This window comes from Aphidius gifuensis, linkage group LG4 (assembly GCF_014905175.1).
Source record: "Aphidius gifuensis isolate YNYX2018 linkage group LG4, ASM1490517v1, whole genome shotgun sequence".
NCBI classification, from domain to species: domain Eukaryota; kingdom Metazoa; phylum Arthropoda; class Insecta; order Hymenoptera; family Braconidae; genus Aphidius; species Aphidius gifuensis.
This window is the reverse complement of record NC_057791.1, coordinates 15313392-15601749: the sequence shown is the minus strand read 5'-3', so window position 1 is coordinate 15601749 and position 288358 is coordinate 15313392. Positions and strand designations below refer to the sequence as shown.

The 288358-nt window shown below is 24.9% G+C and overlaps 32 protein-coding genes and 1 long non-coding RNA gene across 45 annotated transcripts; 20 read left to right on the top strand and 13 right to left on the bottom strand.

The window, feature by feature from the left end:
• Window positions 1-1109: 1109 nt before the first annotated feature.
• Window positions 1110-4093, top strand: LOC122855208 (RUS family member 1-like). Its single transcript, XM_044156401.1, has 8 exons — window positions 1110-1409; window positions 1479-1639; window positions 1701-1861; window positions 1931-2126; window positions 2206-2318; window positions 2401-2597; window positions 2679-3128; window positions 3204-4093. The coding sequence occupies exons 1-8, from the start codon at window positions 1322-1324 to the stop codon at window positions 3263-3265; spliced, it is 1428 nt and encodes a 475-aa protein (XP_044012336.1). The 5' UTR covers window positions 1110-1321; the 3' UTR covers window positions 3266-4093.
• Window positions 4094-18880: 14787 nt separating this feature from the next.
• On the top strand, window positions 18881-21403 carry LOC122855207. The gene is made up of 2 exons (XM_044156400.1): window positions 18881-18994; window positions 19159-21403. The coding sequence occupies exon 2, from the start codon at window positions 19251-19253 to the stop codon at window positions 21066-21068; it is 1818 nt and encodes a 605-aa protein (XP_044012335.1). The 5' UTR covers window positions 18881-18994; window positions 19159-19250; the 3' UTR covers window positions 21069-21403.
• Window positions 21404-21752: 349 nt separating this feature from the next.
• LOC122855205 (cell division cycle 5-like protein) lies at window positions 21753-24538 on the top strand. Its single transcript, XM_044156398.1, has 2 exons — window positions 21753-21958; window positions 22054-24538. Exons 1-2 carry the CDS (start codon window positions 21914-21916, stop codon window positions 24361-24363), a joined length of 2355 nt encoding a protein of 784 aa, XP_044012333.1. The 5' UTR covers window positions 21753-21913; the 3' UTR covers window positions 24364-24538.
• Window positions 24539-24584: 46 nt separating this feature from the next.
• LOC122855206 (protein-lysine methyltransferase METTL21D-like) lies at window positions 24585-25391 on the bottom strand. Its single transcript, XM_044156399.1, has 3 exons — window positions 25132-25391; window positions 24875-25061; window positions 24585-24809 (listed from the first exon to the last, which is right to left on the bottom strand). Exons 1-3 carry the CDS (start codon window positions 25371-25373, stop codon window positions 24585-24587), a joined length of 654 nt encoding a protein of 217 aa, XP_044012334.1. The 5' UTR covers window positions 25374-25391.
• A 40-nt stretch (window positions 25392-25431) lies between these two features.
• LOC122855204 (nucleoporin NDC1) lies at window positions 25432-27545 on the top strand. Its single transcript, XM_044156397.1, has 2 exons — window positions 25432-25525; window positions 25694-27545. Exon 2 carries the CDS (start codon window positions 25803-25805, stop codon window positions 27537-27539), a length of 1737 nt encoding a protein of 578 aa, XP_044012332.1. The 5' UTR covers window positions 25432-25525; window positions 25694-25802; the 3' UTR covers window positions 27540-27545.
• Window positions 27546-27691: 146 nt separating this feature from the next.
• Window positions 27692-30834, bottom strand: LOC122855202 (WD repeat-containing protein 36). Its single transcript, XM_044156395.1, has 2 exons — window positions 28704-30834; window positions 27692-28620 (listed from the first exon to the last, which is right to left on the bottom strand). The coding sequence occupies exons 1-2, from the start codon at window positions 30507-30509 to the stop codon at window positions 27751-27753; spliced, it is 2676 nt and encodes an 891-aa protein (XP_044012330.1). The 5' UTR covers window positions 30510-30834; the 3' UTR covers window positions 27692-27750.
• Window positions 30835-30926: 92 nt separating this feature from the next.
• On the top strand, window positions 30927-33656 carry LOC122855203 (AP-2 complex subunit mu). The gene is made up of 5 exons (XM_044156396.1): window positions 30927-31055; window positions 31600-31973; window positions 32058-32308; window positions 32390-32649; window positions 32728-33656. Exons 2-5 carry the CDS (start codon window positions 31634-31636, stop codon window positions 33206-33208), a joined length of 1332 nt encoding a protein of 443 aa, XP_044012331.1. The 5' UTR covers window positions 30927-31055; window positions 31600-31633; the 3' UTR covers window positions 33209-33656.
• A 3392-nt stretch (window positions 33657-37048) lies between these two features.
• LOC122855201 lies at window positions 37049-89143 on the bottom strand. 2 transcript variants are annotated; one of them, XM_044156392.1, is made up of 15 exons: window positions 88699-89143; window positions 85166-85360; window positions 59255-59419; window positions 47969-48105; window positions 46791-47079; window positions 45905-46167; window positions 45368-45520; window positions 45109-45303; window positions 44656-45044; window positions 41937-42173; window positions 41287-41466; window positions 40921-41068; window positions 39283-39552; window positions 38850-39184; window positions 37049-38251 (listed from the first exon to the last, which is right to left on the bottom strand). In XM_044156392.1, exons 2-15 carry the CDS (start codon window positions 85188-85190, stop codon window positions 37909-37911), a joined length of 3129 nt encoding a protein of 1042 aa, XP_044012327.1. In that variant the 5' UTR covers window positions 85191-85360; window positions 88699-89143; the 3' UTR covers window positions 37049-37908. The 2 variants fall into 2 exon arrangements, with proteins under 2 accessions (XP_044012327.1, XP_044012328.1); XM_044156393.1 differs by lacking the exons at window positions 85166-85360; window positions 88699-89143 and adding an exon at window positions 60282-60327.
• A 7985-nt stretch (window positions 89144-97128) lies between these two features.
• LOC122855200 (fringe glycosyltransferase) lies at window positions 97129-137731 on the bottom strand. Its single transcript, XM_044156391.1, has 9 exons — window positions 136972-137731; window positions 136653-136892; window positions 132469-132517; window positions 130119-130221; window positions 118554-118713; window positions 107469-107551; window positions 98768-98933; window positions 98011-98096; window positions 97129-97356 (listed from the first exon to the last, which is right to left on the bottom strand). Exons 1-9 carry the CDS (start codon window positions 137287-137289, stop codon window positions 97299-97301), a joined length of 1263 nt encoding a protein of 420 aa, XP_044012326.1. The 5' UTR covers window positions 137290-137731; the 3' UTR covers window positions 97129-97298.
• Window positions 137732-138520: 789 nt separating this feature from the next.
• On the top strand, window positions 138521-146136 carry LOC122853947 (mitochondrial import inner membrane translocase subunit TIM44-like). The gene is made up of 4 exons (XM_044154356.1): window positions 138521-138613; window positions 138685-139639; window positions 145769-146002; window positions 146057-146136. The coding sequence occupies exons 1-4, from the start codon at window positions 138521-138523 to the stop codon at window positions 146119-146121; spliced, it is 1347 nt and encodes a 448-aa protein (XP_044010291.1). The 3' UTR covers window positions 146122-146136.
• A 1976-nt stretch (window positions 146137-148112) lies between these two features.
• LOC122853945 (gustatory receptor for sugar taste 64f-like) lies at window positions 148113-153207 on the top strand. The gene is made up of 7 exons (XM_044154355.1): window positions 148113-148236; window positions 149121-149212; window positions 149291-149514; window positions 149585-149750; window positions 149823-149912; window positions 150247-150391; window positions 153083-153207. Exons 1-7 carry the CDS (start codon window positions 148113-148115, stop codon window positions 153205-153207), a joined length of 966 nt encoding a protein of 321 aa, XP_044010290.1.
• Window positions 153208-154436: 1229 nt separating this feature from the next.
• Window positions 154437-162022, bottom strand: LOC122855199. 3 transcript variants are annotated; one of them, XM_044156388.1, is made up of 8 exons: window positions 161892-162022; window positions 159058-159521; window positions 158650-158988; window positions 157899-158563; window positions 155611-157811; window positions 155454-155537; window positions 155067-155376; window positions 154437-154953 (listed from the first exon to the last, which is right to left on the bottom strand). In XM_044156388.1, the coding sequence occupies exons 1-8, from the start codon at window positions 161915-161917 to the stop codon at window positions 154828-154830; spliced, it is 4215 nt and encodes a 1404-aa protein (XP_044012323.1). In that variant the 5' UTR covers window positions 161918-162022; the 3' UTR covers window positions 154437-154827. The 3 variants fall into 3 exon arrangements, with proteins under 3 accessions (XP_044012323.1, XP_044012325.1, XP_044012324.1); XM_044156390.1 differs by lacking the exon at window positions 161892-162022 and adding an exon at window positions 160493-160510 and having other exon boundaries at window positions 154438-154953; XM_044156389.1 differs by lacking the exon at window positions 161892-162022 and adding an exon at window positions 160011-160231 and having other exon boundaries at window positions 154438-154953.
• A 383-nt stretch (window positions 162023-162405) lies between these two features.
• Window positions 162406-165297, top strand: LOC122855197 (protein-L-isoaspartate O-methyltransferase domain-containing protein 1-like). Its single transcript, XM_044156386.1, has 6 exons — window positions 162406-162798; window positions 162966-163082; window positions 163144-163335; window positions 163399-163533; window positions 163595-163849; window positions 163916-165297. The coding sequence occupies exons 2-6, from the start codon at window positions 162968-162970 to the stop codon at window positions 165169-165171; spliced, it is 1953 nt and encodes a 650-aa protein (XP_044012321.1). The 5' UTR covers window positions 162406-162798; window positions 162966-162967; the 3' UTR covers window positions 165172-165297.
• Window positions 165298-165575: 278 nt separating this feature from the next.
• Window positions 165576-177311, top strand: LOC122855196. 2 transcript variants are annotated; one of them, XM_044156384.1, is made up of 13 exons: window positions 165576-166273; window positions 166391-166950; window positions 167030-167140; window positions 167227-167318; window positions 167404-167496; window positions 167566-167660; window positions 173108-173172; window positions 173265-173424; window positions 173482-173766; window positions 173854-174051; window positions 174254-174535; window positions 174598-175019; window positions 175079-177311. In XM_044156384.1, the coding sequence occupies exons 2-13, from the start codon at window positions 166394-166396 to the stop codon at window positions 177057-177059; spliced, it is 4341 nt and encodes a 1446-aa protein (XP_044012319.1). In that variant the 5' UTR covers window positions 165576-166273; window positions 166391-166393; the 3' UTR covers window positions 177060-177311. The 2 variants fall into 2 exon arrangements, with proteins under 2 accessions (XP_044012319.1, XP_044012318.1); XM_044156383.1 differs by having other exon boundaries at window positions 173482-173784.
• On the top strand, window positions 171559-172803 carry LOC122855198. Its single transcript, XM_044156387.1, has 2 exons — window positions 171559-172099; window positions 172313-172803. Exons 1-2 carry the CDS (start codon window positions 172005-172007, stop codon window positions 172641-172643), a joined length of 426 nt encoding a protein of 141 aa, XP_044012322.1. The 5' UTR covers window positions 171559-172004; the 3' UTR covers window positions 172644-172803.
• Window positions 177312-177884: 573 nt separating the features above from the next.
• LOC122855195 (nuclear receptor-binding protein homolog) lies at window positions 177885-183422 on the bottom strand. Its single transcript, XM_044156382.1, has 11 exons — window positions 182725-183422; window positions 181808-181900; window positions 181095-181319; window positions 180883-181013; window positions 180723-180817; window positions 180430-180513; window positions 179988-180275; window positions 179754-179913; window positions 179498-179684; window positions 179320-179439; window positions 177885-179167 (listed from the first exon to the last, which is right to left on the bottom strand). The coding sequence occupies exons 1-11, from the start codon at window positions 182851-182853 to the stop codon at window positions 178859-178861; spliced, it is 1821 nt and encodes a 606-aa protein (XP_044012317.1). The 5' UTR covers window positions 182854-183422; the 3' UTR covers window positions 177885-178858.
• Window positions 183423-184053: 631 nt separating this feature from the next.
• LOC122855194 (ubiquitin-40S ribosomal protein S27a-like) lies at window positions 184054-185665 on the top strand. Its single transcript, XM_044156381.1, has 3 exons — window positions 184054-184137; window positions 185037-185375; window positions 185462-185665. The coding sequence occupies exons 2-3, from the start codon at window positions 185055-185057 to the stop codon at window positions 185609-185611; spliced, it is 471 nt and encodes a 156-aa protein (XP_044012316.1). The 5' UTR covers window positions 184054-184137; window positions 185037-185054; the 3' UTR covers window positions 185612-185665.
• A 6599-nt stretch (window positions 185666-192264) lies between these two features.
• LOC122853944 (dynein axonemal intermediate chain 3-like) lies at window positions 192265-195258 on the top strand. Its single transcript, XM_044154354.1, has 3 exons — window positions 192265-193206; window positions 193279-195028; window positions 195233-195258. The coding sequence occupies exons 1-3, from the start codon at window positions 192385-192387 to the stop codon at window positions 195256-195258; spliced, it is 2598 nt and encodes an 865-aa protein (XP_044010289.1). The 5' UTR covers window positions 192265-192384.
• Window positions 195259-198094: 2836 nt separating this feature from the next.
• Window positions 198095-201300, top strand: LOC122855193. 2 transcript variants are annotated; one of them, XM_044156379.1, is made up of 5 exons: window positions 198095-198207; window positions 199160-199309; window positions 200469-200645; window positions 200741-200848; window positions 200936-201300. In XM_044156379.1, exons 2-5 carry the CDS (start codon window positions 199196-199198, stop codon window positions 201008-201010), a joined length of 474 nt encoding a protein of 157 aa, XP_044012314.1. In that variant the 5' UTR covers window positions 198095-198207; window positions 199160-199195; the 3' UTR covers window positions 201011-201300. The 2 variants fall into 2 exon arrangements, with proteins under 2 accessions (XP_044012314.1, XP_044012315.1); XM_044156380.1 differs by having other exon boundaries at window positions 198107-198203.
• A 2069-nt stretch (window positions 201301-203369) lies between these two features.
• LOC122855192 (protein singles bar) lies at window positions 203370-204905 on the top strand. Its single transcript, XM_044156378.1, has 4 exons — window positions 203370-203769; window positions 204154-204336; window positions 204431-204571; window positions 204648-204905. The coding sequence occupies exons 1-4, from the start codon at window positions 203617-203619 to the stop codon at window positions 204720-204722; spliced, it is 552 nt and encodes a 183-aa protein (XP_044012313.1). The 5' UTR covers window positions 203370-203616; the 3' UTR covers window positions 204723-204905.
• A 274-nt stretch (window positions 204906-205179) lies between these two features.
• LOC122855191 lies at window positions 205180-208278 on the top strand. The gene is made up of 3 exons (XM_044156376.1): window positions 205180-205620; window positions 206710-206863; window positions 207152-208278. Exons 1-3 carry the CDS (start codon window positions 205572-205574, stop codon window positions 207303-207305), a joined length of 357 nt encoding a protein of 118 aa, XP_044012311.1. The 5' UTR covers window positions 205180-205571; the 3' UTR covers window positions 207306-208278.
• Window positions 208279-208320: 42 nt separating this feature from the next.
• LOC122855189 (CAD protein-like) lies at window positions 208321-220661 on the bottom strand. Its single transcript, XM_044156374.1, is given in 6 exon segments — window positions 208321-209789; window positions 210174-210289; window positions 210380-211373; window positions 214962-215066; window positions 215150-219039; window positions 220431-220661. Coding segments are annotated over 6 exon segments (6549 nt in total). The 5' UTR covers window positions 220534-220661; the 3' UTR covers window positions 208321-208448.
• Window positions 211707-215108, top strand: LOC122855190. Its single transcript, XM_044156375.1, has 4 exons — window positions 211707-212111; window positions 212197-212492; window positions 212602-214253; window positions 214322-215108. The coding sequence occupies exons 1-4, from the start codon at window positions 211852-211854 to the stop codon at window positions 214904-214906; spliced, it is 2793 nt and encodes a 930-aa protein (XP_044012310.1). The 5' UTR covers window positions 211707-211851; the 3' UTR covers window positions 214907-215108.
• A 564-nt stretch (window positions 220662-221225) lies between the features above and the next one.
• LOC122853943 (motile sperm domain-containing protein 2-like) lies at window positions 221226-223422 on the top strand. Its single transcript, XM_044154353.1, has 5 exons — window positions 221226-221298; window positions 222337-222480; window positions 222541-222718; window positions 222777-223189; window positions 223313-223422. The coding sequence occupies exons 1-5, from the start codon at window positions 221226-221228 to the stop codon at window positions 223420-223422; spliced, it is 918 nt and encodes a 305-aa protein (XP_044010288.1).
• Window positions 223423-225332: 1910 nt separating this feature from the next.
• LOC122853942 (cell division cycle 5-like protein) lies at window positions 225333-226574 on the bottom strand. Its single transcript, XM_044154352.1, has 3 exons — window positions 226561-226574; window positions 225553-226373; window positions 225333-225499 (listed from the first exon to the last, which is right to left on the bottom strand). The coding sequence occupies exons 1-3, from the start codon at window positions 226572-226574 to the stop codon at window positions 225333-225335; spliced, it is 1002 nt and encodes a 333-aa protein (XP_044010287.1).
• Window positions 226575-227869: 1295 nt separating this feature from the next.
• LOC122855188 (histidine--tRNA ligase, cytoplasmic) lies at window positions 227870-231023 on the top strand. Of its 2 annotated transcripts, none has more exons than XM_044156372.1 (4): window positions 227870-228047; window positions 229018-229233; window positions 229352-230075; window positions 230176-231023. In XM_044156372.1, exons 1-4 carry the CDS (start codon window positions 227958-227960, stop codon window positions 230643-230645), a joined length of 1500 nt encoding a protein of 499 aa, XP_044012307.1. In that variant the 5' UTR covers window positions 227870-227957; the 3' UTR covers window positions 230646-231023. The 2 variants fall into 2 exon arrangements, with proteins under 2 accessions (XP_044012307.1, XP_044012308.1); XM_044156373.1 differs by having other exon boundaries at window positions 227893-228443; window positions 230176-231022.
• A 620-nt stretch (window positions 231024-231643) lies between these two features.
• On the bottom strand, window positions 231644-242116 carry LOC122853941 (pyridoxine/pyridoxamine 5'-phosphate oxidase-like). The gene is made up of 5 exons (XM_044154351.1): window positions 242031-242116; window positions 232325-232424; window positions 232155-232229; window positions 231825-232027; window positions 231644-231749 (listed from the first exon to the last, which is right to left on the bottom strand). The coding sequence occupies exons 1-5, from the start codon at window positions 242114-242116 to the stop codon at window positions 231644-231646; spliced, it is 570 nt and encodes a 189-aa protein (XP_044010286.1).
• A 1978-nt stretch (window positions 242117-244094) lies between these two features.
• Window positions 244095-247267, top strand: LOC122855185 (protein toll-like). Its single transcript, XM_044156364.1, has 3 exons — window positions 244095-245008; window positions 245189-245498; window positions 245616-247267. The coding sequence occupies exons 1-3, from the start codon at window positions 244215-244217 to the stop codon at window positions 247134-247136; spliced, it is 2625 nt and encodes an 874-aa protein (XP_044012299.1). The 5' UTR covers window positions 244095-244214; the 3' UTR covers window positions 247137-247267.
• A 13-nt stretch (window positions 247268-247280) lies between these two features.
• On the bottom strand, window positions 247281-248752 carry LOC122855187 (pyridoxine/pyridoxamine 5'-phosphate oxidase-like). Its single transcript, XM_044156371.1, has 5 exons — window positions 248445-248752; window positions 248209-248308; window positions 248045-248119; window positions 247773-247975; window positions 247281-247687 (listed from the first exon to the last, which is right to left on the bottom strand). Exons 1-5 carry the CDS (start codon window positions 248570-248572, stop codon window positions 247558-247560), a joined length of 636 nt encoding a protein of 211 aa, XP_044012306.1. The 5' UTR covers window positions 248573-248752; the 3' UTR covers window positions 247281-247557.
• A 596-nt stretch (window positions 248753-249348) lies between these two features.
• LOC122855186 (atrial natriuretic peptide-converting enzyme-like) lies at window positions 249349-263549 on the bottom strand. 5 transcript variants are annotated; one of them, XM_044156366.1, is made up of 13 exons: window positions 263237-263549; window positions 262532-262858; window positions 262362-262457; window positions 261901-262199; window positions 257148-257331; window positions 252533-252746; window positions 251768-252142; window positions 251456-251688; window positions 251180-251386; window positions 250883-251096; window positions 249841-250409; window positions 249646-249764; window positions 249349-249556 (listed from the first exon to the last, which is right to left on the bottom strand). In XM_044156366.1, the coding sequence occupies exons 4-13, from the start codon at window positions 261946-261948 to the stop codon at window positions 249383-249385; spliced, it is 2337 nt and encodes a 778-aa protein (XP_044012301.1). In that variant the 5' UTR covers window positions 261949-262199; window positions 262362-262457; window positions 262532-262858; window positions 263237-263549; the 3' UTR covers window positions 249349-249382. The 5 variants fall into 5 exon arrangements, with proteins under 5 accessions (XP_044012301.1, XP_044012302.1, XP_044012304.1 ...); XM_044156367.1 differs by having other exon boundaries at window positions 262552-262858; XM_044156369.1 differs by having other exon boundaries at window positions 262657-262858.
• LOC122853940 (armadillo segment polarity protein-like) lies at window positions 262122-265516 on the bottom strand. Its single transcript, XM_044154350.1, has 4 exons — window positions 265498-265516; window positions 264585-264707; window positions 264212-264480; window positions 262122-262199 (listed from the first exon to the last, which is right to left on the bottom strand). Exons 1-4 carry the CDS (start codon window positions 265514-265516, stop codon window positions 262122-262124), a joined length of 489 nt encoding a protein of 162 aa, XP_044010285.1.
• On the bottom strand, window positions 264893-272325 carry LOC122855183 (armadillo segment polarity protein). Of its 3 annotated transcripts, XR_006374053.1 has the most exons (10): window positions 272133-272317; window positions 271052-271112; window positions 269952-270977; window positions 269579-269847; window positions 269058-269399; window positions 268807-268971; window positions 268394-268696; window positions 267668-267764; window positions 267482-267547; window positions 266531-266635 (listed from the first exon to the last, which is right to left on the bottom strand). XR_006374053.1 is itself a non-coding variant. In XM_044156362.1 (9 exons), exons 2-9 carry the CDS (start codon window positions 271086-271088, stop codon window positions 266448-266450), a joined length of 2427 nt encoding a protein of 808 aa, XP_044012297.1. In that variant the 5' UTR covers window positions 271089-271112; window positions 272133-272317; the 3' UTR covers window positions 264893-266447. The 3 variants fall into 3 exon arrangements, 2 of the variants coding, with proteins under 2 accessions (XP_044012297.1, XP_044012298.1); XM_044156362.1 differs by lacking the exon at window positions 267482-267547 and having other exon boundaries at window positions 264893-266635; XM_044156363.1 differs by lacking the exons at window positions 267482-267547; window positions 267668-267764 and having other exon boundaries at window positions 264893-266635; window positions 272133-272325.
• Window positions 271416-271907, top strand: LOC122855184. The gene is made up of 2 exons (XR_006374054.1): window positions 271416-271640; window positions 271697-271907. It is a non-coding gene; the product is annotated as an uncharacterized LOC122855184 (long non-coding RNA).
• Window positions 272326-288358: the final 16033 nt, after the last annotated feature.

Here is a 288358-nt window from a genome sequence, read left to right as displayed (position 1 = left end):
AGTAAAGAATGGCCCTGGAAATATTTGCTATCAGATTTGGATTATTGTGATAATGAATTATATAGGTTAATTAAAATCATTGTAGAAAGAATTGTTGATGATTATGATCGTTATAAAAAAATTGTTTATACTGATCTGTGGATGATACCTGAAATTTGGAAAAAATGTTCAGATAATTTTGGAAAAAGTATTGTTGAAATTTGTTGGTCAATAGATAAATCAATAATGTTTAAACTACAAGCCGTTATTCTTGTTACATCTGTTATTGATGATACTGATGGAGTGAATAAACTACGTCCAGAAATTAGTAAAGGCTTTGAACTATATTACAACGATTTATTTGACAAACAAAAATATGAAGTTGTTGATCTTTATCTGAAAAATATACTACAAAATGATGAAGAAAGAAAACCATATGAAGAATAATTACAATCAAAATAATCTCATAAAAAAGTTTTATTCAAAATTGCATCTTGGATATATATTTAAAAAGATCTAAAACATTATATACTTATATACTGAACTTTATTTTTTCTAATTTTCATCTGAATAAATTGTCGAAATTTTAGTTTGTTGTTTTCTTTTTATACCTATACTTTTGGTACAAATATGAAATTGTAATAAAATTACTAAACAAATTGTACTATATATATACTTTTATAAAGTCATGATTTTTTAAAAAACATTCGAAATTTTTTTAAAATACTATTCAATTATGAGATTCAATTTATTCGGGATTATCATCGTTTAAAATTATAAAAAATTGGTGTCACTTGCTAAGTTTAAAAAAAAACACATAAGTAGCTTTATGATATCAAAAACAAAATTCAAATTATTGCTTTATTTTGTGGTGTAATCAGAACTCAATTGTTATGCTTTATCAACTCTACTCGGTACTGCGCAGTGTCATGCGTAGAAAAAGATAATTTTGACAGGTAAAATTTCGTCAATTAAAGATATTAAATCAAAGACATTAGTATAATATATTTAATGTTCTATTTTAACACCACTTTTTTCAAATTATCATCTGCAATTGAACTTGCTCTATTTATTTATTGTTATTTGACGCGTTTAGGTATAAAGTATCGTTTCCATCATACGATTTGTAAATGCGCCTTGAAGCAATGTTGTAAACCAGACACTAGACAGGCTTCCCGTACCCACGTGTCATATTGTGTCAAACCATATGATCCATATGATGTTATTGTTTTGAATTAACAAAAACAATAACAATAAAATATTCCGGATCTACATATTGAAGCTCACCAGCTCCAAACTCTTCTTTAACAAATGTTTCGTTGTTAATTAAATTAATAACAAAATGAGCACTGCAAAAAAGTTTGATCAACAATCATTTTTTCAAGAAATATATTCTGACAGTAAACAAGAAAATGTTATATTTAAATCAGGTAACATATTTTTTATTAATAATGATATTGTTGTTTAACTAATTCTACTGTGTTTTAAATTTTTTAAAGACAAAAAAATAATATCTGAATCATCACACACATCAATATGGAATACTCTGGCTTCCATCCACAATATCAAATCAACACTCAAAGAAATATTTTTACCTGAAGGATTTCCACACAGTGTTCATCCTGACTATGTTGCCTATCAAATATGGGACACAGTTCAGGTAAATTTATAACACTCAATTGTCCTTCAAATGAATCATAGTAAAATTAATTTAAATACAGGCATTTGCAAGTACAATACTTGGAAATTTAACGACTTATTCAATACTGGAAAGTGTTGGTGTTGGTAACACAAATAAAACTCCACTAGCAGCAACAATAGCATGGATATTAAAAGATGGTACTGGAATGATTGGACGTATTGTATTTTCTTGGCAAACTGGGTAAACCAAGTAAATTATTTTAAAACAACATCATTTATAATTTACAATTTTAAATTTATATTTTTGCAGTACTCAACTTGATTCACAATGCAAAAAATGGAGACTATTTGCTGATGTATTAAATGATCTTGCAATGGGACTTGAATTAATGTTACTTTATTATGCTACATCTTATACAACAATTATACTTTGTCTATCAACAAGTATGAAAGCAGTTGTGTCTGTAGCTGGTGGAGCTACACGAGCTGCTCTTACTCAACATCAGGTACTTGTTACTCAACTATCAGACTATTTGTTAAATAAAAAAATTATTTATTCATAAAATTATATATCTTGGTTTATAGGCTCTTAATAATAATATTTGCGATGTCTCAGCAAAAGATGGAAGCCAAGAAACACTTGTCAACTTGGTTGCTTCAACTTTTGGTATTTTCCTACTTTCTGTGGTTCCTTCAACGTAAGCATAAAATTACTATTTGATAACATCTAGAGGTACAATATATTATTATAATTATAATATTTGTTGTCTTTTCTTTTAGGTACTTTATGTTTTTGTACATTTTGTTTGTTACTTTACATATCTATGCAAATTATTCAGCTATTAGAGCGTTGAGATTGAGCTCATTGAATGAAGATCGTCTTGCATTGATACTTGATCGTTATATTGATGAATCACACTTAGCTAGTGTTGACGAAGTTAATCAAAAAGAATCTCTATTTTTTGGTGGACAATTAAGTAAATTTATAAATTATTTTTTCCAGTATAAAATAAATTTCTATGCATATAAATTTTCATTTTTTATTTGAATTTTTTTAGCAAAACAAATGTGTGGATTCGAAATTTCAATTGGAGCATCTTTAGCAAGTATTTTTAAAAATAAAAAAAGCAATCATTTGGAAAGTGAATATTTTGAAGAGATTGTTTATCGTTTTCGTGATGAAAAATATTTAATTTATCCAGTTATTGAAGATAAAAAAATTTATATTGCTCTGAGGAAGGATGCTCAATATTTGGATATTTTAAAGGCATTTTTTACTTCGTATTATTATGGATTGATAATAAGTGCACAATTGGGAAATGAGAAAATGATTTATAAGTTAATTGTCAATAAACTTGGCCCTCGTACGATTACATATAATCAGATGTATGATAAAAAATACTGGGCAGCTGGTAACAAAAATAATTTGGCATTGCAGACAATGAAGCATTTTGATAGTATAATAAATAAAGACTTTGAGTCGTGGTATGAATTGTTACAAAAAAGTGGTAAGTGGTTGTAATTAGTAAATGTTTTTAGATTCAAGAATTAGCAAATAATGTAAAATTACATATTTTTTTTAGATTGGAAACATGAAGTTAATCATTTACCTGTTGCTGGCTGGAAAGCCAACTGGCAAACTTGAAATTGCTTGAAATATTCGAAATCCAAATGTTGGCTTGAACCTGAGTGTATTCATATCCACAAAAAAAAAAATATAAACATAAACAAAGGACCATGTTTTTAATTTTTTAAATGAGTAAATCAACAATCAATGAGCAAATGATTGAATGAATGATTAATATCAGTTGAAAAAATATATTAAAGAATTTAACATACGAAAATTAATTAATTTTTTTGCGTATGTTTCAATTAATTTTTGGGGAATTACTTTTTTAGATTTTTTAGTTTTGTTGAAATTTTATGAAGGCGTATTTCCAATTTTCATATATAGGTCACTTGACCATCAACATGATTCTATAAATAAATGTTTAACATCACTTTATGGCTGATGTGGGGGATGCTTATCTCTATTTGATTTTATGTCATTCTCTAATCTCTTTCTCTCTTTATAAATATTTCTTTCTTTATAAATATATCATTGTAAAATATTTAAGTGATAAACGTTTGGATAACCCAGTGATTGTTTATGAGGTTATAAGAATAATTTCTTTTTATAAATTGTTTTAAGTTAATAAACAAAAAAAAATCATCATGGATATAAAATTAAAACTGGAATTAAATTTACAACAAATGGCATTAATTCGAGTAGCTGCAAATATATGGCTAAGTCGACCAATGATTGCTAAATCAAGTGATTTTGTTGGGTTTGATTACATGAAATTAGGGTCTACCTTTGATGATAAAATCAAGCCAAAATTTAGAGAATCGCTTATTGATATATTTGAACAAGTTGATTCAATGAAACTACCTGTTGCAATAAAGAAAAATTTACTGCAAATTATGAAACCAGTTGGAGAAAATTTATTGGATTATTTTAGACGTGCATCTGAAAAATGGGATAATCCATTTATAGGTGAACACTTTCCTACAATTGAAAAGTTTTGTAAATACATTGAATTTGATTGTTTTGGTAAAGTAGATGAAGTAAAAACATTTTTAAATATTTACAATGCTAATGATGAAAATTTTAGTTTGCCATTCTTTTTTTATGAAGCATGTACATATTGCCTTGAGGATATTATCTACAGTGTATGGAACAAGTGTTCAGAAGCAATAAAATTTGCAATTAAATTGACATTTAGTACTGCTGAAAAAATGCTTTTCCATGTGGAATATTGGATGCAATTTGTTGATAAAAATCAATCGTGGTTTACAACTAAAGCTACTGAAATAGATGCACTTGAATACTGTGTTGAAAGAGCTAACACTGTAGGTGTTAAATATTTCATTAACAAACTCAGTCAAGATGATAAAAATATGGTAATTGTACCACTTGCTCAAAGACTATTGAAACGAGGAATTGGCGGATATATGTTTGATCTATTTCCAAGTCGAAATCTAAAACAGCACACTTGTAATTTATTTTCTCTTTTGGCACACATGACAGAAAACGACAAAGTAAAATTTTTCTTTTTTAATAAACAAAGAATAATATTTGCTTTGACTAAAGAATGGCCCTGGCAATATTTGCTATTGGATTTGAATTATTTTAATGAAGCCATTTGTAGTTGGTCAATTCAAACCATTGTTGATGATTATGATTTTTATAAAAAAACTGTTTATACTGATCTGTGGGTGATGTCGGAAATTTGGAAAAAAAATCCATATCGTTTTAAAGAAAGTATTGCCGAAATTTGTTGGTCAATATATAAATCAATAATGTTTAAACTACAAGCCGTTATTCTTGTTACATCTGTTATTGATGATACTGATGGAATAAATAAACTACGTCCAGAAATTTGTCAATGCTTTGAAATGCATTGCAACACATTTATTGGCGGACAAAAATATGAAGTTGTTGATCTGTATCTGAAAAATATACTTCAAAGTGATGAAGAAAGTAAAATATTTGTAGTATTATCACTTTCAAAAAATATTTGTGGTGGATTATTACTCTCCAAGTACTTTGATGACTTTGATAGATTTTTAAATTGGCGTTTTAATAATGATCATGTTAAAATAACACAATTTAAAAAAAATTTTACAGCTGATATTGTTTTCATTACACTTTTATGTCATGTGCTAAAGTTACATGAAACTGAGTTTGAAACGCTCATTGAAAAATTATTTTTAATTCTTGAATTTGATCCTAGTTATCAAGAAATACTTAAACAAAGGCTTATGAAAAATTATTATTTCAAAGCACATATTCACAGATTTATTAAAGATGATCCAAAACATTTCAATCGTATATTGTCTTATTTCCAATTTTCATCTGAAGAAATTGTTGAAATTAAAAAATCATTTGAATAATTTCACAAAAATTTACCTTAATAATTTTTGTATTTTTTTTTTACTATTACTATCTCTCCAATTGTTTTTTGTAATTGTTAGATATAACAATGTTATTTTTCATTGAGAAATAGTTTGTATGTCATAAATATTTTTTTATCATAATAAAATAAATGTGATAATAAATATGTAACTCACTGATAAAATAAAAATTTTTGTCAAATTTTTATCAATAAAATATTTGTGTTTATAAACATTTATTGATCTCTCAATGGGATTTGATTTTACTAACAAACTAAAATTTAAGTTTGTTTTTTTCGTTACCTTTGTACAAATTGTACTGTATAACAACAACAATAATTTGGCAATGCAAACAATGAAGCATTTTAATAGTACAATAAATAGAAACTTTGAATTGTGGTAAGTAGTTGTAATAAGTACATGTTTTTAGATTTAAAAATTGATAAATAATGTATAAAATAAATTTTTTAAATACTTTTTTAAATAATTCAATTAACAATTAATGAGCAAACCCTGGTGGAAATATTTCTCCGGAATTGCTCCGGATTACTCCGGATTATTCCGAATTGCTCCGAATTATTCCGGAATTGGCCCACTTAAAAAAAATTCGAAAAATCACGAAAAATCGGTTGCAATTCCAAAATACCCGAATTCCTGTGTAAAATGAAGGAAAAAAAATGATAGAAAAATTTTAATGGGCCAATTCCGGAGTGATACGGAGTTTTCCGGAATTTTACGGTGTGTTTCCGGACTTTTACGGAGTATTTCCGGAATTTTACGGAGTATTTCCGGAACTTTACGGAGTTTTTCCGGAGTTTTACGGAGAAATTATTTCCACCAGGGAATAATTGAATAAATATAATTAATATCAATGTTGAAAAAATAAATTAAAGAATTTAACATACGAAAATCAGTTAATTATTTCGGATGTTTCTATTAATTTTTAGTGAATTTTGTTTTTTGGGTAAATATAAATATAAATATTTTGTATTGTTGAAATTTATTTATCAAGGTGTATTTCTAATTTTCATCTGGGTATGTCATCATGATTGTATTTATAAATGTCCAACGCAACCTCATGGCTTATACCCATACCTGTTTGCACCTGTTTGATTTTATGTCATTCTCTTTCTCTTTCTTTTTTTATAAATATATCATACTTGTAAAATAATAGATACACACGTGTGGAATCTAGTGATTGTTTGAGGTTATAATAATACTTTCTTTTTATAAATTGTTTTAAATTAACAAACAAAATAAATCATCATGGGTACAAAATTTAAATTGGATACAAATTTACAACAAATGGCATCAATTCAAATAGCTGCAAATATATGGCTAAGTCGTCCACGAATTGCTAAAATGAGTGATTTATTTTTATCAAAAAATTTCCATCAATCGGAGTTTCTCTTTGATAAGGAAATCAAAATGGAAATGAGCAAACAGCTTATCGATATATTTGAACAAGTTGACTCAATGAAATTACCTTATGCAATAAAAAATAATTTACTGCATGTTATGAAACCAGTTGGAGAAAATTTGTTGGATTATCTGGAACGTACACGTGAAAAATGTGATGATCTATGCATAGGTGAACACTTTCCTACAATTGAAAATTTTTTTAAATACATTGAATTTGATTGTATTGGAAGAGTAGATGAAGTAAAAACATTTTTAAATATTTACAATGCTAATAATAAAAATTTTAGTTTGCATTTTTTTTTTTATGAAGCATGTACATATTGCCTTGAGGATATTATCTACAGTATATGGAACAAATTTTCAGAACAAGTGAAATCCAATATTAAATCTACACTTAATTATGCTAAAAAAACTCCTTTCCATGTGGAATATTGGATGCAATTCGTTGATAAACATCAGTCGTGGTCTTTAGCTGATGCCATTGAAATAGATGCACTTAGATATTGTGTTGAAAGGGCCAACAATGTTGGTGTTACATATTTCTTCAACAAACTCAGTCAAGATGATAAAAATATGGTAATTTCACTAGCTCAAAAACTATTGGAACATGGATTTATCGAATATCTGGCTTCTCGAGTTCCAGAACGAAAACTGAAACAGCACATTTGTACTTTATTTTCTTTTTTGGCATACATGATAGAAGACAACGAAAATCAATTATTCATATTAAATAAACGAAGAATAATTTTTTTTTTGATTAAAGAATGGCCCTGGAAATATTTGCTATTGGATTTGGATTACACTGATAAAAAAACATATAATTCGTTGATTGAAATCATTGTAGAAAGAATTGTTGATGATTATAATCGTTATAAAAAAACTGTTTATACTGATCTGTGGATGATACCTGAAATTTGGAAAAAAAATCCAAATCATTCTGAAGAAAGTATTGTTGAATTTTGCTGGTCAATGGAAAAATCAATAATGTTTAAACTTGAAGCTGTTACTCTTGTTACATCTGTTATTGATGATACTGATGGAGTAAATAAACTACGTTCCGAAATTTGTAGTTTCTTTGAAATTTATTGCAACGAATTTATTGACCAACAAAAATATGAAGTTGTTGATCTTTATCTGAAAAATTTACTACAACATGATAAAGAAAGAAAATCCTATATTAAGAATTATTACAATAAAAAAATATAATTGTGGTCGATTATTACTCATCAAGTACTTTGAAGAATTTGATATATTTTTAAATTGGCGTTTTGATAATGATTATGAGCTAATATTGTTTTTATTACACATTCATATCGGATGTTAAAAGTACATGAAACTGATTTCGAAATACCTATTGGAATATTATTTTAATTCTTGACTCTGATTCTAGTTATCAAAAACAATTTAAAAAAAGACTCATAAAAAATCATCATTTCAAAGCACATTTTCAAAAATATATTAAAGATGATCCAAAACATTTCAATCATATATTGTCTTATTTTCAATTTTCATTTGAAGAAATTGTTGAAATTAAAAAAAACATTTAAATATTTTTACAACAATTTCCCTTAATAATTTTTGTATTTTGTAATTTACTATTATTATCTTTCGAGTATTTTTGTAATTGATAGATATAATATGTAATGTTATTTTTCATTGAGAAATACTTTGCATGTCAAAAATATGTATTCATGTGATATTAAATATGTAACTCACTGATAAAAAAAATATAAACATAAAAAAAAAAAAGACTACGTTTTTACTTTTTCGAATGATAAAATCAACAATCCCCTAGCGGAACACTCAACAACAGTTTGATAGCGACTTGTTAATGACATGGGCGCTTATTCAATAGCAAATTAATAGCAAGTCAATAGCAAAAAGAATTATGGATTACAAAGGCTCTACATTACACTAAACATATTAAATTGATCTACATAAATTAAGGAAAAAATTAACAATGTTCCTATCACATTATTATAGCGTGATTCGATGTCATTTCTCAATAATGATAGCGAAGAATGATGTTAAATTTTTTTAGGTTATGTCCGAGCTGTCATTCGTTGTTGTCTGAGTCTTGGTAATTTATGGAAACTTACCGCGAGAATGGAATGACATGAAACATCCACTCAATAGCTAGTCAATAGCTAGTTAATAGCAAAAAAAAAAAAGTACAAAATACGATATTTATCATTGCTATTGTTTAATTGTTTATTATATTGTTTTTTTAAAAGTTTTTAACAACAATACATAAAATTAAAAAAAAAAAAAATTTTTTTTTTCGTTTAAATTCGTCCAACATCTAGTCATAGTAAAGTCAATAGCAGAACAATAGCAAATTTGGAGAAACTAAATAGCTAGTAAATAGCTAGTTAATAGAAAAAAAAAAAAAGTACAAAATACGATATTTATCATTGTTATTGTTTAATTGTTTATTATATTGTTTTTTTAAAAGTTTTCAACAACAATACATAAAATTAAAAAAAAAAAAAATTTTTTTTTTCGTTTAAATTCGTCCAACATCTAGTCAATAGCAAGTCAACAGCAGATCAATAGCAAATTCGTAGCAACTCAATAGCTAGTCAATAGCTAGTCAATAGCAAAAAAAAAAAAGTACAAAATACGATATTTATCATTGTTATTGTTTATTGTTGTTGTTTAATTGTTTATTATATTGTTTTTTTGAAAGTTTTCAACAACAATACATAAAATTAAAAAAAAAAAAAATTTTTTTTTTGTTTAAATTCGTCTAACATCTAGTCAATAGCAAGTCAACAGCAGATCAATAGCAAATTCGTAGCAACTCAATAGCTAGTCAATAGCTAGTTAATAGCAAAAAAAAAAAAGTACAAAATACGATATTTATCATTGTTATTGTTTAATTGTTTATTATATTGTTTTTTTAAAAGTTTTCAACAACAATACATAAAATTAAAAAAAAAAAAATTTTTTTTTTTCGTTTAAATTCGTCCAACATCTAGTCAATAGCAAGTCAACAGCAGATCAATAGCAAATTCGTAGCAACTCAATAGCTAGTCAATAGCTAGTCAATAGCAAAAAAAAAAAAGTACAAAATACGATATTTATCATTGTTATTGTTTATTGTTGTTGTTTAATTGTTTATTATATTGTTTTTTTAAAAGTTTTCAACAACAATACATAAAATTAAAAAAAAAAAAAATTTTTTTTTTGTTTAAATTCGTCTAACATCTAGTCAATAGCAAGTCAACAGCAGATCAATAGCTAGTAATTGTTGGTCAATATATATTAGCAGTATAAAATACGATATTTATCATTAACTGTTGTTTAATTGTTATTATATTATTTTTGTAGTTATCAACAATAAAATTGTAAGTTTTGTTAAATTCTGTCTGTCAGCAATATAGTTACATAGACATATAATTGTTACAATAAGTTAAGTCATTAGTAAAAGTATTAAAATACGATATTTATCATTATATTGTTTATTGTTTATTATATTGTTTTTGAATTTCATGTATTGTTGTTGAAACTTTAAAAACAATATAATAAACAATTAAAACAACAATAATAAACATAACAATGATAAATGGCGTATTTTGTACTTTTTTTTGCTATTGACTAGCTATTGACTAGCTATTGAGTTGTTACGAATTTGCTATTGATTTGTTGTTGACTTGCTATTGACTAGATGTTGAACGAATTAAAACGAAAAAAAAAAATTTTTTTTTTTTTAATTTTATGTATTGTTGTTAAAAACTTTAAAAAAAACAATATAATAAACAATTAAACAATAGCAATGATAAATATCGTATTTTGTAATTTTTTGCTATTAACTAGCTATTGACTAGCTATTGAGTGGATGTTTCATGTCATTCCATTCTCGCCGTAAGTTTCCATAAATTACCAAAACTCAGACAACAACGAATGACAGCTCGGACATAACCTAAAAAAATTTAACATCATTCTTCGCTATCATTATTGAGAAATGACATCGAATCACGCTATAATAATGTGATAGGAACATTGTTAATTTTTTCCTTAATTTATGTAGATCAATTTAATATGTTTAGTGTAATGTAGAGCCTTTGTAATCCATAATTCTCTTTGCTATTGACTTGCTATTAATTTGCTATTGAATAAGCGCCCATGTCATTAATGACTCTTCCGCTAGGGTCATTGATCACCAAGTGATTAAATAAATAATTAATAATCTCAACATTGAAAAAATAAATTTAAGTATGAACAAAAATCAATTAATTATTTTGCTTATGTTTTAATCAGTTTTAATTAATTTCTCGTGAATTAGTTTTTTAGTATTTAGTATTGCTTGAATTTATCAAGGTGTGTTTCCAATTTTCATATTTTTTATCAAATTGCCTAAAACGACATTTGACTTGACACTTGATCATTGTTGAATGCAGTTGAATGTTGATGGCCGATGCCTAGTGATTAATTGGGGTTATAATAATAATTTATTTTTATAAATCGTTTTAAATTAACAAACAAAAAAATCATCATGGGTATAAAATTTAAACTGGAATTCAATTTACAACAAATAACATTAATTCGAGTAGCTGCGATTATATGGAAAAGTCATCCAATAATTACTAAAATAAGTTCTTGTGTCACAATTAGTCATAGCTTCATTGAATGGAAGTCGTTTGATTATGATTTTTTCCGGACTAAAATAGGAGAGTGGCTCACCGATATATCTGAACAAGTTGATTCAATGAAATTACCTTCTGCTATAAAAAATGATTTATTGTATGTTATGAGACCAGTTGGAGAAAATTTATTGGATTATCTTGTACGTACATCAGTAAAATGGGATGGTATACTCGAAGCTAAATCATTTCCTGGACTTGACGTTTATTGTAAGCACATTGAATTTAATTATTTTGGTGAAGTTGATGAAGTGAAAACATTTTTAAATATTTACAATGCTAATGAAAATGTTAGTATACCTTTTTTATTTTATGAAGCATGTACATATTGCCTTGAGGATGTTATTCACAGTATATGGAACAAATGTTCAGAACAAGTGAAACACAATCTTAAAGTTGGACTCTCTGTCGGTCATGAAAAAGATTGGCAATTTATTCAGTACTACTGGATTCACCGCATTAGTAGAAATCAGTCAATAATACCATGTGAAAGCATTGATATGAATACACTCAGTTACTGTGTTCAAAAAGCCAACAATGTTGGTGTTAAATATTTCATCAACAAACCCAGTCAAGATGATGAAAATGAAAGGATTATAAAACTTGCTGAACGGATTCTATTCAAAGATCCAGACATAAGAAATAGGTATAATATACACCATGATAGTGAGTTTGAAAATCCAAAGAAACACACTTATAAATTAATTAATTCACTTTTAGCACGTATAACAGAAGACAAAAGAAATGAATTTTTCATTTCAAATAAAAAAAAAATAATTTCACTATTGCTTACTGAATGGCCCTGGAAAATTTTATTATTAGATTTTGATTATTTTGATAAAGAAACACATGATTGGTTGATTAAAAACATTATAGAAACAATTGTTAAAGATTTTTGTAATTATGGGAAAACTACAGTTTATACTGATCTGTGGCTGATATCTGAAATTTGGAAAAAAAATCCAAATTATCTTGAAGAAAGTATTGTTGAATTTTGTTGGTCAATGAAAGTACAAACGCTGTATAAACTATACACCGTTATTCTTGTTACATCTGTTATTGAAGATACTGATGGAGTGAATAAACGACGTCCAGAAATTTGTAAAGGCTTTGAAAAATATTGTACCAAACTTATTGATCAAAAAAAGTATGAACTTGTTGATCTTTATCTGAAAAATGTACTTCAAAATGATGAAGAAAGAAAAGCGTATAAAAAATTATTTTAAATTGGCGTTTTGATAATGATTATGTGCAAATAACACAATTTAAAAAAAATTTTACAGCTGATGTTGTTTTTATAAAACTTTTGTGTCGTTTGTTAAAAATATATAGAACTGATTTTGAAAAGCCTATTGAATCATTATTTTTAGTTCTTGAATTTGATCGTAGTTATCAAGAACAATTGAAACAGAAGCTCATAAAAAATTTTTATTTCAGAGCACATCTTGGAATATATATTAAGAAAGATCCAAAACAATTCAATAATACTTTGACTTTCTTTCAATTTTCATCTAAAGAAATTATTGAAATTAAAAACATTTAAAATTTAAATAATTACAATAAACAATAATTTTACCTCAATATTTTTGTATTTTTTTTCTTAATATTACTATCTTCAAGTATTTTGGAATTAATTACTATAATAATATTTTTACCATTAGAAATAGTATGTATGCTAGTCATAAATATTTGTATTCATGTGATATTAAATATGTAACTCTACGGATATAATAAAAAAAAATTTATTAAATTTATCAATAAAAAGTCTGGTGTTTATAAACATTTATTGATCTTGCAATGGGAATTGGGACTATTATTGCTTAATTTTATAAGATTAACTTTTTATTATACAATTATATTTTGTTTATATCAACAATTAGTACTAAAGCAGTTGTGTATCTGTATATAGATCTTTTGATAAATATTTTACAATACAATAAAAATAATTTGGCATATTGCAGATAATGAGCATTTTGATAATATAATAAATATGAGTGGTTGTAATTAGTATATGTTTTAAATTTAAAAAATTGATATAAATTATGTAATTTAATTAAATTTTGTAGATTGGAAACATGAAGTTAATCATTTACCTGTTGGCTGTTGCTGGCTGGAGAGCCAACTGGCAAACTTGAAATTGCTTAAAATATTCAAAATCCATATGTTGGTTTGAATCTGAATGCATTCATATCCACACAAAAAAAAAAAAAATAAAGATAAATAAAGGACTATGTTTTTACTTTTTTAAATGATAAAATCAACAATCAATGTCTATGAGATAATGAAATGAAATAATTGAATAAATAATTAATTAAAGAATTTAACATGCGAAAATCAATTGATTATTTTGCGTATGTTTTAATTAATTTTGGTAAATTTTGTTTTTGAGTATTTTGTATTGTTGAAATTTTATTAAGATGTGTTTCCAATTTTCATACATTTTCAAATTGCCTTTTTTGGTATAGTCTAACGTTTCGCTTCCCTATAAATACTATACCATGTTGATTTAACTATGGATTACAAAACCGGCCCTAAAACGACATTTGACTTGACACTTGATTGCATGATCAGTGTTGAATGTTGATAGCCGATGCCTATAGTGATTGTTTGGGGTTATAATAATTATTTTTATAAATCTTTTAAATTAACAAACAAAAAATCATCATGGGTATAAAATATAAACTGGAATTGAATTTACAACAAATAACATTGATTCGAGTAGCTGTAATTATATGGAAAAGTCATCAATGATTACTAAAATAAGTTATTTTGTCACAAGGAAAATTACATAAATCCAAGTCGATCACTTATAATTTATTCCGGGTTAAAATAAAAGATTGGCTCTCCGATATATCTAAACGAGTTAATAGAATGAAATTACCTTCTGCTATAAAAATGATTTATTGTACGTTATGAAACCAGTTGGAGAAAATTTATTGGATTATCTTGTACGTACTCAGTAAAATGGGATGGTTTACTCGAAGATGAGTCATTTCCTGAACTTGACGTTTATTGTAAGCATATTGAATTTGATTATTTTGGTGAAGTAGAGAAGAAAACATTTTTAAATATTTACAATGCTAATGAAGGTGTTAGTATACCTTTTTATTTTATGAAGCATGTACATATTGCCTTGAGGATGTTATTACAGTATATGGAACAAATGTTCAGAACAAGTGAAACACAATCTTAAAGTTGGACTCTCTGTCAGTCGTAAAAAAGATTGGGAATTTATTCCGGAGTACTGGATTCACCGCATTAGTAGAAATCAGTCAATAATACCATGTGAAAGCATTGATATATATATGCACTCAGTTACTGTGCTCAAAAAGCCAACAATGTTGGTCTTAAATATTTCATCAACAAACCCAGTCAAGGTGATGAAAATAAGATAATTTACGACTTGCTGAACGGATTCTATTCAAAGATCGAGAAGAAATAGGAATAATATATACCATGATAGTGAGTTTGAAAATCCAAAGAAACTGCACACTTATAAATTAATTAATTCACTTTTGCCACATATGACAGAAGAGAAAAATAACTTTTCATTTCAAATAAAAAAATTAATTTACTATTGTTAAAGAATGGCCCTGGAAATATTTACTATTAGATTTTGATTATTTTGATAAAGAAACATATGATTGGTTGATTGAAATCATTATAAAACAATTGTCAATGATTATAATTTTTATGAAAAATTGTTTATACTGATCTGTGGTTGATATCTGAAATTTGGAAAAAATCCAAATCCTCTTTAAAGAAAGTATTGTTGAATTTGTTGGTCAATGAAAGTACAACGCTGTATAAACTACACGCTGTTATTCTTGTTACATCTGTTATTGATGATACTGATGGAATAAATAAACTACGTCCAAAAATTTGTAAAGGCTTTGAAAAGTATTGCAACAAACTTATTAAGGAACAAAAATATGAACTTGTTGATCTTTATCTGAAAAATGTACTTCAAAATGATAAAGAAAGAAAAGCATATAAAGAATTATTACGAACAAAATATATTTGTCGTAGATTATTACTCTTCACGCAACTTGAAGACTTTTATATATTTTTAAATTGGCGTTTTGATAATGATTATGTTCAAATAACACAATTTAAAAAATATTTTACAGTTGACACTGTTATTATTAAAATTTTGTGTCGTATGTTAGATGTATATACAATTCGTTTTGAAAAGCCTATTGGATCATTATTTTGTTTTCTTGGTCTTGATCGTAGTTATCAAGAGCAATTAAAACAAAAGCTCATAAAAAATATTGATTTCAAAGCACATCTTAGAAAATGGATTGAAGAAGATCCAAAACGTTTCAATTATGTATTAACTTTTTTTCAATTTTCATCTAAAGAAATCGATGAAATTGAAAAAACATTTAACGTACCTTACCTCAATAATTTTTTAATTTTTTTTTATACTATCATTGGCTCAAATATTTCTGTAATTAATTAATATGATAATGTTTTTTTTTACTAAGAAATGGTATGTAAGAAATATTTGAATTCATGTGATATTAAATATGTAATTCACTGATAAAATAAAAAACTTTGTTAAATTTTAATCAATAAAAAGTCTGTGTTTATAAACATTTATTGATCTTGCAATGGGACTTGATTTATTTGAGTTTAACTTTATTAATAATAATAATTAATAATCAATTAATAATAATAATAAGCATAATAATAAATTATTATGCTACAATACAAGCTGCTCTGACTCAACATCAGAAATTTTAACATTGAACTGTCAATTAATATCTAATATGTATTTAAATATGACCAAATAATTAAATAAATAATTAATATCAGTGTTGAAAAAAAAAATTGAAGAATTTAATAAACGAAAATTAATTATTTTGAGTATGTTTCAATTAATTTTTGGTGAATGAGTTTTTTAGTATTTTGTATTGTTTGAATTTATCAAGGTGTGTTTCCAATTTTCATATAGGTCACCATGATTGTTAACGTCACTTTATGGCTGATGCCCATGGCCATCTCTGTTTGTCATTCTCTTTCTCTCTCGTTTTTTATAAATTGCAAAATAATTCAATAAATAATAATATTCAAGTGATACACGTGTGAAAGCCAGTGATTGTTTAAGGTTATAATAATAATTTCTTTTTATAAATTGTTTTGAATTAACAAACAAAAGAATCATCATGGATATAAAATTTAAATTGGATACAAATTTACAACAAATGGCATCAATTCGAGTAGCTGCAAATATGTGGTTAAGTCGTCCAATGATTGCTAAAATAAGTAATTTTGTAACAAGGAATGACATTGAATTGAAGTCTCCCCTTGATAATAAAATCAAGATAAAAATAAAAGGATGGCTTGTCGATATATTTGAACAAGTTGATATAATGAATTTACCCGATGCAATAAAAAATGATTTACTGTATGTTATGAGACCAGTTGGAGAAAATTTATTGGATTATCTTGGACGTACATCTACAAAATGGAATGGTTTATTTAAAGATCAGTCATTTCCTGGACTTAATGTTTATTGTAAATTCATAAAATTTGATTGTATTGGAAAAGTAGATGAGGTAAAAACATTTTTAAATATTTATAATAATAAAAAAAATGTTAGTTTGCCATTCTTGTTTTATGAAGCATGTACATATTGCCTTGAGGATGTTATCCACAGTGTATGGAACAAATGTTCAGAACATGAGAAATTCACCATTCAATTGTCACTTTCTTTCACTCTTAGTTCTGGTGGAAATAATATGCATAAAATTCAACAATACTGGATCCAAGTCATTGATAAAAATCAGTCAATGTTTCCAACTAAAGTCACTAAAATAGATGCACTTAGATATTGTGTTGAAAAAGCCAACAATGTTGGTGTTAAATATTTTATTAATAAACTCAATCAAGATGATAAAAATAAGATAATTTTACCACTTGCTCAAGAACTAATGAGACAACGAATCGAAGGAGGCTTGCTTCGTGTTGCTCCAAGCCAAAGTCTAAAACAGCACATTTGTAATTTATTTACTCTGTTGGCACATATGACAGAAGACAACAAAAAACAATTTTTAATATCAAAACAACAAGCAATAATTTTACTTTTGATTAAAGAATGGCCCTGGAAGTATTTGCTATTGAATTTGGATTATTTTGATAAAGAAACATATGATTGGTTGATTAAAATCATTGTAGAAAGAATTGTTGATGATTATAACTTTTATAAACAAATTGCTTATACTGATCTGTGGATGATATCTGAACTTTGGAAAAATAATCCAAATCGTTTTAAAGAAAGTATTGCTGAAATTTGTTGGTCATTGGAAAAACCACTGATGTTTAAACTAGAAGCTGTTACTATTGTTACATCTGTTATTGATGATACTGATGGAGTAAATAAACTACGTCCAGTAATTTGTCAAGGCTTTGAAAAACATTGCAACAAATTTATTGACAGACGTAAATATGAAGTTGTTGATCTTTATCTGAAAAATATACTTCAAAGTGATGACGAAAGAAAATTATATAAAGCGTTATTACAATCAAAAAATATTTGTGGTCGATTATTACTCTTCAAGTACTTTGATGAATTTGATAGATTTTTAAATTGGCGTTTTGATAATGATTATGTGCAAATTGCAAAATTTAAAATTGAATTTACAGCTGATATTGTTTTTATTACACTTTTATGTCGTATGTTAAAAGTACATGAAAATGATTTCGAAATGCCTATTGGAATATTATTTTTAATTCTTGACTTTGATCCTAGTTATCAAAAACAATTTAAACAAAGGCTCATCAAAAATCATCATTTCAAAGCACATCTTCGAAATTATATTGAAGATGATCCAAAAAAATTCGACCATATATTGTCTTATTTTCAATTTTCATCTAAAGAAATTGTTGAAATTAAAAAAACATTTAAATAATTTCACAACAATAATTCACCTCGATATTTTTTGTATTTTTTTTTACTATTATCTCTCAAGTATTTTTGTAATTAATAAATATAATAATATTATTTTTTTTACTACCTCCTATTGCATAACTATTTTTTTATAAATTAAAATAAAAAAATATATACATATTTATGTGATATTAAACATGTAACTCTTTAAAAAAAATAAAAAATAATATTGTTAAATTTTTGCTAATAAAATGTCTGTGTGTTTATAAATATTTTTTTTTATTATAATTTCTTGGATCGAATCTTGGCGCTTTTTTTTTCCTAGCATAATAGTTTAATGGCGACGTTTTTTCTCTAGTTGTTTTTTTTCAGCATGGTTCGTTTATAATTTATAACGATTAACGACGCCGGGATTTAATTTCTCCTTGCAAACAATTGTTTATAATCAACAATAAAAACAAAAACAACAACACAAGTAAGTATATATTGTCAAATTAAACAGCTTCTTTTAGCTTTAACATTACAAAATTTCTAAATACATTAACAAAATGTCATTAAAAAAAAGCCAAACAACAGATCTCACCCAACCTAAAAATATTATATCAAATACTAAACAATAAAATAATCAATAATTTACAGATATCCACAAAAAAAAAGGCCAACAATCAAGCAGTTTTTCTGATTGAATAAAAAACAAAACACCATTTTATTTATACATAAATAAAAAGACAATGGCTGCAAATATAAATTTCGAATTAACTCTCCAGCAAATATCAACAATAAAATTGGCAATTGATCTTTGGTCACATGCATCAATAAAAAAGAAAATAATTGAATTTTTAAAAACAAAAGGATTAAATTCAATTAATACAACTAAAAACAAAAATATTGAACTATGTCGTGAATTAATTGAACAAGTTAAAAAAAAGAATTTACCAATTACAATAAAACCAATGTTAATGAGTGTCATTAAACCAGTTGGTGATAGATTATTTAATTATTTACAATGTGTTGTAAACAGATTACATGGTCCAGAAAATACATATCCATCAATATGTAATTATTATGAAAAAATTCAATGGACATCAGTTGGTACAATTGACGAAGCAAATACATTTAAAGAATTATATTTTAAAATGCCAAATGATGAAATTATAAATATGCAACATATGTTTCTTGAAGCATGTTTTTATTGTTGCAAAAAATTGATTAAAAATATATGGAATACATGTTCAAATGATGATAAAAAAAAAATAAGTTCAACAATTGATTTAAAAATGATAAAAGATTATTATAATTACTGGAAACGTCATGTTTATAGTAGAAAATCAAATGCATATAAACAATCACCAGCAGTAAGTGTACCTGATGCATTTACATCATGTCTTCTTGATGGTAATGTTGAAGGTTTTAAATTTTTTTTTAATGAACTCAGTACAAATGATAAACGAGCAATTGTTGTACCAACTGCTGAAGTAATATTGGTTAAATATGTTGAAGCAATTAATCATAAACAAAGTTCAATAATGTATATTGCTACTGATGTTAAACAACGAATTGATATGTTAATATTTTTATATATAAATATGCCAGTTAGTGAAAAATCAAATTTCATTTGTAGAAATAAAATGGTATTACTTGATATATTTATCAAGGAATGGCCATGGAGTAATTCTTATGCTGAAATATTGGATTTAAATCCATTGACAACATTGGAATATGGTCGATTGATTGTTAGTATTATGAATGTTGTTATTGATGAATTTAATCAACTTGGAAAGAGTTCATTAACCAGTTTATGGATGCTTGTTTATACTTATGATAAACTACCTGTTGATGAAAAAGCTAGCCTTGTTGAAATATTTTGGGAATCATCACAATTATTGACATATAAATTGCAAGCAATTGCTTTGATTATATCGGTTATAGATGATGATGGTGTGGCAACACATTATGATGAAATTATCAAAGGTTTTGAAAGAGCATCAATTAAAATATTGCTAAAAGATCACTATGAAATTATTGATATTTTCATGAAAAGTATATTGAAAACAGATGAGGAGAGAAAACAATTTATGGAAAAAATAAAAACTCATAATATTTGTCGTCATTTTATTGTTTCTGGAAAATATAAAGAAGCTGATAAATTTTTAAATTGGCGTTTTAATAATGACAATGATAAAAGTAAATTCAAACAAAATTTAAGAAATAATCAATATTGTATAACAATTATTTGTCGTATTTGGGATTCATGCAAGAATTTAAAAGTTGAAACAATTAAGCCAATATTTGAAAAATTCTTTAAATGGATAAATTTCACAGAAAAAGAAATGAATGAATTAAAAAAGAAAATTAAAAATGATCCACAAGTTAAAATTCATCTTAAAAAGTATTATTTAAAATGTCCATATCTTTATATTACTTTGTTGGATAGTTGTTCATTTACTCCTGAGGAAATTGATGAAATGCAGGTCAAAATTGCAAGTGAATCTGAAACTCCAAAAACTAAAAAAACTCCAAAAACTTATATTAAAATTATACGCAAGTAATTTCGACAAAACCACCAGTTATTATTTTTATATCTTAATTTTTTTTCGTTATTATTTTTTGTCATTTTCATTATTCAATTTACATAATTATCAGTTTTTTTTTTTTTATTTTATCTACCTCATTTTTCAAGACAAAAAAAAATTTTTTTTTTTTTTTCCAAGTTAGTTTTTAGTCCTTTTTTTTTGATAATAATATTACATAATAATCATTATTAATTTTATTAATAAAATTAAAATAATCTGTTGTGTAATAAAAATAATTCAATTATTTTTATATTTTCGTAAAATATTTGTACTCTTGTAATGACTTTATCAAATAAATGATTCTTAAAATTGATTATGTTTATTCTGATTTATCAATTATAAAATTATCAATTAAAAATAATTTTGTATTTTATTATTGATCTTTTCTATGTGTATTTTTTATTTTATTGTTCCTCACAGGGGTTTTCAATTAAAAAAAAATTTTTTATAGTAAAAAAATTAATAGAAAATTGCAATAATTAATTGTAAGGTAATTTTTTTCGAATCTCACTTGTTCAATTTACTAGCAATACATGATAATAATAATTTAATTTCTATAGACTATTTTTGTTTTATTGATGTACATTGATGCATTTGATAGCATTTGATATTTTTGTTGTTGGTGTGTATGTGTGTTGTGTGTGTGTGCAGCAACAGCACTGACACACTCAACTCTCAAGTCCGCAGGGAACAATTGTCAACGTCAGTCAACGTATGTCGTACAACAAACATTGCAAAATAAAAAAGTCAAGTGTAAAAAAAACAATTTTAATCATAAAAATTAATTTAGATTAATAAAAAATTAACAACAAACAATAAAAATGCCGCGAATAATGATAAAGGGTGGTGTCTGGCGAAATACAGAGGTATGCATAGTAAAAAAAAAATATCAATTAAAAAACTTAACCTTTAAAAGACTAGAAAATTGAATATTATTTATTGATAATTTATTTATTTACAGGATGAAATACTAAAAGCAGCAGTGATGAAATACGGTAAAAACCAATGGAGCCGTATTGCATCATTACTCCATAGAAAATCAGCAAAACAATGTAAGTCTCGTTGGTTTGAGTGGCTTGATCCAAGCATCAAAAAAACTGAATGGAGTCGAGAAGAGGATGAAAAACTTTTGCATACTGCAAAATATATGCCAACGCAATGGAGAACAATAGCACCAATGATTGGTCGTACAGCTATTCAGTGTCTTGAACGTTATGAGTATTTATTGGATCAAGCACAAAAAAAAGAAGAAGGTGAAGATGGTATTGATGATCCAAGAAAGCTAAAACCTGGTGAAATTGATCCAAATCCAGAAACAAAACCAGCTCGTCCTGATCCAAAAGATATGGATGAAGATGAACTTGAAATGTTGTCTGAAGCTCGTGCAAGATTAGCAAATACTCAGGGTAAAAAAGCTAAACGTAAGGCTCGTGAAAAGCAACTTGAAGAAGCAAGACGTCTTGCTGCATTACAAAAAAGACGTGAATTACGTGCTGCTGGAATAACAGTTAATCCAAAAAATAAACGTAAACGTGGTGTTAATTATAATGCTGAAATACCATTTGAAAAAAAACCATCAGCTGGTTTTTATGATACATCAAATGAGCATGTTGATCCATTAGCTGCTGATTTTTCAAAAATGCGTCAACAACATTTAGATGGTGAGCTTAGACTTGATAAAGAAGAACAAGAACGTCGTAAAGATAAACAAAAATTAAAAAATAAAAAAGAAAATGATATACCAACGGGAATGTTAAATAATGATGAACCAGTTAGAAAAAGAAGTAAATTAGTTGTACCAGAACCACAAATATCTGATGCTGAATTACAACAAGTTGTTAAATTTGGACGTGCATCTGAATTTGCACGTGAATATGCTGCTGAAAGTGGTATAACATTATCTGATAGTTTATTAGCTGATTATTCATTAACACCAAATGCAACAGCAACACCAAGAACACCACTTGTTACTGATCGTGTTTTTCAAGAAGCCCAAAATGTCATGGCATTAACACATGTTGATACACCATTAAAAGGTGGTTTAAATACACCGTTATATAATCCAAATTTTGGTAGTGTTGTACCACTATCAAATGCAACACCAACACCAAATACAATATTAGCAACACCATTTAGAGTACAAAAACAAAATGATGGTACTCCATTATCATCTTCATTCAATACACCTGGATCAGTTAAAAATACACCAGGTATTTTAGCACCAACACCAGTCAGAGATAAATTAAATATTAATCCAGAAACAAGTATTGATGGAGCTGAAACACCAGCTGAACAAAAACAATTAAAACAACAATTATCACTTGATCTTGGTGCATTACCAGCACCAAAAAATGACTATCAAATTGTCATACCAGATAATGAAGTAGCTGATGAAACAGCTGATAATCAAGATGATAATATTATTGAAGATCAAGCTGATATTGATGCTAGAAAACATGAAGAATATTTACTTCAACAAAAGAAAGAATTAGAAAAAAGATCCAAAGTTATACAAAGAAATTTACCAAGACCATCTGAGGTAAATACAGATATTTTTCGTGATAGTGGCTCATTAACTGATCTTCAAAAAGCTGAAGAATTAATTAAAAAAGAAATGATTGGTATTATGCAATATGATGCTGTTTTAAATCCAGTTCAACAAAGTAATACAAAACGTGGACAAACAATAATTTCACAAGCACAAAAGTATATTGAAGATCATCCATATGAAGATTATGATAAAGAAGATTTAGATAATGCTAGTAAAATGATTGCTGATGAAATGCAAATTGTTAAAGAAGGTATGGCACATGGAGAATTAAGTATTGATGCTTATACAACTGTATGGGAAGAATGTCTTGGTCAAATATTATATTTAGAACCACAAAAACGTTATACAAGAGCAACACTTGCTATTAAAAAAGACAGAATTGAAGCATATAAAAGAAAATTAGAAGAAAATCGTAATCATATGGTTCGTGAAGCTAAACGTGCTGCTAAAATGGAAAATAAATTGAAAATTCTAACTGGTGGTTATCAAACACGTTCACAAGTATTAACAAAACAACTTAATGATTTATGGGAACAAGTTGAACAATCACAACTTGAACTATCAACATTTAAATTTCTTCAAAGTCAAGAAGATGCTGCTTTAACAAGAAGAGTTAGTTGCTTAACTGAAGATGTTAATAGACAAGTTGAACGTGAAAAATCATTACAATCAAGATATGCAAAACTTCAAGAAGAACTTGAAGTATTACAAGTCAAGTAATTAAAAAAGATAATATTTAAATTTTTAAAATATAATTTTAAGTTTACATTATCATTATTTAATAAATAAACAATTTATTCAAAAATATTTTGTTTTTTTATTTTTTTCACTCAATCATCACAATATGTCTCGCTATTTTATTTTCTGAATTAAAAAAAATTATGTCATATAAAAAGGCTTTGTTTATTTTGATGAACCATTAAATCTAGCTTTAATTTTCATTAGAGATATGTTAATTCTACCAGATGTATATCATCACTGGAATAAGTTGGATGTTGTTGACTCGTTGGAATATACTTAAGCTGAAATTTTTTCTTCAACTCTGATAAAAATTCTTTCCAAACTGGTACTTGACCTGGTGTGTCTCTTTCCTCTTGGCTAAGAATAGCATATGTTTTTTTATTTTTACAAAAATACTCCAAAGTATTTATCAGTGGTTGTATTGACTGAAAAAAAATTAATTTTACATTATTATTATTCAACATTTATGATAATTTAATTTTCCACAAACCTCTGAATAATAAATACAATCAGCAAGCAATACAATATCAGGTTGAAAATCAAGTTCTATTTTATTTCCCCAATCAAGAGTTTGTGCTTCAATGGATCCTGAATTTTTCCACTGCTTTTCATTGTTGATTATATTTTTTTTTAACATTGGCAATGTACTCTCAAGATCTGTCATTACTACCTGAGCCCTGGATAATTATATTTTTCGATTATTGATATTTTTAGTAATACTTATAATGCTTAATACAAATTACAAACCCAAGACATGCTGCTGTCATTCCAACACATCCTACACCAGCTCCAAGTTCTAATATTTTTTTTCCAACTAGCCAATTACCACCAAGTCGTTCATCACTTGATAAAACATCTAAATATTTTGCCAAAACAAGAGCAGCATCCCAAACAACACAGGAAACATCACCAACATTTTGTTGGTACAATGTTAATTCTTTTTTTTCAGATTCAATCTCAAAAATTCGAGTAAATACATCAGCATTCATTGTTGTTGTTGTTGTTTTTTTTTTGTTTTTCTTTTTTCAAAGTCATTAAAGTGTGTGTTGTAAACAAGGCATTATATTAACTGTCACATACACCATTAAAAAAAATTAATTCTTTTTTTTTTTCTACATATCAAATTATCAAACTGTATCAGGTAAAAATTAAATATTATTATTTTATTTTTTAATAATTTTTAAACTTGATTTTACTATTAATTCTTCAATTTAATTTAAAGTAAAATTTCGATAAATAAATTCGTTACTCCGCACTTGCGCATTGCATTTTTTCGAAATAATAAATTACTATTATTATTATCCACCAGGTGGGTTACACGAGGTCTGCAATCTGCATTAAACAATATTTCTCTCAGAGAAAAAATAAAAGCCGGCTAAATGTTGTTGTAATAAAAAGTTAAAATAAAAAGTTAAATAATGGCTGAAATAACAAACAGAGGATGCAAAGACATATTATTTCCACGAATGATATGGGCAATTGCATCAAGTATTGTTGTACAATTTATATTCATGAGTTGTGTAATATTAATAACAAATTTAAGTTTAACAAGTCCATTGTCATGGTTAAAAGACACCTGGTACATGATAACATGTTTTCAAATGTGGTCATACTTCATGGTGCTTGCTGGAGTTATAATATTTCAAGGAATAGTATGCAGTAAAAATTATTTAAAATCACCACCATTTACTGATACAAGATTTTCAATATTTTGTTCATTATTTACACCACATAATTTTATGATTGGTTGTATTTATATTTTAATTGGTGGTGTTCTTGTTTGGTTACATTTATCACTTGAAGATGGTAATTACAGTTATTTAAAAAAACCATGTAAAAATATTGATGGTAGCTGTCTTGTTGAAGAATATTTATATCTTCAAATTGGTGGTATATGGACTGGTTTTTATTATTTTACAAAAACAAATATATTTGGTTTTAAAAATTTACAATTTTCAATAATACCAGAATTAAAATATTGTCAAGTTAAAAGAGGAATAAATAATATATTACCAACAGCAATGACAAGTGCATTATTACCATCAATATATTATATAATATTTTATTATTTTTGTGGACAATATATACGTAAAGTAACAACAACAATATTGTTCATTAACTTTGAAGATGAATCATTGGATCAATTATCAAAATTGATAAATATATCACTTATATTTCATACCTGGTTGTATGCAACATTATTTGCATTAACAATGAACAGTATGCATTTATTATTTCAAGCACATTTAACTGAATGGATGCCATTTGAAATTGGACAAAATATATATAATAATAATTGTCCAAGTGTAACACTACCAGAAGCATTGTCAATGAATAATATACCAATTATTCAACATCTTGGATATCTTGATTTATTTAATATTGCACAAAAGGATAAACAAAGAAGAGCTCATTTATTTACACTAAGTCAACCTGGAGGACATCCTTATAATTGGAATGGAATTATTGAAAAATGTATTGAATTATTAAAAAAATATTCTGATGATATTAATGATATTTGTTCTGGTAAACAAGATGTTAATAATGCAATTGTAACAAATATTGTGGCTCCAGTGAGTATTGTTGATAAACAATTTTCATATAATATGAGAAGTTTAACAACACAAGCATCATCAATTGCATCAACAATTAGTGAATCAGATATTGTTAATTCAACACCAACAATTGGTAAATTTATTGTTGATCTTTTAACAACAACAAAACAAAATATCATAAATTATTTATTATCAAAACCAATTATATTTTACTTTTTTGGTACACAAAATAATAGTAAAATACAAAATTTATTGGCAAATGGACAACCAATAATATGGGCAACTGAAGCAATATCATCACTTGTTGTTTGTTCAATTGAAGAAGATCCATATGGTATTGCACAAAAAGATTTACCACGTATTGTTGAATTATTATTATCATTGAAACAATCATTAGATAATTTACATAAAATGAATTTATTAATGAGAAAAACAAGTTATGATGATAAGAAAAAAAGACAAATGTTATTGTCATTAAGAAGTGCTAATAAAAGAAGCATTTATAAAATTACAATGGCATTTAAAAGCTACATCAATGATTTAGCATTTGAACAAAATATCAAAGATCAACTACAAAATTTCATCAATTGTCGAGAATAATTTCAACTGCTTAAATGTAATTTTTTTTTTTTTTTTTATATTTATTTAATTACATAAAAATATCATAAAAATTACTATTAAAAATTTCTTTTTTGTATTAATTATTATTATCATTGTCATTATAAATAAATAAAATATTTTTCTCAATAATGTTTTTTTTTTTTTGTTAATGTAAAATATTTTTATTTAAACAATTCAAAAATTAATCAAATTACAATTTTTTTAAATGCTGTACAACACTTAAATTGAAAAATAATTTTTCCTGAAGTATAGACCATGTTTTAGTCTGTACTTGTTGTAATTCTTCAAGATATTTCCATAAAATTTCGTCATTTTGTATAATTGTACCATGTGATTTAAGGAAAACAGCTAAATATGCTTGTGAAAGTTCAAAATTTTGATATGTTTCCATCATGTATTTAATCATTTTCATAAATTGCAACATAAGTGTTGTTGATAATGTCATGTCTAATGATAAAGATTGTATTTCAATGTCAATTGAACTTGGACCAAGTGATTTAAGTCTATCAATTGGTACTGTATAATCATTACTATTTATTGTTGCTTGTAATTGTCTTCCAAATACAGTAAGATTACTAAAACCTTGTGGAATAATAATTTTACTATCATCTTCAATTTTATCACTTGTTGAAAGATCAAATTTAAATTCAAGTGATGGTATTGTTGGTAAGAAAAATGGTGCTGCTTCTGGTGCTTTTGGTGGATCTTTTGGTTTATTTCTTTTTTTAACAATATCAATATTTAACAAATTTTGCCATCTTGAATTTGCTAATAATGACATTGTTATAAGATCTTCACTTAATTGTTCTGGTGATACATAAATATCATCTTCTTGTTCTTGATTATCAGTTGTTATTTCTTCATTATTATCAGTTTGTTCTGATAATGTACCAGGTAATGTGACACTTGGAACAGGAGCATTTGGTTGAATTGCTTTTAATGATACATGAGAAAATAGTGTTTTATTTGACCAAAGATAAACACCATAATTTTCAACATGAGCTGTTGCAAGATATTGTCCAGTTGGTGAAAATGTCAATGAAATACATGCTTCAGGTACCTTGAAAAATAATAAAAACAATTATTAAATTATAGAATAGATTATTCATGCATTTTTTTTTAAATTTTAAATGATAAATTTACCTGGAAAATATCAATCATTTTACCAGATGGTATATCCCAAGTTCTTATTGTACAATCCATTGATGAACTAACAAGCCATCTAGCATCTGGACTAAATGTTGCATCTTTTAATTGAGCTTCATGTCCAATAAAATGTCTTACAACTCTTCTACTATCTAAATCCATAAGTATTATACTAAAATCTTCAAGTGCAAGAGCAATTAATGAACTTTCTCTATGTGTTTTTAACCATTCAATTGGTTTAATTAATTTAACAACTTGTTTTGGAATATTTAATTTAGATTTAAATGACCAAAATTTAACATAACAATCATGACCAGCAGATACAACAGTTTGATTTAATGAATCAACCATAATACCCTTAACAGCACCCTCATGTGCACCATATTTTTTATCACCATATGTTGCTCGTAATATACCAGATTGTATATTATATCTATCAATATGTCCAGTATTAAAACCAATAATAACAAAATTACCACATTGTGTCATTGTTAAAGCTGTTGAATTTGCATTATAATTTTTTTTAAATCTATCATGTAATAATTTATGTTCACCCATTTTTAATTTATCATATGACCATGTTGTAACAACACCAAGACCTAAATGTTGTGCAGCAATATTATCCCAATCTTTTTCTCTTGTTGTTTCAAATGAAAATTCTGTAATACGTGGCATTATTAAATTATCTTTAACATGTGAATTTTTTTTTTTCGATGCTTTTCTATCAAATGATGCTTTGCCTAAACTTTTATTAAATGTTTCAGCAATTGTTGAACATATACGTAATGATGAATCTTCACCAGATGTTAATATATTATGTCCATCATTACCATAAAATTTTAAACATGTTAATGGCTCAGAATGTCCTTCTCTTATTCTCAATAATGTTGGATCTTTATTTTCTCTACAATCCCAAAGTTTTAATGAATTATCTTCTGAATTTGTTACAATTAATGGTTCATTTGATAAAAATTTTAATCCAGCAATTGATTTAAAATGTGCATTAATAAGTTCATTAACAACTTTTTTTTTTTCTAAATCCCAAAATATAATATGTCCCTGTGTTGTACCAGTTACCATTATTGGATTATCATCTGTTCTAAAACTAATTGATGTAACAATACCCCATGATTGTACAAGTTCAAATAATACCTCATCAATTTGAAAATTAAATAATTTAATTTTACCATTAGCAAGACCAACTGCAACAACATATAATGCTGGTGCTTGTTCAATAGCTGTTACAGCTGATTGCCATCCATTAAAATCATATATTTTTTTAGATGTATTAATATTCCATAATTGTAATGTACCTTGTTCACTTGCTAATAATATTTTATTTATACATGCTAATGGATGAATCATACATGTTATTTTAAATATATTATTATTAAATGTTAATTCAAGTAATTCTTCTTCTGTACGTATATCCCATACTTTGACAATACTATCTTCATCAACTGATAATATATTAGGACCAAATGGTAAAATAATATGAACTGGTGCATTATGACCAGTATATGTATGTTTAAGTTCATTACCACGACGCCATGCATAAATATTTTTATCAGCTGCTGTATATACATGATATGCATCACCAGATAAACATGTTATATCATCAGTATGTGATGGTGATACTGTTAACAAAGTAAAATGTGAACAACCATATGTATGAAATGATTTACCAACACTTGTTACTATTAAATTTTCTTTTCTTCTTTGAATATAACGCACATTCAATGGTATATGATTAGATACATAACCTAATGCACGATTTTTAGAAAATACTCTACTTTCTGCCATTTTTTAAATTATTTTTATATTTTTTTTTTGATATTTTATTGTTGCATTTAAACATCAACACTTGTTGTCTTGATTTCTTTCAATAGTAATTATTTACTCTTTTTTTTTTTATATTTATAATAACCATCAAATGTAAGCACATGGTCTAGACAAAAATCACTTTGAAATTTTTATTGAAAATTATTTTGTGAACTAGCCTTTATTTGTGTTCTTTTTGATTGGATGTTAATTATAATTGATTTTATAGAAATCGAAATAGAAATCTATAGAAATATCGAAAAATTTTTGTGTTATTTTTTATTGTTTTATTTGTCTTGTAAATAATATTTATATTTAATTAATAATAAAAATAATATAGTAATTTGATTATTGACATCTTTGATAATTGACATCAATAAAAATTTTGAATCACGTAGTGTAAAAGTGGGTGTATCATTGAGGGGGAATCTTGATGTGGAATTGTTCGACGTTTTAGCCACCGGTTATTATTTTAGTGTCATTTTGTTAAATTTTTTATTAAAATTATTTTTTGGATTATTGAAATGAGTAAGTATAATATTTACAAATTAAATATAAATCAATAAAACCTATATAATAATTATTATTAATAATACAAATATATATTAAATTTACATTTTATATTTATAAATTTTTGACGGATCGATAAGAGACAAAAGTGTTTTATAAAAGTACTCCGAAATGTCATTTATCAATTGGGGCGTTATCAAAAACTATTAATATTTTATAAATAATAATCTATTAATAAGCAAATTAATTTAATTAATTGCCAATTAAATTTATTTATTCAAGGACATTATTATATAAAGCTATAGAAATTTTTTTTTTTCTCAATATTTATTGATTAACTATTGTTTGATTCCAAAGTCATTTATCTTATTTTTTTATATGTATTTTTTTTTTTTACATTGTTAAGATGCATTATTAAAAATCGAGAAATCTTTTTTATCAACAATTGTAATTGTTTAATTATATAGTAATTATTTATAATAAATTAATTTTTAATGATGCTGTATTATTTTAAAATAAAATATTAAATATAAAGTATAATAATTAATAATTTTGTTTTCAGATTAGTCAGATAATTATTGACTATCTCGACCAAAATGATCGGGGGTCTATTTGTTTATAACCATAAAGGTGAAGTTTTAATATCTCGTGTTTATCGTGATGATATTGGACGTAATGCAGTTGATGCATTTCGTGTTAATGTCATACATGCAAGACAACAAGTTAGATCACCAGTTACAAATATTGCACGTACATCATTTTTTCATATTAAAAGAGCTAATATTTGGTTAGCAGCTGTAACCAAACAAAATGTTAATGCTGCTATGGTTTTTGAATTTTTACTTAAAATAAATGATGTTATGCAATCATATTTTGGTAAAATATCTGAAGAAAATATTAAGAATAATTTTGTCTTAATATATGAACTACTTGATGGTAAATATTCTCTTTTTATCAATAAAAAATATTCAATTTAAATAGATTAATTATAACAAATATTTGTATAATTGTTTTTTATAGAAATTCTTGATTTTGGTTATCCACAAAATTGTGATACTGGTGTATTGAAGACTTTTATCACTCAACAAGGTGTTAAATCAGCAACAAAAGAAGAACAATCACAAATAACATCTCAAGTTACTGGACAAATTGGCTGGAGAAGAGAGGGAATTAAATATCGTCGAAATGAATTATTTCTCGATGTTTTGGAGTATGTTAATTTACTCATGAGTCCACAGGGACAAGTACTAAGTGCACATGTTGCTGGAAAAGTAAATTAATAATTAATATTTATAAAAAAAAAAATTTAAATATCAAGAATATTATTAATGATGTATTAATTAATTTACTAGGTTGTTATGAAATCATATCTATCTGGAATGCCTGAATGTAAATTTGGAATAAATGATAAAATAGTTATGGAGTCACGTAGTACAAAAGGTGGTGGTGGTGTTGGTACATTAGGTGGTGATGATCCAACAGGTGCTAGATCTGGTAAACCAGTTGTTGTTATTGATGATTGTCAATTTCATCAGTGTGTTAAACTTTCGAAATTTGAAACTGAACATTCCATTAGTTTCATACCACCTGATGGAGAATTTGAACTTATGAGGTAATTTAATAATTTATAATTGTCTTGTTGATTTTTAATTATTAATTATTATTGTTTGGTTTTTTTTGATGCTTTTAGGTATCGTACAACAAAAGATATATCATTGCCATTCCGTTTGATTCCATTGGTACGTGAAGTTGGCCGTACTAAAATGGAAGTTAAAGCTGTATTAAAATCAAATTTTAAACCTTCATTACTTGGACAAAAAATTGAAGTACGTGTACCAACACCATTAAATACAGCTGGTGTACAATTAATTTGTTTAAAAGGTAAAGCTAAATATAAAGCATCTGAAAATGCAATTGTATGGAAAATAAAACGTATGGCTGGAATGAAAGAAACTCAATTATCTGCTGAAATTGATCTTCTTGAAACTGATACTAAAAAAAAATGGACAAGACCACCAATATCAATGAATTTTGAAGTACCATTTGCACCATCTGGCTTTAAAGTACGTTATTTAAAAGTTTTTGAATCAAAACTTAATTATTCTGATCATGATGTTATTAAATGGGTTAGATATATTGGTAGAAGTGGTCTTTATGAAACAAGATGTTAATAATACTCATGAATAAATGAAAAAAAAAATAAAATAAAATAAACATTTAAAACAGTAAAATAAAAACAAAATTTAATGTTTGAAGTTTAAATAATAAATAAAATTAAATTTACACTATTAAAAAGAACAAGAATAAAAAACAATGAAGTATAAAAAAAATTAGTTAATGAAAATATATACAATAACTTGATTCCAAAGAGCCAAATATTATGTCTTGGATGATAATGCGCAGAATCCTACGAAATCTATATTTTTCGTATTGATTATCAAACAGTAGTTGTGTCTTAAAAATTAATTTTTTTTGATTGACATATTATGAAAATTAATTAAAAGATAAAAAAGGTTACAAGGACGTCTTTGGTATCAGTGTTAGACATTTAAAAAAAGGGAAATAAATATAAAATATTATTACAAAATTATTAAAATTATGATAAAAAAAAAAAAAAAAGATTCTATTGACAAAAATGTATGAAATTATTCGTAGATATTATCATTGATGTTAAATATTCATTGTATCAACTGAAACAATTAGTGAATTAATAATTTTATCTGTACTACTTTTAAAAAAAAAAAACATTGAATCTCGAAATACATGTATGAATGAATTATGAATTCTACATTAAATTTTTTTTTTTTTTTTTTCATAATAATTATATGGTAAATAAATATCAACTACCAGTAATAAGCATGTTTTAATAGTTTTTTTTTTTATTTTTTTTTTTTCACTCAAAACAATAACATGTTTTTTTATTTTCAAATGATTTTATTTTTTTTTTAAATTATCTTTATATATGTGCGTTTAAATAATATTTTTCGATTGACAAATTATTCATTTATTGTCCAAGTTTTTTCTTTGATTCTCAAGTGAAAATAATTTAATATTTTTTATTATTTTGGATCTAATAAAATTATGTATTTTTAAAATATTAATTATTCAAGTTTAATATATTATTTTCAAACCTATTTCTTGATACAAAAACATAAATAAATGAATCAAAGATCAAACTTGTCAATTCCAATTTAAAATCGTTTAAAAGATTTTTTATATTTTTTATCATTTGGTTTTATTTATTTTCTTTTTTATCGAACACAATGAAGCATATTTATTTATTCTTTTTAATACTATTTATTACAGTTTTTTTTTTTGTTTTATATATATATTCAATTATTAAATTGATTCAACTATAAAAAAGTTGTGGCAGTCTTGAAAAAATTGTTTGGAAATCTGTTTGCCACTCAGTCAGTCATCGAGTTAAACAATTTTAAACTCTCACACATCTCAGTGGTTTATTTATTATCCATTGATAATTGATAATAAATAAACAAAAATGTTTTTATCAATTATCAATAGTGATTGATGAATTTCTTTTTGATATTTCAATTTCGGTAATATAAGTAGAAAATAAAACTCGTGTTTTCAATTCATGTTGTTATATTTTTTCATGTGTCTCGATTGATGAAAATCGTACAGAATTTATTTAAAAATAATATTGAATAATTGAAATGAATATTTGATTGAATATCAATCAACTACTTGTTTGTGTATTTTAATTAATTTTTTAAAGTTATATCAATTAAAAATCAACATTTCGAAGCTATTTTTTCTCGTAGTATTTTTTAAAAAATTCACATTTTTCTATACTATTGTTTCGAATAATTAAAAACTATCAGAAATTGTTTTTTTTTTTCAAATATAAATTGCAATTAATAATTACTATTTATATTAGAAAAAAATAAATAAGAAATCCATGGAAATTTAAGTGTTTGATTAAAATTTTTTTGACAAAAAATAATTAAATTATCTCAATTATTTATTAACTAAAATAAAACGTAAATTACTTGTTGATAAATTTAATTAGAAATATTTTCTGTACGATTTTAATATACAAGACGTAAAATATATTTATATTTGTAATTTTTTTCTTTAACAACTATCAATTTTTCTTAATTATATAGATTTTTATTTTTTTTGTTTTTAAATTTTTTTTTTAAAACTTCTAAAAAGCTTTTTTTAATTATTATAATTTTTTTTTTTTAATCGGAAAAACCGTAACGTATCATAGATATGGTGAACATCATTAAATAATGACATTTTAATAAGTACTATTAAATTCTAATCGTCTATAATTTCATTTTTAATTTAACTAATTATTTATATCATTTTTTAAAATTTTTTTCTACAAGTAAAAATTTAATATTATACGCAAAAACTTTATTTACAGCCATACGTAAATAAGATGTAATTATTCATTGATAAATAATCGATATTATTAATTTTTTTATTTTTACAATTTAACAATTTTAAACAGACATTCATTGCTTCAATCAAATTTCGTTATTTTTGATGAAAAAGAGTAAATAAATTATAATTCAATCAATTTAAAATTATTGTTATATTCCTTTTCAATTTGTTATTTATTTATAATAATTAAAAAATTAACCATGAATAAATAATAGCTTATTTCTATTTTTTAAACAAATATTTATATCCGTTGATTTTGTTTTTTTTAATGGAATTTTTTAAACGTTTTTCATCGAAATTTTTCTGTATTTAATTAGCATATTATTTAATGATTTTTTTACTAATGAAATTAATTCTTTTTTCTATTTATTAATTTACGGAAATTGTTAAAAAAATCATTTGAAAATATTTAAATGGTGTATGGCAATCCACAGAGTGAATGGTTTCGCTAAAAAATAAAAAATAAATAATAAATTAAATAATCCAATAAATAAATAAATAAAATTATATAAATAAACAATTAAACAAATAAATCTGTAAATCATTCGTATTTTAATTTAAATATTCACAAAGAAAAGTATCAAAAAAATTCACAATAAAATTAAATCAACAAACTAAAAGTTAAAGTAAAAAAAAAAACAATGAAAGTTAAAATTTACAATCAGTATTTTTTAAAATAATAAATTAATAATTTTAAATTAAACTTTATTATATTTTTCAATTGAAAAATCATTTAAATAGATAAAGAAAAAAGAGAGACAATAGTTGGCAATGACAATTTAATTGGTCCCATAAATAAAAAACACATCAAATATTTTTGGCCAATATCAGTTCAGTTTTAAATTAAAACAATGATTAATATTAATTATAATAATTACAAAACACATAATAGATTATAAATCACAAAAAAAATTTGTTAATTAATAAAAATCTCGATAATTTTTACATTTTTTTTTGCTAATTTATTGTAAATGTCTGTTCAATCTAAATAAACTAAAAAAAAAAAATTCCAAACATCTAAACAACTATTTTTAAAATTATTAAAAGCTTCGCATTAATTTTATCGCTGGAAGTTTGGATAACGTTTATTTTATTAATTTTTTTATTATTTTACCATACCTTTGCATCCAAGTTTAACAATTTTAATATTTTTAATTGTTTCTATTTAGTTTAAACTAAAAATTTTCATAATATTATGTGTTTGCAAAGGCAGGTGATTTAAACATTAACGTTACAAATAATTTTTTTTTATATATTTACAATTTATAAATGGTTTATATATGATCTGGGATTAAGCATATGTTTTTGTATGTTTTATCATAAATATATCAATATTATTTTATTGATATATATATGCATACTGATAGCTTGTCATCGTTATCTTTCGTTGCAGTAAAATCAATATTATTGAATGCTTGTTGAATGTTCATCCCAGCATAACAATTTACGAAGCACAGCTTCGAGAAAAAAAACATTATTATATCACATTATTCCATGAATTAAGTTAACAAACTTTACATTTATCCCCTGCTATTTATTATTAGTTATTAATTTTTTTTTTCAATATTTATTTTCCTAGTTTATACATTGAACCAGCATTTTTTTTTTTTTTTTCCCTTGGTCAGTATCTACATGCAATAAATTTATATCAATACTTAAAATCTATCGTAATTCTTTCACTCTTTAATTTAAAAAACAAAAAAATTATTTAAGTTTAAAAAAAAACCATGATTTACAATGTTTGAATTTATATATTTTTAACCATTTAATTGCTCGATCAATGATCTATATTTATTTTTGTCGTTAAAAGTTTATTGTCTTTTTCAAAAGTAATTTTTTTTTCAATATATATAACAAATGATATATTATTTTTTTTGGTAATTTAATTTCAATACTTTTGCATTGAATTATCGAGCAGATTAATAAAAATACAGGTATAATTTTTGTATATAAAAACAGAGAAAAATGATAAATAATTATTGAGCATAAATTTACAGACACTCAAGAATATATTATATATAATAAATGATTAAAAAAATTTCATAAAATTATAATAAATATCACTCGTGTATGTATTTATTATTGTTTTAAATAAAAATTCATACATTTGATGATTGCAAAGAGGAGCATGAGAGTTGCTCGCCGATCAATCAAAATAGTTCTGCGCGTTACGTGTTGAAGATGTTGTTAAAGTCTTGTCAAGATCGTAGGAAGAATAAATTCTGTACTCAGTGAATAATAAAAATAAAAAAAGATGATATTATTTTGATGAATGAAAAATAAAAATAATAATTTTTTGGCAGTGATTAATTGATAATATATAATATTCACTGAGTTACAAGATTATGACAAATAATTTTTTATAATTGATATCTAGTTTAATCAATAAATTATTAAATGATCGTCACACTGTTGTAACACGATCAACTTCAACATAACGTACAGAACTATCGTTTTGTCAGCAAATGACTTCTTTACCATCGAGTATTGCTGTTTCAGATGAAATACTTTTTAATCTATGTTGTGATATTGAACGATTTGTTTTTTGTTTAAACATACGCCATGATACACAAAATATTGTACCAATTATTGATAATATTAGTAGTGAACCAACAGCAAGTTGTAGTGGTGGTAATTTTAATAACATTGAACAATGAGTTAATGCTTCATCATAACCAGATGGACAGTGTGATATACCATCACACCATAATGATGCATTTATACAAGCATTTAATTCTGGACAACGTTGATCACAATCACGTGGCATTAATAAACCTTCTGGTGCTTTTTTTACTGGTATTCTAAATAAACAAAAAAAATATTATTATTAATTTAAAAATTATTATTTATCAAACAAACAAATAAATAAATTATTTAATTTAATATTTACAAGAATTATTTTTAATTTTTTTAATTTAAAAAAAAATATGAAAATTATTATTATTTAAATATTAATTAATTTTTTGTTAATAAATTTTATTTAAAATTATAATAATAAATTTTAAAAATTTATATAATTGAATTATATTTTTTTCTATTATTATTTAAAAAAATATTTATACTTAATTTTTTATTAAATAAATAATGAATATTTAATTTATTTTTGTCTATTATTTAATGTAAAAAATAATTAAATATAATTATTTATTTGCTTTAAATATTTAATTTATTTTATAATAATTAATATTTATTTTTTTTATAAAAATTATTTATTTATTTTAAATATTTATTATATACAAATGCTAAATTTATTTCATTCAAATGAAATGAATTTTTTTTTACTAGATATAATAATGATAAAACAGACAAATTATTTTTATTTTTACACAGTATAAAAAAATTAAGTATGTAATTAATAATGCTATAAAAATTATTTATTTAAATGTGTAAATTATTTACCTTTTTGTCATTTCAAGCCATGTAACTGTATAAACATCAGGTTCATTAATAATAAATTCAACAGCAATTGTTCTTTCTGGATCATATCCTGGTGCAACGATCATTGATCTATGACTTGCAGACCATCCTTCGCTAAATACTTCAACAATTTGATGTCGTGAATCTACAACTGGTTTTGGACAAACTGACACATTAATTATACCACCAGTATGTAAAACAATTCTATTGCTTGTTAAACATTTTGTATTGTTGTTCATAATTGTACCATGCGTTTTGACATATAAATATTGTCCTGTTCCTGGATCAATTAACCATGGATGACTTTTACAATTTTTCTGTATCAATAAGAGAAAAAAATAACAAAAAATTTTTAAAAATAATCTTAACATCATAATGAGAAGAAAAATAAAATTATAAATGATTTTTTTTATACCTCTTCTTCATCGACAATTGGTGATTCAAATTTAATTTCACCAGATGGTCCACGTACTCTTCTTCTTTGTAAACAAGGTACAGCTTTTACAAAATCCCAAGTACCCTCAAAAAATATATTATTATAATCATCAAGTGAATTCATTGATTTAACAGTAAAATGTACTTCAACAATATTTGATTGCGATTTTACTGTCATTGGTAAACTTTTATTTGAACAAAAACAATCTCGTTGAATTGGTGATGCATTGGACCATGGAAGTTCCAGTACCTTTATTTAATTAAAAAAAAATATTAAAAATTTATTTTTCATTATTGTAACTAGTTCAATTTGATATTGTAAATTTTCAGATTGACAAATATTATATTTTTTTTCACGATAAATGCTTATGGTATTTTTGCACAAACAAAGCCCGTTTTATCTTATCAAAATAAAATATTTCTAAATAAAATTTTCATGAAATTATACTTTTATTATTTAAACAACACTTTAATATTACTATCATAAAAATTTTATAGTTTAATTCCAATTATTTTTATGTTCTTTGCAATTTTATATTTCTCGTGAATTGCAGATAAAATTCAGAACTTTTCGCTGTTTGTCGAAAAATTATTTCCAAGTAAAATATTCATGAAATTATACCGCTAATATATAAACAACATATTTTTCAATATAATTAATAATAATTATAAAAGTTTTAAAATTTAATTCCAACTGTTTTGATTTTTTTTTAAATAGGTCAAAAAAAAAAAAAATAGAAAAAAAAATTTTTTTGTAAGATTATTTTACTGTAGCTAATTTAACATCGAAAAATAAAAACTTTTAGTCTAAAATTAGCAACAATAAAATAATCTTTTAATATAAAAATATAATAAAATAATAGAAAAATTATTTTTAAACTTTTTTACTTGCAAAATGAGTTAAATATTCCCAGGGATATTTTTTTAGCCAAAAAAAAAGTCAATATGTATTTTTTTTTAACTCTACACAAACAAAGTGTTAATCAAAGTATGTATATAATTAAACTGGACAATTTAAATCACCATTTTTACCTAACAAAATTTTTTCTATTTTTACTATGTCAATAAGACAATTTATTAAATGTGCCAAGTTGTATTTTTAAATAATTCAAAAGAAGAAAGAAAAAGAAAATTTTTATTACTACGTGTCGTTAAAATGTCATCATAGAAAAAGAGAAAATTTATTTCGATGATTATGAAGTGGATAAGTACATTGTGCATACAACGCATACGTACAACATGCGATATTGCATAGTTTGCAGTTCGCACGATACAAAAGGTTATATTAGATATAAAAAAAAAAAAAAAAAAAGGGTAGCTATTACCAAGGTCTCACTGCACATCTGGGTTACGTATTCACCCATACATTCAACTCAAAGTATCGATCATTTTTTTTTTTTTTTTAAACATGCGCTTCATTGGTATTTTTTTTTCACTTTTCTTATTTTTTTTTTTTTTTTAACCCTTATATTCTTTGGCATTTTTTTTTTATCGTTCTATTTACTTTATAAAAGACAATTGACGTTATTATTTATTACACAATGATGTTAAGCTAAATGATTATAATGTTTATTTTTTTTTAAATAAAAATTAATATTATGTAAATTTAAATTTATACCTTCAAGGAAAAATCGGTTGATCCATTGCACATGAGACGGTTGTAGTTGTTATTTGAAATACTACGACAAGAGCGATTGCCATTCAAAAGTCGGTTGAATCGTAACTTTACTACCTCGTCTTGTTCACCCTCAAACCGATAAATACAACTGAAAAAATAATAATAATAATGATTATAGAAATAACAATAAAATAAGATGAATAAACAAAAAAAAAAATGATGATTAAATAGATTGTTTAACTGAACTTTGCTAAAGTAAAAAAATTATAAAAAAATTGAATGAAATAGTTGTTGATTTTATTTAATTATTAAAGTTTGATTAAAATATTAATAATATTATTTAAAAAAAGTAAAAAAATGTTGTACCTCAAGTTTTTTGCTCCACCACGTCCATAGAGAAAAATATTTCTCGTCGCTTGAAATTTACGATCAGGATATTGATCGCGATTTCGACTATAGAAAACTCGTGAACATGGACCATTACCATAAGCATCACCGTCTTGATAAAGATCCACAAATTCATAAAGTGCCCGAAAGTTAATTTGCCTATGAAATAAATTAAAAAATTAATTATTTATTTTTATTGTTTATAACTTTTATTTGTGAGAATTTTATGCTCAATTAAATTCAACTCAATTTAGTTTATCAATTTATAGGATAATATTTTGTTTTTTATAAACGTAAATTTATGTTGGAAAGAATCGAGTATATTTTCTACAGGCAATCATTAAATTTTATTTGTAAAAAGTTTTGTTTCAATACGAAACTATATACTGAGTTTATATATATGAAAATAATGACCGAGAAAAGTTGAAAAAAATAAATAAAAAATAAAAATTATAGGATAGAAAGAAAGACATAAAAATAAAAGTTTTTTTATTTTACGATTTAGGATTGAGGGACAATATATATGACTTTTTAAAGTTATCAATTTTCATGACTGACATTATTAATCAAGATATATATTTCGGCAAAAATATTTATAAATAAATGTAATGGAGTATATAAAAATTCACCTGAGGGCTGTTGACTCGACCATTCGTATTTCAATTGTCATACTATTTCCGGACGATAAAAAACCCTCACCAAGAAAACAGGGTCTACTTGTATTTTGTAAAATTGCATGATCACAAGTTTTTGGTACTTTATCTTTGCAGTATCGAGCAAGTAATGTTGTATTGCTTGCTGGTCTTGCACCAATTGTTGTTATTGAGTCTCCAGTTCTTTCCATGTATTTTTGTCTTTCTTTACCGCTGGAATAAATAAATATATAGTTTTACAAATAAATATCCTGAACACACAAATTTTGTCGAGCAAATAATCCCGAAATAAAATATACTGGTAAACAAGTTTCTAAAAGAAAAAAAAACAACGTAGTCTGTAAAGTGTATTGGTATTAAAAACAAGAGGTATTTTGAATTACAAATTAATCATTAGAAAAATTATAACAAGCGTATAGTGATGTACAATGAGACAATGACTATTTCGAATTTTTTCAAAATTATATAACAACAGTGGATATACAATAAATAAATAAATATTGCATTTAACAATTTATTTATTTTTTTTAAATTTACTATTATTATATATCTTGGATAAATTTAAAATCAATTTATTTAAAAATTAATTAATTAGTCATCGTATTTTAATGACTGATTATTATTATTTTTTTGAATTTAATTTTGTTAATATTTATCTTTAAAATATTGTATAAAATGTTTATTTTTATTTTTATTTATTTTTTTCAATTTATTATTATGTATTATTGATAAAATCATTATTAAATATACTTGGATAAATATGTAATTTATTTATTTTTCAACTTGCTAGTGGATATTATTGTTGTACGAATATTTTCTACTAGATTTTTTTCTTTGACATGTTATTAGCACCGATACTGGAAAATTTATGAGAAATACGGGGATAATTAGACGTTTTCAACACAACTCAATCAATCCTATATAATCATCGCATGTTCACCGTAAATTTCACGTAACTTGTTTAAATGTCCCCGTGCTTTCCGTAAATTCCCAGGTACATACGGTGGAAATAGCACCTCCGTTTTTTCTTTTTGGAAATTTTTATTCAGGACATTGTAACAAGAATACTTGATCATGTAATACTTATATAAGTATCTTAAATAATACTTTTTATTGTTGTTTGTCCAATTTGTCAAATACATTTTCAGAAAATATTTGTGTTAATGTTATTAAATGATTCAGTCATGAACATCGTGTTCATATAGGTATATAATATTTAATAATATTATTAACACAATTTTTTATTTCTATTTTTATGTTTAAGACAAATTTTAAAATGCTTGTCTCCAAAATTTCGTTATTAATGTGAGAGTGGTCATTGCAAATCAATTAATTATTGATAAATCGATGAAAGGATGGAAAGAAGTTGAATATAAAGTTGTTAGAGATGCATATGATAATTATACAACATTTTGTAATACAGGAAATGTTGATCCATTGAGAATTCATACTGGTGTATCAACTGTTGTTGAACCAAGTCAACCATTGTCAAATTGAGAACAGCAGCAGCAGTTTGTAGCTAAACTAAAACTTCTTTCCACTTTTTTAATGATTTATCAGTAATTAATTGATTTGAATGTGTTAATATGCATTCTAGCTAGAGAAGAAAGTCTCTTTGAGAATAAAAAAAAAAAAAAAACTACAGTCAAAACAATCAATGTTTATTCTAAAAAAAAATGTGTAAATTTTCCCGTATTCTCCGTAAATTTTCCGGTATATACGGTGGAAATAGCACCTCCGTTTTTAATTTTTAGAAATTTGTATTCAGAACATTGTAACAAGGATACTTGATCATGTAATATTTATAAAACTATCTTAAAATACTTTTTAATGTTCTTTGTCCAATTTGTCAAATATATTTTCAGAAAATACTTGTGTTAATGATATTGAATGATTCCATTATGAAATTCTTGTTAATATTATTAACACAAATTTTTTTCTTTTCATAAATTTTTATTCATGACTTTATAACATGTGCTTTGAGCTCGGGCTTTACTCCTTATACAATGATTTCTTTTTGTTTTACCTGTTAGCACATTTTAATATATAATTTGAAAGGTTATATGTGTTATTCATAAATCGTTTTTTATTTTTAATTATATTTTTTTTAAAGTATATCAATAAGTATACTTTAAAAAAAATATAATTAACAAGATAAAAAAAAATTGTAATTTTCAAAAATTATAATATTTCAGTTTTTTGAGAATATTACCGCTGTGGTGAAATCGATACTTTTTTTTAACATCCACATATCATTTTTATAATAATAAACATCTTTGAGTAATGAAATATTATCAACAGGTGTTTTAAAATATAAAATAAATATAAAAAAATGTAATTTCTGATTAAACATACTCTGTAATATATAAAATACTCGTAAAACTTTAAAATCAATTTTTTCATAAAGCTATCCAGATTTATTAAAAAATAAAAAAAAAAAAATTAATAAAAAATACTTTCACTACTACTTTTATATGAACATAGAAAATTTAATATTTAATGCATTTTCACTATAATACCCATGAATAACTTGACCAACACTCGTTAGCGTAAAAAATTGGATTAACAAAATATAAAAACTTTCAAACTACTTTTTTTTTTTTCATTATTAATAATTTCATTTAAAAAAACCATAAAAAAATAAAACTAAAATTCATTAATTATATATTTTATATACTTAAAATAAATATACTACCATGATATATCATTGCACTCAGCAAGTGGTGCCATTTCACCGTCCCAAACAAGTAACGTCGTGCTGCAATCATCATCATTAGTTGTTGGATTATTTCCAATATGAAATTTAAGTATCGACAGCCAAACACGAAACTGTGGAATTGATGGTTTTGGTGCTGGTTTACGCCATACAGTACCCGGACGTGTTTCAGGAAATTTTGGTAATGGACGAGGTGGTGTTGGAGTTGGCATTGTTGGTCCAGCACCACGTAAATGATAAAGACAAGTTGTATTTCTTGGTAGCGTATGTTTTGGTGATGACAATACACCACCACTATCACCTTTCAACCAAAATTCACAACGTTTATTTTTAGCATATGTTGGTGATTCAGCATCAACAAATTTAACCTGCCAAAAAAATAACATAAATAAAATACAAATCAATACAATTTAAACAAAAAAAAAATATTACTTGAACTTCAAGTTGAAAACCATGAAGTGAATGAAGTGGTGTTGGATGTAAAAAAGTTCCATAAGGAGATGTTGTAAATTCAACAAGAATTTCAGCTCCACTGCTTGTTGCTTCTGGTACTGGTTCACCACCACCACAAAATTTAAGTATAACTGGATCTCTTGTTGTGTATCCATCATAAACAGTTACATAATCCTGTCAAATTGAAATACGTATAAATTATATTGAATACTATTAAAAAATATAAATTGATTGATACCTGAATGACATCACAGTCTTGCCATAAACGTAGCTCACGTGGTGGAGGCTCAGCTTGTGTTGCTGGTCTTGCTCTAACAGCAATAAGTTGTCCTCTCAATTGTCTCACTGTTATTAAAGCATGTTTACCAGCTGGTACTTCATGTTGTCTTACCTTTAAATAATTAATTAAAATATTAATATTATAAAACAATAAAAAAATTAAATTAGAAAAGTTTTTGGGCTATTTTAAAAGCAAGTATAATACAAGTTTCTATATCATTATTGAACTTAATTTATTTCAAACTATTGTCCAAAGTTATTGTAGTTTAGTTTAGTTGATTTCAATGTCTTGATAAAAAGTAAATTTTCAAAAACTTTTGAATTATTATAATGCATAACAAATGACAAATATAAAAAACTAATTATAAATTTTTTATCATTGTTGAATTATTGAATTAATCAATTGATTATAAATTGAATGAAAATATTAATTAAAATTATAATTTATTATTGTGATATTATTGAAAAGTAAAAAGGTTTTTTTTTTTTTACTTACAGCATAATAGCAAGTTAGATTACGTGGATAAAGACCAGGAAAATTTGGTGATTGTAAACGACATTTTTTTTTATCACAATCACTGAATATTCTTGAACAATAAGTTCCTGAAATTAGATCTCCAAGGTATTGTTGTTCGGGTGTGGCTTTTGTAACTTTTGGTATATCTACTATTTCAGATGGTATTGTCGTATTTGAATATTCAACTGATATTGCTTCAATAGTTGTTGGTGATTCTGTGACTTTAGTCATTCCTGAATATTCTAAAAATATTTAAATAAAGTTTATATTGAAAAATTTATTATTATTATTTTCATAGATAGCATTTGATTGAAATTTTAATCAAATTTTATTTAGAAAGGTTTAATTTTTGATGAAAATAGGGGGTGATGAAAGCATTGTAATTTCCGTTTTTAAAATAATAAAATTTAATTTTTTTATTTTTATTTTAAAATGTCGATTAAGAATTTATGCTTAGTTGACAAATCTAGGAATTGTTTTCGAGTGAAAATTCAATTGATTTATATAATAGAAATTTAAATGAAATTTTTACAAAAATTTAAAGTAAAATTTTGTTATAAAATTAATATTAAAATAGAAATTTAAGTTCATAAATGTTTTCGAAAATTAACACTGTAAAATTTGTCGAAACTTTTAAAATTTTAAATCGAAATTATTAAACTTTTAAATCGAAATATTTAAATTTTTAAATCGAAATTTTTAAATTTTTAAATCGAAATTTGTCTTAAACGTTAAATTTCAAAAATAAAAAAAAAATATAAATGAAATTTTAGTGAAATTTAAGACTCTTAAAGTAGTTTTATTCAATAAAATAATTTTTTTTAATTTATTTTTTAATATTTATTATATAATCTAAGTAACTTACCAACAAATGGATTTCCATATCTCACAACAGCATCTGATTTTCTTATCATTTTGTATCCCATACGAAAATCAAAGTTAAATCCAGTCTGATCTTGACTGAGATGTAGTAACTTGAGTGATATTGTAACAAGGGGCGTTTCACTGTAGTAAATTGCTGGTCCCCATGATGTACCACACCAAAGGCCACCAACGTCAGGACGTTGCGCCTCAGATATCTGTAACGATCCGTCTGGGCATCCCTTAGCAGTAAAAGAGACGAATTTCCCTAAGGTAAAACTATCAAAGGTTAGCTGCAACACACAAAAGAAAAAATAAATAATAAATAATAATTCAATTAAATATATAAATAACATTAAAATATATTGAATTGAATTTTTTTTTTCTAATTTTACAAATATATATTTTGATAACGAAATACGACCTTTTTTTTTTTATCATAAAATAATGTATTCAGGATTAAATTAAATATGTTAAACAAGCTTTTGTAAAGATGATTTTATTCTGAGAAAATTATTATTTTATATTGCTCTTTGAACAAAAAAGTAATCGTCTTTTTCTTCAAGACGTTTCAAAAAATATATAGCAACAAATTTTACTTTTTTAAATTACATATAAATCGATGTCTCACCCCTTACTACGTGTACTAGAGGGTTGAAATTTTAACTGAATATAGGCGTTTATCCCCAGAGAATATATATTTTAAAAAAATGATGATGGCACAGCAGCAAATTTGGTTTTATAATATTTTTTTCTCTTCAGAAAAAAATTTGTAAAATTGGTATTGTAAATTTTTTTTTTTATAAATCAATATTTCATTCCTAAAATATGCATTAGAGGGTTGAAATTTTAACCAAAGACGGCTTCAATTACCCCAAGTATATCTCTGAAATAATTGTGATGATTTCACATCAATTTTCTTCTCAAAAAAATTATTTTTTTAACAATTAAATTGATAATAATCTCATCTATGAAAAACTACAAAATTCAAAACAATAGTAATATAATTTTTCTGTTAACTTTAAAATAGATTTAAATTTTTTTATGTACTGGTAAAACGTTTATAAAAATATTCAAATATAGTAAATCATTGTAACGCTATTTATTTTCAAGCAAAAAAAACATTTTTTTTAGCTGCCAAAGTTAATGCTTCTTAATTTAAATTTAAAATGAAATTCTTACTTGAACAATATCTCCAAAATCACCTCCAGGAGCATTGAATGTGAGCTTACAAAAATATGGTACTTTATCAATTTTTGGTCGATGTAATTCAAAGTAATAAGTTTTTCCAACTTCTCCATAATATGTCTTGTTGCAAGCTGAAAAACAAAAAAACAAATAAATTCATAAATATCATCATTAAAAAAATTTAAAAAGAAGAAAAAAATTATCAAATTTCCAATGGTCTTCTATAAGCATTGAATTCTCATTTTTTCATTCTTTCTCAAGTTTCATAATAACAATAAAAATGTAAAGCTTTAGAAATTTCATTATGCTTTGAATCAACATATATATCTTTTGGAAAAAGTTTTAATCTCGATGTCAATTGAAAGAAAGCTGAAAAAAAAATATAGGGGCTGTTTGAAATTCAATTTGTTGTTGGCTTCGTTCACCGCACATATCATTGTGCAATTACGTTAACAATACACGCTAAAAGGGTGCATATAGAGAGAGTAAAATATAAAAAATAAAAATAAAAAAATATATAGCAAAAGGGAGAGAGAGAGGTAGATAGATAAATAAGAGGGATGTTGAGGGTTGGTTGGGATTGGTTACACAGGATCTATTGTGGGGCTTCAAGGGCTCATCACGAATGTAGGATATTGAGAGACAGAATATATATTCTAGATGAGGAAAAGGGAAGATAAGCAAATAGAAAAATGGAAAAAAAAAGTTTAAAAAAAAAAAGCTGATGGTAAGGTGAAAGTGGAGTGTGGTAAAATAGAAGGGGTGTTTGACTGTGGTTTCAATTCAAGGAGGATTGTTGGTATGATGTAGAAATGTTGTGTGTGTATATAGATATAAATGCATCATGGAAGAGAGAGGAAAGGGGAGGAGTGATGAATGGTCTAAATGCTTCACACAATACTCAACATTTCTAGTGTCAGACCAGTTGACCATTTCTCGTTAACTATACACAATCTAATCGCTTAATCAGCAAATCATGTCACGTTGCTATATATATCGATTGATATTATCACAAATGACAATCAAATTTTCATTGTATATCAATCAGTTTTAGTTTTTTTTTTTCATTGAATATGCAAATTTACTATTATTTGGAATTTTGGGAGGTATCATGCTTGAAATATCCTGAACATACAAACTTCCTTTATCAAATCATCATCACGCATATTCATATATCTATTGGAATAAAAAACAAGAGGTGTTTTGAATTACAAATTAATCATTAGAAAAATTATAATAAGCATATAGTAATGTACAATGAGACAATGACTATTTCGAATTTTTTCAAAATTATAACAGTGCATATATACAATAAATAAATAAATATTGCATTTAACAATTTATTTTTTTTTTTAAATTTACTATTATCATATATCTTGGATAAATTTAAAATTGATTTATTTAAAAATTAATCAATTAGTCGTCGTATTTTAATGACTGGTTATTATTATTTTTTCGAAATGAATAATCATCGCATGTTCACCGTGGGTTTCCCCGTAACCTGTGTAAGTTTTCCCGTATTTTCCGTAAATTCTCCGGTATATACGGTGGAAATATCACCTCCGTTTTTTCTTTTTAGAAATTTTTATTTAGAGCATTGTAACGAGGATACTTGATCATGTAATACTTATGAAAGTATCTTAAATAATACTTTTTATTGTTCTTTGTCCAATTTGTGAAATATATTGACAGAAAATACTTGTGTTAATAATATTAAATGACTCAATTATAAAATTCTCGTTAATATTATTAACACAAATTTTTTTATTTTTATAAATTTTTATTCATGACTTTATAACATTTTCTGTGCGGCTGAACGTTTCTTTTTTATATAAAATAGAATTATTGGCTGTGAGTACAATATATTTTCATGATATATTTCAGGATATTTTATACATGTGTGTTATCAATAATTTGTTTTTTTATTGTTAATCATATTTTTTTTAAAGTATATTAATAAGCATACTTTTAAAAAAATATAATTAACAAGAAAGAAAAATTTAATTACTATTATCAAATATTTTGAATAAATTCAAGATCAATTTATTTAAAAATTAATTAATTAGTCATCGTATTTTAATGATTCTAATTATTTTTTTAGAATTAATTTTGTTATATTTATCTTTAAAATATCGTATAAAATGTCAATTTTTATTTTTATTCATTTTTTGAATTTATTATCATGTATTATTAATAAAATCATTATTAAATATACTTGGATGAATATGTAATTAATTTATTTTGCAACTTGTGAGTGGATATTATTGTTGTACGAATATTTTCTACTAGGTTTTTTTTGTTGACACGTTATATTAGCACTGATACTGGGAAATTTATGAGAAATGCGGGGACAATAATAACAAGTTTTACACACAACTCAATTAATCCAATTTAATCATTGCACTATTCCCCGTTAGTTTCCCTGTAACCTGTGTAAATTTTCCCGTATTTTCCGGAAACTCTCCGGTATATACGGTGGAAATGTCACCTCCGTTTTTTCTTTTTAGAAACTTGTATTCAGGACATTGTAACAAGGATACTTGATCATGTAATATTTATAAAAGTATCTTAAATAATACTTTTTATTGTTCTTTGTCCAATTTGTCAAATATATTTTCAGAAAATATTTGTGTTAATGATATTAAATGACTCAATTATAAAATTCTCGTTAATATTATTAACACAAATTTTTTTCTTTTTATAAATTTTTATTCATGGCTTCATAACATAATGTAATTCTGCGGCTTTTTTTATTCGTAAAACAACCTTCAATGCGGGTCTGTTAGAAATATTTGTTGATAAATTTAGGTTACATTTTTGATCATATTTATCATTTATTTACTCGAATTTTTATCACATTTTTTTTCTTGTTAATTATATTTTTTTTTAAATAAATTAATAAGTTTACTTTTAAAAAAATATAAGTAACAAGAAAAAAAAATGTAATTACTATTATCATACATCATCTGTATATCTCAGATAAATTTAAAATCAATTTATTTCGAAATGAATTAATTAGTCATCGTATTTTTCTGACTAGTTATTATAATTTTTTTGAATTTCATTTTGTTGATATTTAAAATATTTATAAAATATTAAATAAAATATTATATGTATAAAATAAATTTTATATATTCGTTTTTTTCAATTGATTATTATATATTATCAATAAAATCATTATTAAATATACTTGGATGAATATGTAATTAACAAGACATGACGTTGTAACAAGAATCATGTAATATTTTTTGAAAGTATTCTAAATAATACTTTTTACTAAAATTTCAAATTATATATTTTTAAACAATATATGTATACTACTAATTCACATGAGTACCATTAAATATTACATTCTTTACAAATTACAAATACCCTTTTCATAATTTTTTGAGGTGTAATTTTACATTCTAATAAGAGAATAAAAATAAAACGAAAAATTACCCAGTTTTGGTAGAATTAAACACTTGGGAAATTATTTTTTATTTGAAAAGTTTTATTACCATACAGTGACATATCAAACAAGAAATCTAATTATTCCATTTAACAACCCTCAATGAATTATTGGATTAACCGTTCATCGATCTGATGGCTAGAGATAAAAAAAATCAAGGTATGCAAGGGTGAAAAATTGCTTTTTTCGTGGTTAATTGTGCAATTTATCTTTTATTCAAATTTTATCCATTTTATTTTTCAATTTTTAAATTTTTTTAACCACTAAATTGAGTTGAAATTCAGTGAAAATCATACTGTAATGTCATTAAATAAATAAAAGGGTTAGAGGGATGTTTTCATTAATTATTATTGGAGGGATAAAGTAAATGAAGAGAAATTTTATATAGTAGGTTAAGTACGGTGACAATTCATTTGTTATATTATTGTTTAAACACAATCAACTTGAACAAACCGAAACAAACTAGTGTCTGACTAATGGCTGACTTTACTACTTGAACACTCATTCTATTAAATATATTGCCTGTACCAGTAAACTTGTTTTACATATTTCTATTTGCAACTTTTAAAAACACAAAAAAACATTTATTTATGAAAAAAATATATATATATTAAAAGGATATTCTAAAATATAAACACAATACAATTGGGATATATATGTATATTTTTTTTTGGCAACTTTTTTACATGTATTCTTTGAAAATAACATGAATATAATAGTATAAATTTTTCCTTTGTTAATATTTATATTTCATTTTTATTTAAACGTCTATGTATGAGGCATTCCGTGTCAAATAACACAGTTGAAATTCTCTCTTACATTCTCATCCTGTCTTGCCATATTATGCGTTTATCATTTTGCATCGCACTCGTCTTAAATTAAAAATACTTGTCTATTTTCTTTATGTCATTTGGAACCATTTTAGAAAGAAGGATTTATTTGGACAGTCGGAGAAAATACCGAGACGGAAAAATTCTCTCCACCATGAATTGTTTGTGCAAAAAGTTCACAAAAAAATCGGAGGAAATTCGGAGAAATATTTTTATCAGGGTAACAATAAATAGTTAATTAGTTAATTAATAATTATTCAAGTTTTATTATTATTATTTATTGTTGTACATGGCATATAGAGAAAGATTTTAATATTAAAAAATTTGATTGACAAACTAAAATATTATCTTGTTGTTGAAAAATCTCATGATAGGCCCAAAAAAGTTTGATACTTTGATCAGGTCGTTTAAGATTAGTCCGGCTGAGTCAATGGGAGGTGAGTAATTCAAGTGTTTGTTTTTTCAGTATGGTGATGATTATACGAATATGACTGATATGACATTCATTGTCAGAATACGATTGTATTTATTGTATATTTGATGTATTTATGTACAGCATAATAGTAAAATGGTTAGTTCGAATGAATTAATTATTGATAAATCATTAAAAGGATGGAAAAAAATTGAATATGAAGTTCTCAGAGATACATATGATAATTCTAAAACATTTTATAATACATAAAATGTTAGTCTATCAGGACTTCATATTGGTGTATAAACTGTTTTTGCACCAAGTCAAACATTATCAAATTTTGAATAAACGTCAAGAACAGCAGCAGCAGTTTGTAGCTAAAATACAACTTCTTTCCACTCTTTTAATGATTTATCAGTAATTAATTGATTTGAATGTGTTAACATGCATTCTAGCAAGAGAAGAAAATCTCTTTGAGAATAAAAAAAAAAAAACTACAGTCAAAACAATCAATGTTTATTCTAAAAAATTTTTGTGTAAATTTTCCCGTATTTGCCGTAAATTCTCCGGTATATACGGTGGAAATAGCACCTCCGTTTTTTATTTTTAGAAATTTGTATTCAGAACATTGTAACAACGATACTTGATCATGTAATATTTATAAAAGTATTTTAAATAATACTTTTTATTGTTCTTTGTCCAATTTGTCAAATATATTTTCAGAAAGTATTTGTGTTAATAATATTAAATGATTCAGTCATGAAAATCGTGTTCATATTATTAACGCAAATTTTTTTCTTTTTATAAATTTTTATTCATGACTTTATACTTTTCTTTTCTCTCGGGAACATAATTTTGTAGTGCGAAAATTATGTATGTTGTGTTTTTTTTATACTCAAAACAATGTTATGGTCGCAACGTATAGGTTAACATTTCTCTTATTTTCTTGTTAATTATATTTTTTTTGAAGTATAATAATAAGTATACTTTAAAAAAAATATAATTAACAAGAAAAAAAAAATGTAATTTCAAAAATTACAATATTTCAGTTTTCTGAGAATATTATTACCGATGTGGTGAATTCGATACTTTTTTCAAATCCACATATCATTTTTATAATAATAAACATGTCTGAGTACAAAAAATACGATACAAAAAAAACCACAGTCAAAATAATTGATGTTTATTCTAAAAAAAAATATTCTATGCTTTATGACACTTTCGGATTTTTGCTTTTAATATTTAAAAACAGACAGTTATTATCCAAAAAATTATCCATGTAGCGGTAAATTAAATAATTTATTTATTTTTGTTTAATAAATATTATTTTTTACAAATAAATATTATTTATAAATTTTTCTCTACAATTATGTTATTATTTTTTAGCATTATTTGTTCTGAGAATTCATATTACTTAAGAGTACAATCGTTATTGCTTGTATTTGTTATTCTACAATTTAAAAATTTTTATTTTTTCTTGGAATATATGTATTTTGAAAAATTCACCACATAATAATTTACCACATGAAAGCTGAAATATATATTTATACTGCAAGCAATATGAATGTTTTTCACCCTCTACTATATTTTGTATAATACATATATATATTTCAACTCGGTTACAAGTCGTTGCATTAAACAAATTGTTCTCTCTGATACTTTATCATTGTCATAAAGAAATTTTTTCGTTTACTGTTGAAAAAAAAAAACAAAAACTTTCAAATGTTTTTCAACATTTTAAAGTCAAATAATTATTTTTAAAATTTTAAGTGTTTGGATCATAAAGATACAGACTAAAAAAAAAACAGAATACAAGAAAAATAAATCAAGTTGATAATATATATTTTTGCAAAAGTAAAAAACTTTGTCTTGAAGAAAAATTATATTTTTTTTCAACTAAAAGACAAACTAGTTTTAATTAGTTTATAAATTATTTATCCTCTATTGATTTTATCATTAATAATTTTCAAATAAAGCTGAAGCTTTTTTACCAAATATTTTCTACCTGCTAATTGTCTTAATTACGAGCTCATTAAAAATACAATTAAAATTTATAATTGTCAAAAATTAAAATTGATTATAGTTATTATAAAGTTGAATGAAAAAAAAAAATTAATTATTCATTATTATACTAATGAATTTTTAAAAAACACAATATCTTGATTAATTTTTTTGTGCTTTTTTCTAGCTTTTATTTTTCAATTTACACATTGAACAAGTATTACAATGTATAACAGACTTGAACATAAAAAATTCACGACATCCAGAATCATTGATAGACTTAATTAAAGCTCTGTTATAATATATGATTTCATTGGTCATTAGCAAGTCTGACATCGCATGTTCACTGTAAGTTTTTCCGTAACTTTTGTAAATGTCCCCGTGCTTTTTGTAAATATATACGGTGAAAATAGCACCTCCGTTTTTTCTTTTTTAAAACTTGTATTCAAGGTATTGTAACAAGGATACTTGATCATGTAATATTTATAAAAGTTTCTTAACTAATACTTTTTATTGTTCTTTGTCAAATTTATGAAATATATTATCAGTCAATATTTGTGTTAATAATATTAAATGATTCAATCATCAAAATCGTGTTCATATATATACGAATTTATATTTAATATAATATTATTAACACAATTTTCATATATTTATTTATTTTTTTTTTATCGATATAGCAATCCAAGTAGTATTAAACAAAAGCAGGGCTACAGGTTTATTTGATAATTCCTTTGATAACAATTTTTTCACAAATTTTTTATAAATGAATGATCATTTTAAATCAATTAATTATTGATAAATCATTAAAAGGATAGAAAGAAGTTGAATATGAAGTTGTTAGAGGTACATATATAACTGTACTACATTTTGTAATACAGAAAATGTTGATCCATCGAAAAATCATACTGGTGTATCAACTGTTGTTAAACCAAGTTAACCATTATCAAATTGTGAATACGTGAAGAACAGCAGCAGCAGTTTGTAGCTAAACTAAAACTTCTTTCCACTTTTTTAATGATTTATCAGTAATTAATTGATTTGAATGTGTTTATATGCATTCTAGCAAGAGAAGAAAATCTCTTTGAGAATAAAAAAAAAAAAAAATACAGTCAAAACAGTCAATGTTTATTCGAAAAAAAAATGTGTGAATTTTCCCGTATTCTCCGTAAATTTCCCGGTATATACGGTGGAAATAGCACCTCCGTTTTTTATTTTTAGAAATTTATATTCAGAACATTGTAAAGAGGTTCCTTGATCATGTAATATTTATAAAAGTATTTTAAATAATACTTTTTATTGTTTTTTGTCCAATTTATCAGATATATTTTCAGAAAATACTTGTGTTAATGATATTAAATGATTCCATTATAAAATTCTTGTTAATATTATTAACACAAATTTTTTTTTATTTTATAAATTTTTATTTACGACATAGTAATATATTTGTTTTCAAAAACTTCTTCAATCGCAAGGCTAAAACATCATCGAACAACTATGTTGGTGAGACATTTAAATAACATCATCGATAATTTTTTTTTTTTTGTTAATTATATTTTTTTAAAAGTATATTAATAAGTATATTTAAAAAAAAAATAATTAACAAGAGAAAAAAAATGTAATTACTATTATCTTATTAGATATATGTATATCTTAGATAAATTTAAAATCAATTCATTTACAAATGAATTGATTAGTCATCGTATTTAAATGACTGTTTATTATTATTTTTTTTAAATTTAATGTTCTTGTGCTTTTATCAGGTCATTAGCAAATCTGACTCGTTCCCCAAGTATGTTAATACCAAATAATAATTGAAAAAAAATTTATTTATTGATATAAAAAAATCATCACAGCTCTGATATAAAAAAAATATATATTTAAATATTTTTCATATTTATTTTAAATTTATATTTACTGTAATTTATATTATTTTTTCCATTTTTTAGTGTAAAAAATAAAACGTGCGCTGTTAAACCAAGTTAACTATTATCAAATGGCGAATACGTCCCGATACTGGGAAATTTATGAAAAATATAGGGACAATATTACAAGTTTTTCCACACAACTCAATCAATCCTATATAATCATCCCATATTCACTGTAAGTTTCTCCGTAACTTGTGTAAATGTCCCAGTGCTTTCCGTAAATATATATACGGTGGAAATAGCACCTCCGTTTTTTATTTTTAGAAATTTGTATTTAAGGTATTTTAACAAGGATACTTGATCATGTAATATTTATAAAAGTATTTTAAATAATACTTTTTATTGTTCTTTGTCCAATTTGTCAAATATATTTTCAGAAAATATTTGTGTTGATGATATTAAATGATTCAATTATGAAATTCGTGTTAATATTAATAACACAATTTTTTTTTTTTTTTATAAATTTTTATTCACGACTTAATAACTTTTGTTCTTTCTTGATAATATACTTGCATAGTGTAAATATCATATCCTGTGTTCCTTTGACAATCTGTATCACATGTCAAACAAAAATTCATTTTTTTTTGTTGTTAATTATATTTTTCTAAAAGTATATTAATAAGTATACTTTAAAAAAAATATAATTAACAAGAAAAAAAAATGTAATTACTATTATCATATCTTAGATAAATTTAAAATTAATTTACTTATAAAAATTAATTAATCTGTCATTGTATTTAAATGATTGTTTATTATTATTTTTTTTTTTTTCAAACTAAATGTTTTTGTGCTTTTATCAGGTCATTAGGAAGTCTGACTTGTTCTCCAAGTATATGTTAATACCAAATAATAATCAAAAAAAAAATATATATATTTATTGATATAAAAAAATCATTAAAGCTTTGATATAAAAAAATATATATATTGTATTTAAATATGAATTATATATTTAAATATTTTTCATATTTATTTTAAATTTTATATTTACTGTAATTTATATTATTTTTGCCATAGTGTAAAAAATAGAACGTGCGTAGGTTTTATAACAAACCAATTGTTAACTTGAATAAGCAAAAAAATAAAATAGCTAAAAAAATAAAAATATAGCAAGCAGGATGGACATCAGGGGGTTTGTTGAATTTAACCCAAATGCTAGCCGTTGGTTGGCGTCCAGCCAGTTGGCTTTGTCCTGTTCATATAGCCCCTAACTCTGCTGTATATGCAAGCTCATATTTTTTTTTTATTTTTGTGTCTCGTTTTCCAACCTTTTTCTCTCTCACCAAAAAAAAAAAAATAAAAAGGTTTCTTTACTTATATTTTCATGAACCACGCAGTTACATTTCGCTGATATGAATTTTTTTAAAAACTTTTTTTTTAATATCATCTCTTGTTTTTAAAATTTTTTCATTTAATCTGAAACTTTACTTTGGATAGTTGATTTTAAAAAATAGCTAAAGAGATTGGTTTGATTTATGCTTGGATAGATGGAAGAATTTTGATGAAATAAATATAATTAAATGATATCTGAGAATTGCTTTTTTAAAAATATATCACGTACAATTGCTGGTGCTGACCAATGGATTATTTTCATTTATATTTTTCGTGTATAAAATAATAAAATATTGTATTGATAATAACAAAAAACATCAATTGTTTTTTTTTCAATTTTTTAAATCTATATTTATACCAGTTCAATATTTGCAAACAGTAAAACCGGAAATTGAAAAATAACGATCAAAATATCAAACAGGATATTTTGAGCTTAATTAAAAATTATAATCCACTGAAGAAAATTCATTAGAATGATTAATAAAAATTAAAATGAAAATGAATATAAAAAGTTTAAAATTTTTTATGATAATAATTCAACTAATAAGTTGATAAAATTGACACAAATTAATTTTACCTAGTGGCAAGTAGTTTTCTTCGTTAAGTTTCACAAGAAAATAAAAGTTTTTAAGAGTCATTTGGGAATTTAAAAACTTTATCAAAACTTTTGAGGCTAATTGTTCACGTCTGACCCAGGTCCAACAAAAGCTCCCTGCAGATTTATGATCTAACCTTTTTTATGCTCACTTTTGCAGTTGAAAGATTTTTTATTTTTAAATTCAATTTTGTTTTTTTTTATGATAATTTATAGCGGTCAAATAAAGTGCAAATATATTAATAATTCAAAGTGATTATATTTTTTTAACAGCTGAACAAAAAAAGCTCTATTTCTGTGTTGAAAAAAAATTATAAACAATTGAAATAAATCAATGAAATTTACATGATAATTTTATTTTGATATAATTCGATTGTCGATACAATAATTCACCTAGGATTTAAACTTCCAAAGTGATTTAAAAAATTAAAACCAGCTCAGAAGAAATTTGTATTTAAAAAAATCTTTAAAAATTGGGATCAATAAATCAATAATTGTCTACAGATCAGACAGTAACACTTTCATTCAATTTTTAAACTAAATTTCAAATATTTTTTTACATTTTAATATCTTTTTAAATTGTTTAATGAATTATTAATTAATTATTACATGTCATTATATATTGTTATGATATTATAAGACAGTTTTAATTAATTATATTTTTACCAGGTATCTCAAAATGATGTTAGGTATTTATACAGTAATTTTATTATATTTTGTTTGGTTAAACTTACGGGTGCAAGCTCGTTGTTCGTCACTGCCGTCACCACAATCATCTATAGCATTGCATACTTTGTTCAGTGTTATGCAACGTGAATTACTACATTCGAATTCACTTTGACGACAGCTCAGTACACTTGTGGCAGTTATTATGTAGATACAGGTGAGCCAAAACATTTCTGAAATCATAAATAATATTTTTTGTTTTATATACAACAATGATCAATTAATTAAAAAATAAATTTTCATGTTTTCAATCGAAATTTTGAACAAACGTTTCAGAAATAATAAGACAAAGATTGCGACAAACGTTTTGAAACAAAAAAAACATTTAAATTATTGTGAAATTGTTTTAGATAACTAACATTTATATTTATTATTAATTTTGCATTTAAATTTTTATTAATTATATTTCTATATAATTTAAATTGTACCAAAACAAATGAGGTAAAAAATAATCACACCGTAGTTCAAAGAAACTGATGAACTGGTGTTGATTTTAACAAAGAAATAGGACACAGTAATTGAAGATGACAACTTCCTTTGTATTAAAATAAAAAATAATAAAAATAAAAGACATGAGATCAGAAAAATATTAAATTTAAAAGAACCCTTTGATTTTATAACAAAAGAAAGTATATGTTTTATATCCAATCGTACTAGTGATAAAGAATAACTTGATGATAAAATACTTGAATTTTTTCTTGATCAAAAAACAATGTTTTTATCATTAATTCAATTTTTCATATAACAATCTGGATAATTTTTTATGCTCAGTATTATAATGATCAAAAGTTTTACGATTCAAAGATCAACTTAGTATTTTTTATTGAAAAATATTTTAAATATAATTAGATGTATAATAAACGTGAAAAAATATTAGGAAATTTATATTAATTATCAATTTTTTTATTTAATTATTTGTTGTATTTTTTTGGGTGTACTTTGAGGTATGCCTCGAGATATTTGTCACATGAAAACTGTGAACATTGACTTATTGACTGTTGGCTTTATATATATTTGATATATATTTTTACACACTTGTATATTTTCTTTTAAATTCACCACGTTGTATAACGTCACGTACAAAAACCGACAAGTGAAAGATGTCGTCATTACTGCAACGAACCGATATCCACTTGGAATTGTGGATAAAAATTTTTCAATGCAATTTACTTGGGTGCAACACTCGAGTACATATAACACTCATATTTCTTTTCATGTCAGACTCACATATATATTTTTTTTTTTTTTTTATATTCTATTTTATAAAAATAATATACAACAGTATATATACAACTCACAAGTGTTTTTTTTTTTTTTATTTTTTCAATTACTTCCGGTGAATGATATTAAATTATTTATTATACATTTTACAAAACCAATAACAACTTTGTATTCATGCATACAAAGAAGTACATGGCACTCGTCTTAAATTAAAAATACTTGTCAATTTTTTTTATGTTGGTTAAAACCTTTTTAGAAAGAAGGACTTATTTTGGACAGTCGGAGAAAATACCGGGACGGAAAAATTCTCTCCACCGTGGATCATTTGTACAAAGAGTTCACAAAAAAATCGGAGGAAATTCGGAGAAATCTTTTTACCAGGGTAACAATAAATTGTTAATTATTTATTTAATAATTATTCAAGTTTTATTATTATTATTTATTGTTGTACATGACATACAGAGAAAGATTTTAATATTAAAAAAATTTGATAAATAAATTAAAAAATTATCCTGTTGTTGAAAAATCTCATGATAGGCCCAAAAAAGTTTGATACTTTGATCGTGTGGTTTAAGTTTAGTCAGGCCGAGTCAATAATTTTCTTTTGAGTTTTTTTAAAATTCTTTTTTAATCTTAGGAATACTTATGATTCTCCAAATATGAATTTCCCATTGAAGTTGTTTACTTAAAACAATTAAACATTGATAAATCATTGAAAGAATGGAAAGAAGTTGGATATATGAACTTGTTGGAGACACATATGATAATTCTAAAATATTTTATAATACAGAAAATGTTGATCCATTGGGACTTTATACTGGTGTATGAACTGTTGTTGCACCAGGTAAAACATTATCAAATAGTAATACGTCAAGAACAGCAGCAGCAGTTTGTAGCTAAAATACTTCTTTCCACTCTTTTAATGATTTATCAGTAATTAATTGATTTGAATGTGTTAATATGCATTCTAGCAAGAGGATATTTTTATATATTTAATTTTATAAAAATAATATACAACATTATATATAACTCACAAGTATTTTTTTTTATTTTTTCAATTACTTCCGGTGAATGCTATTAAACTATATGTATTACATACATTTTACAAAACCAATAACAATTTAGTATTCATGCATATAAAGAAGTACATTGCACTCGGAGAAAATACCGAGACGGAAAAATTCTCTCTACCATGGATTATTTGTGCAAAATGTTTACAAAAAAATTGGAGAAAATTCGGAGAAATATTTTTACCAGGGTAACAATAAATAGTGAATTAATAATTAATAATTATACAAGTTTTATTATTATTATTTATTGTTGTGCATGGCATATAGAGAAAGATTTTAATATTAAAAAGATTTGATAAATAAATTAAAATATTATATTGTTGGTGAAAAATCTCATAATAGGCCTAAAAAAGTTTTAATACTTGGATCAGGTGGTTCAAGTTTAGTCAGGCTGAATTAAATAGAGAAGTTATTTTTGCTTGACATTTATTTAAACTCATAGTGTATGATAATGGTTAAATTATCATTAACGATCAAGTTTAACTTTTTTAAAAAATTTACTGTGTATTCAAATCAATTAAACATTGATAAATCATTAAAAAAATGGAAAGAAGTTCTTAGAGATACATATGAGATTTCTGTAACATTTTATAATACATAAAATGTTGATCCATTAAGACTTCATACTGATGTATGAACTGTTGTTGCACCGGGTCAAACATTATCAAATCGTGATACGTCAAGCACAGCAGTAGAAGTCTGTATAGTTAAAATACAACTTCTTTCTATTCTTTTAATGATTTATCAGTAATTAATTGATTTGCATATGTTAATATGCATTCTAGCAAAAGATTATTTTTTTATATTCTATTTTATAAAAATAATATACAACAGTATATATAACTCACAAGTATTTTTTTTTTATTTTTTCAATTACTTCCGGTGAATGCTTTTAAACTATGTATTACATACATTTTACAAAACCAATAACAACTTTGTATTCATGGATACGAAGAATAACATCGCACTCGTCTTAAATTAAAAATACTTGTATATTTTCCTTATGTAATTTGGAACCCTTTTAGAAAGAAGGACTTATTTTGGACAGTCGGAGAAAATACCGTGACGGAAAAATTTTCTCCACCATGGATCATTTAGGCAAAAAGTTTACAAAAAAATCGGAGGAAATTCGGAGAAATATTTTTACCAGGGTAACAATAAATAGTTAATTAATTAATTAATAATTATTCAAGTTTTATTATTATTGTTTATTGTTGTGCATGGCATATAGAGAAAGATTTTAATATTAAAAAAATTTGATAAACAAACTAAAATATAATCTTGTTGTTGAAAAATCTCATGATAGGCCTAAAAAAGTTTGATACTTTGATCAGGTCGTTTAAGTTTAGTCAGGCCGGGTCAAGAAGTTTGTTTTTAGCATTTTGTTGGCCCTTTAAGCTTAGCCATACTTATGATTATCCAAATATATACTTCTTTCGCCTTGCTTATTTCAATCAATTAAACATTGATAAATCATTAAAAGGATGAAAAGAAGTTGAGTATAAAGTTCTTAGAGACACATATGATAATTCTAAAAACATTTTATAATACAAATCGTGATACGTCAAGAACAGCAGCAGCGGCAGTTTGTAGCTAAAATACAACTTCTTTTCGCTCTTTTAATGATTCATCAGTAATTAATTGATTTGAAAGTGTTAATATGCATTCTAGCATTATATTCTATTTTATAAAAAATAATATACAACAGTATCTATAACTCACAAGTATTTTTTTTTAATTTTTTTAATTACTTCCGGTGAATGCTATTAAACTATGTATTACATACATTTTACAAAACCAATAACAACTTTGTATTCATGCATACAAAGAAGTACATGGCACTCGTCTTAAATTAAAAATACTTGTTTATTTTCTTTATGTTGTTTGAAACCTTTTCAGAAAGAAGGACTTATTTGGACAGTCGGAGAAAATACTGAGACGGAAAAATTCTCTCCACCATGAATCATTTGTGTAAAAAGTTCACAAAAAAAATCGGAGGAAATTCGGAGAAATATTTTTACCAGGGGGTAACAATAAATAGTTAATTAATTAATTAATAATTATTCAAGTTTTATTATTATTATTTATTGTTGTACATGGCATATAGAGAAAGATTTTAATATTAAAAAAATTTGATAAATAAATTAAAATATTATCTTGTTGTTGAAAAATCTCATGATAGGCCTCAAAAAGTTTTAACACTATGATCAGGTGGTTTAAGTTTATCCAGGCCAAGTTATTAAGTCTAGATTTCTCAAAAAAATTTTATTTCATTAAATTCTCGATGTAGTCTAGTCATTATTCAGTTCATTTTCTTATTAATGACTAAGTTGAAAAATATTTTCAAAAATTGACTGTCCTAGACAGAAAATAATGTCAATTTGACGTGAATTTGACTTCAGAGACGTTAATTTGACATTATTTTCTACCTGGGGTGTGTTTAAACATTATTCAATCATTGAAAGGATGAAAAGAAGTTGAATATGAAGTTCTTAAAGACACATCATAATTCTATAACATTTTATAATACAGAAAATGTTGATCCATCGGGACTTCATATACTGGTGTATGAACTGTTGTTGCACCAGGTCAAACATTATATCAAATCGTGATACGTCAAGAACAGTAGCAGCAGTTTGTAGCTGAAATACAACTTCTTTCCACTCTTCCAATAATTTATCAGTAATTGATTTGGATGTGTTAATATGCATTCTAGCAAAAAATTAGTTTTTTATATTCTATTTTATGAAATATAATATACAACAGTATATATAACTCACAAGTATTTTTTTTTTATTTTTTCAATTACTTCCGGTGAATGCTATTAAACTATGTATTACATACATTTTACAAAACCAATAACAACTTTGTATTCATGCATACAAAGAAGTATACAAGCTTTTATTATTATTTTGTTTATTTACATTTTTTTTTTTTCATTTTTTCTGCTCGACTTGTTCATGTTTTTCTCTTTCGAGTGATTATCAGGGATTTTTTTTTTTTTTTTTTCAATTATTATAATCATCAATGTGCCAATATTGTTACTTGTTTTCGATATTGGAATTTCCATATGTTGAATTTGCATGTGTATATAAAATTGTTGAATGTTGTTATAATAATTTATCAAAGGATTTTTTTTTTTCATTGTATAGTCGATCAGAAATTAATTATAACATGAAAAAATAAATTTAATTAATAATATATAATAATTAGAAATGCTACAAAGGATAGAAAAAAAAGGGGAAGTTTTATTTGTCAATAAATTTGTATATGACTTTTGAAAAATAATGTTGAAAAGAAATAAAATAAAAACAATGAGTAGATGTAGAAAGAATAAAAAAAATGGAGAGGTAAGTATAATGAAGTGTTGAGTAAATACCGTAAATTTGTGGCTTAATTCTTCAACCGAAAAAATAAAAAAAGAGATGAGGTTAATTTACATTTATACTTATATACATACATGAATGAATTGTGTTGGAAAAGTACATGAGACGGTGTAGTGACAACGGTGTACAGGTTTTAAGAGATTAGTCCTTGGGTTTTTAAATATTTTTATTAATTATTAAAAATAAAAAAAAGCTCAATACTCAAGCTTTATAATTTTTAACACTTTAAATAATAATAAATACATAAAAAGTGCGTTTATAAGTTGAATAAAAAATAACAAAGATTCAAAGAATATATTTATTTAATAAAGTTTAAATTATAAAAGTGAAAAAGCTTAAATCTGGGGAGCTAGTCCGCTCTGTTATTATCAATTGAAAAATTTTTAAAATAAAAAAAAAAGCTTGTATCTGTGAAGTTGGGAATTTATTACATCAACTCTAGGAACTGAGCCATTTTTATATTAATTTTTTTTCATGTCGAAAACACTCAAAGTAACGCAATGGAGCATGAAGTTGAAGATAGGTCTTTTTTATTTTTATTTCAATGTTTTTGATAGTTAGGCCTTTCTGTTATTGAGCCAACAATATACAACAATAAATATTTTGTAACAGACAATCATCCAAATTATTTTCCATCTCAATAGTTTTACAAGTAGCAAATTTATTCACATTTTATATAGCGATTAAATAGCATTTTTCATGTCTATTATATTGCAAGAGAGAAATCCTGTGAGATCTTGAATCTAGACATTTACAAAGAGTTATTACATATTTCATTTTAACGAATGAACGTGCTGTGTTACAAGCCCAGATGGTTTATATATTTCACATGCATTCAATCTGAGACAGTTAAATATATGAAGATTTAATTTAAATAAACAAAAAGAAGTGCTCCATTTGTGTCGATCAAATTGATATCATTTCGAAAATTTCTATAGCAAAATTATAAATACTTAAAATTATTAATTTCTATTTTTAAAAATTTCAAATAAATAGAAAATTTTCTTCAGCAAGCTTTCGTGATAGAATTCGGTCATTAGTATATATAAATAATTGGTTTCATTTAAAAAAGTCAAACTTTATTTGGAGCTTTAATAAAGCAACTTCTACAAAAAGACAATAGCAGAGAATCGAAGCTTGAGACTCTAAAAATAAAAAAAAAAAACCTCTATTCACTCCGTTGAATACCATTATTGATTATTTATTTTAATTTTTATTATTCATTTTTTTTTCTGAACTTTATTCTTGCTGTCATTGACATTTATAAAAATGGTATAGTATTTTTTTTTCACCGTCGAATATAAAACAGAATAATTTATAGAGAAAATAATTAATCATTTTTTTGTGGGTAGAATCGTGTTGAGCATCAATTCAAAATAAACCCACCCAGCTGGTATCAATTCAGTAAATGGAAACTATATCTATCTTGTGTGTGAATTTAGTTTTTTAGCAACAATAAATAATCTAATGTATATATATCAAGTATTATAGGTGAGAACTTTAACACATGTAACAAAAGATATTTTATTTTATCACCATTTCGTGCTTCAACCACCAAAGTTAAATGGTACCTATATACATCCATTAAATTTCTTCCTATAATTTTTTTACAAATAACAAAAAAAGTCTTTTAAGCTCAATAAAAACCTTTTAATTTAACTCAATGAATTATTATTACAGTGTTGAGAGTTAATTAAGAATTAAAACTTTATTATAACAACAAAAGATTATAATTGAATTTAAGTTATTCTAAAGATATGTACATGTGGATGTTGTATGTTATCGAATCAGCAGTATTATTACATATTTGAATAATATCCTTTACAGAGGTAGAAAGCTCAACATGTTTAGAAAAGTAAATAGAGATTAGCTGGCCTACATAAATAGTGATTGAGCTGCAACATACGATCCAAGATATCAGAGCACTATACTCAGTTTATCTCTCCCTTCGTCTTTATTACAATGATGAAGAGAAACAATGAATAATGAAGAAAGAAAATTACTTTAAACTGATTCTATTAGATATACTTTAAGACTGTAATAACCTTCCGGGAATAATATTTTAAATATTATATAAATTTATAAATTATTAGCTTCATTAACACAACGTTTTTACACAGGTATCTTAATGTGAAAAATATATATTTAAATTATAAAAATTACATTTATATTTTGGCTATAAATTATATTTTTTATTTATGAAAATATAAAATATTTTAGAATTAATGTTAAATTGTTTTTATGCTGTCAATTGGATATTTAAATTGAATAAATCTTGAACTATGAGTCAATAAATTTTCAATGGTAAAACCATCTGTACATACTCAAGCTTTCTTGACATTTCATCCGGTAACTCCAAGACTAAACTCAACATAACAAACTTGACTTGGAATGCTTTTCACTGAATTTTACCCTTATTTTGACATGTCTTTGACATATTAGTCTGACCTCTTCTTGAGCTATCTCTATTCAAGCCAGTAAATTCTCAAAATTCTTTCGAAAATAAATAGAAAAAAAAACAAGACAACAAAAGTTTCTACCGGCTTTTTTTTTTTTTAAACAAAAGTTTAATATTTTTTTTAAATTTATTTTTGTATTTTAAAAAGTTCAAACAATATCAAGACAAATTTTTATAGAACCAAAGTTTGTTTATAAATAAAATGACAATACTTTAAATGAAAAGAAAATGAAAATAATATTACAAACAGTAACAAGTTTCTGTAAATTTTTTAAATTATTTTTTTTAATTTTTTAAATAATTGTTTACCATAAAAATATAAAAGCCAACAATTTATTCATCATGTTTTAAAAGTATAATGTAATTAAAAATATCACAAAATTATTTTCCTCAACACGTCAAAATTTAATTATTAATAAAATCTTAAAATTTTCAGTAATTAACTTAAGAAGCTTTTTCATTATGAAATTAATTTTTGAATAAATAAAGCAAAGCTTGGATGAATTAATTTATAATAAATGAATAACGTTAAAAATTTATAAATTAAATGTAATTGCATTGGCTCGAGTTAACAGCACCTTTAGTGCAATTAGTCATAGTTGTAATCAAGCTCAATTGAGAAGATTAAAGATGAAAGCATCATACAAAGAAACCACTTGACATTTCAGTGTAACTGATGTATTATTAATTAAATCGTTACCCTATAAACTTCAATTAATACAATATGAATGGTGCATTATAAAATCAAGGCTGATCAATTGGATTTATTTCAAAAAATCATTCAACAAAATCTCCACACGTGAGGCTTGTTTAAAAATTAATTCACAATCAAAAAATATATTCTTTAATTAAAAAAATTAACGGAAAAAATGCGGTAGAAATTGTCTCAACTAGAAAACTATTTTTAAAATCTCGAAAACAAAAATCATATATAACGAAAATTAAAATTTTCAATACTCCGGTGGGTTATGTGCAATAATTAGTGTAATTTTTTTTTTTTCAAATAAAATGTCATATTGTTTAGTCACAACACTACGAAATTTTATCATAAACATATGTTTATCTGTGTGAGTGAGATGAACTGAGCAGGGCTGCCAACACTGCGCGTCGAATCTCCACAAAACATGATTTTGTTGGGTTCCAATGTAAATCGGGAAAAAACAGTCACATCAAATTTTTCTATTAGATATTTTAATAACTCCATGAGTTTTAAAGATATCGTTTTCAAAATAGCGGCGATTTAAAGATCAAAATAAAAGAAAACTTTTAATTAGTCGGTGCAAATCGATCACGCTTACAGATAAAACGTTATTTAATATTTAAAAAAAAAAAGAAAAAAAGGTTTTTAACATTTTTGGCACTGGCAACTTTAATAATTATTTGAGAAAAAATCGAAAATATACAAATTAAAGAGATTGAAAATACGCTTCTTTTGGTTCTAACACGAAGTATCTCTGACAATTACTTTAGAAATGAGAGCGTTTTTTAATTTTCGGTAGACAAATCCAATACGTAGGTGACGCGAAGCGTCCCACCTACGTAAAAACGAGAAGAAAAAAAATAAATAGAACACAACAATTTGATAATGTTTGGTACTTTAAAATTTATATAAATTTTTTTACTCGGATTTAGATTAAATGTTTAATTAATGTATAATTGTGATGTTCATTGTTTAACATTCTGTTGAGCTAGTGATGTTTATTAATAAATAGATATAGTACAATATGGAGGTAATATTACATAGACACAAACATTAGAAGCACGTTTGAATAGACTTCATGAGTGAACATGACATGCCAGTCAAAATACACCCACATCACATGTACATAGCCATTATATAGTAAAATGGGTCATTTTATTTATGAAACATGAAAATGCTCATTGATAACAACATTCATGACTAATTCGACAATCATTGTACTGTTGAATTTACATATTATAAATCAAGCACTAATTTTAACCCAAAATTTGACAAAAAAATATAGACAATTTAGCTTTTGATTTATATGTTTGGTATAATTTAATTATATTATTATTTACTTATGATGATTTATCATTTACATAACGAAATAATGAGCTTAAATATATTCAAAGCTTATGGCTAAATCTTATTGAATATATATTAAAAAGAACATTTATAAATTTGATTTTTATTCAACTTTTATAGAATTTTTTTCCTTTGAAAATAAATTTATATATGAATATTCAGATTACTTATTTGTTTGTAGAAAATAAAAAAAATCATTTGACATTCAAGCTGTATTATTCCCAATGGAAAGATGAAAAAGTCGGAGAATAAAATCTTGACACTGCTGTTCATATTGAATTTATTTATATTTATATTTTTATTCGGATTGAACGAAAAATTTTTTAATAAAAACGAGCAAAGTTTAATACATAATATCATAAAATAAGAATGAAAAAAAAAATATTATAATAAAATAGCAAAAAGGTAAAAGAGAATTATAAAAAAAATTCAAATAGTAAATGCAAAATGACGAGTTTCTATGCGGCAATGATAAAATAACTGCATAATTTTTTTTACTGTCATAAAATTAAGTGTCTGATAAATTTATTTTTCCTGTCATAAAAATAAAAAAAATAAAAAATGACAATAGAATTTTTTTAAAAAACCGCATTTGAGTAACTCCAGTGTGATTTAGTTTCCACACAAAAAGGGTAGATTATAAATTTGTAATGATGCAACAAAAAAGTAAAACGACACCGTAAAACCAACATTGAATTTTTTTTTTTTTTTGAAATATCTTTATTTCAATTTTTTCCTTTAAAAAATATATTATAAAAAAAAAAAATTTATTGCTCATTTTGTGTATATAGATAAAAAAGATAAAGAATAGATTTTTATATATAAATTTTTGAAATATTTCTTTGAACTACTTGTTAGTGTACAGGAGCTTTTTTTAAATGGAAAAAACAGTATTTATATTTTTTAGTCAAGACAGTTTTCTACGAAAATGCGGTAAATCATGCCTAATGTAATCTCCATTGACCTGTAAAAATTTCATAGCTAAACAAAAATAAGTGGAAAATTGAAGAAAATAGACAATAACAATTTTATATACTATTTTTGCTTTTTTATTTCATATAATTTTAGCTCAGTAAAAAATCATGAGCTGGAAATCATGTTGATAATCTTCAACAGTTTCGCGCTTTAATTTTTTAAAGCAATAAAAATTTATTTTGAGGAAAGAATGTCATGTTTTTTTTGAAAATGTTATCCAAGTAGAAAAAATGCAATTAACTTTGAACAAAAGCAAATAGTAATTGTTGAATTAAACATACATAAATGACATTTCAATTGAATAAAAAATAAATATAAATTACATTTCAATTTTGGCATTCAAATTTTGTACATATTTTATATTTATTTTGCGTTTATGTCTAGAAGAAAATATAAAAAATATAAAATACATTTTAAACACAATTTGAATTTAATTTTAATGCAATTTGTATTATTTTTTTTCGACTTGAAATGATCGAGATACGAATGAGTAGATCAAATTTCTATTTTCCAAGTCAATTTAAATTTTTTCTATTAAAATTAAATTACGTGAGTAATATTTTTATAAAAATCAATTGACATTATCATCAATTTAAATTATTTTTATCTTGCAAAAATGATTTGTTTATTTTTATAAATTTTTTTTAAACGAATAAAGTTGTGACTCACAATTTTCAGTGTGTCACAATATTGAAGTGACAGAGTTCTAAAAGTGATGCAAAAAAAAAAATAATAATATAAATATTTTGTTCAGTTGAAATGGTAGTATAATATCGCTGCTGCTTCAATGATAAAATTTTTTTTCTTTTTATTTTTTAACAAACAAAGAATAGCAAAAAGGAAAAGAAAGAAAAAAAAAGGTTTCATTTGATCCTATTGAAAATAAAAAAATACGTAGTATATCTTGTGAATAAATTTTATTAAAGTATATTTTATTCAAATTAATTCAGTAAAGTAATTGACGCACGGATGTGCCGTGAGGTTGTTATGGCATAAGTGGTTGCGGTCCGCGTTTGGTCAGACATGCTTGCATAGCAAAGTGCCAACTTATCGTATAAAAGTGCTCGAGTTTGGTCCGATTTGAATCATTGCAAATCTAATCTCCATTCTCATAACTATTCATTGAAAATCAGCATACATTTATTTTTTTTTATTTTCAAGTTTCTCAGTTACAATTTACAAGCAAAAAAAAATAAACTTTGATAAAACAATTTACAAATTCCATTGAAAATATTTATTTTTAGTAAATAAGACTATATTTTTTTTATATTTTTTTAAAAGTTTTTCTTGTTAATAATTTATGATTTTTACGTAGCTGTCAGCAATAGAGTGAACAAATTAAATGGTCGTACGTAGGGTGAATCCCGATTAAACATACCCACATTACAGACCAACGTGATTCACGTGGCCAAGGTATTTTTATTTTTTTTTTCTTTTAAGCCTAGAACGATCAATAAAACCTCTACCCTATTCAAACCTCCCAAGTATCTGTCTTGAAAAAAAACCCTCATTTTGATATCCCCTTCGTCATTTATTCTTCTTTCATCAGCTATATATATATTAAAGTTGTTTTTCATGCGGTCAAAAAGCTCATTCGTTTTCGCATCAAGATTCATTAGTCGAAAAACAACGAGACACCCTTTTATCTTATCATAAAAAAATAATGATAATAATAATTATAATAATACCAAAGAAAGATACTGTAAATAAAAAAGTTAACTTTAAAAAAAAAAAAGAATATTTATTTCAAATGATTCACTTTGAAAGGAAACTCTTGTTGTAGTTGTATTATTTATTTATTTTATGTTAAAATAAAATGAAACTCTAAGAGAATTTTTTGTTACTTTAAACTACTTGTAACTTTTAGAAAAACAAATTTAATCAATAAAACAAGTTTACGAAAAAATTCATGTATATATACGGGTTTTTCGTCGCATTGAACGAAAAAAAAAGAGGTAAGTGCTTGAAAAGCCTGTTTCTCAAGTAAAAAAAAAAAGAGTATATATCTCTAAATGTTTTTTTTTTTTGCCACAATGTTTATCTCGTTTTTTTTGACGTTGTTTAAACAACAACGAAAAAAAAAATTAAAAAGAGCTTTGATAAGATATTTTCATTGACTCATTTTTCTTATTTACCTTTTATATTTTTATATTTAAAGATGATAAAGTTGTATGTCCAATGGACACACGTCTCTTTACTTTTAATCATACTAAAAATACAATCATTTATTTTTAACACATGGGACATACGTCTTTTTACTATTAATAAATTTTAAATCTCTGATAAATTTGCAGAGGGGTAGACAAGTCATTTGCCAAAAAATTATTGAAGTTACATTTTTTTTTTACCTTTAAAAAAAAAAAACAATCACGATAATGGCACTTACGCTTCTTTAACTTTAACGCAACGATATTTATAATTATTATAAAATTTTTTAAAGATAAATATTTAATTTGCTAATATTAAATTTAATTTTTAAATTCTTAGTACTTAAAGTCAATAAAATTTCTTCAATACTATTTATCGATTATAAAAAAGAAAAAAAAAATCCTAAAAATTCCTGTTAATTATATTTCTTTATCGAAATGATATTTATTGGTCATAAATTTTTATTGAATAACTGCGTAATTAAAAAATTAATAATTAATTTAAAAGTATACTTTTACAGATGAGAATAAAATATTTATAGAATATAACCACGCATGCATATCATCTTGCAGAGCTTTTCAGTTCTCTTTGGTTTGTCTTGTATTTTTTTCCTCTTTGCTATTCTACCTTGTTCGTGTCTTTTTTTTTAAATAGCTTAGGGGTGAATACTTCTGATGGATACATGAAATAGGGGATGAAAAGAATTTCGCAGTGTCAGCGTCCACGTTGTGATATCAGTGCCCATACATATATGCACTCGAAAAAATACCAGGAGAAAAAACACAAAGTGGTATTGAACATGAAGAGAATACTTTCGTGCCCTTCAGCATTAAAATTTAATGAGAATACGTGAGACTTTATAAAAATTGCAATACTAATTATATTTTATTATTTTTCATTATGTTTTTTTGTAATTTTATCACACTCTATACATTTATCATGTTGAATAAAATTTATGAACAATTATTTGTCTGGTACTTTAAGAACCATTAAATTGTCTCAGCAAGTTAATAAAATTTCAACACTATTTATACATATGTAAAAAATTTCCAACAATTATCCTGTTAGCCTCCAAAAAAATGATGAAAGTGAGCAATATTTTCATTACAAATTTTTAATTTTTAAAAATAATTTAACTACTATAAATGAATCATTAAAAAAAAAAGGATAATTAATTAATTAGCAGATTAAAAATGTGTCATTCATTAAATTCAATTAACCGATAAATTTTCTCAATAACCATTAATTGATTAATTGAATACAATAAAAATATATTGATTTAAATTATTTAATTAACATAATTATTAAACTATCCATTGTATTTCGAAAAAAAAAAGAAGAAGAAATTGATTAATTTTCTATTATTATTTTTATTTAAATTATCTATGAAAAAAATTATTGTAAATTGTGAGGATTCACAGCGAACAATGTGATATACGTGAATTGAATATATGACAATATTATTTGCATGATCTTTTTACAGTATTAAATGTGCAAGCACGTATATAAATTTACATAGAAGCCTTCAAGCCTTCAGCACTTTTCACATAGACCACTTATCGTTTAATATTGCAATGTATGCATACACACATACACAAATGTTTTATCAAAGTTTGACATTTAATTTTTATATATGTCTAAATAATAGAATTATTTGAACACCAAATTTCAACAGTTGATTCTCATATGTATCCCTCAGGCATCGGATTTCAATGATGATATTGTTTACACATTTACTGTTTAGTTGATTGTTTTTTTAAATTTTTGATATCCATTGGTTTGATAGAAAACAATTTTATCTAAATAATTGTAAGCAATTTATACTATAATTATTTATTTATTATGTACACTATTAACTCGATGAAACCTGTCGCTTTGGTTAATTGAATTTTTTGCTTTTTATTTAGTCATTCAGTTGAGAAAAAAAAATATAGAAAATGCAATTTGGATTTTAAAACAATTTTACAAGATTTTTTTGAGGCTTTATTTAATATTTGAATGAATTTTTAAATTAAATTTCAAGAAATGTAGTTTTTAATATTTATTTTACGGAAATTTCAGTTTTTATTTTTATAAATATAAATTTTTTATTTTGATGTAAAATATTATTTATCGTTGAAATTAAAGCTGTTTAATTTCAAGTAATTTTATTTAATTTTTATTATTAAATTAATATTCTTGGCTATATTTTAAAACTCAAAATTATTTTCCATTTTTTAAATATCTTTCATGGAATATACATTTAAAAAAAAAACATTAAAAATCGAATAAAAGAAAAGAGCTTTTCCAGTCGAAAATTTTATACATTCATTAAAAAAAATAATTAAAAAATAAAATAATAAACTTGCATGTATTTAATTTTTTTTCTAGTAATTAATTTTCCATTTGCTAAAAATCACACAGTATAAATAAATTAAAAAGCATACACCTGCATTTTCCTCTATTATCCAAATATAAATATTAATTGTTCAAAAGTAAATACCTTCTATTTGTCTATTAAAATTTAACTCTATAAATTACTGCAAGCTCAATGTATACACAGTCAAATAATCAATTTAATTTTCATCAACAAAAATTTGTAAATAAAAATATTAATATAACAAAAAAATAAAAAACAATAAATGTTTTATTAAAAAACAACATAAATAGTGTATCAGAAAATTTTATTTGAAGTTGTTATTGATTCGATTGGATCAAAAATAAAAAAAGGAAAAAAAAAAAAAAAAATTGAATAAAAGTATTTTATATTGAAAAATTGAAGAAAATTTTTTTCTAAAAAATATAGCAGGTGTTTTTTATCGTTCTAGAGATGAATAAAGAATACTTCATGACATTTGTTTCGAAATAAAAAATAAAAAAAATATCTCAAAATACTTTTTGTATTTTTTTTTTTATGACAACGAAATGTCGAAATCGATTGATTTTTATGATGGATTTTTATATTCAATAGAAAATTAGCCATTTAAATTTTTCGAGTACTATTTGCCTCAAGTTTATACCAGCTATGGAGCTATCATTTTATACATCAAGATTAGTTGAGCATTTGACAGCTAAAAGGAAAAAAATAATGAATAAATGATTGAAGATTAATATAAATATTAAAAATATGTCAATATCAGGTGGAGCCAGGTCTTGGATAAAATACTTTTATTGATATGAATAATATTTATAAACATTTTTCCTAAAAGCTCCACTTCTTTTTTTTTTTTTTATTATAAAAACTTATTTCAATCTTGGCTTACTTCTATTTACTGATTATTATAGTTTTATTTACTTTTTAAAAAATAAAAAGTAATGAAATGAAAAACTAATATAGAATTTTTCTATTTTTTGTTCTATTCAATATTTATTTACCCAGACAAAATCTGATATCAATATATTGGTAAAAGTTTAAATTACCTGCTGATTTTTAAAGGTAAATAGTCTATTTTTTTTTTTTTTATACTATTTTATTATTGATAAACAAGTTTCGTATAAATAATTTAAATTACGTGTTTATATTCTTGAAATGTACAATTTTTCTGTCATAAATTTCGATTTTTCATAAGAGCTTTACATAAAGATGAAAAGCACACAAAACAATTCATTTTGTTTTTATTATTTTGACGTGAATGTTTGTCAAAAATATAAACTAATTTTATTTATTTTGAAATCTATTGTATATCAGTGAAATTAAAACATTCCAAGACATAATTTTTAATTTTTTTATTTTATTTTAAATTAATAATTTAACAAGTTTAACACTTGCTATGTTTCCCTCGTTGGTGTTTGCCATAATTTCCCAGAGGACACGTGAGATTAGTAAAGCTTTCATTATATAAACATCAAGTTCATCAAGCTCTATGGTAATATTACTCTATTACTAATATATAAATTCAAATAAAACCATATAGAAAATTGTAAAGTTAATTTAAACAAAATTCTAGATGTATATTTAAATTAAACAAAAACCCTCAAATAGTTAACCCAGGTAAGTATAATTAAATAAATAAAACTATGTTAAATAATGTACATACAAACGAATATATATAAAAGAACATACAAAATGATAATTGCACAATGTGAACACTTTGATAGAGTTTTATTTGCAAATTGCCTTGAGCAAATTACACTTTGGTTCATGTTCAAATACTTTGTTAGCACATGGAATTTTTTATTATTTTTTTAAATTTTTAAACTAAGAAGTAGTTTTCTTTTTTGAATGACTTTGAAGATACTATAATAAAACATTCACGTTATTCATAAATTATTACTGCAAAAGTTTCGAAATAGAAATATGTTAAAATTAAAATTTGCAATTCGAAATATTCAATTATTTCGACAATACAAATTGTTTGTTTCGTTGATTAACAAAACTTTGTTCTATATGAAATTTACAAATTTATAGTTGAATAATTTTGTGGCTATGTGTGCATTGATTTTATATGATTATGTAAATTTTTTTTTGGCTTCAATTTGATTACATAAAACAAGTGACACCACGACTTCAAGCTTAGTAACCCTTCGTCTATAAAAAAGGCTTATTTTCTTTTTTTTCTACCATAATAAATTAACTTACGAAACAATAAAAAAATTGTGGTTTTTTTTTTATGAATATAACATTTGATTAGTGGTTTTATTTATTTATTTAATCCATTGGGGAAGATTTAATAAATCATTGCTATTTGATCAATAAATTACAAAAAAAAAAAAAGCTATTTCGATTTATAAAAAATTTAAATAGAAAAATAAATTTTGGATTATCAAGTCAATTTTAATTTTTTTTTAAAGTTAAATTGAATATTTTTAACGGAAATAATATTTTTATTTATATATCAATTGACATTATCATCAATTTCAATTATTTTTTCTTGTCAAAATAAGCTGTAACTTTTTTTAAAATTGTTTTCCCAAATGAATAAAGACAATTCCAAGTGTCAAAATATTAAAGTGACAGAGTGACTTGAAAAAACGATGTAAAAGAAAATAATACAAATAATTCATGTCTATTTGTTTCAATTTATTATTCAATTTATAAATAAATAATTTACCTATGTTTAATAAATTTTAAAATTTTTTTTTTTTATATTTACTTGACTTTGAATCATTGTTTATCGATTTATATTTGCAAAATAAAACACTGTATAATAAAAATAAATATCTAAATTTATGTCCATCATAATAAATGGATATACTTTTATTATTTAAAAAAATATGAAAAGTGATAAATCAAGATGTTGAATTGACGTTGACAACAGAGACAAGTATAAATGTCATCATGACAGTACAATTTTAAGAGAAACAAATCTTCTAAATAAATATTTGAACAAGTTCAATGTAATCTTAATTATTTCGATTCTCTAGTTCCCTCCAAAATATTATTTTTAAATTGTTTTATAAATACTTATTCTACTCAAAATTGTTTCTATTATAATACATGAAAAATTAAATTCAAAAATAGTATTTCCACTCAAGAAAATTGCGGTTATTTGACGTCAGAGAATTTCATAAATCTCGTTAATTATAATTCAAGATAATGTCTTATAAATTCACTGAATTTTTCTACGCTAATGTCACATTTGTCCAAAATTTATATGCAAAAATCAAGTAGTAATAATTTAACAGTTTTTCCAAAAATAAATTCACTCCAATTAAAATAAAAATCAATTGAATATAATAAATTTTTTTATTCAATATTATTCTCATTTGCCAGAAAATTATATTATTGGAATAACCTAAATATATTTTTAATTTTTTTTTGTGCCAAATAACAACAAAAAAAATAAAATTAAAAAAAGTCTTTTGCAAAAAATTACATATACTTGAAAAACTACTTTCTCAATCTTTTGAATTTTTTTTTCCTCTTTCTTTTTTGGCTCAGCATTTCAATTTTTTTATTTATTTTTTCATTTTTATTTATTACCATCAGGGCAAGATTTCCATTTATGGCGTAGAATTGCTTATCGTCTAAAAGTATTGACGACTAAAAAAGATGAAATAAGAGAAACTTTTTTGGTCGTAGAACCATGTAATAATCCATCAAAAATAGTTAATAACCTTAGCGAGTATTTTTACCTTAACATTTTTCTTTAATACTTTTTTCTATTAACTTTACTTTGAATTTATTGGTAAGCCACGAAAAAAAAAAAAAAAACATATTTACTTTCCTCAAAAGAAAAATATATATATGAAAATGTAAATAAAATTTCTAGCAGTAATAATTTATGTTTTTTTGAACGAACATTTCGAGTATGAATATTGTAAATTAATCTATGAGCTCTATTTTCATGAGAAAAAAAAATAGCACAAGTATTTGTGAACAAATAATTGAATGAATATTTTAAAATATATTCTTCCACAGCAATTTTAAACAGCATGAAAATACAATTTGCCATAGTGGCTTACACAATAATCACCGATAAATTATTCACATACTCTATGTATACAAATCTACCACAATGAGCAGCAAAAAATTCAATAAAAATTATCATGCTTGTACAGTGGTAAGCGTAAATTACAATCCATCGAAATGTTTATTAGAAATTGGTAATTTGAATTTTTTTTTTTATGTAAATTATATACGTATTATGGTAATAAAAATAAATGATTGCAACTGTTGAAAAGAGCTTTTTTTAAGAGTTAAAATTCTTTTACGTAGGCGAAGCCTATAGTATTGAATTCACTCGCGTTTTTTAAAAAATGATCATATCTTGCAAAGTAATAAAGTTAGAAGAATCGTATTAGGACCAAATAATTCGTCTATAATGGTAATTTATATAAATTTTAAGAAAGCAGTTTTTAAATTTTTTAATTTATTGTATTTGATAATTTATACTGTCTTTAAATATATTAAAATTAAAAATCAAATTATTGACTTTTATCAAAGATAATTTACTTGACTATAAAATAGTGATATTTTCAAAATACATCTCTCAAAATATTATGTTCATCCCTCAAATTATATTTTAACGATACTTTAAGTATTTTATTATTTTTTTAATCATTTTTCGAAATTTATTTTAATGTTGTTTTATATACGTTTTAAATACGTTTTATAAACGTATGAAAAATATTTGATGACTCAAGTATAACTACAAAAGAAAATAAAAAAAAAAAAAAGCTCATCAGTCAAAATTTTAATTAGAAAATTATTCTTATTAATTTTATATTTTTTTTCTTATAAAAATTTTTAAAATTCAGTAAAATATAATTAAAATTTCTTTGACACGTGTTTTTTTTTTTTTTTTTTTCGTTCGACCACGTGGCATCCACGTAACATTTTCTTTCTCACCCGGACGTGAGTCATGCGGTGGGAAACATTTTTCGAAAATTTTTCCTGGCGTTAGCCAATGGCTGATCTGCAGAGGGCGAACTAGACAGTAATTCCCAGAATTACTCGGTAATTCCTAGAATAAGCGACCTCTAGGACTTCTAGTTTTTGTCTAGGATTGTCTAGGATTGTCTAGGATATATAAAGGGCCTCCCAAACGATTTTTAGTCAGTTCTTCTTTGGTTTCGTCGGGTTAATATCATTCTAAAATTTTCCGTCCGGTAAATTCGTGGTTAGAAATATTTTAAATTACCTCGTGGTTGCTCGGTGTTAAAAAAAAAGTACAAGTTTAAAATAGTAAAATAGTTTCTTAGATTTTTGTTGGTTCGTTTTAGTTTTCGCGGAGTGAACATCGTATCGAATTTTTTCGTCTGTTAAATTTGGTTAGAAATTTTTAAAACGACCACGTGTAGATTGACTCGTGATTATAAAAAAAAAAAAAGTGAAAGTGCAAGTGCTAGTGATTCATTACAAAAAAAGAAATCTGTAATTGAAATTAATTAAAGTGATATAATAAAAATGATAAGTGATAAAGTGAATATAAGTGTAAAAAGTGCCAGTTGCTGATTTGGGATTAATTGGATTATTGGAGACTATGCGTGCCGTTGTTATTTTTGGATTATTGGAGACTACCTTGACAATTTCTTCATGGCTTCGCTGAGAGGATGTGATAAAATTTATGTGGATTATTGGAGACTACCTAGACGACTTTTTCATGGCTGTTTGCTGAGAGGATGTGATGGAATTTATTTGGATTATTGGAGACTACCTGGACGACTTCTTCTTGGCTGTTTACTGGCATAAGGTAAGTTCCTCTAGATCATGATTGACTAGTTGTAATTTTTAACCCATCCCGGAAAAATGCTTCAATATCCTTGAAGTTTCAAAAAATTGTTGCTATATTTTTTGAAGCTTCTTGTCGTTCCATTATTTTATGTATAGATTTATTTTGACTGATTATTACAATAATTATATATTCAATTTTAATGCTAAATTAAATATAGTCGTAGTGTAAAAGTCAAAATGAATCGACCTTGTCTATCTCAAACAGAGTAGACAAGGGTGATTAGGAATTATTATCTATCGTGAAAATTTATAATAGATAAATTATCACCCTATTTTCCATTCGCGATGTATTTTTTTTATTTGATATTGAATGCACGTTTCCAAAAACAATAATAAAATTTTCAAGTATGTTTCAGGTTTTTTTTCTGTTTCAGGTTTTTTTATGATTTCAGATTCAGTTTATTTTCAGATTTTATTGATTTGTCAATTTTTATGATCAGTTTTCAATGAATATTATGATTTTTTCAGGATTTTACACAATTTTTTCAAGTATGTTTCAATTATTTATTTTTTTCAGGTTTTTTTATGATTTCAGGTTTTTCAAGATGTTAATATTATGATTTTTTTTTGTTTCAGAATTTTTATGATTTCAGGTTTTTCAAGATGTTAATATTATGATTTTTTTGTTTCATTTGATTTCAGGTTTTCATTTTATTATGATTTTGTTTCAGGTTTTTATGATTTCAGGTTTTCAAGATGTTAATATTATGATTTTTAGTTTTTATGATTTCAGTTTCAAGATTTAATATTATGATTTTATGGGTTTTCAATAATATTATGATTGTAATATGATTTTAAAGATTTTAATATTTTCAATAATATTATATATTGTATAGTGAAATAGTGAAGTGTGAAATAATGATAGTAAGTGATAGTGGCATAGTGATTAAGGCCTAGAAATGTCCTATCACAATTAGTGATAGTGGCATAGTGGTTTGAGCCTGTAGAAATGTCCTATCATAGTGAATAATAAAAAGTATACCTGCTGCTATGAGCGCGGGTATAATTATATATATATATATGTTCATTTTTTTTACATGCGCGCGCGTTAATAATTGCTGCTATGAGCGCAAATATTAATAAATATATATTTAAAATATATACCTGCAGCTATGAGCGCGGGTATAATTACGTATATATATTTTTTTTTCATGCGCGTGCGTTAATAATTGCTGCTTTGAGCGCAATCCGAAAAATTTGAAAATCCGATCGAAATAATTCTAGCTGCAGCTAGAAATCCTGCGAAAAGTGGATTAGGTCTACTGGAGAAACCACTTGACAAAAAAAAAACGAGTCAAAATGTCTTACCTCCTGGGTGGCTTGGAAAAGACACCCTTAAAATTTACCTGTTATTATTAATTTATTATTTTTCAGCTTCTAAAATTTAATCAACATCTATGTATTGCTAATTTAATTGAAATTAACGAATTATTATCACATAATGTAATTTTCACTTGAAAAAAATTATCAAAATTTACTGTACACTTTATTTTATTAAAAATCTAAAACAACAGTTATTATTTTTTTTCGATTTATTTTTATATTCTTTTTGAAAATAATAAATGATTGATTATTGAGTTTATTCTTGAAATGTTGCCAGCGTTTTTTTTTTTTTTTTCTTGTATTTTTTTATTGAAAGATTATTGATAAATATTATTAGCCAATCAAGTGAATAATATCAATTACATTTGTGATAAATTTAGATATATTTTGAATATATTTTTTCAACTTGAAAATGTATATATAAATCATAAATTATATCCAAAAACTAATGAAAATATAAATCGTCAAATTTCGTTTGAAAAAAAAATTTTTAATTAAATATTTTTCTGTTACTATTGGCTGTTATTATATGGAGTTTAAATAATCATTATATCTAACGATCTATGTTACCCTTGTACACACCCAAGGGGCAAATATTTGACAAGAAACTTAAAGTTTTTGAGGGTGTATATGTAAGGGATGATTTCAAGCAGACAGATCGTTCAACTGAAAAAGATAACTGCCGATAAACCTCAATTCCTTTTACAAGATTTATGGTAAGTTGGATAATTTTAAACGCATGACTGACATGTACAATCATAACCGAAAGTTTATTTTCTTCAATGTCCATGAAGCATAAGTAAAAGGGTAGTTTCCAATTGGCAAAACAGCATTTTTTTTTTTGCTCTAATTTCTTTAAACGTTTAACTCTATTTGGAACAAGCGTTATAATAAATTCATTTGGATAAATTAATTAATAAAATTGTTGATTGTTTCAGTTGAAATTTTATAATGAATTGTATTTTTTTATTTTTTTTATGGACTTGAATATTTATTGAAGATAAACAACAAAGGTTAAAATGACAGTGACCTTTTATAATTCACCTGGCAAACTTTTCAATCTCTTTTGTTTGATTTATTTTATTTTTTTCTTTTTTAATTATTTCTTTTTAATTTATTTTTTTTCATTTCTCTAAGAAAGCTCAGTCATTTTATTATGAACAAAGATCATAGTCCCAATTCGCTTCATGGAAAGTAGAACGAGTTGAAAATCTGTACTAAAAAAAAAAAAGTATTCTAGCATTATGTGTAAAAATTGCAAGCTTGCATGGTATATGAACTTTGAATATATAAATATATGCAATTTTTTTTTTTTACTGTTTGTAATTATCGGGAAAGTTTTAACTGTGTGGCAGAACAGCTGGTGATTTAAACAATCAAAATGAGCAGTTTTTTTTTTCAAATAAAATTATTGTTGAACAATTTTTATGTTAAAATGTTCTGGAAATTCTCAATCAATTTACATGAAAGACTTTCAATTGATATATATATAATTTAAAAACAAAAAAAAACCATCGTAAATTAATTTAAAATTTCAGTTTGTTTATTGTCAGAAAAACAAAATATTTATACATTCAAAAAAAATACATTGTGTTGAATGAAAAATAAACAAAAGTTTAGTCAAATGAGAGGCAGGTTAGGCTTTAATTATAGATCATGTATATTTTAATATATTCGTATGATAATTGATCGTATGAATAATCAATAATTCGTATATCAACTCTGTAAAATAGAAGTTAAATTGAGGGTTCGATAATTAAATCACTAGAATCCTTGATTAACTTGAAAACACGATTGATTTCGATTATCGGTTTATTGGAAAATTTTCAACGATACGCCAAATTGACGATTGAATATTTTAACAGTAGGTCTCACCAGTGAAAATAGAAAGAAAAAATGAATAAACAATATACGAGTAAAATACAAAATGATAGAGTTGAAGTTGTATTTTATATTATATAATTATTTATAATTAATTTAAGAATAAATAAAGGTTTAAATTAGAAATATAATTGCAGCTTATTTTAGCAAAAAGAATACTATGCATTGCGCACTGCGTGGTATTCTAATGGTGTCTTTTGGCGGAGTGGGACGGGCAGCCGATATTTGAACTCGGGTCGTCTCCGCCACTACGTGACACCGAAAACGATGGTAAAGTTTATCTTTATCAATATTATTTTTATTTATAGATTTAATTTTTAATTGTCAACTGGTGATTTAGTTGATTATAATAAATTATTGATTGAATTTAGTGGGTTAATTCAAAAACAAAAATAATTATAATTTAAAGAATTACATAATGATTTCAAAGAAATACAAAATAAAAAAAAAACCACTAGTTCAACTTGATTGGTTGTGCAACTTCAATATTACACTTGCATAACTGTTCTTTTGAAATTGTAATTATGCAACATGCAAGCACTTGAAATGATTTTTTAAAGGATCAAAAAAAGTTACTCAACCGTCAAAAACTAAACTATAGCTAAAAAGTTTATAGCAATTTTAAGGAAATTGTTTGCTATGTAAACGATGCATGCATTTATGAGTTTTTCATATTAAACGCAAGACAACAATAAGTGGGTATTTTATTTCCAAATTGTCGACAGCAATTGAGTGCAATATATATGCTGAATAATAAATTCACTATAAAATAATTAGCAAAGCAATTTAAATTTAACTACTCAAATTATAGCGATAATAATAGTAAATCTTTTTGTTACGTTATTTTTATGACGATATAGTGTAATACCAATTTTTCAGAATAATCCATAATGAATCGTCAAATATTTAATGGATGGATATTATTACTTTTTCTTTTTTCAACAAAAGTATAAAAATTTCAATGTTGTAAAATCGAAATCGTGTTACACAGCTTGGATAATAATTTATGATGCGTCTAATTAATTAGTTAATTCAGGATGCAGTTGTCATGTGTGCATAAATGCCATGGTACTGACAGCTTTTTAAATGTGCAATTGATTTTGTAAATAAAATAAAATTGATGATCCCTACTTGAATTTAAAAATAAATAAATCAAGTCATGTATATGTAAGCATCAATGAACTTGACAACCTTTACCTTATACTAAATTTTAAATTTATATACGTATATAGTAAAATTAAATATTTAAACTTACCCTTCATTTTGCGTGGTGTGTGCATATGTGTGATGTACCCTATGAAGATTGTACTCCTGCTGCGTTATGTGTGTTAACACACACCAATGTTGAAATTATTAATAATTCCAAATAAAGGTAAATAGTAATCCGATAATGTCAGATAATGGTCACCTGGCTGACGACACCACTTGCCTCCTGATATTTTATTATTTGCTTAAACAAAAAATAAATACATATTCTTCATAAACACACATGAATAAATAACACTGAGATTTACTGATTTAAAAAGTTTAAAAAATAAAAATAAATACAACAAAAAATAAACACACTTTTGTCACGTAAGTTTGTTAAAAGTGTGTTAAAGTAAAACCCTCAATAAAAAAATGATTAAGCAAGTACACTCACACATATACACTATATGATAATTAAAAAATCTCTACTAATTTACAAGAATGTTTATGACGTCTATGAAAATACCTAGGTCATTTTTATTTTACTTATGTTAAACAATTTTATTGTAATTAACTTTGATCACGATTTTTTTTATTTTCTTTTTTACGTTGACTTTTGAAGTCTCAAAAAATACCCATGAGTTGAATTTTATTTCAAGAAAAGCATAGCGTTAAGCCTGAGCTACTATTTCCTTTGTGGTTTCAAGTGACGTCCTACTTTAAAGAAGTCAACGAGTTTAGAAAAATTTGGCTAATTCCAATTATCCCAAATTGAAGATTTAAATTTCACAAGAAAAAAAAATAAATTACAATTAAATATTAATTTTATATAATGCATAATAAAAATAATCGGTAAGATAGAAAATATAAAAAAAAAAATAAAAGCTTCTTATTATATGGACTATAGCAAAACTGATATCTCTTGCGAACTCACGTTCGATATTTACGACTTTTTTTCGCGGTCATTTCAACAAATCCCCTAATGCAATGTAAGCTTCGTCGTAAATATAAGTCTCTCAGGAGTTTATAGACAGGCAGCACATGTATATCCAATGCCCAAAGATTCCATACTGCATTTTTTTTTATTCTGTGTTTATGGCTTGATATAGACACAGCATTAACAAGCAGTGTAATTTTATATATCGTTAGGAATTATAAATAATAAATTAATTTTATTGTAAATTATGTGTGTTTCATTATTATGTATCATTATATCTATGTTCGGGAGCTTTTTAGTAATAGTACATTTTATTTTTATTAATTCTCTAAACACATATGCTTGTAATCACAATAAAAATAAAAACTTATGCCATTAATATCATTGCTCCCTTGAGAAACGTTGATGTACACATTAAAGTAGGAAAATCCTATAGAGTTTATTTGATAAAAGCGATAAATCTACTAAGGATTATCCTTATCATATTGACTGTCCACTCTATGCAAAATGGGAAATACTTTATTCAATAGAGGGATGAAAAAATTGTCACAATTCTTCAGCGAGAAAAATGACTTGATATATTTTTAGATGATCACTTTTACTGATAAAAATAAATAATCACATATCAGATAATATTATATTATTGATAAAAGGATAAGATTGTGTAAACGCACTAGAAAAAAATGAAGAAAAAAATATAATACCAAGCTAAAAATTTTATTTGAAATGTCAAAAGTTCAAACGTTTTATTGCTTGAAAATTATTCGCGATAAACTTTATGCTTTTTTTTTTTTTATTTATTCTATGAAGATTTAAAATATACGTCGTCAATTGTTCCGTTGAAAACTTACTATCTTCGTGAAAAATAAATAGATAATCTTCGTTTGAAAAGTTGGTGATGTTTTAAAGACAGTCATACTCGTTATATCATTCTCATTATACTCATTGTCTTTTATAACCAAAAACAAATAAAAAGATAAGAGTAGGTATATAAAAAAACGACTCTTGTAAAAATTCTTTGTATATACGTATATTTTTACCTGACAAACAGAACGACTTGAGCTTTTTTTTTTTTTGTTTTTTTAAATTCCCGGCATTTAACAAAAATTATACAAGCATTTACGAGAAAAAAAAAATAAATGAGATAAGTGTCTGTGTTTAAGATATTGAAATAAAACGTGCTTCTTGTTATTGCTGTGTTTTTATAATAAAATTGTGGAGAGGCCCATCTTCACAGAGGGCATTGTATTTTTTAGAATATTTTTATTAATTATCATAAAAAAAAAAAAGCCCAGTACTCAAGCTTTATAATTTTTAACACTTTAAATAATAATAAATACATAAAAAGTGCGTTTATAAGTTGAATAAAAAATAACAAAGATTCAAAGAATATATTTATTTAATAAAGTTTAAATTATAAAAGGGAAAAAGCTTCAACCTGGGGAGCTAGTCCGCTCTGTTATTATCAATTGAAAAATTTTTAAAATAAAAAAAAAAGCTTGTATCTGTGAAGTTGGGAATTTATTACATCAACTCTAGGAACTGAGCCATTTTTATATTAATTTTTTTTCATGTCGAAAACACTCAAAGTAACGCAATGGAGCATGAAGTTGAAGATAGGTCTTTTTTATTTTTATTTCAATGTTTTTGATAGTTAGGCCTTTCTGTTATTGAGCCAACAATATACAACAATAAATATTTTGTAACAGACAATCATCCAAATTATTTTCCATCTCAATAGTTATACAAGTAGCAAATTTATTCACATTTTATATAGCGATAAAATAGCATTTTTCATGTCTATTATATTGCAAGAGAGAAATCCTGTGAGATCTTGAATCTAGACATTTACAAAGAGTTATTACATATTTCATTTTAACGAATGAACGTGCTGTGTTACAAGCCCAGATGGTTTATATATTTCACATGCATTCAATCTGAGACAGTTAAATATATGAAGATATAATTTCAATACACAAAAAGACGTGCTTTATTTGTATTTGCGTTTAATGAAAAAAATACACTGCACATGAGCCCCGATTGACTAATAAAAAAAATTATTTAAAAAAAAAAAAACCATGTTGGTTTGTTAACTCACAAACCAGCTTTACATTTGCTAATAAATTTTCTTTCTAAAATCCACCCCTAAAGTCCATGAAAAAATTGCTAAACAATTCTCAAGTTTCTGAACTTTTAGGCTGCGTGCCAACGACAAATAAAATACAACCAACATTGAACTATTGATTCCATAAAATACATCTAAATTATTTATTGCGTCAATTTAGAAAATTTAAATTGACATAATAAAATCAAAGTCAAAATAACACATTATTGACTCATTAAAATAAAAGCGGGAATGAAATAATAATGATCAAATATACCCTTTGGCGGATTTTAAAAATATATATTTTTTATTATTTAAATTTAAACTTTTTCTTTAACACAAATTGTAACTGTATACGATAAAGTAAGTTCCTAAAACTTTGATGAGAATATTAATAACTTTATATGAACCCCACGGCGATTTTAGTATACAAAACTAAAACGAACCATCAAAATGAATATTTAAATAAGTTTTAAACAAGATTGGAAAATGACCTCATCACCAAATCATTCACAAAAAAAAAAATAAACAAATTAAAAATTTAAAAATAAACAAATACCTTTTTTTTCCATAAATATCAATTGACAATATCCAAAAAGTATATCCAAGTGTCTCAGTAATCAGACACACTCTTTCAATCACAATAAAAAAATAAATAAAAATGATAAAAAAAAATTTAACTGTATAAATGCGTTAAAAATCAAAGACAAATAAAAACGAAAAGAGAAAAATAAAAAAAAAAAAATTGAAAAATAAAAGAAAATATTTAAAAAAAAAAAAGTAAAATTCACTTGAAAATGAAGCAAGGTAAAGCACTATTGCACGACCGGCTGTTTTGTATAGAAGAGTTAAAAGCAAGTTGTGCAAAAAATTGTGAATATGACCTAGTTTTGAAGTAAAATAAAAAAAAAAATGAAAAATTTAGGGAAAGGGATTTAGAACTGTTGTACTTGAGGTAAAATGTGCGGGTAATGTTGACGCGATTGCAACGCGAGTCTCACTGAAAAGCTCAAGCTCAACGTATAAAATGCTTGGTGCCTCCGGGTCTGTAATATACAAAATATTCATCTGCACATTGCTGCCTGCGCAACCCCTTCTTATTGCTAAAATAATTTGATATATATATATATGCTGAATCAGGGATTAATAAAGGACAAAAATATATATATAAAATATTTTTGTCTCATTTTGTATTGAAGCTCCCAGCAGTATCCAACAGCAGTACCAGACACCAGTGCCAGAAGCCTGGAGCCAACGATGAAACCCTCGCCATTTCGCTTGTTCTCTTCTCTCGAGGTTCCCTTTTACTATTTTCATCCCTCTAACAATTCTCTCTCGTCTCTCATCCCTCTACTCTTTTATGGATCGATCACAACACACCAAAGTCCAACCTATATATTCAACTCACATATACAAACTAAATGTTTACACCAACCTGGCTACATTCCTTTGACATTCCAATACACATTTTTTTTTTTTTTCAGGTTCGTTTTTTGAGGTTTTATTTTTCGCTTGACATTATCAGTTGGCCAATGTTTTTCTGTCTGTACATACTTTTGTTTGACCACTTTGGCTTCGATATTTTTCATCAGATATATATTTTTTTTTTTCATATATTACATTGTTTTGACATTTTTAAATTTATTATTTTTATGAATTGAACACAAAATTTAATTTTAGTTTTGTTCTTAGTTATTTTAATTATATAAAAAAATGTTTTGGTTTTTTTTCAAATTAATTATCCAATTTGTTTAGAGATTTTTGTATTTAAATTTTAATATTTTTAGGTGAAAAGTATATTTGTAAAAATTATTTAGAAATTATTCAATAATAAATTTGATATTGGAATTTGAAAAATTTTTTAAATGAAACATTGGCTTGTTTGACATTTCAAGCATAAATAAATTGAACAAAAATTTAATATTAATTTGGGAGTAATATCATTGAAAAGATAATGTCATATTGAATTAAAATTAATTTATTGTGATTGGTTAAATTAAAATAAAAAAAAAAGTGTTTCTTCGTAAAAGGCCCTGTTGAGTTATCGGTTTGGGACCGACCCAATTATGCACATTACTTTACTTTGACCAATACACACTGCCCAACTCAAGGATCAGTCTCGCGACATCCTACTCCATTGTTGAGAAGATGGCAGTGGCTAATAGCAACAATGCTACGACTCTTTCGGTCAGAGATCCAGGGACCTTCCTCAGAGCTATTTTTTAGTTACGAGAACTCTGATTGTAGCTCCGCGGTGCGGCTCGGAGAAACTCCGATGACTGACAAAATCGAACTTGTATATATAGTCATGTTGTTCGACATGACCACAAGTGAGAAAGATTTTTAATATTTCAACTTATTTTTAGCAATAATAGCGGTAAAATAATTATAATTATTTCGATAAGAAATTTTATTTTCATCTAAACATTCAATTTATTAAATTTATTATTAAATTTTTTTTTTTATTAATTTCCTAGAAGTGGAAAAAGAACATAATCATGGAGCGATATCTTCGGAGTTAGTCTACCAAGTATCTATCGATTTACCCATGGTTAATAATTGTAATATAAGATGAGAAAAAAAAAAAACGCACGAATACGTAAATTGCTGATTCACGCTGTAGTGATCGCTTTGTACGTAACGTTAATTATTGAGCGAAGCGTGTGGTAGATAAACCTAATCATGTGACTATGTGTATATGTGACATATGACATGTATCAGATAAACCTGAATAAAAATATACTATCGATCAAAGCAACCATAACAATATGCATTTGAAAGACTACATTCTGATAGATTAGTCTGTGAAATAATTCAACAGAATAACTTGACGGAAAAATAAATAGAAATATTAATATCACAGTACTTTTGAAAGACGTTGTAAGTAATGAATCGAAAAGAATAAAAAATAAAACAATATGCTTGTCTTCTGTCAAGTTTTTTAATTAATGTAACAATCGATGAAAACTTTGATAAATTGTATGTTACATACGAATATATTGCAGAATGTTCGTTAATTTGTTTTACATTTGATAGAAGAAGAAAAAAATCAACAGGAAAAAGCTCTTATAGGTCAAATGCTTGAGAAAAAAACATCAAATCAATAAATGGAAACAAACAAAGTCAAATGAAAAAAATAAAAACAGTTGTGATCAAAGTTAATTACAATAAAATTGTTTTATATAATATAAGTAAAATAAAAATGACCTAGTAGGTATTTTAGAAAGACGTCATAAACATTCTTGTAAATTAGTAGAGATTTTTTAATTATCATATAGTGTATATGTGTGAGTGTACTTGCTTAATCATTTTTTTATTGAGGGTTTTACTTTAACACACTTTTAACAAACTTACGTGACAAAAGTATGTTTATTTTTTGTTGTATTTATTTTTATTTTTTAAACTTTTTAAATCAGTAAATCTCAGTGTTATTTATTCATGTGTGTTTATGAAGAATATGTATTTATTTTTTGTTTAAGCAAATAATAAAATATCAGGAGGCAAGTGGTGTCGTCAGCCAGGTGACCATTATCTGACATTTTCGGATTACTATTTACCTTTATTTGGAATTATTAATAATTTCAACATTGGTGTGTGTTAACACACATAACGCAGCAGGAGTACAATCTTCACAGGGTACATCACACATATGCACACACCACGCAAAATGAAGGGTAAATTTAAATATTTAATTTTACTATATACGTATATAAATTTAAAATTTAGTATAAGGTAAAGGTTGTCAAGTTCATTGATGCTTATATATACATGACTTGATTTATTTATTTTTAAATTCAAGTAGGGATCATCAATTTTATTTTATTTTCAAAATCAATTGCACATTTAAAAGGCTGTCAGTACCATGGCATTTATGCACACATGACAACTGCATCCTGAATTAACTAATTAATTAGACGCATCATAAATTATTATCCAAGCTGTGTAACACGATTTCGATTTTGCAACATTGAAATTTTAATACTTTTGTTGAAAAAAGAAAAAGTAATAATATCCATCCATAAAAAATTTGACGATTCATTATGGATTATTTTGAAAAATTGGTATTACACTATATCGTCATAAAAATAACGTAACAAAAAGATTTACTATTATTATCGCTATAATTTGAGTAGTTAAATTTAAATTGCTTTGCTAATTATTTTATAGTAAATTTATTATTCAGCATATATATTGCACTCAATTGCTGTCGACAATTTGAAAATAAAATACCCACTTATTGTTGTCTTGCGTTTAATATGAAAAACTCATAAATGCATGCATCGTTTACATAGCAAACAATTTCCTTAAAATTGCTATAAACTTTTTAGCTATATAGTTCAGTTTTTGACGGTTGAGTAACTTTTTTTGATCCTTTAAAAAATCATTTCAAGTGGTTGCATGTTGCATAATTACAATTTCAAAAGAACCGTTATGCAAGTGTAATATTGAAGTTGCACAACCAATCAAGTTTTCTATTATTTTGTATTCATTTCTAATTATTATACATATGTAGTGCCAATATACTATAATAATAATGTTTAATATGTCTAATTTATGATTATTTTTGTTCGATGAATTAACCTGCTGATATCAATTGTCTATTTCAAATTACCAGTTAAACATTAAAAAATTCAAGTTTTATATAAAAATAATATTGATAAGGATAAAATTGTCCTTCGTTTTCGGTGTCACCCGTTGGTTTAGTCGGCTAACGCGTCGCCCGTGGTTTGGGCTAAAGACCCCCCAGTTCAAATCTCGGTAGATCGGTGGTCGCACTCTATCATTGGATTGACACCATTTTTGCTAAAATAAGCTGCAATTTTTTTTTTAATTCAAACCTTAATTTATTCTTAATTTAATAATAAATAATTATATAATATAAAATACAACTAAAGTAGGAATCATCAATTTAATTTTATTTACAAAATCAATTGCACATCTAAAAGGCTATCAGTATTATGGAATTTATACACACATGACAACTGCATCCTGAATTAATTGCAATTAATAAGACGCATCATAAATTATTATCCAAGCTGCGTGATATCATTTTGAATTTACAAGATTGAAATTTTATTAAAAAAAAATGTTTTGTATTATGTCTCTCACTGTATATGTCAACACAAGTCCATGAATACATATGGAATATTTTTTTGTCTGATGGAACTTTTGTTTTTTGTGTATATATCTTCAAACACGAAATTGGTTTTCTACCTATTCACCTGAATACATATATACAATAAGTTGATTGATCGTCGATCGAACGTTAGACACTTGCTAATAATGACACAAATCCAATCCCATCAACTCGAACTAAAAAACAAAAAAAGAGAAATAAATAAATGTTCAAGAGCTGGACCTTTAGTATAAACAACTTTATTTTCTTTTTTTTTCATATAATTATTTCATTTATTTCTACATTTTTACTTAATACTTGTCATCCATGAAATCCATGATTTTCCACATTGAAATATATCCAAGGACTCTCTTATTGAGTGTCATTTATACTCTAAAAGATCCACTTAATTGTTACGCTAGTCTTTTTTATAACATCCACTCTCTTTTACTCAGTTACTCACCTCTCTGAGCTTTTATAAACATACCACTTTGAATAGTATGCATACGTTCTCGTTTGTGAATCCTATTATTTTTTTTGTTCTTCAATTTTTTACAATTTTCATACAGGTCTTTTCATTCACACAATAAACTTTGTGGCACAAATCCATCCTATTGTATCACTTTTCCAGTGGAAAAACGCATGTTTTGAAATTTTTCATTAAATTAAGGATACTTTGTTCAATACAAAATACAAAAAAGCTCGATTGTTTGAGCTTGATTTTACAAGCAGTACTACCAATTACATCTACATTGACATTTTTTATTTTGCAGGGTTCCCATTCAAGCTTTCATCGCATCAAAAGGTTTTACATACACTGAGAGAAATTTTAACTAAAAATTAAAATCCATGTTGAATAGAAATTACTATACTGCTTTGTAATTTTTGTTTTATTTCTGGGATTGGCCGCGAGAGATGATATTCTACAATAAAATTATGTAAAATGTCACACAATGTCAAAAAACTGTTATGTTACTTCAAGTCTCTGTACATCGTTATCTATTGCAGATAGACATGGGGTTGAGTGGAGTTAATTATTGAGAATTTAATTCTAAACAATTTATAAAGAATTACTTTTTTTGATTAATGTCTTAGATAATGAGTTATGAGTTAATAAAAATAAAGCATACATGTTTTGAAACGATAAAAAATATTATAAGTTCGAATAAAAAATACTGAACAATTTAATAAATATTCTAATATATATAATAAAATTTATCATGTACACATATAAAAGTTAGCATAGACTTAAATATTTTTTACTATATCGCTTTGTAAAAATTCTGGTTGTGGGGCGAAATAATACAAAGATGGCCGACTGATTGAACAAATGATTGAATTGTCATGTAATTTCAAGCATTTCTACAGCCTTATCTGTTAAAGCTAGGTATGGGGTTAAGCGAAAGTTTATTGTTGGTAATTTATTTCTAAACAATTTATCAAGAATGAATTTTTCTATTTATCAATTAGTTTTCGAGTTTTGAGCGTGTAAACAGAAAAGAAAAATGTTGCCGGGAATTGATTGCCGTTCTCCGTGAATCTAGCACAAACTGCCGAACTTAGCACAAAAAGTCCAACTTTTAAATAAAATTTATAATAAAATATAGTAAATTCTAAACCGGTAGTGCGTAAATTCTCAATCTGCTAGAATTTACTTGTGAGTTTCAAATAATTTAGTCATTTTTTAAAGAAAAATTACAATAAAATTATGTAATTTTTTTATGGCTTAGTAGTATATAATGGCCAAATTTTAATTTCTTACAATTACAAAGCACATAGGAGGTTTTAACAGCATTTTTTATTTTATTTGTAATTTTTAATTAAAATTTCTCTCAGTGTATAGAAAATACAACTTCACTATAAATAAAATGATAAATATTATATTTTAATAATTACACTTTTAGTTCTGGTATTTCATAATTTCCGAGGCTAAAAAATATATTTACATTATATAGAAATTGTGATTTTAAAATAATTAAAAAATATTACAAATGTCAGGTAAAAAGGGTTTTGCATATTAAATTTGTCAACCATATTTAAGTTACACAACAAAATTTTTGTATAATAATTATATATTTAATAAATAATATAAAAATCTTTATTTATCTAATAAATTTTAATTGTATATTTAATAAATTGTTTTAATTTATTTTTACAAATATTTTTTATAAATTTAATGAACAATATTTGTCAATTTAATTTCATCTATCATTAAGAAAAAAAAAAGAATTATTATTAATTAAAAAATATAAATATCCATGTGCATTAAAAATAAACTCAAATTAAAAAAAATACGTGTTTTTAAACAAACAAAAAAAAAAAGATAATGAAGGAAAAATGAAATAGAAATAAAACTGGTTTACAGGGCATTAGTTTGCAAATATTTAAAAATAAAAAAAAATAGTTAATTGTCGGTGGCGACCCCAGTTTACCTCAAAATTTAAAATTACACATGGAAAATGGTATGATTCAAAGCATACCACCAGTGTTTTGTGTTCAGACTGGTTCACAAATTCATAAATGAATCAACAAAAAATATACCACTAATTTCATTTTTTTTTAAATTCAATATTTTATTTTTAGAATTTCGTTAATAATAATTTTTTTCTTTTGTTATTTTATTCAATAAATTTTTATCTATTGTCCGATAAAATTTAATATTTAACGATTTATCTGGTCTTTATTATTTTTTTTATTTTTATTTTAAATCAATTGGAGGAAAAAAAAATGTTTAATTCAAAAAGAAAATAGAAGAAATAATTAGTTGACGTAGTTGTTTAGATGAAAAAAAAATATATGAAGGACTGGGTGTTTTACTTTCTCTGTGAAAAAGTATAAAAACATATAAAAGGTTTCATAGAAGATGGGATTTCAATGAAAATATTTAACAAATCTTTTGATAAATTAGTTTTTTTTCTTAGTATTTAAAGGGGTTAAATAGTTTATTAATCGATATGTATAATCAGTTTCCAAAAAAAAAAAATAATGATAATGCGCAATTCAATTCTACGCGAGTTTTTGGCTCCATCTTACGACAACCGAACAAATAAATTTACCTACTGGTTAGAGAGAAACGGTACTAAAATTTTATTTTTTATTTATCTTTTCCACTTTTCTTCTTAAAAGCTCGATGTATCAATTTCGAAAGAATTTAAAAAACACTTTTTTTAATTTTTTAAATTTATACAGAATTATTTTGCCGATTGAGTATTAAACAGCTAGGTATTGGAAGGAATTTACATTATCATACAGCGGTAAAAAAAATTTTGAACAGTGCGTAAAAGATAGATGGAAGTTTTTAACTATAAAATTTCACCTGACAATTTATCTAGGAATGCAATTCATCAATCCTCGTGACACAATAATATTTTTAAATTTAAATTATTTTTATTTTATTTTTGGAAGATATAAAAGTGCTTTTATGCATCTATACAATCAACTATATATAATTCTCTTGAATATAAAATAATATTTCATCGACATTTCTGTACATATTTTTTTAATACTTAATAATATTTATTAAATTTTTACTTTTCAAAATGCTACTTTTTTATTATATAATTTATAAAATTATTTACACTAAATAAAACATTTATACAAAAGTTTTGGAAAAAAAAATAATAATAATAAATAATGAAAGTTAGAAAAAAAATTTACAGGAAAAATAATTATTGATCATTCATTCATTTGAAGTTTAGGATATCACATTGTAGAGCTGCTTTAAGACTAGTTTGCAGAGCACGATGTTAATATTTCACGTCATCGCGACCGGCACGCATTAATTTAAAAATAATAATTTAAAAATAGCAATAATAATTGTAAAATAAGTATAAATTTATGATAAATATTCTTAATTATATTCGGTGAAATTAAGGCTAATAAATATTTACAAATATCACGATTTAAATGAAAATATCCCATTGATAAAAATTAAAAATGAATCAAGTATATATGACTTTGATACAAGACTTATTTTTATATAAAAAAAAAAAAAAAAGATTGTCTTCTTTGGGCTGTGTCATAAATTTAAAAATTCAGTTTGATCATCTCTTTTGGCAATCAGTCTCGTGTGGAAACAATCGGCAATGTATTGATCTGAATCTGCAACAAAAAATAAAATTCATAAAAATTCAATAACAAAATATAAATTAAAAAAAAACCTTATAATTATTTATACTGATAATAAATTAAAAATTTGTAATAAAACGAAACGAAATAACTAAATTGACTAAAAATAAATTTTCATTTTAAATAATACATGTGAGATTTAAAAATAAATATAATAATACAATTGAAAAGTAATAATTAATTTAATTAAAATATCATTCAAATAATTTTTCTGTACATCACGTTTTACAATCGAACCGACAATTTAATATCCAACTTCAAAGAGAGCCAGCAACTTTGCAATTATATATGTAATTGAGGCCACTACCGAGGATAAAACGTGAACAAGTCAAAGAATAAAAATTCGCCTGTTGAACATATAAAAATAAAAACGATACATCTCCATTTTAATTTTTTATTTCCCTACATACATATAGTATACCTTATTTTTTTGCTTTAAAATTACTAAAGTTACATTAACTCTCATTGAAGCCAAAGAAAAAAAAAATTGTAAATAAAATTAATATTATATATTATTAGAAAAAAAAAATCATAAATTTTTTATGTGATAATTAAGAAAACACAAGTCTAGAATATTGTTGAATAAAAGTTCGAAAAGGTTGGAAATATTGGAAGATATATTATTACCTGTTTGGATCGTCCTTGGGATCAAAACCGTCAATTTTAACAATGTTCCATTCGTCTCTTGGACCCTTTGAGTAGCTAAACGATACCTGAAACATGAAAAACTCTTGTTTTATTTATCACTCTTTGTATATAAATTTAAATAATTATCTTACTATAAATAGAAAATAAATTTTGTAAGCAAAAAAAAATTTAAATAAAAATAGCTATCACTAAAAGATGAGTTAATTAAAATCCAAGATGACCAAAATAGTTAATAAATTCATCTTCAAACTTGAAAATTAATCATCGAAATTAAAAAATAATTTGATTCGAAATACGAAAAAAATTTCGAAATACAAACTTTAAATAAATTGCAAAAAAAAAATTATAATAATGATGGTAATATGTGTTTGTAAATAAACAAAATAATAATTTAAAAAAAAAAAAAGACAACAAGTAGTTGAGTAGACATCTAGAGAATTGGATAAAGTGAAGAAAAAGGTTGATTATATGCGTGGAATGTAAAGTTAAAGTGCGGTGAGACACCTGGCGCGAGAGACACGCCACTTGGGTAACTATATGTATATATGAAAAGACCCCTTTGGGACTTCAAACAACTTATCTACCATACATTTTGTCTTGGTCTTGCATCATGAACTTTGTACGTTTATATTTAATATTATTTATTCAAAAAATATTCGTATAATTAATCATATGTTAATGAAAAAAATAATAGATATATTAGTAGTAAATTAAAATATTAAAAATATAATATTACCTGTTCATGAAAGGTGTCCTCATTCAAAAATTTCATTGCTTCTAAATGTGAATGGAATTGCTCAACAACAGTGAGTTGTTTTTTTAATTGATGCTCAATGATATATCCCATTGTGACATCATCTGGCAATCTTATACGATCTCCAACAGTTATAAATTTACCACCACTGAAATAAATAAATAAACAAATTTATTTATAAATAATTTAATTGTTTAATAAATTAATAAATAAATAGATAAATTATATTCGTAAAAATCCAGAAGAATTAAAAGAGTGTTTTGACTTTTGATGATCTATAGAAAATTTATAAATAAATGGATTGATTTATTAACTAATTAATAAATTTAAAAATTAATAAATATTAAAGTAAATAAACAAGTAAGTTAATAAATAAATATTTCAATTGTTTAATGAATAAACAAATGAATAAATTAATTAATTTAATAAAAAACCAGAAGAATATTGAAAGGATATTTTGGACTTTTGATCAAAAAAAAATTCATAAATAAATAGATTGACTAATTAATAAATATAAAAATGAATAAATGAATAAATATTTGAACAAATAAAAAAACAAATTAGTTTATAAATAAATAATTAAATTGTTTAATAAATAAATAGATAAATTATATTGATAAAAATCCAGAAGAATCGAAAGAGTGTTTTGAACTTTTGATCAAAAAAAAATTCATAAATAAAAAAATTCATTTATAAATTAATTAATAAATATGAAAATTAATAAATTAATAAATATTTAAACGAATAAATAAATGAATAATTTAATTGTTTAATGAATAAATAAATAGATCAATCAATTTAATAACAAAACCAGAAAAATAGAAAGGATATTTTAAACTTTTGGTGATCAGAAAAAAGTTCATAAATTAATTAATTAATGTATTTATTAATTGAAAAATATAAAATTAAATAAATCAATAAATATTTAAACAGATAAATGAATAATTTTACGAATAAATAAATAATTTTGCAATATAACAACAAAAGAATTCCAAAAGTGTTTTGATGATGAAAAAAAATTCACATAAATGTAAAATTTAAATTTAAAAAAATTATAGTTTCATGTAAGTATGTATGTATGTAAATAACATCAATAAATTTGTCTGAAAGGTATATCCTTGATGAAAATTAATTGATACATTGTAAGATCAATAAGCATTAGAGTCGTTGTTTAAAAACACCTTGAATTAAATCGACTTGAGTTACTATTCATTTGCAACTAATTTATGTGTATCAAACTTGTTATAAATTCCATAATAAACAATTAATTTACATTAATATTTTTCATTTAAACAATGATAAATAATTATTAAATATAATCCAAAGAAATAAACGAAAAATAAATTGCATAAAAGGCAACAATATTACCATGATTTGATGAAAAATATAAATTTATTTTGAAAGATTTTATTATCATTGTATTTGATGGTTAAATGACTTTTCATCAAGTCACTGTTTTTATCATTATAATTAACAATTCATAAATTATTGTAATTTAAAAAATTACATATTTATAATAAATTTAAAAAATTATTTTTAACTGAAATAAATAAAAACATGTTAAAAAAAAAAAATGAATAAAAATTTAACAAACTTGAACGAGCGTTGCATTGCAATCAGTATGAGTACATAAGACATAAATTTTGTTTATACGTATATAGTAAGTTGGCATAAAGAAAAATAAAAAAAATAAAAATGATTAAATAAAAATATCCGACGGCAGGTGCAATCGCATTCAAACGACAGACTCTAATCTCTATATGCGATGGAATGTTGCCAAATTAACAACATTAAATCCTGGATGGAATACCATATGCTAACCGCACTTTAATGATATGCATATATATATAAACAAACTCATCCACATAAACAATTTAAAGATACATTAAAATTTTTTTTTTAAAAAACTTTAATGATCATTAAAAAATACATAAGTGAAAAAAAAAAAAAAATAATTATATTTTTTTTTATTTCAAAAGACATATAATATAAAGTATTAAACAAAAAAAAAATTATAAAAAAATTGTTTATAATTATTATACGTTTGTTTAACAACAAATGGGTTTTTTTTTTTTTTAATTTTTTTATACAGATTTAAGTGTGTATGATGGGAGAGTGCGCGCAAATCGCGCAATTCATGAGCTCTTACTTAGGAGTGAACGTTGCTGGATTAAAAATAAAAAAAAATTGCAATAAAGAAAGTAAAGAGGATGATGATGATGATGGTGATGATGAAGATGATGATTGTGGTATAGTGGTCAGAGAATAAAGGATGTAGAGAGAAGGGTCAAGGTGGCCGCGTTCAAGTACAAAAGAGAAACGTATGTGTAGTTGTGTATCAAAATCAATTCGGAGACATAAATCGACCCAATTAGAGAGGCAACAGGTAGTTACAGCTTTGAAAGCATCAGTTATATATATCCTCTTATATATATTTATATAACATATATTGTAAGTGTATAAATATGTATATATAAATATGTCTTTGATAAAATAACGTTTTGGACATACATGTCTAAACAAATATTTTTAAGTCACTAACAAGTTTACTGTTTATTTTTTTTTTTTTATTTTAAACTTTTTTAATTCTGATCAAGAGGATCTATTGATTTTTATTTGATTTTTTATTTTTTATTTATTTTATATTTACAGTTTGTATTTTAAACGGAAAAAGATCTGAATTTGAAAGAAAAAAAATTAACGTTTTGAAAGCTTTGAAGATTCACTTTCTATGGATGTGAAAAAAGTTAAATTTATTTTAAAACTGCAAAAGCTTGAATTTTTAACGAAAGCTTTGAGGGTGATAGTAAAAAAATTAAATTTTTTATTTTTAAAACTTTAAAAGCTTGTTAAAATCGGAATTTCGACATCGAATTTTGAGTCATTTGTTTCTTCGAAACTGCTGATTGGAATTTTATAGAAATTTGACAATGCATTCTAAAATATTTGGAGTAGACGTAAATGGATTTTTATTATCTAATCATCGTTTGTTGAAATGTTATTAATTTTATAACATTTATTAGAATTAATTGGTGTACGCAGTTAATCATAAATAATTTTGTTTCTTAGAAATTTTGCTGTTGTTTTCCAGACTGAACTACATTTATCAAACTATTTATGAAATAATGCTTGATATTAATATAGCCCTGAACATCAATTGCAAAAAATAAACAGAGTATGTCATCAGTCTGTATAAAATTCAACATAATAATTACTCCAATGACTTTTATATATTTCCAATAAATTGTTTTAATTTTTCACTGAAATTTCCTTTAAAATATTACGAAACTTTTTGCCAATCCAACAAAACAATCACTATACTTTTACGTAGGTGGGACGCTTCGCGTCACCTACGTATTGGATTTGTCTACCGAAAATTAAAAAACGCTCTCATTTCTAAAGTAATTGTCAGTGATACTTCGTGTTAGAACCAAAAGAAGCGTATTTTCAATCTCTTTAATTTGTATATTTTCGATTTTTTCTCAAATAATTATTAAAGTTGCCAGTGCCAAAAATGTTAAAAACCTTTTTTTCTTTTTTTTTTTAAATATTAAATAACGTTTTATCTGTAAGCGTGATCGATTTGCACCGACTAATTAAAAGTTTTCTTTTATTTTAATCTTTAAATCGCCGCTATTTTGAAAACGATATCTTTAAAACTCATGGAGTTATTAAAATTCTAATAGAAAAATTTGATGTGACTGTTTTTTTCCCGATTTACATTGGAACCCAACAAAATCATGTTTTGTGGAAATTCGACGCGCAGTGTTGGCAGCCCTGCTTAGTTCATCTCACTCACACAGATAAACATATGTTTATGATAAAATTTCGTAGTGTTGTGACTAAAAAATATAACATTTTATTTGAAAAAAAAAAAATTACACTAACTAATAATTGCACATAACCCACCGGAGTATTGAAAATTTTAATTTTCGTTATATATGATTTTTATAAATTGAAACTGAAAAATTTCTGGCGGAGTAGAATTCATAGAATTCAGCCATTCAGCCATTTTGTGTTTCAAAAATAAAATTGCAATTTCATAAAATCAAATTAATGGAAGTATGTATACTAGATTAAACAATATTTATTTTATATAAATAAATCTTGGAATGCACATGCACATGCACACAAAAACCCAGAGATTTCCATTAAAATTTATTCTTATCTCTGCAGCAAAGAATGATAATGGATGATCGTTGCTTACTAAATGATTCGCAATTTGATTAACAAATAATGCAAATTGTGGAACAAGAAGATGCAAAAGAAACGATAAGTATATACAGCTGCAAATATTTTATATCGGTATTATTATTATCAGTTTGCAAAATCAAGTTCAATATGTAAAGCCTAATAGCCTCTCCATTAATATATAATTTTGGTTATAAATTTAATATTTATTAGCAAGCAATAATTAATAACAACTTTATAAGAAAAAACTGGATTCTCATAATGACTTGTCAAATTATTTTACATGTGACATTGAATCAAACTGAGAAAGAAAAATCAATATAATTTTTTGAATTAAAAAGGGAATATACATGTTTAATTGAGCCTAAAATAAAAAAATAATAATAAAATTTATATATTTTTTATAAAAAAAAAAAGATAATAAATGTTTTTTAAAAAACAAAAATGGGCGTTGTTTTATCCAATGGATTGGAACGGACTCATTAGTGAATACCGAAGTTGGATTCTCTTGTTTGGTGTCCTCCTGGTTGTCTTTTCAACCCTTCTTTTATCGTTTGAATTTTGACCGAAACGTCGCACGGTATCGTTGCTTTTTTAATTGGGCCAGATTAGTCGCCAAAAATCGTTGTACATACGCCTTTCCCCACTCTCTTCTCGTGTCTTTTGGATTCATGCTACCTTTTTCCCTCATCATTTCAAAAAAATATATATAAAATAAATAAAACAAAACGCCTTTCGGCTTTTCTAACACACGAACACCGCGTCTCAATGAAAATAAATAAATAAAAAAATTATATATGTATATAAAAAAAGAAAAAAAAAACACATTGGGCAGTATAAATCCAGTGAGAATATCGGCCTCGTTAAAATACCAGCCGTCGAAATCGAAATTTCGGGGTTAAGTGGGTGATGAAGATTTTTTTTTTATTTCCGTGACTTTGGGTAGAAGATACTCCTTCGTTATTTTTAGGTTTTTTTTTTTAGATTTTTCAATTTTTTTTTTTTTTTGGTTCATGGTTTTCGCAAGGATTGAGATTGTATTTGTGTGACTGTGATTGCATCGAAAGAGAAGTGCCGGAGAATTAAGTAATGGCTTTGACGGTAAAATTCAAGTATCACCCAATCGGCAATGTGAATTCCAAGAATTTTCGGCATTAATAAGACAAAATGTCCTTGATTCGATTTTTCTCTTGCCAATTATAATTGACAAAGATTCAAAGCCAATGTTATTTCTCAGTAATGAAATAGTTGAAATATTCATTTTGTCGATATGGGATATAATTAACTTGATGATGAATTTTGTGTGTGAGTTGAGAAATTTATACCTCAAAAATCAAAATCAACATGATATATAAAAGCTAATTAGCCAATATGTAATATCCAAAAATTTTGGTTAGCCATTGAAGAGGCTAAATATATTTAATAGCAGTTTTAGCTTTTGAGCATATCAATCACATCATATCAAAATAACATCAAGCAATCATTATATTATCCTCTTCAATGAATGATCTTTCTTTTTTTTCTTCTTTCAATCATATTATTTTCCGGAGAAATTTTTTATTTATAATTTTATTTAGTAACGGAAATAAAAAGGTAGTCTTGTTTTTTAAATGGAAAAAATTAGGGGTAACAACGCAATGGAATCTGTGATCTTGGTTATCTATTGAAAATTAACATTTTCAATACAGCAACGAGTTGCCGGGTTTGATCTCTATCAGGTTATATTTATTTTTATTATAATGCTGCTATATTGAGATTGTTTTTTTTTTATTTTTTTTTCTCTCTACAGTATACATTGCTCTACATTAGAAATTGTCAGCATAAAAATAGCTGCTCACAGATTGACGTTCATAAAAGTAACATGATTTATTGTTAATTAGTCAATGAATATAAAAAATTTTAATTTTCTTATTCTTCCAGGTTGTAGTTAATTAAAAAACACAATTTTTAAAAGCTCAAAATCATGAGTAATTATTTATTGTTTTTTTAGTATCATCAAAAAATGAGTAACACGAAATTTTTTAAAAAATTCATATCAAAATATTTCATCAATTTGAGATCAATGGAAAAAATAAATTGTCGAAGTTACTGGATTTTTTAAAGACAAATATATAAAGCCAAAAACAAAGTCTCTATGTTTATTATTTAAAAAATATATATGAGATATTATTTGAAGGTGTAATAAATTAAATATTAAAAACCACAAACACCGTCGTAAAAAAAAAGGAAAAAAAAAATAATAGAAAAACAGATAGATGAGTATATTAAATATATAATAATCTATACGAGAATATCCAAATTAGTTTTTGACTTTTATTTTAGTATATTTGCCTTTTTTTAAAACTCCGAATATATCTGTAATAGATCTTAATGATTTGTCGATGCGAAAATAAAATTAACTCAGTAATGAGATTTCGGGGAAGAGAAAGAATACAAAATATAAAAAAAATAATATACATAAAATGTTTTTTCTTTTAAAATTTTAATTAAAAAAAAAAAAATAAATAAAAAATAAGTTGTAAAATTTATGAAACAAAAATGAGTTGACGTTATTGAAAAATGTTTTTTAATTAAATGTCTAAAACGATTGTAAAGAAGAACAAGAATATAAGAGAATAAAGAAACAGGAGTATCTTTGCGGCTTTGTAACACGAAAATAAAAAAAAATAAAAAAAAAAATTTGAGAATAAAAGAAGGACAGCTGGATGAGATGTTTAGAGGCAATAAATAGTCAACGATGTTTTTAAACGTCTCGATGGAAATCGTCTATACACAATGTGTATACAGTGTAAATAAAACGAGGCTCACATCAGGTACACGTAACAAGTGCAAAAGAAAACAGGAACAAAATAAAATACATATATATTGTGAAAATTTCAAATGAAAAAAAATTAAAGAGAATTGCAAAATAAACTATTAAATAAAAGTAAACTAAATTGTCATTCAGTGATGTCCCCTAGCATAGGGGTGGTTTTAAATTGTACAGTAAAACGTGGGTGGTAATGGTGGCTTGTCAATCGTGATGCCTTCTATTTTATCAGTTTTAATTAAGATCGTTACCAAGGAACCACATCATTGTCCTTTCTTTGATTCAAGTCTTGCTGTTGTTGTCCAACAACGATTGACAACAGACTACTTATACTACACGTCAATCTAAATTAAGTTAAAAAAAAAATATATTTATAACAATGATGATGATGATGATGATAAATCAATGTTGTTATTGTTTTTGTATTCAAGGTGATACGAGAATCACTGTATGGAACGGTCAATGTCTGACTACCAGGTCAATTTGTGAAGACTCTTTGGTGGGCCCCCCTGATCATAAACGTGAGAAACTCAACTGTTTCTTTCTTGACTTTGTTGTTGCTGGTAGCAACCAAGCTCCGTTGACTTGGATAATTGCCGGTGTAAGGAAACCCCATGTCCGGAACGAACATTGCCATTGGCTTCTTAGATAACTCGACGCGAAAATAAAATAAATAAAAAATAATGCTACTTTTTTCAATAATAAACCAACAAAAATTCAGTGAATAAAATTTAAAATACAACATGAAGATAAAGAAAAATCTATAATTTTTTTTTTTCTTTATTATGATAAATTATTTGGAAAATAAAAAATTGTGTCTATATTGAAGTTGAAATTAAATTTAAAAAACTGACATGAAAAAATTTGAAAAAAAAAAGACCGATTGCTTGGAAGGTAATTCTTCAATGTCACTCTGACTCATCCTATCCATCTTTTTAAGTAAAGAACTAGTATATATATATTTTTTTTTTTATTATTAAATTTAAAGCTTGTAAGTTTTTTATTTGAGTTTTTAATAAATTCACATCTGTATACAAATTTATTTTCTATTTTTAAAAGACCGAAATTTTTTTATTTTTTATCATTACAAGAATAATGACACGTGGGTTTTCGTCTTGACAGATTTTTCTTTAGACTTTTTTGATGAAAAAAAAAGTTATTTATTTAATTTTTTGTTGATTGAAGGGTATGTAGCAATATGAATGTAACATTTTATAAAGCTAGATGATGTTTTTGAGGATAAAAAACGACCTTTGTCACATATTTAATTTGTTTTTTGTCAGATAAATTTCAATATTTTGTAAAAATATTTTTGATTGCTTGTACAAGTTGAATAATTAAAACAGTCACTTGTCGGCATTTTAAAATGAAATTTAGATTACAATTAAAATAAAACAACAAATTCTCATGAAATTCAATACTTGAATAAAGAAAAATAAATACAAAAAAAAATCTACGGAAGCTGTATCAATACGTGATTGGATTGAAAATAATTCAGAATAAATTGTCGAAGGAATGAATGAATGCGTTGATTAAGCTTGCGAAAGAAAGAATATTATCAAGAAAGAGATTGGAATAAAAAAAAAAGAAACAAAAAACAAAGAAAATAAATAACACATGTGGATATATATTAATGACATCACGATTCGATGTGATAATGAAAATAATAATGTGCAAACTCACCCAGCAACTGGTACCATTTTCAATGCAAGTGCTCGACTGATGCAAAATCCTGCACCTCCTGTGGCGAACCAAAATTTCACCTTCTGAAATAAAAAAAAAAAACATAACAAATTAATAACAATGCATAATAATATTAACAATATTTCATGTTTAAAAATTTAAAATAAATGAGTCATTAACCATGCGGCAATTGCAGTATACAATGACTCAAAATCCGAGGGAGTTTTCACCTTTAAAGTTTCAATTAACCCCAATGATTTCAAGTGAAATTACACTATTAAAATCTCGAATTTTATACACTTTAAAAACTTCTGTTAATTAACAATATAAATATATTTATATTAATAAACAAAATGAAAAACAATATCGAATAATTTCGAAAAGAGAAATTTCGAAATTTCGATTTATTTCAGTCGTGATTTCGATGACTCAAATTGATTTAAAAAACCATTTAAATATTTTTTTTTTTAATGATTTTATATTTCACTTTCAAGTCAGACAAAATAATTTTATGATTTGACTCGTGACGATATAATATCATCAACAATATATTTATAAAAAAATATACAAAATAAAGAAAAAAAAAAAGATTAAAAATATAATTTTACGATTGCAAATTGATCATATTGAATAGAGGTCAAAATGATTAATCGATCTTTCATAAATTGATTGATTTATTCAGTCTTTCAAGAGCGATAAGCTCCATCTTTTTTTTACCATACATATTTTTTACTTTGTTAAACAAAAAAATACAGAGTATACTCTCATTCTTTAGTCTGCATACCTCAGTTTCTTTGGACTTAATTATGTTACTTAAAAATTTTAAACTCCAAAGAGATCACATTCTGTAAATATATTACAAATTTAAAAAAAAAATCACAACTGATTAGCGGTTACTTCTGACATGTTAAAAAAAAATTTCTCCCAACAAAATTTTTAGCTTCTTTTTTAGTGCAAATTTTTTTATTTATTTATTCATTAATGCCTATATTTAAAAAAATATATGTATATAAAATAACAAATTAAATTGAAATATTAAAAATAAAATAAAATAAATAATAAATCAATTTTTTTTTCATTTTAAATCCTTTTTTTTAGTTCAATTTATTTTGTCGATTACTATTAACATTTTTATGAATCGAAATATATTAATATTAATAAAACAATTATTTAATAAATAATAACCTCAAGAAAATATAAATAAATTGAAAAAAAATTTAAAAATAAATAAACCAATGATAGTGGAGTACATGTCAGTGTAAATTGCATCGAAATCATTGACCAATCTGTTGAGACGATCAAGAAGCCCGTATGCTTCCTAGCAATAAATGCATTTGTTGTTTATGCCTTCAATATATATCTCGAATATATTATCTATAATACATGTATATATTTCATCTACACACCAACAAGTAACACACAAATACTTTAATATATTTTTTTCTATTTTTTTTTCAACCTTTATTTTACTTATTATAGAAACGGTTTACTGATCTTGGTGCATCGTATAACCAATAAGGACACTATACACAATATTCACATTACTATTATTGTATGAAGGTATAATATATGTTGTGGTTCTGTGGGGTGTGGTTAAGTGGGCACAGTTATAACTCGAGAAAATCGCTCACCTTGGTATTATTTATTTTTAGTTATCATTTTTTTTTTTTACTGTGTAGAAATTCCCCTCACACATATGGGAGGCTTATCTTTATATGTAAAAACTCAACTTATGGATTAGAATAAACTATAGACATTATTATTTTTTTGTCATAATCCAGTTTTTTAAAAAAACATTACTATTTTTATTTCATTTTTAACAAATCAGTTATTAAAATTACTTGGCTTTTTCTTGTCGTTATTTTTTGTTGAAATTTTCCTCAAAGAAATAAATACTTTTTTCTATATCTACATAAGGAAAATTTCATAAACAAGATAAATAATTTTTTTAATTTTTATCAGATTAAAATATAAATGTAAATGAATTTTAGTTATAAAATATATTGATATCTGAAGACAAGGCAATCAGTCAGTTATTTTAATTATCGTTCGTTTACATTTATACGATATTTTAATCTATAAAAAAAATCTTACTGCTTTTATATATGTTTGGATTTTTATTTTTTTTATATATGTATATATTTTTATTGTATATAATGTGTGTGTGTGTGTATGTGTGAAGGAGAGATGGTTAGTAACGAAGGGTCTGATCGAACCGCGAGATTACACTGGCTTTCTTGACTAATTACAAAACAAGAGAGACAGAAAACACAAGAGATCACAGCACCTATGTAAAATATACAAAATGAAGCTTATATATATCCCCAATATTTGTGTATGTTTGTTGAAATGCATACGTACAAAAAAAATATTAAGATAAGTTACTAAAATTGATTAAAATATGAATGAAAAAAAAATATTTATTTCATTCAATCAATCTCTGATGTTGACAGCATGATTATATAGAGATTATTTTTAAAAATTTAATATTTAAAATGGATTTATAAAATGTAAAAAAAAAATTAATTTATACAGTTAGATATATTTTTAAATTTATATACAGTAAAAAAATATCAGAAAATATATTCAAAAAATTATTATTTTTAAATTTCATAAATAATTATGTTGTTTTTAAAAATTAGCAACAAAAAAAATATATTTATATTGTTTTTTGTATTTTTAATGTCAATTTATTTATAATTTTTATTTTCCTAGATGTCTTAATTCATTTGCGACATGTCGAATTAGATAGAAAAAAAAAAAAACGATGAATACGTAAAGAGTTTAAGTATTGAAGTATTTATTCCAACTGTCGTTGGAGTTTTCAGTCTTCTAGAAGGTTTAGAATGTTCTACTTAAAAATATGCAACGTTGAAATAAACACACATGAAGCCAGATGTACACCAGGTAATTGGATCGTTTGTTGTTAAATTAATGACTCGAGATTGAAATAAAAATATTCAACCATGAACGCATGTGCTTTTCAATAATTTTCATCATGTTGTTGTCAATGTAACATATTTATTTATTATATATATAAAATTGATTTAATTTGGTATTCAGTATGTCAATGAAATTTTTATAATATTTATCAGAGTGTGGATGGAATTTTATAATTGTATATTGTAACGACAACATTCTTTTGTGACCTTGTAATTAGCATTTTCTTGCGCTGTTAACTGGTCTGAATAAATGAATACGCATAAGTTTAAATAAAACTTTGAATAAATAATGTTCCAATTAGTTTTTCAATTTTATTTATACGCAGTTTTAATCAAATATTCATAAATTATTCTTCTCTTTCTATTGGTTAATAAATAAATAGTCAATTTTCTTAAAATTTTATCAGAAATTCAAAAAAATAATTTTGAAAATTATTTGAATATTTTAAACGAAATAAATATTGAATTTTTTTATAAAATATATTAATAATATTTAGAACAAATTAATGATTATTTATAATTATTTTTTACTGTAAATAAAATAGATCAAATAGAAAAAAACCTAATAAACTTTTGAAATTTATTATATTTGTAAATGAAATTCATTAACAAAAACAAATTAATAATTTTCATATTTTGTTAAATTAACAAATATAAAAACCGATCCTTTAAAAGCTAGCTTAAATAATCTATTTATTTGTCTTCAAAAAAAATCTTAAAGTATATTAAACTATTAAAATTCCATCTTCAAAATCCATGTGAAAAAAAAATTATCAAATTACTGAATTTGATTTAAAAAAAGAGCAAATAAAAATTATAAAATTAACAAAATAATATATGCAAAAAATTAAAGAAAAAAAAACCAACAAAGTGATATATCGTAGTGTTGCACTTTTATAAAGACAAAGTGTTGTATTTACACATGCATAAATAAGTGTGTGTGTGTGTGTGTGGGCCGGATGCTCACGGCGCAAAATAAAGATGATGACCGTTGATAGTTGATACCAGACACTGTGTGTATGTATATAGTGTTGGTGCAACACAGGCTGAGTAGAAATACTGCAAGTGGATTTATATATGTGTGTATATAATATCAAAGTAATGGAGGTAGCAAACGTACGTGGTCAGGATTCAGAGCTTAAAAAGATTGCAAATGTTCGAATAAAATATCTATCCACATGTCCGTGTATATATGTATCCTCCGAGTATATAAGGGTCAATCACGAGATAATGAACACGAAGTTTCACATATAAAAAATCTTATGGTAACGAATGATTGGGACCTGTAGTTCTCGTTATCATTTGAAAATTAAAAAAATTATTTTTAATACGTTTTAAATTACATATGTATATAATAAAATAAATATATAATTAACAAAGAAAATAGTAATGTAAAAATAAATAAATTTAATCGAAAATGTATTTCAAACAATAATGAAAATAATTTTATTTTTATATATAATAATATTTTATTTCATTTTTAATTAATAATTAAATTTATTTATCCAATTTTGGAAATTTAAAATTTAAATTATATATTTTTAATATTTTTAAAATACTTAAATTAAATTAACGAATTTTAATTTGAAAAAAAAATTGGGTAAATATGAAAATTAAATTTAAAAAAAAAGGTTAAAATAAATTTTAATTATTGTTTTATGTTTATGGAATTAATGAAATTGAAATATATGTTTTTAATAAATATATTAATTTTAAAAAAATATTAAACAATAAATTTTACTCCGAAAAAAATTAATAATCAAAATTTGAATTTACATAGTTATTGGTTACTATGTACACCTGACAAAAAATGACAAGACATAAAAATTTGATACATATAAAATTATTAATTAAATTAAGTGGATATTTAAAAATTTTGAAGTTAAAAAAAGAGAGATGCAGATGATAATAATTCGAGTCAAAGAAGCATGACAATTTAAACACGAGCTGGAACCGATGGATGGACACGCAGTGCACATTTAATTAAATTTGGCTTGGATAAATCTTCTCATCTTGTCCGCTCTAAATTGTAACCATATTTTCATTTTACCAAACAATACACATTTATTTTTTTTTACCTCACATATATTATATCATATCAAAATTTTAAAATAATAATTATAACTTTTTTTTTTCTTATTTAAAATTACGCAAAGCTTGAATTAAAATTCTTCATTTATTTTTAAAGTCATTTATTTTTTTTTCAAGGTATTATTTTCAGTATTTATTGTTATATATTTTTGTTCATTTACTTTCACTCTTCGAAACTAAAGTAATTGCTTCAAACCAAGGGGCTGACTGACCACTGACGATATAATTAAAGTGGTCAGATGATTTCACTTTTAGCTCAGTTTATTTTTAAATGCTCTCATCATTAAATTTGAATCGAAAATTCAAAATAATTAAAAATAAATATTCTTGATTTATCGGTTATTTAATTTTACGATAAAAAAATATTATAAGTTTTAATTTGAATATCTTTAATTGAAGAAATTTACTTCTAAATGAAAGAAACATTTTTTTTTTCAAACATAATTTTTTTTTTAATCAAACAATTTCAAAATATTGATTAAACAAAATTTTTAACATTTAAAATTTATCATGTAAATGCTAAAATAAAGAAAAAATATTCTTCAATTTAATTAAAGTTTCTAGAAATAAATAAATTCCATTTTAAAATGAAAAAACTTTTTTTTCTATTCAGATTTTTTTTTCTAATTTTTAAAAAAATTTCTAAACAAATAAATTGCCTAAATTTAATAACCTACAAATAATCGATTAATTTAAAATAAAAAATTACAAATAAAAAAGAAGAATTTCAAATGAAAAAAAAAAAATGCAAGAGATGAAAAAAATTTAAAAAAAAAATAAAATAAAGCGCGAGCTAAATGAGTGAAAGGGCGCACCCTTTCGCGGGAGTAAAAATTGGCACATCTGTTTTTTAACCGGATGCAGTCGAAGGCAATAAAAATTCTGTCAAGTTGTAAAATTAATTCTCTTATATGCACCGTATTTAAAAAATTTTTTTATTAATTTGTTTTTAATTTTTAATCAAACTCAAAAAATATAAAATTATGATTTTTTAATCGACGTTAAATTCACAGTACTTATACGTTAATATTTCTTAATGTATCTCATATTTTTTTTCACCATTAAATATAAATAATAAATTCACAAGATGGAAAGGTTTTTTATTGATCAAACGAGTTATATTCCGATGGCAATCGAAGCACACAACTTATCTTAATAAACCACTAAGATTGCATGATAATTATCGACCTGGTTTTACACATGTAATATTACTAAGAAGTTTTTAATAACACCAATCATAAATGTAGATTAAAAAAAATAATTCTACATGCTATATATTCATAAAATGAATATAATTGTTTCAAAAATATTATGGTTTATTAAATTTATCATTGAAATTCATTTAATCATCGCAAAAAAATGTCCAGTTATTTTTAAAAAAACATACAAACTTTTGTTGATTTTTAATTTAAAATTTACATAGAAACAAAATATCATCTTGAAATACTTATATGCATCACAAAATTGCAGAAATATGCATCATTTTTTTTTTGATAGATATATATAGAAGTTAAACTAAATTGCCCGATTTTATGCGCATTTTCTTGTTTGACAAAAAAAAAAGATTAACAACCTAACACAGGGACTTTGGTGTGTTTCTACCTCCAACTGTGTTATGTCCCATTCCAGAGGCCACCTACAGCAATCATCTACTCTTTCTTTCATGGATCAAAACGTCAAGCGAGGTGAAAAATGTCGAAAGAAAAAATTCCAAGCACCTAAGTTAGTCACTTGAAATCTTAAACACTTGTTCATCGACATTAGTTAAATTTTATAGTACAAATTACAAATTTATTATTAACCTTTTGTTATTGTTTTTTTTCATTTGTTATTATTTTTCATCAAAATTATATAGTGTCTTTGATATTATGGAGAAAGTCAATTCACCATGAAATAATAATCACTCATTGACACAGTTAATGGCATGTGCCTTGGATTGATAGTTTTACTGATAACAACTTTCTGTGTATATACATTCACTGGATAGTAAATAAATTTATATTATTTTACAAAGGCGGGATATATAGCTGCAGGGATTCATATTTAACCCAACACACACACAAAAGCATGTATAGCCAAGTCAAGGCACTAGTGGACCAGTTTTAATGTTCAGCTGTGGCAGCATAACCGTTCCGCTTTATTGAGGCAACACGAGACATGTTTCGCTTAGCTACCCTGACCTCTGGTATATAAAAAATTAAATTCTTATAATAAAAATAGCCTGAATAATATCAAAAGAGAGTGTCAATAATTATTTGCACATAACTACGAAAATATTAAACATGGAAGGAATTTTTTTTCTCAATAATTTCGCCAGTCTAGCACTTGACAATGATCACTAGTGTTTACTCAATTATGTTCTGGTCATACAGAAAAATAGATCACTAAAATAGGAGCAAAATTATGGACTGGTCAGACTATTGTATCAAAAAATTCATACCACTGTTGGAGCAGTCAATAAAGTTTTAAGGAAACTACTTTGCAGCTTCAACTGACTAGGGAATTTTGATTCCTCAATTATGTTTATATTTAAAAATTATTAACGCAGAAATTTCTTGTGATTATTATAGATACTTAATATTACAGTGATTATTATCTTTAAATAGACCTGCATAGTAGCATTGAAAAATTTAATCGTATGTGTGTGCTACTTGATGCGAGGATGTTAGTAATCGCAGTTCCTGGTTTACTGTTAATCAACGGGCTTATCCCTCTTTTACATCGGCAAAATTCAAAAGCTATTAACGAGCCATCGGGAAGGACTCGGCCTTTCACCTAACCGAAACAAGGTGTGGTGTAATGTATACGGTTCATCCAATTATTTATATTTTAAAAAAAACATTATATATAAAACACAACCTGCCGATTATTTAAAAAAATAACAAGTCTATAAAATTATTTAAATATTTTTGACAATTAATAATTTTATATTATTTTTATCAGATTTTAATAGAAAAATAAAAAAATAATTTGTAAATACTTGAAGAAAGTATTAAAAATACAATTTTGATATTTTTTTTACTTGAAAAGTTTTTAGTGAAGAATCAAGATTTAAAGGAACATTTTTTTTAATTTAAATATATTCATGTATAAATGGTAAATACAGATTGTTAATTGAGCATTAATAATACAATATGTAAAAATTAAATATACACAAGGTTGACTTTAAATTACTCGAAATATTTTTAAAATTAAAAATAAATGAGTTTTTTTTTTTTGCCACATTGTTTATCTCGTTTTTTTTGACGTTGTTTAAACAACAACGAAAAAAAAAATTAAAAAGAGCTTTGATAAGATATTTTCATTGACTCATTTTTCTTATTTACCTTTTATATTTTTATATTTAAAGATGATAAAGTTGTATGTCCAATGGACACACGTCTCTTTACTTTTAATCATACTAAAAATACAATCATTTATTTTTAACACATGGGACATACGTCTTTTTACTATTAATAAATTTTAAATCTCTGATAAATTTGCAGAGGGGTAGACAAGTCATTTGCCAAAAAATTATTGAAGTTACATTTTTTTTTTTACCTTTAAAAAAAAAAAACAATCACGATAATGGCACTTACGCTTCTTTAACTTTAACGCAACGATATTTATAATTATTATAAAATTTTTTAAAGATAAATATTTAAATTGCTAATTTAAACTGTGCATTTAACGAATTTTCGTGTAACTTTGATAAACGATTTTTGGTATATATTAACGTGCTGGTGTAGAATGAACAACATCACCCACAGGGGGGCAAAGAAACCCGCAGAGTACAAAACAATTTATACGCGAGAGAAACCAGCGAATATGATAAAGGCAAAATAAGAGTACATCAGTACATTGAAATCAATATAAATATTCTCCACTTCACTGCATAACAAAAATAAAATCAAATTATTACTGGATGTAAAAAATAATAAAATATAAATCTTGATATTTTAAATTTAATATTTGAAAAAAATATATTCTATTACTTGAACAATAAAATTTCACCACAAAATCGATGAAAAAAATAATAATTTAATGTACATTGATGGAAGATTTGAGGGGGTTAAATTTTATATTTGCGAACACGGAGCCTTTGAAGATGCTGATGATGAACAAGACGCTGTTGATGGAAAAATATATATTTTTTTAAAAACATATATTGAGAAAGAAGAAATGAAAGAATATAAGGAAGAGTATTGAAAGACTTTTGTGCAGGTTACTGTCTCATGTGTTTAACAGTGGCCGTCTTCCATCAACATGTTGTTTATCGATACAACTGGTTCAACCGGATCGTTCAACTGAATGAATAGTATATATTGATGAAAAACGCCGATACTTTGAAAAACCCAAAGACACATATACACACATATTGAAGAACAAAGTATTTACATTCTCTCTGTTATTGAGTTTATTTTATTTATTTATTTATTTTGTTTTTTTGTATCAAATATAATCTTGAAGAGAATCGATGATCGAACTGGATTCGATGCCTTGAGCTTAATATTTATATTTTTTTTTCACGACAACAAGTGGAAGACCAGTTGCCAGAATAAATGTTATCTAAGTGATGAAAAAAAAATATTGAAATATATACGAAACAACTGATGGAATTTATGATCAAATATCTGTGGTATGATTGAATTGGTTGGCATTGCTGAATGAACAGATTTATTTTTTTGCTTCACTATGTTTGTAGCGAGGAAAAAAATTTATTATGATAATTGATAAACGAAATTCTTTTGTAATATTTTGAGATTATATTTTGAATTACAATGTTAACTAAATTCTCTGCATGGAAACAGGTGTAAATATTTGATCATTATTTGGGCTTTGAATTGGCACATCAGCTAAGAAACGTTTTTAAAAATTAAAAAAATATATAATTACTCAGCTATTTTTAAGGTATATCATGACAGAAATATCTTTAACATAATTCTCCCCAATAAAATCATACTGGAATATAAATTATCCTGATGGTAAATAATTTCCCAATAGAAAAAATAATATTGCAGTGTGAATTGGTATTTAAAATTAATCATTAGAAAAATTATAACAAGCATATAGTAATGTACAATGAGACAATGACTATTTCGAATTTTTTCAAAATTATAACAACAGTATATATACAATAAATAAATAAATATTGCATTTAACAATTTATTTATTTTTTTAAATTTACTATTATCATATATCTTGGATAAATTTAAAATTAATTTATTTAAAAATTAATTAATTAGTCATCGTATTTTAATGACTGTTTATTATTATTTTTTTAAATTTAATTTTGTTAATATTTATCTTTAAAATATTGTATAAAATGTTTATTTTTATTTTTATTTATTTTTTGAATTTATTATTATGTATTATTGATAAAATCATTATTAAATATACTTGGATAAATATGTAATTTATTTATTTTTCAACTTTCTAGTGGATATTTTTGTTGTCAAATATTATTTCTACCAGATTTTTTTTGTTTTTATAAATTTTATCAAGTCTATTTTTATATAACAAGTGTTCGAATGTATTTAGGTGTTTTTTTATTCGTCTTGTAATCTATTGAATTTAATTATTATTGTTGGAAAGGGTTAATGTCTTTGCAGACACTATGACAGACACTCGAAACAAAGCGATAAGAATCAACTTTTTTTTTATTAATATTTATTTTTTCGTTCTCTTTTTTACTCACAAGGTAATATGAACGCCATATATGCACATTGAACGATTAAATCGCGATGATATCTCACCAAACACACCGGTCTTTTTGCCTCGAAACCATGTTAAATACGTCCTCGAATTTATGATTATCCAAGACACAAACACGTGGGTCTGATCTGTTCACAATTCAAGGTCTCGTAAAATGTTTTTACTTTATAATTTTCATATTTTTTATATATATGAATAATAGATATGGTATATAATTTACTTGTTATTATACTATTTTAGTATACATGGTGTCTTACAAGTAGACATTATCGGAATGATGGGAATATATATATAAATAATAAATAAAAATATAACATACAAATGTTTTGTTTTTTTAAATCAATAGCAATGTACTTACAGGATGTTTTGAAGCTTCATCACCTTGTCGAACAATTTCTAATGGTGCTGGTATTGACGGCCTGCCGAGATACCAATCTTCACGTGGATTATAATTGTCAAGTAATTTTAATAATCTTCGGACATTAACGTAATTGTCATCATCAAAATGACAAAACCATCTGTAACAGAAAATAAAAAAAATTATTATTTATTGCGATGATGAACGTAAAGCTGTTATATATGTTCGAAACAAAATGACTAATCAATATTATTGATTGATGCTAATGACTTGAAAGACAAAAAAAAAAAAAAAAAGTCATAATAATATAATGATAATGCATTTGACATTCGTGGGAAATGTTTGTACGCGCCACGCGTACTGCATCAAATATAGGAGGGTTTAAAAATATTTTCAGTACCAGTATAGACTTTTTGTTAAGAACCAACTTGGGGTCGCACGTGGCTAGCTCATTTTGATTACCGATTTTAGCTACTATGGGAAAGTGTCGTCCTCCTGTTCCCAACTGAAAATGACATCAATGTATATTTTTAGGTTTTTAGTTTTTCATCAAATTTCTACTATGTTTTTTAATTTTATTGCATATATGTTATTGTTTTTTTTATCATGAATATATATTGATACTCGTGATGTGCTTGAATGCGTTATGAGATTTTTCAAAGTTTATGCATTTGTAACTTATTTCAACTGTATTCCCATTTTTTTATCTTCATTATATACATAAATACAGTATTAACTAGAATTTATGTGCTGATTTGGATGACTGAATGTTAACAAGAATCCAAGAATTTTATATCTCTTTTATTTTTTTAAAACAAAAATTAAATAAATTATTGTATATTATTGTTGAAAAGTTCATTGACTCATTATTGCATTGAACAGTTGAAAAAATAATAAAATAGAACATTTTATGATTGCGTTTTAAAGATTCCAAATGATTTGAAATAATTTTGCAATCTTGAAATTATCTATGATATCAAATGGTATCACTCATACCTTGAATAAACATAAAGCTATAGCTTTATGTTTATGCTTTATTGATATATCAATAACGAAATATATTTAACAATATAAAATAATTAGTAATTAATTATATCAATTTATTTAATAATAAAATTAAATGAATTTTTTGTTTTTTACATTCATTTTCATATGAAAAAAAAATTGATACAAAAGTAATAATAATTTTTAATAACTTGGATAAATTATTTCAAATAATCATCAAGGTATTTTGATAAATATAAACAAATTTATTTCATTAAAAATCAAGTTTTTATTTTTACTTATAAATACTAGCTTCAAGTACAAGTACATCAGCTGTAACTAAAGTCATCAAAATAGTCATAAAAAATTTCATAATTATAATCATAAATAAGACCAAAAAAAATTGTATTATTATAATTTTTAAATTTTATAATTCAAAATAGTTTAAAATCTTTACTCTTTAAACATTTCAATTAGTATAGCAAATATTTCTTTATTACTGAAATTCCAGTAAGCAAAAAAAATCAACAGAATTCTCAAAGAAATCAGGAAATCTTCAAGACCAATTTGCTATCAAGAAGTGCAACCGTGTGCGAGATGAGAAGCAGATAAGTCCAAGAGGAAAGGTACACATATATTTCATGAAAGATAATAAATATATATGTGTATTCTTCCATGAGATTTCATGAACAAGATATAAACCCTGAAGATGCAACTAGTGTACATATATGCCAAAACAAGAGAACAAGACTCGATGCAGAAAACGCCATGAGACGTGCAAAAGTCACTGATCGTGTTTTGCAATCAGGTTCGTTATACCGATAAGTATACTATAGCGTATGATATCACCTGCGTATTTTACCACACACATATCGTCAGGGTAATCGATTTTAAATGAATATCGATTTGCCGGTATATAAAATTGTACATATAAATATATCAGCCAACAATTCGATTAAAATCACTTCTCAATCTTTATATAATAAATACGTATTTACGTTGGACATATCAACTCGTCTCTTCTGATCTTCGTGTTAAATGTATACTACCTTCTGTATATGTACGTATTTATTTATATTTATTTTAACTTTTTAAGTTACATGTAAATGTATATAAAATTTTATATAAAAATTTTCAAAAGATCAAAGATCGATTAATTCTACCGTAAAATAAAGATTATCATATGGAATACCTCATTTACTATTCGACAAGTTTTTTTTAAATTTTTTTTCTTTTGAATATTTTTAACGTCGGCAAAGTGTAAGCAATGATCCCAACATTTTTATTCAATAAATATATATTTTTTTTTTTTTCATTTTAAATATATACTTTATGAATTTAACGTGGATTTTTATTTCATTTGATATTTGAAACTAAAAATCAAAAAGTTCTAATAGATTTTTTAAAAAAATATATATAGCTTGTCGGTAAAGTGAGATCGTTAAATTTTTTATAGGGACACCCGCAAGCAACACCTGCAAGAACCATGACAAAATCGTAATATTATGCAGTGAATAAAAAAATATAAAATAATATAAGTTGAAATAATATTCTGTAAAAATTATCGAGTCAACAAAATAATATATACTTGAAGCGAAAAAAAAAAAACATTAATAAAAATTGTACCTGTATATATATCGATAAATAATAATAAAATAAATAATGGAAAAAAAAAAAGGGAAAAATAAAATGATTATGAAACAGTAAAAGGGAAAAAAAAGGGAGAATAAAAAAAATATTTATACGAGACGAGAGCAGAAGCCTTGGATTGCTGTCCAATTCAAACGATGATAAAATATTGTTTAAAATACATTGAGATAACAGAATGTTTTATCATCTCATTCAGGACAATAATTTTTCATTCGACGTTTTACGATTATGATTTGCCACACGTGCAGACCCGTAGGCCCAAATTATTGATTATTAATCCAACTTCGTGAGCCTCGGTACGATTTACTTTATATAATATTTTTTTTTGTAACAACAACGAGGAAGAAAAAAAAAGACAGATATTTTCTTAAGAGACTGCTCAATTATTCTCCATGTATTATAATATTTTTATGATATCGTCGCAGAAAAAACAGCCAAAACCAAACTGCCTGTGTTTCAGAGATAAAAAGCGTATCTCTAAATGTTTTTTTTTTTTTTGCCACAATGTTTATCTCGTTTTTTTTGACGATGTTTAAACAACAACGAAAAAAAAAATTAAAAAGAGCTTTGATAAGATATTTTCATTGACTCATTTTTCTTATTTACCTTTTATATTTTTATATTTAAAGATGATAAAGTTGTATGTCCAATGGACACACGTCTCTTTACTTTTAATCATACTAAAAATACAATCATTTATTTTTAACACATGGGACATACGTCTTTTTACTATTAATAAATTTTAAATCTCTGATAAATTTGCAGAGGGGTAGACAAGTCATTTGCCAGAAAATTATTGAAGTTACATTTTTTTTTTTACCTTTAAAAAAAAAAAACAATCACGATAATGGCACTTACGCTTCTTTAACTTTAACGCAACGATATTTATAATTATTATAAAATTTTTTAAAGATAAATATTTAAATTGCTAATATTAAATTTAATTTTTAAACATTTTTTTGTACTATAATTAGTCTTTTATCGTTTCATTAGTCATTAGTAATGACTCATTACTATTTATGAAGAAAAAAAAACAAAAAATTTCGAAAATTGCACTTTTGTTTTTTTCACCTGCGACGTTTATATAATTTATAACTTTTTTTTTAATTATGTATATGTTAAAATAAGTTTTTTAAAATTGTATAGAAAAAATGAAGAAAAAAATTAGAAATTAATGTGGTAATTTTAATGCTTGCCACCATGAGTGATGCATAAATTACGACAAACTCAAAATGTTGTATAGCCACTGTTAGAGAATACGTTGTTTTGTATATTCTTCATGGTTTTTGATGATGAGAATTATGTCTTAAGTCCAAGAATTAAGCATGAATGTGCTTGTATGCTTTTGTGTTAAATGTCTAGATGCATAATCCAGTGATTAGTTGATTCTCAACATCATGAACACATGTATTTTCATATGCAAATTTTATGTCATAAAGTATATATAAGCCCAGTATAAGACCAAGCTAATTAATTCAAGAATATTGTAATATTAATACTTTTGTCATTTATTTTTTTTTTCCTTTTTATTTTCTTTGTAATATTTCTGAAATTTTATACATATATTTTTAAAAGTATCGCCTTTAAAACTGATAGAAACTCGAAATTTCAAATGAGATGTATCAAATTTATTGTTGTCTTTGAAAACTTTTTGAAATATTAATTCATAGATATTTCATTTTTTTTATTTCACATATTCAAGTTCAAAAAGTCGTTCGAAAGTTGTTTTAAATTTTTTAAACAGCTTTATGTTTCTTAAGAATACATAGAAAAAAAAAGAATTTTTTTAAATAAAAAACAGTGAAACAAAAGCTGCATGTTGGTTTCACAGTTTTTCTAGTTACTCGATACGTAATGAGGTGGATATTGACCACTAAATTTTTACAGGTTCTTTTTTTTTTTACTGACATATACCAGTTTATTTTTTGCTGGATATTCGATTACCAAACTTGTAAGATTCAATTTCAACTTGAACTGATTTCTATCGAGTTTATAAAAATAAAAATTCAGAAATTTCTACGAGTCTGGGTATTTATTTATCCATATGATAATTAATTAATTAATATTTATCACTAAACTCATCATTTAGTAATGTCATTAATTTATCTCATATGTTTTCTATACAAAATATATGATGGTTGTTTTTTTCTGTTTGAAAAAATATGTTGTTCTAGCCTCGGCGTTATTTCAAACATTTCGTAATATATTTAAAATTAGAATATTAAGCAAATTTAAAATTAAGTAGGCTAATTAAAATTCCACTCAACACGGTCTCACGTCAAAGTATTGATAATTTAAAATTTGATAACGAGAAGCACTACATGTTTCTCTGATCGTTCGATCGCAGGTTTATTTTAATTTTTTTTTTTGTAAAATAAAAAAGATTTTGAATTTATAAACTTGGTTAATTTTTTTTTTTAATCTTTGGAATCAACATAAATTATTGAAGCTTTTTTTCTCTCTTTCGTTGTTATTTTTTTGTGAAAAAAATTATTCATGTAGTTTATAGTATAATGTAGTATGTGTGAGACAGAGTGGCGGATGTGCCAATGATCAAGTTGCCGTCCAGTCAACGAGGTACTTCCGGAGAGTTTTAACTAAGCAAGAAATATGTATAGACACTGTGTGTATATATGCAGAATAAAATAAAGCATTGATAACAAAAATTGCTACTATATACATGTATACATTAAAAATACTTGAAAAAGTATAAATTCAAATAAAACCATAAAAATAAAATGAACTACACACTTGTTTCATATTTTTTAATGTCTAGAAATTGTCAAGTGGTACACTATTAAACAGCCAGGACGCTTGATAAAAAGCTCATCGATTGATATTTTTAAAATAACATATAAAAATGTATGAATAAAATCCATTCATACATATCTTGGACTGTAAATTTACTAATTAATAATAACCCCTTTTTTTTAGTCTTATTTATGATTATAATTATGAAATTTTTTATGACTATTTTGATGACTTTAGTTACAGCTGATGTACTTGTACTTGAAGCTAGTATTTATAAGTAAAAATAAAAACTTGATTTTTAATGAAATAAATTTGTTTATATTTATCAAAATACCTTGATGATTATTTAAAATAATTTATCCAAATTATTAAAAATTATTATTACTTTTGTATCAATTTTTTTTTCATATAAAAATGAATGTAAAAAACAAAAAATTCATTTAATTTTATTATTAAATAAATTGATATAATTAATTATTAATTATTTTATATTGTTAAATATATTTCGTTATTGATAGCTTTATGTTTATTCAAGGTATGAGTGATACCATTTGATATCATAGATAATTTCAAGGTTGCAAAATTATTTCAAATCATTTGGAATCTTTAAAACGCAATCATAAAACGTTCTATTTTATTATTTTTTCAACTGTTCAATGCAATAATGAGTCAATGAACTTTTCAACAATAATATACAATAATTTATTTAATTTTTGTTTTAAAAAAATAAAAGAGATATAAAATTCTTGGATTCTTGTTAACATTCAGTCATCCAAATCAGCACATAAATTCTAGTTAATGCTGTATGTATGTGTAATGAAGATAAAAAGATGGGAATACAGTAGAAATAAGTTACAAATGTAAATTTTGAAAAATCTCATAACGCATTCAAGCACATCCTGATTATCAATATATATTCATGATGAAAAAAAAAAAAGAATAAAATATATTTGCAATAAAAGAAAAAAAATATAAATATAAATAATAAGCAGCGACTTTTCAAAATGAGAATAGAAATAAGAAAATTCGTCATGCTCGGTAAGCATGAAGATGTATAATAATTTTTCAAACGACGTGATATTTTTTCCTTGTATCGTAAAACACGGTATTTGTCAGTGAAGATGATAATGATGATGCGGTCATTAGGACTGACATGCACTGCTTTTTGTTGAAAAAAATGAAAAAAAACTATCCAGCATCTCAAAAAGTTATTGTATACTTAAAAAATAAAGAAACAATAAACAACTGAAGTGTAAAATAAAAATGACAGGTACAATATTCTTATCATAATTTAGTTTTCGCATATAGCGATCTTGTGTATGTTGCCTATATAATCAAGATGACTACCGTTGATCCAGGAATAATAATTTTTCTATATAAATATACATTTACATGTAGATATAAACTCAATATGTAAGAGGAGACTAGTATAAATACTTCTGACGCTTTTCAAAGACATAGGATACTACATAATGGCTCAGCTTGGACCCAAAAAATTTATTGAATTACCCAAGAACGATAATGGGTCGCTATATAGTTTAACCTCGGCGTTAGCATATACATGTATAAAAAAGAAAAAAAATAAATATAAATATAAGCGAAAAAATATGTGGATGAGAAGAGCTGTTGATCATGAAGAAGAGACGACGATAAAATATAAATAAAAAAAAAATAAAGGTAAAAAAAAATAATATTAAAAAACAAGGGCAAAGAAAAAGAGAGAAAGAGAGATAAAAAGTATATGAAAGAAGGGTGAAATGCGAAAACCAAGGATTGAAAGGCGTCATCCGATCGCAAGGCTAGTATCAGGTGCAAACCAGTTCCTGGAGCACCACCAGACCACATCAGGCGAATCTGCAAATAGCAGGACACGCAACATTCATATCATGCAGCTACTCCAAAATATAAATACACATATTTTTTTCCAATATATTGAAAAAATTTAAAACACAAACATTTGTATCATGTTGTATCATTTTTTTCTTCATGTTTTTCAGATGAAAATGAACTGATATAATCATATCTGATCACATTTGATTGGATCTAAGTAGAGTTGATTTTATCTAGTCTGATCTGGTCTTATGTGTGATTAGATCTGACTAAATATCACCAGATAGAAATCAGATTAAACTGTCAGATCAGCTGAGAAACGTTTTTAAAAATTAAAAAAATATATAATTACTCAGCTATTTTTAAGGTATATCATGACAGAAATATCTTTAACATAATTCTCCCTAATAAAATCATACTGAAATATAAATTATCCTGATGGTAAATAATTTCCCAATAGAAAAAATAATATTGCAGTGTGAATTGGTATTTAAAATTAATCATTAGAAAAATTATAACAAGCATATAGTAATGTACAATGAGACAATGACTATTTCGAATTTTTTCAAAATTACAACAACAGTATATATACAATAAATAAATAAATATTGCATTTAACAATTTATTTATTTTTTTAAATTTACTATTATCATATATCTTGGATAAATTTAAAATTAATTTATTTAAAAATTAATTAATTAGTCATTGTATTTTAATGACTGTTTATTATTATTTTTTTTAATTTAAGTTTGTTAATATTTATCTTTAAAATATTGTATGAAATGTTTATTTTTATTTTTATTTATTTTTTGAATTTGTTATTATGTATTATTGATAAAATCATTATTAAATATACTTGGATAAATATGTAATTTATTTATTTTTCAACTTGCTAGTGGATATTTTTGTTGTCAAACATGAGAGAAATATTGAATAGAATTTTAGGAATAAAACCAATGTTAAATATTCATAATAAATTTTAAATGTGTAGATGATTTGCTAGAATCAATACTGGAAAAAAAGAAAGACTATACGATTATTAACAGATAAATTAAACAGTCTATATCAACATGCACTGAACAAAACTGTTGTATCAAGATAATCACTACGAAAAAAAATAAAATAAAAAACTCAATCATTAATTCATTACATTCATTCAATTGAGAGCCACGCAAATCATCATCAGAATAATAATACACATGTGAATTTATCGTTGCCAAGTTGAATAAATCAATTGGCATTTGGGTCAAATTAATTGCCACTCGGTTATTTGACTATAGACATGAGAGAGGACAGCTCTTTGTTCAAATAATACATACATATCTTTGACTTTGATACGTTCAAATAAATCACAATATGTATACATTATTATTTTTTATATTTTAAAGCCATAAAATCTTCATCACAAATTTATAAAAAGAATTAAAAAATAACCCAAAATTCGGTATTAATCAAAGTCATATGACTGGCTTCTTCGTCAACCACCTGTTGTCAAAATCACAAAAATATTTAAAATATAAATATCTCCTAATAATTCAAAGCCCCACAAAAATCATCATCATCACCCATAAAATCAAAAAAAAAAAAAAATGAAATTTATTATTCAAAAATAAAATATACATATGACATATTAATTTATCAACTAAATCAATCAAAAAATAATTACAAAATTACTTTCGTCTTGTCTATCACCATATTTAATATTTAGAAAAAATTTAAATTAACAAATAAAATAAATAAAATGTCTTTTGAATCAACTAAAATTCGTAGATTTGATTCTATCGGTAGTACAAAGTAAAAAAAAAAAAGGAGAATAGACAATGACACAGCTAAAAAATTCTAATAATGAGAATAATAGAGATATATACTTTAAAAAAAAAAAAAAAGAAAAAAAATATGTTGAAGAGATATAAAAACAGTGGCACGGGGTGCAGAGTGACTGACTCAGCAAAAAAAAAACATGTCAGCAATTGAGAAAACGAAGAAAAGAAAAAGAGAGATGAGAAAAAAGCGAGATAAAAGTAAATAAATTAAAAAAAAAAAAAGTAATTTAAGAGGTGGAGTTATAATGAACGACGAAGAAATATATGTATATAGCTATGAGTGCCATTTCGTCGTTGTCTAAACGCTTATTACGCTGCATTACCATGCAACAGCTCGTATGTAAGTCATGTACCCAGGGGAAGTCACGCAAGCCGCAAAAGAGTCCTAAAGGAACATGCACTAACCACCTTGCAGTCACCAGCAGCAGGACAAGTTTTTTTTTTTTTTTTCTTTTTTCTTTGATCCTCTTTTCAATATAATTTTTTTTATCTTTCTTTCAATTTCTTGATTTTTTTTTATTTCCTGTATTTCCATTTTAAGAATTTTTACAACATCTCTGGTAAAATGAAAAAAAAAAAAAATACACAGTTGTAATTATCCTGATTTTATTCTCCAACATTTTGACTAATTATCAGAGATTGATATCGATTAAAAGCTCTAAAAATAATACCTTAATTGATGCATTTGAACGACGAAAATTATAATTATATTTTTTTTTAAATTTAATTATTTGTTGGGTTATTTGCTTGTTTAAAAAAAAATTATGACATGTATTTTTATGAAATATATACAATTTTAAGCATAGAAATGAATGAATATAAAAATTTATTTTGTGTAACATACACTTATTTCAAATGTATACATTGCCTTTGGGAAGTTTAAAAAGTAACTGGTAAATCGAGTACAAAAAAATAGGATGGTTTTCGATATGTTAATCGGTCTTGCCTGGAGACATCCTATCTGGCATTCATAAATACATACATACATATATTTTTTCGTTTTTTTTTTTTCTTTCTGCAGATGTATATTTTTTTTTTTAAATTTATTATGGAATTGGAGCTGAAAAGCTGAGATTATTTATAAGAGAATTGCTCTCGTCAGATTGTGACAAATTAAATGGTACAGAGTTATCAAAGTAGCCTCAAGTTTGATTAAAAAACCGATTGAATATATGGATAATATATACGAGTAAATTGTGTATGTATTGATGAATTTTTTTTTTATTAAATATATAATTTATTTGAAGGGTAATGAGATAGGGCTTGCAAGGGTGGCCCGCATGTGACACTTGAAACACTTTTACTCCGTTTAAAATGTTTTAATACATATACGCGTATTATTTTTGTGCAAAAAAAAAAAACAATTTAAAGAAGTGAATTATTTAAAGATGACATGAATACACCAAAGATAATTAAAAAGTAAAAAATATTTAGTTTTACTGACTCATCATTTACGGACTGCGGGCTGGCGAAAATAATCAAGAGCTACAAGTTAATAATTGGATCCTACATTTACCAATTGACCTTTTCGATTGATTTTTTTTGCACAAGGTTAGACAGAATTCAGGCTTATTTTTGTGATAAGTTGCGATAATTTAGCTTGAAAATTAACAATAAAAAATCAGTAGTTATTTTAAATAATAAAATTTACATTTACAGATATGGACATAAAATAATTAGTAATAATTGTTAACTTTTCCTTGTTAATTATAAAGATTAATTTTGTGAAATTTATTCCACGAATTAGTTCGTATTTTAATCCAGTTGTTGCAAAAAAAATAAATCGAAAATATTAATCTGTCAATGCAGGAACGAATTTTGTATTTGTAAATTTTTCTCAGCTACATATTTCCTTGTGGCGCGAAAAATAAATATTATAACTTCAAAATTCATTCGCGCTTTTAAAAATTGACTTTTTTAACTAATTTTTTTTCCATCAAATTCATCAGGATGACAACTTATTTGTATGGTAAATTTTAATAATTGACTTTGAAGAAAAACAACAACAAAAAAATATAAATCAAATATAAAAAATAAATTTAAATATAATATTTTAAAAACTTAATATAATTTTTGAAAATTGAGACAACTTGGTGAAGACACGGTGGTATTAATTAGTTTATCTAATTAGCCATAAGTTTTCTGGATAAAAAAAATATATAACTAGTAATAAAAGAATTAAGTATGAAGGTGTGTGGGACGTATTTCATTTCGTGAAAGTTATTTAACGCCCGTAGCGTAAATGAGACACAAACTTTTTCTTTTTTTTTCTTCTACTGTCTTTCTTTCAACTCATTTCTCGTAATATATATTTAAAGCACAAGTTTTATAGATTCATCTCACGCATGCTGTCTTTAATTTTGTAATATATTTCACGCACACACTGACACTTTAATATTTTTTCGAATTACACGGGAGACCACCAACGATCGTAATAATATCTCGAATAAATAATAAATTTTCAATATATATTTTCAATATTAATAATTTAAATTATTATTTAAAAAAAATAAAAACTATAACTTACTTTTTTCCGGATTCCAGAAATCTATCAAATTCCACTGACATTTTGCAACACAAGGCTCGACGATTGTGAGATGAAGAACATTTTGTATTTATCATGTGACCATCTGTAATTTAAAAAAACAAATTAATTTATACCCAATAATAAAAATAATATTAACAATAAATATTTATTATTATTTTTTCATGCATAGAATTATTTTATTTTTAATCAACAATTTTTATATATATTTTATTTATTTTCTCAAAATACCTGCTTACATTTATAGAAAAAAAAAATTTTTTAATTTCGAATTTTTTTTTTGTATGTTAAATTATAGATCTACAATTTTTTTTTTGAAAATTTTAATTGAAAAATTAGTCGAAAATATTTCAATTTATCAATTGAAAATTTCAATTGAGTATTTAATATTTTTTTTACGTTTTAAATGTCAATTTTCTATCAAAATTTAAACGAAATTTTTTCGTTTTTTTTTGTGTAAATTTCGAAATTGAATAAAAGCTTGAAAAAAAATTAATATTATTTTAATTTTAACTTTTACCTAAGCAATAACTCAACGTTAAAAAAAAATAAATACAAAAATTTTGTTCAAATGTTAATTTACCATCAAAAAATGTCAAAAAAAAAATTCATCAAATAATTTTATTTTCCCTGTATAAAAATTGTATTTAAAATAAAGCTGTTAATCCAAAATAAATTGATGAAAAACAAGAAATTTTTTAATTCAAGGATAAAGAAGCCAGACAAGATTAAATATAAATAATAATTCTCAATATATAAGAAGAAGCAAAAGGGTGCAGTTGCGCGTGCAAAGGTCAAATGTCGGACAGTGCCCGAGGGTTCGCGTGCGCGCACAATTTTCTTCTTGATTTTATTTTAGCGGCCCTTATAAAATCTTGTTCAGCTCATAATATCATCTTGTATATAAAACTGAGTACTTTTTTTCTTTATCATGTCATATATAAATATATTTTTTATTATATTTTTTTACTCTCATTGTTTACTCCAATTTTTACGCTAGTTATATAATATTCCTGTATCATGTCCCTTCGAAAAAAAATTTAAAAAAAATATATATAACGAGTAAATAAAAATATAAAAATGTTATAGCAAAACATGAGCATTCTGTTGGAGTACAATGGTCCTGGTCGTGATACCATGAGCCTATTCAATACAACTTTTTATTATTATTTCATATTTTTTTTTTTTTTACATCGTTCCGCTTGACCACACCCGTGCCTTTGGCGATCATATAGAACTTGGACACGTTCATGCACCTCCAAGTAAATTTTTGCATTGACTCTACAATATTAATCCCGCAAGTAAAATTTACCGTTTTTATTATCTATCTATTTAATCTTGTTCAGAAGATTTATTTTTATATTTTTTTTTTTATTAAAATTCATTTATTTTCAAACGAAAATTTTGATTAATGACTTTATTTTTGTTGCTAATTTGTTATAAATATTATTGAAAATATATTGTTAATTTTAATGACAAATTAATTGATTTTTAAAACATTAATTGGTCCAATGATTTTGTTAATTGTTTAATGAAATTTTAATCAAATTATTCGAGAATTATTGTTGGATAAATTATGATGAAATATGGATGGATTAATAATTTAATGAAAATTGTTAATGTGTGTATTAAAACTATTACCATGATGACATTAACTTGATACTAAAGTATTCCCTCGAGAGACAAAAAGATCAATGTTCAGATAAATATAGTTTGGCGCCAATATAGATTTTGCCTTTGGCAAGCTTCTTGTAAATTCATCACATACTCAATCTTCTTTTTATAATGATAATAAGAACTCTTTTATGTTCTACATTATACATTTATAATATTGCAAATTTTTATTTTTATATTGACATATTTATTTGTCAAGTAAAACAGAATTTTTTTGAGGTAAAATTTAACAAATATCGGCTGAGATTTAATTATTTCTTTGGATATTTAAACTTGATTATTTTGTGGATTTAATTGAGATGCTATAATTACTTTTTGAATACTAAAATTAAGGGTAATTTTTAGATAAGATTATATTTTAGATAGTTGAATTGAGCAAGGATATAAATATGAGAATTAAATTTGAATTTAAACTTATTATATTAAATAAATTTTGTTTTAGAAAAAATTTTTATTTATCGATTTTTGTAATTTAGAAAGTATTTTAAATATATATTTCGAGTTTTAAATAGTAGAAAGAATATTAAACTTTTTTTTTCAAGTGATTACTGTCATTATTAATTATTTTTCTTAGTTATTTATTCAAAGTTTTTATGAATAATTTAGCATGGTTAATTTTTTAAATATTCTAATATTAAAAATTAACTGATTAACTTACTTGTTTGATTTTGAAAGTACTGGTCATCACGGTCAGTAAAAAACCAAGTCTGAAACACAAGAAATAAATAAATATAAATAAAGCTGAATTATCAACTGATTCTATGAAAAATATTGAGTTACAATTTTTTTTTTTTTTTGCTAAACAATTATTTGTTTAGTCTTCGAGATAGCGAAAAAAAATAAAAATTTATGTTGAAAAATATCTTACTAAAGATAACACACAGGATAATAATAATTATTTTTATTTTTTTATTGTGGTTTTTTATTTTTAACCAAAGCATAGATAATCAAACTATCGCAGAACCATGTTTTAAATATTATATGTGTGTATACAATGATGAACAACTTTTCCAAGAGTCTCCCCTTTCACTGGATATCCAGTTGAAGAGTTGCAAGAGAGACAAAAAAATCAAGACACATTTATATTGAATAGAACATGATAGAACATCTTAAGTAGGCAAACAACACCTGCAAGTATATTTATCGTGACAAAACATAACGAGTGGTAAAAATAATACACAAGCTGTTGAAAATATAATGAAAAGAAAACAAAACAACCCGGAGATGTTCCACAACACGAACAAACATTTTAGAGTTGAATATTAAAATATGATGAGCAATAATATACGACAAAAATATTTATAATTAAAACAAGAACAAAGACACTTAACTGGGAACTCGAAAAAGGCATTTAATATATGAATTAACAATCAATTTATTTAATTGGAATTGATAATCAATGCACATTGGTTGTTGAAAAGTTCATTGACTCATTATTGCACTGAACAGTTGAAAAAATAATAAAATAGAACGTTTTATGATTGCGTTTTAAAGATTCCAAATGGTTTGAAATAATTTTGCAATCTTGAAATTATCTATGATATCAAATGGTATCACTCATACCTTGAATAAACATAAAGCTATCAATAACGAAATATATTTAACAATATAAAATAATTAATAATTAATTATATCAATTTATTTAATAATAAAATTAAATGAATTTTTTGTTTTTTACATTCATTTTTATATGAAAAAAAAATTGATACAAAAGTAATAATAATTTTTAATAATTTGGATAAATTATTTTAAATAATCATCAAGGTATTTTGATAAATATAAACAAATTTATTTCATTAAAAATCAAGTTTTTATTTTTACTTATAAATACTAGCTTCAAGTACAAGTACATCAGCTGTAACTAAAGTCATCAAAATAGTCATAAAAAATTTCATAATTATAATCATAAATAAGACTAAAAAAAAGGGGTTATTATTAATTAGTAAATTTACAGTCCAAGATATGTATGAATGGATTTTATTCATACATTTTTATATGTTATTTTAAAAATATCAATCGATGAGCTTTTTATCAAGTGTCTTGGCTGTTTAATGGTGTACCACTTGACAATTTAAAAATTTGCACTTTGGATTATAATAATATTCTCTAAAAATACTTGAATAACAAAAAAAAAAATAAAAAATAAAATGATTTGTTAAGTATAAATATCTATGGTATGCATAATTTGATCTGATAACATGATCATTCGTTGAAACAATAAACTATATATTAAAATAAAAAAATAAACATGACATCACGAAACATGGTGATAATTGTATTAATAATTAACTCTGTCTCGACAATATTTTAAATTGCCAATTTCTTTATCAGCTTTATTTGAGTATTTATTTTAAAATAAATTATTTAAACTTTTGACATTTAAAACTACCAAATTTCAAGTGAATCAAGCTACTAAATTTTCACAATTCATTTTTATTTATTCCCAAAAAACGTCACAAGTCAATTGGTTCAATTGTCAGACAAAAATATTACGCGTTTAATTGTCCTTTAAATTATTTAAGAATAAAATTCTGTAAGATAATTTTTATTTAACATAAAAAGACCATTGACAATTGAATAAAAAAACTCAAGTCATTGTAAAATAATAATACTTAATAATTTTAATGATAACATTTATCAGGACAATGACTTTTGTATAGAAACACGAAGATGTAGTTTAAATAGAATGTACCTGCGTGTGATCACACTGACCCTAACTTTCTTATTATTTATTTTTTTCAAACTAATAAAATATGTTAATTAAAAATCAAAAGATAAATCTCTTTATATAAAAATGCATAAAAGGACATTCAGCTAATTAATTGATCCTTCTTTTTTTTCCACTAATATTTAAAAAAGTTTTCATTAATTTTATTTTTTTTACACACTCGTTGGCTCAGCTTTATCACATGAAATTGATGTTTGAAAATTAAAAAAATTGAATAAATAAAAGTAGGTTAATAATGAATAAAAAAAAATTAAAAGAAAAAAATTATTATAAAGATTACATGGACAGAGAGAAAGAGAAATAATTGAGGATCTTCGAGACTCCTACTCATACGACTAAATAAAACAATTGGTCTTGCAATTATCTTTTGCACAGACACACACATATATAAATGTGACCTAAGCTCAAACAAATATTTCTCATTTTATTCTTCAAGAGTTAAACAACCAAAGGACCCAAGAGAGAAAATTGGAGGTTTGCGGTTTTATTCAAACCGAGTCAGTCATAGTAATGGTAGACTCTGACTCGCTGCTTACCCCGCAAATTATATTATTCTCCAATATCAAATTATATGAGAAATTCTTGCTTCAATTTGAAATAATTTCATTGAAACATCACAAAACCTAATCGACATTAATGATCAAGAGATTAGAAATCATTTATGAATAAAATCCATTCATACATATCTCGGACTGTAAATTTACTAATTAATAATAACCCCTTTTTTTTAGTCTTATTTATGATTATAATTATGAAATTTTTTATGACTATTTTGATGACTTTAGTTACAGCTGATGTACTTGTACTTGAAGCTAGTATTTATAAGTAAAAATAAAAACTTGATTTTTAATGAAATAAATTTGTTTATATTTATCAAAATACCTTGATGATTATTTAAAATAATTTATCCAAATTATTAAAAATTATTATTACTTTTGTATCAATTTTTTTTTCATATAAAAATGAATGTAAAAAACAAAAAATTCATTTAATTTTATTATTAAATAAATTGATATAATTAATTATTAATTATTTTATATTGTTAAATATATTTCGTTATTGATAGCTTTATGTTTATTCAAGGTATGAGTGATACCATTTGATATCATAGATAATTTCAAGATTGCAAAATTATTTCAAATCATTTGGAATCTTTAAAACGCAATCATAAAACGTTCTATTTTATTATTTTTTCAACTGTTCAGTGCAATAATGAGTCAATGAACTTTTCAACAACTAATGTCAATTGATTATCAATTCCAATTAAATAAATTGATTGTTAATTTATCTCGCTGTATAAATATTTAACTATCTATAGATTCATGTTCAATGTAAACATAAAAATTCAAAATATAAATATAATATTTCTGAGAAAAAAAAAAAAAACGATGATACCGAAACATGATCGTATATGCAAGACGCTATAACTCATAAACAACACAATATCCAATTCACCATCAAATCGAATTGCAACACGCAAGCAGAACTTACTTTGAATACAAAAGATTCGCCAATCAAAATTAAAACTTGTATAATTCACAGCTACTACGTGTCATTATTACTATATTGTTTTTTTCTTTTTTCATTTCTACAATATGTCTCAGTTCCCAGGCTTAATTATTTTCTCAGGTTTAAAAATATATATTCACTAAAAAAAAAAAAAAGAAGCTACTCAAGAAAAAAAACCAACAAACTGTTTCTTTTCATTTGAAGATTCCAGAAAGGATTGTTGTTGTCTTATTATTTTTTTAAAAATGTTTATACCACCAACAGTGAGGTGCTCACAATGCGCGCAATTAGCCAAAGCGAGATAATAATATCATCATCATGATCATTAACAACTGTAAAGTGTATACATCATGCAAAAAAAAAGAAAAAAAACCAAGTCCGGGTTCACATCCGTATAAATAATATGCAACTAATATTTTATAATTAAAAATCCCATATTCTCACATTTCATTAATATAAAAATTTTCTAATTAAACCAAGTAAATTAATTAATTAAAAAACCACCTTACCCTGTCACAACAAAATCAACAACAACAATTTACATAAAATTATCACAAAAAGAAAAACTAAAAATCAATGAAAAAAAATAAGAAAGATAAACAAACCTGATCTTTGGCATGTTGAAACCACGTGGCAATGATAGATGGTAAACGTGAATAGTGATAATGTTTTGTTGTCTTGACACTGATAAAGACATCATTGAGATCAGTTGAAAATGGTGCCATTGTTGCTGTTGCAACTGACGGAGTAACTGGTATTTCATCAATAATTGTTTTTTGTATTTCTGATGCATCAACATCAAAATTATTCATAGCACCAACTTCAATTTCATTGTTCTCTGGCCACTAAAAATTAAATCATCATCATGTTAGTCATAAAAAAGATAAATATGCAAAAATGATAATTTTAAAATTTATTTCTCACCTGGCGAGGTACAACAACTGCTTGATAAAGTAATATAGTAGCATAAGCAGTCAAAAGAATAAGTCCAATTGCTTGCAAACCACGTCTTGCCGACATAGCCCGAGGCATGATGGGGTTGGTGGTGGTAGCGGTTGTCAAATTACCACCAACCACCAGTCCCTGTATTTGATCCCCTTGACTGTACTTATTACTCCAACACCATTCACTAAAATTATCTTGATTTTGTTGATTATTATTTGTAACATTCAATAACCACTTAATATTATTATTATCATTCTTCTTATTACTAGTTATCAACGATGGAAACAACACAGTCATAACAAATATTTTACTTTAAATTCTCGTAAGCAAAAAAATTTGCATACGAAAATTTCACTTTTTATTTGAAAAACTAAACACTAAATTTACACAATGTTGTTAAAATTATTCAACTATTTTATACACTTTTATTTATTTATTTATGTGAAATGTATGAAATTTTTTTTACTCCAAATTATCAACAAAATAATTCACTATTTCAAGGTTACTTTCAGTCATTTTTGCAAATTTTTTTTTTCTTTTTTTTTGCATTCAAATTTAATTGTCAAGTTAATATTTGAAATAATTTTTATATTTATTAAGATTATTTAATTGTTTATTAATGATTTTTTTTTTTTGGAGTTATTGGCGAATTTTGGTTGCGAAAAAATTAACTTTGACCACACAGGAAGATTGATCAATGGACTGACCTGCACCGGCGCGCGTTAGACCACCGACTGCCGGAGCCAGTGGTTCAACCAACAACACGAACACATGCCTCATTCTCTCTCTCTCCTTCTCCCTCTCTCTCTTGCTTTCTCTTTAGACTGTATACTCAAGGTGCGTTTTTACTCAAACTAGATGTTTATCAACGACAAATAAATACTTGCTCTGAATAAATATTAAAATTTATCGACTGATAATTGTCAGAGCAATTAATCATTTTGATAATTGTTTAAAATAATCATAATAATTTAAATATATAAATCATGTGCGTGTGTGTGTGTAATAAAAATGGAGACTGAAACTGTGCTTGTCATAGATGGCGTTAAGCAGCGTTAAGGTGAAAAATATAGAGCAACCAATGAGAAAAAAAAATTTAAATTTATAGCAACAATAAAAACAAAAAAAAAATCTTATAAAACAAGTCTTGTACGGATTCGGTAATAAATCACCTAAAAAAAATCGTAAATATTATTAATTAATAACAATAGACACATACTTGATTAACAATAGAAATAACCCTTAATAATGTATTCGTTCAATTTGTTATTTAATTTTTATACAATTGTCATGAATTTTTAATTTTCAAGAGGTTATGTATACATGTGACTACAGTCACACGAAAAAAACAGCTTAATAATATTTAATATAAACAATAATACTTGTTATAAAAATGTAATTTTAATTTGAAATATTTTAGCCGAATTAAAACTAGTTTTATTAATAAATATTTTTATGTTATTTAATTTTTTTTCAGTATCAAAACATGAAAAATTGCAGGGCCAATTTCGCCACAATTTCAGAAACAATGCATTCGATTAAATTAATTAATTCAAATGGAGCACTCTCGATCACTCAAAATCAACAAGTATTATTATCATCATCATCAATTTATAAAACGGTAATAAATAAATAAATATAAATAAATAAATTAGTTTAACAACATTATTAATGATAAAAAAAAAATTTCAGACAAGATACTATTCAAATCAAGCAAGAAGACCAAATTTTATATCACAATTTTCAGATAATATGAAACAAGAAATGCAAAAAAATAAAGAAATGAAAGAATCATTAAAAAAAATTCGTGAAGAAACTGAAAAATTAGAACAATCAGATGCATTAAAATCAGCACGTCAAAAATTTCATACTGTTGAATCAGAAACAAGTAAAAGTTCTGATGTATTAAAAGAAAAACTAGATACACTTAAAGAAAAAGTACAAGGTGTTATTGATGAAGCTGGTAAAACTGAACTTGGTAAAAAAGCTGATGATTCAACAAAAACAGCAATGGATACTGCATCAACAATTATTAATGAAAAAACTCAATCATTTAGTAAAACAAATGGATATAAAAAAATATCCAGCATGGCTGAAGTTATACTTAATAAAATTGACAATGATCATTATTTACGAGGACGTGTTTATACACCATTAAAAAAATTACGTAAACGTAAAGAAATAATTGAAGCTGATGAAAAAATATATGAAGTTAATAATGATGCAGCTGGTGTTGAGTTGCATAAAGATTCAAAATTTTATAAACAATGGGAAGATTTTAAAAATAATAATCCATATGTTAATAAGATGCTTGATTGGAAAATTAAATATGATACATCAGAAAATCTATTGATACATGTATCAAGATTAATTACTGATGACGTAAAAAATGTTATGGGTGGTTTATTTGGAGATAGTGAATTATCAAAAACACTTACTGAAATACGTAAGACAAATCCAAGCTTTGATAGAACACAATTTTTACATGATTGTCGAGCAGATATTATTCCAAATATATTAGAAGCAATGATGAGAGGTGAATTAGAAATTTTGAAAGATTGGTGTCATGAATCATCATACCATACAATTGCACAGCCACTTTTAAAAGCTAAAAAATTAGGATATAAATTGGATAATAAAATTTTAGGTAATGTATTTATATTTTATATTGATATAGCTATAATTTAATTAATTATTTTGGAATTTTTTAGATATTGATAATGTTGAATGTTGGTCTTGCGAAGTTATGGAAGGACATGGACCTGTTTTCAAAATTGATTTTCAAACACAACAAACACTTTGTATTAGAGATGCTAAAAATAATGTTATTGAAGGTGATCCAGATAAAGCTATAAGAGTCGATCATAAATGGGTATTGTGTCATGATAATAGCGAAATGAATCCAAAAGCAGCATGGAGATTGTTAAAATTTAAATCAAGTCCACGTATAGTAAGGAACAATTTTTCTAGCCCTAATTTTTTTTTTTTTATTTCTTCTATTTTTTTTTTTTATTCTTTCAGATTGTGCCCTAGACGAAATAATTCCATACTTAATACTTGGCTTATTTTTAGTTAACTAAACCGTATGACTTGCCTCATGTGTTCTACTTTTTTTTTCACGAAATAAAATTTTTTTTTTAAATATCGGGAAAACAGGAAAAACAGGAGGTGAACCAGAAATTACATAAAATACCTCTTGCCTCATTCTATGATCCTGTTAAAAAATATATTTGTTTTTTTAATTTTTTTTTGAAAAATAAAATTTATTTTTTAATTTTTTCAAAATATCAGGAAAACAGGAAGGATAGAAGGTGAACTATAAGTGAAATCAAATACCTCTTAACTTCTTCTATATTCCTGATAAAAAATAAATTTATTTTTGAAATATTTGAAATATCAAAAAGACAGGAAGGACAGGAGGTGAACTATAGATAAAATCAAATACCTTTTAACTCCTATATTCCTGATAATAAATAATTATTTTTTTTCCTTCTTTCCATATTTTGCCTCAAACGTATTGTTCAATTTATTATAATTTATTAATATTATTAATTTTAATTAGTCGTAATATTTAATTTAAATAAAAAGAAAATTGTTTATTAATTTTTTTAATGTTTATTATCAAATTGATAAATAAATAAGTATATTTAATTGATAAAATATATAATATTTATTTTGAAAAAATAATTCAAATAAAAATAAAATGAATTTCTAATTTAATCAATTTTGTATTTGCGAGTGTATATATTTTTAGAGCTGGATATTTCATCAAACCTTAGAACAATAGATATACTATTGTTTAAATAGATATAGATATTTTCAATATTTTTAATTTAAGCCTATTTGGAACTTTCCTATCTTAAATAATAAATAGATTAAAAGATATAAATATTATTTATTTTTTGCGAGTGATTGCAATATATACGTATGGCTTCGCCTCCGTAAAAAATATTATTTTTACTGATTTCAATTGCACAAATTTAGATTTATCGCAAAACAAAATCAGCGTGATTGAAAAAACGTATTAATATAATTATCATTGTGATTGATACTGTGAGTAATGATAAAAAAAAATCATAAAAAATACTTAAAACTTGTTGAAAACAAGTCGATAAAAAAATTAATTTTTCTAAAAATATAAAAAAATGTCAATTATTATTTTTTGATATAAAATTTTGTAGAAAATTATTATTTCTATATTTTATAAAATATACATTTTTTTAAATAGTATTTTCATGATAATGAACTATGAAGATAACATGTAAAAATAAAAATAAATAAACGTAATATCAATGAGCATTTAATTTTCTTTTTTGATAAAGTATAAGATTAGAACAAAAAAGAAAACGTTTAAACTTCTAGTTCAAGTTTGATTGTACATATATTTATAATTTTATAGATCTCTCGTAGATTATGTATGATAAAGAAAATAATAATAATAATAATCTTTATTAACCCAGCTGGTTAAAAACCAATTATTGGGCCTGCCACAAAAATAATAAATTACAATAATTCTCTTGTTTTACATATTGCATTACAATTGATTACAATTATTTATTTTTATTCACTACAAAAAAATCAATTAACTGTGTCAAAATAAAAGTAAAAATAATAAAAATTAAAAGGACAGTTTTCATTAAAGCTATTGAGTTTTTAGCTGCGTAGTTCTAGTTTGTAGATATATTTATTTTATTCTATTATAAAAAGAACAGTTGTCATAGAAAATTGTAATCGATAATTATGAGGAAGGGATAGATAAAACATGTGGGAGTGAGAAAGACGATCCCATTCTTTAAATCGCGATATTTTAGGTATTTTTTCGTAGTTATTAGAAATATCCTGGTCTTAATATCCTTGTAAAAACAATATAGTTTATTAGAGTCGCAAAAAAATTTTCACTACGATAATTTACTAATTTATTTTTAAATTAACTAATTTCATTATAAAAAAAATAAATTTAATAAATTGTGTAATTTCATATTTATTGATGATATTTTTGTTTAAAAAATTCAAAAAATATTTGAAAACAGCCTCGTCATGAGAACTTTTAGCAGTATAAAATTATATTATGAATAAATTTAATTCAGGATTAGTGTTACATTATCTTTTTTTTCAAAAAAAATAAAAAGAGGTACCCGCGGTGTTTAAGGCAGATATCTCCTGGCATAGAACAAGTGCGTAGTTCACATGCTCTATGCTAGATTATATTTGCCCTAATTACCGGAACATAGATGAAACTCTACGCACATTATGCGCTGGGCCGTTGGCGTTTCAGACATAGATTTATTTTATACATACAAAGTATAATAAGTGTCCTATAATAAATTTGAACTCAAGACCACAAGCACTGTAGGCAGGGCTCTTGCCGACTTGACCATCAGCTCACTCTCGATGAACTATCAAAAATAATTATACTTTATTATTGATTTGAAAAAAATTCGTCGATTTTTTTCCGAATATGAGAATGCTTTGAAATTTATACAATAGATTCTTGAAATACTAATACATTTTATGTAATTTTTTGGTAATTGTTTGGAAGCTCTTTATTTTTTTATTAATTTTCAAAGTTGACAACTTTTAACATGGGCTCTTATGGAGAATGCGATTTTTGTCAAAAAAAAGTCCATTAAAATACCAATATCTCTAATCGACAATATGACATCGTGAAAAAAAAACTATCGGGTTATAAAATGAGACAAAACAAAACGTATAGAAAAAAAATAAAAGAGGTTTGGAGCTTAGTTTTATTACAATTAATAATTAAAGTATGAAAAAATTGATTTTTATGAGGAATTATTGAAAAATCACTAGAGACCTCTTGCAGATGACTTTGAGAAAAACAATATTTCTATGAGTGCGAAAAAGACAAAAAACACAGGAAAAATGTTGTCTCACTCTTCGTTTTAAAAAATCGACGAAATCCCTTAAATTATTCATTATGTTATTGCATTTACTCTTGTAAAGAAAAACTATATGTTTTCATTAATTTTCATTCAGAACAATGGATAAAACAACACTCGACGTCTATCCGACCTTCGTAATAGTCAAAAGAAAATAAGAATTAACTGATAAGAAGATGTGGGCATATGCGCTTGACTGTATTTTTATGATCTTGAAAAAGTTGCAATATATACCAGGTACTCAGTTCGTTCCCGAATACATTTGTTGTGTTAAATAAAAAGTACTGGAAGAAAAATATCATGCGGAAAATGTCCAGTAATGATGTGTGATCCTGGTTTCATACGATTTGGTTGAATAAATTAAACATCGCATTAACAAACAATAGAATGACACAATAAATAATCAAATCGAAAATTGAGTTTAAAAAAATAATTATCAATAGACTTTTTCGATTTTTAATTCAAAAAAAAATTATATTTATCCTCTTATCAATTCCTTTTTTACTATAGCTTTCTTCTCATCCGTTGTTTTAATTTAAAATTAAAAAAAGTTAACATTTGAATAATAAAAAAAATGTATTAATTTTTCTATTATAAAAAGAACAGTTGTCATAGAAAATTGTAATCGATAATTATGAGAAAGGGATAGATAAAACATGTGTGAGTGAGAAAGACGATCCCATTTTTTAAATCGCGATATTTTAGGTATTTTTTCGTAGTTATTAGAAATATCCTGGTCTTAATATCTTTGTAAAAACAATACTTTATTAGAGTAGAAAAAATTTTCACTACGATAATTTACTAATTTATTTTCAAATTAACTAATTTCATTATAAAAAAAATAAATTTAATAAATTGTGTAATTTCATATTTATTGATGATATTTTTTTTAATATTTGAAAACAGCCTCGTCATGAAAACTTTTAGCAGTATAAAATTATGTTATGAATAAATTTAATTCAGGATTAGTGTTACATTATCTTTTTTTTCAAAAAAAATAAAAAGAGTTTCCCGAGGTGCTTAAGGCAGATATCTCCTGGCATAGAACAAGTGCGTAGTTCACATGCTTTATGCTAGAATATATTTGCCCTAAACACCAGAAAACTATGTCTACTGTTTGATTAAATAGACATTCTAGACAATACTTAAGCACAAGTAAGTTATAAATACGCTATGATGCTATTCGAACTCGAGACCACAAACACTGTAAGCAGGGCTCTTGCCGACTTGACCATCAGCTCACTCGATGAACTACCAAAAATAATTATACTTTATTATTGATTTGAAAAAAATTCAATTTTAATTTAAATTATTCATTCTGTTATTGCATTTACTCTTGTAAAGAAAAACTATTTGTTTTCCTTAAATTTCATTGAGAACAATTGATAAAACAACACTCGACGCCTATCCGACCTTCGTAATAGTCAGAAGAGAAAAAGAATTAACTGATAGGAGAATGTGGGCATATGCGCTTGACTGTATTTTTATGATCTTGAATAAGTTGCAATATGAATCAGGTACTCAGTTCATTCTAGATTACGTTTGTCGAGAAATCAAGTAAATTATTTTCTAAAACAATTGTTTACTTTTTATATTAAAATTCAAAAAATCAAAAAATCATTTAATAGAAAATGCCAGGACTGAGTCATATCAATCTTACATCGGATGATCCATTTGATTTATTCTCGGATTGGTTTGAAGAAATTAAAAAATCCTCAATTGAATTAAAAACATTTGTTTGTTGTTTTTCAATTGTTTCAAAGTGAATTAAATTAAATTTTTAGAACTAAACAATATTTTATATATATATACCTATATAAAATTAAATTAAAAAATAAATTAATAATTTGTAACAAATATTTATTTATAAATTTTAGTACTTTGTTATTTTTTGTTTATTTACACTATAGTAATTTATTGTTTGCCAAAAAAAAAAAAAAATGACTGCTTGTCAATAACTGAGAGTGTATATATTTCACTGTTTTCTTCCAAGGCACATTTAAATTATTCAGTATTAAATTACCTCAAAAAAATGGTAAATATTATCAAATAATAACAATAGACACATACTTGATTAACAATAATAATAACCCTTAATAATTTATCTCGTTAATATGATATATTCGTTCAATTTGTTATTTAATTTTTATACAATTGTCATGAATTTTTAATTTACAAGAGGTTATGTATACATGTGACTACAGTCACACAGAAATAACAGCTTAATAATATTTAATATAAACAATAATACTTGTTATAAAAATGTAATTTTAATTTGAAATATTTTAGCCGAATTAAAACTAGTTTTATTAATAAATATTTTTATGTTATTTAATTTTTTTTCAGTATCAAAACATGAAAAATTGCAGGGCCAATTTCGCCACAATTTCAGAAACAATGCATTCGATTAAATTAATTAATTCAAATGGAGCACTCTCGATTACTCAAAATCAACAAGTATTATTGTCATCATCATCAATTTATAAAACGGTAATAAATAAATAAATATAAATAAATAAATTAGTTTAACAACATTATTAATGATAAAAAAAAAATTTCAGACAAAATACTATTCACATCAAGCAAGAAGACCAAATTTTATATCACAGTTTTCAGATAATATGAAACAAGAAATGCAAAAAAATAAAGAAATGAAAGAATCATTAAAAAAAATTCGTGAAGAAACTGAAAAATTAGAACAATCAGATGCATTAAAATCAGCACGTCAAAAATTTCATACTGTTAAATCAGAAACAAGTAAAAGTTCTGATGTATTAAAAGAAAAACTAGATACACTTAAAGAAAAAGTACATGGTGTTATTGATGAAGCTGGTAAAACTGAACTTGGTAAAAAAGCTGATGATGGAATTTTTTAGATATTGATAATGTTGACTTGTTGTCTGGCAAAGTTATGGAAGAACATGGACCTGTTTTGACAATTTGTTTTGAATCACAACAAATAATTTGTATTAGAGATGCTGAAAATAATGTTATTAAAGGTGATCCAGATGAAATTATAAGCGTCAATCATAAATGGGTATTGAGTCATGATAATAGCGAAATCAATCCAAAAGCAGCATGGAGATTGTTAGAATTTAAATCAAGTTCAGGTAAGGAACAATTTTTCTAGCCATAAATTTTTTTTTTTTTATTCTTTCTTTCAGATTCGTCTTTTGCTTCAGACTCATTGGTTCCATACCTAATACCTGGCTTAATTCCATTTGACTAAACCGTATAACTTGCCTCATAGATAATACTTTTTTTCATAAAATAAAATTTTTTTCAAAAATATCGGGAAAACAGGAAAAACAGGAAGTGAACCAGAAATTACATGAAATATCTCTTGCCTCATTCTATGATCCTGTTAAAAAATAAATTTGTTTTTTTAATTTTTTCAAAATATGAGGAAAACAGGAAGAACAGGAGGTGAACTACAGATGAAATCAAATACTTTTTAACTCCTATATTCCTGATAATAAATAATTTTTTTTTTTTCATTTTTCCATATTTTGCCTCAAACGTATTGTTCAATTTATTATAATTTATTAATATTATTTTTATTCCTAATGAAACTTTAATAAATAAACAAACAAACAATATTTTTTTGTATTTTTAAACTTTTTTTTTCAACTCGTTATAATATAGCCTCGGAGTTACTACGTTTCGACGTCGAATAGCGTAACATTTGCCTCAATTTTCGTGACTATCTTCTACCTGGGTAAGATGCTGCAGATAGCAAATGTATATTTGTTATCTGTGTCTGATTTAGATACAAGGAAAAATAAAATAAATTATTTTTTTGATACAATCGGTTACCTGAATGAAGGGGTTTAATATGATTAAAATCGATATTATTATAAAATATAGATTCTCCCTAAATTGTCTCAAAATTTAGGGAGATCCCCATATTCTCCCCATTATTTTGATATTTTGTTAATTAACAAATTTTTAGCAACAATAAAAAAAAAAAATCTTAGTCTTGTAGAGCCCGTCAAAAAAACCATCCTGGCAAAAAATATCATCCATGATTTGTTCTTAATTCTCTTAATATTTCGAATTTAAAATATTTTTATTATCAATTTTTATCAACAATTAATTAACTAATAATCAAAATTCTTTCTTTCATATCCTTGGTTGTAGATATTTTCAATATTTTTAATTTAAGCGTATTTGAAACTTTCTATCTTAAATAGTTGAGAAGATATAAACATTATTTATTTTTTGCGAGTTATTTCAGTGTACGTATGGCTTTGCCTTCGTAAAAATTTTAATCAAATTAAAAAACATGATTGTTTATTTAAATTCACAAAAATTATTATTAATTTTGGAGATAGCAGTTCAATTAAAAAATAAGAAAATATAAAACTCATTTTATTATTCAATAAATTAATATAATTAATTGTTAATTAATTAATATTATTAATAATTTTATGTTTATTTTATTTGTACAGAAGAATATAACAAGTTAAAAAATAATTAGTAACATTTTTCTAATTTTAATTAGTCGTAAGATTTAATTTAAATAAAAATAAAATTGTTTATTAATTTTTTTAATGTTTATCATCAAATTGATAAATAAATAAGTATATTTAATTTATAAAATATATAATATTTATTTGTAAAAAAATAAACCAAATAAAAATAAAATGAAATTTTAATTTAATCAATTTTGTATTTGAGTGAATATATTTTTAGAGCTGGATATTTCATCAAACCTTAGAACAATAGATATACTGTTGATTTAGGCTTGTGTTTTGTCTATTAATCACAACAATGACGTGTGCAATTTTTTGATAATCAATACATTAGATTTTATAAACCAGGAAATAAAAAAATAATTGTACGTCAGAGTGATTTCAAATAATCATTGTTTATTTTATATAATATGTAGAGTAATGAAAATATATTTAGATCAGTATTCTGGTAGAACTCAATAACGATACAGTTTTAAATTTAATGCAGTTAACTTGAAGTGCCTGAACAGCTAAATTTAATAAAACAACAAATTCAAGTGTTGGTTTAAAATTTTTGTGAATTTAATTTTGTGTAATATTGTAATTTTTTAGTAGAATATTTGTTGACTACTTGAATTGTTACATTGATATAATTTTTTCAGAATTAAATTTTAATATTTATGTTACTTTTTAACAGTGTAAAAATACTACTAATAAAAAAATTGATAAAATAAAATCTGCAAAAACAATTAGACTATACTGCAAGATGTCAAGGATATTAAATAAAAATTCAATTGATATTCAACCAAGTGAAGCTGAAAATGACAGCCCAATATTTACACACCATCAAAATTTATCTATTTGTAAATTACAATCAGAGTCTTCAATTGGTACTTTATTTCTAGACATTGAGCGTCAAAATAGCCACAAAATAAACGCGAGTTTCTTTGATCAATAATATTATATTTTTCGACTTGTATAAATTTTTATTTTAAATCTTTTTTATCCACAGAATTCCGAGTGCTTCTATACTGCCATTCAACCCATTCTCACAGCAGCCAAATTTTTTGGAATAATGCCGGTTATAAAAGTCCAAAAAAATTCTCAAGAAAATTTAATTTTCATCATCAAACCATTGTGGAAATTTTACTCAATTTTTATCATATCATATCTTGGAATTATTTTTCTAACTGTTATATTTTCACTTACTCAAAAACAACATAATAAAATTGGTACAAAACAAATCAATTTATAAAAAAAATTCAACAAACAAATGATTAATATAATTATTAATTTTTTATTTCTCAGGAAACACTGGTTATATTGTTTCATTAATGATTTTTTTAGGAATAAATAATACATCAATATTAATATTTTTCTGTCAATCATCAAACTGGATTAAGCTACAAAAAAAATGGTATAAAGTTGAGAAAAAACTCATAAGGTTAGTGTCATTTTTCTCCTAAATAAAAATCAAAAAAAAAAAAAATACTTATCAATTGATTAAATGTTCAAGTTTTTATGGCAACACCCAACGATTGCAGTGGAAATTTAAAATTATTTCAACTGTTATGTTGATGCTGGCTCTTGGAGAACACACCTTGATGCTCTTCACTGACATCAGAGGACATTACTTGTCCGATTATTTCGCCCAAATAGGACAAAACTATTTAACTGTTTATAAATTCCATTTTAATTCTTATTTTTTTGACAATTGTAAGATCCAATAATCAATCAAATCAATATTTTTTATAACATAAATTTATATTTTTAGCTGTAAGCCAAATTACATTGGGAATTTTAATTCGAATTGCTTTTTTTTTCTCAACTTTTATCTGGAATTTTACGGATCTTTTTATCATACTGGTATGAAAATTAATTAAACCTAATTATTGTTTTAAAAACTATTTATTTTGATTATTTATAAAATATTTATTATTGAAGGTATCAACTGGACTTGCTGAAAAATATAAATGCCTCAATAAAATTGTCATTGAATCAGTTGTAGAAAATAATGACTGCAACATTGATTGGCCTGAAATTCGAGAAAAATATACAATTATTAGTGATCTTGTTAAACAAACAAACAATGTGATTTCACCTTTGATTTTGTTATCATTTGCTGGAAATCTTTACTTTATTTGTTTACAATTTTTCAAAGGATTTGCGTAAGGATTTGTTATTGTATATTTAATTATTATTTGCTCAAATAAATTGATAAATTTTATCATTTAGTAGACCAGTGGATAATGATGTGCTAAGTGAAATATATTTTTTTGGATCATTTGGGTTTTTGGTATGTAGAACAGCTGCAGTTACTCTTTCAGCAGCGAGGATTCATCATCAAAGTAGAATAATTTTATTTGCTCTTTTTCATTGTCCAGTATCAAGTGCAAATTATGAGGTTTGATGAATATGTTTTTACATACTTTGTGTTGAATTTATGATTGATTTTATGTGTAATATTTCTTAACAGCCTCAGTGGTTCCAAAATCAATTAGCAATTGACGAAGTAGCACTTACTGGAATGGATTTTTTTTCCATTACTCGTAAGTTTATGCTGAAGGTAATTGAGATGTATACTTAATTGTAAATAAATTAATTGTTTAGAAATTTATTTTTTTTTAAATAATGATTCATGATGGTTTGTTGCAGATAGTAAGCACTATTATTACGTATGAAGTTATATTATTACAAGTTAAAAAAACTACTGTAAATAATCAATAATTATATTAGTCGAGTTTGAAATTTTTATTATAAATAAAAATAATATTTGAACGATCGATCGCACAAGTCAAAAAGTTTTTCCAGTATAGAGTAAGGATTATCTTGGAAAAATGTTATACTGTTGCTGGTAAAAATGATATGATAATTATTAGTTGAATGATATGAAATTTTAGAATGATAATTGCATCATTCAAATTGGTGAAAAAGTAGGACCAAGTTGTGCTATTGAATTAATTCAAGAAACATTTGATGCTGCTAGTCATCCAGTTATGGCTGAAGCAGTATTTTCACTTGAAGGTCTTGGTTGTGCATGGTTTTGTATGTTTACCGATATGAATTCTCAATGGATTAACAATTTCCATTTTCAAATCCAGAGCCAAAACCACCAAGTGAAAATACTCCTCTAGTCATAACTGGATGACTTAATACATCACCTACATACAGATCGATAAGCTCTTATACTCTTTTGTATTCTTTATTACTCGTCTTTATTCTTAACATTTGTTGAAAGTCGCATTAACAACTATACAAGTATAGGTGCATTAACAACTATACATGTACGGGTTATTCAATTTCATTAGTAACCTTTTGAAGTGTTAATTATTGTTATAAAGTAAATTTCTTTCTATATGTCATGTACATAATAAGAAATAATGATAAAAAACTTGATTAATTAATTAATTAATAAAATTAATTATTTATTGCTACCCCGGTGTATAATATTTCTCCGACTTTTCTCCGAATTTTTTGCCTTATCTCCGATTTTATGCACAAGGTGGAGAAATTTCTTCTCCTTTTTTCGACACTAAACAATGGAAATTTTTCAGATATTTTCTTTCCAATTTTTATATGTTTTATTACGTTTTTTTGGGTGCAGAAACTTTAAAGAGCCGTAGAAAAGTTAAAGAATAGGAGAGAAAAGCCGGAGAAAATATTTCTTCCAGGGTATACGTGTCCTCCAGAAAAAAAACTCATGTCTTTTCTAAAATTATTTTTTTTTTCGGAGAAATAAGTTTGTCTATCTTTAATTAAAATTCTTCGTTAAACAATTTTTGATGTCATTTCAATTTTACAATCCGTGTTTTGTCATTATTTTATTTAGATTTATTTATAAAATCAAGAGACTGTATTATAGTTGACAAAATTAATTTCCAACTTTTATATTATATTCAAATTAAAAATGTCAATGACAAAAAAAAAAAAAAAATAGTTACAACAATAACGTTGCCATCTAAAAGTAAATATACTGACTACAAATTGTCAACAAAAATTAACTTGTTTTTTTTTGTCAATAAATAAAAAAATGTTTATAAACATTATCAATTATTATTAATAAATAAATCTAAAAAATGGATCAACTTTTACAGTATTCCCATACAATAGGAATACTTACATTGTATGCATAGTTATTATATTTTTAGGTATTCAAAAAACTAATTATAAATTTTGATCATTATATTAGTCAAGTTTGACATTTTTAATATAAATAAAAATAATATTCGAACGACCGATCGCACAAGTCAGAAAGTTTTCCGGTAGAGTAAGGATTAACGTGAAAAAAGATTATACATTGTTCCTAATAAAAATGATATGATAATTATTAGTTGAATGATATGAAATTTTAGAATGATAATTGCATCATTTGAATTGGTGAAAAAGTAGGACCAAGTGGTGCTATTGAATTGATTTAAGTAAGACTTGATGCCGCTAGTTATCCAGTTATGGCTGGAACAGTATTTTCACTTGAAGGTCTTGGTTGTGGTTTTGTATGTTTACCAGTATGAATTCTCAATGGATCAACATTTTCCATTTTCAAAACCAGAACCAAAACCACCAAGTGAAAATACTGCTCTAGCCATCACTGGATGACCTAATATTTCAGCAGAAACTGATCAACTTCATGACCAGTATCTAATATTTACAATCTAATCATTTCATTGACTAGACAACATCATAAAGTATTCAAACCTTTTTAGGTCTATAGATATAATAATATACTGTAAGTAACTAATACTTTTTTTAATAACAAGATCATATTTTAGTTTGTCCATCAATTTTTCTTTAATATTTAAATTTCTCTCTATATGCCATGTACAACAATAAATAATAATAATAAAAAACTTGAATAATTAATTAATAAAATTAATTATTTATTGTTACCCTGGTGTATAATATTTCTCCGACTTTTCTCCAAATTTTCCGATTTTGTACGCAAATGAACTATACATGTATAGTGGAGAAATTTCTCCTTCTTTTTTTTCGCAGTAAACGATGAAAATTTCTTCGATCTTTTCTTTTCAAGTTTTATATGTTTTATTACTTTTTTTGGGTACAGAAACTCTAATGAGGCATAGAAAAGTTGAAAAATATGAGAAAAGTCGGAGAAATATTTCTTCCAGGGTATACGTATCCTCCAAAGAAAAAAAACTCGTGTCTTTTCCGAACTAGTTTTTTTTCGGAGAAATAACTTTATACCTTTTTGATTGAACTTATTCGTTGAATAACTTTTAATGTCATTGAAATTTTACAATCCATCTTTTGTCATTATTTTGTTTAGATTTATTTATAAACTCAAAAAACAATAATAGTTAAGAACATTCATTTCCAACTTTTATTGAATTCAAACTAAAAATGTTTTTTTTTTTTTTTTATTAATACACAAAGAACAAAAATAAATTATAATTATAATTATATAATTTATCATCGTTTTCATTACTTAGAGATTCATTTTCTTTATTCTGAACGTAAAATAATTCTATATTTATTTTATTTTCAATTATGAATTTTTCAAATAAAAAAATAATGATTCATGATGATTTTTTACAGATAGTAAGCACTATTATTATAATAATATTTATTTACGTATACGTATGAAGTTATATTATTACAAGTTAAAAAGTCAGAAAGTTTTTCCAGTAGAGTAAGGATTATCTTGAAAAAATGTTATACTGTTGCTGGTACGTATGAAATTTTAGAATGATAATTGCATCATTTGAATTGGTGAAAAAGTAGGATCAAGTGGTGCTATTGAATTAATTCAAGAAACACTAGATGCTGCTACTTATCCAGTTATGGCTGAAGCAGTATTTTTACTTCGTAGTCTTGGTTTTGGTGTTGTATGTTTACCAGTGTAAATTCTCAATGGATCAACAATTTTTATTTTCAAAACCAGAACCAAAACCACCAAGTAAAAATACTGCTGTAGCCATAACTGGATGACTTTATATGTTATAGTCATACAAACAGGTCAAGATGACAAAAGCAAACGACGGATTAACCTTAATCGATCAACGTGGAGTGATAATAATAAAAACTTTTTAAAATTAATAATCAGTTCTCTTTACTATATTAACAACTAAGTCATTTGAATTTTATTAGTGCCCTTTGAAGTGTTAATTATTATTATAAAGTATTAAAACTTTTTTAGGTCAATTCTTTTCTGATATTTAATTTTTTTTCTATATGCCATGTACATAATAATAAATAATGATAAACAACTTGATTAATTAATTAATAAAATTAATTATTTATTGTTACTCTGGTGTATAATATTTCTCCGAATTTTCTCCGAATTTTTCGTCTTTTTCCGATTTTGTAAGCAAGGCGGAGAATTTTCTTGTTCTTTTTTCCGCATTGAACAATGGAAATTTCTTCGATCTTATTTTTTTTCAAGTTTTGCATGTTTTATTACGTTTTTTGAGCATAGAGAAACTCTAAAGAAGCATAGAAAAGTTGGAAAATAGGAGAAAAGTAGGAGAAATATTTCCTTCAGGTTATACGTGTCCTCCAGAGAAAAAAACTCATGTCTTTTCTAAACTTATTTTTTTTTTTCCGGAGAAATAACTTTATATCTTTTCGATTGAAATTCTTCGTTGAATAACTTTGGATATCATTGAAATTTTACAATCCGTTTTTGTCATTATTTTATTTATATTTATTTATAAAATCAAGAACCTATAATAGTTGACAAAATTTATTCCAACTTTTATTGAATTCAAATTAAAAATGTCAATGACCAAAAAAAAAAAAAAAAATAGGGACAATAACAACGTCGCCATCTAGATGTAAATATCCTGACTACAAATTATGGATATAAAAAAATAAAACATGTTTTGTCAATAAATAAAAAAATGTTTATAAACATTATTAATTATTATTAATAAATGAAAAAATGGATCAACTTTTACAGTATTTCTATTGGATGCATAGTTACATTATTATATTTTTACGTATTCAAACAATTGATTATAAATTTCGATCAAACCTCAAATTATCAGCAATGAAAATCAAAAAGAAAAACAATTTTTACACCTGTCAACGTTTAATTTTTGTTAATATATAAATAAATAAATAAAAATGCAACAATTATCTATATTTATGAATTTTATTATATATATTTATATACATTTTTACAATATTATTATTGAAAAAAATTAAAACCTAAAAAAAAACAAGAGAAAAAAAAAAAGCCATTCCTGTTTTTTTAATTGTATAATAATAGGACACAAGTATTCACGTTGTTTTAAAATTTTTCTAACAACAATTTTGGAAAGTTTAAGTTATATTATTATTACCAGTATTTTCTATGATTACTTAATCACTATAGAAAATAACTTTTGATAAATATTTAATGAAAAAAAAAAATATCTTTTCATTTATTCATTTTTTTTTTTTTGTTGTTAGAAACTTATATATTAATATTTATTTTATATGTACACCAATTTTTGAGGTGTATAAAATACTTCAAAGATATCTCATGTAACACGACGACGTAGAAGTACAATACTGTTGTACAATTTAATGGCAGGACCCAATCGAAGACCCAAAAGTTTAACCAAATCTTCTTGTGTAAGCATCAAAAAAGCTTCGCCATCAATGCTCTGTTGAATAATAATTTATTGATTAATTATTGCTTATCAAATTGATAAAATTAATTGTCGAATTTCTTAAAAAAAAACAATCTACACATTTGAATAAATAATAAATTACTTACATGCTTTCTAAAAATACTCCCAATGTCTTTACAATTTGGTACACCCTGGATAAATTTAATGACTTCTTCATTTGACCATCTTCTTGGATTAGTGTTTTGCTTAGCAACAACACGATTTAATGCATTACTATGTTTTGCCCAAACATGTGGAGCATCTGGTAATGGTTTATAACCAGGATTATAAACACTTTGATATAATTCTTTACGTAATTGTTTATCAGGCATATTTGGTGCGTAAGTACCAGATGTAAAATTATCACTTGACACTGAATTTGATAATGATAAATTACGTTCTTCCGATACTTGTCGTCTGTGAAAATTTAAATTATTATGTTTATCGAAAATCAATATTTATATTAAAGCTCAATTTTAAATTTATTAACTAACCTTTTTCGTTTTTTTTTAGTCACGTGCTCTTCATCGTCTGATCCGCCATCACTGTTATTACGATGACGATGATATTTTTGAGATCTAAATAAATAAAAGATAATTTAATCAAAAATAAATAAAACGTGTTTAAAATATATATTTACAATTAATTTACCTTTCTAAATTTTCTGTTGATTCATATTTAACTGAAAAACCATCATCATATTCTTGTTTAAGATCCATTTCTAATTTAGCAATTTTTTCATCTCTTGCTGCAAATCTTTCACTTCTATCACTTCTATCTTTAATTCTACCCTCAATTTTAATTTCATGTTTAATTAATGAATCATCATCATAATCAGCAATTTCATGTTTAACATTTAATCTATCAGATGTTATTCTAATTTTTTTATAATTTTGTGGTGAATATGGACAACCAGATGGTGAATTATGTGCAGCAAATCTTGGTCCTTTAATATGTCCAATACCACGACAACCAGGTGTACCACATTCAGTTGCTTCACTTAATATTTCTGGTGTTAATGGTGGTTCAAGTGGATGACCAGTTTTAGATGCCCAACCTTGTGGATGTATATCTGATGAATCATCTTCAACATAATATGCATGTGATTCTGGCCAACCATCAAAATGTATTTTTAATGTATGATCTTTAACATCAATAATTGTTGCAACACGTACTAATTGTGGTACTCTTTTATCAACAGCTTCAATTTTCATACCACGTTTAAAACCACATGGTGGACGTTGTTTTAAAACTCTACTTGGTGCTGCAATTGATTTTGTTTCACGTAAATATGAATCCCATGTAAATTGTTTTGGATCTTTATAATTATTTGGTGGTGTTAAACTATGTCCATATTGATGACACCAACCAACTGGATGTATATATGGTGAACTAGCATCAGCCCAATAATCATATACTTCATCCCATGAATCAAAATGTACAAGTATACGTGAATCCATAACACCAGCAATACTTGCAACACATATCATACCACCATGTTTTCTATCAACAGCTTCAAGTTTCATACCAACACGAAATGCTGTTGGTGTTGATGCAAAATTTTTAATTGAAAATGCATTTTTAGGTGCTGCTGTTGCTTTACAAGTTTTTAAATATGCATTCCAATTAAAATTACTAGCAACATAACCCTTTGGTGGATCAAGTTGATGATTATTTTTTTCTGACCAACCAACTGGAAATATATCCATACTATCACAATTAACCCAATAATCAAAATTTTCTGGATAACCATCAAAATGTAAACGTATACGATTACCAACAACTTCTGATACTGTTAATACACAATAATGTGATGGATGTGCTGGATCAATACCTTCAAGTTTCATACCAACTTTAAATAAATTTTTACCATATGGTTGTGTTTCTTTAAATAATCTTTGTGGTGCTGCTTTTGCTTTACAATATTCAAGATATTTTGACCATGAAAAACCTTTTTTAGCTTTTTGCCATGGATATTTTTTATCAGATGATGCTACACTTTGACTTTCATCATCATCATTTGTTATTATGTCTTTTGTATCACTATCTGATTCTGATTTTGAATCATTATTTTGTTCAACTGATTCTTCAACAACTTTATCAATTACTTCTTCAATTGAATCATATACATTTTTTAATTCCAATTCTTTATCTTTATCATTTAATTTTTCTTTTTCAACATCTTTTTTTTTATCATTATCCTTTTTTTTATTATATTCACGTTTTTTTATATCAGTTTCTTTTTCTTTTGCCTTTTCTTTTTCTTTTTCTTTTTCTTTTTCTTTTTCTTTTTCTTTTTCTTTTTCTTTTTCAACACCAGCATCTTTTAATTTTTCTTTTTCTTTTTCAACACCAGCATTTTTTAATTTTTCTTTTTCTTTTTCAACATCAGCATCTTTTAATTTTTCAACATCATTATTATTATCTTTTTCTTTTAACTCTTGTTCATCATCATTTTCATTTGTTAAATCTTTTTCATCATTTTCTTTTGTATCATGTTGTTCTTTAGCTTGCTTTTCTTCTTTTTTACGTCTTCTTTTAATACGTTGAAAAATATTATCTTTTTCTTTTCTCAATTTTTGTTGTTTTGATATTTCAATTTGTTCTGTGCATTTTGGACTGCATGATATTAAACTTTCAAATTCAGCTAGATAACCATGAAGACCACAACCTTCACATGTACAAAAAGTATCAGATATATTTTTATCATCATCCGATGAATATAGCTGTAAAGCTTTTTTCTTTTTATTCAATTTAACATCTTGATTATTATCCTTAGCTTGAGTGTCATTTGTATTAACACATTTATTTTCCACATCAACCACATTTTGACCACTTGTTGTTGATGAATTCTACAATGAAAAATACATTTATTATTTATCAATCATTTTACATAATTTATTATTAAAAAATAAACAAAAAAAATTTTTAATTCTCACCTTGATTGAAGTACCAAGAAGTGTACCAACACCATCTTTCCAATTATTATTTTTTGGTGAATCAATATTTAATTCAACTGAATGATTTCCATTAGTTATATTATCATTACTTTCATCATTAATTTTTCCATTTGTATTTGTTTCAATTACTTTTGTAATTTTATCATTAGACACATCATTATTATGACTTGTTGATTCTTCAACTATCTCCATTGCTCGATCATCAGATTTATTTAAATTTTGAATAACATCATTGTCATTTTGTACAATTTTTATCAATGTTATATCATCATTATTTTTAATTATTTTTTGTTGATCTGTATCATTATTATCTGAATTAATAATTGTACAATTATTTATATCTAATGTATGTGTTAATTTTTGTTTTTTAATTTTTTTCTTTTTATCTGGTTCAATATCAATTGAATTTATAAATTGTTGATTTTTCAATGTTTTATCACGATTACGTGATAATATATTACTTATTGTTCTTCTACGTTTTTCTGGTTCTTCTTTTCTTGGAATTCTCGTTAAAACAGCACCTGGATAATCACATTTTAAACTTTCTGTGTTACTTTTTATTTGATTTAATAGACTCATTCTTGATATTGGATGAAGTGGTGGAGGATTTTGAGTTGAATTTGTTGTTGTAGATTCTTTTAGTACTGTAAAATAATATTAAAAATTAAAATGATATATTATATTATTCAAAAAATAGTTAATTAATTATTTTATGATGTATTTAATTTACCTGGACTTAAATTTTTGATGGTATCACTGATAACTGGAGTGTGCTTAAATTGTATATTATTTAATAAATTTTGTGGCTGTGAATGTTGTTGTTGTTGTTGTTGATGTAAATGTTGTTGTTGTAATTGTTGTAGTCGTTGCTGTTGTAGTTGTAGTTGTTGTTGAAATTGATGTTGTAGTTGTTGTTGTTGTTGTAGCTGTTGTATTTGTTGTTGTGGTAATATTATATTTGTTATTGGATTTTGTGGCTGTAAATTATTACTAGTTGAAGTTTGACCAATTTGAGGTAACATTGGAGTAATTATTTTTTGTTTAAGTATTTGACCAACTGGAATCGTGCCTGTTAATTAAATTAATAATAATATTAGTTGAATAAACATTTAATAAATTTATAAAATTAATAAATTACCTGCTGGAAAAACAACAGATTCATGTGGTATTGTTGGTTTAAGAGCAACTGTTGAAATACCATGTTTAACAGTTTGATTTTGATTAATTTGTGTTGCTGTTGTCGTTGCTATTGCTGCTGCTGGTGCTGTTGATAGTACAGCTGTTGTTGTATGAATAATTTGGGGTGTTTGTTTTCTGGAAAGAATAGGTTTTTGTCCTGGTGTTGTTGGTGATGATGTTGTTAATGCACCAGCAAGTGCATGCCCAACAAACAATGTTACAGCAGAACTATCAGGACTAATTATTGTTGCTGATGTTGGTAGTAATTTTCGAGCTGTTGCTATTGATTGACTAGGACATGATTTACCCGATTGAGTATATATCAATGGTGACACATGTCTACTTGAATTTTCATTTGGCTGATTATCAATGTGATTTATCTCACCACTCTCTTCAACAACAACAGTATCGTTATTATTCATCCTATCAACAAAATACATATTTAAATTAACCAACAATTGCAACGAAATTAATTTATAAACTAATTTCATACAAGAAAAATAAAACACAATTAAAAAAATAAACGAAAAACAGAACAATGACTTTTCGAAATAAAAAAAAGCAAACAACACGTACCATTACAGCATGCACATCAATAGAAACATTTTAAAATTATATTATCGATAAACAAGATATAAAAAAAGGGGTAATAATTTAACTATTTTTAAGTTAAAAAAAGAAAAAAACGTTGAAAGATATAAATAATATTTTGAAAGACGCGCCAATCGATTATTATTATTAAAAAAAATATATTTTCTATTGTTTTTTTTTAATTAATAATTAATTTATCTGGGTTTTTTTTTTTGTAATAGAATATTAAAATTATATTGATTGTTTTTTTTGTACTTATGTAAGATAAGATGTGAATAGTTTGAGATTACAGACAAGACGTTATAAATTTATTCTACATACACTGACAACCAACATTTATTTTTTGTTTTATTTTTTTTTTTTGTATTTCTTTATCAGATTATAAATTTCACGAAATATTTATCTTGGGTATCGAGTTAACTAAAAAAAATGACAGTATTATATTCAATTTTCTATAAAAAATATACACTTGTAATTTTGAATCTAACACACACAAATACTCAAACTTATAAAATTAATATTAAAAAAATGAGTCATTGAGAAGTCAGTCACACTTTCAATAGAAAAAAAAAAATTCACAATAATTCTAACGTGGTGTTTCTAACGACACAATTTCATCGGAGAAAAAAAACAAATAAAAAAAAAAAAAACACAAATGAAAAGCTGTATATTGAAATAAAAATTAAAAAAAAAAAAAAACATAGATATACCTATACTGGAGTAAATTTACATGATATTTTTAGTTTTAAATTATTTGTAGAAAAAAACATAAAAAGATAGTTAAAAAAAAGCAATGCTTACACTGTTTAAAAATTGTTATAAATTTCTAATATAAATAATAATTAATAATTAATTGATTATTGTTAATATACTTGTATTTATTTATTAAAAAAAAAATTTATAATAAAACTTTTGTGTGTGCTTTAGTGGCATAACGTGTGTTAAAAAAATTATAGTTGTTGGGTTGAAATTGTCGCTGGTGAAAACATAAAAACTAGCCTTAATTTTTTATTTCTTTTGGATCAGAGTATTAGCCAATGATTTGTCGTTATTTTAACTGACGTCATATTGACATCGTTGTGTTATTGGTCAACGACTCAACGTGTTAATTACAGTTGAGAATAACGACGACATATTTCGTCTTTAAAACGGAATTTCACGAAAAACCTGTCGCTTGTTTACAACAATTATATTCCATTGATAAAAAAATATATACTCATGTATATTGTAAATCGCATGATTAACATTTGGAGTAAATTATTTTATAATTTCTTTTAATTTTTATTGTTGGATTAATATTATGCCGGCTAAGCACATGTCTAACCTTTAAAATTTTTTTATACAAATGATTTTCATTGATACAGTCTAAATATGTATCTAGTTTTTAGTAGATGACTAAAATTTTATGACTTTTTTACTTCTCAATCATATGACATTACTATTTTAGAGATAATTAATTAAAAGATTAGCTATTTTTCAATCTAAAATTGGTTCCACGAACACCATCACGATTTTATTGTTTAACAAAATTTTATTTTTAACCCTGAACTTATAAATTAACAATATAAAAAAAAAAAAAAAACGGTTTACTTTCGTTCATTTAAAATGGAAGAAATCGAAAAAAAAAAAATTAATATTTTCTAAAAACAATTCATTGATAGCTAACTCAAATATATATTTTTTTTCTATTTTATTTAAATTATTATTTAACAACTAAAAAATATTGCATTCATTTTTTCTTTGTAGTTTATCTATTCGTGTAAATTACCTGGTAAATTTGAGATAAAAATTTATTTTTTTTTTTTATCAAAAAACACACAAATCTAGCCTTTGTTTTGAAAGAGAGATAAAAAAAAAAAAAAAAAAATGTTTAAACTCTAAATTGTTAATGACAAACTTGTGCTTAATTAAATATATTTAAATGTAATAATTATTAAATAATTTTTTATATATAGACGCATAAGTACCTTGGTTTTTTTTTTTTTTTTTTAATATATTACAACAGCTAGTAAGTAGTGTGATGATGTAGTCTAAAACCTAACCGGATTTTCAACAATTATTTTAGTGTAATATCAAATTTTCGAGCAAATGAATGATTAAAATTGATAGATAATAACTAAATAAATTGCTTTATACTAAATTTTATTAATTATATTGTAAAAAATTTTATATATATTATTAATAATATCATAATAAACTCACGTTTTGAAGTTGTCAGTCGCCATCATCAAAAGTATAGAATACTACAATGAGTTTGCGCAGTCGCAATATATTTTTTATCTCTTTTTAGTGCGCCAGATAATTTTTCTATGTTTGTATTCCCGGTTGCTTATTTTAATCCAATCAGAATATCCAAAATGGCCAATTTGTTGAAATTAAAATCGATTTGAATCATGTTTAATTTATACTTTTACAATTCAATCAGAAATTGTCAATTATTTATTAAAAAAATTATATTTTTCAATAATAAAAATATTATTTAATTAAATAATCATTAATTTATATTTTTATTTAATTAATAACATGTCAATTTTTCATAATTTTTATGATTTTTATCTCGTAGAAATAATTGCAATAGTAAAATTTTAGTGCGAAATGTCAACACTCGTTGATTAGAGCAGCACCAGACGGTGATGCACAAACAAACTGCATTATCATTATTATAAAATTTTTTTTTTTATCTTTTACAACCTGCTCAATATTCCCCCCACTTAGCACCATCATCAGCTGATACAAGTTCACGATGATGATTGTGTTTTTTTTTTTCATTATTTAAGTCAAAGAAAATTAATTAAAATTGATCGAAAATGTCAGTTGTTGCATTTGATGTAATGACATCTTGTCGAATCATTCTGACGAATGACATGTACAGTCATTGATGTATCAACTTGTCGCGAAAAAATTTTTAAAAAAATAAAAAGACTTCATTTAAAACTTATTTGTGTCAAGCTATTATTGTTGTTGTTGTTTTTTTATTCTTTTTGCGTGTCAACAATTCAATTCAATTCGTTTTTTTTTTTTTTTCGATTGTGTATAGGTCGCCTGGCCAACGGATTTTGTCACGCAAATGAATAAATAAATTTAATAACAATATTACACAATCTAATAAGTACGTTATTAATTATTAATTATTATTAATATTTTTTAATTAACTTTTGTTATTTATTAATCGAAATTTGTCATCCATTTTATCGAAATTTCTACTAGAAAAAAAAATGAAATATTAAAAATGATTAATTAAATTAATTATTGATTTATTTTATTATATTTTTTTAGGCATGGGGAACGTTATATGTAGTTCTGAAAATAATGATGAATTAATTGATGCACTTAGAATTCTAGGATACATAAAAACAAAAACAGTTGAACGAGTATTTCGAGCTGTTGATAGAGGTGAATGAATAATTTCTAATGAATTATATATAAAATTAATAATTAAAAATTATTTTAACAGGTGATTATGTATTTCCATCACATCGAGATGTTGCATACAAAGATTTATCATGGAAAGTTGGTAATATACATCTTTCAGCACCATGTGTTTATAGCAAAGTCATGGAAGGTCTTTCACTTGAGCCTGGATTAAGTTTTCTAAATTTAGGATCAGGCACTGGATATTTATCAACTATGGTTGGATTAATACTCAGTGAGTTATCATAAATTAAAAAAGCTAAAGTATTTGTTAATAATTGTCTGATAATTTTTTTAGATCATCATGGTACTAATCATGGTGTAGAAATAAATAAAGATTGTCTTGATTATGCTTATGAAAAACTTGATGAATTTAAACAAAAATCATTGGCTCTAGATGAATTTGATTTTTGTGAGCCAGTTTTTATTCATGGTATGTAAGATTATTAGTACTAAAAATATACTTTATTATTGATTGATTATTATTGACACAGGAAGTTGTTTAAATTTGGAACAAAATCGTCAATATGATCGTGTATATTGTGGTGCAGCATGTCCAGAAAATTTTGAATTATTTATCAAGCAATTTGTTAAAATTGGTGGTATATTAGTTATGCCATATAAAGATCATCTTTTAAGAATTGAAAGAATTGATGAAGATAATTGGAAACACAAAGCAATGCTACCAGTTTCATTTGCAACATTAATTCTACCAAAAATTGATGATCAATCATCACTTCAACAATTACGTAATAACCATTAATATTAATGATTTCAATTTATAATTTAATTAATAATATAATTTATATTTACAGCTTATTCACAGCCACTATCATTGCAAGAACTTTGTCGTTGTAGTATACGTAATAAATTACGTAAATCTATATGGTTAGAACATCCAGAATTAGAAACAAAAGATCCAATAAAATCAGGTGTAAATAAAACACAACCACAACGTTCATATCCACATTATGTTGTTCCACTTTATGAAAATTATGAAAGACCAGATTCAACACTGAGTGATGATGAACATGATCAAGCTAGTCAAACACATCTTTTACTTTATGTTGATGCACATCCAGATGAAGATGTTACAACTTTACAAGTTGTTAGAGCTATGGCACCATCAAGATCATCAACTAATGATAATAATTTAACCACTACAACATCAACAACAACAACAACATCATCAACAACAGCAACAACAACAACAACAAGACAATGTAATTCTGATTATTTTAATGTTATTGACAGTGATGTTGATGATGATTCATTGGATTCAATTGAACCAAGACAACAAAAATCAAGAAATTGTCAATTAACTAAAACTAAAAATCGTAAATTTATATATTCATTGAGTGATGATAGTGATGATGAAGAAGAAAGTCCAAATGATACACCTAAAAAATCAAGAATGCTAGATGATCATGGTTATCTTAAATTAGACAATGATTCAGTACGTATTACAAATGAATATATTCAAACAACGCAAAATGATGATACATCACCAATTGATGAAACAACAGACAGATTAAATGATAATACAGATAAAATTGAGTCTGATAATTCTTTAAATGATACAAATAATATAAAATGTAATAATATTAATAATTTACATGAACAATATGAATCAATTGCTGGCCAATCAAATACAAATAATACAACAATAAATAATGATAAAAAAAAAAGAATATTATTATCTGTTAATTCAAGTTTTAATGACAGTGAAGATGATCATGATGATTATGATAAAAAAGATGAATTATTAAATAAAATTATAAATAATGATATTAAAAATTCATGGAATGATAGTGATGATGAGGGTAGTTGTCCATTAATGGATTGGTCAACAAGTACAATAAAACCACAAACAAAATGGGGTATACCTGAGGGTATGTGTAATAATGATGTTAATTCATGTACATCAACAAATTCAATAACACGTACACCACAAATATTTTCACACAATGTTGATATTAATGCATTTTCTTATCATATGAAAAATAAAATATCACAGCTACCATTACCAATGTCATTACGACTGTATATAAATTATAATAGAGTTCTGTAAAATAATTGTTTAAAATATTTAATCAAAGAGTTATATAGATAAAAAAATATGTATAAATTATTATAGAAGATAAATGATAATATATATGAATAAAATATTTATCAAATAAATTTTATTTTATTCATTTTATTTATTTATATTTTCTCTTATCAGAGATGATTGTGCACCATGGTTTATTGTAACTTCAGACGTTCATTGACTTTGTAGTTCATAAATATATATTGTATCAAAATTATATTGAACTTTGCTCATGATTAGACTACAGTATCAAATTTCATTTTTTTTATCAAATGTATTTGTTATTGTTTTTATTTAAAAATTGCAATGTTTTATCAAAAGAAAATTTATTATTTGTTTTACAATTTTTAATTAAAATTGCTATCATTTTTATTTATTAAAAATTCGAAATCACTTGGTAGTTACTATGAAGAAATGAAGAATCGAAAAATTATTTTTCGATAGAAAATATCATCATCTAGGCACACAATTTGGACCTGGGAAAAGCTGAGTGTATAAACTAGCATCCCCCTTGTTTCAATTGGAAACAATAAATTAATTATTAATAAGTTATAAATAATAATAAAAGTAGGGCTGGTGAGCAGCGCGAATGAGGGTGCGCAAAATATAATTGCAGCAAAAGCAAGCAGAAGAAGCTGACGCCCAGCCACATAAATATATTCTTTTTATTTCTCTGTTTATTCAAAGTTTGACCTCATCATTAACCAATTAAATCATAACATAAACAATAACATAATTATAACAACAAAAAAATAATTATTAAAAATATTGTGCCTTTTTTTTTTTATATTGAGTTTTATCAGTTGATAAAATACACACAACGTTGCTGGACCATAACGAACAATGAAAAAAAAAAAAACAAATAATTCAAGTCAATTAATTTTGAATATATAAATAATTAATAATAATATTATTGTTAAATTATAAATAAACAATAAATAAATAATCAACGAAACTGTTTTTTAAAAAATTCGTAATAATGGCAAAAATTAATTTAATAATTGGCAAAAAAATGAATTATAAATATTATTTAATTTTATAAAATTAATATTTAATTAATTGTTGATTAATCAAGAAAAATGACGTGAGTAAATAATTATATATAATTGTTATATTAACTGTAAATTTTGTGGATGAAAAAAATTACAAATTTATATTTAAAAAAAATTGTTTAATAAATGTTTTGTTGGTTGTTCAACAGATAATGGTTGCAGAAATAAAATTTGGATTTTCAATAATAATATTATTTGTTATTATAAAAGCAATAACAAATGTTGTTATTGCTGAAAATTGTGGTGGTCATTTAACATCACAAAAAGGAATAATAAATACACCAAATTTTCCAAATATATTTAATGTACCAATAAAATGTCATTGGATAATTGATGCATCAAATTTACCATTTGGTAATGGTTCAATAATTGTTTATTTAACACAATTATATGTTAATAAAGGTTTAAAATTTACTGAATATGCATATTATGAATCTGAAACGACAAATTTTGGTGAAACAGTTATCAAAGAAATAACAGAAAGTAATATATTTGAATATCGTTGGATAAAAACATACAGACCATTTCTTGTTATTGAATTTTTACTTGAACGTCTTGAGGGTAATCATGTGAGAATATTACATGATTTATTAGATGTTTATGGATTTAATATGACATATGAAGTTACTGAAAATGAAGCTAATGAAAATTCTTGTACAGTAAGAGATTGTTCTTTTACTGGTGATTGTATACTGGATGATGATTTTAGGTTGTTAATACTTGAATATAATTATAATTAATAATTTTATTAGGGCATTATTTAATATTAATTATTTGATTATTTTCAGTGAATTTAGTTGTCGGTGTTTTGATGATTTTAGAGGTGAAAAATGCTCAATTGGACCACTTTGTATGGGTGATAATAAAAATGATATTTGCCGAAATGGAGGAACTTGCAGGTAATTTATTTAATTATTTTGTTTATTTGTTGATTAATTTAATAAAATAAGTTTTAATTTTATTGGGTATATTTTATTTTATGTAGGCATATTGGAGCTGAAGCAGTGAGATGTCAATGTCCACCTGATTTTGCAGGTGATCACTGTGAAATTCCACTAATCAATGACAATAATTCAGGTAAATAAATTGATAATAAATACAAAAAAGACATCAAATACTTTAATTATAATTTTTTAAAAATATTTTAATACATTAATTTTAGATTGTGGAGGATCAAATTGTATTTTACAATGTTCGTTTGATGGAAAAGATCGTCGACCTTGCAACTGTAAAGATCCAATAAAAATTCACAACAGTGAGTATCAAAAATTTATAAACAAACAAACAAAACAATTGTATTTAATATTTTGTATATTTTTTTTAGATCGTTCGAGATATGAATTTAGAATAAAATTAACAAATTCAACAAATGGCTTAAAAAGTCAAGCTGGTTCTATGGAAAATCTTCTACGTAAACAGGTGAGTAAAAAAATTAAAATTCTATATATTTAAAAAAATATTTTGATCTATTTTTTTATGTGCATTATCAAGTCAACAAATTTCTAATACAAAAAATATTTTTAAAAAAATTTTAATCCTTTTAAAAACGAATATTTCTTGGAGACATTTTTTGTGGCTGTGTTTATTTTTTCTATCTATATACAGAAAAAGTTGATTGAAAAATATAAATATTAAAATTAATAATTATTAATTATTTATATTTATTAATTAATAATTATTGTAATTAAATTAAGCTACTTTTTTCGTTTAGAAATAACGATAGTTTGAGTATAGCCAATCGAAACGAGTCAGAATGAATGAATCATACTTCATAGTAATGAATTTTATAAATAAACTTGACCGTACATTGACATGTGCTTATGTAATAAATAATAATACATAATCAGTTAGATAGTGAATAGACGAGCAAGTGAATCAGCATCGTTGTCTGTATTATGACCTTGTAATACTACATTTATTCACACTCTTTTAATACTCAAATGACCAGACAAATACTCAGTGATATATTACGTTAATTTATTTCGATTTTTACATGTTATCTTCGTTATCAAAATTATCATGAAAATTTTATTCAAAAAAATTTATAATATATAAAATAATAATAATTATCATCTACAAAATTTTATATCAGCAAATAATAATTTATATTTTTTATATTTTTATAGAAAAATAAATCTTTTTATCGACTTGTTTTTAACATTTTTTAAACTCCAGTAAAAAAAAGCTTTGGATTAATATTACATTAATTAAAAAAAGTCTTAATCAATCTGTTGGAAATAGTTCTCCGTCATTTCGCTACTTTTTTTCGAAAATGACCCATGCTTGGAGAAATGGCGGAGAAATTTATGTATAACTCTGGTGAAAATATTTCTCCGCTATTACTCCAACCTTTTTCCACCTAAAGTTTATTTTCAATAATATCATCTGCTTTTTTTTTTTTTAATTTACAACACACGTACGCATTGTTACAGTGTACATAATATAGTTATTAAAATAATATGGAATATAATTTATTTTAGTTTTATTGTTTTAAATTATGTAACGAAATTTTTTTTTATTATACATATAGTAATACTCTGTGATTTTTTTCATGTTTTTTCTTAAAGATTGTTTTCAGAAAACAACTATATTTTTTTTGTTTTGGACATAATCAATAGCAGGTAAACGTAGCAAACAACGAGATTACTGCCACTTACCTTTATCCATTTTTATTTTCTTTTTTTTTTATTTCTTTTTTCAATTACAAATGTTTAACAGTTCAATTTAAATCTTTTATTAAGTTTGAAGTTTAAATCAATCAATGTTTATATTAAACTGCTAAACATTTTTAATTAAAAAAAAAAAACTAATGATTATTATTAATTAGTCAATACTTATTGATTAATTTAAACTTCAAATTAAATTGTTAACAATTTTTAGCATAATTTAATAACAAATGAAATATTGTTGCGAGAACCAATTAAATGAATCGAAACGAGACTTCATTTCTCGTTTTTATAATAGGAGAAACGTACGTGAACGTGATAAAAGTCACATAAAAATTTATAATTAATTATATAAATATTAAAAAAAAATACAGTCAAACATCTCTAAATATGCAAAATATTTTTTTTTCTTTTTAAATATTATTATTTTATATATTTTTAATTTTCATTTAAAACAATAGGATTATTTAATTTTTATTCTGCGCAAGAGCAAGTTTAAGTGTATTGATTCAATTCAGAGATGAGACTATAAAAAAAATTAATAAAACTAAAACTTATCGTTCAATAATAAGAAAGAGGATGTATCAATTTTTTTTTTTATTTTTTGGTAAAGATGGGAATGTAGGTCGAGTATATGTACGTAATAAAACATGCGTATATGTATAAATTCTTTGAAAACACACAAACTCCTTTCACTGACGCACAACTTTTTCATAATGATTATAATTTTTAACCATGCTGGGAATTCCAACGTTAATCTGACGACGAAATACAACCACATTGCGATTCCGGATCGACGTATTTTTTTTTATTTTTAAAAGATAAAATCAACTTGTTAAATAATATCGAAATGATAACATTAATTATAACTGATGCAAAGTAAATTATCAAGAACAATTATAATTATAGAAAAAATTATCTTATTTTTTTTATTTTTAAATTAAAACATCCAAGCAAAGTAGATTTTTCTAAACACTTTCATTTTCAAGTTATTTTTTTAATCGAAATTGAAAAATCTTCTCAATGAGACTGATAAAACTGCTAATATTAACAGCAATTTTCATGAAATTTCTATGTAAATTTAGACCTCGCCAATTAGGATAACAATTGTTAATTAATTTTTTAAATATCAATGAATTTTTTACAGTGTACAAAGAAAATAGTTTGGAGATTTTTTTCAAGATATGTTTTGTTAATCTCAACGAAACATGGTTTTTTTTTTCAACAATCTCAATTGGTTTTTCTTGGAATAAATTATTGATAAGATATCGACATTGTTCTATAATCATGTTTTTGAAATTTAAATTTTCCAATGAGCAAATAATCTCTCAGTATTTATCTTTGGAAATATATTTATGAATAGAAAAACATAAATAAATGACGAATTTTTTAAGTAAAAAAATTTAAAAAAAAACATTAAATAAATTTTTTTTTAAATATAAAAAAACAAATTATAGTTGTTTGTTTAAAAATAAAAGAATAATAGGTTGTTATTAATAAAAATATATTTTTTTTTAAATTACTAAACAAAATTTAAAATAAAAATTGTAGATTATCTTTTTTGGTATTTTATTTTGCCACTGGAAATAACACAAACCCACACAAACACTATCTATAATTGATAAAGTTATTTTCGTTTTTTTTAAAAAGATAACAGTGTTCATAAATAACTAATACTATTTTTTCCCAGTATTTTTTATTTTTTTTTTTTCATTAAAATTGAATTAAAACATCAACTGGGTTTTGCCAATGACGTTTCTAAAAATTTATAAATTATAAAATCAATTAATTAAACTATAAAAATACCTGCAATTATAACATTTCTTTTTCTTCAACATTTTTCAATAAAATCTATTGATATTAATTTTAACTTTCAAGATAAATATGTTTGCATAACATGAATATTATTATCAAGTACTTTGAACCAACAAACATGACTTGACAAAATATTTAACAAAATATTTTCATGCATTTTTCAATTAATGATTATTAATTAATAAAAATATTCATTGTGGCTGATGAAAGTTGGATGAAAGTTGCTAAAAGAATTGCCCAGGTATTCAATAACAAAGTTAAATAAAATATAAATTTAACTAACAAATAATGGAAATTTATTTTAAACAAAAGATGAATTATTTACATAATAATAACGCAAATATTAACTTAAAATACAATAAAATATGAAGCTGCAAATAATAAATGCCAAGTCATTCATAAATCTTAAAAACATACAATTTTTTTCTCATAATTTATTCGCCAGAAATAAAACAAAATAGACAGTATTTCGAATATAATTTAAACATTAATTTATCTATCAACAAATTATACATAAAAAATGAGAAAAGAAATTATTTTTAAACTAAAATTTGGTGTTGCACGAAATGGTGCAACTCATAGCCCACTTGATTATGATTGAAATAAAAATTAATTATCAAAATTTTAAACATTTTTATTGATAAAATACATTTTTAAATAAAAAAAAAAAATATTTTTTAATATTACTGTTGTTATTTTAATAATAAATGATTTTTTTTATTATAAAATAGAGTAAATTAATAAAATTTTAAAGATAAATATTTAACTCAATTTTAAAAATAGAAAAATACATTTTTTTTTGTAAAAATAATTAAGGTAAATTTAATAATTATTGTGGAATTAATTTAGGATTATAGGGTTTCAATATAAAATACCTTGTTGGCAGGGAAAAAACGTGTTCATTCTTGTCGGTTGTTATCTTGTATATATGTTGATTGAGACAGTGTGTGTGTTGTTGATTGTAGACCAGGTGAGTAAGAGGGTAATGAGGAGGTCGAAATATTAAAAAAGTGGGGACATAGTTGATAAAAAGGACTGGCTAAGACCGCTATGAATCATTGCCAAGAGACACTCTCTTCAAGTCCGAAAGCACTGCACAGCGATATACTCATATATGCTGTGCATGTCTTTAAATTTCGATTGTGTAAATTAATTGTTCAATAACCCAAGTGAAATAAAAATTACACGTGATTAAATAATTATTTATTTAAGTGAAATAATTTTATCCTTATTTTAAGTGAATTTCATTTGTGAAATTAATAATTTGAAAAAAAATATTACAATGACAGTTGATAGTAATAATATTTCGAATTCGAAAAAAGAAATTGTTCGTCCGAAATTAGAAATGATCAACTCTACAATGTTACACCAAAACAGGTAAGAAATAAAAAATTTTTTAAATTAATTTTTATGATTATTTAAATAGAGTTTTATTTTATTTTATTGGAAAAAATAAACTGATGACTAGCTCGTTATCAGTTGTCAGTTAAAAGTTATTCTAAAAAAACTATTAAGAAAAAAAAAAGAAAGTAAATTAATTGAGTTTAACATTAGTAAAAAAAAAAATTAATTTATATTTTTTTTTAACAGACAAACTAGATGGGATCATGGACTACGAATAAATCATCTAGATGATGTAACATGTGGTCTATTGCCAACACTTCAAGTTCTAGCATCACGTGGTTGTGAATGTCAAGGAAGTGTTTGTATTGTACCAATTGATTTATCAACAGATTCAGCAAGTCATTTACAAATAACACTACTTGAAGCATATTGTCGTGAAATACAAATTGAAGTTGTTAAAATATCACTTGATGATTTAAAATTTTCACTTGGTAATCATAATTATAATAAACGTGATCTTTCATGTGTTCTTGTTCCTCGTGATATGATTTACACAAATTTTTATCAAAATACTTGATAAAATTTATCAAAAAGAAATTGAAAAAGTCTTATCAAATGATAATTATGATGTTCAATGTTGAGTGGATTGTTATCAATAGAAAAATTTCATGAATTATTTATTTTTTTATTTTTTAAATAATTCAATTGTTCGAGATATAATTCTCAAAATAACTTGTAATAAAATCTGATCCAAACAGATCATGATTTATTAAAAAACAAAATAAAAAAAAAAAATCACAAAAACTGTTAAAATGATTTTTAAAAAATTATCAAAAACTGTTGAAATGATAAAAAAAAAATTATCAAATAATTGTACAAACTTTGTGTAAATACTTAATGATAATAAAACCATTATTTTTTTTTTTTTAAATAAAAAATTATTGTTCTTTTTTTAAATTTATTTATACCTTTAATCCTGTCTTATTTATTGATTTATTTTTCAATTATAAAATATTGATTATTGTTGTATAATTTTAACAGCTTGCAAAACATTTGAGGAACTCAAATATTGGCTCGATTGAAGATTTAAAAATTCTAAGTATAACGTAAGTTAGTAATAGAAAAAAAAAAACAATTTAAATTTGCTAAATAAATAATTTAAAAAAAATTATTGTTCATTTTTTTCTTGACAAAACAGACCAACTTCAGAGGTAACATTTAATTTTTTTGGAACATCAAATGATGGAGATAAAATTCGTGAGTCATTGAATCGTCTTGTTCAACGAAAACGTTTAAATGATTTTACTTTTGAGTCAACATATTTTACATTTCAAAAAAAGCCATCATTGCGACTTCAGGTATATTATTCAATAAGATTATCATGAATAATTATTTAATAATGAATTTTAAAACAGAGCCTAGATGTCGTTGGACGTGAAGTTCGTCTTGGAAATGAATTTGTCTTATCCTGCACTGCCCAGGGTAGTGATGGATTAAAATTCACCTGGTACAAGGACAATATGCTCATTAACATGAGTAAAACATATCGTGAAATATGGTATAAAAATATGCCAAATGATGGATCAGATATTTACTCATCAATTTTAACAATTGAAAAAGCAACATTATTAGATTCCGGTCAATACACTTGTCAGGCAATTGATTGGGGTTCTCAACAATGTAAAAGTATTTATATTGATGTACGAGATCAACCAGAGGTAACTGATAATACTATTTAATTATTTAAAATAATTTTAAATTATCATTATTATTTATATAATCAACAGGTTAAAGTTGTTCCTCGAACAGCAACAATCGAAAAAGGAAATGATTTACAATTATTATGTATAACTCCAAATATGAAAAGTCTAGGAATTGGTTTTGGCTGGACTAAAAATCGAGCACTAGTTAAACTTGAACCTGGTAGTCAAGTTTGGGAAGATCTTTATCCAGCTGGAAGTATTTTAAAAATAATAAATGCTCAAGTAAGTTTAAACTAATTAAACTAATATTTCTATCTTTTTTTTTTTCTCCAAAGTAAAATATATTTCAAAGAAATTTATAAATATAGACAAACATTTATCACAAATTGACATGTCTATTTTTAAATAAATAATACAATACATTGATTAATCATTTTAATTTATTATTTTATAGCTTTAAATTGTTTTTTTTTTGTTCATTTAGAAATCAGCAATTTATACATGCAATGTAGCTCATAAATCAATGTCCGTTCGTGTTGAAGTGGTAAATAAAACTATGATACCAATTTGTACAAATGAAATTAGCTGGGGTTTACGCTGGCCAGATACTGGACCAGGTACAGAAAGTTTATTAGATTGTCCTCAGCATTTTGTTGGTTCACATGTATCAAGACTTTGTTCAATGAAAGATGCAACTACATCTGTTTGGCAAATACCAGATTTTTCTGAATGTTTATATCAACAATTTATATCACCATACACAAATGTAAATATAACAAAAATAATTAACAATGATCTATGATTTATACTGCTTTTAATAAATTACAGTTTCAAAGTTTAACACTTGGTTATCAAAATACAACAGGATCAGAAACAATAATTGCATTTTGGGAAGTTTTAAGATCACGTAAACTATCACTTTATCCTGGTGAAGGTGATAGAATATTGAGTATACTTATTGAAATTGAAGAATATCAAAATTCAATTGGTGAATTGTATGATCTCTATGATTCAGCTGATTCAATGATAAAAATAATTAATAAAATTCTCAGTGATAGAAATTCAATATTCATAAATAACAAACAATCAATACTTCAACAATTAACACAAAGAAATTTAGAATATTTAGCTAAAAAATTACCAGATTCACATAAACATATTGCTTTGTCATCAACAGTTATTGACATACATTCATTTAATCAAACCAACAATGATGAGTTATTATATCAATTACCAGCAGATGCCTATATGTAAGTAAACAATTGATAAATATTTTTAAAATTCTATTTATAATTAATGATTGTTCAAGGTATCCACATTGGTACAATGACAAGATAACAATTCGTCAATTACAATCATCAATGAATAAAGATAAAACAATGAATCTTATGGTAATTGTTTATAAAAATATAACACAATTTATGCCAACGACTTTTGTTAAAGAACTTGAAGATGGTACTGATCTTGAGTATCATTTTAATTCACATGTTGTAACAATTATGATTGATAAAATAACAAAAAATAATATTCAAATTGAATTAATAATGAAAAATATAAATAACATAACATCATCATGGAATATATCATGTGGTATTGTGGATAATTATGGTATATGGAATTTAGATTATTGTAAAACAATTATAATACCAGAAGATGGTACAACAAAATGTATATGTCATAGTTATGGTACATTTGCTGTATTTTTAAAATCAAGAGCTGTACGTGTTATATTAGCTAAAATTGAAAAAACAACATTTTTAATATTACTTGGTTGTTTTTTATGTTTAATACAATGTACAATAACATTATTAATAATAATTGGATATATTATTAAATATCGTACATGGTTAAATTTTTTAAAATTACAATGTTCAGTAGCATTTATTGGTGCAATGATTTTATTTATATATTCAATATATTTTAAAATAACAGATAAACAACAATATTCAATAATTGCTGTTTTCTTAGAAACATTTCTATTAATTGGTATGTCATCACCAATATCACAAGCATTAATTATTTATGCTGATTTAACACAATTAAAACTAGGTAAAAATTTTCAACCAACTGTTATATCAGTTATAACTGGTTTACCAATAATTTGTATATTAATAACTGAATTATCACATAAATCAACTGGATGGACACATAATTCATGGTGGTTAATATTTGGTAGTGGTGTTTATAATATATTTATAAGTTGTGTATTAACAATGTTATCAATATTTATATTAATTTATACTGGTGGTTATGTTAAAGCACATTTATTAATAAAACAAAATATTATTAAAAAAGAAATTATTAAAAAAAAAATTAAAATACTTGATCAATCTGGTTTAATATTAACATGTTTAATTATTGTTATTGGATCATCAATATTTTATATTAATTCAGATAATATTATTTGGCATTATATATTTAGTACATTTACAATAATACTTGGTTTTATTAATTTAATTATATTCATTGGAAAAAATGAAATATTATTTATTGCACCAATATTACAAAGATTTACAAATAATAGTAATGGTGATGATGATAATAATGAAAATATTAAAACAGATACAAATAAAATATGCTCAAAAAAAGATATAGATAATGATTGTGGACAACAAGGAATATTATTAAATTTACCTGGTTATATGGAGACAAGAGGAATTGCAATTGGTGGTATTGATGTTAGAAATTGTGTTAATCAATTACCAGGTACATATGTTAATACATCATTAATACAACAACCACCTGCACCACTACCACCACCAACATCATCATCAACATCAACATTATCAAATAGATATTTAAAAGATAAAAATGATGATATTAATCTTGATAATTATAATAGTACAATTGATAGTGGTACTACACTTGCAAGACCATCAAATTGTGGTCAAGAATTTTATAATGTTACGTCAAGATCAAATAGTAATAATTGGGATCATACAGTATTTGTTGGATCAAGAGAAGTACAAACTTGTAATTCATCAATGTTACAAGCAGAATGTTCAGCAGTTGTACTTTGTAGTGTTGATGTTGAATCACGTATGGGAATAAATTCAATGCCTGATGTAACATTAGCAACAAAAAATGAAATTGAATTATTAAATAAAATTGAAGTTAAACGTGATCATGTTAATATTATACCTGATATTGCAACAACTGGTGAACGTAAACAGCCAGATGGTGAAGAAAAAAATCCAGAAATAACAATAACTGATTGTGAAACAACTGGAATGCTTGATGCTATTTCACATGATCTTGATTATTTATTAAATCGAACAGATGAAACATAAGTTGTATCAATTATTTTATTCATCTCTCATTTTTTAGTATCAAATTTTTGTGAGTGTGAGAATTTAGTAATGTTAATAATTTATTAAATACAAATGTATATTAATTTAAGATTAATTCTTTATAGTGCCAAAAAAATAATTGAATTTTGTTTTTATAAAAGAGACCAATGTATTAATTACTGTAGAAATTTCAAGTCGTATAGAAATTTAAATGCCAAATATATATGCTGAAGAAAAAAAAAAAAAAAAAAAGGATTTGTGGACAATCAAAAAATATTTACTTGAATGTTAACAAGTAAAAAAGTCAATCCAATCAAAAATAACTTTTTTTGTTTTAGTATTATTAAATTTTAATTGATTAATAAAAAAAAAAAGAAAAAAAAAAGAAAATCAGTTGACAAAAAATGCAATTATAATTAAAATAAAAAAATAATAATAATAATAATTTTAAATTTATTATTATAAAAATTAAATATTTGAGTTTAGGTCTTTTTTTTTTTTTTATATATAGTTATTCTTTGTAACTATCGCAAATTCAGTTGTAAATTTTTTAGTTAAATTTTTTTAAAAAATATTATATAAAGTTATACATTGTCATAATTTAATTACAATTTATTGTTGAAAATTTATTTTTTTAAATTAATCAATTGTTCAGTATTTTTATTTTTTTTACTTTTACATTTTTTTTTTATTTAAATTATTGAATTATTTATTATTCAATCGAGGTATTAAATTTAAACTCAGTTGTTTTTTTAAATAATTTTTTTTTGTTTTTAATTTACAATTAAATGCAAAAAAAAAAAAAATTTATGACAAGATGTTAGTTTTTCTCTGATTATAATTATTGTATTATTTATTTTTTTCTGATTTTCGTTAGTACTCGAATATACCTATATGACTAGTGTTTTCCTGTCTCAACAAGACTTTCTTAAAAATATAAATTATTTACAAAGATTTCAGCTAATTTCATTGAGATTTAAAAATCTTGATTTAATCACATCAATAATACCCAAGTACAGGGCCGTGGCTCACTTTGTTATTAATATTTTTTAGAATAATTATCAATTTTATTTTTATGTGCCACAAAATATATGACAGTGTATTCGGAAGAATTTTAATAATCGTTGCAAAATTCATTACAAACATTTAATGAACATACAAAAAAAAAAAAGCAGCTCTAAATTGATTTTGTTTTTGAAATGATAATAGTAACAATAAAATCATCATTTAAATTTAAGACTTTGAATTTAATCTGTGTTATTATAAAGTAATTTTATACAGAAAATAAGTGAACAATTTATCAATTTATATATGTGCCAAAAAATAAATGCAACCAGCAGCAGTCATGCAACAATATACAATGTTTTTTTTTTCTTTTTTTTGTTATTAAATGTTCCTATTTTAATTTTTTTTTCTGTTAAAAAAATATTAAACTATATATACCTCTGTTTATTATCAGAATAAATATTATTATTTAAAATTATTATTCAAATAAATATACCAGTACAAATTGATTTAATAATTTATATCAATATTAACAGTAAAAACAAAAATAACAATATTTAAAATAGCCAAATAATTTAAGATTAATTTGTCATTGACTTAGGCAAATAATCATAATTGTAAAAAAAAAATAAAATAAAATAAAAAAACAATATCATAAATTTATAATAGCCACGGCACTATTTTCATTATGTTATCTTGTTATTTAATTATTTGTTTTCATTTTTTAATTTAACTTAAATATAAAAATACATAGCCATCGAGGGTGCAATGTGGCACATGAATATCATGATTGGTTAACTACCACTTTCATTAATTTTTTGTGTATCATTGTCATTTAAATTTGTGCATAATTTATTAATTGATGAATTATTAAGACCAGTTATTTTTTGCATTTGATTAATATTAATAATATTATCATTATGCGTTGTATTTATAACAGATTTTCCAACATCTTCAATTGATGGAAATTCTGGTCCAGGTAATAATAAAGTTGTTTGACTTTGTAGATTATTTAATGATACCAAACCAGGTACCATCATTTGTTTATTGAAGCAACTTCTTAATGCTTCTTCAATTAAATTTCCTATTCTATCACGATCATCCTAAATAAATTAATCAAATTTCTAGACTATTGTTTTATGGTTTTGTTTTGTTTTTTTCTTTTGTTTATTCGTTGTATTGTTTCTTTTTTTTTTTTTTTTTTATCAACGAGAAAAAAGTAAAGAAATAGAATAATAAATCAATTAATTATTACCTCATTGATAAATCCAAAATGTACAAGTTCTTGTGCGAGAAGCATTGGCGAGTCTGTTCGACTTACTGGACATGTTAATTGTCTATTCATTTTATCGTCCATTCGTAATAATATTGTCATCTAAAAATATATAAATAATATTATATATTATAATTATATTTTAATATTATAAACTTACCAATAATTCACAACTTTCATCTCTAGGTTTAACATTACACATCATATTAACAACTCTACGTGATTCAACATCAACTGGTTCTGGTGTTACAGATTTAACTGATTCAGTAACTTCAGGTGATATTGCTCTTGGACGTACTGGTGGTGGTAGTTTAGCCATATACGCTGTCAATGGATGAATTCCATATCTAAAATAAATTATAATAATTAATACATCATAATTAAAAATTATATAAGACAATAATAAAAAAACCTACTTGACATCTTCAACAAATTTTTCCAATTTTTCCGTAACTGGAATATCACTTAGACGTATTTGATGTGATGGCTGACCTTGATACCTTATTTCAGCAACAATTGTATCTGGTTCGTATAACCTCTGTAGCACTTCATCCGTAATTGTTTCTGATATATTTGCTAAATAATTAAATTAATTTAACAATGATAATAGAAAAATGAAATTTTAACATTTAAATATTTTAAAAACTCACTGGCAGAATTAACTAGCGCATGTGCCGCAAGTAATTTAAGTGAATGAACCTCAAACAATACTGGATGAAATAATAATTCTCTTGCTGTTGGTCTACTTAATGGATCACTATCAAGACATTTTCTTATAAAATCTTTTTCTTGTATATCTTCTAATGATTCAATTGTTTTATTAATATTATCTTCAGTAACCATTGTACCACTATCACCATTTCCTTGTATTTCTAATGCAGCCATCTCGAGGGCACACATACCAAATGAATAAATATCAATTGCAGGTGTAAGAGAATCTAAAAAAAGATGATACTCTTTTATATATATATACAACACATACTTATATATAATTATAAATAAAAATACTTAAATTAGAACACAATTAAATTTTTAATTATTTAAATTTAAAATATATATTATACAATTAATTGCAATTATATTTTTACGTACTTCCACATTCAGGTGCAACAAAATGCATATTTTTAACATTTGTTCGAAAAGTTTTAACATGATGATGAATAGCATCGGGTGCAACTGTAAAATAAAAATAAAATTTAACTATTTATATAATTTATTTTTGAAATATGTAGGAGGACATTCACATTGATTTTTTAGTCTAATTTTTTAATGACTAATTGTACTTGTTGTTGGACTACGTTAATTATAAATAAAAGTTTTATATTTTTTATTAAAACAATTGATTATTTAATTATTTAATTATTTGTTTTTTTTTAATGACAAACCTGAGCCAATTTTAACAAGTCCATTGTGCTGAATGAATATCGTGTCACAGGTAAGATTACCATGAACAATTGGAGGTGAACAGGAATGCAAATAGCTAAAATAATAAATATAATTTATAAATTATAAATTAAATATATATTATTTAATTAATTGCTCTACCTTAATGCAGAAAGAATTTGTCTACACCATCTTTTCCATGCTTGTAATGGTAATTTTTTAACATTACGTTTTGTGCGTTTTAAAAATTGTTTTAATGATCCAGATGACATAAATTCTGTTATAAATATAACCTGTTAATTAAATAAAAATTAATTTTTATATTATAATTTATATTATTTGTATAAAGTGTATTTAAAATTAATAATTCTTACACGTGGTTTGTCATTATGAGTATCAGTCCAGTATCTATGAAATTTAACAATATTTGGATGATCAAGTTGAGTTAAATTTTCAAATACAAGTTGAATTTTTTCTTCTTGTGCTTTAAAATTTTTTCTCTCAGAAAATTGTACTTCATTCCATACAACTTCAACACCCTCTTCGGTATCCATTGCAAGATAAGCACAATCAATTCCAGGAACATCACGTTGTCCAATCTAAAAATTATCATAATTAATTTATAAAAAATATTTATCATTAAATCTTAATAAACATTCATTAATAAACATGTTGATATTTGTATTAAATAAAAACAAAATCAATCAAATTGTTTAGTCAGTTTGGAAATCGAAAAATAGTAAATTTTTAAAACGCAATTTCTACAATATTTTTATGTATGTTTGTCATTACATGGATGTGGCCTTGCCAAGAATTTAACAATAAAAAAAAATAAGAAGGGGAAAATAAAATTGAAAAAAATAGAATACAGGAAGATAGAGACATATCACGATGTCATTTAAATTATTACAAAAATTTATATTCATTAAAATAATGCATGTTTGAAAAAAAAAAATAAAATAAAATAATAATCAATAATTGTCAGGTCGTTTTATTCAAGTTCAAATAACATTAACTACGTATTAAAATTTATATTTTTTTAAACTAATAATTGTTTATTATTTGTTAATTATTATTGTTAATATACCTCCATTTCAGAGACCTCGTTCTCACTTCCTTTTCCACTTGCTCCGAAATTTGTACCATCAGCCATCTGAGTTGATTTAGAGCCTACATAAACCTAATGACAAAAAAAAAAATAATACATGTTAATTTGTAAATAGAAAATTTAAAATAATACATTTTAAAATAGTTAAATTTAAGAAAAATATTATTTTTAGTTTTTAAAAATATGTTAAACATTTAATCAACGTCAAAAATATTAAACATGCCAAAAAAAGAAATTTAAATTTTGTTCTTTTTTTTTTGGCAATTAATTGTAGCTTGTATATTTAAATATTTATATATATTTTTTAAATTATTGATTTTATCTAAAATAATAATTATATTGTTGATAAAAATATAACTCAACTGTTTTTTTTTTAAATTAAATTCCAAATGAAAAAAAAAAATCAAAATAAAACAAAACAAATTACTTCCTGGTTGTTGAATATATTTGTCAATAAAAATATAATAATAGTTATTAAAACTATCAAAAATAAAATGATGTAAATGATATTTTTGGAAATGCATATGTTAAATTTACGTCAGACAAAAATTCAACTGTAAACAATATTTATCTTTTGTCAACAAAATAAACAACAAACAAACGTCAAATGTCAATTAAAATTTCGATGTAACTTTTAAAAATAAAATAGTACAGTTAACAAATTAGCCATAAAATTAATGATAAAATAAAAAAAAAAAGAGAGAAAGAGACATACAGACAGATAAAGAGAGAAAATGAGTCAGAACAGAGAAGAAAGATAAATAGATAGAGAAACTAGTTGATATTGATCAAAAAAAAAAGATGAAATCATCGAAAAAATATAATAATAATAGATGAAATAAAAATGATAATCAATTGACAATAATTTGTAATTTTTTAAAACATAATTAAATTACTTCTTCACGTCTTTTTAGCCACCTCCCGCAGGGACTCTCCTCCAGGATCTCACTCTCATCTTCTGAGTCTTCACCACTTTCCCGCGGTGATTTATGTTCTGGGTCCGTACTAGATCGACTCCCAGGCATCACACACAGAAAATTTATTATAAAAATCACCACCAAAATTAAAAATTACTAATGTACATTTGTATATTATCTTTTTAACCAACTGACAATTACAATATTCACTTATTACGCACAAATACTTGATCACTTTAATGTATATATTTTTGTTTTTTAATAAATATTTGTTTATTTATTATATATATTATTATATAAAAAATATAATTGATAAATAAAATATATAACTTTATAAATAATTAAAAAAATATATGTTATTATTATTTATATTTATTTAACACTGTTAATATCCACAATGTGTTTTATACAGTTAAAAAAGTGACACATGCGAGGAACCTGTTTAACACCGCAAATATAAATTATTATTTTTTTTTATTGATGATTATTAAATATTAATAGTCAATTATTTATACATATTTAATTTGTTAATTTATTAATTATTAACATATTTAATTAAATATGTATAATTTACTGTCAAAATAAATATGAGTAGTAATGTAAATTATTTTATGTGACACACACTTGAGCGATCATTTTTTTAGCTGTCTTCGGTCACGTTTAGCCGAGTATGGCAATTGATGGCAATCGCCAACACCGCACCCTTTTCACTTTTTCACAGTGCTGCCGCCAATTTATCGTTTTTCAAAATACTTATTTGATATATTTAGTGGTAATCAGAGATGGGCATTTTGTAAATTACGTAAAAAAATTTGTAAATTACTGTGTTTTTTAACGTTTATTATAAAAAATAACTAGATTTTGTCCATAAGTTACTAGAAAATCTAGTTTTTTCTGGTGTTTAATACTCTTTTTGAGGTTTTTATTGGAAAATAGTTTGTAATTTTTATAGTTATACTTATTAGAGTTGTTTTTTTTTTTAATTCACGGTTATTGTTAATTAATAATTAAAAATTTTACATATAGTTAACAAATTGAAGATTATTTAACATTGTTTAACATTTACTTGAAAATTATTGAAACATTAGTCAACTGATGATCAATTTTTCAATTAAATTTATTAGTTAAATATAATTGTTGATGGAAAAACCGTCTATTATCCTCTAATTAATAAAAATATATTAATTAAATTGGAAAATTTCAAATTAAGTTTGAAATACTACTACGTAGATCAAGAAAAACAAATGGTGGATTTAACAGAATTCAAAAGTAATTCCCTCTCACGGCTGCTCCTTCTCCTCCCCCCCACCCATCGGCCGATTGCATGCGATTACAATCGAAGATTGTTTAATTTTTTTTTTTTTCTATAAAAATCATCCATTGGTATCACAGGTATGTATTTTATAAATAAAAATTATTTTTATTTATATTTATTAATATTTATATAATTTAGAAACAATAGAAAATTTTATTTTATTTATATTGATATGATTTGTTAATTATAATATTTATTATACGGTTTTTGATTAAAAAAACGTGGACGACACGTTGTTAAATTTTGAGGTTATTTTTCGGTATTTTGAGTATTAAACTTTTGTTTTAATAATTTTATAAAAACTGTGTGTGTTTTAAAATTAAATAATAAAGTTTCGAAGAATCGAGGAAGCAATTGTTAAACAAGGTAAGTGAAATAATTGTTGAGATTCTCTTGAAACTACAAAATGAATATAAAAAATTTGAGTACATAATTTTTATAATAATTATTTTATTTTATTTGCAGTTTATGGGGAAGAGAATAAAAAAATTAATTATACTTTTGTGAATTAGAAAATAATTAAAAATGTATACATTGAGAGACATAGAAAACTCTATGGATGTAGACCAGATTGTAGAGGAAGAAAATCTAAGCGAGAGGCTCGTGGAACACATGTCCGCATTAGAGCAGTTCTACCACGAAATGTATGTGTTGATAAAGCAACAATTAGAAAAAAGAAAATCATCTATAATACAGAAAAAGCATCAAAGGTTTAGAAAAACACCTGTTGCACATCCAGTACAACAACTGTTGTTCTTCTCTAGATTATAAACAATTATTAAATTATTAACAAATTAAAAAAAAAACAAATAAATAATTAGAAATACTGAAATGCATTTAATTAATATTAACGTTAATGTTAAATTAATACAATATTATTTATACAACTTTTAAATTGATCCTTGACAAACAAAAAAACATTGATTTATATTGTTGATGATGACATTTGTTAATTGATTGTTTTTATCTTTTTCAGGAATACCAATAATCCAGGATGCAGATCTTCGTGAAGACACTCACTGGCAAGACCATCACTCTTGAGGTTGAAGCTTCTGACTCAATTGAAAATGTCAAAGCCAAGATCCAAGATAAAGAGGGAATTCCACCAGATCAACAAAGATTGATATTTGCTGGTAAACAATTGGAAGATGGACGTACATTGTCTGATTATAATATCCAAAAAGAATCAACACTTCATTTGGTATTGAGACTTCGTGGTGGTGCCAAGAAACGTAAGAAGAAGAATTACTCAACACCAAAAAAAATCAAGCACAAGAAAAAGAAGGTCAAGCTTGCTGTTCTTAAATTCTACAAGGTATGTTTGTTTGTTTTTTATTTAATAATAATAAATTTATTATTTACTATTGATTTGTTAATTAAATATATTATTTATTTTTATAGGTTGATGAAAATGGAAAGATCCATCGTCTTCGTCGTGAATGCCCATCAGAACAATGTGGTGCCGGTGTCTTCATGGCTGCCATGGAAGATCGTCACTACTGTGGCAAATGTGGCTTCACACTTGTCTTCAACAAACCAGAAGAAGTTTAATCATGTTACATTAAATAAACAATAAAAAAAAACATTTTTTTATTTAAACATAAATAGCTAAATAACTACTTGATATTATTTATAAAACTCCTTTATTTTTTCTTTTTAATTTACTGATAGTGTTGGGCCAACAACACCAATATCGAGGTATTAAAAATACCTGCTTCTTATGTTGTTTACTAATTTGTTATTCAATGATGATTTATATATTTTTCTAATGTACAAATAACAAAAAACATTTAGTGATTTTATACTTGTGGATAACACAACAAAATGTCTGTAATTAGTTTGCAATTTTTACGATCCAAGTGGCTCATGATGAATCATTTTAATAGCAATACCAAATTTTTATTCAATCAGTTTATTAAAACAATAACAAATACTATTATTCAAATAATTAATTATCATTATTTTACAGTATTAAAATTAGTTTTGATGATGACATTGGCAAAGATCACAGAGATGCAAAAATTAAATAGAGCAATTTCGTTTTTGGCATAAACACATGATAAACAAATCCCCATTTTTCTTGATGGCAATTAAGTACCATCTACTATTAAATAGCAATGAAAAAAAGTGTAAAAATAAATTTGCTATTAAAATGATCAACAAGTGTACTCTTGAAAAGTCTTGTTGAAACAAAGATAATAATTTCATGAATGATTAATTTTTTTCTACAAGATAACACATGAATTAATTGTACAATTGATAAGTAATATAATTAATCCAAATGAACATCAATTGATTGAAATAGAAAACGTAATTTTAAGTTGAATAATTTGATGATTCTAGTTGTTGAAAAAAAAACACCTCGGATATACTTACTCCCAAGGATACAATCATGATGACAACAGTGGAGGGGAAAATAAAAAAAAATTGTGGTCAAATGCTGGTAGTAGTGGTGGTAGCCAGGTCGTAATATACCATTTTACATTTAGTTGTTTCGCCGCGTCGTGGACTGTCGACAGAATATATTTTTGTAACAAGTGTTTAATTTTAAAATAATGATAAATAATATTTATCAATAATATATAATATCATCAAGCAATCTTGAATAACGTGTTTTGTTTATTTTAATTATTTCTTGTAAATTCAAGACAAACAAAATATATATTTATTTTATAAGATTATTTAAATAATTAAAAAGTTTTATTTAAATTTAATATGATGTCGGAGACCGTGGTGACAATACAAGATGCATCAACTAATGCAAATAATCCTCGTGGACCAACTATTAAATCGGAGCCAGGTCAACCAAATTTTATTGCTGGACTTACAATCAACATTCCATATTTTAAAACAATACCAGGAATTATAAAACTTGCACAAGCAGTAAGTAATTAATAATTATCATTTACAAATAAAAAAAAAAACAAATTTAATTTAAAATTCTATTTTTAAACAATTAATGTAATTTTATTTTTTAAATATTATTGGAGATGACACAAAAAATCTCTCCGTAGATCTCTTTGAAGTTTATGATTTTATTTTTTTCGTTTTTTTCTTTTGAGACAGTAATAAATCAATAATATCAAATTTTAATATTTTTTTTTTATATTTGTCGATTTATCAGTTGAGTAAATATTCATCTATTGATTATAGACACGTTCGATCAATAAATTATCAAGTATCTATTTTTAATAATTGCTAAAGTCTACGATAACTGATGAAAAAAATTTTTTTATTCTTATCTGAGCATAATATTAAAAGCTGAGTTTTTACTTTTTTTTTTTTTGTTATTATTACTGTTAATAACTTGATATGAGAGACCACTAAAAAAAAATATATACAGGTAATCTCTCCCTCACTTTCTCTTGATTTTTTTTTATCAAGCTGCAATTGTTGCCAGAAGTATCGCTGGCATGTCGCTGTTGACGACATTATTTTTTATTTAAATAATTTTATAATGTTTGTTTGTTTATTTTAAGAGTAAGATAATTTACTTGACGGTATTTATTTAGCTTAGACAATATTTGTTAGTCATTAGCTTTAAATTTAACTGAAAAATTTACTAAACTTAAAAAATAGCTGAGTTACTTTTGAGGATGTTTACAAATATATTCACTATATATATTTACAAGTAGATGATTTAATCAGTAATTCGAAAATTCTAGATTTCTAAAAAATAAGCAATAAAAATTCGATATCGAAAATTATAGTGAATTAATTAATTAAACATAAAAACTTGTTGACGATTAAAAAAATTTTAAAATAGAAACTTTTTTGTGTCTTTTAAAATGAATATAACTCGATGGAAATTATTTTTTTTTTAAATATTTAAATGTATTATGTGTAAATTAAAAGAAGAAAAAAAAAATATTTATTTTTTTTTGATTTAAGATGAAAAGTTTTGCACCTGTTATTAACGGTATTAAAAGTATTGGTCACAGCTGACTTATCCAAAGCTGGCATGCATGACCCCACGATTTTTTTCCTTCAAAAAAAATAATAAAAATTATTAATTTTGCCTTGTTACATATTTATAGGGTATGATTATCAATCAAGTTAAAAAAATTATAAAAAATATTAATCATAATATAACATTGAAGATGATTTTACTTCAAGTTTTTCTTTGTGACCATACATGATGATTTTTCTGACCGCTGCAATGTACAGTATACATTTGTCCTAGATATTTATTCAACCGTATTTCATCCTACCGGTTAAAAACAAAAAAAACTACAAATGTTTAAATAAACAAGAAAATAGTTTAACTAAAAAGTAAATTAAAAAGTTAAAACGTATAGTGAATGAGTGCGAGTTTTCTAAAATAAATTTTTTAAAAAAAGTTGACATTAAATATTCAAATTGTCCTTGAACTGGGTTACCAACAACTATAACCACATATAGATATGTGTATTGAAAATTCAACTCGTCAAGAGACCCTACTTATAAATTAAAAATTAATAACAGTAACTTTATTTTCTTTTTTTTTTCTTTTTATTTCGAATCCATATACCATTAACTTTTATTTTTCGAATAATATTCAAGTTAGAATAAATATTATAGAGCCACGAAAAATTGACCTTAATGACTCCTGTTTATCCTTTAATTATTAATAATTAATTTTATTTTTTAATAATAAATAAAAGACATAATTTGATACAAAAAATAGTAATAATTTTCTTTGTTTCGTCAATGATGTACGATGTGTTGGATTATTTCGATTTTATTTTTCTATTAAAACTGATAGAAAAATTTAATAATTTATCGATTTTAGATCATTTTTTATTAACAAGATATTATTTATAATTTAAAAAGACTTGTTTTTAATTTTAACGAAGAATTGATAAATTTTAATTGTAATTTTTTCCGGGTTTTGTAATTGCATTTCGATTCTTGTCGAAATTATTAGCTAATTAACTAATTGGCAATTATTTTAGTATTAAAATCATCAATTTAAAAATAATATTGACAACGTGATGCCATCATCAACTTGATATTTCCATTAACATATAGATGGATCCAAAAAAAAAAGCTTTAAAATTATATTTTTAGACTGAACAATTTACAACTCTTTTTATATTTTAATACAAGTAAAACTGGTTTGTTCATATTTTTAAAAATTTCGATTCACCTACACTAATTTACGTTAAAAAAAAGGAGATGTATCTTTATGGAATTACGTAATTTACAATGATAAAAATATATATAACATTGCGTTTGTGTCACGCTAATAATCTAATAATAATTATGAAATCATATAGACATTTTTTTTTCAAGGCCGTCTGAATCAATATATTATATTACTTGTCATATATATAAATCCAGCTGCTGAAAAATATATAAAATGGATTTTGTTTTTAAATAAATATTCAAACAAAAAATAGAAATTATAAATAAAATAATTAGAGGAAATGAAAAGTGTATAATATTTACATGCTAATGAATATAAATTTATAAAATTATATCCGGTATATATTTTCAATTTCTAAGTTTACTTTTACACTAGAAATTTTTCTACCATATTATTTTTTATAAACAATAACATATGTGTTTGTAAAATATGTTTGTGTGTATTTAAAAAATCTGGGAATTGCGTGGGATTTATACTGAAAATTCTCCAACGATATTAAATTTCGTATATACAATGGTAAAGAGCTAGTGTTTGAGAATATACATACGTGCTTTTTATTTATTATTCATATGTTATTACTCTGGTTATTTCCGAGGTCATGTATATTCAATACCGAGACAAATTCAAATTAAATTTTTGTGCTAAACAAAGTATTTTTAAATCTAAAAAAAGAACGCTGTAATAATATTTCATTGGCTAAACAATTTACAAACAATTAAATTCAAATAATTTCGAAATTTGATTTTAAATTACCTAGAAAAATAAAAAATAATCCTCTTTTTTTATCACAAAAATTATATACACTTGTTGAAGCGACATAAATTATTTTTAATAAATAAATGATATATATTTATAAAGCTTAAAAATTCTATATATTATTAACAAAAAAAAAAAAAAATAAAAACCATTTATACTTGACATCAATTTGAGTATGAATTTAAAATTTTTTTTTATTTGTTTATGTTAAAAACTTTTCATCAAGATTATCAATTTCTTGGCTAGTTACCAAGATAATAATTTGAAACACTTTACGATAGATTGATGATTTCCGCTTCGAAAAAAAAAATATAAAAATAAATAAATACTTATAAACAATATAAAATATACTGTAAATTTTTAAACAGATAATTTATTTATTTATTTATTCTAAATATTGAGAAAAGAAATTTTATTATTTTTGATGCATTAAAGCTCATAGTACGATAATAAAGTTGTAAATTGAACAAGCAATGTTCAAGTCGGTGTAAGACCGTGAAAATCAAACAAGGTATTACTAACATTCCATCGACTTTCCGGCTCACTCAATTGCAGAATGTATTATTCATCATACTAAGTTTATTACTCTGTTTTTTTTTTTTCTTTTCCTTACAAGCTTCCTTGACGATCGGGCTTACAATTGATTCTAATCGCAGTTACCAAGCCGTGACTGCATTTAGGTCGTAACCCATAGTCAAAACGATGTTGGATTGAATAATTATGTGTGTATGTCCATTGAACCATGCTAAAAAAATCACTACCGTTCGAACAAACACCGTAGCAATATTAAATATATCATCGCAAGTATAAAAAAGCATTCATACCATTTTTCGAATAATTTTTCGAATCGAAATTCGAAAAATAGTCATGAAAAAATACACACGACTCAAAATATAGCACCAATGGGTTTTAAAAATAAAATTTATCATTCATAATTTAAATATTTATCTTTACGAAATTTTATAATTAAATATCATTTCATTATAGTTAAAGAAGCGTAAGTGCCATTTTTGAATTGGGCCGTTTTTTTTAAAAAGTAATTTCAAGAATTTTTTGGCAAATTACTTGTCTATCCCTCTGAAAATTTATCAGAGATTTAAAATTTATTAATACTAAAAAAACGTATGTTGTATGTGTTAAAAATATATTTTTATAAAAAGGCGTGTTTCCAGGATGATGAACATTAAATAGTAAAGAGGCGTGTGTCCATTGAACGCATAAAACTTTTACCTTTCGATTTAAAAATAATAATGTTTTTCATTATTTTGAGGTAGTTAAATAATTAAGGTGAAAATATAAATAGATAATGAAATTTTCTATTAATAATAAATTACATTTTGGTAGAATAAATATTCTGTCAGCTATTTCCTGCTTGTCTCGTTCATAATTGATGATTATTGATTGAAAAAAAAAAATAGATAAAATAAATATTTCTCTGTTTTATCGTTTTTTTATCTTTGATAATCGACAGTATTGAAATTCAAATATTTAATAAAAAATGTACGTAAAAGTTTTAATATATCCTTGTTTATTTTCTAAATTCTGAGCATTGTTTTATTTTTGTTTAGAAAAAGATTTATTTTGTTTTAATAATAGCCAAGCCAACCAACTTAAGTTGATTATTTTTTATTGCGTATACGACTGATGACATTGCTGATCTCTCACGTCGTCAAGTAAGGTCAAATGTCATTACAAAAAAAAAAAGACATTTTTTCTTAATGCTCAGAGAAATTTTTAAGTATTTATAGATGTTGATTCACTAAAAAATCATTTACAGAATAAAAAAAAAACTATGAAATTTTTTTTACTTTATCTTACAATTGTAAATAACAATTGTTTAAGTTGCATCAATTTTTCTCACACTTAGACAACGTCATAATTTACACAATAGAAAAAAAAAAAAAAAGTCAAAATTATTTTGTTTATTTCATTACTTATTCAAGATTTTTTTTTTCATAAATGAGGACACGCCTCGACCTATTCTCCACATACGAAATATACACACTTTTTTATTTTTTCATTTATTTATTTTTATGATTCTTGTTTTTTTTAAACATTGATAAGTAACACAAAGGTCAGGACATCGATCGAAATACGATCGACACATTGCGTGACTTTCATTTATTAAAAATAAAAATAAAAAAAAAACAAACAAACAAGTATATAAATAAATAAATTACCAAAAAGAAAGATAAATTGTAATTAATTACGACAAAAAAAATAAAGACGAAAGTATAAATATTTATCCTTATAATAAAGACTAAAAATAAAAATTCTAAATGATAATTTTTGTAAGATAAAAAATAACATTTGGTATCCTTAGTAACGTTTAGTCGATACAGGAATTTTATTCTAATGAAACCGGTTAGTCTACAAGTCGAGAAATTTTCTATTCAATATAAATTCGAAAAAAAATACTATTGAAAAAGTAGAAAAAATAATGTCCGAAGATGAGTTGATTGATGAAGAGCCATTAACTTGGTCTCCACCAGTTGAAAATATAGAAAATATTGTTGAAATAAAACTAACTCAAAGTGAACAAAAAGCTCTAAACTGTACAGTAAATAAAAATATATTTTTAGAATATCCATGGGCATTTATAAATCGTTTCGATGCATTAAAAGTTGCTGGTACATCAGGCTCATCCTTAGAAATTTACAAAGATAAAATAAAAAATTATAAAACCAGTGATTTACTTATTGGCTATAATTCCAAAGAATTATATTCAAATAATTTTATCATTTGTCTTACTGAAGAAACAAAAAAACAAATGATCAAAAGAAATTGTAATATTACTAAAAATATTCGTAAACACGTTAAAAACATGTTGATTAAAGAAAAAAAAAATAATAAAATTGATGATAAAAACAATTATCAAGTAACTGAAATATTAATAAATCGTCCATTCATAGAAATCGAAATAAATCAAAGTGTTAAAAATAATTTACTAACAAATCGAAATTCCGATGAATGTCGTGATAGTTTTATCGAAATTTATCCATCGAAAAATGAAAAATTTGATAATATTACAATGAAATTAATAACAGAATCAGTTCAAACAACTTTATTATCAATTGATAAAAATACCCAAACTTATTTTGGTTATAAAAAAAATAAATGGACACAGTATGATGATTTAATTGACACAAATATTGATGAAGGAATCGAAAAACCTGATGATACTGAGAGACAAACTAATAAAGACGAAAGTAGTTCAACAACAGGTCAATCGGAAATAGTAAATGAAGAAAAAGAAGTTGTAAATAACGAAATAAATATCATTGATGAATCTTTAAATAATTTTTTTGATAAATTTTTTAAACTAACAATTGATGTTGTTAATTATAATTCACAAATAAATATGCATACAGATGATATTTTAAATTTAGGTAGTTATGAAAGCAATTTTACTAAAAAATTAGACAACAATTGTTATGATTTAATTGAAGATAATTGTTTAATTAATTTAGAATTAACAAATGGTAGATTTATATCTGATATATCTTGGCATCCAAATATTTCTGGAATAATTGTAATTTCATATGTTGAAAATTCACGAAATATGATGATTAAAAATACAAGAAATTTAATTCCTAATTATACAAGTGTCTGTGCTTTGGTGTGGTCATTATGTGATTCTTTAAAACCAAAAATTATTCTTAAAGATTACAGAGAAGTTCAAGTTATCTCATTTTGTCCATCAAGACCATCAGTGATCATTGGAGGTTGTACCAATGGACAAATTGTCATGTGGGATTTAAATGATCAACTTGATAATATTAATGATCAAATGATTAATCGAATATCTTCAACAGTTGAATCTGATATTGAAAAATCACATTTACTATCAATAAGATCAATTGAATGGTTACCATCATATGTAAAGCTAGATGATAATGGAAAATTGGTAAAACTTGTTGATACAATAAGCATGCAATTCATGACAGCATCAGAAGATGGAACAATTTGTATTTGGGATCTCAATTGGCAACAAAATTTATCACAAGTTAAAAATAATTTAAAAAATATTGTTACAATTGCAATGACTGTTAGTGATAATATTGAAAGACTTGATAAAATATTTTGTCCAAATTATTATTTACATGTTCAATCATCAACAAAAGATCTATATAATTCAATTATTTTACATATGTGTTTACCATCAACAGATTTATATGATAATTTATCATTAGATTGTGATGAATTACCAAGACGTATTTGGGTATCAACAGTTATTGGTGAAATATATTTAATAACTTGGCAAGGTCAAGATTATGAACCAGTTAATTTTGAAAATATAAATATAATTTGTAAATCATCAGTGATACATGATGGTCCAATTACAAAAATAATAAGAAATAAATTTATAAGTAATTTATTATTGACAATTGGTGGACATGTATTTTCAATTTGGAATGATGAAAATCTTGTATCATTGTTATGGCGTAAATGTGATGTTTATTATACTGATTGTTGTTGGTCGAATACACCTGGTGTATTTATTCTTTCACGACAAGATGGTTACCTTGAAACTTGGGATATTTACTGTAAGACATGTGAACCGGTCCATGTACAAACTATTTCTGGAAAGTTAATAACGGGATTGTATACACAAGACACTTGGAACTTGTACTCCAAATACATTGGTGTATGTGACTACAACGGTGCTTTTAAAATTTATAAAGAAACAAAATATTATTGTAGTAATAATCATGATAGAATTGAATGGTTAAAAAAATTTATAAAACGTGAAATTGAAAGGAAAATGAAATTTATTAAATGGCAGTTTGATTATTTAAATAATAATCAAATTGCAATTGAAAGAAAAAAAAAAAGAATTGATGATGAAGTTAAAAAAAAACATCAAGAAGCACGTGATAAATTTATTAAAGAACAAGAAGAAATTTCAAGACTTAAAGCTGATAAAAAAATTAAAAATATTAAAAAAACAAAAGATACAATTAGAAAATTAAAAAATATTGAATTTTCTAAAACAATATTACTTGATAAAAAAAAATTTGATCCAGTTAAATTGGATTTACTTAGATTACCACTTGTTGAACAACAAAATGAAAAAATTTCTAAAATAAATAAAGCTAAAAATAAATTTTTAAATAATGAAATAATATTTAAAGAGTCAATTGTTAATGAATTTTCTGATAGTAATAATTTTTTTAAAATTCATGATAAAAATTTTCAAGATGATGATAATGATGATATTGATAATTCCAGTGAAAAATATGAAGAAGAATATAATCTTATTAAAAATGAATCGTTAAAAATTTTAGCTGATAATTCTTGGATGATTGATTGAAAAATTGATGTAAATTTACAAATCGAAATAATTTTTTGTAAATAAATAAACAACAATAAATTCGGTAGATAATTTATTTTTATTTCAAAAATTTATTAAACATTTTAATTTATTTCTAATTTCGATTTATTTTTAAATTTTAAAAACCCACGTTTTATTAATATTAATTTTCCAAAATTTCACCCACGTTAATCACCCACGAAAATCTTTTAGACATGCTGCAATAACGTTGTTTCGAAACAAAAAAAAAAAAACAATAATAAATACATAAATAATTTATGATAAAAATATAAATTTTTACTTTCATTTTATTACCAATAAAATTATTAATTATATATTATTTTTTATTTGTTGTATCATACAGGTACTTGGAATTTTTTGCAGTGCATTAGCATCTGGAGCTTACAGTCAATTTCTCATGACATTTTCAACATTAGCATTTGTTGCTACATTTATTTGGATCGTTGTTTATCTATGTTCAATTCGTGAAAGTCTTCGAGTGCCAATTAATTGGATGCTTACGGTAATAATTATTAAATTAAATAAACATAAATAAACATAAATTAAATAAACAATATTATACAATAAATTGTAATTTTTATTTTTATATAATTTTAGGAATTTATAAATACAGCTGGCTGGACTGTTTTACTGGCGTTATCTGTTATTTGGCATTTGATTGCAAGGACCAGCTTTATTGGTGCAACAGTGAGTATAGTTATTTAAATTTTTAAAAAATAATAAACAGCTATTTTTAATCTGTATTAATACCTAGAGTTTATTGGAATTTATTATCAACAAAAAATATATTTAAATTAAACTTTTCTTCGTATAATTGGTATAATTGTTTTTAATTTTTTAGATTTTTGGAATTTTGGACATGCTTGCATATGCAGCTGGTACATACTTCTTATGGCTGGAGTGGAAAAATACGGAAGCTCAGTAAAAAAGGCCATCAAAGTACCTGAAAATATCAACAATAATTTTAATTTTTTTTTTTGTTAAAATAACTTGAAGATTTTCGTTTTTTTTTTTACTATCAGTCATAAAATCCATTATAATCGAAATTTCGCTATACTATTTACGACGCATAAAAAACAAAAATTAATAGATAACCCAAATATTTAATAAGTGTTTAATTTTTTAAATAAAAATATTAATTGTAATTAATATTCTGTGTTCACTTGAATTTTTTTTTTTTTAAATGTTTGGCTAATAGAAAAAATGAATTACCAAACAAAAGACTTAATTTTTTTTTTCTAATTTCATGATTTTATTTTACACACAATAATATATATTTAAGTACGATTGTGCAAGTACAAATTGCGTATGAGAATTATGTTAATTATAATAATGTTAAAAATTTATATTCATCACAATTATTATAACTTTTTGATGACTAAAAAAAAATATAGATTTTATCGAAATTTAAGTATATAAAAATTCATTTAAAATTCGATTTATATAAAATGTTTTTATTTATTCATAAATTACTATAATACATAATTGTATATTTTAAAATAAAATTAATATATATTTAAACGAAAAAAATTCCTGCCAATATTATTGCAAACTTGAAATTACTGTGAAAATCGAGAGGGAAGTCACTTGTGTAATCTGGTGTATATCGAGAGAAGAATCTTCAATAATCTCTTGTAATCTTACAGAAATGATTACGAAAAAATCGTGTAATCGATGTAATCTAAGGTACTCTTGTAATCTTTTATAATCATCAATAATCTTCAAAAATTTTATGTAATCACCAGTAATCTTACGTCGTATATCTGTAATCTGCGAAAATTTCTTGTAATCTTGACATGATTACAGAAAATCTCAGTAATCTTCCCTTTTCTGTATTCAAATGGCGCATGCGCGTGTATAGATGCACGCATGATTAGTATAGTATACTAATTTTTTTTTTTTTTTTATTAGTTTTTCATTATTTTTTTGTTTCTTCTTTGAATTTTAAGTGTAATCATAAAAGATCACAGGGAATCTTTGTGATTACCAAAAAAAAAGTAATCTTGTGTAATCATTAGAAATATTGCATGATTACAGGTAATCTGTAATCTGGTGTAATCTTCAATAATCTTCAATAATATCGTGTAATCTTTTTGAAATCTTTGAATTTTAAGTGTAATCATAAAAAATTACTGGGATTCTTCGTGATTACAAAAAAAGTAATCTTGTGTAATCATTGAAAAGATTACATGATTACTGGTAATCTGTAATCTGGTGTACACTAAATTTTGGAGTGACTTCTCCCTCGGTGAAAATAATAAAAAGAAAATTATCTGGGAACAATATCATAAAAATAAATAAATAAAAACATTGTCTTAAAAATATTTATCTACATTGAATTTCAACTCAAAAAATTATCACAAATTATTATTTAAAAATATACATAAGTATCTTAAGTTTATATAACGAAAAAAAAAAAATTTTTAAAAACAATACTTAAACTATATTTATTGTAAAATAATTACAATTATTAAAAATGTCATTCACAAATAAAAAAAAAAATAATAATTTTAAAACACATAATATATTTGTAAAATTATTTATAAATTACAATTTAAATGAATAATAAATATCCTAATGTTAATTAAACATCCATAAACTTTCAAATGATTAAAAAAGAAAGGATTAATTTAATTAAATACTTGATATAAATGATTTAATTATAATTTTTCTTTTTCCAGTTATGACATGATATTAAGCTGATTGCCTTCTGCTTTAATTTGTATAGTAAATTTAATTTTTTTATTTATATTTTATACTCTACGTCTGCGCGAAAATGTAAGTGATATCATCGATGACGTCAACCCACGGAATTGTAATTTGTAAGGTTGTTGTGAGCAGTTGTGAGTAACTGGGCACTTTTCTACAGTCGATCACAGCAAGTCACTGAACATCAAGCTTATTTAAAGAATCAAAATACACTTGTAGGTAAATAAATTTTTTATACAAAAATTTTAATTAAATGTGATTATTAATTATAATATTTATTTACGTTAATTACATAATGCAATTTAATTTAGTGTCTACAAGTGGTTGTGTTTTATAAATAATAATAACACGTGTGTTTTTTTTACCTGTTGTATTACAGCCAATATAATAATTCAAATAAAAATATAGTTTAAATATTTATTCAAATGAAAATAATGAAAAATTAGAGAAATTTAACGATCGAAATTAAGTGTCTGATACAAATCGAAATGCATTATTGATTACTATTTTTCGATAGCAATATAGATGCATATATTCTCTTAGAAATAATAAATTTTTTTTATATGTATATCCTTTTTTTAGATTCACTTATGTAGGTGTGTTTTGTAATAAAATAGGCAGTTAAAAAAAAAAATAGCCTGATGATCTAATCCACTATTCCATATCAACAAAACAACATTTTTTTTTTTTGATCAGGATATACTGGTTTTATTTATACAAAAAAAACAGGGTGTGTCAAATTATTTTTGCTTTATTAAATTAATAATAGAATATGAAAAATAAAATATTAAAAAAGTTTCCAGTAGTGATAAAAACTAACCGGATAAGATAAATATAAATTAGATAAATAAAAAAAAATTTATGAGTAATGTATCGATGTGTCTTATGTTTGCATGAGGTCAAAGTTATTTTTGATGATGCGTGGACATTATAATACGTGATATAATAAAATTATCCATGTTGTTTTTTTTAAATTTTGTATTTAGGTCAACCCACAAAAACATGGCCTTGTCCTGGATTCTCATAACTCTGATGAATCACACAAACCAAGATGTACACACATAAAAACAAATTGAGAAAAAAAAAAACTTGTCTTACCTTTTAGCTTTATTAAATAAAAAAAAAACCACTTCTATATTTGGTTAATAATATTCTAAATATATATTTATAGTTTTCAGAATTCAAGTTATAGATCATCTACAACAATATGTCACATACAGTTACTGTCAGGACTGCAACAGTCACAACATCAACTTCAGCAATTATTATCAACACAGGATTCATGAAGACTTATCGTGGAGCATTGAAACTTCTCGAATTGGTAAATTTATTCATTTTAATTTTTATTTATTAATAGTTTATTATTAATATTAATTAATAATTTATTAATAAAACAAACAAATACAAAAATAATTTCGAAAAGGAACAATCTATTGATTTTTTATTTCTATGACTCATAATTTATTTATGACAATAATTGTGAGTATTAATAATTTATAAGTAATATAAATAAATACAATCATATTTTTTTTATAAAAATAATTTTTTTATTTATTATATTATTATTATTAATATGAATAATTTATAAATAATATACACAAACAAAATAATGATTTATTAATAAATTAAATTCTTCATAAGAAAAATTTTATTCATTCTTTTATTATTATTGTCATTATTAATTGTTAATAGTATTATTAATTATTAATGAAATTAATAACTAATAGAGTGATTTATTTATCTGTTTGTTTTATTAATTATTATTAATTAATAGTTATAATTTATTAATAGAATGAATAAACGCAAAAAAAAAAAAACAATTTTATTTTAAGAAAAATTTAGTAATTTATTTTTTTAATAATATTATCATTATTAATTGTTAATATTAATATTAAATATTAATAAAATAAATGACAAGAAGAACGATTTATTAATTTATTATTTTTATTAATTTTTATTAATTATTATTAATTAATAGTTATAATTTAGAAGAAATAAATAAAAAAAAAAAAAAACAATTTTATTTAAAAAAAAATTTAGAAATTATAGTTTTTAATTTTTATTAATATTATCATTATTAATTTTTTAATTATAATATTAATTATTAATAAAATAAATAACAAAAAAAACGATTCATTAATTTATTAATTTTATTAATTATTATTAATTGATAGTAATAGTTTATTAATAAAATATAATAATAAACGAAGATTTTTTTTCATGAAAAATTTATCAATTTGTTTTTGTTGTTAATATTATCATTATTTATTAATAATATTATTAATTTATAGATGAAATGAATAAATTTAAGAACAATTTATTCGTTTATTATTATTAATTATTATTGATAATAATAATTATTAATAATGAAGTTCATTAACGGAGAGACTCAGTGAAGTCTTGACTAATTTTTTTCTCTCTTTTTGATTTATAATTTTTTTTAAATAAATTTTTAATTTACTGTTATTATTTTTTTATAGATTTTGGGAATAGTATGTGTCGTGCTAGTATGGATGGCTCGTGGTAGTTCTTATTATCATAGTGAACATTTATTTTTCCTACTCATGGCAACAACATTTGCAATTGCAACTTTTGCGATTGTCCTAAGTTGTCTTCTGTCAATATCAACAGATTCAATTTTATCTAAAACAATATTTGTACGTATAAATTTAAAAATTAAAAAATATTAATTTCATAAAATAATTTAATTTAATAATGTAAATTTTTTATTAATCAATTTTTTAATTATTAGGAACCAATTTATCATGCAATCGCATTTGCACTGGTATTCGCAGCTTCAATAAATCTTTTAGTAAAAACTCAAAATAATAATAGAGATGAACTTCTTCTAATTGCATCAGTAAGCTAATATTCATAATGATTAATTATTGTTAATAATTTTGTTAAAATAAATATTTAAATAATTAATATTGTATTTAATTTTTAGATTCTTGGTACTATAAATGGAGTCCTGTATCTTTTCAGTACTATTCTTGGATCTCGTTCATATCGAGGTCTTTAAATTATCGATTCAAGATGACCTATATATTTGTGATTAATAATCATAAAAAAAAAATATTTATAACTATTTTTAATCAAAATTTTAAACACTACAAAAAATGAACAAATTTAAAAAACACCTGAAATATTATACCTTCATTATTTTTGAAAAATTGTACTTAAATTAAAATCCATTTTTATACAAACATACAATTTTTTTATATCCAAACATTTGTAAACAATATGATGAATTTTTAATTATTAATTTATATAACTACATTGTTAAACACAAATAAAAATTAAAGTCTGAAATATATTTTTGAAGCTTTCTAAGCTTAATTTATTTAAATAAAAAAATATATATTTATATAATTATAATTTCTATATTTTAAAAATATAATAAACATAAAAAATAATTTAATTTAATTTTAAGCTGGATGTTAATTTATTTTTACATCAATCAATTCATGAAAGATCAATTTTTAGTGTTCCGTAGGACACTTATGTTTTCGCTTTTCTGTGATTTTTTGTTATTTTGAAATAAAACGAGAAGTCCTGAATCGAATTGGCTTGTAAGATGCTCATTTTCTTTATTTTTTTTGGCCAAAAGCAATGGTCATATTTATTTCCAATTTTGGGGCCTTATTGGATTTAATATGCCCATTTTTGGACATGGCCCAATTCCAAATATTGACGGATCAATTCCGGCAATGTTTTAATCAACGACGCTTCATCTGTTGACTCTACGATATTTTTTTTTAATTTTTCGGTCGTTTATTTTTTTTTTTATTCAACGATATGTAGTGTCACAAACTGTTTTTTTACAATATTTTTTAAACCGCTGAACCGAATTAGTCGATGTTAAAACAAATTTAGGTTTTTTTTTTTTCCAAAAACAGACATGATATTTTTTTTTACTTTTTGGGCCTTATTAGATTTAATATGCCCATTTTTGGACATGGCCCAATTCCAAATATTGACCGATCAATTCCGGCAATGTTTTAATCGACGACGCTTCATCTGTAGACTCTACGATATTTTTTTCAAATTTTTCGGTCGTTTATTTTTTTTTTTATTCAACGATATGTAGTGTCACAAATTGTTTTTTTACAATATTTTTTAAACCGCTGAACCGAATTAGTCGATGTTAAAACAAATTTAGGTTTTTTTTTTTTTCCAAAAACAGATATGATATTTTTTTTTACTTTTTGGGCTTTATTAGATTTAATATGCCCATCTTTGGACATGGCCCAATTCCAAATATTGACCGATCAATTCCGGCAATGTTTTAATCGACGACGCTTCATCTGTTGACTTTACGATATTTTTTTTTAATTTTTCGGTCGTTTATTTTTTTTTTTATTCAACGATATGTAGTGTCACAAATTGTTTTTTCGCGATATTTTTTGAACCGCTGAACCGAGTTAGTCGATGTTAAAACAAATTTAGGTTTTTTCTTTTTTCCAAAAACAGATATGATATTTTTTTTTACTTTTTGGACCTTATTAGATTTAATATGCCCATTTTTGGACATGGCCCAATTCCAAGTATTGACCGATCAATTCCGGCAATGTTTTAAGTGACGACGCTTCATCTGTTGACTTTACGATATTTTTTTCAAATTTTTCGGTCGTTTATTTTTTTTTTTATTCAACGATATGTAGTGTCACAAACTGTTTTTTTACAATATTTTTTGAACCGCTGAACCGAATTAGTCAATGTTAAAACAAATTTAGGTTTTTTTTTTTTTCCAAAAACATATATGATATTTTTTTTTACTTTTTGGGCCTTATTAGATTTAATATGCCCATTTTTGGACATGGCGCAATTCCAAATATTGACCGATCAATTCCGGCAATGTTTTAATCGACAACGCTTCGTCTGTAGACTCTACGATATTTTTTTAAAACTTTTCGGTCGTTTATTTTTTTTTTCATTTAACGATATGTAGTGTCACAAACTGTTTTTTTACAATATCTTTGTAAACAGCAAGAAAAAAAATAAAAAATCCTACGGAACACTTAGGATGCACCTTGGGGAACTTGACTATCTTTTTTTTTTATAATGAAAATGAGTATTTCAAAGAAATCACTAATGCAAACATGTAGGTATTTTTCAAAACTACTTGTTTTTATTATTAACAATTAATAAATAATATTATTTTAGTGATTTTTTTGAAATACATATTTTCATGGTGCGTATACTGCAATTATTAATTAATAATAATTGTAAGCGCCACAAGAGAATAGTCATATTATAAACGAATGCTAACAGCTGTATTTTTTAAAAATAATAACAAGTTATTATTATTGTTGATATTATTATTTTCTAAAAATACAGCTGTAAGCATACGTTTATAATATGACTATTCTGTTGTGGCGTGGACGAAAATAGATGATAGTGCGGATGTTGTCTCGACGACGATGCAGGGGGTGCAACGACACGAGCTGTAGAAATTACATTCATCCATTTGCATCGAAAACGTATTATTGAAACCACAGTCAAAATATATCATTATTCGACCAAGTGCAAAAAGGATAAACTCAATTATTTATTTTACTATCTGATTTATATTTAATAGTCTTGACTGCGTTTAGAGAAATCTATAAGTTTAAGTGACAAAAAACAATGGTAAAAAACAGTGGTGGTCCAATTATCAGAATGTCTTCGGCACCAAGTCATGGTGCTGGTGGAATTGCATGTTGTTGGTGTCGTTGTTGCACTTGCATTCACATAGAATTTCTAAAAACTCTCCCTGGTGCTGTTAAACTTGCCGAAACGGTAATAATTATTTTTTGTAATTTAAAAATTATATTGTCATTGTGATTTTAAAAAAGCATACATAAGTGGAGTCATCCTGGAGGAAATATTTCTCCGTCTTTTCTTCGAATTTTTACGACTCATAGTGGAGAAATTTGCCAGATTTTTTACCGTCTTTTTCTTCGCGTTTTGTGTATTTTAAAAAATTCTAAAAAGACAAAGAAAAGTCGGAGAAAAATCGAAACAAAATAGCAGAGACAGTCATAGAAATATTTCCATCAGGGCATGCATCTATTTGTCTTTACAAATTTTTATTTTTTTAATTAATTTTTAATTAACTATGATGATGTTTATATTAATGTAATATATTAATTATAAAAAATTTAATTATTTTTTTTTCAACAGTTAATTAGTGGAATGATACAAAGTTTACTAATCAATTATGGCCTTCGATACAGTTCAACAATAGGATCAGCTTATGAAAGTTCATTGACAACAGCATCAGGATGTTTTTTTACATCTGCTCTTCTGTTGGCTTGTTATATTGTTTCTGAAAAAACATATCGACTAATTCGATCATCACTTTTTGTAAGTTAATTATAAAAAAAAAAAAACAATGTTCATTTATTGTAAGTTTACAATCACAAATAATCAATTAAATTTATTTTTTTTTATATTTTAGGAAATGCTGTTTAATGCTATTGCTAGTTTTCTTTATCTCAGCTCAGCAAGTTATCTTTTTTTTTCGACAAAATTTTTTCTTGGTCCGCAATATTATATAACTCCAGGATTTGAGGTTTATCCAGCAATGATAGCAGCATATGTAAATATATTTTTAATATTCAAATTAAATTAATATCCAAATGAAAAATAATTTTATCTGTTTGTTTTAATTTTAGATGCTGAGTGGTGTTGTTGGAGTTATTCATGGAATCGATGCGTATTTTTCATTACAACAATTTCGCGGTAGATGATAACAAGTGTTTAATTATAAAAAAAAATCCAATAGACTTATTTTAACAATTAATTTTTATACGTAATTTTTATATAAATTTAAATTGTACAGCTATTATTTCATTTACATTTTTAAAATGATAAAATAAATTTCGTTTCGTTTAAAGAATATTTAACATCAGACAATTATCACATTTTTTTTTTCATCCATTTATTATCTCCCCCAATGTACCGTAAAAAAAATTATTGATGTGTTAACTAATAATAATTTTTAACAGTCATTGTGACATAAAAATATATATAAATAACATAATTGAGTATTAAATTAACTTATAAAAAATGATAAAATAATTACATAAAGTACGACAATGAAATTTTATAAATTGTCGTCAATTTATAAAATTTTTATGTATAATAAAAAATTTATTTAAATATTTATAGAATGTTGAGAAGCAAGTGTATCTTTTCTTGATAAACTTGAATACATTCTTGAATGATTTTTAAATTTTTTAAATGACTGGTATAGACATGAATAGCTGTCTCTTTTTTATCTACCTGGTACGAAACGTTCTACGAGTGTTACGAAGATTTTCCTCTTTTCAACTTTGATTACTGTCGTTTAAACATTCTGACTCACTGTATGTTTGTTAGTATACGTGATCAGTAATACATACTGAATAAAAAAATTTTCACTCAAATGAGAGAGGCAAATTGAATGGCATGTGTTCCAATGTGTTCGACAGTTTACTTCAGGATCTCGGACCGGTTACTACATACTACGACTTCCGTTTCTTTCATAAATACTCTTTTTTATATTTGGCAATTTAATTTTTTTTTTTTAAATTTATAAGTAAATTAACTATTATATTATGGATTTATTAACTACGAAAAATTTAAATATGACAAGTAAAAATATAGGTAAGTCAATATTTGTTTGAAAAAAAAATAGAAAAGATTTCATTTTCTTTGCTTGAAAATTAGTAAAATAAATATTTCTTTTGTTAAATTATTATAATGTTTAGTTAAATTTTATGTTTTTTATTTTAATTTAACAATACGCGAATTTTTTTTCTATTCGAAATTGAATGATTTTTTGTAGAATAAAGTATTTCGATTGTAGAAAAATTATTAAAAGTATCAACCTTGATATTCAAGGTCACTCCATAATTTAAATAACTATTATTCTAGAGAATTTATTTTACAACAAGATTAGAAATTAAATAAATAACCAGTTAATGATTTGTTTGAAAAATAATTTTCTGAAGGACAGTGATAGTATGATAGTAAAAAAAAAAAAAGACAATACACGTGCAGTTACGCCTCTCACACAGTGGCATTGCTTCAATCGTGAAAAAAAAAATTTCAAATAAAATATAAATTGTGATATAAAAGAAAGAAAAAAACCATAAAATTATAATTACGCAATTTTATAATTAAAATAATAAAGCAAATTATTAAAAATTAATAAATTTTAAAAAAATATTTGGAGAGTCATCACATTTGCAAGTATTTCATTTATAAACATTAAAATAAAAAAAAAAAAAAAACAATTTACACATTCTTTAACAGTTTAATTATTAATTAATCAATTAATAATTTTATTTTTAAATTAAGTCAGAAAGAAAACATAAACAGTGTAAAAAATCAGTTAAAGTATTTTTAAATTTAACGAATTTTCTCAATTTCATTGTTGTAATAACTTTTTATTTATTTATACTAATTTGATAATAATTTATGAGGATGTGGTATGTATTCCCGTGAATTATAAGCATATAGATTTATCAAGACTTCCGATTGAGCATACGTGCAGATGGGTAACATAAAATAACAATCAAATTTTTGATTGAAAAAAAAAAAAAAATCATTGACGTCAGTAAAATCTTTTTTGTCAAATTCTTTTGTTAATAAATAAATATATTAACCTGCGTTCTTTCAACAAAGAAATATCAAGTCTATATATAATTTACAAGTATAAAAAATAATAAATAATAATGTTGAATAATTTAGTTGCAGATGCATTCAATTCATCGACGACGACAATGAGTCCATTTACATCTGAAGAAGAGGACGCGATTGTGACCCTGGTTGTTGTAGTTGTTGGAATAATTGTTGCAATAATAATATTATTTTCATTGGCTATATTTATGGACTGTAGGCAACAGTATGTAAATATTATTTAATTTATTTTTGATAGTAGAAAATTTTCAGGGCATTTTTATAAATAAAATTTTTCGTTTATTTGATTTGAGGAATTTTAAATTAACAACGTTTTTATCATTTTCATTGGCTGTGATTCAAAGATCCTTTTTATTTATTTTTTTTTTAAACAGATATTGTTTATAAATTAAAAGAAAAAGTGTCTATTTTATTTTCTATTCAACAAATATTTCTTAAATCAGCTGTTCAATCGAAATAAAATTATTTAAATGTTATTTTTTTTTCTTTACAGAAAACGTGATTTACTAACGAGAAAACAAATAAGATTAAAAATATCACAACGAAGAAAAAATAAAAATGACGATCATAAATCATTTGCTAAAGATATGTGTCCAAATTCTGTAACGAATTTTGGCTCAACCAGGATATCAGATGAAATCGTTTGATAATAATCAGGAATGAAAATAATATTTAAGAAACAAGTCAAGTTTAAGACTTGGAATACGATAAGTGTTCCTTTCTTAAAATATAATTTAAAAAAGAACTTTAATCATGTTGTAATGGTTTTGAAAAAATTCAATCGTAACATTAATACGTGATTTGGTTAATATTAAGTCACGAGGTGCTACTTTCTCTGTCGTTTTTTTGTTTGTTTGACCATCGAAAAAAAAAAAAGGAATGAACAACAAATAATACAGCTTAGCATTTAAAATTCAGTGCCAATTTTCAAGTATATATTTTTAAATTCCATACTCTTAATAAATTGTAAAGAATTTCAAACTTGAAATTGAATTTTCAAGTACCAGTGATCAATTAGTACGATTATAATAATAAAATTAAAAATAAGTTTTCCATGACTTGTGACAAACAATTTACATTAAATATTAAAAAACAAGAAGAAATTATATTTTATCAATTTGTATCAATTCAATTTTATAAATAAATAAAAGTAAATTTTTATTTAAAATTATTTTTATTGTCAGCTGAAAATATTCTCACTTTTGTTGTCATGAAATACAAAATATACATATGTATATGAATTAAAATATTATTTTTTTTAGCCATTAATATTTCGTCTATCAAGACTTTACATATTTACATATTTTACAGTTTAAAAATTAAAACTTTTTTGTTTTTCAAATACAATTTTCCATGAAGTAAACATTTATTTAATTATTATCGTTAAAATTTATGGAATATAATTATCATGATTTATATTTTATGGCCAAGTTTATAAAAAAAAAAAAAAAAAGTATTTTTAAATTTTACAAAAATTATCATAGATAGCAAAATTATGTACTTAAAAAATTCGTTGTCAATATCAGTAGACGATTTTTTTACACAATAACATTGTTATCTTATCATTTGAAGTAAAAGTTAAAAAAAAAAAAAAAATATATAAATTTACTACGTGATACATTGTCATGAACTTTTAAATTATTTAATGCAAAATCTTTTTCTGTTTAAAATTTAAAAACTAAAAAATTATAGGCACGTGATTCTTGTTATATTTATAAAATTATGCTGCAGTCATTTGAATTAATACTACCTCGGTAATATTGTCAATTGATTAAAAAAATATATGTATTTTAAAAATGTCCTAAAATCATTGCAAGAAGTGCCATTCTAACATAAACACCACCCTCAGCTTGACGGAAATATGCTGCACGTGGATCAGAATCAAATTCTGTACTAATTTCAAAATTACGTGGTAACGGATGCATGACAATCATTTTTTTCTTAGCAGCAGTCATTAATTTTGGTGTAACAACAAATTGTCCACAAACTTTATCATATTCTTCTTGTGATGTAAATCTTTCACGTTGTATTCTTGTCATATAAAGTACATCTGTATCTTGAAGTACATCCTCAAGTTTATCATAATCTTTTTGATCAATTCCTTTTTGTTCAACATAATGTCTAACATGATCAGGCATATCAAGTCCTTTTGGACTGACATATCTTAAATTAACATTATAAAGTGTTAATAATCTAGCAAGTGAATGAACAGTTCTTCCATGTTTTAAATCACCAACCATTGTTATTGTTAAACCATTAACAGTACCAATTTCTTTTCTAATTGTAAATATATCAAGTAATGCTTGTGTTGGATGTTCACCAACACCATCACCAGCATTTATCATTGGTTTACGACAATATTGTGCTGCTCTTGCAACAGCACCAGGTTCTGGATGACGTAGTACAACAGCATCAGCATAACCAGCCATAACAGCAACTGAATCTTCTAATGATTCACCTTTTTTAACAGATGATGTTGTACCATCCATATGTATAACTCTACCACCTAATCTTAACATTGCTGCTGAAAAACTACATGATGTTCTTGTTGATACTTCATAAAATATTGATGCCATTATTTTACCTTTTAATATATGATCTAATGGTCTTTCTTTTAAAACACAATTACGTAAACTTTCAGCTGAATTAAATATATCATTTAATTGTTCTTTTGTAAACATATCTGCTGTAAGAATATGATGACCAGCAAGACCATGAGTTGTATTAATATGTCCAGATATTGTAGGTAAATTACTATCATATATTGTACGTGTATCAATACCATTTAATAGTGGTGGTATTGGTGAATTAACACGACTTGTTACTTCAATTGTTGGTGGATGTAATATTGATTGTATCTTTAAGCTTTTTTGTACATCTCTTATGTCTTGACCAAAACCAGGATTAACTAATATTTGACCTTCAACATATGCAACTTCACCACGTAAAACAACACGATGTACTCTACCATGTATTTTCATTCCAGCAAATGGTGTCCATTTCGATTTTGTAAATGGCATTGCATCGGGAATTGTCCATTCTTCATCAAGATCAACTTCAACATATGTATTTGGTTGATCAGGAATATTGAATATTTTTTTTGGATTACGATAAAATTTATCAATCACATCCTGAAAGTAATTTCATGTTAATACATTTTTTTTCTATCATTTGAAAAAGTTCTTTAAGGAAAAAAAAAAACTTTACAGATTGGCTTTTATCAAGAGATTACTGGGAACTCGAGTGATGTTTATCAGAAAAAGTATCGTAATAATACTCAAGAATTTATGCAAAGAAAAAAATAAATAAATAGCGATAAAAATGAATTGTTTAAATGAATTTCTCCACTGGAAACTATTAGAATTTGTATGATCAAATTTAAATGTTTCGCCAAGTTGATTGTGGTAATATTTATTTAGTATTTCGATTGGAATTTACTGATAAGACAATCGGACTTTTGAACTATCTAAATGTGAGTTTAAAGTACAATAAAAATGTTTCATTATTTTTCATACCTCCATTGTGAGTCTTCCCTCGTGGACAGCATTCAAAAGAAGAGGTAAAATTGTTTCAAGACCAGGAAAACCAGGTGGTGGTTTTTCGCCTTCTTTTTCTTCAACTGTATGTGGTGCTAAATAAAGTTAAAAAAAAAATACAATATTAATATAGTAACGAGTCATAACTTGTATAAAATTATTTTTTTTTAAATAAAAAATTATACCATGATCAGTTGCAAAACAATCAATAATATCCATATTATCCCAAAGAGCTTGTTGATCTTCCAAAGTAGCCAACATTGGTCTAACTTGTCCCTTAGCACTACCAATTTTTTCCAAATCATTTTGACTAAGAAACAAATGATGTGGACACACTTCACATGTTACAGCAAGTCCTTTTTCTTTAGCAGCACGAATAATATTTATTTCATCTTTTCTTGCAACATGACAAACATGAACAGGACGATTATGTAAACTTGCTAATAATAAAACAGCAGCAGTTGTTTGTCCTTCAGCATGAACACAAAGTGGATATTTTGTTGGCCAATTTTCAAAATGCTATTAACAAATAAATACAAATAAATTTATAATAATAATGATAAAAAATAATAATCAGTAATTTAATGTTATCAGTTTCATTGTTATTTTTTCATTAACTCAGATTAATCATTCAATAAATGGATTTATGTTGATTATTATTAAAAATTATAAATTTACCTCTTTTGCAAATGAAAATGATGAATGATCAATAACAGCAGGATTTGTATTTGGCATTGCAAATATTATTGTAACACCACCAGCAAGTGCTGCTGCTGTACATGATGAAAAATCTTCTTTATGTGTTGCACCAGGATCTCTAGCATGTACATGAACATCAATAAAACCTGGTAATTTCATCATTCTCCTTGATGACATACAATCAGTATGAGTTTTCATACGTGGTACTTTACCACCACATTTACTAATAGCATCAACTAAAAGTTTAGCACATTTAACATCAGTTACAAGTGGTACTGAATAATCAACAGCAAGTCTACGTGTACGATAACCATGAGTCATAAAGTTTGATACACGTCGAGCACCACCATTTCTCATTGGTAAATTAATAACTAAATCAAAATGTTTTTTAGATAAAAAATCAGCTAAATGACGAAGTTCATTAGGACTGGTATCTTCATTTACATCAATATTTTCAAAAGTCCATTGAACTGATTCAACCTAAAACAAAAAAAACAAAACACGTTGATTTAATTAAATAAAAATTATTATTTTTATATTATATAAAATATAGATTGATATAAAGAAATAAATAGTGTGATTTGTCGGATTTTAAATTAGGCAATATGTCAGATAACAAGTACAGGTTTATTGTGACGATTTTAAAGTAAAAAAAAAAATTGATAAATGTATTTATGGTGGGGATGTTACTTCTACGAACATTTCATATTACTTTTATCAATGTTTGATTGTCAACTGACCAATCATTGGCCTTGTAAGTTTTGATAATACTGATGATATTTATCGCAAGGTATAATCATTCAAGTTGATACCAATGAGGGGCTAAATGTTATAGCAAACAATTGTCAATCGTTAGTGGTTATATTTCCTTCAACAAGTTCGTTAACATTTGAGTATAAAAATAATAATATCTATGATAATGAACGATTATAAATTTATTAATTTATTAAAATTATAAATGCCATATAGACTTGAAAATTTATTAAATACAACAATGGGTAATGTTAAATCGAAACGTAAGGAAAAAAATGAAAATATATATAAAAAAAATGATAAAAAAAAATCAAATTTATCACAAGATTTAACAAATGATAGTTATGATAAATGGTTAAATGATCCAGATATGAAAATTTTACGTAAAACACTTGAACATAATCCGGAAATTTTTATATTAAATAATCTTATGATGTGTGTACAATTTTTCGAAAATTTCGATGAGTAAGTTTAAGTGTGTAATAAAATCAACAAGTAAATAATTAAGTGTAGTGTAATGTTAATAAATTAAGTGAATATTTCTTTTCAGAGAAATGAGAATCATTAGAGAATCACCAGTATCATCAAGAGAAACAGAATTTAATTCTTGTCTACCAGTACAAAAACATGCTCTTGTACCAGATATATTACAAGAACAAGTTGCTAAAAAAATTGATTTTGCATATGCAAAACATGATATATTTTGTATAGAACCACTTCAACAAATACGTGTATTTATTGTTTTTGATAATGTTGAAGTAACTGAACAAAATTATGCATCACCTTACAGTAGTATGAATGAAGCATTAATATACAATATGCAATTAAAACAAAGTGAGCATAAAGGTAACAAAAAAGTTTTAATAAATAAAGATAAAAAAAAAATCATATTTATTATATGTTTAACTAAACAAAAAGCAATAAATAAATCGAATTAATTTTTTCTATTTTCCAGGATATGTAATGCTCCAGAGATTAGAAGTTAATCCCTCAAAAAAAAAAACAAACACAAATCATAATGATGCAATATACAGTGATGATAATGAGAGTGTATATAGTACAAATAATAAATCAACTATTGATACTGTAACATCACATCAAGATAAGAAATCAAGCGGAAGCGGAAGTTCAAGTTTACTTGATGAAGATATTACAAATTATGATTATAATAATAATAGCAGTTCATATAATGATAAAATTGTACAAAAATTAATAAAAAATAATGATACAATAAATAATTCATTAATAAAATCAAATGAATTATCAACATCATCATCAGATAGTACAAGTTCTGGTTATAGATCAGGTAATTATACAATTGACAGTGATAGTGATGGTAGTAATTATCCACAAAGTAGAATATATAATAAAACAAAAATCTTATCATTAAATGATAAAAAATTAATAATAAATAATAATATTAATAATTCAGAAATACCAAAAAATTGTTTTACACTTATTGCTGAGGATAAAATATATAATTGTAGAAAAGATAGAAAACAAAAATTCAATAATAATAATACAAAAGAAAAAATAATAAAAAGTGTATTATATAATAGAAATTATGGTGTACTTTGTTTAAATAGTACAAAATTTATGAATTGGTTTTATGATTTTTTTACAAATGAATTATCTGAAATAATGGGATTTAATAATAATGATCAAGAGCCAGATGGTGCTGTTATTTATCGTGATAAATTAGAAATATTAGATCCACCAGTATTTATGAAAGATGATAATTTTGGAATAATACCATGTATATGGTCATCATGGCCATCAATTGCAAATGAATGGCTTGATAGAACAAGAGGTACATGGCCAAGTGTTAATATTATTGAAAAAATACGTGAATCTGGTTGTTATATTATTCCTGAAGGTTATTATACAGAAAATATTAATAATAATTTACAAAATATTGAATGGGAATTAACATTTCCAGCAGCTGAAAGATATCTTGAGACATCAATGTCATCATCACAAACAAGAGTTTATATTATATCATTATTATTACAAAAAACTTTTTTTAAACCAGTTAATTCAATCATTGGATTAACTGATTTACATATTAAAAATCAATTATTTTGGCTTATTGAAGAGGATGATAGACAATTAAAATTTACAGAAAATAGAACTGGTGAATTTTTATTAAAATTATTAAATTCATTGTATAAATCAATAAGTCAAGATGTACCAGTATTACAAGATTATTTTATAAAAGATAAAAATTTATTTCAAGGTAAAATATATTTATTAAGATCACAAAAACAATTAAAAAGAATTATTGAAAATCCAATAATGTATATTTTACATGCAATGCAAAATATTAGACATAGTAAAAAATTTTTTCCAAAATTTGATTGTGGAAAATTATTAAAAATTTTAACTGAAGATGTTCTATTATTAATTAATCCTCAATTAGTTAAAAAAAATATATCAAAATCAATGTCTAAATTAAATGATATAGAAAAAGATTATGAACAAACAACTGGCTTTTGGGGATCAGCTAAACAAATTAATGAGAGTTCAAGAATTTATGGAAAAAAAACTATTACAAATAAAACATTAATTGATGCTGAAACTTCTTATGATCAAGTTATTGAAATTGCGGTAAGATTTATTATATAAATGATGAGATTAATGAATAGATTATTTAATTTAGAAAATTAATATTACAGGTACGATGTGCTGAAATGGAACCAAGAAGATTAAATCTTCTTCTTGATTTTTTCATTAGTCATTTTATAAAAATTGCTGAATATCATCATAACTACAAATCAATGATACAAAAAAATTTATACATTGAACATGCAGAAAGATTAGCTGTATTATTATCAGAAAATTCAATAGATAAAAATGATGCTAAAATACATTTAGATAAAATTAAAATAATGAAAGAAAAATCAACAAATACTAGATTAAAAATAAATGCACCAAAAACACCTAAAAGAAATAGTGATCAACCAATATTTGTAACAACTCTTAAAGATCGTTATAAAAGTATGGTTGAATCTCAAATATCTCTGTCAAATATTGAAGATTCTAATTTACCAAAAAATGAAATACCACAAGATGATTTATCATTGATTAAACAAATTGATTCTACAGTTCAAAAAAAACATGTTACAATGGCTATTGTTCATGAGGATGAACTGGAATCATCTGAACAACGACATCAAGATAAAACAACAAGTGAATTACCAAATGTTATATCTTTAACAAAATCTAAAGACTCAATTCTCAATGAAACTACATATATTTAAATGTTAAAAAAATTATAAATAATAATCTTTAGTTATTTAATATTAATTTGCTTACCTCAACTCCATGCTCATTGTAAAAATCAGCAGTTCCTAAGCTTGCATAAAGTTTATATCCCATTTTTTGTAAACTTTTCATTGATGGTAACATTTCCATTTTATGCTGTAACAAAAATAAATTTAAAAAAAAACATTAATAATGATTGTTTTTTGATATTTATTGAATGAAAAAAAAATATATATTACCTTGAAACTTCCAATTGATAGTAGAATACCTTTTTCTGGAATATGAAAACCAGTACTCATCATACCTTTGAGATAAGCTTCATATCTATTGTCACCAAAACAAGCAACTTCACCAGTTGATGCCATTTCAACACCAAGTGTAACATCAGCACCAGCAAGACGTGAAAATGAAAATTGTGGTACTTTAACACCAACTTTACCTGAACCAGCAAGTACATCAACTGGTTCAACAGTTTCACCAACAATTATTCTTGTTGCCATTGCAACAAAATCATGATCCAATGTTTTTGATACAAATGGAAATGATCTTGATACTCTAACATTACATTCAATTACTTTTAACTCATTATTTTTAGCAATAAGTTGCATATTAAATGGTCCAGTAATTTCTAAATTAGCTGCAATTGCTTTAGATATATTTTTTATTTTTGCTAGAGTTTCTGGATTAATATCTTGTGGTGGTGTTACTAATGTTGCATCACCAGAATGTACACCAGCATTTTCAACATGTTCTGATACAGCCATACATAATAATCTTCCATCATATGCAACAGCATCAACATCAATTTCTTTAGCTTCAAGTATAAATTTTGATATAACAACTGGATGTTCTTTACTAACATCACTAGCATCTTTTAAATATGCTTCTAAATCTTGATTTGAATGTGCTACATTCATTGCAGCACCAGATAATACATATGATGGTCGTACAAGACATGGATAACCAACTTCTTCACAAAATTCAACAGCTGATTGTAAATTTGTTAATTCTTTCCATCTTGGTTGTGATATACCAATTTTATCTAACATTCTTGAAAATTTAAAACGATTTTCAGCACCATCAACTGATTCTGGTGATGTACCAAGAATTCTTGCTTGTTGTCTATGTAAATCCATTGCAATGTTATTTGACAATTGACCACCCATTGATAATATAATTCCTTCTGGATTTTCATGATTATATATGTCCATAACAACTTCAAAGGATATTTCTTCAAAGTACAAACGATCAGACATATCATAATCTGTACTGACCGTTTCTGGATTATAGTTAACCATGATTGTTTGTCTTCCTAAATTACGTAATTCACGAAGACAACTAACAGCACACCAATCAAACTCAACTGAGCTACCAATTCTATAAACACCAGATCCAATAACCATTGTATAATCACCAGGAAAATCAATATCATGTGATGAACCATTGTATGTCAAGTAAAGATAATTTGTTGTTGCTGGCCATTCAGCAGCAACAGTATCAATTTGTTTTACATATGATTTAATATTAAAATCTTTACGTAATTTACGTACAGCTAATTCAGTACTTTTAATAGCACCAGCAATTTGTTTATCAGAAAAACCAAGTTGTTTTGATCCCAATAATATTTCATGTGATAATATATCACCTTGTCCAATATTTTCTAATGTATTGTAACAATTTATGATATTTTTCATTTTTTGAAGAAACCAACGATCAATTTTTGTCAATTCATAAAGACGATCAATTGTATAACCAGCTTTAATTGATGCAGCAAGTACAAACATTCTTTTATCTGTTGGTTTTTCAAGTTCTTCATCATTAATTTTTTTTAAATATGGATCAAAACCATTGACATTTTCATCAACCATACGTAATGCTTTTTGAAATGCTTCTTCAAATTTACGTCCAATAGCCATAACTTCACCAACACTTTTCATTGATGAGCCAATTTTTGTTGATACTCTTTGAAATTTACTTAAATCCCATCTTGGTATTTTAACAACACAATAATCTAAACTTGGCTCAAAACATGCTGTTGTTTTACCAGTAACTGAATTATTTATTTTTGGTAATGGTATACCAAGTGCTAATTTTGCTGCAACATATGCTAATGGATAACCAGTTGCTTTACTAGCTAATGCTGAACTTCTTGATAATCTAGCATTAACTTCAATAATATAATATTCTTCAGAAAATGGATTAAGTGCATATTGTATATTACATTCACCAACAATACCAAAATGACGTATAACTTTAATTGCTGCTGTTCTTAACATATTATATTCAGCATTTGATAATGTTTGACTTGGTGCAACAACAATTGATTCACCAGTATGAATTCCCAATGGATCAACATTTTCCATATTACAAACTGTTATACAATTATCATATGCATCTCTAACAACTTCATATTCAACTTCTTTCCATCCTTTTAATGATTTATCAATAATTAATTGATTTGAATGTGCTAATGCTTGTTGTGCAAGTATTTTTAATTCAGTTTTATTATTTGCAAAACCAGAACCAAGACCACCAAGTGAAAATGCTGCTCTAGCCATAACTGGATAACCCAATAATTCAGCAGCATCAAGTGCTTCATCAATTGATTCAACAGCAGCACTTGGTGCAACTTTTTCACCAATTTTACTAACATGTTCAGAAAATATTTTTCTATCTTCAGTATCAATTATTGATTTAATTGGTGTACCAATAATTTTAACATTATATTTATTAAATATACCCATTTTTTCAAGTTCAACACCACAATTAAGTGCTGTTTGTCCACCAAATGTTAATAATACACCATCAGGACGTTCTGATTTAATAACTTGTTCAACATAATTTGGTATTATTGGTAAAAAATATATTTTATCAGCCATTCCTTTTGATGTTTGTACTGTTGCAATATTTGGATTAATTAATACAGTTTGAATTGATTCTTCACGTAGTGCTTTTATTGCTTGTGAACCAGAATAATCAAATTCACCAGCTTGACCAATACTTAAACCACCTGATCCAAGTATTAATACTTTTTTAGGTCTATCATGAGATTTTTTAATAATAGGATTATATTTTAATTTATTTATCAATTTTTCTTTAATATTATAATTTAAATTTGATGTTTTATAATTAATTGCTGCATCCAAAAAAATATCAAATAAACATTCAAGATCTTGTGGTCCAGCTGTATGTTCAGGATGAAATTGTACTGAAAACCATGGTAAAGTTGAATGAACAATACCTTCATTACTACCATCATTTGCATTTGTAAATAATGATTCCCATTCATTTGGTAAATTATTATCATCAATTGCATAACCATGATTTTGTGATGTCATAAAACAACGTTGAGTTGATAAATGTATAGCTGGTTGATTATGTCCACGATTACCATATGTCATTTTATAACTTTTACAACCAGCTGCTATTGATAATAATTGATGTCCCATACAAATACCAAATATTGGATGTTTTTTTTTGCTTAAAATTTTTTTAATATTTTCAATTGTTTCTGGACACATTGATGGATCACCAGGTCCATTGCTCAAAAATAAACCATCAAATTCTACTTTTTCAAGATCATAATTCCAAGGTACAATTTCAACTCTTGCACCTCTATTTATAAAACAACGTATTTGATTATATTTAAGACCACAATCAACCATACAAATACGTGGTTTTCCTGATGGATTTAATATACGTGAAGATTTTTGTGAAACTTCAGCAACTAAATTTCTTGTATTTGGATCTGTTATTGTTAATTTTGTTGTAGATTGATTTGGTGGTATTTCAAAGACAATTTTACCCAGTATACTGCCTTTTTCACGAATCAATTTTGTCAATGCTCGTGTATCAATGTCATGAATACCAGGAATGTTTTCATTTTTTAACCAAGTTGATAGGGTTTTTGTTGAACGCCAGTGACTTGGTGTCTCGCATATTTCACCAACAACAAGACCAGCTGCCCAGATACGATTGGATTCGAAAAAATAAGGCAAACCATGCTCATCTTTTTTGTCATCTGGTACACCATAATTGCCAATCAAGGGATATGTCAAAACAAGTATTTGACTATGATAGGATGGATCTGTCAGAGACTCGGGGTATCCAACCATTCCAGTTTGAAAAACTTGAAGGAAAATATACACATTGGATTAGTCATTTGATGATTTTTGTCATAAAAAATATCAATACATTTAAAAATTGGAAAACATTAATTTTTTTGATAAATTTTGATGAGATAATATTTAAAAAATTAATTTTAATAGCTCTTGATGAAATTATTTAATTTATTTAAAGTAATCAAAAGTGTAATAATATGTATAGATTAAAATCCAATTTATAAAATTTCGATTGAGATTTTTTTAATTTTAATTTTTACAGACACAATGTTCTCTTAAATATTGAGTGTATTTTTCCAGGAAAAAAAAACATTTTTAACAATTAATAATTTGTTTAAAAAAAAAAAAAAAAAATTCATATTTAATATATATTTATGAGAACATTGTGTTTTTTTTTTAAGTTGTCAAAAAAATTATTTTCAATATTGAATAAATTAATCATGATAAACAAATTTTTAGTTGAAAAAAAAAAATTATCTAATCTTTGAAATTCTTTGAAATAGATAACAATATAAAAACTGTTTGAAAAAAAAGATTAAAATAAAAAAAAAAAACAGATAATAGTTTATAAAATATCGTGGTTTTTTTTTTTTTTTTTTGAGTAAAAAGTAAATTTATTTTCAATGATAAATGTATTGTTTATCATGAACAAATTCAAACGAAATAATCTTAAAAATATTCTTTTGTAATAAACATTTTGCGATAAAGATTTTATTTTAAATAAACAAATTATAAACAGTGAAAATAAAATTGTTTATCTTTGAAAACAAATTGGTATTATTTTGAAAAATATATTTTCCATAAATTTATTAATCTTGAACAATTATTTTATTATTAAAAGTAATTTGTTTATTGAAAATAAATCTGAAGGGGCGTTCAATAAGTTGATTAGATTTTCATAAAAACTAGCTTTCAAAAATTTATTTTCCCTTAAATATAAAATACATTTGATACAAAATAAATATCATTTTTATTTTCTAAGAATTTTTTTATATAAAAAATATATTTTAATACAAAATTGCCATGTAAAAATTTGTTCACGTCAGTGTTATAATACACCCTGAGATATCATGATTTTTTTTCTATCAAATTAACAAGAATTTTAATTATTATTATAATAATTATTGTCATTAAAAATTTTTACAATTTATATTTAATTATTGTATTTTTAAATACGGCCAAACTTTATTTTATTTCATTTTTTTTTACTCAATAATTGATTGTTTAAAAAAAAAATTAAATAAAAATTGTAAAAAATTTTTAATGGCAATAATTAATGGTAATATAATAACTAATTCGTGCTAATATTATAAAAAAAAATAAAGTCATATTTTATGACACTAAAGTGAGTGATCACACGTGTTGATTGTTGAAGAAAAAAAAATGTATTTTAACTCACCAACTTCACCATCAATTTGTGAATTGGCTCCAAAACTTCTTCCAGGAAAAATAGTGCCATCTTCAAGAAGAAGAAAGCAGTTTTTTGCACTTTCACTGTGCATTGTTTTATTTTTTTTTATTGTTTATATATATTTTAAAAAATAAAATAAACACAGCATGTGAGAAATATATGTGTTAACTCGATCAAACTTGACCTCGTGACCTCGTCTATCAAATGCCGGCAACACACACTGACAGTCTGACACTGACACTGACATTACGCACACGAGCGCACACATGGCCATGTACAACAAGGTGGATAATAGACCAGAATCTGCATTCACCGGATGGTCTCGTTAGAGCATTTCTATTCCACTAGAGGGCTATCTGCAACATTTCTTCGATATATCGAGCCGCAATGATTAGAGCTAATTGTCGAGTCGACAGTCGGTAAGAATGTTCAAAACGGCATCAGAGGTATCTTACAGTTTCTTATATAGTATCTTACTGTAGGTGTATAAAACCTCAAAAATTGACCATTTACCAATCACCTGCAATCACCGGCCAATCACTGCAATCACTGCTCCATGGACCATGCACTGGATGCACTGCATCACTTTTCAGTTTCCATTTGGGCTGTACATACAATACAAACGTATATATAATATTACCCACAAATATCTATAAAAATTATCGAACATTCTTAACCCAAAAGTTACCAAGGAGTTATTAAAAAAAAAAAAATAATAACCGTCGCAATCATCTTTTCTAAATAAAAAAAATAACATCAGTTAAAAAAAAACTTATAAATAATATGGAGCAGCAAATCATCGAGTTGAGGCAGAAATTTTTTAAAAAACTGGAAAAAGAAAGTCCATCTGATGAAAGTAAGTATATTACAATAATAATAATAAAAAAATATTGATAACTACTTTCGTTATTAAGGGATTACCATCACCAATCAAAAACGCAGATAGAGCCTTGAAATTTTTTGAGCAGATTAATGAAATAATAATACATACGCTCAAATTTTTTGATAATTTTCTTGTAGCTAATTACTTAGTAATTAATTACTAAAGTAGGCTATTTTTTTGAAGGTTATACATAGGTTCTTATGGAGAGTCCGGTTTAGTTTTTAGAAACCTGGTTAGCCATTTTATGGAAAACGCAGATAGCTTTTTCAAAAACTACAGATAGATAGAGGAAACAATAAGGAAAGTTTTGATATAAAAATTAATAGGGCTTTGAGACCTTTTTATTTTACAATAAATAAAAATAAATTTTTGTCTTTGTCTAAATACTCAAGTTGAAGTGAGAAACAAGATTTTCTCCTTCTTTTTTATCTCGTTCGCACTCATAGAAATATTATGTTTCTAAATTTCATACGCAAGAGGTCTCTAGATATGCGTGGGTAATCCCTTAAATGGGCAAGATTACGATATCCCAGACAGCACGGGACAACACGTGTCACGTCACATTCATCGGTGACGTATCGTGTAGTGACTACATGTACATATAATCGTGAGCAAATTTCCTGTAAGAAACCAACAAAAAACCGTGTTGTCGGTGACATTCCGATATCCCAGATCTGTTTCAAACAGAAAATTTCCTCGCGATTACGGGAAAAATATAGAAAAAATTCCTACAAATGCGCAAAGTAGTTAAAAATAAAGGTGAAATATGGGAAAAACGGCTATATGTAGTAACTACACGATACGTCACCGATAAGTGTGACGTATTGTCCCGTGTTGTCTGGGATATCGTAATCTTGCCCAACAAAGTTGTTTCATAACATTTTTTTAATTATTTTCCGCAAATAATTCATTTACTTTATCACAATAAAAAGACCATGTGAATAATATATTCCATAAATTTTTTGTGTTTTTTCATTAAAAAATCATAAATAAATATTTTTATAGCTGAAGGTTTTCATCGAGATGATATAACGAGAATAAAAACAAGAGATGATTGGTTAAAACGTTTTATCGAACACAACGACGGCAATGTCCAGGAGTCATTATCAATGTTATGGTCCACATGTAAATGGCGACAAGAAGTCAATGCAAATGGTAAAAAAAATATTAAAAAAATAATTATCATGCATATATTTTTATTTATATTTGTTACAGAATTAAACGAAGATAATGTTAATCGTGATTATTTAGAAAGTGGTTTTTTTTATTCATATGGAAAGGATAACGATGGAAAAGCATTATTTATACTTCAATCAAAATTACATACTGAGGATTCACATGATTTAGATGAATTAAAAAAATGTATCATTTATTGGTTTGAACGTCTCGAAAGGTAAATTAATATATTTTTTTAAAAATTTTTTGAAAAACTTATATATTCGTTTTTACAGAGAAGGAAATGATCAGATATCTGTATTTTTTGATATGTGTGATTCTGATATATCAAACTTTGATGTGGATTTTACAAGATTTCTTGTTGAATTATTCGATTTTTATTATCCAAATTTTTTACATTATTATATTCTACTTGAAATGCCATGGATACTAAATGCAACATTGAACTTCATTAAATTATTCCTTCCACGAAAAATAAAATCAAAAATAAAACAAGTTACCAAAAAAAATCTTGTAAACTTTATCGATTCAAGTATTGCATTAAAAAGTTGGGGTGGTACAAATGATTATGTATTTCATTTTGAGCCAGAAATAAAAAACATGATAAATGGTATTAATGGAAAATTAGAAAATGAAAAAGTACATTTTACTGAAGATACAATTGTTGATAGATCACCTGATAAATCAAGTAAGAAATTTTTTATTACTCTTCAAACTAATATAAAAATAAAATCTAGTATAATATTTAAGTTTCAAGGATTTCTTTAAACTTATGTAATGTTTTTTTTTTTTTTTTTTTATCATTTTTCAGTACCTAGAATTGGATTATTCATCAGAAAAAAACAGGAAATTATTGGTAAACTTTTGTTGGAGAACCAGACAACTGATAAGTATTCATTGTACAAAAAAAAAAATCTATAAAAGAGTAAAGTAAAATAATAATAAAATATATTAATCACTTGAAATTCAATTTAATAAACTTTCTTTGTTAATTTCTAAACTACGTCAAATATTTATAACGAGATTAAATATTTTAGTAAGTTTTTTATGCAAGAAGTCAAGGAAAAAAAGAATTATTAAGGCAATGTTGACTCTCTCTTTCTCTTTTGTTTAAATAAAATAATTATAACAGATAAATTAATAAACTGTTATTCGAGTTGTGAAACTTTTATATATTTTATAATTAAGGAAAAAAAAAAAATTAATATAAAAAATTTAAGTGTAATTCATGATTTGTAATTCATTTCTAAACAAAAAATTTAAAATCAGTTAAAAGATAAATCAAAACGTTATTCATTAAATATCCTTATTATTTTTTATTTACTATAATTAAAAAAAAATTAACGTGCTGTGAGCATTGACCTATGCAAAGAAATGAGTGAAAAAATTTTCTCCTCGTCGTTGATTTCGGAAGAATTTCTCCGCGATAAAATTATTTTTTTCAAACGTTTTTTCGCGGAGAAATATTTCCGATCGTTCCTTCACCCAAGTTGATTCGGAAAAAATTTCTCCTCGTCGTTGATTTTGGAAAAATTTCTCCGCAGTTAAATTTTTTTCCACACGGTTGCGGAGAAATGGCAGACAAATTTCTCCAACTTTTCTCTATCCTTTCTCCACCGTTTCTCAGATCTTTCTCCACCATTTGTCAACTTTTTTCCAACTTTTTTAATTTTCAATTTTTCAAAAAAAAATGACAAATTATTAATTGCTACATAACTCTAGTTAATTGTATAGAAAGTTATGTCATTTCTGTTGTTCCCAGCGATTTTAGTGAATCGCCAGTATTGTAAAGCGAAAAAGAAAATCCATGAATACCCGAGTGAAAATTTTAGTCTGATTCGGATCCGATACTGATTTTTAAAAAACCGAAACTTGGAAAAAAATTAAGAAGTTCTCCTATGGGATTCTAACCCGGGTCTGTTGCATACCAGGCAAACGCCTCAACCTCTAGACCACAGGAATGGTTAGATATAGTTTGATCTAGTCAAATCTGGTCAGATAAAATTTGATCACGCAGAAGAACCAATACGCTAGGGTTAACACCTACAGTGTTGGCTTCTTGAAAACAGTATCCAAGTACATCTATGTATTTCAATGATTTCATATGCTAATTTTGACTGATTTTTATCAACAAATTGCAGCCAGTATTGCTGAATTCTATGCATATCTATACTTTCAAAAAATCTAAGAAAGTACGAGTTCAATTATTTCGTATTTCATATCTTTTGAACATTTGTTCCATATACTGCGGATAACATCCTCGAGGCAATATGCACATGCTTCATAGAAAAAGAATAGCAAACTAAAATTTTCATTAGCATGGTAAATATTTAAAAATGTTTTTACTTCATCTACTTTACCAAAACAATCAAATTCAATGTGCTTACAATAAACGTCAAGTTCAGGAAGTGACTCTTTTTTAAATAAATCAACCCATGTTGTACATGTACGTTTAAGATAATCGAATAACTTTTCTCCAACTGGTTTTACAACGTACAGTAAATCATTTTTTATTGCATAAGGTAATTTCATTGAATCAACTAGTTCACATATATATCGTCAAGCCACTCTCTTATTTTTATTTTTTTACTGTTAATTTTATTAATAAAATTAATGATTACTATGTAATATTATAAGCAAAAAGAAAAAAACTAAAAATTAACTTTTAGAAAAAAATATATTTTTTTTTATTTTTTCTTAAAAAAATTGTGAGACACAAACAATTTAGAGAAAAAAATATATATATATTGTCTATTTACGAAAATAATGATATAATGAAAAAAAATAATTATATTTTATAAATCAATTAAAAGTTTCGATTCTATTGTTTATTACTTAATATGTAATTCTTGAAGTACTAAATATATTGTTTGTAATGATTTTTCGCGTTCAACTTGTCTATAAAGATCTTCAGTCAAGCAACTAACTCTTCTTGTCAAAGCAGCATCTTCTTGACTTTGAAGAAATTTAAATGTTGATAGTTCAAATTGTATTGTGCCTGTTCAATTTGTTCTCATAAATCATCAAGTTGTTTTGTTAATACTTGCGCACGTGTTTGATAACCACCAGTTAATATTTTTAATTTATTTTCCATTTTAGCAGCAAGTCTAGCTTCACGAACCATATGATTGCAATTTTGTTCTAATTTTCTTTTGTATGCTTCAATTCTGTCTTTTTTAATAGCAAGTGTTGCTCTTGTATAACGTTTTTGTGGTTCTAAATATAATATTTGACCAAGACATTCTTCCCATACAGTTGTATAAACATCAATACTCAATTCTCCATGTGCCATACCTTCTTTAACAATTTGCATTTCATCAGCAATCATTTTACTAGCACTATCTAAATTTTCTTTACCATAATCTTCATATGGATAATTTTCAATATACTTTTGAGCTTGTGAAATTATTGTTTGTCCACGTTTTGTATTACTTTGTTGAACTGGATTTAAAACAGCATCATATTGCATAATACCAATCATTTCTTTTTTAATTAATTCTTCAGCTTTTTGAAGATCAGTTAATGAGCCACTATCACTAAAAATATCTGTATTTACCTCAGATGGTCTTGGTAAATTTCTTTGTATAACTTTTGATCTTTTTTCTAATTCTTTCTTTTGTTGTAGTAAATATTCTTCATGTTTTCTAGCATCAATATCAGCTTGATCTTCAATAATATTATCGTCTTGATAATCAGCTGTTTCATCAGCTACTTCATTATCTGGTATGACAATTTGATAATCATTTTTTGGTGCTAGTAATGCACCAAGATCAAGTGATAATTGTTGTTTTAATTGTTTTTGTTCAGCTGGTGTTTCAGCTCCGTCAATACTTGTTTCTGGATTAATATTTAATTTATCTCTGGTGTTGGTGCTAAAATACCTGGTGTATTTTTAATCGATCCAGGTGTATTGAATGAAGATGATAATAAACCACGAAAAAGCGTCAAATACACATCAAATGCTTATAGATATTATTATTATCCTATGAGCATTTGATGTGTATTTGACGCTTTTTCGTGGTTCTATGAAATTGTTAAACTGAGCATATAAATAATAACCCTATATAACCCATCTATTTTTCTAATTCAATTTTTTTATTTTACAGGTACCTCAAATAGATATTCTCGTGTTTTAGACGGGGCACAAATTAGAATTTGCCCGTTTAGCAGGTATATCAACTTTTTTGAAAAAAAGTGTCTTCGAATTTTCATTTTTTTCAAAAAAAATAAACATCATTCTGCTTTGCGTTATGTAACAATTAATAATTAGTCATTTTTTTTTGGAAAAATTGAAAATTGAAAAAATTGGAAAAAAATTGAACAACAACAAACGGTGGAAAAAGTTGGAGAAAGGGTGGAGAAATTTGTCCGCCATTTCTCCAACCGTGTGAAAAAATAATTTTACTGCTGAGAAATTTTTTCTAAAATCAACGACGAGGAGAAAATTTTTCCACTCATTTCTCCGCATGGGTCAATTTGAGAGAAATTCGGAGTAATCGCAGAGAAACTCGGAAAAATTCGGAGAAATATTTTCACCAGGGTTACTCCTTATCTTTTGCCTGTATATGAAAACCGTTTCGCTATATGATCGCCGCATAATCGAGTAGCACTGCAGTATTCCGGTAACGTGCGTGACTTGTATCGCTTTTAATTAAATTTTTAGTTAATTAAATAATATCAACGTTATAAATAATAATTAAAGTCTTTCGAACTAAAAAAAAAAAATATGTTTTTATCAAAGTATATATAGTACAATTTTACAATAAATTTTCATGTACGATTTGATATTTGTACCAAAGGTAGCGAGGTAAAAAAAAAAAAACAAACTAATCCAAAGAGCCTTATTTTAGTTTGTTAATACATAATAAATCATGATAATAAATCATAATAAATCATAATAATTCATAATACATAATAAATCATGTGCACATATTAAATAGAAATTGATAGTCTAATGTTATAATAATTGTTTTAAATAATTAAAATAAAATATATACGAACAAATACAATATAGTACAGTATAGTACGATTAATAAATACGTTCTTGATATCCACTATATTTGCAATCAAGATATGACTTCGTTTATTGGCATGTTCACCAGGTAAATGACTAATTTTCATGTAATCAGTGTCATAATTAATATTTTTTTAATTATATTTTATTCATATTATAAATAATTATTTTTTACAAAACCACATTAGTAAAATAGTTTGGAAGCTAAACTACAGAGGCGCTTTAATGTATTCTACATGGCGTATGAAACTAAAGGCGTATCACTGAATACAGCGCTGACTGTAGGGGACAAACGTAACCAAGAATTTAGCAATCTTTTTACACTCCACCTGTCACGCATTATTATTATTTATTACTCATTATAAACAATTAAATTCAGTGCAAATTCAGCGACTCTTGTAACATTGTGACTCGTGTTAAATTGTAAAAACCGCGTGGTGACATGATGGCTGACGCAACACGTACAAATTTGCTGAAACAATTGGAAGATATTGTAGAAAAATTAAAATCTACTGAAGCAGATAGTGAAAAGGTGATTTTATATTAACCATAAAATATAATTGATCGTGTGCTAAATATTTTTTCAGTTGGCTTCTAAATTTGCTATTCCATTTTATCAGTGTAAAATGTACTTGATTCTATGACTTAATTTTTCTCTGTGTGTCGATGAATACGTGACACGTTGTCGAAAAATTTTTTGTTCATCTTATTTTACCATTGTTTTTTTTTTTAAACTGTTATGTGAAAATAGAGCGTGAAATTAGTAAATATATTAAATTCATTATTAAGCTACTCGAATAACTGTATTTTTTTTTTTGGTGCTTAATTTTTATTATCCGGGAAATTTATCATGCTCCGGTTGAGACATTTAAACTCCTTTGTTGCAATTTGTAAAAATCGCAGCTTGGTGAATGTTGCCGCATCGCAGGTATAAATAAAAAATAGCAAATGGGTTAAATTTAATGACACCATTACTGAGTCGTAGTAGTACATTTACTGTACCACGTGGAAAAGTGCACATTCACAAAAATGCACTGCTGCACTTTGACTATATACTTGTATTTTTTATCAGCTGAATGCTTTATTTACAACAATAAAAATATCATTGATATTCATTGTTATAAATAAATGAGAAATCTAGTAGAATTATTCACCTAGAAATTTTGTTGGTCATACACGACAAAATATGTTAATTATTAAATAGTAAATTAATTATAAATAAAATCAATTACGTATATTTTTAGGCATTAATTAAATTAACAATAATTGTTAATAATGTATTAATAATTTATGGATAATTTTGTACATAATTTGTATATAATTAATAGTACTTATAGCTTGTTAACTTGTAGATAAAAAATACCTAAATAAGGTGTTTTTGTTGTAAACAATAATACTCAAAAAAGGCTTTTTTATAAACAGTAAACTTATTTATTTATTTACCACTAGCACTATTACTTAAGTACAACAACATGATAATAATTTTACTTGAATTTCCACAGGTTGCTGAGGAACTTGCTGCATTATTAAAACAAAAAGCAGCACTGTCACCTGAGAATGAATCTGCATCTCAAAAATTAACTCTCAAAACACCAAAAGGAACAAAAGATTATGGTCCAAAACAAACAGCATTTCGTCAAAATGTATTGGATAAAATAAGATCTGTTTTTGAACTTCATGGTGCTGAGACAATAGATACTCCAATTTTTGAACTTAAAGTAAGTATAAATTTAAAATACAAGTTGAAAATATTTAATCATTCAAAATAAAACTGAATAATTAATTAAATGTTAATTCAAGTTTATCAAACATAGCTAATTGTTGTTTATTTTATAGGAAATTTTAACTGGAAAATATGGTGAAGATACAAAATTGATTTATGATCTTAAAGATCAAGGTGGTGAAATTTTGGCTCTCAGATATGACTTGACAGTACCATTTGCACGTTACTTGGCAATGAGTAAAATAGCAAGTATGAAAAGATATCAAATTGGAAAGGTTTATCGAAGAGATAATCCATCAATGACAAAAGGTCGTTATCGTGAATTTTATCAGTGTGATTTTGATATAGCTGGTCAATGTGATCCAATGCTTCCTGATGCAGAATGTGTAAAAATAGTCGTTGAAATTCTTAATAAACTTGAAATTGGTTCTTTTACTGTAAAAATAAATCATCGTTGTCTTTTGGATGGAATATTTGCTGCATGTGGAGTACCTGAAGAAAAATTTCGTACTGTTTGCTCATCTGTTGATAAATTAGACAAGACTCCTTGGGAAGAAGTTCGTAAAGAAATTATTGAACAAAAACAGTTGGATCCAGATGTTGCTGATAAAATTGGAAGTTATGTATCTAAAAGAGGAAATGATGATTTAATTACTGAGCTACAACAAGATGAAGTTTTGATGAAAGAATCATCAGCAAAACAGGGATTAGATGCATTGAAATTATTATTTGAATATTGCAAGATATATAAAGTAGCTGATAAAATTGAAATTGATCTGGGTTTAGCACGAGGACTTGATTATTATACAGGAGTTATTTACGAAGCTGTTTTGTCAAGTAAGTTGCCAAATTTATTTTATTAAAACTTGTTATTTTGAAAATACAAAAATACAGATGTTAAAATTAATACATTACTTTTGTTTTTATTTGTTTTTAGACAGTGAAGTTGGAAGTGTTGCTGGTGGTGGAAGATACGACAACCTGGTTGGTATGTTTGATGTAAAGAAAAAAAATGTACCTTGTGTTGGTGTTTCTATTGGTGTCGAGAGAATTTTCAGTGTCTTGGAAAATCAATCAGCTAATCGTGGAGAAAAATTGAGAACAACAAAAGTTCAAGTTTTTGTTGCAACAGCCCAAAAAGATCTTCATAGAGAAAGAATGCAAATCTTGGCAGATTTGTGGCAAGCTGGAATTGGAGCTGAACAATTTAATAAATTAAATGCTAAGCTACTTAAACAATTGCAACATTGTGAAGAATCTGGTATTCCTTTGGCTATTATTGTTGGTGAAAGTGAACTTGCTCGAGGTGAAGTGAAACTAAGAGAAGTTGATACACGAACAGAACGATTAGTATCTAAAGAAAAAATTGTCGAAGAAATACAGAACTGGATCAGCAGCCAACAATGATATTGATTTTATTAGGTTTTTAGTTTTCTATCAATTTAAAATATTAAAATCAGCATTTAGTTAAATTATTCTACATAAATTATACTGCCACTGTAATATTGATACATAAATAAATATTAAATTGATAATAATTATATCTTTTTCACTGGAGTTTTGTAAACGTGGTACTATATTAAATAAAAATTGTACAAGCTGTGATTTACTTGTACCACGATCACCACGAAATATTTATATTGACGTTGTATTATAAAATAAGATAAACGTTATAATATAATTCAATTCATTTTGAGGGCAAATGATGACCTTTACTCTCTTTTTATTCATGTAGCCTAAAATAAAAAATCAATAAAATAATTTAATAAAACAAAAAAAAAACATTGTAATTAATAATAATATTTAAAAAAGTAATAACGTTTTGAATCTTGTTTATAAAAATGTGCAACATCAACAGGTATTTTATGAACAGCATGAACATTTGACATTCTTGAATTGAGTTGTATTGATATTTTCTATATAAATAAGTGATCACCAGGTGATACAACATCAGCAAGATTATTATAGGCTGAACAAGCCATAACATCTGGTGATTTTTAAAATTTATTTGCTTCTGTGCTTTTGCATTATTATTATAAAAAATTACTTTGGACAACATCAAAAGCTTTTAAAGGTAACTATTACAAGATTTTTTGTTTTTAGTAGATTGTGATAAAAATTGATGGTACGAGTAAAATAATAACCATCATATTTCGATGATTCTCACCACATCAATCAAGTAAGCCATTAATTCATATGGATAATTTAAAATGTAATGAGTCAAGTCAGCTCAAAAACACACCTATCAAGACATTTGAAAATCATTGCTTTTATTTTACTTTCTGTGAGAATAATGTTTTTTGTATATTATAATATGGTTTTATATTCAACAATTATTATTATTAATATTAATATAGGATGCCAATAAAATTCATGTTTTTTTATGCAGCAAGTCTCTGATTTTTTCAGGTATCATCATTAATATTTTTTATAAATTCAAGTCGATCAGCAATGAATGAAACTTTTGAGTCATAAAATTCCATCCATGTTGGCACAACTTTGTATCCAACACTGTAAATAATACAAATGAATATTTATTTATATACACAATAAAGGGTTTGATATATAGTAAAATAAAAATAATACAAATGATCTGGAATCGCCAAAGATATTTCCTTGGCTTCAACTTTTTTCAATAACTCATCATGTTGTTTTTTCATTTGATTCCAATCGACAACAGCATCTTGGTGACACAAATGAGAACGAATTTTAGCGTACAATGGTTTGGCCTCGTAAATTTTTTCCACCTCATTTCGAGCAAGCTCCTCAACGTGTCCTTCAATTCTTATCTACATTGAAAATATTAAACAAAGAAAAAAAAAATAAAATAACTAAGTTGTAAGTTATGTGTCATATAGCAATCGTTAAAATTTTTAAAACAGCGTACAAATGAAATAATTTTTTTTTGTAATTTACCTGGCGTAAAATAGTTTCTCCCATTTCGTTTTTATATTTCCAAAAAATGCAAATTGATGCTGAGTTATTATTTGCCTGAGTATTAATAAAAAATTCATTAAATTTTTTTTCAATTTTTAGTTGTTAATTATCACTATAGAAATATAAAAATTTTAATTGTTAAAACTTACAATTTCTTTTGCTAAACGACTACGATTATCCGACGTAAACAAAAATCCATTCTTATCCCATTTTTCAAGTACAACATTTCGCGAACGTGGCTTATTATCGCTGAAAAAATACAATTTTTATTTATATTATTATTGTTAGTTATCATTGAATATTGTTTAGTTCTAAAAATTTAATTTAATGTACATTGAAACAGTTGAAAAACAACAGACAAATGTTTTTAATCCAATCGAAGATTTTTTAATTTCTTCAAACCAATTCGAGAATAAATCAAATGGATCATACGATTTAAAATTGATATGACTCAGTCCTGACATTTTCTATTGAATGATTTTTCGAATTTTAATAAATAATTTATAAACAATTGTTTTAAAAAATAATTTACTTGAATTTCACGACAAACGCAATCTAGAATTAACTAAGTACCTGATACATGTTACAACTTATTCAAGATCATAAAAATACAGTCATGCCATATGCCCACATTCTCCTATCAGTTAATTCTTATTTTCTTTTGACTATTACGAAGGTCGGATAGACGTCGAGTGTTGTTTTATCAATTGTTCTCAATGAAAAATAAGGAAAACATATACTTTTTCTTTACAAGAGTAAATGCAATGACATAATGAATAATTCAAATTAAAATTGAATTTTTTTCAAATCAATAATAAAGTATAATTATTTCTGATATTTCATCGAGTGAGCTGATGGTCAAGTCGGCAAGAGCCCTGCCTACAGTGCTTGTGGTCTTGAGTTCGAATTCCATCTAGAATGTTATAAATAGAATTTTATTTGAATTCCAATAATCTAATGTAAAGCATAGACATGCTTCTGGTGTTGAGGGCAAATATAATCTAGCATAGAGCATGTGAACTACGCACTTGTTCTATACTAGGAGATATCTGCCTTAAACACCGTGGGTAACACCTTTTTTTATTTTTTTTGAAAAAAAAGATAATGTAACACTAATCCTGAATTAAATTTATTCATAGTATAATTTTATACTGCTAAAAGTTCTCATGACGAGGCTGCTTTTAAATAATTTTCGAATTTTTCAAACTAAATTATCATCAATAAATATGAAATTACACAATTTATTAAATATATTTTTGTTATAAAATATTCTATAGGTATATATCTTAGATAAATTTGAATTTAGTTATAAAAAATAAATTAGTAAATTATCGTAGTGAAAATTTTTCTTACTCCAATAGAATATTGTTTGTACAAGAATATTAAGACCAGGATATTTCTAATAATACTACAAAAAGAAAATACCTAAAATATCGTGGTTTAAAAATGGGATCGTCTTTCTCACTCACACATGTTTTATCTATCCCTTTCTCATAATTATCAATTAAAATTTTCTATGACAACTGTTCTTTTTTATAATATAGCTATTATTACTTTTATTTTCTTTATCATACATAATCTACGTATACGTATATCATCATATTTCAATCATTCCCACCACATCAATCAGTGAGCCTGTGACTTGAATCTTGATTGATGCGCTGGATAGTTTTCAGGAAATAAAAAAATATTAATTCACTTAGTGTCCGATCATCAAGTTAAAAGGTGTGTCCGTAAATATTATTTTAATATAATTTTTTTAATCAAGAGACTCGGTAAAGTCTCAAGTCATTTTTTTCCAGCGCGAGATGTATACCTATATATATAAGTATTAAAATTTTGTCACATATTTATTTATTTTATTTGTATGTTGAAGAAAATCCCAAATTTAATATAAAACAAATGAATTATCTAATTTGATAAAATTTCATTTGCATAACGTTCTCATTAAAAAAAAGATTCATCACATTGGTATATAATTAACATTACAATGACAGCAATGTATTTAAAATTTTAAGTCTTCTTGAGTATTGAATGCTGTTAATCAAAGAATGAGTATTCTTACGAATTTATCTCACAAAGATATTAGGCACAAAAAAAAAATAGTTATTATATTATTTATTCAATGAATAATCAGATGAAAAAAAATAAATGATTTTTTAGGTATTTTCATTAGTTTTGAGAGAGGCTTTATTCTCATTTTTAGAATTGTTTTTAGGATCGTTTTTACAAGGGTATTAAGACCATGATATTTCTAATAACTACAAAAAAAAAATACTTAAAATATCGCGATATAAAAAATGGGATCGTCTTTCTCACTCACGTGTTATCAATTGTTTAGAATGAAAAATAAGAAAAGCAATATATCTTTTCTTTACAAGAGTAAATGCAATGACATGATGAATAATCAAAATTAAAGTTGAATTTTTTTCAAATCAATAATATGGTATAATTTTTTTAAGCAGTTTATCGAGTGGGCTGATGGTTAAGTCGGCAAGAGCCCTGCCTTTAGTGCTTGGGGTCTTGAGTTCGAATACCACCTTAAAATTTCTGGACGTTATTAAGCGTAACTATAATTCTGGTGTTGAGTGCAAATATAATCTAGCATAGAGCTTGTGAACTACGCACTTGTTCTATGCCAGGAGATATCTGCCTTAAACACCCACGGGTACCGTTTTTTTTTTTTTTTTGAAAAAAAGATAATGTAACACTAATCCTGAATTCAATTTATAATAATTAAATTTATTTATTCATAATATAATTTTATACTGCTAAAAGTTTTTATGACGAGGCTGTTTTCAAATATTTTTTGAATTTTTTAAACTAAATTATTATCAATAAATATGAAATTACACATATTGTATATCTTAGATAAATTTGAAATTAGTTAATTTAAAAATCAATTAGTAAATTATCCTAATGAAAATTTTTTTTACTCCAAACCAAATATTTTTTTTATACAAGGATATTAAGACCAGGATATTTCTAATAACTACAAAAAAATACCTAAAAGATTGCGATTTAAAAAATGGGTTCGTCTTTCTCATTCACACATGTTTTATCTATCTTTTTCTCATAATTATCGACTACAATTTTCTATGACCACTGTTCATTTTATAATAGGAGAATATATCTATAGACTAGAACTACGCAGCTAAAAACTCAATAACTTTAATGAAAACTGTCTTTCTCATTTTTATTATTTTTACTTTTATTTTCTTTATCATACATAATCTACGAGAGATCTATAAAATTATAAATACATATATGTACAATGAAACTTGAACTAGAACGTTTTCTTTTTTGTTTTAATCTTATATTTTATCAGTAAAGAAAATTAAATGTTCATTGATATTAGGTTTATTTATTTTTATTTTTACATGTTATCTTCATTATCATGGAAATACTATATTAAATAAAATATTCTATAAAATAATAATAATTATCTACAAAATTTTATATCAAAAAACAATAATTTAGATTTTTTTATATTTTTAGAAAAATTAATATTTTTATTGACTTGTTTTCAACAAGTTTTAAGTATTTTTTATGATTTTTTTTTATCTTTTTCTTTTTCATGTACGTTATAAAAAGTTTAAAATTTCTTAAAAAATATATATAATTAAATTAAATATATATATTATTTATTTTACTATATACTTTTGATTTATAAACTGTTATTAATATAAAAAAATAAAACATTATAATTATTAATAATAATATTTAAAAAAGTGATAACGTTTTGAATCTTGTTTATAAAAATGTACAACATCAATAGGTATTTTATGAACAGCGCGAACATTTACTTAACATTCTTGGATTGAGATGTATTGATATTTGCTGTATAAATAAATGATTGCCAGGTAATATATAACATCAACAAGATTATTATGAGAAAAACAAGTCATATCACCTGGTGATTATCAAAATTTATTCATTTATTTATGTGCTTATGCTGTTATGCATTATTATTAATATGAAAAATTACTTTGGACAACATCAAGAGTTTTAAAAGGAAGCTATTACAAGATTCTTTTATTTTTGATAAGTTGTGATAGAAAATTGATGTTACGAGTAAAATAATTATCATCATATTTTAATGATTCCCACCACATCAATCAAGTGAGTCATGTGACTTGACTGATGCGCTAGCTAGTTTTTAGGAAATAAATAGAAAATAAAAAAGAAATAAAAAAACATTAATTTAATATTATAGTTAAAGAAAATCCTAAATTTAATACGATAACAGATAAATTATCTAATTTCATAAATTTTCATTTGCATGATATGCTCATTAAAAAAAAAAAAAGATTCATTGGTATATAATAACAGCAATATATGTATTTAAAATTTTTAGTCTTCTTGAGTCTTGACTGCTGTTAATCAAAGAATTAGTATCCTGACGAATTTATCTAACAAAGATATTAGGCACAAAAAAAAAATAGTCATTCTATTATTCATTTTATGAACAATTAGATAAAAAAATTAATTATTTTTTCGGTATTTTCATTAGTTTAGTAATGTATTAAATAGTTTGGGATATCAAGAGCACGCCTCTCACAAAATACTATAGTATTATGTTACTTGACCCAAATTTTCTTTCGACTATTACGAAGGTCGGATAGACGTCGAGTGTTGTTTTATCAATTGTTCTCAATGAAAAATAAGAAAAACATATATTTTTTCTTTACAAGAGTAAATGCAATGACAAAATGAATAATTTAAATTAAAGTTGAATTTTTTTTAAATCAATAATAGAATATAATTATTTTTCATAGTTTATCGAGTAAGCTGATTGTTAAGTCGGCAAGAGCCCTGCCTACAGTGCTTGTGGTCTTGAGTTCAAATACCATATTGAAATTATGAAGTTAGGTGTCTTGCATAAGAATTTTCCTTTTCTTGCACGATAAATACGTGTTTAGGGCCAATATAATCTAGCATAGAACATGTGAACTACGCACTTGTTCTACGCCAGGAAATATCTGCCTTAAACACCGCGGATACCTCTTTTTTTTTGTTTTGAAAAAAAGATAATGTAACACTAATCTTGTCCTTCTAATTTTTATTATTTTTAATTTTATTTCCTTTATCATATACATAATCTACGAGGGATCTATAAAATTAGATATATGTACAATCAAACTTGAACCAGAAGTTTAAACATTTTCTTTTTGTTCTAATCTTATATTTTATCAGAAAAGATAATTAAATGCTCATTGATATTACGTTTATTTATTTTTATTTTCACATATTATCTTTATTATCTTCATTATCATGAAAATACTATTTAAAACAATTTATATTTTATAAAATAATAATAATAATTATCCACAAAATTTTATATCAACAGATAATAATTTAGATTTTTTTATATTTTTAGAAAAATTAATATTTTTATCGACTTGTTTTCAACAAGTTTTCAGTATTTTTTATGATTTTTGAAGTGAAACTTCTTTAGAATGGGCAGTAAAAAAAAAAAAACAAAAGATGGATGCAACGAAAGTAACGGTATGAAGGTAAGTAATTTTAAATTATTTTTCATCTTGTTTTATTTATTTATTCCCTTGACAACGATACAAAAAAATTTCTTTAAAATTTTAGTTTCATGAAAGATTCAAAAGACAAAGGTGAATATTAAGGTTAAAACTTTTATTATATACAATATATAATTTATTATGTTATTTTTGATCAAATAATGAGATTTTAAAATTAATCTGTTAAATAAACAAATAATACACAAGATAATAGTTATTCAAGTGCTTGACATAATACGACAGCAACATCATAATCACAATACCAAACAACAATAAATAATATGTGGATGAAATGTGGTACCACGTGAACGTAAAGATAGTTAAGATGGTATTTTAGATTGTATAGGATTTCAAGAAACAATTAATGACATTGAAATATTAGCAGAAAAATGTGACAAATGTACTGGTAATCCTAAATCAGTAAAAATTAAAATACGATGAGGTGCTATACCAATGTCTGATAATTTTGATAAGACTTGTAATGGTGGTTATAATAATATTTTAAACAAATAATAAGTATCTAAAATAAATCTGTTAAATAAACAATTAATACACAAGATAGTGGTTATTCAAGTGCTTGACATAATACGACAGGAACATCATAATCACAATACCAAACAACAATAAATAATATGTGGATAAAATTTGGTACTACGTGACCGTAAAGATAGTGAAGATCGTATTTTAGATTGTATAGGATTTCAAGAGACAATTAATGACATTGAAATATTATTAGAAACATGTAATAAATGTACCTGGTAATCCTAAATCAGTAAAATTTAAAATACGACTAGATCTTATACCAATGTCTGGTAATTTTCATGAGACTTGTACTGGTGGTTGTAATAATAATATTTTTAATCAAATAATAGTGATGAAAAATGAATTTGTCAAATAAACAAATAAAACCCAAGATAGTGGTTATTCAAGTGTTTGACATAATACGACAGCAACATCATAATCACAATACCGAACAACACAAATAATATGTGAATAAAATGTGGTACCAATGAACGTAAAGAAAGCAAAGATGGTAATTTAGATTGTATAGGATTTCAAGAGACATTAATGACACTGAAATATTATCAAAACATCTGATAAATGTACTGGTAATCCTAAATCAGTAAAATTTTAAAAATAGGACCAGTGCTATACCAATGTCTGGTAATTTTCATGAGACTTGTACTGGTAGTTGTATTAATATTTTAAATCAAATAATGAGTATTGAAATAAATCTGTTCAATAATCAAATAATACAAGATAGTGGTTATTCAAGTTTGTGCTTGCCATGATCGAAATAAATTTAAGATCTTGAATGAATTTGTTAAGGACAAAAAATGGAATGATGATTAAATATTGAATCATTCAATGAAACAACAACAACAGGAGTAAATAATTTAATAAAATGATGTACCGAGGGAAATCAAACAATACTTTGAACAATATTGATCATATATAAACAGCATAAATCATAATAAACAAATACATGGTGGTGGTGGTGGCGACGATGAAGCACCATCATGTGTTTGTGGTTAATCGCTCATAAAAAGAGATGTTAAAAAATCGATCATTATTTGACATTAAATTTTAATATCAAATAGTTCGTTTTGTTTTTTTTACGGAGGCTAGGAGCCATAGGCTCAGCCGCAAAATCTTGAACATCGGCGAAAAAGAAAACGCCCATAACTTACGAACTAATCTACAACCGAGAGATTCAGGTCAATGAAGCTTATTAAAACTTTATCGCCCGCGTTTTTGCTCTATTGATAATAGTTTTTGATCAAAAACTAAAAATGTAAATTTGAAAATTTTTTTCTTACTTAAAAATTTGTGGTGTCTAAACTTTTCCATCAGAGAGTATTGACACCAAAGGTTTTATTCGTGATCTTTTTCTGTTTTATATTTCATCATTCTTAAATTATTATTTATGTAACTTGAAATAGTATTACATTTATTTTTCATGTCAAAAATTTTACAAGTTATAAAACGGCGCAATAATAATATTCGACGCAAAATCATAGTAGAGACTTCTGTATTAGGCTTAATTTTTGTGTCTCAAAAAAACTCTATCGCCCGCTTTGCAAAAAAATTTCTTTTCCGTTTATAATATTTTGAGAAAAAAAAAAGAAAAAAAACTATAAAATTAAAAAAAAATTTGATATTTAATTTCTTTTTTCTCGAAACTTATATTGAAGTATAGAAAAACCTTAATGCCGTCAATACTAGATTTTTTAGGCGCATAATTTGAGCTTAATACGTATTCACTATCTTGATTATAACAAAAGTTATGCCTCGCCGAAAAAAAAATAAAAAAAACGGACCAAAAAATGTCATCATAGAGTTGAAATAAAATGTTTATAAGGCTCCAAAAAAAGCTTTGAAAAACTCTATTGCCTTTCTTTTAAATATGAATAATGTTTTCGTTAATTAATCTAAGTTAAAATATGTTCAAGCAATGAAAATAACAATGGCTCCTAAGCGGAGTATTGAAATTTTTTCTTAATTTTCAACAGGTAATTGCTGGCCACATGACCTAACAAATGTTACTAGGTCTTTTATTCAAATATTGAAGAGATAGCTACTAAATTAAAATTAAATTTATTTCCATTATAATTTGTATTGATTTTATATATATTTCAGGCTGTAACATGTCAGATTACGAGGCTGAAATTGACTCAATATTCAAAAATATTGAAAGCTTAAGTCATCTAAAGTTAATATATCGGGAAAATATTAAAAGATATCATCCCGACAAAAATCCTGAAGAAAAAGATGCAACTGAAAAAAACTCATTATTTCATGAATATATGGGTATTCAACACATCGAGTCATCGGCCTGACCCCTACCGATTCACTTTTGAAATTTTGAGGTATTTTGGGAATAAATGATCTTTTTCACAATTTTTCCACCATTTTTACATTATATGTAATCTTTTTCTATATCGAAAAACACAAATAGATTCAGGTTTAAAATTCTAAAAACTTTTCCATATCATTCGAGGTAAATAAAGTCACCCATGTTTGATAATGGGCCGAGATCAATTGAAATTCTTTATAACTGACAAGTAATTTTTTACGAATTTAAAAATAGTAATAAACATTGGTTTCTTTGTAGAGAATAAAATAAAATAAATATATCTTGATGAATTTTCTATTTCCTATATTTAAGGATGGAAAGATAGGAAAATCAAGAGATGCTTAAAATTCAATTCTTGGAAGCTTTACCCTCGAAATATGGAAAGAACCAAAATTTGCCCAGATATCATTTATTTTATTTTTTTTCCTTACAAGAAAACCATTATTAGATTATTTTAAAATTAGACTATTTTTATAATTGGTAAAAATTTTTTTAATCAGTTATAAAAATTAGTAATTATTCTCGGCCAATTCCCTAAATTTTTATGGGTGACTTGTTTTTACCTCGAGATAATATAGGAAAATTTAATTTTAAACCTGGTCTAATTTGAGAAATACTCGATAGTAGGAAAAATCATTTTTATGGTGTAAAAATGCCGGAAAAAAATTGAAAAAATAAGGCCGTTTTTTCGTCCAAATACACCTAAAAAAAAAATTTTTGTATGAATCGGTATAGGGTCACTGATGAACTCTCGGTGTTTTGACCTGGAATGCCCCATATACATAAAACAGAATGAATGTATACATAAAATAGAAATAGAAGTGTTCAACTGACTAGTGGTTCAATAAATAAATATTTATATAAAATTATATTCTGTGTTAAGTTTTTAAATTAGAATTTCATTTACATAGAACCTTAATATTATAACTAATCAATAAATTTGAAAATTTCTATCATATTTGTTAATGACTGAATGAACATAATAGTTCACTCGGAATGAGAGCGAAAAAGACAACTAGTCAAAAATATATTAATGCAACGAGAGATCTTTCAATTACTATTTATTAGAATTACTGAAGAAGTTTCACTTTCCTGTGCGTACAATAACACACATCTTTTTTTTTTTTTATGTACGTAAAATAAAAGTCACTTAAAAATTTATAATTAATTATCAAAAATAATATATATATTTCGGAAATATAAAAAAAATAAAGTAAAATAGTTTAAATATTCTTGTTTTATTCTCTCGATAAAACACTACGATTATCCGTCGTGAACAGAAATCCATTTTTATCCCATTTTTCAAGTACATTTCGCGAACGAAACTTATTATCTCTGAAAAAATACAATTTTTATTTATATTATTATTGTTAGTTATCATTGAATATTGTTTAGTTCTAAAAATTTAATTTAATTCACATTGAAACAGTTGAAAAACAACAAACAAATGTTTTTAATCCAATTGAGGATTTTTTAATTTCTTCACACCAATCAGAGAATAAATCAAATGGATCATCCGATTTAAGATTGATATGACTCAGTCCTGACATTTTCTATTGAATGATTTTTCGAATTTTAATAAATAATTAATAAACGATTGTTTTAAAAAATAATTTACTCGACTTTACGAAAATCGTAATCTAGAATGAAATGAGTACCTGATACATATTGCAACTTATTCAAGATCATAAAAAGGATAGGCGTCGAGTGTTGTTTTATCAATTGTTCTCAATGAAAAATAAGGAAAACATATAGTTTTTCTTTACAAGAGTAAATGGAATGACAAAATAAATAATTCAAATTAAAGTTGAATTTTTTTCAAATCAATAATAATTATACGTTAAATTATAATTTTAATTCCCGGTTCATCGAGTCAGCTGATGGTTAAGTCGGCAAGAGCCCTGCCTACAGTGCTTGTGGTCTTGAGTTCAAATACCAACGTTCATTATTGGTATCTGTATTCATGAAGCTTCTAGTATATTGAAAATTTAGAGAATTTTTTCTGGCTTCCGTTGATTAGGGCAAATATAATCTAGCATAGAGCATGTGAACTACGCACTTGTTCTATGCCAGGAGATATCTGCCTTAAACGCGCGGATTTCTCTTTTTTTTTTTTTAAAAAAAAAAAGATAATCTGACAATAATCCTGAATTAAATTTATCCATACTTTAACGAAAATCATGAATATAATTTTATACTGCTTACAGTTTTCATGACAAGGATGTTTTCAAATATTTTTTGAATTTTTTAAACATAAATATCATCAATAAATATAAAATTACACAATTTATCACTGTTATAACATATCTTAGATAAATTTGAAATTATTATTATTTCTAAATAAATTAGTAAATTATCGTAGTTAAATTTTTTTAATCGAATATTGTTTTTACAAGGATATTTCTAATAACTATAAAAATATACCTAAAATATCGCGATTTAAAAAATAGAATCGTTTTTCTTACCCCTACATGTATCATCTATCTTTTTCTTATATAATTATCGATTACAATTCCCTATGACAACTATTCATTTTATAATAGGAAGATACATGTATTATTACCTTCTTATATTTTTATTATTTTTACTTTTATTTTCTTTATCATACATAATCTACGAGGGATCTATAGAATTATAAATATATCTACATTCAAAATTGAAACAGAAGTTCAAACATTTTCTTTTTGTTCTAATCTTATACTTTATCGAAAAAGGAAATTAAATGCTCATTGATATATTACGTTTATTCATTTTTTTTTCACATGTTATATCTTCATTATCATGAAAATACTATTTTAAAAAATTTATATTTTATAAAATAATAATAATAATTACATGTAAAATTTTATAACAACAAGTAATAATTTATATTTTTTATATTTTCTGCAAAAATCTATTTTTTTTATCGACTTGTTTTAAATATGTTATGAGTATTTTTAATCTTTTTCCTTGTACGTGATAAAAGTTATAATTATAATTTATAATTAATTATCCAAAATAATATATATTTCGGAAATATAAAAAAAATAAATTCAAATTAGTTTAAATATGCTTGATTTATATATTTTTAATTGTTATTTAAACAATGTATTAAACTTTTTGATTCTCAAAAAATTAATTAATTTATATGACCAAAATAATTAATTAAAAAAATAAAATAGTTACTCGATTTTTAAGTTTATAAACAGATTAGTCAATACAGATAATTCAAAGCGGTGAACTTAAGTGGCCTTGAATGCGATAAATAAAAAGATTTTAGTTTCCAAAGACATATTTATTTTTTAATCAAAATTATTTCATAGGCCCAGTAATGACTAATGAGTTAAAAAGTGTCGAAACACAAACAGTTTGGATGAATTTTTACCCATTTAATGTTACTTGACCCATACTATGAGATAACACAGGAAGAGGGTGATAAGAATATATTTTTATTTTCGCTTGAGCTCGCTATACTTTTAAAATATTATATCTTAAATTGTCCTCTCAATATGTAAAATAAAATTTTATATTTAGTTTGACAAAAAACTTCGTGTCGTGACATCATGTAAAGAGATATTAAAAATAATCTTTTATATACATTGACGGAAAAAAACAACAAAAAGTGAATAAATATTTTAAAGTTAAATTTATATATTAAATAAAAAAATAATGCATTGGTTTTTAATATTTTTAAATATTTTATTATTTTCGGTGGTTATAGTTACAAGTGACAATGGACCAATTTATGCGTGTTATTGTAAAATTCATATTAATAAAAAGTTTCGTCAAGAGATACTTTGTTCAAATCCATCAATATCAGATATTTCTAAACCGAGTAAACTGGAAGATTGTCAATTTATGGAAGACGCTAACTCTTCACTTGATCACATAACATCGCTTGAAATAGATAATCCACCATCAGGTGAAATTGAGTGGTTAATGAAAAATGTATCCATAAAACTTCACAATATAAAAGAAGCTTTTTTTTATGGAAACAGATTTCAAGTCCATTCAAACCTTTCGAATTTTTTTAAAAGAAATACAAAAATAGAAGTTATTGTGTTTAACTATGTTACGTGTACTACTACGTGTACTACTACTTGGCCAAGTGACTTTTTTTCTAGTTTAGAGAATCTTAAAAAAGTTGAAATGATTGGAAACGAACTGAAAAGTCTTCCTAATGACTTGTTCTTGAATAATACTTATCTAGAAAAGTTAAATATATCAAAAAATCATTTGACAAATATTGATCCAATTATTTTTAAAAATTGTAAAAAACTGAAGGTTATTGATCTCTTCGACAATGAGATTAGTGATACTATATCTTTTGAAAACTCTACAGAATTAATTGAGATTTATTATCAAAATAATTTAATTGAAAATATAACAAATTCAAGTTTTAAAGGTTTACGTAATTTGGAAATTTTATATCTATCTCATAATCTAATTAGCAAAATAGAGTGGTGAGTTTTTTTTTGCAATATTCATTACATCTTTAACGTTATTATTTATTTATATTATTTTAGCTTGACTAAGGAATATATGTCTCAAAGTAACACGACTCTCATGAAATAATTCTCAAAAATTATATATATATAGCTATCTTAAAAATTTAATTAACTATTGTTTATTGTTTTTTTCAGTGATGCTTTTGAAGATTTAAAAAAATTAACTCATTTATATTTGGAGAATAATCGGTTGCGAACAATTGAACATTGTCATACGCGTAATCTTTTCGAATTAAAAACTGCAATATTATCTCACAATAACTTGACTATAAAAAATAATGAAGAAAGCTCGAAGGCACTGTTTAAAAATAGCACTTTAATTGAAAAATTGGACCTTGATGATAATCAGATATCTGGATTTTGTTTTTATAATAAGGAGGCGATTCCTGGTGTTGATAATGCTACGGAAATAATCTTGTCGAATAACAAATTGACTTCACTATCGGTAAGCTTTTTTTATTCTTATTATATATACGTATATATTATACATATAACTTATTTATTATTTATTATATAACTTATATGGATATATTTTTTAAATTAAAATTTTTTTTTATTACAGAATGTACATCTTCATGATACATCATATAAAAAAATCAAACTCTATGTGAGTAACAATAATATAACATCATTATTTTATCCAAATGAAAGTGAAACTTCCGATAAATTTAACAATAATCATGTAGAGGTATTTGCTGATAATAATCCATTGAATTGTGATTGTAATTTACATACAATGATTCAACATAGAAATAAAGCAAATCGTACGATTGAATTCCGTAACTGGACAATTCATATGGACAATTTAAAATGTAATGAGCCAAGCTTGCTCAAGAACACACCTATCGAGATATTTGAATCTAAAACATATAAATGTCTACTGAATGAATCAAATATTAATTATGCAAAGTGTCCAGATAATTGTTCATGTTGGAGGCGACCGTCAGACAACTCATCAACTATCATTGATTGTTCATCAAAAAACTTAACAAGTGGACCAAATTCAATACATCTTTTATTTGGACACCAAATAGAATTAAATTTGTCAAACAACTTATTAAGCAGCATGCCATTGAGCTCTCAATCTGGATACGGAAATGTTACAATTTTAGATCTTTCATACAACAATATTACTCATCTGACTCATGGAGGTTTACCTGCAAAATTAAAAATTTTGTACATGCATAATAATAAGCTAATCAAAATAGAAAATAATGTGTTGGGTTATATGAGGAATAGTTTGAAGATTAAGGAGTTAACTTTGCATGAAAACTCTTTTGAATGCGAGTGTGATCTTGAAGATTTAAGTGATGATTTACAGAATAAAAATTGGAGCCAATCCGAGAAAGAAAAAATCACATGTGGACCGTCAAATCGTCAGGTTTATAAATTATCAAAACAAGAATTATGTCCTCCAAATTATGGTTTAATTATTACGAGTTGTATTGTTCTGGCTTTTGTGGCAATTGACATTTGTATTGTAATAATAATTTTTTATCGGTATGAAGAAATAATTAAAATTTGGCTATATGAAAAACAATGGCTTTTATTCTGGGTGACAGAAGAAGAATTAGATAGAGATAAATACTACGATGCTTTTATCAGTTACTCGCAAAAAGACCACGATTTTGTGGTTAATAATTTGGTGAAAAATTTGGAAAAAGGTCAACCACCGTTCAAACTGTGTGTTCATGAGCGAGACTGGCTTGCTGGTGAACAAATACCAACTCAAATTATTCAGTCAATTGAAAACTCCAAGCGTACGATCGTTGTTTTATCATCAAATTTTTTGGAAAGCGATTGGGCTAACATTGAATTTCGAACTGCACATCGTCGAGCACTTGAAGATCGTAGAACCAGAGTTATTGTTATTAAATATGGAGAACTTCCACCAATTGAAACTTTTGATAGAGAATTGCAAAGCTACTTGAGCATGTATACATATCTTGAGTGGAAAGATCCTTCGGTTTGGTCAAGGTTACGATTTGTAATGCCCCACAGAACAAGAAGTCGCCGACCACAATGTACTAGAACTATTACAATCGATAACCCAGATGAAATGACACGAGAGACTCACCTGTGAATGTACATTTATATATTTTATAAAATATAATATGTATACCTAATTTGTGCATCATCAAAAAATATCTTTATGAATCATGCATCACTAAATTTTAATCCATAATCTTTTTGAAATTATTTTATATGTGAATAAAACCACTCAATATTATTTGAAATATCAATAACTTTATATATTTTTTTTTCATTAAATACATAATTAAATATTCTCTTTTTCATAAGATTTGTAACTATAAAATCATTGTGTTTATTCTTACTTTCTGTTAGAAAAATGTTTTTTGTGGGTATGATTATATGATTTTAAATTGAACAATTATTATTATCAATGATAATAATAATTGTTCAAATAATAATAATAATTAATCAATAATTAATAATAATAATTTATCATTGATATACGATGCCAATAAAATTCACATGTTTTTTTATGCAGCAAGTCTCTGATTTTTCCAGGTATCATCATTAATATTTTTTATAAATTCAAGTCGATCAGCAATAAATGAATCTTTTGATTCATAAAATTCCATCCATCTTGGCACAACTTTGTATCCAACACTGTAAATAATACAAATGAATATTTATTTATATACACAATAAAGGGTTTAGTGAAATTAAATATATAGTGAAATGAAAATAATACAAATGATCTGGAATCGCCAAAGATATTTCCTTGGCTTCAACTTTTTTCAATAATTCATCATGTTGTTTTTTCATTTGATTCCAGTCGACAACAGCATCTTGGTGACACAAATGAGAACGAATTTTTGCGTACAATGGTTCGTCATTGTAAATTTGTTCCACTTTATCTCGAGCAAGCTCTTCAACGTGTCCTTCAATTCTTATCTATATATTGAAATAAATTAATTAAAATAATTAAAATACATTCAATGATTTTCAGATACATTTAATTACCTGACGCCAAATTGTTTCATTTATCTCATTTTTATATATCCAATAGATGCAAACTGATGCCGAATTATCTTTTGCCTAAGTACAGATAAAAAAGAAAAATTATTTTCCAATTCCAATTCAATTATTTAACCTTTTTCCGTAAATAATATATAAATAGAACTTACAATTTCTTTCGATTTTCGACTACGGTTATCTGACATAAATATAAATCCAGTTTTATCATATTCCCGAAGTAAAACATGCCTTGAACGAGGCTTATTATCTCTAAAATTGATAATAATAATTTTTGTTAGCATTAATAATTTATTTACGAATTACAAAAAATAATTCAAAAATAGATTATTGTTTTGTCAGAATTTTGATAGTACACAATCATTTCAAAAATGTCAAATATACTTACAATGAAATAGTTGAAAAACAACAAACATTTGTTAATTCAGTTGAGCACGTTTTCACATTTTCATACCAGCTTGAGAATAAATCAATTGGATCATCTGTTATAAGATTTATATGAGACAGTCCCGACATTTTTTATCAGACAGTTAAAAAAAAAAAAAACGATATCAATAAATAATTTGAAAATTAGTTTTCTTATTTAATTTTTAAAATATTAATTTTGATATAAAATTTAGTTTGAAATATAGTTTGACACTCTTGAATATAATTTTCAAGTGATCTACAACTGATGTCGACTGAATCTAGGCATTGACTACTAGTAAGTTCATAGACTCACCCCACGCATGTGAAAGTTCAACGGTATAACTGCAAGCGATAAAAAAGAAAGATAGTAACAGTTAGACTAAAAAAACATTTATGATGATAATAATAACAATAATTTTCTTATTTATAATCATTATCTAAAAAAATTACAAGTCACAAAAAAAGATAACAATTAAAACATAATTTATTATAACTTTTTTTAATTAAACTTAAATAAAAATATTATTATAAATGTATAAAGTAACAACTGGCAATTATGAAAATTACATAATTCAATTTTCAATATAAATATTTACAATAATTTGTTCAACTTATTATATTTACTCAATTAAAAGATAATGAATAATCGGGTTTCATTTGACCCCCCTGTCATCACATATTTTTCTTATCTCATAGTTTTTTTACTTAATTTTTTTTTAGCTGTATTCAAAAGAGAACATAATAGTCTTTCATAAGCAGTTTCTTTCTCATTTGAATAATCAATGAATCTAGTTGATTAATTTTTTTTTATCAAATCTTTATGAATTGTTTCTTCATCGCATATTCAATGTAGATGGATCCCAAGGTTTTCTATTTTTTTAAAATTTATATATGGAATATTTATAGCACATTTTTATTTTATACAATTGTCGATTTGATCCATGCAATATTTGATGACACACTGTCGTAAAGTCGTGGTCGTTCAGTGCCAGTATTGGAGCAAGCAATTCTCCAACTACTGACACCAGTCAATGCCCATCTTTTACCATCTGGTAAGAGACACAGCATCGAACTTCCAGCCAATTCTTCTTCCTAAAATAAAATATTAATAACTGATAAGTAATCTCATTTATAACATGCTCATTGGAAAGAAAACAATCAAATTCATTGATGTAACTTACATTACAATCATCTGTTGAATATGCAGCTTCAGTACATATTCCATTGACAGTTGCAATACTAATATTTTCACATCTTTCCATTGGACTGTGTCTCAATTGAACTCGTTGCAATAAATCTCCTGTTGATGAAATTTAAAAAATAAATAATAATCTAATTTATAAAAAAAAAAATATAAAAATACAAATGTAATTTACTATTTCGAGCCCAGCCTAATGTATTGCAATGTGAAATATTCATTTGTATTGGTTCCTCAGATGATGGTAAACAAATTGGTCGTACAAAATCAGAAAATGCAGCAACAGAACGATCTAATTTTAATAGTACCATTGTACTTCCTTCAACTGGTGATTTTAACATTCCAACAATTCTTCTTTCTTGTTGCCATGGTGATGCACTAGATAATCTAACTGTTCCAAGTCTTGCTGACCATTCAGCTTTTGGTTGTCCTTGAAAACATGATGCTGTTGCTAGCAGCCAATCAGCTGATACCAATGTTCCATCACAAACATGAATACCTTCTTTAAATAATGCAACATGCCAAGGCCAATCACCAGGTTCAGCTATTTTACTCAATGTTTTTGTATTTATTTTTTGTCTCAATGATTGTATACCACAATCTAAATTACCACATTTAACATACATAACTTGTTTACTTGGACATAATGCACGAATAAATGTTATTTCTGATGCTGTTGAATCTTCCATTTGAACATACTGAACATCATCTTCATCATCAGTTTTAATTTCAACTGAATTTACACCACTAAAATTTATTACATAAATTTTATTATTATTATTATGTATTTTACGGAGGTGGAATAAGCGCGAAGCGCCCCCACCTAGTATTGCTTTTTTTTTTTCATTTGACTTTTTACTTTGTTATAACAATATTACTCAATGCAATTCCTGGTAGAAATATTTCTCCAACTTTTTTCAACTTTCTTGGCCTTTTTTCCAACTTTCTCCACCTTTTTACGAAAATGACCCATGGTTGGAGAAAAGTTGGAAAGAAGTTGGAAAAAAATTGGAGTAAATTTTTGGTTGAAGAAAGGTTGGAAAAATGGCGGAAAAAAGTTGGAGAAAAGTCGGAAAAAAGTTGGAGAAATTTGTTCGCCATTTCTCCAACCATGGGTCATTTTCGTAAAAAGATTGAGAAATAGCGGAGAAAAGTTGGAGAAAAGTCGGAGAAATATTTCTACCAGGGAACAAGCATTTTTATTTTTTGTAATTACTTACGTATAAGACAGAAGAGTACATAGTGAACCAGCTGCCGTTTGAAGCACACTATCCATTTCCTTTTTTGGTAATGTTGCATTGAGATTTTCAATACAAAGTTTTCCTACCGTTCCTTTTTCATTAAATACAACATAGCCTTCATTTTTATAACTTGGTGCAAGTGGTGTATCAATTGGTTGACTTTTCATATCACTTATCGTCTTTGCTAAAGTTACTGTAATAAATAAATTGACAAAAAATAATTACTATTGCTATATATTTATTGTTTATTAATTAACAAATAAAAAATATATTTACAGCAGTCTTTTTCATCACTTCCATTTGGACAATCAATTTGTCCATCACAACGTTTAATACTTGGTATACAAACACGACCAATACCACAATGCATATGACCATCTGGACAGTAAGCACAATTTTTTTCATCAGATAAATCTGGACAATCAATTATACCATCACATATTCTTGGTGACAATGCTTTATTTTGCAAATCTCGAACACATCCTAATTTTTAATTAAAAATAAATTATCAAGAAAACACTTATTGGTATTTTTTTTTTTTGTTTAATTTACCTGGTTTTGGTCGACAACTTCCTTGATCCGCATACTCTGGAAAATTAGTACAATCAAGAGCTGATTTGATACGTTCAGGCAAACGATTACCACAACCAGACCAAAATTCACGACAAAAACTACGACAAGGAAGTTGCATTGTTGCTTCAAATTTTCCTGGTAAACAAGTTGGTTGAAGTACTTGACAAATAAAATCATAAGCAAGACGATAACACTCAGCATCAACAAGTTCTCTAAATAGATTTTAAAAATCATTAAATTAACAATATAAAATAGTAATTTTTATTCATATAAAATATATTGTTTATGAACCTGAATGTTATGACATCATCTTCAACTTCAATGATTGATTTATGACCAAAAATATTTGGATATGATGTAATATTATATGGAAGATGTTTACAATAAGTAAGTTCAAGTTGACTACATGTTCTTGGTGGTGGTGGTGGAATTGTTGTTGATGGTTCTGTTGATATTGTTGTTTGTAATGAAACTTGTGCATTAAGTGCTGCAATACTTTCTTGTATTTCTAAACTTTTTGGATCAATTGTTATATTAGCAAGATATCTTGTTGTTTGTGGTGTTATTTCACGTGACAATATTTGTACAACATCAGCAACAGTGACGCTCTGATAACGTGGATCAAAACGAACATCAAAGTGGACTACTAGGTCAGTATCTTCAACACTGTAATTGTGAAAGTTAATTAATTAAATTAATTATTGTCAATAAATTAAATAACAAATTAATAAAATATAAAAAAAAGTTTTCAAATTTATTTATTTATACTATAAATAATTTTTTTAATGTAAAATTATTATTTTTTTTAAACTTTATTTACTGCTTAATTTACATGACTAGAAGTGAGTTCAAGTAGACCAGTGGGTCGAATATATCTTTCACTTCCTCAACAACAAAATAATATAAAACTACATGTTTATAAATAAAAATAAATTTGTCTTATATCGTGAATCATCATTATCATCATCATGTAAATAAATTTCAGTATGATAAAAATATAATGCTTTATTTAGCAGATAATTAAAAATTATAGTTAACATGATTATTGATATTTACCCGTCGAGAGCAAGTACTTCAGAGCCAATGAATGATATTCGAAGATTACTTCGGCGAAATGCTAGATTCAATCTATCTCGATATTCTCTAGATCTAATACGAAATGCCTCGGTTGATGGATCAGCAAGTTCATCAGCAAAATAATCACCATCAATAACTCGAAATGTGCCAAGAAAAACTTGATCACCCATTGGATCTGATAGGAAAAATGTATCTGAAAAATATCACAAACAAATAATATTATATAGCTGAATTACTATAAGATGAAAAGAAATTTATCAGTGATATTGATTTATCACTAATTTATACATTGATTAAAAAATAAAATTAATAACATAATCTTGTAGTTTATTAACACAGTTTATTTAAAAAAATATATTTATCTCCTCGACAGCCCATCCAAATAATTCGGAGTTCTAAAGTCAAATGAGATAAATAAAGTGATTTTATTTCCCATCTGTATCTTTGGTAGTTGATTGACATTATTTAAGGGGCTTAAAATGTGTTAAATATAATGTTGAGATACAAACAGTATGGTTGAATGTTCTGCCTTTAATATTACTTGACCCAAATAGAGATAAAACTACACATTTAACAGGATGAGTTTGGTGATAAGAATATTTTTTTAAGTTCGTTTAGGCTTGCTGTAATTTTAAAATATTATATCACAGACCACAGTGGTGTTTGAGATCATAACATAAAACGAATTTAGTTTGACAAAATTGTTTGTGCCGTAACATCGTATACAGAGAGATATTAAAAATAGTCTGGTAAACATTGATCGAAAAAATTAAGAAAAAAGTGAATATTAAAGTTATATCAATATTTAAATTGAAAAAATAAAAAAAAAAAAAATGAATCGATTTTTAATATTTTTAAAAATCTTATTATTTTTTATGGTTCCAGTCACAAGTAGATATGAAAAATTTAATATTTGTGTTTGTGAAATTATAAATAATACAGCGGACTATGATGCTTTCATAAGTTATCAAGAGCTATTTTGCAAAGCGTATCAACAGTTTACTACTTTTAATAGTAGCACGTTAAAAGAATTTCAATACATTGATAATGATGGTAAGGTTAACGATTGTATGAATATATCAATAGATAATCAGTCTTCACTTGATAACGTAACATCACTAGTAATATCAACTTTACCTTTACTGGAAATTCACTGGTTAAATAAATTTGTATTCATGAAACTCAAAAACATAAAACATATGCAGTTTGAAGGAATTGATTTTCATGAAAATGTTTCATATCTTTTCAATTTCTTCCAAAACAATAAAAAATTGGAGTACTTCTTATTACAGGATAATACAAATTTAACTATGCCAAATAAATTTTTTTATAATTTAACAAATCTTAAATCAGTCAGTTTGTCTGGAAACAACTTTAAATATCTTCCTGATGACTTGTTCTTGAATAATATTAAGCTAAAATATCTCACTCTATCACAAAATTCTTTGACATATCTTGATGGAATTATTTTTAAAAATTGTCAAAATTTAGAGGAGCTCGATCTCTCCTATAATCATATTGCTAGTCTAGATAAGAATAATAATACTAACTTGGCTTATAAATCAGAGACATTATTTACATATTGTAAAGAATTAGTTGCAATTCATTTGAATAATAATAAAATTAAAAATTTAACAAAATTACATTTCGAAAATTTATTTGAGTTGACAACATTAGATCTATCATATAATGAAATTTTTCATTTAGACTGGTAAGTTTTCTTGTAGTTTAATTTATACAAATATATACATTGAATTTTTTGATGAATAATATATATTTATTTTGTTTTAGTGACGTTTTTAAAAATTTACTAAAACTAACCCACTTATATTTGAATCACAATAACTTGAAACATATTTGGCATTGTCATGTGAATTATCTTGTCAGTTTAGAGATTGCAAATTTCTCTCACAATAATCTGACTATAAGTTATAATCGTGAAAAATGGGATAAATCACCTTTTCGAAATAGCACTTACCTTCAAAAATTGTACCTTGACAATAATAAGATATCCAAACTTTGGGTTGATTGGCGGGATAAACAGATGGGACAATCGACAGAAATAAATTTGTCAAATAATGAATTAACTTCTCTCGCCGTAAGCTTTTCATATTTCTATTATATGCGTCTATATTGTATAGAAATATTTATTGAAATTTGTTTTATTTATTATTATAGGATATTACTTTTTCAAACAAAATAAACAGCACAATCATACTTGATGTAAGTTACAATAACATAACATCATTGCATTATGAAAAACAAGCTGGAATCAGTTATGATGGAAGTGAAAAAACATATACTCATATTGAGGTACATGCTGATAATAATCCATTGAATTGTGATTGTAGTTTGTATGAACTTATTCAACATACAAATAAAGCAATGCGTACTATTGAACATGATAATTGGAAAATTCATATGGATAATTTAAAATGTAATGAGCCGAGTTTGCTCAAGAACACACCTATCGAGACATTTGAATCTGAAACATACAGGTGTCTACCGAATGAATCGAATGTTGATTATGCAAAGTGTCCGGAAAACTGTTCATGTTGGAGGTACCCATTGAATAACTCATCAACCATCATTGATTGTTCATCGAGAAACTTAACAAGTGGACCAAATTCAATACATCGTTTATTTGGAGAACAAATAGAATTGAATTTGTCAAACAACTTATTAAACAACATGCCATTGAGCTCTCAATCTGGATACGAAAGTGTTACAATTTCAGATCTTTCATACAACAATATTACTGATCTGTCTCTTGAAGGCTTACCTATAAAATTAAAAATTTTGTACATGCATAATAATAAGCTAGTCAAAATAGAACCGAATGTATTGCATTATCTGAGGCATAATTGGTCGAATTTTAAAGAGTTAACTTTGCATGATAACCCTTGGGAATGCAACTGTGATCTTTATGATTTACGTCTCGATTTGGATAATAAGACATGGAGCCAATCCGAGAAAGAAAAAATCACATGTGGACCTTCAAATCGTAAGGTTTATAAATTATCAGAACAAGATTTATGTCCTCTAAATTATCCATTAATTATCACAATTTGTATTGTTCTGGCTTTTATGGCAATTACCATTTGTATTGTGATAATAATTTTTTATCTGTATGAAGAAAGAATTAAAATTTGGCTGTATGAAAAACAATGGCTTTTATTCTGGGTCACAGAAGAAGAATTAGATAAAGATAAATACTACGATGCTTTTATTAGTTACTCTCACGAAGACCGTGATTTTGTGGTTAATAATTTGGTGAGAGGATTGGAAAATGGTCCACAGCCGTTCAAACTGTGTGTTCATGAGCGAGACTGGAATCCTGGTGAAAAAATACCAATTCAAATTACTCAGTCAATTGATAACTCCAAGCGTACGATCATTATTTTATCATCAAATTTTTTGAAAAGCGATTGGGCTAACACTGAGTTTCAAGTTGCACATCGTCGATCACTTAAAGATCGTAGAAACAGAGTTATTGTTATTATATTTGGAGAACTTCCACCAATTGAAACTTTTAACGAAGAATTGCAAAGCTATTTGAAAATGTACACATATGTTGAATGGGGAGATCCTTGGTTTTGGCCAAAATTACGATTTGCAATGCCTCACAAAAATAGAAATAAATTGCCAAAAATTGATAGAGTTGTTACAATCGATGATCAAGATGAAACGATACAAGAGACTCGATTGTGAATGTACATTTATATATATTTCATAAAATATATAAATACAAATATCTACACTTAATTCGTTTATAAAGCTCTCAATAAATCAAACATCACTGATAAATAATACCACTTGTTTATAATTTAAATATCAATAGCCTTTTTTCATCTCAACTCACAATAAATAAATATTCATTTTTTGAACTCATTGTTTCATTTTATTTAATCTAATACAATCATTCTAGAAAGAGAAAATAATTGGCATCAAATGTTTTGTATTCGTAATAAGATATTTGATCAGAAAAATATATGGCAAGGACGTGCTGTCCCATTCTAAAGGTCGAATTTATATATTCAATCAAAGATAAAATAGAAGGGGAAATAATCGTGGGCCTGATGATTCTCAGTAACTCGGTCATACCGTTATTCTGATGATATCATTCAGCCTCTCATATTGTTGAATCACGCATTTGTATATGTATACAATATACAACTTACCAGAAATAGATATTTTTTTTTTATGTCCAATAATATCCATCAAACCACAAGCATATTTTAATTCTTTTTAATCAATTTAAAGCATCAAATTTAAAAATAACAAACTTATTTTTGAAAATAATTTCTTGGCTTATTTTTGTGTGCTAATTTGAAAAAAAAATATTTTAAATATATTCATGGGTTAGAAGAGATCGGTAACTGATCAAGAACTCGGTCAGACCGTTAGTTTTGTAAGCGATGTATAAAAGACCTCAATGGGCTATGGCCGCATCAGGATATTGCCTTCATCGTTTTTTATAACATTTATCATAATTTTTTTTTCAATAAATAACACTATGTATATAATTATCAATTAATATCATTATATTTAATATGTTGTTTATCGTTATTTATTTTATTTTTTTTTAACTCACATCCAAGATAGATAGAGACACCAGAGAAAAGAAGAAACAGCAAAAATGCTGCAAGTACACAGCAACCACAACGATATTGTCCACCAAGTTTTCTTGTGAATCTTATGTCGCTGTCTGATGATATTATTGATGATGGTGTACCAGCTCGACTGAATCTTCTTGTGCTCACAGTACTCACTGAAATCTACAGAGAAAATATTGATAAAATATTAATAAAATATTTACACAGTTATTATTTTTATTAAACACATTTTTTTGAACTCATAAAACACCTGATTTATCAATTAAACTATTTATTTATCTTTAACTATTATTTTTTATCTAAAATTTATGAAAAAAAAAAAAAATACTCTTTGGAAAGTCATGAAATAAGAACGTAATAAAAGTTTATTCAAGATGTAAAATTAAAATTAATATCTCAATTAAATTTAATAATAATATTTAAATAAAATAGTAATATTAATTTTTGAAAAATATATTATTTTATTTTTAACGCTTTGTTAATAAATAATTACAAAGAAAAAAAAAATCAACAAGTGTTTTTATATTAATGAGTAATTAAACTGAAAGCTATTGTTAAATAAATTATTGTAATTTAAAATTTATTTATAAATGAGATTAATTTTATGCTCATTTATACATTTTTAATGTCTTTTTTTTTTATTTTATATAATTAATCTGACAAAAAAATTTTAGAAAAAATCAACCAAGTACTGTAAGAGTTGCGGTTTCGATTATTTCTACGCAAGGATTTTTAAAAATATAATTCCATATTTAAAGTTATTATTTTATACTTTGTATATTTTTTCAATTAAAAAAACTTTATATTTCTCTTTTTTTTCTATTAGATAATACAAGAGTTTTTTTATTTTAATTGAATTTAAATACCCTGTGATTCACCGATTATAAACTGCACCCATATAAAGCTTCCTATAATTATTATGAATCTTGTGAAATAAATAGTAAACAGTTATTAGCTAAGCAAAAGAAATTGTAGGCGTTTATCTAACTTCATAAAGCTCTCTTTTTTCCATAGAAAAATTGATGTACAAATTAATCAAAATAATTTCCTCATACCCATAAAAGTATACATAAATGTTTTTTATATTTTTTCCCAGTGATGATAGCGTTATTTTTTTCTCTCTGATCATGCGAAATATATATCACGATAAATATTTAAACTGTAATAATAAATAAAAAAAAATAAAAATAAATCAAAGAAGATCCTCGTGTGTAAGCAAGCATGTAATGTCAGTGTTGTGCAGGTAAACTATACAGTGTTTACACACCCATGCAATGCAATTTTCGAACACGTTTGAGTGAGAACACCTACAAATAAATGAGGCCCACGCCCTCGTGCAAATGTTACGCGTGGCTCACGCTCTAGGAAGCATGGAAGAATTGCATCTTTGATGATGAATTTTTTTATTTTTTAATACCCAGAAGATCTGGTTACTTTGTGGTTGAAATCCCGAGGTAAAGATCGGTCAAGCAAATCAAGAAATAAATATAATAAAATCAACTATATAATAGATCGAATATATTGAGTCAAATAAAATTGAACTAATGTATAGGTGAATTTTTTTTGTACAATAGGAGCAAATGGATCAGATGAATTACGTAAATTATTTTGAACGGTATATATCGAGTAACAATTGACTGTAAGTGCATGTTACGAAATAAATATTTTTTTTTAACAAAGTGTTATTCTATAGGTCAATAGCCTGAGCTAAAAGTCAATGTAATAAAAAAATTGAATAAATACATATTTTTAGCAAAAGAACGAGATGATTAAATATGATGATGATGAAATGAATAAAACAAAAATATAGTTAAATGTTATTTTAATAATTTTTTTTTCTTTTTTTTTTATAATTATATGGCTGTTGGAAAATAATTATTTTTTGTTTATATATATTCACGTACTTAATTATCGAGTGAATATTAAATATAAAAAATATTATAAAGTTTATCTGTTGATTTTTATTTAATTTTTTAATTTATTACTTTCATTGAAATCAGCAAAATAAATGTTTCTATATATAATTTTTGTAATCTTGAATTTGAAATCAGTATAAGGAAATATTTTATGAGAAATTAGAAAGTATGTACGAGTAATATTATAAAGTTGAATTATATATGCTGATGATGATTTCAATGTCGATGAATTAAAAAATATACATTTTATGTTGTGATAAACATCATTAAAAGTATAAATGAAAATTTACTAAGAATTTAATGGAAATATTATTTGTATTTAATTGAAAGAAAAAAAAATAGTTTATATATTTAATAGTAGTTTTAGCTTTTGAGCATATCAATCACATCATATCAAAATAACATCAAGCAATCATTATATTATCCTCTTCAATGAATGACTAATTATCTTTCTTTTTTTTTCTTCTTTCAATCATATTATTTTCCGGAGAAATTTTTTATTTATAATTTTATTTAGTAACGGAAATAAAAAGGTAGTCTTGTTTTTTAAATGGAAAAAATTAGGGGTAACAACGCAATGGAATCTGTGATCTTGGTTATCTATTGAAAATTAACATTTTCAATACAGCAACGAGTTGCCGGGTTTGATCTCTATCAGGTTATATTTATTTTTATTATAATGCTGCTATATTGAAATTGTTTTTTTTTTATTTTTTTTTCTCTCTACAGTATACATTGCTCTACATTAGAAATTGTCAGCATAAAAATAGCTGCATACAGATTGGCGTTCATAAAAGTCACATGATTTATTGTTAATTAGTCAATGAATATAAAAATTTTTAATTTTCTTATTCTTCCAGGTTGTAGTTAATTAAAAAACACAATTTTTAAAAGCTAAAAATCATGAGTAATTATTTATTGTTTTTTTAGTATCATCAAAAAATGAGTAACACGAAATTTTTTAAAAAATTCATATCAAAATATTTCATCAATTTGAGATCAATGGAAAAAATAAATTGTCGAAGTTACTGGATTTTTTTAAGACAAATATATAAAGCCAAAAACAAAGTCTCTATGTTTATTATTTAAAAAATATATACGAGATATTATTTGAAGGTTTAATGAATTAAATACAAACGGCTACTCAGCTTTTTTAGAAAACCATTATTAATTGATTCAACAGCCCCTAACTAGAAACACCTTTTTTCGAGTACTTATATCTCGATTGAAATAAAAATTAAGATGTTAGTTTGTTTGGGTGTGTATATTTAGTAAATGAAAAAAATGATAAAAGCTAAAAAAAAATTAAACGAAAGAATTAAAGTTGACAGAACATAGTGTCGAGAAAGAAACGAAAGGAGTTTAATATAACGGTATATATTGGGTATATTAATGTTGGCAGATGTCGAAGTAAAGTATTCAACAAACTCAAGTATAACAACATATTCATATATATATAGTAAATATGTACAACTTAAACGGGCCCAACCCACGTTGGAATAGAATGATGACAAAGATACTCACGCGCAATTCCGGTCAGCCTAGTTTTTTATTTTATTTTTTAAAAAATTTTTTCTTTTCATTTTTAAATATCTTGTAAATTTTTTAAATTTGTATTCTACATGAGTAAATCTTGCCATAGAGTACTTGTCTGTTGATCCGTTGTGCACGCACACTTTTTAAACAGCCGGGGTCAACTGAGAACAAGGTCAACAACACGGTATATATATATTTAATTTATTTTGTAAAATCTTCCAAAAAAAGTTTAAGGCCCACTATTAAAAACAAAAAAAATAAATAATAAGAGAGCCAAGATTATAAAAAATAATAAACTAAATAGCTTCATCTTTTGTACCTTTGTCTTTGGGAATTTTGACATCCTTTCTCTCCTCACGTATTAAAAATATATATCTTTGGAATTTAAAACAAAGAAATAATAATAAAAAAATATTAAATTATAATATACAAAAAAAGAAAAAAATTACATTATAAAAGTTAATTTGTTATTCAGTCTTTGTTTCTAAAATTAACAGTAATAATATAAATATTTCTACAAATAAAAATATTTCATAATGAAAAAAAAAAAAGTGAATAATAATATTTATCATTCGAGAAATATAAAATAATAATATTTGATATTTTTTTTTTAAATCAAATTAAAGACGAAGCGAATCGCAAAAAAACCACAATTTCATTTTCCATCGTCATTATTGTACAATTTTTTATAAATATAAAATTGACAAAAAAAAAAAAAAGTACTTGCACTTTTATCGTGCCTGAATCAAGAAAATCATAAGCTGAATTATTTTGCACAGTTTATCATTTGCCTGTGGTATATAAGAGAGTATTAAAAAAAAAAAAAATCATCATCAAACGCTGGATTAATTTAAAATCCACAAGGCATTAACCACAATTTCTTCAGAAGAGATAATTCAATTTAGAATAATAATTTATCTTTTTTCAAATTGACAATTGATTAATCAATCAATAAATTTATTTAAATTCAAAGAAAGGCTTGTTATTGAGACAAATAAAAAATAAAAATACACAAACATTATAGATTTTATTTCAGACTTTCACCAGAATCATCGAGTCTCTATTGAAGGGTAACTATTAATAATAAAATATTTCAGCTTGACTTGTTATGTGCAATAATTTAAAAATCATTTATATATTTTTATTTTTCAATTGTTTTATTTATTATTATTATTTAATACCAGTTATAGAGTTTTTAATATTGAATTTTGTTTGTCTATTAAAAAGGATATCGTGTGAACTCTCTATCAAAGTATATACATGTGAAAGTTCAATTTACCTTTGAGTCCCACGAGGTTTTTCGCTTGTGCTCCATTGAAACAGTCATTTTTAAAATTATATTTTTTTTGTTCCTTATTATAGTTCACGAATAAACACTTTATATGTTATATTTAAAATCACATCAATCACTATCACAAAGACAAAAGTTAATGTAAAAAAAAAACTAAGGAAATGTATTTTTTTTTTTTCATTAATGTTGGTTTTTTTTTAAATTTTATTTTAGTCACGAAACACTGATGGGCAATATCCAAATACTTGATCGAGATCTAGACATCCTTGGCCTCTTTCCTTCGAAATCTGTGAGAAATAAAAAAATTAAATTTATAAAAATTTATTTGATAAAAGTAGTGATTATAATACTACTAAAAAATAATGAGTCTAATAATTTATAAATACTGGAAAAATAATATGTTATTATTAATAATATATATAATAATTTTATTATCTAATAAATATTACTTTTAAATAGTTTAACAGGTGTTATTTTCACAGCTATCTTTTGCTCCTTCTTGTGTATCTCAATGACCTCACGTCTGATCCGTCAAACGGTAAGATCTTCACCGATTAAACAAAAAATAAACAAAGAAATAAGTAAACTGTCCAAGTTAAATAGAAATAAAAAAACAAACCGGAAATTGTATTACAGTACTTGGAATTAAAAGTATTGAATATTGACTTAAAAAATGACACTAAAAAACCACTGAAATCCAACACAATAAACTTTTTTTTAAAATAAAAACTTGGTTGAACGAACCGCTCAGCACCTTGGTCAGATGAGTACTCTGATTGCCCAGCAACTTTGCAAGACGATACGGCCAATTCCACTGTCAAACACGCGAGTGGTACACATCAGAAATATAAAAACCACTTTGTGTATGCCTTCAGGTATAAGCACCGTATTCTGTGTATATATGTGAATGCACTTTCCATCAACATACTTGATAAAACTTGTACTACTAAAAAAAAAAAATCATACACAATTAAAAAAATCGTAAATTTAAAAATGATAAATTAATGTAAAAAAAAAATTGCTGTATCATGTAAATTTTCTAACTTGTACCAAAATAAAAATTGTGAAAGTTTATTTAATTATTTAAATTAAATTGTATAATGATAATTTTTTAGATAATATTTAGAACAATAAAAAAAAGAATGTAATTTTTTAACTTGACACGTTTTTTATTACAACAAGAATATTAAATGTCATTTAGCGTTGAAAAATCTCAATTACAAGTGACAATAATATGTAGACTATTTCATAGTTTTCTCATGTTACACTGGTATAATTAGACATGTTATTAATAAATTAAATGAATGTAAAATAAACTATTTACTTGATAATAAAATAGATATTTTTAATTTAAAAAACTCAACGAGAAGATGTGAGTGTTATGAGATACAAAATTATACTGATAGGCCCCTTCACTTTGAGCATTTGAGGTTTTTATATTTTCTTGATAAATATAGTGGCCAGCTGTTTATTAAAAAGAAAAAACAATTTTTCGAGACCGGAAATACTTTGTTTCGTTTGTAATATTTTAAAAGAAAAAAAAGATAAACATTGGAATTATTTTGTAAAGAATCATAGACATAATGTCGCGAGATTTCTTGTTTGTGGGTCTTTGGCTATCAAGACAACGATTCTGAAAAAAAAAGAAAAAACCGTTAGCAAAGAAACGCGGTTAAAGAGATGCCTCAGAATGTTAATTTCTTACTGGCTGTGGCCGTATTTATATTTAACAACTTCAGTATTAATGCTGCAAAATAAAAAGATAAAATTTCAGGTGATAAAGTAAAATTTTTATGCTTATACTTGATTGATTATTCTAACTGATTTATTCAAATTATTTAAAATTATTATTTCTTTTGTAGAAAAAGTTTAATTATATTTAATAATGATTTTTTTTTTTTTAATTTATTGCTTTCAGCTGCAGGATTTGTTTTTAGAGAAAGTATTCCAAAAGAAAAATTTTTTATTATGTCCATCAACAACACTTAATCAATTATTTAAAATATTTTATTCAAGTTATATGAAATCATTATTTCTTTTGTAAACATTTGTTTTATATAAAAATAAATATGAAAGAGTTAATATCATTTTATTATTCAATAAATTTAATTGTTTGATGTTTTATTTAAAAAATGAGTAATGATTTCATGGATAATTTAAAGATTATATAGTTATTAAAAATGATTTAAAGTCTTAAGATTGTTTAAGCAGCAGAATAGCCAGTCTTTGATCCTTTGTTGAAGAATTAATAAATTAATTCTATTAATATTATTGATGTATAAGTTGATTATAAAATTACCTTATTGCGTTGATTATTACATGTCAAATTTGAAAGAATTCCAGCTGCACATGTAACAACATTGACATCTTGAGAAGCAAGTACTTGAACAAGCCCAGATAGTAATCCTTCAAGTCCATCAACTTTTGTACCAGCATCAGAAAGATTTCGTAAAGTCCAAAGACAATTTTGGACAAGCCTTTGACTTGGATTACCCAAGTGCATTGCAAGTGCTTGCATACCACCAGCTTCAACAATTGCTGGTTTATTACTGGAGCATACTGACAAAACTAAACAAAACAAAAAACAAAAAAATCATTAAAACAAATTGAACAATTGAAAAAATAATTATTTGAACTTTAAAAAATAATAAAACCTTGTAATAATTATTTACCTTTTAATACTCTTGATGTTGTCCAAAGTAATTTTTCATAATCATAAGAACGCATAATACGAACAAGCTCAATTGGTCCTTGTGATGCAAGAATAATAAGTTTACTTTCTTGATTACCATAAACTCAATAAATTAATTGTTATATAAGAAATAAAAATAAATAAATAATTTCATTAAATAATATGTTTAGGTAAATTACATTAACAATACTTTTAACAATTTGTTTTTTAGACGTTTTACTTTATTTGTGTTTGACAAGTAAACTATACATATACAAATACAAGTTACATATTCTGTTTGTTTTTTTGTTTGTTTGTTTTTTTTTTTTTTTTCTTATCTTGTTCATTAAAACTATTACATTGAAGGCACCACGGATTCAAGTAAATCCGATAATGCATCATCTACATTTAATGATAGATAAAATTAATACATTTTATTTTTTTTTTATTAATTAAATTTGAATTTTTTTTTACTTACTACCCTGTAAAATGCGAAAAATCCATTAATATATATTTATATATTTATAATGATTTTATATATTTATACGTATGTGATTGTTTAAGTAATAACTTAATGATCTCAAGCTGCGCTATTATTTTAGAGAAACAATTGTATAAATAAGTTTATTCAATCATCAAAACAGAGTTGTTATTTTATCTGTTGTTTATATGAAAACACTGTTACTTAGGTGTGTTAAATTTTCTTTTTGTTTGGTACTCAAAACAATACCAATCCTTTTTTTTTTACTATACTATTATAAGATTATTTTAACGGGACATTAGACATAAAAAAAAAAAATTATTACACGATTTGAATTTCGGTATAACAAATATTCAATTTTTTTTTAATAAAAATTTTATTTTAGTTTTTTTTTTCAGTCATTTTCTCAACTGTAACGCAAGAATAAATTTACTCGATACCCTGCGTGTCATTATGATTCAAAATGGTCCAATGGAACAATTAATAAAAAATTAAAAAAAAGAAAAAAAACATCTTGAAAATATTGTCAAAGAATTTTTATGAATAAAATTAAATTCACTTTTATTTTAAAGTGTCATTCAAGATTTAAATATTGACAATTATTTACCATCGATTATTCAGTAATTAAAAAAAATTTATTCATTTAAAATTGAATTCCAAATGAATATTGATGAGTGCCAATTAATTCCTGATATTTTGTTTTTTATTAATTATAAAATCTAATTAAGTATTATAATTTATTATGCATTCAAGTGACAAATGGATTTGAAAAGAAATATTTTATAATTCACATTACAATGATTTAATACTTGTTTAAATTACTTCTCCTCTTTTGGTTTTTTTTTTATATTTTTTAATAATTTTTTTATTTCTTTTATTGATTTTTTTATTCAATATTCTTTACTTTATTTCATTTTTATATATAATTTTTATTTTATAATAATTCATCAAGAAGCTAGACACTGATCATTTTATTGATAAATATAAATTCAAAATATTACAAATAATTTTGAAATTATTTTATAAAACCACTTATGTTCATTGATAAAATAAAAAATACAAAACTATCAACAATTATATTTAATAATATAAAATAAAAAAATGCATTTAATATTTACTTTTAGCAAAAAAAAAAAAAAGAAGGAAATATTTCAAAAAATGAATAATAATTTTGATCGTTTATAAAAAAATCAGTCGATTATTTTGATGTCAATTTACTTCATTAAAATTATGATTTTTTCTTCCTTAATTACTGCATTGTTACAGTACTAGTTTATCAATATAAAAAGTCATAATTGTAAATAATATGATTATAAATTCATGATTTCGAATAATCAGTGTGTTTATCAGTATCTAACTTCTAGTAATTTGTATTTTTTTTTTTTAGAGATCTGTATCGTACCAAGCAGCAACTTGGTTGTTATCCTGGGGTGGTACTGGAAGCTCATCAAGATGATCAAAGCTTAGATCTCCATCATGTGCGATATCCATTGCATCCATTGCTCCGTATGTTGAACCACCTCCAATTTCTAATCCTTGCATTGAGTCTATTGGTATCTGGTCATAACCGGCTATCAAACAAAATAAAAATTACACATTAAAAATCATTTTAAAAATAAAATATGCATTATATATTAAAAAAAAAAAAAGAGAGAAACACATGTCATTATATTTTTTCTTTTTGAGTCTTGTAAAAGTTTAATAACAAAAAAAAAATAGAAAATAAAAAATAGAATATAGGGAGAGACACGAACAAAAGAATCTTTTTTTTTTTTTTTATCCTTTCGTCTTCTTGGTTTTAACATCAAATGATAGAAATAAAAGAGAAGTCATTTTAACGGCTTTAGTACTCATAATCTCGACAAATTTGGTATGAGATAAACTAGAGAAAAATATACCGTTTAAAGTGTGGCGTTATTGATTTTTCAGCTTCAATAAACATCTGACTGAAACAGGGGAATACTGAAGAGAGTGATAAGGGAAAAAAAAATATATAAAAAAATAAAATAAAGATGAAAGGCATGACAAAAAAAAAACTACAAGGCTCATATTGAAGTTTGCTGATTGCTCAGGGCCTTTTGTGTTGGTGAGCAAAAAATTTTTTTGACAGTCATCTCTCCTTTACAAAGCTCGCTTTGTATTTTATTATTATTTTATATATATTTTTTTAATTAGAAAAATATATAAAATCAATAATACAAATATTTTTAAAATCTACAATATATAACGTGCAATAAATCAATTCAAATATATAATAAAAAGCATTAAAATTTAATTTACTAATAATTATAATATGCAGTGATAATTAAACACAAAACACATGGTGATGATAATGAAAAAATATAACTACAACAACAATAAACAAACACAAAAATAAAGTGTTTTAAAATGAGTATTAATTTTTTTATGAATTTCACCTATGTTACTGCGATATTTTTTTTAATTTTTGTTGATAGCCTTAAAAATTAAGTCCATGAGTTACTCTGTCAAAATAACATTATGTTAAAGTATATGAGATAAAATTGTAAAAAATATTAAGATTATTAATATAGTTTTTTTTTTTAATTACAAATAAATGTGTGTTGATGAACATGTTGACTTACCTTGGGGCTGATAACCACGGCCTCCATGACTGCTGTGTACACTAGGGGGTCCCTGTCCATACATACCATCAAAGCCTTGATCAGTACCGAGCATATCCTGAAGATTAGGGTCAAGGATAAACACAAAACTTATAGTTTAACGAAAACAAATAATGAACAAATAAATTAATTAATATTAAAATAATAATAAAATTATTTATCCTCATATTTTTTACTTAATTTTAAATTAAAAAACATTAAATTACGTTTGATGGAATATGGATGAGATGCTGTATGAAGGAATAAATGATAATTGGATTTTCAAAACAGGATTAAATTTGAAAAAAAAAACAAACATATTATAATTTTTTCCATTTAAATTTAAATTAATCATTAGGCTAATTTTTTTGTTCTTTGAAAAATGTAAATTTTTATGAAGTTTTAAAATATATTCCATTGAAGAAAAAATAAGTGCAATTATTTTTTGTTTAACAATAAATTTCGAAAAAAATTACTAATCTACTCTACACATAAATTACGTAACTTATGAAAAAGCTAAGCAAAAAAAAAAAAAAGAATATACAAAAACAAACTAATCTTGCAAACTAGATATTTTTTGTTTTGATAAAATATGTTGTTGTTTTTTTTTTTTTTTGTATTAAGAAGAATACTTGATTCACCTTGGTTTAGCTGGTAAGCATGTGATTTTTTATAAAATAATTATGTAGTATTTGAAAATAGGCTCACCTGTAAATCTTGATTCATAGCGAAATCACCATTATTCCACATATTTGGTTCATCACGGAACAGTGAATTGGTAAGTTCCATGGATAGACGTTTTTTGTATTCTTGAGGTTTATCCTCACTCATGCGGAAAAGTACTGCAGCAGCATAAGTTGCAACACCTTCATTACGTGAATGTAGTAATTCAGTAAGTGGTGCTGTTGCACCTTCTTGTTCAATCATTTCTGCACCTTCTTTGTCAGCTGCTAATTCACACAGTACACCAGCAGCAACACGCTGTATATTTTCAATCTCATTGAATAGTAACTGTAAAATAAAAATCCCAATTAAATACTCTGATCAAAGATCATTATAAATAAAACAAAGTAAATTTGAAAGCATTTTTTCATAATAGTTGTAGCTAAAAAGAATATTACCTGAACGAAAATTGGCACAACATTTTGAGATCTAATAATTGCTCTGTTGTGTGATTCCCTTGCAAGAATATGAAGTGCACCAACAGTGCCTTCAACAATTTCTTCCATACGAACACCATCAGCATAAGCTTGTTGTGTTCCCATACCTGCAACTGATGCTCTTTGCTGAAAAATAAAATTATAAAAATTAGAATAAATATATTTAAAATTAAATACGTAAAATGATTGTAAATGATTTAATAATTATTTACCCTTTCTGTATCTTGGAATGCACGCATTAAAAGTCTTACAAGATGATGAATAGCACCATGTTCACGTAAAGGTGCATGATTAGCTGGACAAAGTGCTAAATTACGAATAAGTCCAATGACTGCTTTAACCAATGGCCAACGTGATGGAGGATGAAGAAGTTTTACAATAACCTGAATACCATAATTTAAACGCACTGAATTTTGTGCAACTTCTGCTTCAACATGACGTGAAGTCAAATGACGAAGTGCACAAACTGCTGGTTCTGTTATTTCTTCACGATCACCAGCGTTCATGATTGTACGAACAAGGGCATCGACACCACCAACTTGACAGACTGTTATCTATATAATTAAAATAAATATAAAAGAATTAATTTTATTTTTATTATTTGGGAGATTTGATTGTTAATAAGTCTCAAGATTATTTAATCAGCAGAATAGCCAGTCTTTGATTCTTTGTTGAAGAATTAATAAATTAATTCTATTAATATTATTGATGTATAAGTTGATTATAAAATTACCTTATTGCGTTGATTATTACATGTTAAATTTGAAAGAATTCCAGCTGCACATGTAACAACATTGACATCTTGAGAAGCAAGTACTTGAACAAGCCCAGATAGTAATCCTTCAAGTCCATCAACTTTTGTACCAGCATCAGAAAGATTTCGTAAAGTCCAAAGACAATTTTGGACAAGTCTTTGACTTGGATTACCCAAGTGCATTGCAAGTGCTTGCATACCACCAGCTTCAACAATTGCTGGTTTATTACTGGAGCATACTGACAAAACTAAACAAAACAAAAAACAAAAAAATCATTAAAACAAATTAAACAATTGAATAAATAATTATTTGAACTTTAAAAAATAATAAAACCTTGTAATAATTATTTACCTTTTAATACTCTTGATGTTGTCCAAAGTAATTTTTCATAATCATAAGAACGCATAATACGAACAAGTTCAATTGGTCCTTGTGATGCAAGAATAATAAGTTTACTTTCTTGATTACCATAAGCAAGAATTTGAAGACAATCAGTAACAATTGCCAAAAATTTGACATTATTACGTTGTAATAATGCAACCATTTTTTGTAAACCACCAGCAAGACGAACAGCCATTTTAGAACCATCTTGATGAAGTAAAAGATTATGAAGTGTTGTTATTGCATAAAATAATACAGATTCAACACCAGAACTTAATAATTTAACAAGTGCTGGTATTCCACCACTTTTAAATATTGCCAATAATCCTTGTCTGTGATGTGACAAATTATGAAGTGTACCAACAGCTGCTTTTGTTGATTCTAAATCATCACTGTGTGATATTGCACGTACCAATGCTTGTACCATTTGTGCACTATTCATAATAGCATGACGTGATGCTTCTTTTTTTGATAATTGATGTACCATCATTGCTGCTTGTGATACAATAACTTGATCTTCATCATTAAGTAATTTTATTAATTCTGGAATAGCACGTGTTGCTAAATCAGCATCATCTTGATAATTTATTAAATTAACAACAGCATGTTTAAGCATTTGACTTGGTTCAGCAAGTCTTTGTACAGCTGTTGGTTGTGATGAATCAAATTGTGTTGATGGTATTGGTGTACCTTCTTCTAATGTTTCAGGAAACATTGCAGCACGTACACGATCAGTACGTGTTTGACTAAGTTGTGAATTCATTTCATCAACTTGATCTTGTGTAAAATTTTGATTAAGACCATCCAATGATAGTATCATCATTTGTTCACTATCCATATCTTCTTCTTCTTTTCCTGATAATGATGCTGCTGTTGTTGCAACACCAGAATGAATTCCTGAATCTCCCATGTATGAGCCTTGTTGCCATAACAGTGTTTGTTCTTTTGCTGAACCCATTGGTAAATCTCCAAGTCCCTGGTAATTACCATGAGACCCTAAATAATTATATTAAAATTGTTATCAGTCATTCTAACATGTTTGTTATCTTTTTATTTTTATTTCTCTTTACCTGGTCGAGATGAATTGATTGGCATTTGGTAACTCATGGCTCCAACGGGTGAATATCACACCTAAAAACAAAAAACAATTAGCAAAGCTTGACACAATCCTAGAACTACATATACATGTAATTTTTTAGATTCTATTTTTTTATTTCTACACTGGACGACAAAAGAATGTCATGCGCGCTCGTTAACAAATTTCGATTCTAAAATTATTATTTATTTTCTGATAATCTAGCAATAATATTATGAACTCTATTAAATTGTATCTATGTGTCATTCTGGATCTCTCTTCGTTTGAATTTAACAATATTATTATTTTTGTTTTCTTTAATAACAAAAAATTAGCATCTCTCAGACTTTACTCACCACAAAGTCATACAATTCATATATTTAACTTTGTAAAAAATTGTAAAAATGAGAGCACTTGAATGATCATTCACTTGAAAAAGGCAAAAGTCGCGCAGCAGACACAGAGACGCTAGGATATAAATTTTTTTTTTTTTTTATATATGCACGTAATTGGAGGCAAAAAAAAAGTTGATATAAAGACCAAGTAACAAGAGTTAGGTACAAACGAGAATATACTTAATAAGGGTGAGTGAATTTTCAAGATACTTTGACAAATGTTTTTATTTTTTATGACTTTTTAGATATTTACTAGTTGGCAGAACTGAAGAGAGAAGCATGTTTGTTATCCACAACAAAGGGGAGAGAGATCAAATGAATCAAAGAGAATGTTTTATAATTTTTTAGCAAAAAAAAAAAAAATTCTCTGTGTTCTAGCATTATTGTGACATGCGTGGAGAGGGCAAATGAATAAATTGCAAAAACATATTTATTAAAATAGTAAAAAAAAAAAAATGTAATAAAGAAAATAAATTTTACAATATTATAAAAAATAAATAATTATTTATAGTAAATAATATAGAATGAAAGAGTAAAAAAGCTAAATGAAATTCTTTGACACACCCAGCGTAAACATACACACACATACAATGAATGTTTTAATAATATTTATAAATAATATTACTCATATTTGATGTAAAAAAAAATATTGATTAATTATTATTAAAATTTTGTACTTACCGCTTTAATTAGAGCTAAACGAGTACCTCGTAAGGTAAAATAATTATATGAAACGTGTAAATCACAAAAATGAGTCACAGTATAAAATGATTTTTATATTAGTCATACACAAATTTACTGTATGCTATGTAGAAGCACTTTTACTCCGTTTTATTCTACGGTAATTTGACAACTAAAAGATGGCGGTCGATGCCGGACGCGTCATGGGTACACAAGTATGCTGGTGTATATATGTATAGGGATAAAATTGGTGAGCGGGGGGCACACACATGTATAGAATCAATTGTGTGGCGCTACCTGTACGAGTTTGCGCAGAATATAAATAAAGAAAAGAGATGCACCAAGATGCACCAAAATGCACTTGTTTGTTGTTTATTTATTTGTTTACTTCATTTCGAAATTTTTCGAAATTTTTCGAAATGTTTCGAAATTTAATGACGGGATGAATTCGATTGCATGATTAATAATTCAATTAAAGTTATTTAGAAAATATTTTTAGGCTGGGAATTTTATTATAATTTATAATTTAGTAAATGATAAAATATACTACTCATTTTTGTAAAAATGTTCAGCTTTTCTTCAAGCTTGAAAAAAGAAAATAGTAAAGAAATTCAGTGTGATGTTTGTTTAATTTAAAAAATAGTTATGACATTTGGTTTTTTTTATGTTGCTTGAAGTGGTCACGACTTGTGAAACTGATAATTAATTAACATCTGGTATTTTTTTTTTTTCTTTTTTTATATTAACTTTGTTTCATATTTGTCTGGTGCCAGTTGGCTGGAGGCAATAAGACATTACATGTCCCTTTGTAATTTTGTGAATGACAAAGTTCATAAAGGACACTGTGCGCAGTTCAACTTTTCTTCTTTGTAATTATGTATTGAAAAATTTACATTGAGACATATAAAATCAAAAGGAAATATTCTTCAAAGAGAACATCAAAAAAGAGTACTGTAAAAATGATTCATTAAGTGGCAAGAAAAGGAATAAATAACATAAATTAAATATCAAATAAAAAATTATGAAAGGGGTGGTATTGATTATTTACCTGTGTAAAAAGCATTAATTATTAAAATTTGCAAACAATTATTAAATTGGCATTGAATGAAGAAAAGGCATTTATTATTATTTTCGCTCGAAACAGCAGATATATGAAATTTGAATTGAAAAAAATAGTTTTAAAAATAAATTTACAAGTTTGTAAATTATTGTGGTAAAGTGCGTTCAACAAGAAATTAATTAAATCTATATAATAAAATTTAAAATAATTAATATCAATTTTTAATAATTATCAATGGGCGCTATCTATTATTTTTCTTGGAATTATTTGATCATCAGTCGGTATTACTTTTATGTATTTTTCAACATTATTAATTGTTATAAATTATTATAGTTTTAATATAATTATTTATTAGTCGATATTTATAACAATTAAATAGTAAATTTTCTAGTTCATTTATTTTGTGTGAATGCCAAGAGTAGCTCTAATAGAACTCTACTTTACCACAAATAAACGTTTGACATTATCGATCTCATAATAAGTAATAGTCTATTGAAAAATCACCACAGATGTCATTGTAAGCTACTTTTTCATGCTTTTTCAAATATAATTTTCAAATCGTAAATCAAACAAGTTACATTTTATTGCCCACAGGCTACTTATATAGTTATAATATCCACATAGGAATAATTCATAAATAAATTTTATCTTCCACCAACACTCATTGTTGATATAGTACAATCATTATTATAAATAATATACGATAGTACTGATACGATGATAATAACAATGAAAAAAATAATAAAAAAAATACTATTTTTCATTTTAAAAACAAAATCAAATTTATGATTTTGTTATTGGCATTTTTTTTTCGATTTTCAGCTTTGTATTTGAATTTTTTTTTAAGACTTATTAGCTAAATTATTTAATTATCTAAACAAGGAAATTATTAACAATAAATTGAATAATTTTTACATATTTTTAATAACATTAATAACAATCCAAATAAATAAATATTTTTCGTTAAACTAATAATTAAAAAACGTCAATAATATTCAGCTATTGTCAAAAAATCAACGCAAAAAAATAAAAAATATATACATGCATACATGAAATATTTTCTGATGACTTTTTTGACCCACACTGTACAAATTTTGATATATTATAAACGAATATTGAAATACTGTTTTTCCTTGAAAATCGATTGTCAATAGTACTCGCAAAATTTACAGCTCTATTTACGCCAAATTTGAAAAATATTTTAAAAAATATATGTAGAGTATTTTTTTATAAAACATGAACATTATTGAAATTAAAAAAAAAAAAAAATATTCAATAAAAGTATTGGTATTAATTTTACAAATAAATTTATTGATTACTTCTTTATAAAAATAATAATATCATAGCAAAAAAATTATTTATTAACTAAATTTTAATATGAAATAAAAACTAAATTTATTTTTGTATTATCCTTGATAAAAAATAGAAAAAGAAATTCTTTTAAAAGCAATATTCAAGACTGAAATGTTGTCTCAATATATTAACAAAAAAACATTTTGTATTCTCTTGAAAGTTTAATTTTTGTTTTGAATATTTTAATGCATTCCAGTGTAATCCCACTGGACTTGAACAGCATAACATTGTATAAACATAGTTAAAATGAGAAGAAAATATAAGGATAGAATAATATAAGTCTAAATAGATATAGAGTTTTGAGTAGATATGCACAAGTTTGAATGTTACGAGGATCTACCGTCGGTGAAAACCAACTCTCGTTCAATTACACGAGCATATAGCTATAGTACTTGCCTGCCTGTATTTCTCATTCACCCTGCAACTCTTCACCACCCTGTACACGCTTGGACCAATGCGCTTTGTCGTTTATAGCTTCTTTGAATTGCTTGACTTTTCGTTACGATTTAGTGCTATTCTTCCGTTTGCTGTGAGGATTTTCGTTTTGCTATATAACAAAAACTAACTATCTTTTTCTTTCTCACTCATTTTATATATTTTTTTTTTCATTCTAAAACTATCTCTGGATAGACTATATGATCGTGGTGCAAAAGCATAAGATTCTACGATTATACTACTGCCATGATGGTGACTCTAATATTTTTAAATTTCGAATGAAGTTATATTATTTTAAAAAGCGCGGACGTAACTCGATCCTAAATATATATAAAAAAAATACAAGAAAAATGAAAAAATTAAATACTTAAATAATTAGATTCAATCAATTAATTGAAAAATAATTTTTCATTATTTAAATAAAATTTCTATTGAAAATGAAAAATTTAATTGTCATTTTATCAATTTTTCTTTTTGTTTTAAATTTTTTTTAAAATACTATACATTTATTTGAGCTTAAAAAAAATATTCAAAAACATTTATCAAATTAAAAATTAAACAAAAAAATATAGAAATGTATAAAAAGAAAAAAAATGTAAATAAAGAAAAGTATATATATAAAACAATTCACATTGAATGTCAAGTCAAAATGGCCGTTTGGGTTGGGCACCAAACAAAAGACACCCCCATCAGAATGACATGATGGACGCCTTCATGAACGACCCTACGGAGTACCGTACATCACTTTTATTACTACCGTTCTCATTTTCATATTTCATATTTACATTTCTAGTCCGACCGTAAATCACACAATTTATGGGTAATTAGGCCTTTGTGCGTAGGCAAAGGGTACCGGCTTATCGAACGTAAAACTGCCCCCGTGTAAACGTAAAAGGGAGCTTTCGTGTACGACGTTTTACCCTTATTATATTTATTTATATATATACACACACAAAAAGCAAACTATCTTTCTCTTTTATACAGCTTATATCTGACCTATAGAATATATCTTTAGATTTTCAAATTGGACCTTTGGGAAACACCATCAATGAATTTCAAAAATAAAAATAATATATTTGACAAAATTATATACTTGTATTGATGAACCATGACAAGATTAAATTTACCAACAAAATTTTATGATTAATAAAAAATAAAATTGTTGTAAATTGTTACAAAAGAACGAAGCTTTTTTAGAGCTTTTATAAATTAAAAAAAAAATCAATCACGTAATTAGCAAAGTGTTTTGAGTCCAAAAATTAATTTTGCATTTCTATATATATCAATTAAAATTTATTCGTTTAATTTTTTATTACAAAAAAATCAATCGGTATGATGTAATAGAAAATAATAAAAATGATGTGTTAGAATTTAAATAATAAAATAAGACAAACAGTATAATTTAATAGTTGAATTTTCAAAACCCAACACGTTATTATATACTAAATTATTTTTTTTTATTATATAATTTATTATAATTATCAATAATTCAAATTTCAATATTTAATATGTATTTACAAAAATAATATAAACAAGTATATATTCTCAGTAAGACTTTTCAACAAGTCGTAATCGTCAAGTAAAGTTTATATATATAAAAGTCGTTGAGAAGACATTACTACCTCGTAAAATTGGTGTTATGATATTCAACGATGCATTTTAATGACACACGCAGGTGTAAACATATCATCAGCTATTTTCCATTTTGTTATATTCAAACTTAAGGTTTTTGAGTAGGTGTTAATTGATATTTAACAATAAAGGTTTCATTTTAATACTCGTTATTTAATTTTTATTTTTTACAACAATGTAGGTTACTTGCATAAATGTTCTTCTAGAAATAGATGTTACGAAATTTTTTGATAGTTGTTATAAAATGAAATATTATTGCAATTATATATATAATTTTTTAAATCAATCGATTTTTTGTGCAACTATTTTATAAATGACCAAAATGTGCGTATATTTATTTTAGTACCCACCTGTTGAGTTTATGACTCTTAAACTTTTTTGAGAATCTTTATCTTTGTACGCTTTTTTATATATATATTTACGCTATTATATAAATATTTAATTTATAAATGAATAAATATATTTTTGGTTTTTTTTTTAACGTGAATAATATATAATCAATTAATTTTTAAGAATTGATTTAGTAAATTGACAATTGCTAAGGTAACTTTACTGTCAAGGTGGAAAAAATATGTAATATTCGTTTTTTTTTTTTATTTATTTGCTGATTCACTTGCAACTTGATGAGCTAATACTATTCATACTATTAATACTATTTCAGAAGTTTAAAGCCACGGGACTAAAATATAATTTTTTCATTAGTCAATTTTGAACGACTAAGACAGTATCGTCACAACACAATGTACATTTTTTTTTTATTGAAACAAAAGCTTCCAGTACCTCTCACTCTCCAAGAAGTAAGCAAAATTTTATAATAATCAAATAAATTGTAAAGATTATATTTTGTTTGTTATTATAAAATTTTATTTAACTTGATGGATTAATAAAAAAATTAATGATTGAGGGACTGGATACAGTAACACGTTGTGCTTGCTCTCGAGCTTTGCGTCCACAACGTGTTACTATATCCAGACCCTCAAATAAATCTCAATTGCAGAAGACGTAAAACAAAACGAACAACCTTGGTAAAAAATAAACAAAAAGTTTTAATAATTATTGAAAAAAAAAGAATGGACATGTTGGCTGCAGTGTTGATGAAAATGAGTCTAATGGTTTACAAAAACTAAGGTATATTAGTTTCACTCATATTATTATCTTATTATTATATCCATGAAAACTTTATTTTTGATACTATTCAACAATTTTGATTATGTATATAAGAACATTGTTAATGTTGAACCAAGCGAAAATGATTTCTCCGATTTTCCTCCGACTTTACCAAGTCCGAAAAAATCGGAGAAGTATCAGAGAAAAATTTTCGGCAGGGGGCATAATATTCAGTGATGATGAAGATAGAGCTCGATACCTTACACTAACTGGAAAGTTATTATTATCATTATTATTATTATTATTATTATTATTATTATTATTATTATTATTATTATTATTATTATTATTATTATTATTATTATTATTATTATTATTATTATTATTATTATTATTATTATTATTATTATTATTATTATTATTATTATTATTATTATTATTATTATTATTATTATTATTATTATTATTATTATTAATTATTATTATTATTATTGTAATATTGATACTGATATTAATTTTATTTTTCAAACTACAAAGCACAAAAAAAAGAGCTTTTATTCTTTACTCAGTTTGGCATTTAAAAAAGAGATGGCGTTAGTATGTATATTTTGAAAAGGCTATTTTATGGTATGGGTAAAAGTGAGTGTAACAACTCAAGTCTCAACTCAATGTATAATTTTATAAATGAAAAAAAAAAAAAAAAAAGGGCAACTGCTATTTGAACTAAAAAAAAAAAGAAAATAAAGTGGAATATGGTACTTGACGGTATGAGAATAAGCAAAAAATATTGAATAAAAAATAAAAATTTGCATACAATCGATGTCCAAGGATGCACCCCAGGATATTTCTTCAGACTTAACTATTTTAATACCATGCCAAGCTAATTCATCTCGTTTAATATCAGTAAAATCTTTGAAATTTAAACACAATAGGTATATATGCATGTGGTTGAAAAGATCTCTCATCATTTCGTTTGCATTTTTTAACTATACAAACTATATTTATATGTATAAATAAAAATACATGTTCATATGCATCCAGTCATATATATGTACAATACAGAGCATATCGATCAAAGAGACAAAATAAAATGAATGACAAAAATATATATTATAAACACAAAAACAGGAAAATAAATTATAAATAAAAAAAAATATATATATGTGTATAAAATTGTGAATGTGAGTGGGGACATGACACGTCATTGCGTGCACGTGTATTGATACCAATATTTATGTCCGACATTTAATCATGTCAAAGGCGTTTGATTTGTCGTTGGCTTTTATAGAGGGGAATTAAAACGTTCATTTCGCCACAGACACTCGCCAACAGTGTCCTCTCACTGGCATGAGTTATTTTTTTCAATGCTGCAGGATGGTTGAAAATTAAAAACAAAAAAATCATCTACAATTAATATTTGAAAATTAACGAAAAAAAATAAAAACATATATACAAATAAATCAATAAATAACTGATCTATAAATTTTTAAATTTCCGTCAATTTTAATTTTTTAAAATTGAATTTTTTTTTTTCATTCTTAATATACTTATAATAAACCAAGAAGACAAAAAATAAAGTTTTATATAATAAAAGCAAAAAAAAAATATATATATAAAGTTGAGAAATTTATTTTCATCGTCAAAGTAAAAAGTACGTTGTTAATTAATTGACGAGTAAAACCTTTGTCGACGTAACGTCAGGTTACTGAAGAGTATTACCCCGAGGGTTAACGTTTGCGGTTTGTTCTTAGAATAAGGCTCTTTGTCGTTTGGTACTCGATGTATATTATGTTATCGTTGTCGTGGTATATATATTTGTAATAGGGGCAAAATATATATTTGTGTATTTATATACATCGCGATTTCACCCTCTGATCTTCTAGGTCGTTAACAAAGCAAATCATCCGCGGGCAAGTGAATGTCGCTCTTCTCTTTATTCATATATATTCCAACTGCCCCAGGATTTGATATAATATACTCAGTTTAAATAATCTTTGTTTATGATTTTGGATTTGTGTATTCATAACAGTTATAGTCCAATCAAGACTGTAAAACAACTTTAATCGAATTCAAATTGAACAACATGTAAAAAAAATATTTTGACATACAAAGAAAAGACAAAATACAAACATTTTATTTTTTATTTTTCTAGTTTTAATATATTTTAATATTCATTGTTTTAATAAATTTTTTTTTGCACAAAGAAGTTTGTATATTTTTTTTTTTAATTTGTTTATGGATGTGGCTTTGAAATGGTATATCAATTGAATTATCAAAGCTATATTTTATTTATGTTTTATAGCTTTGTTGTGAATGCAATTAAAAAAATAAAATTAAAAAATGATGACGTAATTTTTAGTCTTCATCTTTGTCCCATAGGAGTAACGTGTGTATTTAGAAGTGGTGCAACCAGCAGCTACCATCACCACCGTCACCACCACCACTACCACTATTTTCAGCATCTTTACCACTACCAACACCAAGAGACCATCACCACCAGCTTCAATTCTACGGGTCTGCTCAATGCTTCTATCACGTTGGGCAAACGGGCGGACAGCTTCGAGGCGATTTGTCTTTCATTTCGGGCTAATTTATTGCGCCCAGGCAACTCTAGCGCTATTCTCGACTCCGCGCCATTCAGCCACGCCCCACCCAACTAATGTCCCACATAAAACTTGGTATCAGCGATCCTCAAACGGGGATTTACAATCCCTTCAAGCGCTGCCTGTCACTATAAATTCTCTTGGGTGACGTCGATATATCTTGAGATGCGAATACTTCTGTCCTTAATGGATACCACTGGGTATACCTCAAAAATCTACCAAGACACTTTTTTCATTTTTTTTTTTTTTTTCGTTTTTTTTTTACTCATAATTTTTAATGTTATTTACATATTTCTATTTGTAGAAACAGGCTACGATCTTGCAATCATATTTTATTTATTTTTTTTCAAATTCAAACATTTATTCTTACGTAATACTCATATAGATTCTATTTATGCAAAATATTTTTAATTTTTGATTATAAAAACTGTTGAAAAATTTAGAAATAAATTATGATTTAGCTATGTTTGTTAACACCTCTTGTAAATTGTTTGTTATTATAAAATTTTATTTAAGTTAATGGATAAATGAAAAAATTAATAATCGAGGGGCTGGATACAGTACTGTAAGGCTCAGACCTTCAACTATTGAGGTTTTGCAAAAAAAAAACAAATTCTATATTATTGCAATAACAATAAAGCAGATTCATATACCACTTTGCTTTTTTTTTTTTATTTATGATTCTCGGTGACAAGCTGGATAAAAAAAATTGAAAATAAAAAAGAAGTTAGAAGATTTAATAATTATTCAGGAAAAAGAATGAACAGTCATGATAAAAATGAGCCTAATAATTGTTCATAAACACCAAGGTATTAGTTTCACCCTATAATTATTTTATTATTATATCGATGAAAACTTTATTTTTAATATTTTTTAATAGTTTTGATTATAAATATACACTTTGATTGTATATAGTACCATTGTTAATGTTGACTCTGGCGAAAATGATTTCTCCGATTTTCCTCCGACTTTATACCAAGTCCGCAACAATCGGAGAAGTATCAGAGAAAAATTTCCGGCAGGGGGCATAATATTCAGTGATGATGAAAATAAAGCTCAATACCTTATACTAACTGAAAAGTTATTATTTATTATTATTTATAGATACTTATAGATTCTATTTATGCAAAATATTTTTAATTTTTGATCATAAAAACTGTTGAAAAATTTAAAAATAAATTATGATTAAGCTATTTGTTAACACCTCTTGTAAATTCTGAAAATGTATATTCCTTATTGACATTGTCAAGAATTCATGGAATTAGTAAATAGGGGGTTTTTGATGCAGCATCAAAAACCATGTGAAGCTTAAAACGTTGAATCATAACAAGGACTTATGTTGGAAAGCCTCAACAAGAATCCTCGTGGCTCATTGGGTATATATAGATAGCTAGAAAACAGGCATTAAAATACGTTTATTCTATACAGATATATAAATTTTCTCTCACCTTTTATAGTATCTTCTCTTTTTATCTTGTTGTCTTACTATTTTACCTCTTGTTTCTACAGTCTTTTACATATTCATCGTGACTTTTTGCAGTTTAAGATTTCAAAAAGTTTTCAAGAAATTTCTCATTAACTTTTCTTGAATGAGTTGAATGACAAATAAATAAATAAATATAATTTGATAAACTTAAACTTGATTGAGTGAAAATAAATCTATTATTAGTGCTCGGTCATTTTTTTTTTTTTTAATTGATTTTAGTTCTACTTGGATGATAAAGTACAACGAGTAACTTTGAAAAACAACTATTTCTACCTAGTGAAAAAAAATGAGAATATTATATGATAAAAAAAAACGCAAATTTTTACCTAATTGGCTCATAAACAAAAACAATTTCAACATTAAATTACTTTTCTAAATTTCTACAAAAAAAATTGATGTATAATAAAAAAATTACACGAGCAGATTTCGAATTAGCAGAAGAAGATCAATTAGTAATATTTTCTCATCCCTCAAAACTTTAAATCTGCTTCTACAATTATAAATACAGATCGACTTTTAAATTTTCTAAATATCAATAACAATAATCAAACAAATTAATTCACATTCAAAATATTCAACCGATTTCATTCCTATACATTTTCATATACCATAAAATTTAATGTCGTATAAATACACATATAACCATTTAATGATAATTTGCCTTTCATACAACTAAAATATACAATTGATGCATTTTGAGATCTGGATCATAGACTATCAATATTAGGATATAGAAATAGTACATATAAAATCTCTCTCTCTCCCTTTCTCTCTCTCATTTTCTATACATATTTTCTACTCTAAATGTATATAAATATATATATGTAAATATAATTGTATAAGTGATGGTGTGTGGCTTTGTGTGAATCAAAATCGTATGGATTCACGTATAACCCTTGTTGTGATATCTCTTAAGAAGCTTAAGTATTTTGTCGTTCTTGCAATTGACGCTATTACGTACGCAAATTTCTATCTAGCAATCGATTATAATAAACATTAGTTAGCTTGTGTATATGTATATATAGTTACATGTACAAATAAACTAGTGGATCTCCTATAACAGCAATGAATTTATACACCTGTATAATGTTCACGTAAATACAATTGAAATTGCGTATGGGACCACGAATACTCCACATACGTTCGTCTGTTTAAATGTGTATTGGTTATACACACTCATATGTTGTTGTTCATGTATATATGATTTCTCAAGTTAACCTGATTGTAATTGCCATCTAATTATACACAAAAAAAGCCTAAAAATAAATAATTTTCATTTGATAAAATTAAAAACTAATTTGTTTTTTTAGCAAGAAAATAATTAGATAAATTTTTAGTTGAATAACTCTATTTTTTATTGACTATTAATTAGTTATTTTTTTGAAAAGTACATTTGCAAACTATTGAATAAATTGACTAAACTCATTAATCAATTTTCTACATCACACATTTAACAAATAGTCAGCCAGTTATTATCAAAACATAGTTAAAGCCTGCGGTTATATATATTTAATAATATTTATTTGAAAATGAACATCTGTATATGAGCCCTCTCTTTGGTTCATCTAAAACCTAAAAATTTTGCATCATCTGCTTTTCTCTTATACTGGACAGTATATTGTTGTTGCAATTTTCCAATTTAAATATATGTATATACGCATAAATAGAAGTACTTTGGAATAGCAAAATGCAAGTGTGTCGATATTCGCTCGACTGTTTTAACGTAAAACAGTTAATTGCATTGCCAATAACAGATAATACAACAATCAATGATTTAGAGTGTGGTACAGTGTTTGTATATGAATATGAGACAAAAAAAAAATAATAATAAAAAATCAAAAAAATATATTTAATCTATATCGATTCATAGGATTGGTACTTCTCCAATGATGTTTTCATATTATACAGTTTCAAATACTATCCAATAATATTGTTCTCTGTATACTTATGAATGTGATTTAAACAGTCCCAACAGGCTATGAGATTATCCTCTAATTGTTCCAACTAAACTGACTGAAAATTTTGTAATTATTAAAAAATAATAAAAGCTATACTATGTAGTTAAAACAAAGCAACATTATGCATACATATTAAACATACAAATATGTTTTAATATATTTAATTTATGTTTGTTTATGGTGGGTATAATATTTTTCAATATGAAAAGTTTGAATTGTCAAAAAAAAATTAATATAGACGAGATTTGTTGTTATTGCTGGAAAGCTGGATGACAGTTTTGGTTATATATTTATTTTTTTGAGTGTAGTAGACTGTGAAAAAGTGAGTATGACTGAAAAAATAGGTCATCAAGACATTTAAGAGGGTGGTGGCTTTCTTAGAGTCGGAGTAAAGTCATTATTTATTACAACGGTCTCTAGGACGCTAGTATTTTTGTGTCAAACATTCATCATCAAAAGTAATGGCTACACTTGAATGCCAATAACATCCGGCTGTACTTTTAACATAATTTTTTTTATTTTATTAATACAGCACAATGTAAGAGCGGATGTAAAATATATTTTAATGCACACGGAGAGAAATCCGCAGCAAATTTTACTGTAGTCTACTGGAAATTGAGAAGTTGCGTGGGGAGGCCACCAGGATCGACTAGAATTTCCTACTACACTACAGTAATTTTAATCAAAACAAAACAAAAAAACAACACAAAAAATTAAATAAAACCTTATTGTTTAAACATCAAAATAAAAATGTAACGTGTTTATTAATTTTTAAAAAATAAACCATTTTATAATTTTCATGTGTTTCACCGCATTTTTATTTAGATTCATGAATAAAATAAAAACAATAAACTTTTTCAGAAGAGGTTAGGAACACACTTGATTTACAATAAATATTCGTGTCATCTGGCGGGAAAACTTGCTGTACACTACAGTAATTTCTGGTCTAAAATATACCATTAACTCAAGACTTCTAAAAATTCCGGTAGACTACAGTAAAAAATTTAGATGAAATATAATAATAATCATTATAATAAGTGGGAATTAGTCGCTTTAATGACGTCGGCTATGATTTTTACGATACCACTACAGTAATATATGCTGCGGATTTCTCTCCGTGTGTTCTATACTTAATGAATTTATTTTTAAAAGTTAATCTATCTGTATTTAAATTTTTAATAATGAAAATAATTTTTGAAACATTGTCGACATTTATGAATGATGATCAATCCAATCATAATTTTTTTCATCAAAATGGACAACGATCAATAAATGAAAATTCCAATTGACAGTAAAACCCCATCGTATTTTGAAGTTGTTAGAATTTTTGATTTAGGATTATGGGCTTATAGCAATGTTCAGTTATTGTTGAGCAATTTGATAGGTGTATAATGACGAGTAATGACATATCGTGATAGTATTTAACTGTACATACATAGTCTAAATGTAAATAGATAGCTAGGATGTGCAATACATATGCGGATCGTGGCTAATCACTGTTGCATACCTTGATCATTGGTAATTATCTTTCATTTCCATGGGTCGAATAAAACGATCATGTTAGTTATTGCATGGCATTATTTTTTGATGATTCAAACAAAAAAACAAAATTGATACATTGACTGAATAAATATTTAATCGTATATAATTATTATCATCATGTTAATATTGACGAAAATATTTTTAACTCAAACCGCTGAAAAATGTATTTAGTTTTTTTTTTTTTTTTTTAGTTATACAGGTATATAACCACTAATCAACGAAATTATCACACTGTTGACCCAAGATTATACAGTTACTGGGTATGGCTGAACGAGCAGTTCAGAGTAAACTCATTCGTCTGAGGGTGTAAAGAGTTCAGGCCTGTTTTATATACGCTGAGTCATCTAGTCGAGCACGTAGCGACATTTACAAGCAATATTATATCCTGGTAAGTATGTTGAACGTTGCTAGAAACATGACCATTTGTCTGAGATTTTAAAAAAATGTATTTATAAAAAAAAGACAATAATAAAGATAATCAACGATAAGAATAAATATGTTGACTTGATATTTTTTTTTTCTTTTTTACCTCAAAGTCAAAATAGGGGATTAAAAAAATGTCACATCATATATACACACGTATTGCTGATTTTTGAAATATTTAAAATAAACGAAGTCACTTGGTTTTTCAACTTGAAATGTCAGCAAAGAAAAATTGTTATATTTTTATTTTTCAAATATACAAAAAGCTCTAAAAATTATTGAAAAAATTTCATTGAATTATTTTGAATTTTTAAAAGAAATAATACAATTTATAAAAAAAAAATTTTTGAAATTTAATTAATTTAAATTTATCGTATAATGAGAAAAAAAAATTTATATATATATTTATCTTGACAATATCAAGATGAGTATCAAACCAACAATAATCTTAACAATTATTTTGATTAAGTACTTTACTTATAGCACCATTTCCATTTGCTGTGCTATCTCGTTTCAGCCATAACCCTTTGGATTTTCTCATTTTCCCTTATTCCAACTATTCTTGTGTTTCGCTTCAACTTCTAGACCCAAACCGTTATATAACAAAACAAAACTACCACAAGATATTTTTTCAAGATGTGTCTTTTTATACTTGAAATTTTTCCAAATATAAAAAAATAATAATAATAAAAAATCATCTATAGCAATCCACATGTTCTTTATTGCAATATTGGGATACGAGAAAATTTGAAAAAAAAAGGCACCACGTTTGTTCTTGCAATAAGGTTCGTATATTGCGTGTGAAGAGTTGAAGTAGAACCATCACACTCGAAGTTGTACGTGACATTGGCTACAGTTTTTATCTGGCATTTTTGTATCTCACATATTTTTTACTTTCTATCTTTATCTTTTGCTCTATATCTTTATTATTTTTTATTATTATTATTATATATATTTTTTTTCTTTCAGCATCATACAGAATGAGCTTTTTCTTTTTCTGATAATCTGAACATTTCGTTCTCTTTTCACGTTGGGTACCAACACGACCAACTTATACTTTAATAATATCTTCAACTCACAAGCTCCAAGGTGTCTCACATATTCCTTATAGCTACAACTAGTATGTGACATTATAATCACTGGTTCATGTGTGAATGTTTGTGTGTACATATATGTATTTGGATAACACAAATAAAATGTATACTTGCGTGTACAAATGTGGCTTTAGTATATGTGTGAGCATTCACGTTTCTGAATTACCCTCATGAGACCATGTCACGGTTATATCGTAAACAAACAAACTCACATACAAACCCACTATGCATTTATACTATCACCAATGTTCATTTTCAACATCACTGTATATACATAAAATGTCTTATTCCCTGAAAATTTTAACTTCACAAACTTATCTACTATTCTCTTCTTTTCTTCATTACTAATTTTCCAGCACAAATTAATTCTTTGTTTTAAAATCATGATGTTTTTTTTAGTCTTGTATTTATTTTCTTTCTTGTTAATATTAAAAAAACCTCAGGCTATTTGAAACATCTTGACGAAAAACTTGGCTTTCTAAAGATATACCAAAAGACAAAAAAAAATAAAAAAAAAAAACATTATCAAAATAATGAGCTAGTATACTATGATTAGTTTCGTTGATGTCGTTTTTTTTTTTTGAGGTGATGAAAAGAACCAGAAAGAAAAAAAACATTTGTGGTTTGCAAAAAAAAAATGTACACGAAATAATATAGAACAAAAAACTGACAATCAGAAAGATGAAATGGATGATTGGATAGTGACACTTTCCAACATTTTAGTGGGTGAGTTGTAAAAACGATGTAGAGTTATACGATGAGTGTGAGGGTGATGGACCTCCGTAAAGGGATGAAATAAAAATTTTAAAAAACAAAACAAAAAAACCAATAACAACAACAACAACAACAACAACAAAAAACAAGGGAGGATTGGCCACAGTTGAAACACATGTCGACGTCACTGCCATCTCTTCTGTCTGTTGTATATATTATTTTTTATTTAAAATTTTTTTTTTTTTATACCTTCCCTCATATCACCCTCTTTTTCTCTCTCACTCATTTTAGTATTATTTTTTTTTTTTCTCTCTATCACTCTTTCTCTGTGCTCTTGAAAATTTATGATTGTCAATGAATCATGTCAAAATTTGATTTGTCGATGGCTTTTATAGCGGCAAGTTATTGCGGCCCGTCCCTGCCGTTCGTCCCACGTTTTGAAGCATTAGAATCGAACGTTATCGCCAATGAACGTATGAACACACAAACATACACAATCAAAAAAAATAAACAATAATAAAAAATAGAGGGGAAAAAAAATTTTAAAAAATAAAATAGTAGTCGTATATAGCAGCAGTAAAAACAGACTATTGGAAACGATCAGTGATCTTTATGATTACAAATGTTTTGTTTGTCATTTCTCAATCATACACTCATCTTTATATAGTAGTAAAAAACAAAAAAAATTTATATATGGTTTAGAAATAAAATAACAAACAAAAGTAATAATTTTTATTTAAAAAAACAAAAAAAGTAAATTTTTTTTTTTAAAATGTAGTAGTTAGATGTAGCTGACATTGTTGCACTCACATAGTTATA

Bases quoted from the DNA above. Each gene is read 5' to 3' on its own strand.
- LOC122855208 (XM_044156401.1), top strand. From the start codon at position 1,322: ATGAGCACTGCAAAAAAGTTTGATCAACAATCATTTTTTCAAGAAATA. The intron at 1,640-1,700 runs GTAAATTTATAA...ATTTAAATACAG, and splicing joins AAATATGGGACACAGTTCAG to GCATTTGCAAGTACAATACT. The intron at 2,598-2,678 runs GTAAATTTATAA...GAATTTTTTTAG, and splicing joins ATTTTTTGGTGGACAATTAA to CAAAACAAATGTGTGGATTC.
- LOC122855207 (XM_044156400.1), top strand. From the start codon at position 19,251: ATGGCTGCAAATATAAATTTCGAATTAACTCTCCAGCAAATATCAACA.
- LOC122855205 (XM_044156398.1), top strand. From the start codon at position 21,914: ATGCCGCGAATAATGATAAAGGGTGGTGTCTGGCGAAATACAGAG. The intron at 21,959-22,053 runs GTATGCATAGTA...ATTTATTTACAG, and splicing joins GTGTCTGGCGAAATACAGAG to GATGAAATACTAAAAGCAGC.
- LOC122855206 (XM_044156399.1), bottom strand. From the start codon at position 25,373: ATGAATGCTGATGTATTTACTCGAATTTTTGAGATTGAATCTGAAAAA. The intron at 25,062-25,131 runs GTTTGTAATTTG...ATAATTATCCAG, and splicing joins ATGACAGCAGCATGTCTTGG to GGCTCAGGTAGTAATGACAG. The intron at 24,810-24,874 runs GTTTGTGGAAAA...ATTTTTTTTCAG, and splicing joins ATTGTATTTATTATTCAGAG to TCAATACAACCACTGATAAA.
- LOC122855204 (XM_044156397.1), top strand. From the start codon at position 25,803: ATGGCTGAAATAACAAACAGAGGATGCAAAGACATATTATTTCCACGA.
- LOC122855202 (XM_044156395.1), bottom strand. From the start codon at position 30,509: ATGGCAGAAAGTAGAGTATTTTCTAAAAATCGTGCATTAGGTTATGTA. The intron at 28,621-28,703 runs GTAAATTTATCA...TTATTTTTCAAG, and splicing joins AAATGATTGATATTTTCCAG to GTACCTGAAGCATGTATTTC.
- LOC122855203 (XM_044156396.1), top strand. From the start codon at position 31,634: ATGATCGGGGGTCTATTTGTTTATAACCATAAAGGTGAAGTTTTAATA. The intron at 31,974-32,057 runs GTAAATATTCTC...TGTTTTTTATAG, and splicing joins AATATATGAACTACTTGATG to AAATTCTTGATTTTGGTTAT. The intron at 32,309-32,389 runs GTAAATTAATAA...TTAATTTACTAG, and splicing joins GTGCACATGTTGCTGGAAAA to GTTGTTATGAAATCATATCT.
- LOC122855201 (XM_044156392.1), bottom strand. From the start codon at position 85,190: ATGCACACACCACGCAAAATGAAGG. The intron at 42,174-44,655 runs GTAGTATATTTA...TATTTATTCCAG, and splicing joins GAGTGCAATGATATATCATG to CGGTAAAGAAAGACAAAAAT. The intron at 39,553-40,920 runs GTATAAATTTAA...AATTAAATAAAG, and splicing joins CAACCGATTTTTCCTTGAAG to GTACTGGAACTTCCATGGTC.
- LOC122855200 (XM_044156391.1), bottom strand. From the start codon at position 137,289: ATGACTGTGTTGTTTCCATCGTTGATAACTAGTAATAAGAAGAATGAT. The intron at 132,518-136,652 runs GTTTGTTTATCT...CTTGTGTTTCAG, and splicing joins TTCAACATGCCAAAGATCAG to ACTTGGTTTTTTACTGACCG. The intron at 98,097-98,767 runs GTAATATTATAT...TTCATGTTTCAG, and splicing joins AGGACACCTTTCATGAACAG to GTATCGTTTAGCTACTCAAA.
- LOC122853947 (XM_044154356.1), top strand. From the start codon at position 138,521: ATGCATTCGATTAAATTAATTAATTCAAATGGAGCACTCTCGATCACT. The intron at 138,614-138,684 runs GTAATAAATAAA...AAAAAATTTCAG, and splicing joins CATCATCAATTTATAAAACG to ACAAGATACTATTCAAATCA. The intron at 139,640-145,768 runs GTAATGTATTTA...GGAATTTTTTAG, and splicing joins ATTGGATAATAAAATTTTAG to ATATTGATAATGTTGACTTG.
- LOC122853945 (XM_044154355.1), top strand. From the start codon at position 148,113: ATGTCAAGGATATTAAATAAAAATTCAATTGATATTCAACCAAGTGAA. The intron at 148,237-149,120 runs GTACTTTATTTC...TTATATTTTTAG, and splicing joins ACAATCAGAGTCTTCAATTG to CTGTAAGCCAAATTACATTG. The intron at 149,751-149,822 runs GTTTGATGAATA...ATTTCTTAACAG, and splicing joins TATCAAGTGCAAATTATGAG to CCTCAGTGGTTCCAAAATCA.
- LOC122855199 (XM_044156388.1), bottom strand. From the start codon at position 161,917: ATGATGGCGACTGACAACTTCAAAAC. The intron at 159,522-161,891 runs GTGAGTTTATTA...TTTTGTTGATAG, and splicing joins GCGACTGACAACTTCAAAAC to GATGAATAATAACGATACTG. The intron at 155,377-155,453 runs GTTAGTTAATAA...AAATTTTCACAG, and splicing joins ACTAAAAAAAAACGAAAAAG to ACGACAAGTATCGGAAGAAC.
- LOC122855197 (XM_044156386.1), top strand. From the start codon at position 162,968: ATGGGGAACGTTATATGTAGTTCTGAAAATAATGATGAATTAATTGAT. The intron at 163,534-163,594 runs GTATGTAAGATT...TTATTGACACAG, and splicing joins TGAGCCAGTTTTTATTCATG to GAAGTTGTTTAAATTTGGAA. The intron at 163,850-163,915 runs GTAATAACCATT...TTATATTTACAG, and splicing joins ATCATCACTTCAACAATTAC to CTTATTCACAGCCACTATCA.
- LOC122855196 (XM_044156383.1), top strand. From the start codon at position 166,394: ATGGTTGCAGAAATAAAATTTGGATTTTCAATAATAATATTATTTGTT. The intron at 166,951-167,029 runs GTTGTTAATACT...GATTATTTTCAG, and splicing joins ATACTGGATGATGATTTTAG to TGAATTTAGTTGTCGGTGTT. The intron at 173,173-173,264 runs GTAAGTTAGTAA...TTGACAAAACAG, and splicing joins TTAAAAATTCTAAGTATAAC to ACCAACTTCAGAGGTAACAT.
- LOC122855198 (XM_044156387.1), top strand. From the start codon at position 172,005: ATGACAGTTGATAGTAATAATATTTCGAATTCGAAAAAAGAAATTGTT. The intron at 172,100-172,312 runs GTAAGAAATAAA...TTTTTTTAACAG, and splicing joins ACAATGTTACACCAAAACAG to ACAAACTAGATGGGATCATG.
- LOC122855195 (XM_044156382.1), bottom strand. From the start codon at position 182,853: ATGCCTGGGAGTCGATCTAGTACGGACCCAGAACATAAATCACCGCGG. The intron at 180,818-180,882 runs GTAGAGCAATTA...TTATTATTTTAG, and splicing joins CAAATTCTTTCTGCATTAAG to CTATTTGCATTCCTGTTCAC. The intron at 179,914-179,987 runs GTGAGTTTTTAA...TTAATTATTTAG, and splicing joins TGCGCTAGTTAATTCTGCCA to CAAATATATCAGAAACAATT.
- LOC122855194 (XM_044156381.1), top strand. From the start codon at position 185,055: ATGCAGATCTTCGTGAAGACACTCACTGGCAAGACCATCACTCTTGAG. The intron at 185,376-185,461 runs GTATGTTTGTTT...TTATTTTTATAG, and splicing joins CTGTTCTTAAATTCTACAAG to GTTGATGAAAATGGAAAGAT.
- LOC122853944 (XM_044154354.1), top strand. From the start codon at position 192,385: ATGTCCGAAGATGAGTTGATTGATGAAGAGCCATTAACTTGGTCTCCA. The intron at 193,207-193,278 runs AATAACGAAATA...CTAACAATTGAT, and splicing joins ATGAAGAAAAAGAAGTTGTA to GTTGTTAATTATAATTCACA. The intron at 195,029-195,232 runs AAATAAATAAAG...TAAAAATTTTAG, and splicing joins ACAAAATGAAAAAATTTCTA to CTGATAATTCTTGGATGATT.
- LOC122855193 (XM_044156379.1), top strand. From the start codon at position 199,196: ATGTCACATACAGTTACTGTCAGGACTGCAACAGTCACAACATCAACT. The intron at 199,310-200,468 runs GTAAATTTATTC...ATTTTTTTATAG, and splicing joins CATTGAAACTTCTCGAATTG to ATTTTGGGAATAGTATGTGT. The intron at 200,646-200,740 runs GTACGTATAAAT...TTTAATTATTAG, and splicing joins TTTTATCTAAAACAATATTT to GAACCAATTTATCATGCAAT.
- LOC122855192 (XM_044156378.1), top strand. From the start codon at position 203,617: ATGGTAAAAAACAGTGGTGGTCCAATTATCAGAATGTCTTCGGCACCA. The intron at 203,770-204,153 runs GTAATAATTATT...TTTTTTCAACAG, and splicing joins CTGTTAAACTTGCCGAAACG to TTAATTAGTGGAATGATACA. The intron at 204,337-204,430 runs GTAAGTTAATTA...TTTATATTTTAG, and splicing joins TAATTCGATCATCACTTTTT to GAAATGCTGTTTAATGCTAT.
- LOC122855191 (XM_044156376.1), top strand. From the start codon at position 205,572: ATGGATTTATTAACTACGAAAAATTTAAATATGACAAGTAAAAATATA. The intron at 205,621-206,709 runs GTAAGTCAATAT...TGAATAATTTAG, and splicing joins TATGACAAGTAAAAATATAG to TTGCAGATGCATTCAATTCA. The intron at 206,864-207,151 runs GTATGTAAATAT...TTTTCTTTACAG, and splicing joins TTTATGGACTGTAGGCAACA to AAAACGTGATTTACTAACGA.
- LOC122855190 (XM_044156375.1), top strand. From the start codon at position 211,852: ATGCCATATAGACTTGAAAATTTATTAAATACAACAATGGGTAATGTT. The intron at 212,112-212,196 runs GTAAGTTTAAGT...ATTTCTTTTCAG, and splicing joins TTTTTCGAAAATTTCGATGA to AGAAATGAGAATCATTAGAG. The intron at 214,254-214,321 runs GTAAGATTTATT...TTAATATTACAG, and splicing joins ATCAAGTTATTGAAATTGCG to GTACGATGTGCTGAAATGGA.
- LOC122853943 (XM_044154353.1), top strand. From the start codon at position 221,226: ATGGAGCAGCAAATCATCGAGTTGAGGCAGAAATTTTTTAAAAAACTG. The intron at 222,719-222,776 runs GTAAATTAATAT...TCGTTTTTACAG, and splicing joins TGGTTTGAACGTCTCGAAAG to AGAAGGAAATGATCAGATAT. The intron at 223,190-223,312 runs GTAAGAAATTTT...ATCATTTTTCAG, and splicing joins TAGATCACCTGATAAATCAA to TACCTAGAATTGGATTATTC.
- LOC122853942 (XM_044154352.1), bottom strand. The intron at 225,500-225,552 runs GTGCGCAAGTAT...CAAATTGAACAG, and splicing joins AACTGGTGGTTATCAAACAC to GCACAATACAATTTGAACTA.
- LOC122855188 (XM_044156372.1), top strand. From the start codon at position 227,958: ATGATGGCTGACGCAACACGTACAAATTTGCTGAAACAATTGGAAGAT. The intron at 228,048-229,017 runs GTGATTTTATAT...GAATTTCCACAG, and splicing joins CTGAAGCAGATAGTGAAAAG to GTTGCTGAGGAACTTGCTGC. The intron at 230,076-230,175 runs GTAAGTTGCCAA...ATTTGTTTTTAG, and splicing joins TTACGAAGCTGTTTTGTCAA to ACAGTGAAGTTGGAAGTGTT.
- LOC122853941 (XM_044154351.1), bottom strand. From the start codon at position 242,116: ATGTCAGGACTGAGTCATATCAATCTTAAATCGGATGATCCATTTGAT. The intron at 232,028-232,154 runs GTAAATTACAAA...TTTTCAATGTAG, and splicing joins GAGAAACTATTTTACGCCAG to ATAAGAATTGAAGGACACGT. The intron at 231,750-231,824 runs GTATTATTTTTA...TATTATTTACAG, and splicing joins TTGGCGATTCCAGATCATTT to TGTTGGATACAAAGTTGTGC.
- LOC122855185 (XM_044156364.1), top strand. From the start codon at position 244,215: ATGCATTGGTTTTTAATATTTTTAAATATTTTATTATTTTCGGTGGTT. The intron at 245,009-245,188 runs GTGAGTTTTTTT...TGTTTTTTTCAG, and splicing joins CTAATTAGCAAAATAGAGTG to TGATGCTTTTGAAGATTTAA. The intron at 245,499-245,615 runs GTAAGCTTTTTT...TTTTTATTACAG, and splicing joins ACAAATTGACTTCACTATCG to AATGTACATCTTCATGATAC.
- LOC122855187 (XM_044156371.1), bottom strand. From the start codon at position 248,572: ATGTCGGGACTGTCTCATATAAATCTTATAACAGATGATCCAATTGAT. The intron at 248,120-248,208 runs GTAAGTTCTATT...ATCTGTACTTAG, and splicing joins GTCGAAAATCGAAAGAAATT to GCAAAAGATAATTCGGCATC. The intron at 247,976-248,044 runs GTAATTAAATGT...TTCAATATATAG, and splicing joins ATGAAACAATTTGGCGTCAG to ATAAGAATTGAAGGACACGT.
- LOC122855186 (XM_044156366.1), bottom strand. From the start codon at position 261,948: ATGACTGTTTCAATGGAGCACAAGCGAAAAACCTCGTGGGACTCAAAG. The intron at 257,332-261,900 runs GTAAATTGAACT...TTTTCTCTGTAG, and splicing joins AAACCTCGTGGGACTCAAAG to ATTTCAGTGAGTACTGTGAG. The intron at 249,765-249,840 runs GTAAATTACATT...TTTCATCAACAG, and splicing joins ATTAGGCTGGGCTCGAAATA to GAGATTTATTGCAACGAGTT.
- LOC122853940 (XM_044154350.1), bottom strand. The intron at 264,481-264,584 runs GTAAATAATTAT...TGTTTTGTTTAG, and splicing joins AACATCAAGAGTATTAAAAG to TTTTGTCAGTATGCTCCAGT. The intron at 262,200-264,211 runs GTAATTTTATAA...TATTTCTCACAG, and splicing joins GTAATAATCAACGCAATAAG to ATTTCGAAGGAAAGAGGCCA.
- LOC122855183 (XM_044156362.1), bottom strand. From the start codon at position 271,088: ATGAGTTACCAAATGCCAATCAATTCATCTCGACCAG. The intron at 270,978-271,051 runs GTAAAGAGAAAT...ATAATTATTTAG, and splicing joins AATCAATTCATCTCGACCAG to GGTCTCATGGTAATTACCAG. The intron at 269,848-269,951 runs GTAAATAATTAT...TGTTTTGTTTAG, and splicing joins AACATCAAGAGTATTAAAAG to TTTTGTCAGTATGCTCCAGT.